Source organism: Cnephaeus nilssonii, assembly GCF_951640355.1.
Source record: "Cnephaeus nilssonii genome assembly, chromosome: 7".
Taxonomy (NCBI): Eukaryota; Metazoa; Chordata; class Mammalia; order Chiroptera; family Vespertilionidae; genus Cnephaeus; species Cnephaeus nilssonii.
In genome coordinates, this window is record NC_137078.1 from 26,107,588 (window position 1) to 26,361,848 (window position 254,261).

Sequence of the window (254,261 nt, forward strand, 5' to 3'; positions counted from 1 at the left end):
CCTTAGAAGGGAAAAGTGAGAGGTGAGTAACCATCTGCTCAACCTGCCTCTTGCAAAATCCTCACTGAGGCCTGAAGTAGATAAAACCTCAGACTGCCTCGCCTTCCCAGGCATCCAGCAAGGCATTTTGCCAAAGAACACATGGCAGGGGCTCCCCGAAAAGGCTGATAACAAACTAGGTGTGAGCTATTCCTGGAATTTCTCTCCGAATTCTTATTTTCCACCCTTCCCTCTCTTTTTGAACATCATTGGAATTTGGAATTCATTGCTCTTTAAAGAAATGCAATACCTTGCTTTCAGGGTTCTGCTACCCTACACAGCATCCTTACTCTTTGTTCTGCCACCACCTAGTCACTGGTATAGAAGGCAAGTGGCTTTTCAGCTCTGCATCTATTCAACAAAACTTCTTTTTCATTGTGCATGCTCAGTGAAAAAAAAAGAAGCCATTTCTTCCCACACATAATATATACACAGTATCAAATTTACTATCTTAACCATTTTTAAGAGTACAATTCAGAAGTATTAAGTTATTCATTGATATGTAATCAATTTCCAGAACTCCTTCCATCTTGCAAAACTGAAACTCAGTATCCATTAAATAACAACTCCTCATTACCCACTCCCCCCAGACCCTGACAACCAACCTCCATTCTACTGTCTCTATGGATTTGACTTCTCTAGGTACTTGATGATGGTCACGTAGAATCGTACAGTATTTGTCTTTTTGTGACTGGCTTATTTTACTTAGCATAATGTCCTCAAGGTTCATCCATGTTGTAGCATGTGTTAGAATTTTCTTTCTTGTTAAGGTTGAGTCATATTCCATTGTATATATAGACCACATTGTGTTTATCCATCCATCTGTCATTGGACATTTGACTTGCTTCCACATCTTGGTTATCTATGATAATAAAAGCCTAATATGCTAATTAGACAGGACAGTTGAACGACCTTCGGACGAAGCTGGAGCTTCGAGGGCCGAGCCCCTTGCGCGAATTTCATGCACTGGGTCTCTAGCTGTAAATAATGCTGCTATGCACATTGGTGGACAAATATCTCTTCAAGACCCTGCTTTCAATTCTTTAAGGTGTCTACCCGGAAGTGGGATTGCTGGATCATACAGTAATTCTACTAATTTTTTGAGGAGCCTCCATACTGTTTTCCGCAGTGGCTATATCATTTTACATTCCTACCAGTAGCACACAAGTGTTCCAGTTTCTCCCCATTCCAACAACATTTCTGTTATTTTCTGATTTTTAAAAAATTGTAGCTATCCTAATGGGTGTGAGGTGACTTTGACTTGCATTTTCTAATTATTAGTGATGCTGAGCATCTTTCATGTGCTTGTTGGCCATTTGTATATCTTCTCTGGAGAAATTCAACGTTTTTCAGTTGTCTGTAGGTTGCCTATCTAATAGCCATTTTTTCTCATCCTCCTGGCTGACCTCTGATATCATTTCTCCCTGCTGTGGTTCAGGGATAAGTCCTGATTAATATAAGTGAGTGGTTCTTTTTTTTTTTTTTTTTTAAAGGTTAATAGATTTTATTGATTTTTTACAGAGAGGAAGAGAGAGGGATAGAGAGTTAGAAACATCGATGAGAGAGAATCATCGATCAGCTGCCTCTTGCACACCCCCTACTGGGGATGTGCCCACAACCAAGGTACATGCCCTTGACTGGAATCGAACCTGCCGACGCTCTATCCACTGAGCCAAACCGGTTTCGGCAAAGTGAGTGGTTTTTAATCCTGGCTGCATATTAGAGTCACTGAGGATGGCTTTAAAAACTACACATCCCTGCAGGATTGGGGGGGTTGGGGGCAATGGGGGGATAAGCACACATTTGTAACACCTTAATCAATAAAAGGGGGAAAAAAAAGTACACATCCCAGGCCCCTCCTCCCCAAACCAATTAAAAATCAGAATGTCTGCAGGTGGTCCTTGGCATTGTTATTTTTTAGAAGTCTCCTATATAGCCCTAGATAATCAAATACGCTGCCAGGAGTATGAACCACAGCTCAAAATCAACCATTCTGGTCCCATTCCTCTTGCCAGTGATAGGGTTATGTATGTCTTGGTTCTAGTCAATGTGATATGATGGCTTCTAGGAAAGAGTTTCATTTTCCTAAAATGAGACATGGGACAGAGTGGGAGGTGGGAAAAATTGTCTTTTCTTCCATTGTGTAAGGCTCTTAAAACAAGGACAGTCCTCTTGTTACTGTGAGAGGCACTGGCCTGAGGATGTCCGCACAGGAAGCTCTAACAGAACAAGGGTCACTGATGATGTCCTTGAGTTGACTTGAGCCACCTTGGAGCCAACCTACTTCTGGAATTCTGATAATGAATGTCCTTCTGCTTGGCCTGTGTGGTTCAGTGGTTGAGGCTTGACCTATGAACCAGGAGGTCAAGGTTCGATTCCTGGTTGGGGCTCAATCCCCAGTAGAGGTCGTGCAGGAGGCAGCCAATCAATGATTCTCTCTTATCATTGATGTTTCTATCTCTCTCCCTCTCCCTTCCTCTCTGAAATTATATATATAATTGTCCTTCTAATTTAAGCTGTTTTGAGTTGGGTTTCCTGTTACTTGCAGCTGAAAGTATCCAAACATTACACTCACTGTGTGCTGGGAATTCAGAAAGACATAGGGCTATCCCTTATGGAGTATCTGTTGTGATAAAAGAAAGGAACAGAGACATTGTCTTGAAGAGACTTAAACCCTGGATTCTCACATTGAAAGCATAAAGCTCTACTGACCAAGGTTTTTTTAAGGCTTTATTTGGAACCCAGGTAAGACAGAAAACCAGGGAAGGTGGGCACGCTGTGTAGTCAAAGCTAGATCAAAACTGGAGGCATTCTGAACTTAAATCCTGTCTCTGCCTCAACTTGCCCTGTGGTCCAGGCCAAGTCCTTAAATCTGGGTCAGTTATAGAGTTTGGATGAAACATGCAAAGGGAAAGAAGTTGTGTACTTATGAACATTCTGAGTTCAAACCACCTAAGTCTTTAGAGATTAAATTTAACACCTGGGTATGATAGCTGAGCCCAAACAAGTAACTTATTTAAGTTTCAATTAATGCTCAGCTAAGTCAAACTCATCAGGATCATGATTATTGGGTTTGTAGCAGGAGTAACCTTCTTTGGCATTTCTTTCCTGGATCTAGGTGTTATCAATCAGGCCTCCTTTCTGCTACAGTTTCCTTCAATTGTACCTGTGAGAGTGACGAGGCTGGGTGAGGCAGTACATGGGATATTCTGCTGGCTGGTCACAGCTTTCTGCCTATGTACCAAATCCCAAGGTACACTGAAATGTTTAAAAATAACAAATGATTAGCTGCTAACTAACAGCATGGTGTGAAAAGAATCAGCCATACGAAGTTTGGTTCAATATATAATAGTAAAAGGGTACGTATGACTCTGGGAAAACCATTAAAGTGAAAAATACTAAAAACATACCTACCAACAACTTTTCTTGTAGATAGTGTCAGAACTTGAAATGAACATTGATGAGTGGAAAGTGTGTCCAGATCTCCTCCTGTCCATAATGCACAACTGGCCTTTGAACTTGTGTGTTTAGCTTTGTCGGTCTCTGTAGTGAAGGCAAGGGCCTGATTAGTATTCCTGAAACTCCTCAGATGAGAGATGTGCATAAAATGCATCTCGGTTCCAGAATGAATGTGAAAAATGTTAGGGAAAAACTATGAGAAGGAGGAAAGTCAGGGGTGTTCATTTAATCGGATCAGCATTAATGTTGCTGCAAGCACGGTTTTGCCTGTGGAAGAAGCACAGTGATACTCCCAACTCTGCCATTAGGTCTGTGAAAATAAGGGGATTTTGAGTGTGGAACTATAAAGGAAGATAAATCCTGCCCATGTGTAAGATGTATTCAAAATTACTGCTAGAAATTTGAGGACACAGCAAGGCAAATGTAGAAAACACGGAAGGACATTTTAGAAAGATAAAACACATCACCATACTCACTGACAGTTGCTGCAAATCTCACTAGGGAAGGCTGATTTTCCCAGTCAAGTACAAATGCCACTGTGGACAGACTGCCAGCGTGTCAGGACAGAAGAGGCCACAGGCTGAGCTGGGAACGGACTTGCTTGTGATACTGGAAGTTAGGCGAGAGGCTTCTGGAGCCTGAGTAGGCTGCAGAGGTGTTCTGCTGCTGGGCATGTGCCTGGAAGAACGAGCAGACTCAACAAGAGGGGCTGTGGCTCTCACGGCACCGCTGGGCAAGTTCTTGAAGGCATCTCTCTGTATGTGCTGCTCTTCCCCAAAGCCCACGTTGGGGCGTGGGAATATTGAGAAACAATTAAGTCAAAGCTGATCCTGCCCTCTGAGGAGCCCAAGCTGGCCAGCCTTCCTTAAATCTACCAGAGACATTGCCCCACCTTCTCCTTACCTCCAAAATAAAATGCATAAAGAGACTGAGAAAGAATATCACAACCAGCCGAAACCGGTTTGGCTCAGTGGATAGAGCGTCGGCCTGCGGACTGAAAGGTCCCAGGTTCGATCCCGGTCAAGGGCATGTACCTTGGTTGCGGGCACATCCCCAATAGGGGGTGTGCAAGAGGCAGCTGATCGATGTTTCTCTATCATCGATGTTTCTAACTCTCTATCCCTCTCTCTTCCTGTCTGTGAAAAATCAATAAAATATATTTAAAAAAAAAAAAGAATATCACAACCAGAAATGCAACCAAATATAGAAACTTGGAGAAATAGAAGGATAGGAGGGAGTATAAGAATTGAAGTTAAGAATTTAAAAATGAAGACCCAGTCCTAGCCGGGTCTGAACAGTGGTTAGAATATTGGCCTGCGGGCTGAAGGGTCAAGGGAGGCAAACAATCAATGTGTCTCTCTCACATTGATGTTTCTCTCTCTGTGTCTCTCCCCCTCCCTTCCACTCTCTCTGAAAATAAATAGGGGAGAAAATATCCTCGGGTAAGGATTAACAATAAATAAATAAATAAATAAATAAATAAGAAGACCCAAAAGAAGGACACCCAAGAAAAGGGCATAATTAAATCATTGAGAAAAATGGCTCTTGAAAAAAATGTAAAAAGTAAGACATCCCATCATACCCCAGATCACTAGATCTAGAGTGAAATAAGTTTTGAAAGCATTGTATCCCATATCTAGCAATTATAAGGCAAAATAACTTATTAATGGCTCTGAGAAATACTGCAATAAAGAAATCCATTTAATTCATAAATATATTTAAATGTAAATCCTCTTTTCCCACATTACCCCATTCTAGTAACATCCTGCAGGGCCAGAGTTCTACACATTTGCTATATGCTGCTATAGTGTGTTAAGTAAATATAGCAGCCATGAGAAATTGTTTACTTACAGGAAGAAGCATGATACAATGGGAAAACCAAACTAGGTTAGGAGTCAGGAGAGCTGACATCAGCTGCTGACTCTCTTCAATTCTGCATATCTATGTAGAAAAAAACACTATGTGTAGCTTATATTGCTGAAAATCCAAAAATCATAGAGAATTCAAATGGCAGCATGAGTTTAGAATTCTGTTTTTTTCTCCTAAGAAGATTAATCACTTGTCCCAGTTACTTAGCCTCTCCAGGCTTCAATGTGCTCAGTTAGAAAATAAAGGAGTTAGACATCAAGGTCTCTATGATCCTGCCAAACTTTAAAACCGTATATAACAAAGGAGCTCTGATAATCCAAAACCATCCTTTCAATTGGTACCAGGCAACTCTCAAACCATTTGTTAAAAAAAGTCTAACAGCCCTGGCCAGTGTGGCTCAGTCAGTTGAGTGTCATCCCGTGCACTGAAAGGTCGCTGATGGATGGTCAGGGCACATGCCTAGGTTGTGGGTTTGACTCTGTGTCTGGGTGCATGTGGGAGGCAAACAATCGATGTGATGTTTCTCCATCTTCCTTCCTCTCTCTCTAAAAATCAATTAAAACATATTTTTTTTAAAAATCAAACAACTTATTAGCAGTTTGACATCCTCAAAAGTCAATGGAACCAAATGATTTTCTTCTATTGCAGAACTCTGAGCACAGACTGAAAACCGGCATTATGCTGCCTTGACATATGTTGTAAAGTGAAATCCTTGTATGTTATGTTTTTCTAGAAGTTTCTATCTTGAACTCTCTTAAGGCTCCTTTAGGTGAAAGTCACAGATACCCAACTCAAACTTATTTAAGAATAAAAGAGATAACTAGGACATCCAGGGTTGCATCCTGCTTTGGGAACAATTTGGGGGACCCACACAACATTAAAGTCTTATTTAGTGTCTCAGATCTGCTTTCTTTTCTATGGGCTCCGTTGTCAGGTAGGCTGTCTCCACCTGGGAACAAAGATGGCTTCCTGTAAGTCTCAGCTCCTGGTCCTCACCTTCTTGCTTATAGAGATACTAGAGGCCTGGTGCACGAAATTTGTGCACTCGTGTGTGTGTGTGTGTGGGGGGGTCCCTCAGCCTGGCCTGCACCCTCTTGCAGTCCAGGAGCCCTCGGAGGATGTCCGACTGATGGCTTAGGCCCACTCCCTGTCAGTTGGACATGCTTAGTGCTGCCGTGGAGGCAGGAGAGGCTCCCCCCCCACCGCTGCACTCGCCAGCCATGAGCCCAGCTTCTGGCTGAGCGGTGCTCCCCCTGCAGGAGCACACTGACCACCAGGGGGCAGCTCCTGCATTGAGCATCTGCCTCCTGGTGGTCAATGCTCATCATAGTGACCGGTTGTTCCACCGTTCGGTCAATTTGCATATTAGCCTTTTATTATATAGGATTGCCTTGTCTCCAAATCATTCAAGCAAAACCTGGTGATTACTAAGAACTATGGAGCACTTACCTGGTATGGATCCAATGCACATGTGTACATTTATTGAGGCCTCACAGCAACTCTAGAAAACAGGTATTACTAAAGTTCCATTCTACAGACAAGGAAACTAAGGCTCAGAGAGATTAGTTTGCCTACTTTCTGTATGTGTGACCTTGGGCAAATGACTTCAGCTTCCTCATCTGTAAAAATGCCAATAATAACTATTTTCCAGGCTGCAGTGAGAATTGGATATGTAAGAACTGAAGGGTGGCACCCCACAGAGAGGCCAATAACTCTTGGTACCACTTCCACTCACTAGTCTGTCATCCCTTTGTTGGTTCACAAACTGGCCTCTGTACCCAGAGGGCCAGGAGGGACGGAAGAAAGAGGCACTCCAGATTGGTAGGTGGCAGGTTTAACAAGCAAGGGAACTTACACATGAGACTTGCCTTGGGCAGCCAGCCACAGGAGATGTCATTATCCGAACCTGCCCACGACAATCTCAAGTTTATACAGAGGCCTTAACTGGGGTCAGTCCCGTGTTAGTCCAGATGGTACCAGCAACACGGTGCTCTCTCAAGGCTGCATTCTTGAAAACTGCTTCTAGGGTGGGAACCGCGGGCAGAATGTACATTCCAAGGACAGGGGAGGGGGATGAGAAGCCTCCGGTTGTGCAGGTCCCGCTCACAGGTCAACCTGCCTTCCCGTCCTCTTGATGACCTCCTCCAACACCCCTGCCCTTTCCCCTGTAATGGTGCAAAGAGTTCAACTTCATGTATTCCCTGGTCTCTAAGAGCGAAAGATAAGATAGAAAGGGCCTCATCGAGCTGTGGGAAACAGCGGTCAGCCCGTGGTCGGGCGCGCTGGAGCCTTCTCAGGGGCGAGGGGGGGTGGGGGCGCAGTGGAGGCCGGGCTGCCAGGACCCCACCGCCTCGCCCAGCGCATTGGCTCTTCTCCTCGGGGCCATGGGACCTCCCGGTAGGGCCTGTGACCGGAGGCAACCCCAGCATTTCGCAGTGCTGACCTGGAACCTCCCTGAGGGCTGCAGGGTAAGCGCCTCCTCTGCGCTCCGCTCCCCAGTGCGACCCCCAGCGCCGCCACCTCTACAGGTCACTCTGCGCCGTCACCTTAACGCTCTGCCCTCAGAGGCGCGGGTGGGAGGAGAAGCCGTCGGTGAGCACGTAGTTGGCTGTGCGGCTGGTGGAAGCGTTCCTGGTGGCCGAAGAGTGTGCTCCACGTTCTAGTCTGCAGGCTACCCCCACTCTGAACGTGGTTCCCCAGGGGGTGTGGAGAAAACCCCCAGCAGCTTATCTAAGAGGGATGAGTTCAAAAGCTGCCGCTCAGCTCTGATGGAACCACACTTATTCTGGAAACTGGGTGTGGCCTTGGTCTTTGCTTGCCTTGTCATTGTTCGTTAGCAACAGCTGGACAAAAGGCGCTGGAAAAGGTCCGGACGCAAATTGGATCCATATAGCTACCTTCTACCCTTTATATGGGTCTTAAAGACCTACCTCAGACAGGGAAAGTAGATTGGACTGACTTGTGCCCGTGGTAGTTTGGGGAGGAAGGAAGGAAGGAAGGAAGGAAGGAAGGAAGGAAGGAAGGAAGGAAGGAAGGAAGGAAGGAAGGAAGGAAGGAAGGAAGGAAGAGTCACAGCTATGGATAAAGCAAAAGGAGCCCAACACAGTAGACCTGAGGCAAAGCTGGGAGACCTAGATGTTGTATCCATGTTGGGACAATGGAGCTGAGGGTAAGAACAAGGTCAAGGCTGCCAATGTAGCTTAGATAGGAGTGAGTAACAAGGCCTGTGTCTTGGGTGGCAGACCCCGGGCACCAGACAGGAAAACCTTTAACTGGAAGCCTCTTCCACTGCACCTGCTGGGGCAGGAGCCGGCTTCAGAGAGAGCCCACTCTCCCCGAGGGAGATGCTAATGAGGTGACTGAGCTGGAAGAGAGAGTATGGAACCCAAGAGAAGGTCATATCCTGGCAGGTAGCCTTTCATTAATGGTGATTACATGAAGAGATGCTGCTAAATATTATTTATAAATTATTTGGCAAGTTTCACAACAGAGACAAAATCTTATAGACACAATCTTAATTTAACACACATCCTGGCAAAACAAAAACAAAACAAAACAAAAAAACTTAACTCAGTTGTAAAATAACCTGTCAAATCAACACATCATTGAGGGTGGTTTCCATTGAAACTGGAGAAGCTCTTCTGGATTTCCTGACCCAGTGATGGGTGCCAGGAGCCAAAACTACCCTAAGGCTCCATGTTTATCCTACATTGTTCTTTGAAATTAGCTAATGTTTCCGACCTCTTTAAACAATACATCCTAATAGTTAAACAGAGCTACCAGGTGAAATCTTGCAATCTCTTTATCTTGAATATTGTGCCTCGCCCTGATCCCTCGGTTAGTGTGCAGGAACTATGCCACCTGAGTTGGGTAAGGGGAGGACCATCAGTGCCGAAGTGTCTAGTGAGGTCTTATTTCTTTTCTTTTTTTAAGAGGTTAGAAGATTTTTTTAGAGGTTAGGAGGGAGGGAGGGAGGGAAAAAGGGAGGGAGGGAGGGAGAGAGAGAGGAGGGATTTGTTGTTTCACTTATTGATGCATTCATTGGTTGATTCTTGTATGTGCCCTGACCGGGGATCAAACCCACAACCTTGTCATATCAGGATGACACTCTAACCAGGGCCAAGGTCTTGATTTCTCAGTGCCTGCTGGCAGATACTGAGCATTGAGAGATATAAGAGCACAGAGAAGACAGGAGGACACCTCCAACGACATATCTCCGCATTAGGGAAGTGTCTGTTATATCAATTTTACTTCTCCCTGAGAATTTGTGGTTTCCATGATGATGGATAAGGGGTGCACATAGGAGAAGATTTCAGAATATTTCACTGTGGGGAATATTTTATTGCAACATCAATAAGCTTTATTCGAAAAGGGCAGATTTGACCTGGGCAGATATTAATAAATTTACTACTGGGATGTTTAGCTAAATGTGAAAATATCAGTAAAATGCCCTTTGATGTCCTGGAACACAGCTGTCATTTTTGTCTTCTTTGTATGGCCCCAGAACCCTGACTAGATACAGGGTACTGTTTACTTTTAGCTTGTTTGGGATGAAGCAGCCAGGGTTTATGACATGCATCAGTCTGGAATTCTAGGGTGACATCATCTCTTCCAATACGCCTCCTCTGTTGTGGCCATTTGGGGTCACCTCTCCCTCTTCGTAGTGCCTGGAGCAACCTGTGCAGAGCACTTCCCATTCGGTACTGTGTTCTCTGATGGTCCTGCCCAGCTCCACACCAGGCCATCAGTGCCGTCAGAGCATCTTTATATGCTGGGAGCAAACTGGTGCACATAGAGTGATCACATAGGACATATTAGTGGGTAGATGCTTGCCAAGGAAATCAAAGAAATGTGAAAGTTATTTTTTAAATTGATAAACTTCCTTTTCCTTTTCTAGTATGGTAAAGTGAGTTCCAACTGGCCAATCTTCCTACAGGAAAAAAAAACACAAAACTATTAAGTCTGGACACACACACACACACACACACACACACACACACGGAAGGAGAGAGAGAGAGAGAGAGAGAGAGAGAGAGAGAGAGAGAGAGAGAGAGAGAACCTCCTGGGCCACAAAATTTCACTGTGAATTCTATCAAACATTTAAGAAGAAATAACATCAATGTTACACAGATTATTTCAGAAAATAATGGAAGAAGGAACATTTTCCAACTCGCAGCACAACCCTACTGCCAAAACCTGACAAAGACATTACAAAAAAACAGTAATCTGATAAATTTCCTACACAATCAAAATACATTTTGATCTCCTCATGTGCTTCACTCGGACAGAGAATGCTCCTAGCAAATTCATAGAAAGTATTTCTTACTGATTTGCCAGAAGAAGAAAAATTAGTAATTTTAAGATTTATTTGTTAGTATTCACCCGGGGGGGGGGGGGTGGGGACGGGGAGAGGGAGACTTGAAATTAACTCCAACATGTAATGGAATTGGCCTCCTGTGTCATCAGTTTCACGGTCAGTCCCAGATATTCCAATCAGTGGTTTGAAAATGGAAATAGACTGGGAAGAAAGGTCGTTTTGCTGAAGTCTATTTTGGAACACCTTGCTCATCAGAGAGCACACTGGGCAGAGGGCAGAAAGGGCTGACGTGCAGAAATTGGAGCAGAAGGTTCCTGTGATTTTACCACACGTCACCATGCAACTGACCACACGGTGCCCACACAGCTCACAGCCCCGCTGCTGACCTTTGATTTCACGTATTCACAGGAACCCTTCTCCCTTTGTAAGGCAGCAGGGGCAGGTTGCCTTTATGATGGCTGGGGGAATACCCTGAAAACACATAAAACTGAACTTTCCTGGCTATAGTGCTAACTTGGGTATGCCTGAAAAGACTGGGAGCTAAATTAGACTCCACTTGGATTTCACTTTATAAAATGTAGGCACAATATTTTATTTCTATAAATCATGGTACTTTCACTTTGGCATTGAGACCTGTGTTTCACCCCAGAAAAGCCTGTGTCCTCACTTTATCATTCTTCTCCTTTCACGCTAATTATACTGCTTCATCTTGGGTTCTGGCCACAGCTGGTCACGTGGCCCAGCCGAACTGCAGGGAACTGTGTGGGGCAGATGGAATATTGGGTGAATACCTCTCTCTCTGCCATGGAGCTTTTGCTTCTCAGGTTGTGGGATCTCCAAGAATGAACTTTAGCTGAATGTTCCCACAGAACATTACCTAAACTTTACTTGGCAGAAGACCTATCAATTTACGTGATCTGTTCACAGTGTTTACAAAATTCGGATTGATAAAGTGAGTTTCAGGAGTGCTAATTCCACAATGACGAGTCAACTCAATTCAAAATGTTATCAGCCACTTTCTCTCACTGAAAGTGATTAAATATCTTTATGCTTATTTCTCTTTTTAAAAAATATTTTTATTGATTTCAGAGAGGGGGAGGGAGAGAGAGATAGAAACATCAATGATGAAAGAGAATCATTGATTGGCTGCCTCCTGCAGGCCCTCTACTGGGGATCGAGCCCGCAACCTGGGCGTGTGCTCTGACCAGGAGTCAAACCGTGACCTGCTGGTTCATAGGTCAACGCTCAACCACGGAGCCACACTGGCTGGGCTCTTTACGCGTATTTCTGTTTTCCAATTCTACTATGAATGAATGTTACTTCTGCAATTTAGGGGGTTGGGGGGGGGGGATGGCAGCGAAACAGGCAAGGAGAGGGCACATGACAGGGGAGAGGAATGGGAGAGAACGTGGGGGCCTTGGCTTTGGAACGCATGGCCTTTCATAGGCAGGCGGCTGCCACTGGCCACTTGGCTCTTGAAGTCTCTCCTTGCCTCGCTTGTGTAGCCCTCACAACACTGGATGTCAGATCACAGAGCTACAGAGCACGGTGCGCCAGGCAGCTGAAGAGTTACCTTCTCTGATTTCTGAAAATAATGAGTATTTTCCTTTTTTTTTTTTTTTTTTAACAAAAGCATTCAGTTTAAGGGAAATGTCAGAATTTGACTCCCATTGCTCTGAGCCCTCCCAAGACCTAGTCACAGCCCCTGCTCTTGCCATGGAAACAGGCCTCTCTCCATAGCACCTCAAAGAAGGCACCGAGTGTGGAGCGTATGATGCTCAGAAATGGGTAGGCTCCGTCTACATTATAAGCGGAAGCTCTGAATCCAGGGGAGGGTGGCAGTGTTTCTTCCCACAGAACATTACCTAGTGCTGGGACAAATTGATGTGAAGGGAGGACGTGGTGAGGATACCCCACGACGGGAGGGCTGGCAGTTGTTTGTTCTCTAGAGCAGTGGGACCCAACCCTGGCTGCACATATTGTCACCTGGGCAGGGGGCGGCGGATTTTTTACAAATACCTGCTCTCCCCCAACCGCAAACACAGCTGGGTGTGGTTCTGTGATCTCGGGCGTCACTCCGTTTCTGTCAGTCTCAGCTTCTTCACCTATAGAGTCACCCTAATAAAACCTGCCCGCCTATCTCAGAGACAGTGTGAGGGCCAAATAAACAGCTTTGTGAAACAATTTTCAAGTATTGTGCAAATGTTAGTTATGTTTAAGTTCTTTAATCACACCCTTTTGCAAGCAGAAGCTCCTTTTTATAACACTGACAGGAGCACATTTGATGATCAGAAGTAGAATGAAGCAGGGAGAGAGCTCATGGCTTTGGACTCATTAGGGCTTACCTATGACTAAAGAGACAGGCCTGCTGGTTATGGTCTAAGCAGACAATTTGGAAATACTATGGTGTTCTCTTGGGCCAGCGTGCATACAAACCTGGATGTTATTTGAGAAAGAAACAGTAAGACATCCCAGTAGATGCAGTGAAACAATAAAATGAAAGTTGACTTAGGAAAGTTGGGGCAAAAGATCTATTTGTAAAGAAAATAAGAAGTTCACCAGTAAAAGATCTAGTACCAGCACATACATATGCACGTGTGTGTGTGTGTGTGTGTGTGTGTGTGTGTGTGTGTATCCCCAGCCTTTGACCTTCAAAGATTCTTTCCCACTCCAGGGGTCAGTGTGGAATATAGAAAAGTCCAGTTTCTAGTCCTGGTTCCACCCTTAACTACCTGTGTGACCTAAACTCGTCCTTTTACAACTCTGCAGGCCTCGGTTGTCATTTGAGGTAATTAAAAATTTCGAAGTTTCCTTCCAGTACTAAAATCTATGGCTTGAAGCCCAGTTTCATATTATCATTCTTTGTGGTCTGACAAAAGACGTGACTCATGTAAACTCAGGCCGTGCTCATACCTCAAAGTCCCACGTGCTTGGTGAATTGGAAATGCGGTGACTGAGGACATGAAGTTCTTCACCTAGTCTCAACCCAGGCTACCACAAAGTCACCATAATGGATTTGTGCTCTCTCCGAGTCACTCAGCAAACCCACCACAAATTGTTTTCATTCTCGACCAGCTTCCCCAAACTACCCAGCTGCCTACAGCACTTCCCTTTTAGTGAAAGGAATACATAGTCTAGAAAAAGTCCTTGGAAAAAACATAGTGTAACTCAACAAATATCTCTGGATGCCTACAATGTGTCAGGCTGTGTTCTAGGCATTAGGATATAGCTGTGAACAGCACAAGCATCTTTGCCTTCGTGGTGTTTACATTCTGGTTGTTAGAGGCTGACAAGCAAATGCACTTTTTAGGTTCTTCTTCAGACCTTTTAAACATGCTGAAGCCTATCATGATCTTCCTTTAAACTTTGGCACCTCGAAGTGAGCAAAGGTTCCATCCAAGTATTCTAAATGGAACCTGGCCTTCCAGATCATAATGAAAGGGTACTTTAGGAGGGTTGAATATATTTTATTTAACAGTGTGGTGGCTTGACTTATAACTCAAATATTTAGACCTTTGGTAGGTTGGCCTCTGCTTGGACTCTGGTCTGAGGCTCCACCAGGATGAGGGGTGCGTGTGTTGACGGGAGTGTGAGGAATCTCTCAGAATTCGTTTCTCACTCATGGCATCAAAATCCACAGGTTTAAGTTTAAATTTTCCAAACAATCAACAACATAGTGTAGCTTTTATTAGACACTTTCTGTTGCAAAAAAAAATTCTCACAGATTAGCTTCTCTGGGTGCATTTTCTCCTCCCATTCTGACCTGGATTCTTCATAGTGGTTATCTTTTCTCTGCCTCATATTTCTTCTCATTTGTGACTTTGGCTCGCTCACAGCTGCTCTGTGCCCCTCTCACTGAGCATGCTTTCAGCATTCCCCACAGGCTGCCCTCTGCCTGACTTGCTCCATATATCTCTATTCAAAATTTCAGGGACAGGAATCTATAGTCACACACCGCATAGGGACGTTTTGGTCAAGAATAGACTGCATATATGTTGGTGGTCCCATCTCTATAATAAAGAGCCAGGGTGTAACGACAGATCACGAGCAAAGGCAGCGCTGGGTTGCCATGGCGACCCAGTGCTGACTACTGAGGCTGCAGGCCCAGTGACCCAGCAGTGACTGCTGAGGGGGCTGTGAATCAGAGAACTGAAGAGAGAAGCAGGGGCTGATCTGTAGCATCTGAGGCAGCTTTTGACCAGCACTTGCCTCTCTCTTTCCCTCAGAGCCTGGCCAGCAGCCCCATGTCCATTTCTCTCCAGGCCTCCACCAGGGGTGCTGATCAGCCCCGCCTTTCTGATCAGGCCCCGTTGATAGGCCCAGAGACGCTGACTGGCATAGAAACTGGCCAATCAGAACCAAATCTAGGTCAACTGTGAGGAGGCAGTGGCTGCCTAGGAGACAGAGCTTTTGACACTGACTGGCATAGAAACTGACCAATTAGAACCAAATTGGCCAGCAGAGGAGGGCAGTTAGGGGTGATCAGGCAGGCAGAGGCAGTTAGGGGTGATCAGGCAGGCAGGCAGGTGAGCGGTTAGGAGCCAGCGGTCCCAGATTGCAGAGGGTGCAATCCCAAGGGGTCCCCGATTGGAGAGGGTGCAGGCTGGGCTGAGGGAACCACCCCCTCCATGCACGAATTTTGTGCACCGGGCCACTAGTAAGATTATAATGAAAATAGAGAATTCCTATCGCTTAGTGATGTCATAACTGTCATAACATCACAGCGCAACACTTTATTCACACGTCTGTGGTGATGCTGGTGTAAACAAACCTACTGTGTTGCCAGTGATGTAAAAGTATAGCACATACAATTGCAGTAGTAGGCGGCACCATCTAGGTGTGTGTAAGTCACTCTATGATGTACACACAATGATGGAATTGCCTACTAGTGCATTGCTTAGAATGGATACCCGTCAGTAAGTGGCCCATGACTGTGTTTCAATCTCCTTGCTGCTTTCTGGGAAAACCTATTTACCCCAGGCCAATTCGTAGGGCAGTCCTGGTTTAATTCATACCTTTGATGGGACATTGATGAGTGGGCTGTTATTTAGTTAGGTGTGCACCCCTATCCAATCAGCTATTGCTAGAGGGGATCATGTAACAGAAAACATGGTGCCTGAGGGCAGGCTGGTCAGCAGGCCTGTGGGAGGGGCACAGTTTTTCTCAGAAGTAGCTGTGGGCTCAGCAGACTCCATGACTGTTTAGTGTGATAGTGGTGGTGAGCGTTGGAAGTCTCCCTGTCATATTTTCTACAAACTCTTCAAGAAAGCAGTCATCTCCTTACTAACCATGATACACCACCACCGTGTCACCATTAGTAAAGCACTAACCTCCAATACACACCTCTTCTTTCTGTGGCAGGTATAAGGATGATTAAGTCAGCCATCATCAGTGGTTCTTCATTTTTCTGAGATGCATGGAATGTTCTGCTTATTCCTCAAAAGGTATATTATTCACTTCGAGTGGGTTGCACCCCACTTAATGAGGAGTCAGGGAAGATCTAGATAAGGCCCTTGCCAAATGGTAATCATTGTGTGAGACTTGCCAGAGGAGAGATTTATGAAGCTGAACCAAAGTCCTTAGAAAACGTCGAGAGAAAAAAAATTGAGAAAACCAAGTCCAAGTGGCTAATCCAGAAGGCAGAACAAGGGTGAAAACAGGAGACAATCCAAGGATCAGGAATTGGGCAAAACTGCAACAGATGGAAGGTGAAGTGAGGACTGCTGAGCTGGGACTGCTCTTGCTTTTATGGACTCAACAGATGGTACATGGTGGGTAGCGTTGGCCTAAAGGCACGTGATTGAGGGACACATTCAGAAAGAGACTTTCTTCTTCTCCATTTACTCTTGGTCACATCCTTTTATCTCCTGTCTCTGGAGAGTCATTCCAACTCTCCTCCTTCGCCTTTTAAAAAAAATACATTTTTATTAATTTCAGAGAGGAAGGGAGAGAGAGAGAGAGAAACATTGATGATGAGAATCATTGATCAGGTGCCTCCTGCACACCCCCTACTGGGGATGGAAGCGAAAACCCAGACATATGCCCTGACAGAGGAACTGAATCGTGATCTCCTGGTTCATAGGTCCACGCTCAATCACTGACCCACACCAGCTGGGCTCTCCTCCATCACCTTGAAACCTTTAACTTTCCACTGTAATGATCTCTTCCTGCCTCTCAGGAGATCAAAAACAGCCAGCTTTGCATCCTTCCCAGGGAAACCCTGCCTCCCCCCACCCCACCCCCGCCACACACACCCTATTATGCCATTCCTGGGAAGAGCTGCTATCTGTTTATGTCGCATATCCTGCCTCACCCACTCCCAAGGAGAGGTAGCAGTTAACAAGGTTGCTTGTTACTACCTCTCTGGTTTTCTCTCACATCATCTCAGGGACTCCCACCTCATTCTTCTGGTGAGGTAAGCCACAGGAAACAAGCAATACCTTGATCACATATCTCCACATGTGAGACATGTTCCACATCTTTTCTCCAAGTACTGTCTGAAAAAGACATATGCATAGCACCATAGCCAAAGATGATCCCACTGATAATTCCAAACAGGAGAAAATCCCTTGAACTGACTCAACTCTAAGGCTATTAAAATGTCATTATTCCTAAGGAAAACTTTTTGTTATTAATCCTCACTCAAGGATATTTTTTTCCCAATGATTTTCAGAGAGAGTGGAAGGGAGGGGGAGAGACAGAGAGAGAAACATCGATGGGAGAGAGATACATCGATTGGTTGCCTCCTGCACACCCCCCGACTGGGGGCAGGAATTGAGCCTGCAACCGAGGCACGTTCCCTTGACCAGAATCAAACCCGTGACCCTTCAGTCCAACGTTCTAACCACTGAACAAAACCAGCTAGGGCATAAGGAAAACTTTTTAAAGATCAAGCCACAGTGGCCCTACTTGCAAATGAACAAGTTTGAACATATATCTCCACCTGAGACTTTTCTTGTTACACAAAGCAGAATACCTATGAAGTCACTGACCTAAGGACGGCTTCCATAGGGGGGTGGTGAGTGTAGGGGAAGAGTTGTCCCCAGAATCCCTATTTGGAATGCACTGACAAATGTGATCCAGGGTGTCTGAGACCTTACTACTAGTGCTATTTGATAAAACACAGAAGCAAAATGGGCTTTTGTGGACTGGCATATGAAACAGGCTCTTTTAGTTCCAAAGAACAAACTTAAAATCTTGAAACATATTTTACTCATCATTTTGGGACTGTCTCTAGTGTGTACATTATGTCTACTAAATCCTTAGTATAATAGAATCCTGTAGTTGATAAAGCATCAGCTATTATCTGACGCAAACATTCATCTTTCAAAACCAGTATTTTCTCCCTGAAAAAAATGTTGTGCTGCTTGTGAGGTGCCAGTTATTCGGTACTATTCCAACAGCACTAAACTGAGATGTTTACATCAGCTAAAAACACACAACTGAGAAAGAACTGGCTACTTCACCTGCAATTTCCATTCATTGAATCAATCACAACATTAAGCAAGTGTTATCTTGGTCAAGGCTATATTTTGACTCAAGAAAGATTTCAGTGTTTACCAGTGACTTAAAATGCTGACTTAGGATCAAGAGAGGTATTTCTTGCCCTAACTGGTTAGGCTCAGTGGATAGAGCGCCGGCCTGCGGACTGAAGAGTCCCAGGTTCGATTCTGGTCAAGGACATGTACCTTGGTTGCAGGCACATCCCCAGTAGGAGGTGTGCAGGAGGCAGCTGATCGATGTTTCTCTCTCATCGATGTTTCTAACTCTCTATCCCTTTCCCTTCCTCTCTGTAAAAAAAAAAAAAAAAAATCAATAAAATATAAAGAGAAGTATTTCTTTTTTTAAAAAAATATATTTTACTGACTTTTTACAGAGAGGAAGAGAGAGGGACAGAGAGCTAGAAACATCGATGAGAGAGAAACATCAATCAGCTGCCTCCTGCACACCCCCCACTGGGGATATGCCCTCAACCAAGGCACATGCCCCTGACCGGAATCGAACCCAGGACCCCCGAGTCCGCAGGCCGACGCTCCATCCACTGAGCCAAACCGGTTTCGGCGAGAAGTATTTCTTGAGTATACAGTGTTTGCAACACCTGGGACGAATTTAAATTGCACAAACACCCCATCACAGAAGTGCTTCAGGTTACTACTGATTATAAAAAGGCCAGCAAAATAATTTTTTACCACGAACTAATTGTGGTGATTTATCTCTGTATTAACATAAACATGTAAAAGGAGTATCACCCAGCCCTCTAACACTTGTATAAATATAGTGTGTTCTACAGTAGTTCAGACATACGCCAAAGCAGGCCTTTCTCAACCAAGTATAGGCAACCTTTCCTGATGCCTATACAGTGGGGGAGATACAGGTGCCAGAAGACTCGTTTACCTTCTGAGTAAGCAGTTCAATTGTTTTTCCTAGTCAAGTAACTCGGAACCCACAGTAACTCCACCCAGTATGTCATCAGAGGAGTTGCAAGTTGAGCTAACTGATACCCACCACAAAACCCTCTTTCTGAATTCTCTGTAAAGTCTCCTCTGTGCATCCAACTGAAATAAATGACTACTTGTAAATAGCGTACACATAGCAACAATATACATTCACATATTTTTCCCCCCACATGTTATTTTATTTAAGACAAAGTGTTTGGGAGTCAGAATTGAGATCCAATGGTGATTGTCACAGCAAGTAAGTGTGATTTTGGGTAAGTCACTTCAGCTCTCTGGGTCTCAGTTTTCTCATATCTAAAATGGGATTAATAATATAAATTACCTTACTGGGTAGCTGTTAAGGATTAAATGAGCTAATGTTTAAAAAAAAATTCTTAGCACATGAAGCACATATTCAATAAATGGTAGATTTCATTAATCTTCTGGAATAATTGCCTCACCCTTTGTAAGTCTGCCAGGCAGTTATAATGATACCTATTGGATGGATGAGATTAAATAATTTATCCAGGGCTAAACAATTCATTAGGGGCAGCTCCAGGGCTTCTGGTTCCAAGCCCCGGAGTCCTCACCACGCCCATCACCCCCAGTCAGCCTTGTAGACTTTGACAGCATGGGCGGCACTGTCCAGCACAAGAAGAGAATTCTCCTTGGTGAAGGTCAGTGCCACAGGATGGGAAAGACCGTGGGTGATGATGGGCTTCAGTGCGGGGAACTCCTCAGGTTTTCCTAAGCATAGGACGGCGTGACTGGACGTATCGGCGACCATCACGTTCCCCTGGTGATCGAAGGTCACAGCGGAGGCCGTAATTTCCGAGGGGAAGAAGAGGCTCAGCCCGAAGGTGTCCACCTGCCCAATGAGCTGCATGGTGGCGCTGAACACCTTGACCGTGGTGCTGCAGGTCCCGGCCCCCAGGGCCAGGGGGCGCTCTAGGACCGCAATGGCCCCCGTGAGCCAGGACACCGCCACCCCTCGGGGACCACACAGATGCGCTCGCAGCCTTTCGGTTCGCCGGAGGACCCCTTCCGGAAAGTCCACCTCCAGGAGGTGCAGGGACCCTGCCTCCGCATCAGTGACCACGACCCCGTTCTGAGGGGTGGTCTCCACGCCCCAAGGCAAGGAGAACTGGCCTCCGATGACCAGCCTGATCTGGCCAAAAAAATCGAACACTTTGACGGAGCGGTCGCCGGCATCGGTGACAACCACGTGGCAGTCGTTGGTGACGGTGACATCAAGCGGGTACTTAATGTCCCGGGCAGCGCCCCCCTTCTCTCCAAACTGGTGCGCACATCCTCCCCCGGAATCGAAGATCTTGACCCGCCGCTTGCCGTCGTGCACCACCACGACCCGCCCCGTCTTGGGGCACAGCGCCAGCCCGGTGGGGTTGACCAGGGTTCCCCAGCCGCCGAAGGCGAGGTGGCAGGTGAGGGCCCCAGGGCCGCCGCCGGGGGCGACGCGGGGGGCGGCCTGGGCGGGGCCGAGTGCGGAGCCCAGGAGCTCCAGCAGGTGCAGCACCGGCAGGCAGTCGCTCGTGTCGCAGCCCCGGCAGGCCCGCCGGCAGAAGGGGCACTCGAGGGCCAGCGTCCGCGGGTGCGCCAGGGCGGCCACACAGGCCAGGCAGACCACGTGGCCGCAGGGCAGGTTGCGCGGCCGCCGCTGCTGGCGCTGGCCGAACCTCTCGAAGCACACCTGGCACTCGAGCAGGCTGGTCTCGGCCTCGCGCAGGAGCTCCCGCAGCGCCGGCCCGCTCCCCGAGGCCTCGGCACCCATCGCGCAGCCCGTGGAGCTCCCGCCGCGCCAGGCCGCGCGGCTGAACGCCGCCCCCGCGCCGCCCGGGTTCACGGTCACGGGGCGAGGCGCTGGTTCTGACGTCGATCGCGGCGCCGCCAGGCCGAGACCTGCTGCCCCCTGGTGGGCGCGTGCGGCACTGCTTCTTGAAAGCCTGTATTCACAGCGCACGGTCAGATAGGTAATCTTAACAAAATCATGGATGGGTCATCTCCACATACCACATGAAGAAACATACCTATTGAGAACAAGGGGGTTCCTCCCTACCACCCTGTCTGTAAGGGACAAAGCCAGAGCTAGAACAAGATCGTCTTCCAACCCTGGTGCCCTGCAGTTTCCAATTCGCGGTGCTGGGTGCTGGGTGCTAGGTGCTAGGGCTGGCGGGAAAACAGGGTCTCGTGGTTCACGCTGCTTCTGATTAAACTGGAAAACACAGACACACGAGGAAAGTTAAACTTCGAGGGGGTGAGGCAGGTGTGTGTCTTGATCGCACTTGTAGTTAAAGTAGATACTTAATGAATACGTGTAAAATAAATGCATGTACAAGCAAAGGAATGTTATAGGGCAATACAAGAAACCCACTAGGTGAATGAGTGTCAGATGGGGGAACAATGGCTGGAAATGTCTTCCGGAAGAATTAATGGAAGCAAATAAGCTGTTAATCATAATTGCTATAGAACTTATGCCATGCCTGCTTTCTATTATGTGGTTTACATAGATTATCTTATTTAAACCTCATGACAATCCTGTAAGAACATGTTATTTTCTTTCTTTCCTTTTTATAAAAAAATATATTTTTATTAATTTCAGAGAGGAAGGAAGAGGGAGAGAGAGAGAGATAGAAACATCAATGATGAGAGAGAATCATTGATTGGCTGCCCCCTGCATGCTCCCCTCTGGGGATCAAGCAGGCAACTTGGGCATGTTCCCTCGACCAGAATCAAACCTGGGACCCTTCAGTCCGCAGGTCGATGCTCTATCCACTGAGCCAAACCAGTTTCAGCGAACATGTTATTTTCATCATCCCTTTTCTACAAAAGAATTCATACAGGTTAGGCATCTTGTTCAGGGTCACATGGCTAGGAAGTAGTTGTGCTGGGATTTGAGGCCAGGCAGTTTAATTGCAGAGCCCACACTCTTAACTATCCTACTGTTATATTTTTTTAATGTTTTTTTTTTTAATTGATTTCAGAGAAAGGAAGGGAGAAGGGGGAGAGAGAGAGAGAGAGAGAGAGTGAATATAATAGAATCAGGGGCATAGAAAGGGAGTGGTCTGACAATTCTCGGGGGGAAACGGGTATGGGGGTGCGGGAAGAGACTGGACAAAAATCATACACCTATGGATGAGGACAGTGGGGGGGGGGATAAAGGCAGAGGTTGGGGTGGGAACCGGGTGGAGGGGAACTATGGGGGAAAAAGAGGAACAATTGTAATAATCTGAACAATAAAGATTTATTTAAAAAAAAAACCATGGAGGAGCTTTAATATAAGACAAGAAAGAACATTTTCTATGTGTTTCATAATTCAAAGATTATCTGTGTATTGGGACATAATAACCAATTTAATAATTTCGGGCTATAATGCATTTCCATTCTAAATAAATAGCTGACTAAAGTCAAATCAAATAGGAATTACTTTCTGAAGTAATCTTTAAGTCAAAAAATACATTCAGGACACCAAAAATTAATATTTTTAGAACTAATGTCTACTAGTATTAGAAATATAATGAGAGCCACATATGTAATATTAAATTTTCTAGTAGCCACATTTTATTTTTGTCATTTCTTTAATATATAACTTTATTTCTGGTTATAGAAACAAATGCTAAGAGGAGAAACAGTACTTCCCCAATCCATATACAATCCTATATAATAAAATAGTAATATGCAAATTGACCATCACTCCAACACACAAGATGGCTGCCCCCATGTGGTCAAACATGGCTGCCCCCATGTGGACACAAGATGGCCACCACAAGATGGCCGGCAGGGGAGGGCAGTTGTGGGCGATTAGGCCAGCAGGGGAGGGCAGTTGGGGGGGACCAGGCCTGCAGGGGAGGGCAGTTGTGGGGGACCAGACCTGCAGGGGAGGGCAGTTGGGGGCGACCAGGCCGGCAGGGGAGGGGAGTTAGGGGTGACCAGACCTGCAGGGGAGGGCAGTTAGGGGCAATCAGGCTGGCAGTAGAGCAGTTAGGCATCTATCAGGCTGGCAGGGGAGTGGTTAGGGGGTGATCAGGCTAGCAGGCAGAAGTGGTTAGGGGCAATCAGGCAGGCAGACAAGTGAGTGGTTGGGAGCCAGCAGTCCTGGATTGTGAGAGGGATGTCCGACTGCCTTCAAGGGGTCCCAGATTGGAGAGGGTGCATGCTGGGCTGAGGAACAACCTCCCTCCGTGCCCCCCCCCCCGTGCACAAATTTCATGCACCGGGCCTCTAGTTTAATAGATAAAAGAACAGTTACAATAAACGAAAAACAAAATGTAGAAATTTTAAACTTTGTTATAGCTTTAAAATATTAATGTCTGATACAATTAGAAATCATATTCATTTCTCAAACAAACAAAAAAAAAGTATGGCTCCTTACTTAAAATGTACTGTATCCCATTAAAAATGGAAAGGTAGTCCGTTGCAGCCGCAGGGATCCCTCTCCCGATGGTGGTCTGGCTCCCGCCACCACGGAGGGCATCCATGAACTGCCCTGGGCTCCCCAGCCCAGACTTCACTCACAGGCATTGACATTGCAACATGACCTCCACTTCACACCCCAGGCTTAGACCTAATTTCCACTTTGTATGATACCACTGCTTTTAAAGCACTGATTACACATTTTAAATTTTTAATTGATTTTATAGAGAGAGGAAGGGAGAGGGAGAGAGAGATAGAAACATCGATGAGAGAGAATCATCAATTGGCTGCCTCCTGCATGCCTTGCACCAGGGATGGAGCCAGCAACCTGGGCATGTGCCCTGACCCAGAATTGATCTGGTGACCTCTTGGTGCACAAGACGGTTCTCAATCAGCTGAGCCACACCAGCCAGGTCCAAGTATCCACATCTATATATATAAAAATCCAGCGACTGGAATGGCAGAACAATCAGAATGACCAGAACAACTGGTGGCTATGATGCGTACTGCAGCAGCCCAACCCCTGGACAGGCCAGCCGGACCCCACCTGTGCACAAATTCATGCACCTGGCCTCTAGTTTTAAAAAATAAAAAGAGCAGGCTGGGAGAGGTCAATGGGGGGAAAAGGAGACATATGTAATACTTTCAACAATAAATAATTTTACAAAATAAAATAATAAATAAATAAAAAGAGCACAGCTGGCGTGGTTCATTGGTTGAGGATCGACTTATGAACCAGGATGTCATGGTTCGATTCCCATCAGGGCACATGCCTGGGTTGCATGCACGATCCCCAGTGTGGGGTGCAGCCAATCAATGATTTTCTCTCATCATTGATGTTTTTTTTTTTTTTAAGTTTATAGTTTATTAATCCTCTCATGAAAAATCTGGACAACCATCACAGATTAAGTCACCGAAGAATCTTTACTCCTTCTTTTTTGCCAGCACCAACATTGGCCTTTGCAGTCCCCCTGACTTCCTTCATTCTGTTCTTGCATTCCTTTCTCTGTTTTCTTGAAGTCTTCTTCTTCTCATATAGGCCAAGTCTTGCAAGTCTGTGTTTGGGTTCATTTTTCTTTGTGTAATCCAAGGAATCATAAATCATGCCAAAGCCAGTGGTCTTGCCACCACTAAAGTGGGTTCTGAATCCAAACACAAAGATGACATCAGGTGTGGTCTTGTACATTTTGGCTAGTTTTTCCCGAATTTCTGTCTTGGGTACTGTTGCCTTCCCAGGGTGAAGGACATCAATGACCATTTGCTTCCGCTGAAGTAGCCTGTTAGTCCTGAACTTCCTGGTCTGGATGGTTCCCGTGTCATTCATGATGAAGGTTGATCTTCAAGCAACCAGAGAGGAAAAGCTCATCATTGATGTTTCTATCTCTCCCTCTCCCTTCCTCTCTGAAATCAGTAAAAATACAAATATTTAAAAAATAAAAAGAAACTAGTGAAGTTAATTTAATTTCATATTTTATTTAACCTCAAATATACAAAATATCATTTTGACATGAAATCACTGTAAAAACTATTAATGAGATATTTTACACTATTTTTTTTAAGTACTAAGTAAAACTCAGTGTACATTTTACACTCACAGCACACCCCAATTCAGACTAGCCTCACATCAAGTGCTCAGCAACCACATGTGATTGGTGGCTATGGCACAAACAGCACAAATCTAGACCAGGCCTGTGCTATGAAATGTGCTATGAAATGTTGCCTTCTCAAGATGCTTTCTGGATGGATTTCATTGATCCTCAACTTGCTTCTAACTTGTCTCTGCTCCACCATTGTTTTAAAATGTATCCAAAGCCCACCTGGTGTGATTCGGTGGTTGAATGTTGACCTATAAACCAGAAGGTCACGGTTCAATTCCCGATCAGGGCTCATGCCGGTGCTGCAGGCTTGAGCCCCAGTCGTTGGCGTGTAGGAGGCAGCAGATCAATGATTCTCTCACAATCGTTGATGTTTCTATCTCTACCTCTCCCTTCCTCTCTGAAGTCAATTAAAATATATGAAAAAATAAAATGTCTCCAAAGACCCACAACTCATTGCTGACTGTGGCTGAGCTTAGACCCTTCAATGACCGTGGCTAGCCTGACAGAAGAGATGAGCTGGAGGGCTCAGCTCCCTTGCTCAACTCCAGGATAATCCTATGGTCTTCTTTTTGATGCTTTGCTGCCCCTGCGGGGCAACCAGTAGTACTGCACCAAGAGGCAAGGTAAACCAGAAAAAGCTGCAATAAACCTGACATTTTTAAAAGAATGATCATGGTAACTCCTCTACCGCTTGGTAGACAGCACTGTAATTCTGGAAAGCATTTTGGCACATAAACAGACAATCTGCCCTCATGAATTATGGTCCAGACTCAAATGGTAACTTTAAAGCATGGAAATATTTTGGGTCATTTGATTGGGAGTTAAGGTTTTCTCAATTACACAAAGTTTTCAGAACTAACAACACGTAGGTTTAAGTCTTTCATATTTAGGATCCCTACATTCTCACTCAGCATCCTTTCTAACCATTTTCTTCAGTGATTGCTGCCTCTTCACAGAATTACATTCAGATTCTATTCCAGTATTCCTGTCAATCCAACCCAGTCACTCCTGCCCTTCGCATTTTGTCTTCTGTTTTTTTAATCCTCACCTGAGGATATTTTTTCATTGATTTTTAGAGAGAGTGGAAGTGAGAAGGAGAGACAGAGAGAGAGAAACATCGATGTGAGAGAGAAACATCGATTGGTTGCCTCCCGCACGCATCTCAACCAGGGCCAGGGATCGAACCTGCAACCAAGGCATGTACCATTGACGGAATCAATCCCAGGACCCTTCAGTCCACAGGCCGATGCTCTATCCACTGAGCCAAACTGGCCAGGGCCTCATTTTGTCTTTTTTGTACTTTACCCAGTATATGGAGTCCAATTTCCCTTTTATCCAATCTTAAAATTGCTCTTTACCTTCACCCCTTCTTTCTTCTGCTCCTGTCTCTGGAGAGAGAAACTAAGTTCTACGAGATCAGGAACCAGGTCTGGTTTTGCTCAGCACCATATCGTGCCTGATACACAAGTAGTTGCCAACAACATCAATTAAATGGATGAATGAATGAATACTTAGAAGGATACTACTTATAGGTAGTAAACCCAAATGTTATATCTTTTCTTCGATGATTCTCTAGGATGTATAAGAAGCACTGTTAGGAAAGTAGTATTTAGCCAGGAACAGTGCTAAACCTTTTGCCTATCTCTAGAGTCAATCAATGCTAATGGCTTTCTCAAATACCTTATATTGTAACATCCGCAGCACCTGTATACACACACTGGTTAATAAAATAAATGCGCTGAGTCTAACTCTAACACAGGCGGCCTCAAACTACGGCCCGCGGGCCACATGCGGGTGTTTTTGCCATTTTGTTTTTTTACTTCAAAATAAGATATGTGCAGTGTGCATAGGAATTTGTTCATAGTTTTTTTTTAAACTATAGTCCGGCCCTCCAACGGTCTGAGGGACAGTGAACTGGCCCCCTGTTTAAAAAGTTTGAGGACCCCTGCTCTAACATTTTGAGTTTTTGATGGTGAATCTTCTCCATGGATTTCTTCCGTTTCCCTCCAACACACCTCATTTGAGTCCTGGAATAGCCTGCCCATCTCTTCCTGCTCCCATTTAGAATGAGCCCTGAGGGTTATGAGGACAAAGGGCTTGAAGAATAGAACCTGTGGCCAGTGGATGGACCTATGTGCAAAGTACCACCCGCAGGGGAGGGAGAATGGAGACCTAGTTCAGGTGGTTACAGCGGAGAAGAGGGAGCCCGGGGCCTGGTTAAAGGACCTGCGGAAGGAGTTAGTGCCTAGGCAGGTGGGCTCCTGGTTTCGCAAATGTGGCAAAACATTCCACATACATGCAGTTTAGAAGGCATTCCAAAACAAGCCCAATGACACAGTGACCTTTCAGACTGCACCTGACAATGACAGGAGAAAAAAATGAGGTGCAAGACACATAGAATGGAATTATCTCAATCAGGGAAGAGAGGTGCTTCTTGAAAGACAAGGAGCAAAGACAGTAGGCACTTCAGCATGAGTTTATGAGCCCACAGAGCGAAAACCCTGCTGTCTTTGTTAATCTGAAGCCTTCCTGGGTTGTTCAGTTTTGAGCTTCAGGCCAGCTTCAGGACACCTCCCCAATAGGTGCGTCTCTGTAGCTCGTGTGGTTCCTTGGACTCTGACCTGGGCTCTGATGACATCCCTAGCTTTGCCCTTCCCCTGGGGCATCTTGTCTTCCTAGTGCCCCCTCTGACCACCTATCTAATTTTGTCACTCACATCCATGTGCTTGGCTTCTCAGGGGTGAGGGTTTGATGGAGAGGGGACTAGTGGCTCAGGCCTGAATGTTTTGAGCACCCACAGAAAAATGAGCTGGAGTAGATAGTTGAAAATGGGAACCTAGAGACTTGAATGTTTCTCAAATTTGAAAAATGTGAGTGTTGCTTAGGACACCATCCTTGGTCTTTTTCTCTTGTCTTCCCATCTGCTCTAAGTAATGTTGTCCTGATTATTTAATTACTAGAGGCCTGATGCACGAAGATTCGTGCAAGAATGGCCCTTCCTTTCCCTGGCTGCTGGCACCACCTTTGCTCTGGCGCGGAGCCGCCTTTCAGCCTTTGCTCTGCTCGGATCTGCCTTTCCGCCTTCCCACACTGCCCAGAGGCCCCCAGCTGCTCAGCGCCTGTGTATGCAAATTAACCCACCATCTTTGTTGGGTTAATTTGCATACTCACTCCTGATTGGTTGGTGGGTATCGTGGAGGTACAGTCAATTTGTATCTTTCTCTTTTATTAGTGTAGATTATTATTTTTTGTTAATCCACATCTGATTATCTTTTTTCCATTGCTTTTTTAGAGAGAGTGGAAGAGTGGGGGGTGGGGAGGGAGAGAGAGAGAAACATTGATGTGAGACAGACACATAGATTGGTTGCCTCCCAACTGGGGCTCAGGATTGAACCTGCAACCTAGGTATATGCCCTCGACCAGGAATCAAACCCGTGACCTTTTTGTGTTAGGGCCGACACTCTAACCACTTACCCACACTGGCCAGGGCTGTCCTCACTTATTGATGGCTTAAGTGTCCACTTACAAGCTGACAGCTGCCTGTGTGTCTTCCTCATGCAGCCTCACCACACTATATAGTAATGATGACTGTTCAGTCTCTGTCACTAGAGTCCTAGATTCCTCGGAATGGGACAGTCTTCAATCATCAGTGAATCCTCATCCAGCACTCTCATGAGTACTACTTACCTTTGCTGAATTACTCTAAACAGGAGAAAGATGAAATGATTGTGGCACTGCCATATGACAGAACATTATACATCTATTAAAAAAATATTATTGCCTTGGCCTGTGTGGCTCAGCTGGTTGAACATTGACCCATGCACTGAGAGGTCACCAGTTTGATTCCTGGTCAGGGCACATGCCCTGGTTGCAGGCTCAATCCCCAGTAGGAGGTATGCAGGAGGCAGCCAATCAATGTTTCTTTCTCATTTATGTTTTTTTTTCCTCTCTTTCTCTCTCTTCCTCTCCCTTTCTCTCTGTCTAAAATTCAATAAAAACACATTAAAAATATATTATTTCTGTCCTGGCCTGTGGGGCTCAGTGGTTAGAGCATCAGCTTGCACACCAGAGGGTCTCGGGTTCAATTCCCAGTCAAGGGCACATACCAGGTTGCAGGTCTAATCCAGCTCCTGGTCAATCATGTAGGAGGCATCCAATCAATGTGTCTCTGTCACATTGATATTTCTCTCTCTCTCTGCCTCTCCCTCTCTCCCTTCCATTCTCCCTAAAAATCACTGAAAAAAATATCCTTGTGTAAGGATTAACAATATACACTGAGTGGCCAGATTATTATGACCACCTGACGTTTGTAGGCAAATTAGCCATACACTGCATCATATGGGATATGTAAGCCAAAGGCCTGTTCAAACACCTTTGCTGTCTGCAGTTACCAAGATAAAACATCTCCAATTCGCACAGGAACACAGGATTGGACAGTCGAGCATTGGAAAAAAGTCACGTGGTCCGATGAATCACGTTTCCAGTTGCATCATGCAGATGGCAGAGTGAGAATTTCGCGGAAACAGCATGAAAGCTTGCACCCCACGTGCATGAGTACAACCCTTCAAGCTGGTGGGGGCAGTGTTATGGTTTGGGGCATGTTTTCCTGGCATGATTTGGGCCCTTTAATTCGTGTGGAACAACGTCTGAATAGCACAACATACCTAAGTATCGTTGCTGATCAAGTTCATCCTATCATGTTGATGGCGTATCCCAATGGAGATGGCTTCTTCCAACAAGACAATGTGCCATGCCACGGTGTTCGTATTATGCAGGAGTGGTTTCAAGAACATGAGGGAGACTTTACCTTGCTTAGGTGGCCCCCATAATCACCAGATCTCAATCCAATTGAGCATTTGTGGGACAAAGTTAAAAGAGCCATCAGGCAGCTAGTTCCACAAACCATCAAATCTCACAGAACTGGACAGTGCTATTCATCAGGCATGGTGTCAGATTCCTCGCATCACCTTTCAACATCACGTGGAGTCGATGCCAAGAAGAATCGCCGCAGAATTGAAGGCAAAGGGTGGCCCAATGAAGTACTGATGGGGTGGTCATAATAATCTGGCCACTCAGTGTATATATATAATTTCTAAAAAATAGTGACATGAGAAAGGGCTGATGAAATACTAGAGAAGATAGTAGAGAGACAATACTGTATCCATAATATGATGTGAACTTAGCAAAAACATGCACGTATATGAGCAGACAAAAAAAGATAAGAAAACACATCATCAGTTTAGCAGTAATCATCTCTGGTGACAGGACTGGCTGCTTTGTGTGTGTGTGTGTGTGAGTGTGTGTGTGTGTGTGTGTGTGTGTGTGTGTGTGTGTGTGTGTTATTGCCATTTTAATTCTGTATGCATAGATTTCTCTCTCTCTCTTTCTTCCTCTTATTACAGCAGTGCCTTTAGCATTTCTTGTAATGCTGGCTTGGTAGTGATGAACTCCTTTAGCCTTTTTTTTTTTTTTGGTCTGGGAAGTTGTTTATTTGACAATCTATTTTGAATGATAGCCTTGCTGGATAGAGTAATATTGGTTTCAGATCCTTGCTTTCTATTACCTGAGTACTTCATGTCATTCCCTTCTGGACTGTAGAGTTTCTAGTGAGAAATCAGATGTCAGCCTTATGGGAGCTCCTTTATAGGTGACAGTTCACTTTTCTCTTGCTGCCTTTAAGATTCTCTCTTTGTCTTTTAATTTTTGGCATTGTAATGAGGATGTGTCTGGGCGTGGGCCTGTTTGGGTTCTTCTTGCTTGGGGTTCTCTGTGCCTCCTGAAGTTGTGTGACTTTTTCCTTCACCAGGTTAGGGAAGTTTTCTGCCAATATTTCTTTTTTTTTCTGCCATTATTTCTTCAAACACATTCTATATCCCTTTCTCCCTTGCTGCCTCTTCTAGCACACCTACTATTCTAATATTGCTATGTTTCATATTGTCCCACAGCTCCCTTAAGTTGTCCTCCTGCTTTTTCTTTTTCTTTTTCTTTTGGTTCTCTGGTTAATTTTTTTTTCAACCCTGTCCTCTAATTCACTGATTCGATCCTCAGCTTCCCCTAATCTGCTGTGTATTCCTTCCAATGTGTTCTTTATTTGTGCTATGTCATTTTTTATTTCTGTTTTCATAGTTACTATATCTTTTCTCATGCTGTTGAGCATCTTTACCATCATTATTCTGAACTCTATATCAGATAAATTTCTTATCTCCATTTCATTTATCTCTTCTTCTGGAGAATCCTCTTGTTCTTTCATTTGGGGATTGTTTCTTTGTCTCCTCATTTTGGGTGCCTGTTTGGGTTTATGAGTATGTATTAGATAGATCTGCTACACCTCTCAATTTCTAGTGCAGGACAGTGTCAAATGCTGTTTCTGTCTAATTAGGTCAGGCAAACACTCAAAGCCTCCAGAGACTGCCTCTGCTTGCAGACTGATTGGATTTGATCTTGAATTGCCCTCAGGCAATCATCCACAGGTGTGGCAAGAGTTTTCCCTAACAGGGTGGGGTGATTGCTTCTGCCTGGAGGCTAATTGTTATTCTCAGTCTCTTAATGGGCCTTAGCAACTCCACACCATGGGGGAAGGTGTTTCCAAATAGCGTGGGTCACCTGTCTTCCTGAGACGAAACCACCTAGATAGCAATTGTCTGTGTGAGACAGATGACCTCTGCAGCATGAGGGAATGACTCAGCCCAGGAAACCAGGGTGTATGCCTTCTGAGCTCTAACCCCAGAGCTCCCCATCATGGCTTCTGCTCACACAGCTCCTGTCCATTCTTTCCTCCCTCTACCAGAGCACAAGGTGAGTGGCTGCACAGGGAATTTTGTGCGTTGGTCCTTTAAGAGGTTGCCTGCTTTTATAGCCAGATGTTATGTAGGTATTCTTCTCAGTTCTGGTGCTCTCTGCTGGGATCCCAGCTTGGGCATCATACCCCAGAGTTCTCAGTGGCAACCCCTGCAGCTGAGATATCTCTCTGGAAATTCCGTAGCTGTCTGTGGGAACCCAGCCAGCCCTTTTTGCTCCTCCCCGCTCCTACCCATCTCTATGCGGTCTCCACTTTTGGTCCTCGATTATCAGGGTTCTTTCCAGTGAGTCTTCAGTTGATTTTTCAGGAAATTTTTCTGTATTTTTAGTTGTTAATTCCAGTTTGGTCCTGGGAGCGTGTCCGTGCAGCATCCACTTACTCCACCACCATTTTTAATCTCCTTTTGTGTGTTTTTTAAAGATTTCCCTATACTTCCCAAAATTTCAGTAAGAACGTATTAATTTATTATTATTTAAATATAAACATTCCCCAGCCAGTGATACTCAGTGGTTAGAGTGCTGGCCTACCCCCTGAAGGGTTGCAGGTTCCATCCTCAGCCCTGCTCAGGTTAGTGTGTGTGGGAGGCAACCAATCAATATGTCTCTTGCACATCAATGATTCTCCCTCTCTCTCTTCCCTTCCTTCCTTCCACTATCTAAAAATATCCTCAGGTGAGGATTAACAGCAAAAAAAGAAAAACATCTTTAAAGAGTGTAAGAGTGTGTGCCATATATATATTACTCCAATGAGGACACATAATATGTAAAAGATCAACTATATAAAGATATATCTCTCACAAGGTACGCCTTTCAGGCTACCTTCTGTGGTCTCCATGCCATTAACTCTTTAGAGAACCAAATCTCCAGCTCCTCAGAGGTAAGTGTTAAAGCTTTGGTTGTATCCCTTGTAGTTTTCTTTCCCCATTCACCCACATGGACTTTTGCACACTTTTCTTGTTTCATTCTGTACGCCACTGATAGCATTAAGAGTGTACATATGCTAGTGCCTTCATACCTGGTGTTTAGGCAGGGCAAGGTCTTTCATAAATCATTGTGTCAGGGCCCACAGGCTCAGGGAATCTGCTATTTAAATTACAAAGTCATTTCTAGAAAATTCTGAACATAATACAATTGCTCTAAAATAATTTATATGTAGTGTATTGTCCATCTTGAGACTTTAAAAAGGTCAGTATTCCCCCACTGAGGACACATAATATGTAAAAGATCAACTACATAAGAACATATCTTTTGTATTTTTAAAGGATCTTTGGGCGCAAGTAACAGACACTAACTGTAGCCAGCAAAGAGAATAGGTCTCTATCACAGGGACACACACTGTTCTCTCCCACAGAGCTGCTGGGCTTCAGGAAGAATGAAAATGGAAACTGAAAACACCCAGTACTCTCTCCAGTTCTCATCTCTGCTCCTTTCTGCAGATAGCATTCTCTTTCTCTCCCATCTTGGAGGACAAAGTGGCTACCTCACTGCTGCTGGGGCCACCTGCTAGTTTCACCCCCTCTAAGTGGCTAACTTGATTTTCTCAACCCAATTCTAAAAATCTCTGAAGAGAATCTGATTGGCCCAACTCAGGTCTGCAGTCCCTTCTCAGTCCATTCAAATGGTGACAAAGGCAGAGTCAGGTAGTCATGGCTTCTGGAAGCCCACATTGTGAACTGGGGACAGGTTTCAGAGAAGCAAGAACCATATGAGCTAGGAGACACTCCAAATTAATAGACTTTTAAGTGTATTAGAATAAGACCAGCGCCAGAGAGCATCTAGGGCAGCAGTTGCTAAATGGGGGCAGAAGAGGCCAGGAAGTCAACAACTCTGAACCCTAAGAAAGTTTTCACAGTATCCTCCTTATGACATATTTCTAAGGAAAGTACCTATAACTTTCATCAGTATGCAAGGGGTCTATAAACATCCCCCTTTAACCCAGCCAACACACACATACACAGTTAACTAGTCCTATATAATAAAAGCCCAGTGACTGAAGGGTAGAACGACCAGAACTACCAGTCGGCCAGTCACTATGACGTGTACTGACCACCAGGGGGAAGACGCTCAACACAGGAGCTGCCCCCCTGGTGGTCAGTGCGCTACCACAGTGGGAGCGCCGCTTGGCTGACTGGGATGAGCGGCTGCTCCTGCTGTGAACCCCAGGCCCGATGGGTAGGAACCTGGGCTGCGATCATCTCCTACTCACTCCCTGCCACCTCCTCTGGATGCCCACAGGCCATGCAGTGCTGCCGCCGCTGGGCTCACAAAGCTGACCTCGGAGGCTGGTTCGTGGCCGTTGTGGGACTGAGGCCTACTCCGCTGCCTCTCAGTGCTATTGTCCCTGGGCCCGGCCCCAACTGGGTCCCCTGGAGAGGCGAGTGCTCTGGCTCCACAGAAGATGCTGGACCAGGGAGCAGCCACTCAGAGGGCAGGTCCACAGCTGCTCGGCTGGCTGGCAGTGCTCTCACAGCGGGCGGATCCCCACAGGTCACGCCCCCCGCCAGTGCACAAATCACGTGCACTGGGCCTCTAGTCTATAATAATAAAAGGGTGATATGCAAATTGACCAAACAGCCAAACAGCAGAACGACCGTCCAGATGACCTTCCAGATGAAGCTGGGGCTGCGAGGGCCGAGGCAGCCGGGGCTGAGGCAGCCTGGGCTGCGAAGACCTATTTTTGCATGAATTTCATGCATCGGGCCTCTAGTCCTATCTAATAAAAGGGTAATATACCATCACTCCGTCACAAAGATGGCAGCACCCATAGCCACAAGATGGCAGCACCCAGTCCTCTCAGCCTCGCCGGAATCCCGCAGTCCCAGGGGGGCGGCCGCTGAGAGCGGGCAGCGTTAGCAGCCTGGCCTGGCAGAATGCTTGCTTTGTTGCCGCGCCGGCTCAGGCTGGCCCCCTGGAACCAGAGCAGACATGGACAGGGACAGGGGGTTGGCCTGCAGCCTCCACGGCTGAGCGCAGGCCTGGAGCGGAGATGGCGGCCCGCCTCCCGTGGGAGGGGCGTGGCTCCCTCCCGCCTCCCGTGGAAGCGGCATGGCTCCCGGTTGCGGTTCCCACCGGCTCCCGCAGAAGCTGCGCGCGGCCTACTGCGCATGATATCGCGTGATCGGCTACTAGTTTCTTAATAAGCCATCCTATTAACATGAACCAAACAATCTAAATCAATTAGGTATAGGTAGTGCAGTTTGAGAGGGATGTCTGATTTAACAAAATATGATTGCTAATGAAACACTGAGAAATACTGAATCTAAACATTTATAATGAGTAGTTCTGAATCCAGCCCTAAGTACACTGCACTTCATTAAGACTGTAATTTTAAAAAGATTAAATTAAAAGAAACAAAAACTGCCAAACTCAGAAAAAAACTTTTTAAAAAATTTATTTTTAAAATAAACGTGGGTGCAAATTATAGACACTAACTCTAGCCAGCAAAGAGAACAGAGGAACAATATTTTGTTGCATATAGATTGGTTTATTTAATTAATTTAAAACATTTTCTTGATTCTGTTACATATAAAATTATATAAAGAGAAAATGTGAAAAGCAATGCTAGGATGAGAATAATATGAAGGTATATAGGAAAAGCTAATATTTTATATAATTTCTGAGACCACTTTCTTTTACCTTAAACCCTCTTAAAGTGTTACATTTCCCCAATGGTTCTAAGTTTCATAAAGAATAACAATTTTTCTATGTCTACTATATTTACGTTATATGCATTGCATTCTCTTTTATTTTTTAATTATAGAGGTAATACATGGTAATTATAAAAAAATCAATTTGTAAGTAAAACACATAGGTATAATCTTTCACCCACACAACCCCACCAATCATATTCCCCTTTCCAAAGGTAGCTACTTTAACATTTTAGTATGTGATTGTTGTTGTGATTGGTGTTTTTTTCTAAAAAGTTACACACATTACTATGATGTAATTTGCGAACAATTTTTTCAAAGGCCATCCATTGTATTTTCATGCCTTAGCATGATTTTCAATTTCTCTAATACTTGATGTTACTTGCTTTTATTTATTTATGTCTCATTTACTTTTCTGTAAGAAGATATAACTTTTCAACAAGGTAGTCAACTCCCCAACTTTTATGTCGTTCTTCAAATGCATCTACTTTCTCAAGACACTGACAAGTGCATACTGAACCTGAAACAAGAAGAAAGGGTAACAAGTTAAAACTTTATGAAGAATGCAATCAGGGGTTCTTCTGAAAACACATCAAATGATTTTAAAAACTGTGTACTGAAGATTTTTCTCTTTTTTTCTAATGAAAGTGGGGAATTACTGAGGAAAATTCTGAACTTTGAATGATCACTTATAACGCCTAAGAGCCAAACTAAACATACTATCTCTCTGTAAGAATTCAAATGTCTTCAACATAAGCATACCACTTAGCTAAAAACGCATATTATAAAAATAAAAGGCATATTACAGAGATCTCTCCTTTTCTAGGACAAAATAGTCTTCAATAAAATGGTTTCTGACCTTTAAATTTTATACTTCTAGATTGTAGGGAGCGGCTATAGGGTTAAGCCTCCGACTGATATGTTGGCAAAGCCACAAACAAGTCCCAGCTTAGACGGCACAGCCCTCTTAGCATAATTAACCCTACAAGACCTGAGGCCCTGAACCTAACTGTCCCCTATACCTGGGCTCCTAAGCATTAAAGAGAAAAAATCAACATGATATAGAAAAATGTTAGTTACATGCAAACAAGTGGTTAGAATAAGATGGAACTTGGAGACATGGTAGAAAATAGGTCTAGGCCAAGTACCAAAAATTAGGAGTCACCAGAGATTCGGAAATTACCGAAAAATCGGTACAGCGGTCTGGTAGGGTTAAGCTTGAACTTATGATGCTCCCTAGATCTTATCTGGGTAGCTAATGGGCTGTGGGAGGTGCAGCAAGTGCTGCCAAAACAAGTGAAACTCACAAGAACACTGTAACTATGGTGACCACTACCTTGTTTACCTCTGGCTATAAAATAAAGGCTCAGCTTGCAGTCTGGGTATCTCAATGTGGCCTTAGCCAGGCACAGGAGATCCACCTAGACCCAGCTTATTCTCTTTGTCTTTTTTTTTTTTTTAATATATTTTATTGATTTTTTACAGAGAGAAAGAGAGAGGGATAGAGAGTTAGAAACATCGATCAGCTGCCTCCTGCACACCACCCACTGGGGATGTGCCCGCAACCAAGGTACATGCCCTTGACCGGAATCGAACCTGGGACCCCTTCAGTCCGCAGGCCGACGCTCTATCCACTGAGCCAAACCGGTTTCGGCTTATTCTCTTTGTCTTTTCTACATCCTTCACCCCATCCCTCAGGCTCGCCGAACCCTTGGCTGAGTTGGCCCGGCACACTAGATAATAATAGTTTGATAATAGCTCAGAACAGCTAACTGTTGACTTTATTTAAAAAGTTACAGCATACATTCATAACTTACCAAACAGTCTTTTAATTTCATCATCTGATACATAAAATGGTGGGCCTAGGTAAAAGAAAAACATGGTTAGATCTCATTCTAAAGAAATAAATTCTCAGGACCCACTCCTCAGCTTATTTCCAATGACCTAGGTACACTTATTCTACATACAACTTGATTAGCCAAATAGGTGAGCATGTGACAGGTTCTGCTGCTTCTTTTCTACCATCTCATACCAAAGCCTGGCTTACCGAGGTGGCTGAGCCAGCCATGGGACTTGGGAACACTGAAATCATATGGGAGTTCATTAACAACTTCCCTGGGGTTTCCTTCATCGTCTGGGATATTGATTGTCTATGGCTCCTGCACTCCCTACATTCTATACACCCTCCAAATTGCTGAGGGCCATTAACTTTAAAGGCAACTTAGCTTCTGCCCCTCTCTAGAGCTCTCTTCTGAGCTCCACCCCCAGGCATTGCTTGCTGTGTTTTCTTCCCATAGGCCCCTCCATAAGTCTGCTGTTCAGGAATGAAACTGAAATCAGATTAGCAGAGCTGATATCTGTCTCCATTAATTTCTATTTCCATCCAATTGTCCCAGATTTAATTAAGAACAACAGGTCTCATCTTTTAATGAGTTTTTAAAGATGATTCAAAGAGAAAAAAAACACTAACATATATAAATGTTTCTAAAACACAGTACTTTTTAAAAAGCACAATTAAACATTAAAAAGAGAATTTTTAGAAATGAAAAGTCTACATAGTTGGTTTTCAAATCTTCCTGAAGACGAAGTTCAGTGATGACAAAAGTTAAGCTTTAATGTTCAAACACATCAAAATGGGTCCAGAAAAAATAGCACTTTTACAAATTCAAAATAAAGATAGTTATAAAAAAATTCAATAAATTATAAAATTTCATAAATTAAATAGCAATAGTTTAGAGTTGTGGTCGGCAAACTGCGGCTCGCGAGCCACATGCGGCTCTTTGGCCCCTTGAGTGTGGCTCTTCCACATAATACCATGGCCTGGGTGAGTCTATTTTGAAGAAGTGGCGTTAGAAGAAGTTTAAGTTTAAAAAATTTGGCTCTCAAAAGAAATTTCAATCGTTGTACTGTTGATATTTGGCTCTGTTGACTAATGAGTTTGCCGACCACTGGGTTAGAGCTTTTCTTGCACATCTCCTACCTCCCCATGTCCATTTTTGACACCGTCCTCCTACGAGGGTGCTTATGTGTGTGCACCCATAGGCATCTGCCCAGATCATCCCCACCACCACGGATGACATAGATATGCTCCATCTATAGCAAAGCAACCAAATCTCTCTTCCTCCTAATCATGAGATTTCTCTTTTACATTAGGGCCATCCACTTCTCCCTCTTTCATGGTTTGAGCAGTGAATGAACAAAATAGGAATGGAATATGAGAAAAATATGACCCAGTGGGAAGATAGAAAACGTTTATAGTTTCCATTAGCCAAAACTAGACATATCTTCATGTATGTGTATAAGCACTATACTTCCTCTGGGATAAATTAGGAGAAAATGAATGCTATTCATGTCATAGAATTAAATCAGGAAACGAAGCAATTAGGAAAATAAAAAGACTTTACCTCCATATTTAGTTGGATCATAAGAAAAAACACTCAAGAGGTAGTGAAACCCTCTTCTCATTAGGGACAGCATTATATCTGCATAGCTGAAACAAACAAACAAAAGCACACAACAAAGTACGCGTTAGAATTCTCTACAAAGGCAAAGCCTGGCAGGGAGGGAAGGCAGCCTCTACTTTCATCTGCATCGCTGAGCTTACTTCTCCTAACAACCCTGTGAAGCCGATTCTCATTCTAAAAGTCAGAAATGGGTCACACCAATTACGTCATCTGCCTAAACTGGGAAATAACAAAGATGGGAGTGAAAATGAGGCGGCTTCCAGAGCCCCTCAGACCAGAAGGCTTCACAACGAGACGAGCAGAGACCACTTCCACCCCGATGTACCCAGAGGCCTGGCCGCTTTGAACACATTCTTCCCAAAGGGCCAGCGGGTGCTCTGGGGCAGTGACACCTCTTCCCAGGCTGGTCCCCAAATCACCTGGGCGCTTGCTCAAAGAAAACATGCTTGAGCTCCATCCCCACAGACTGATTCTGAAGGTTTACTGTGGGACATGGTTTGCTGAAGGGCAAGCATGTCAAACTCGCGGCCCGCAGGGCACGTGCCTCGTTTATTTGGCCAGTTTAAGCCTTTGCGTTTGACATGCTTGCTGTAAGGTAACAAGTATCCTGGATGACTGGGACCTCTCCAAGGGCACATGTAAGAGGTACAGAACACAACCTCTCCCCTCTGTTTATCTGGGGAGAGACAAAACTAACAGGCAAAGATTCAAGGTAGTATGAAATTTAAGTTCTGCAAGTATGGTATAAACCGTGAGTTTTTGGAACAGTTCCTTCGTGGTAGGTGGCTAGGGGGGCAGTTACACCACTTCCCAGCCATGTCTGTTTGGTTCAGAGTGAGAACCTCACCCTGATAGGGCCCATCAGGAGCCCTGACCAGGAGCCAGGATGGGCCCAGGACAGAACGATGAGTGGGACCAGTCAAATTATTCCACCAGGAAAGGAAATTAAGAGACCCAACAAGGAGTCGCTGGCTAGCTGTGGTCATTGCACTGAAAGGTGGAGATGCTGTGCTGTGTGGTGAAGAGGTTGAGGGTGGTGAGCAAGTCTGATAGGTGGGAGCAGAAATGGAGCAAGCAGAGAAAGCTGGGTGCTCAGGGTGGGAGGACAGACGACATCCACACAGGGAGGTAGAGAGGCCAGGAGAGATAGACAGACAGAGATGGACAGACTATCCAGCTCCGAGGGAGGAGCTTTGTCTCTTGGCACACCAGGGCATGGTCCGCCCTTACAGTGAGCTTTGTGACTTCCAGTTTGCTCCCATGCAAACCAAAGCCCCCGGAGGGACTAACCTTTCAACAGATGAACATCTGTAGGGAGTGGAAACACCTACAAAGTTAGACATTTGGCAGAACTGAGTTTAGTACGCAAACGTGGTGTTTTATGGGTACAGAGAGGTTTCAGGTGAATTTTTGAGTGGATAAAGGACATAGATGTCCCACGGAAAATGCCAAGCAGACCCTGGAAATGTGATGTGCATGTTTGGGAGAGAGAACAGAGCTGGAAATATAAAAATGGTAATGGCAAATGCCATGTACAATTTGTCCAATTATTTCCCCAATATCTGGCGTAGGATATATTTAGAGCATAGTTGGAACTGAATATGTATTTGAATAACTGAATGAAAGTAACAGAAGAACTGCAGTGTCATTAAAGGAGCAAGTATAAGAGAGAAAAGCAGCCCTAGCCGGTTTGGCTCAGTGGATTGAGTGTCAGTTTACAGACTGAAGGGTCTCAGGTTCGATTCCAGTCAAGGTTGCGGGCTTGATCCCCAGTGGGGGGCATGCAAGAGGCAGCCTATCAATGATTCTCTCTCATCATTGATGTTTCTCTCTCTCTCTCCCTTCCTCTCTGAAATCAATAAAAACATTTTTTTTTTAAAAGAGAAATGCAGCAAAAGGCTACGATAGTTCCTTTGGGAATGACAATTTAAGCATGTGAGGAAGGTGAGGATTTCAGAAAAGAAATAAAGGAGGAGTGATGACAGAAAGAGAAAGGAAAACAGGAGCATGAATGATCACTGAAGGAAAATATATATTAAGAGGATGTGGCATGGCCTAATTTAAAAAGATTAGATGTGGCAAAAACCTTACTTATGAAACAATTTTTTAAAATTTAAATTCTTTATTGTTTAAAATATTACATGAGTCTCCTTTTCCCCCCATTGACCTCTCCCCGGCTGCTCCCACCCCCCAGCACATGCCCTCACCCCACTACTGTATGTGTCCATTGATTATGCTCATACGCATGCATACAAGTCCTTTGGTTGATCACTTACCCCCTCACCTCTCACCTTCCCTCATAGATTGGACAGTCTGTTTGATGCTTCTATGTCTCTGGCTCTATTTTTGTTCACCAGTTTATGTTGTTCATTATATTCCACAAATGAGTGAGATCATGAGATATTTATCTTTCTCTGACTGGCTTATTTCGCTTAGCATAATGCTCTCCAGGTCCATCCATGTTGTTGCAAATGGTAAGAATTCCTTCTTTTTTACAGCAGCATAGTATTCCATTGTGTAGATCAAGCTTGTCAAACTCACAGCCCACAATGAATATTTTTGCGGCCCAGCCAATATAACAGTGTGAGCAGTTATTTACAACTGGAGGCCCGGTGCACGAAATTTGTGCACCGGAGGGGGTTCCTCAGCCTGGCCTGTACCCGCTCCAATCTGGGACCACTGGCTCCTAACCACTCACCTGCCTGCCTGTCTGATCACCCCTAACCGCCTCTGCCTGCCTTCCTGATCACCCCAGACCCCTCTGCCTTGGCCCCACCACCGTGGCTTTGTCCGGAAGACGTCTGGTCTAATTAGCATATTACCCTTTTATTAGTATAGATTATGAAAGGAAATAAATCTCCTGTCAGATCCAGAATTACTGACATTCACCTTGGGTCAGTTTTAAAAGTAATCACTGTGAACAAGATTTCCCCCGAAGTAGGAAAGATAGTAGCAGAGAAGAGATGCCAAGTGTCAGGAAGAAGACATTAAATTTATCATTGTTCTTGTTCTTTTTTTTTATACTATACTTTTCAAAATAAACCTACATTTCTATGAAAATTGAAGCTTTTTTTTGTGTGTGTGTGGCCTACATAAACTTAAATCTGGTTTATTTGGCCCGTGTTAGTCTTTGAGTTTGACATGCTTGGTGTAGATGTACCAGTTTTCTAATCCACTAATCTGCTGATGGGCACTTAGGCTGTTTCCAAATCTTAGCTATTGTAAATTGTGCTGCTATGAACATAGGGGTGCATACATCCTTTCTGATTGGTGTTTCTGATTTCTTGGGATATATTCCTAGAAGTGGGATTACTGGGTCAAATGGGAGTTCCATTTTTAATTTTTTGAGGAAACTCCATACTGTTTTCCACGTGACTGCATCAATCTGCATTTGCACCAGCAGTGCACGAGGGTTCCTTTTTCTCTGCATCCTCACCAGCACTTGTCGTTTGTTGACAGCCATTCTGACAGGTATGAGATGGTACCTCATTGTCGTTTTGATTTGCATCTCTTGGATGATTCGTGACTTTGAGCATGTTTTCATACGTCTCTTGGCCTTCTGTATGTACTCTTTCGAAAAGTGTCTATTTAGATCCTTTGCCTATTTTTTAATTGGATTGTTTATCTTCCTTTTGTTAAGTTGTATGAGTTCCATATAAATTTTGGAGATTAAACTCTTACCGGAGATAACATTGGCAAATATGTTCTCCCATGCAGTGGGCTTTCTTTTTGTTTTGTTGATGGTTTCTTTTGCTGTGAGAAGCTTTTGATTTTGATGTAGTCCCATTTCTTTATTTTCTCCTTAGTTTCCATTGTCCTAGGAGCTGTATTGGTAAAGACATTGCTACAACATATGTCTGCTATTTTGCTGCCTATTGATTCTTCTAAGATTTTTCTGGTTTCCTGTCTTATGTTTATCCTTTATCCATTTTGAGTTTATTTTTGTGTAGGGTGTAAGTTGGTGGTCTAGGTTTACTTTTTTGCATGTATCTGTCCAATTTTCCCAACACCATTTATTGAAGAGTCTGTCTTGACTCCATTGTATGCTCTTGCCTCCTTTGTCAAATATTAATTGAGCATAATAGCTTGGGTCGATTTTTGGATTCTCTGTTCTGTTCCATTGGTCTATATGTCTGTTCTTGTGCCAGTAGCAGGTAGTTTTGAGGACAGTGGCTTTGTAATACAGCTTGAAATCTGGTATGGAGATCCCACCTACTTTGTTCTTCTTTCTCAAGACTGCTGCAGCTATTCGGGGTCTTTTTTTAAATTTAATTTCTCTGATGTGAATTCTAACCTTTTTTTTGCCATGTGTTAAGTCCTCCTCCATACAATTAAATTATTCAATACTTGTGTGCCAAATCCAAGTAAATATGTGAATGATATTTGAGTTGGAAAAAAATATATATGTTCATACCCAATCCTCATCTGAGGATATTTTTTCCATTAATTTTTAGAGTGTGTGGAAGGGAGGGAGGAAGGGGGAAGAAGATAGAGAGAAAGGAAGGTGAGTACTTTGATCAAGGCAACACAGCTTGGAAATGACAGAGTCACAAGCCTTGTACCCAGGTCCCTATGGCCAAATCCTATACTTTTTAGACAAATATGGTGTTGGATTTAGGTCCTCTAATTCCAAATACAAAATGCTACTTTAAACCAGTAAAAGTCTAGCTAATTACCTAGACTCCAGAAAAAGCACAGCATACTAAATTAAGAAGGCAAAAAATAAATAAAAAAAGTAAAGAAAGGAAGAAAGAAATGAAAAGCCAACATAATTAAAGAAACCGAATTACTAACCGTTTACGATCACCTGGGTTAATAGCAACGAATGCTCCTCTATCCCAAATCCTGTCAAATTTGCCAATATTTGCTCTATCAGAAAAAAGAGAAAAAAATTACAACATTTTATATGAGAAACATCAAATCTCTAACACATTGAACAGTGTTTCCCAAGGTGCATGCTGGTACTTCACCAGGTGTTATAGACCTGGGTGGGAAGGTGACACCTGTCTTGCTTTCCCTTCCTTTTACTTACTTATCTAGGTTCATGATAATGTTTTCCATAGTTTGGAAGCTCTCCAAGGACAAAAATAGCGGGGAGGTAGGACGTGTTCAATGACCGCTGGCCTCACTGATTTTTTGTCGGACATGTAGCTTACGATAAAAATAACTGCAGAACAGACTCAAGTCAATGCTTCGTGAGTGTTACTACAAGTGCATGGGGAGAGGAAAGCCCTGCCCCCATCCCCAGCACTGCCGGCAAGTACTGAGGTTTTTGAAAGTGCAGAGGTAGTATTCAGTCCTACCTGGGAAGATCAAAAAGGTTGCAACAGTACAGTGAGATGTTCCCCGAAGAACTCTGTAATGAAAAAGTCAAGAAAAAAAAATTCTACTTATTAGGAGATATCTGAGTAGTCAAGGAAAGAAAAGAGGGGAAAAACAAAGGTGGTGGAGAGAAGAATGCATAATTAAATATAAAGGATATCATTTTACTGTAAATAATGTTTTTATTGAAAATAAATTTTTACTGGAAAAATTTTGTAATGATGTACTTTTTTAAAAACCTGGTTCTTTTCGATCAACTCAAGGAGAAAATAAAGAGAGATTAACCTCATTAACTTGTTAAAATTTAGCAATATTTATTTTAGCAGAGTCCAGTTCAATCAATACCAGGCAAGCTGACAGAGAAAGGTAAAATATACTAAAAGTTATTCACGGAAAGTGCAGTTGGGGTGACATCCCCTTTGCTCTTTCATTCATTGTCTAATGAGCATTATTTTCTGAGTGCTTTGTGGAGAGGACTACCCTGGTTCTAGACAGTGGATGTGAATTTGACACAGTCTCTGACCACAATGGGGACAGCCTGGTGGAGCAGAGAGGCGTGGGTACAGAGAAACATGACACTGCTGAACGGCCTGCACTGTTCTGGTTGTGTGCCTGAGAACCACGGGAACAGAGGACAGAACAGGGAACTGACTGGGGAAAGGCTGAACAAGAGGCGGCTTTCAAAGGGTGTTGGTGCATCTGCTAACATTACAGGGGTTGGGCTGGGGGTGCAGTCAAGGGGGAGTATCATGACATGGATTCCATCATGTCCAGAGGATGGAAGTCTAGGAGGTGGGGTGCAGGCAGGGGTGAAGGGCAAGTTAGCAAAGGTGCATCAGGATGTGAAACTCTTAGATTATATTCTGAAATGAGGTGCCAACAGAGGTTTATAAATACAGGAGGGAGGGTCTTTGAAGACCAGTTCAGAAGTACTCTGAGGGCAGCCCAGAGAGGGCTGGGCCTGGAGGCAGGGAGAATAACCAGTGCATCTTCCTTCTTTCCTTCCTTCCTTCCTTCCTTCCTTCCTTCCTTCCTTCCTTCCTTCCTTCCTTCCTTCCTTCTCTCTCTCTCTCTCTGTCTTTCTTTCTTTCTTTTTTTGTTAATCCTCACCTGAGAATATTTTTCCATTGATTTTTAGAAGAGTGGAAGAGAGAGGGAAAGACAGAGCTGGGGAGGAGCCTGCAACCAAGACACGTGCCCCTGACCAGAATCGAACCCGGATCCTTTGGTCCGCAGGCTGACGCTCTATCCACTGGCTAAGGCTAGCCAGTGCATCTGAACTGTGGATGCAGACTGGAATCACTGGGGAACTTTCAATAGTACTGATGCCAGCCCCACCCCAGAGGTTCTGACTTGTTTGGCCTGAGGTCAGACCTCAGACTGGGAACTTTGAAAGCTCCACAGGTGACTTCAAATGTGAGGGCTGAGAACCATTGCTCCAAGAGGCATCTGGAAGCAGGACTAACCTCTTTGGACTGAGTAATCTCCTGAGATTCTTAGATGACTGTGAATGGGGTGGGAGGAAGCTGTAAAATAAAGTATTAGCAAGCCTCCTAATGTCCTGAGCAATTAACTTCAGTATTTAAAAATGAGAGTACTTTGTGACAGAGACTGCAAGTACCAACAATGGCCAGACCACATAAGACAAGAGAACTTGGACCCATAAGCTCCCAGCAACCAGCCTGCGAAGCCAAACCACAGCCTATGTGGTCAGTGACTGCCAGCCTCCTTAATTTTTACCCTTCCCACTCAAGACCAACCAGAGAAAGTCAAATATATAACCCTAACCCATCACATAGTATGGCCCCCTCTAGTTGGCCCCACTTTGGCTCCCCCAGCCCAACAGCCTCCAATCAGGGCACACCTGAAGCCTTTGTGTTTCACTGTTAACTTTCCCACTCCCATGCCTGTCTTCTGAGGCTCTTCCAAATGCAAGTGGCTCGCCCCCTCTGCTTGTTCACATTAGGGTTTGTGGGTTTGATCTTCAGTTGGGGTGCACACTGGAGGCAATGAATTGATTTTCTTTCTCTCTACCTTTCCCTTATTCTGTCTTTAAAATTAAATAAAATAAATTGTGCCGTGCCAGCACAGCCAAGGGTTCAGTGAGCCTGAGGAGGGGTGGCGAAGGATTGAAGAAAAGACAGTCAAAGAGAATAAGCTGGGTTTAGGTGGATCTCCAGTGCCTGGCTAAGGCCACAGAAAAAGATCCAGGAGGCAAGCTGAGCCTTTATTTTATAGCCAGAGGTAAACAAGGTAGTGGTCACCATAGTTGCAATGTTCTTGTGAGTTTCACTTGTTTTGGCAGCACTTGCTGCATCTCCCATATAGCCCATTACCTACCTAGGAAGGACCTAGGGGGGGTCATAAGGTCAAGCTTAATTATGCTAAGAGGGCTGTGCCCTCTAAGCTGGGACTTGTTTGTGGCTTTGCCAACAGATCAGTCTGAGGCTTAACCCTATAGCTGTTCCCTACAATCAATAATGAGAGAGAATCATTGATTGGCTGCCTCCTGCATGCCCCACACCGGGGATGGAGCCTGTAACCCAGACATGTGCCCTGACCAGGAATCAAACCATGACCTCCTGTTCCATAGGTTGATGCTCAACTACTAAACCATGCTAGCTGGGCTATCCAATCTTTTTAAGCCCTAGCTCCTTAATTTATAAGTGAATCTTACATACAGTGCATCTTGCATAGTATCCTCATTCATATTGAAAATAATTTTTGTGGGGGTATGGAAATAATTATTTACAAAAAACAAACCTTGAATACTTTGGCTCCAGGAATTTCCTTGATTGGTTCTTCTGAGTAAGAAAGATTCTGCTCCGTAAAAAATTCCCGTATCCCAAGCTCACTGATTTCCACACCGACTACACTGTGTCCCCGATCTGCAAACCTGCATAAAACCACATATTTACACTTAAGTTCTTATTTTAAATACAGTACTAAATAAAAGGATATGCCCAATAAGCATGTATTTTCCTTAACTTTAAGGGATTTAGATGAATTCAGGTTCATAGAGTTTCATAGAACATATAGATCCACAAAAAGTGAATCTATATATTTTCAAACCATATGTTATATGAAATACTGAAAAATTCATTTATATGACTTTAGGAAAATGCAATAAAAATCACAAGGCTCATGGAGAAGATAAGGGTTGGGGTGCAACATTAAAAACTTTGTCATAATGTAATATTATTCAGCTACAAAAAAAGAATGAAGTGTTCCCATTTGTGACAACCTGGGTGGACCTTGAGGGCATTATGCTAATTGAAATAAGTCAGAAGAGAAAGACAAATACCGTATGATTTCATTTATATGTGAAATCTAAAAATAAAATAAAATAACAAACCAATTAGTTAATAGATAAAGAGAACAGATTGATGGTTGCCAGAGGCTGGGGTTGGGGGCTGGGCAACAAGGGTGGAGAGGGTCAAAAAGTACAAACTTCCCGTTATAAAATAAGTAAGCCATGCGGATGTAATGTACAGCATGAGGATATAGATAATGATACTGTATTGCATAGAGGGTGGGGCAAAATAGGTTTTCAGTTGTTCCTATGGAAAATAATACAATAATTAATAATAATTCAAGAATAAACTGCATACTCACAGCTGTAAACCCACTTTTGCCCCACCCTGTATTTGAAAGTTGCTAAGAGTAGATCTTAAAAGTTTTTATTACGAGAAAAAAAAATTATAACTATGTATTGTGACGGATGTTAACAAGACTTATTGTGGTGATCCTTTTGCAGTACCTACACATGTCAAATCATTATGCTGTACACCTGAAACTGACATAATGTATGTCAATTATACATTTATGTATTTATGTGTGTATGTATGAACTTATTTGTTTACTGGAGTTCCAGTGAGTTTTCACTGAGATAAATTAACAAAAATCAACACTTTATCAACCATCTTTTCTGAACTTAATAAACTCAGCAGACACTGGTCCACACGTGCACACACAGCATGACACATCCTGACCAAAACAACGCCCACTGGAACATTGGCCAATTTTAACAGAAAGCCAATTTTCCCTTTCCGCCAATTTTTTTTCAAAATTTTGAGTCCCCACTGTCCACTTCTCAGTGGAAATGGTCCCTTATGGCTAGAGAACAATAAAATTCTACCCCATTTTTACTGAACAAAAAATTTTTTTCAGCTTTTAGTTTTGTTTCAAAAAAGGGAATAGTGACTTTGTTTTCTCCAGGCACTCTCCCCCAGAACCACTGGATAAAATACAGTATTCCGTATCTTACTAACCCAACGCTACCCTCTCCCCTGCTCAGTATTGTCAAGTGGAGAATTTAAATACACTTCCTGTTGGAATCTGTCAGATGTGGTCCAGGTGCCAGGCTGGCTCCCTCTGACCTCATGAACTGTTATAACCTCTGGACCCTTAACTCTTTACCCTAAAGATGAGTTTTTAGATCTGGAGAGTGGATTTTCTCAGGGAGTTTAAAAACTATCTTTAAAGATATATAGAACTACAAACTCACCAAAGTCCACTTAAATTCACCAAAAAGGTGACTGACGTCAGCTCCCACAAGGCCAATAATTTCGTTTGACAAAGATATTCTGCCAGAAAATGACTCCCCAATAACAGTTTTTAAGATGCACAGAATGCTGAAGAAAGTAGCAAATTAAAATAACATGGGCTTAATTCCCAAGAATCTATTTCATTTTTTTGTTACTCATCTATAAGGTCAGGAGTGTGGCTTAAGGCAGTTACTGATGAGGTTATGAACTTTCAAAGTGTTTCTAAATCCTCTTTGCAGACTCCCTTCCTTTTGGGGGCACAGTCACCTCCCTCCCACCCCTACTTAAAAAAAATTAAACCAAGTGATCAGAATGAAATGTTTTGATGCCAACAATTTACACTCAAGGCTTTGTGCTGAGTTGTCTGGTTCTAACCCAAGCATGATGGTATCGAACACAAAGCACATGGCAAAGGAAGAAGCTCCCATCTCATTCTGAAAACAAGTATTGATAACCAGTTGCCTCCCCTCTCCCCCCAGAATTATTCCTTAACTTCAAAATAATGTTTAAAAAAGTTGTTACATACTTGCTATAACTTATCTCTGTGAACCAACATTTTCTCAATAACATACAATTAAACAAAATTTAGAAATAAACTGGGTAAACATTACATAAGGAAAAAAACCTTTGTCAGTAGAAAAAGACAGAAAACTAGTAGAAATTTGGCACAGTTTACACGTTAAATGGTTATATAATATACAAATACTACAACATGGCACTTTACCTTGAGAAAGACCAGACGTTTACTTGTAGAACTGGGCGTTGGAAGGGCTACAGCTTTTTAGTTATTTTGAAATGATGGACAAGGATTACTGGGAATCGAATTTAAAGTCCTAACTCTAGCCGTGGGTGGGACTGACTCACAGCACACAGGATGAACTGAGGCCTCTGGGAGAGGTTTGAGGTGTGTGCCTCGTTTTGTTTCTTCATACACAGCTTAATTCCATTGGGCAGAGTTATCTGCTTTCACCTCATGTTTCTTGCAGACTAAACAAATGTAAAATTCATGTAATGCTCAAATTATTCCCTAATATATCAATGGATTTAAACAAAATTCACATTTTTTAAACACAAGGTAGAGCAGAAGTCACTGTACCTATTACCCACATAAGACTACACACTTTCAATGTGCTCAGAGCATGAACTGTTTATAGTTCTAAAATAAAAATATTAATAACATGTCTTTCATATTTCCTAGGAAGTTTGTAAGTTAATGTATAGGGAATATTTTTTTTTATTTTTCATGCATTTTTTTAAAGTTATATAAACAAGAGTCTAAATCAGCTGCATGAATTTTTATTTCCATTCAACATATGGAAAACTGAAACATAGCTTACTATAGACTAGTATAGGCTGGATAACATTGGAATACTAGAGGCCCGGTGCACAAAATTCATGCACAGGGGTGGTGGTGTCCCTCAGCCCAGCCTGTGCCCTCTCCCTATCCGGGACTCCTTGGGTAGGGTCCCTAAGCATGGCTGGTGATCAAGGCCTATCGGGGCTTTCCTTCCCCTGGCTGCCGGCAGCTGGCCCTGCCTCCGCTGCCGCCACTGCTTGCCACCTGTGCAGCGCTGCTCCCCCTCCCCCACCACCGGTCCCTTCCCTCTGCGGGCTACAGGCATGGGGTGTGACCGCTTCGCTGGCCTGGGCCTCCCTCTATGTGGCAATTGCTGGCCGGCCCTGCACACCTGCCACAGCATCACTGGCTGGTGGCCTGGGCCTCCCTCTGTGGCCACCTTGTGGAGCCCCTGCCCCCCAATCGATCGCCCTGCTGGCCGGTGGCCTGGGCCTCCCTCTTTGGGGAGATAGATTGAGGAGCCCCCCCATCAATTGCCCTGCAGAGGGTGGCCTGGGCCTCCCTCTGCAGGGCAATCGTGGGGTGATGGCGGGGGCCCCCGACCAATCACATCACACCCACCTTGGCTGGCCTGGCGCCAGTGCATGTCACAGCGCCGTCGTCTGCTGTTCGGTCGTTCGGTCTATTTGCATATTATGCTTTTGTTATTATAGATACTGCCCTTAAAAAAACCCATCTAAGCCCGGCGTGGCTCAGTGGTTGAGCATCCACCTATGAGCCAGGAGGAGGTCTCGGTTCAATTCCTGGTCAGGGCACATGCCTGCATTGCAACCTGAATCCCCAATGTGGGGCATGCAGGAGGCAGCCAATCAATGATTCTCTCATCGTTGATGTTTCTCTCTCTCTCTTCCTCTCTGAAATCAATAAAAATATATTTTTAAAAAACCCTAAGAAAATGTCTTAAACATTTTGAATGCTTTTTGGGCCTCAGTTCATAGTTTATTCAAATCTGGCCTCTTTATAGACGTCAATCTACAAATTAGTTGCACAAATGATAAACATCTAGTATAATAACTTATATGCAATTATATACAACTAGTAGCCCTGTGCACGAATCTGTGTGCCAGTAGCTCTCTGTGGGGCCCGGCCGCTCTGCGCCTGCTGCCTGGAGGCTCACCGCAGCCCAGAGGCCCATCCGTGGTCAGGCACGGTTGCTTGCCTCGTTGCCATGGTGTGGAGCAAGCATCCCGCCAGGCCGCTCACGCTGCCCGCTCTCAGCAGCCGACCCCCCAGGACTGGGGGACTCCAGTGGGGCTGAGAGGACTAGGTGCTGCCATCTTGTGGCTATGGCCGCCATCTTTGTGATGGAGTGGCAGTTAATTTGCATATTACCCTTTTATTAGATAGGAGGATAATTTAGTTCTGGTATTATCCTAAGTGACTTTAAACCTAAAATATTTAACAATCACATCTAATTGTCTGTTTCATCACACCAATCTTGTCACTGCTTGTTAGACTGTTCTTTTTTTTTTCCCCAGGTAATATTTTATTGATAACCAGGGACACAGCCATAAGAGAGGGAAGTACATAGGACTGCAAACTAAAACCCAATAGCCAATAGGGGCCATTTGGGACAGGAACACTGCATCCTGGGGTCCTCACAGTCTCCTACCCGTAGACACACAAGACTGGGCATCCAGGAGAGGGGGCAGTGACTCTGGTATCCCAGAGAGTGACAGGACATATGATGCCTCACTACGAGACAGGGTAAGCAGGTAAAATGGAGAGAGGGTCTATCACTGCCTAAAACCACCTCCTCCTCTTAGAGCCAACACCAGGTTGAAGACTGAACCACCTAGGACTTTATAATCAGCTGAGGGTACTCTTCTCATCATCCATCTGTTTACCACTGCAGATGAGCCACTGCTGCTGCGGGGGGGGTTCCCTCTTTCTCTTCCACATGTTCTTTGTTTTTTTGTTTTTTTTATTGAGGTATTATATGTGTACATATCTTACCATTACCCCCCCGACACCACACCCTTACATGCCCTCACCCCCCAGAGTTTTGCGTCCATTGTTTATGCTTATATGCATGCATACAAGTCCTTCGTTTGATTTCTTATCTCCCCCACCTCTCCCTAACTTTCCCCCTGTAATTTGAAAGTCTGTTTGTTGCTCTCTTCCACATGTTCTTTGATTCGTTCCGCCTTATCTGTGGATTCAATGTCAAGGTCAATCTCCTTTCTGGTCAGCATCTTCACTTTAATTAGCATCTTCTTCCAATATTGGGTCTGCACACAGATAAACTGCTGCTTCTACTGCTGTGGTGGCTGCTGCCACTCCCCAGCACTCTGTTGGTGGGAGTCACTCTAGATTGTTCTCATTACTTATGACATGGCAATAAGACAATCTATGTATAGAGTTAATATTTTTCTTTTCTTCTTTTTAAAAAAAATACATTTTAATTTATTTCAGAGAGGAAGGAGAGGGAGATAGAAACATCAATGATGAGAGAGAATCATTGATTGGCTGCCTCCTGCAGGCCCCCCACTTGGGATCAAGCCCAAAACCCAGGCATGTATCCCCGGCTGGAATCAAACCTGGGGCCTTTCAGTCCTCAGGCTGACGCTCTATCCACAGGGCCAAACTGGCTAGGGCGAGTTAATATTTTTCATGCAGGAAGTTTCCAAAGTAATTCTTTTTTCTGGTTCAGTCATCTGAACCAGCTTGGTTAGGATCAAGTCTAATAATATAGTTTAAATGTCCTCAATTTCATGGGCACAGTTAAGCTATAGCAGCCATTTTACAAATGCTCTCAGCTACAAGTACTTTGCACCAAGACAATAAAGTGTGTTAAAGTTTATCTGCTCTTACCATTTCATCTCAACTGCTTTCCCACAAAGAGGGAAAAATACTCTCAGTTCACTCTCGCCTTTAAGGAAAGTATCCAAATGCTTCTTTAATAGCCTGGGGAGAAAAACAAAAATTTTTAAATTAGCCAATGCAGAGGAAAGGACTACAACTGTATGATGCTAAGTACTTTTCATGCATTATCTCACTATTCCCAACAACTTTACAAAGTAGATAACATTAATTATTATAATCCCCAGTTGACACAAAAAGAAACAGGAAGGTTAAGTAACTTGCTCAGTAACATAGCTAATGAATGGTTAATCTGACTTGAATCTGGGGCTGTCCTGATTAGTAATTAAAAATAAAATACAAATTTCTTTGGTTGATGTTTTGAAATTTATTACTCTCTCCAAGGTATATGTGTATGTGTTTACCTGTGTGTGTGAGAAGTAGGGGAGCCCCTGGGTGCACTGAGCTTTTCAAGCTCTCTAAATGTGTACGCAGGTCTCAGAAGGAGCTCTGAAGAGTTGTAGCTATTCTTGTAGTTAATTCCTCTGTAGAGATGTGGCTCTTCTAAGGCCATCCACATGACAGAGACAACCCATTCAATGATTCTGGGATGGTGCCCCAACTACCCTCGGTGTGCAAATGCAATTAATAATAATAATGTCCCCTGGGAGGGCAGGTGGCTGCCTGGAACAAGGTATGTCTGACACGACCACTTGACTCAGCATTGGCCTAAGATTTATTGTCGCTGCTTCGAAGTCTACTACTGCTGCTAACACGTGGTTCAACATCCTGGCTCCCTTGCTAATTTCTTTCAACTTTTCTTTCCCTAGATAGATAATACTTTAACATTTGAACACATGTTATTGGAAAGCAAAGTAAGAACACCACTTTTTAGTATAAAGAGATACAGGCATTAATGTCACTTAAGCATCTGCTGTACGTATAAACACGCATGTCCAATACATAGATGCTACAAGGGCTTAAAAAAAGTCATATTTCATAAATCTAAGATGCCTTCAATTGTAAGTCACACCATTATTTACACTCCAGGGGAAGAGAAAACATTGCCAGTCACCTATGACATGACACAGATGGGTTCTGTTTTCAGAGATGCTAAAAGGTGCATCTTAAAGTCAGTCAAATAATGTGTGCCTATGTTATTACTTCTATTGCCAAAGTCAGTCTCTGATAGAGCATTTCTCTGTTATATACCAAACATTTCTTACTGGTGTCCTTGTTCTTGATGAAATGTAATTTTGCGCTCCACCCACTTTTCTTGCCATTCTTCCAGAGTTAGTATTCGGTTTTTCTGTACCTCAGTATCGGGGTACTCTTTAACATCAAGTGAAGTTCTTGTATCATCCATAGTTTCGTAGGTACCTTTGCCTTACAAGCAGATGTCTCTAATGCCTAAGTGGAAAATATTTGCAATGTTGACATTTAAGGGCACTGCAATTCTCTTGAAGAAATAAAAACTATTCTCCTCAGAAGTATGGTTCTTAAAAAATATTTCAACATCACAGGAAAAGCCATACAAAAATTACTTACTTTCAGAAGCAACCTCATATTACACATTAGGAAAGATCTTTAAATAAGTTGAATTACATCTTAAAATTAGAGTAAAAGGGTTTAAGTTAAGAAAAGGAGAGGAGAAAACAAACAAACAGGCATTTCATACTTTATAACTTTTGTAAACTTAAGGTAATTTTTTCCTAGCATCTCAGTTACTCTTTAAAATTTGTAAAAAATTTATCTTTGTTGAAAGTATTACAGATGTCCCCTTTTTTCCCCTCATTGACCTCCTCCTCCCTGCCCACAAACCTCTAGGCTTTCACCACACTATAGTCTATGTCCATGAGTTATGCATATATGAATATAAGTTCTTTGATTAATCTCCCCCACCTCCCTGAGATTTATCAGTCTGTTTTCATGCTTCTATGTCTCTGGATCTATTTTGTTAATCAGTTTATTCTGTTCATTAGATTCTATATATGAGTCAGATCATGTGGTACCTGTCTTTCTCTGACTGGCTTATTTCCCTTAGTACAATACTCTCCAGGTCCCTCCATGCTGTCTCAAAGGGTAAGAGATCCTTCTTTATAAGAGCTGCATAGTATTCCATGGCGTAAATACACCACATATTTTTAAATGTTTACTTTTTAATCAATGTTACAATGCATGCAATTTAAAGATTCAGCAGTTATGAAAATAACAGCTCTCATTCCCAAACATCTTTAACTTATAGCTAAGTCTTGAAATTTAACTCTATACTCAAAATAACGAGTGTATTTTGCACCTTCTTGCTTTTCATTTCTAGGTAGCTTCTAGAGAAGATAAGCAGTTAGCCCTCTTTCAACTTCCCAACACATACCCATACACAAACACACACACACACCCTTCTCATTTTCCCTATCCTTTCAAGAGACACAGCAGATTTTTGATTAAATATGTGGAGTACACATTGTTCTGACTCAGTAAATACTTCCCACAGCTTAGTATTCTGTAATTACTTTTACTTTGCTGTACAACTTTTTTATTCTGTAGTTAATAACTGTCTTGCTTTTTTATTTATAAGATTTCTATATAGTAGTTTGGATTTACATTAGTATGCTATTATTGGTGGTTCTAATTTAATGATTTTTTTTCTTGAGAATAGCAAACAAAGCATAAAAGCAGGTATTTCAGGAAAAGTTCCCTTTAATGCAAATTTTGGCTTTGATGTGCTTAGAATTTAAGAAGGCACATCCCTTGTAATTGGGAATATAAATTCACTTCTCAGCAAGTATTTGTTAACCAATGACTTTTGCAAGACTCTCAGAGTTTTTTGAGAGGTTAGGGGGAAGTACCTGATTTTGGGTACAGAAAAGCAATGAAGTATTTTTTTATCTCCATGTTCAGTTGAAATTTTGGGCTTGGGATGTCACTAAGCAGTTCTCTACTTAAAACAAAAGGAAAGCATAATTTTATCCTAGAGGCAGGGCAACCTGGATTGTACAACTCTTTCCCTCTCACACAAACTTGAAGTGTAACTGAACACCAGGAATATAACCTAATCACTTCTCCAAAGATTAACAGTTTCTTAACTTGTTCATGTCCTTTTCTGGAGAAATAAAAAGTTTCGTTCTAAAACAAGATAAAACCGCAAATTATAAAAATCAGGAAAGGCAAGTTTCACTAGTATTTCTACCCATACATGGAAATAGATGTGCTAGTTTGGTCGCTGATTTCTCCGCGGGTGGGCCCCCCGCCTTTAAACCAAAACATGTTCCTGCTTTTTAAAAAATTTTTGCTAAATTTAAGAATTACTTCCCTAAAGTGCACAATTTTTTTTATTAAGGTATTATATGTGTACATATCTTACCATTGCCCCCCCCCACCCCACTCCCATATATGCCCTCGCCCCCCAGAGTTTTGCGTCCATTGGTTATGCTTATATGCATGCATTCAAGTCCTTTGGTTGATCTCTTATCTCCCCCACCTCTCCCTAACCTTCCTGCTGTAATTTGGCAGACTGTTTGATGCTTTACTGCCTCTGTATCTATCTTTTTGTTCAACAGTTAAAGTGCACACATTTTTAAGAGTATGGCTCCGTGAATTTTTACATAGAATTTTTACACCTGTGTTAACACCATGGAGCAAGACAATATTTAAAGCACCCCAGTTTCCTCCCCCCGCCTCACCCCCCACCTGCACCACCCCCAGTGCATCACTCACTATTCTGGCAAGTACTTCTCTTAACAATCACCGATACACAAGAACGCTTCGGTTTAACTTTCAACAATGGACTCACAGCAAGCCCATTGACTTCCCGGCCTCGTTCTTCTCAGATTTCACTCCGCTCCCTGAACCCCACTTCGGGATGCGGATGGCGGGGCCGCCCATCCCTGTCAGGCTGCCCGCTTCCGGCATCCTGTCCCAGGCTCACACCCCGCGAACCAACCATTCCATCGCTCCCCGCGCTCTCCCTGGACCACAGCGGACCTACCTCGCGAGCCGCCCGCTGCCTCACGGTCTAGCTGCGAACCGCCAGGGGCGGGGAAGGAAAGGCCTCTGCGCCCCGCCCCCCGCCCCCGCGCCCCGCCCCCTGGCCCGCCCCTCACCGGCGTCCAGCCCGCGCGCCCGCCCAGGTGCCCCGCCTCGGTCCCCGCCCCGGACCCGCCCCCTCCCTGGACGTCCCGCCTCCGCGCCAGTCCGCGGCCCCAACCCCTTCCCGGCGTCCAGGCCCCGCCCCTGCCCTCCCCAGCGCTCCGACTGGCGCAGTGGCGGAAATGGGCCAGGAGGGGCGAACCTCACAGCGAAGGCGAAGGCGGGGCCCCGACTCCTCCCTGCTCCCGCCGACTCCTCCCACCCCGGGTCACGCCGTCACAGGGGCGGAAGCGGCGGCGGCGGCGGCGGCGGCGACGGCCGAGCGGGGGCTGCGGCTCGCGGCGCGGATCGTGCAGCCCCGTGCGCGCGGCGCGCGGCTCGGGAGGGGCGCCCGCGGCCCGGGGCGGAGCGCTTGGTCTCGCGCGCTCTCCGAGGTGAGGCGCACGCGGCTTCGGAGTGACCGGAGGGGCTGCGGCGCCTTTGGGGTGTCAGCTCTGCACAAAGCAGCTGGGCTGGGGTGCAAACCCTTCTTCTCCCCCCTGCGCTGCGCCCCGCGCCCAGGTGGGAGGCGGATGGATGCCCTCGGGGCTGATACCTCCCTCGGCGGATTGGAAGCGGGGTGCGGGGTGGGGATCACCGCTCGAGGAAGAGAAATCCCCGGGCCGGGGTGTTGCGGCGACGGGGTTCCCTGATTCGTCGCGTGGAGGGTCTCTCCTAACCCCATGCAATAATTCCTTCCTCTCCAGCGCCGCCGTCTCCCCGCGACTGCCTGCACCCTTTTCAGTGCTCAGGTGAGCCCGGAGGTGGTTGCTTCTCCGACTGCGGAGAACTGACCGAGAAAGCTTTTCGGAGAGCGAGGCGGCTGCCGCGGGCACGGGGGAGCGTTGGGGATCCCTCCAGGGGACTGTTAGAGCCCTGTCACCGGGGGAGGGTGTGCTGCGGCGGGGAAAGCCCACGGCCCCGAGTAGGAACTCCCTTGCGTGTTCGCAGCCGGGAGCGTGGCGGCGAGGAGCCCGCACAGCCTTGCAGGTGTCCTAGTCACGCTCCAGCGCGGCCACCGCGCGTTGAGGCTCGCTGGGCATTGCCAGGTGCTGGGGTACCTCCTCCGGGGCCGGGAACCCGGAGCAGGCAGCCCCGTTACGGTGGATGTTAGTCAACAACCTGGCAGCTGGCAAGTGAAACGGGAAGGAAGAGGAAGGCCCAGCTGTAGAAAGTTGGGGTTCAGTGACGTGGAACCTAGCCAGATAGAGGCCCAGCCTTCCCTTTGGTGAGCGCACTGAAGTCCATAGACCAGCCCATTTGGGCAGATCCATCACTCCCCATTCACACACAGTTCAAGACTTTTGTGTTTTGTTTAGCTTTTTTTATTTAAAAAAATCTATTTTAGTGGGAGGAAGGCATTGGGAGGGAAGGCTTCTTAAGGAGGCACATGAGAAAATGACCATCAATAATTAATAGTTTTTCAGGCAGGGAAAGTAAAGCAGTCAGGCCGTTGAACTGGATCCATATTTTGGAAAATTTTATTAGTGTGGGTGCAGTAAGGTACTAGTCCTGCTTTATTTTAAGTGGCCCAAAGGGAAATTCCTGTTTCGGTTGTCTGAAGATGTTTGTAGTAGTTTGTTTTATTTTTAGAAATGCTGATGCCCCTACAAATTTTTATTCTAACATGGAGTCATTTTGATTCTTATTTTTATGAATAATGTGTGTGTGTTTTTAAAAAGTCTTTTTGAATAATTTACTTCAGAAAAAACCCCACATTTTTTCTTTTGTCACATTAAAAGAAAACCAAGGTTCTGAATTTAAAATTAGGGAGATATTTGCTTATAAAATTATATAGAACATGAAACATATTGATTAAATTTAAAATTAGACGTGCTTATTAATTTGAAGAAGCAGGTGGGAAAGCACTTCCAATATACTAATTTGTTTTAATGACACTTTTGATCAATATTTCTAGATTTTATTTACTTTTAAATCCTCATCCGAGGATATCTTTTTGATTTGCGAGAGAACGAGAAAGAGAGAGAGAAATATCAATGTGAGAGAGAAACATCAATCAGTTGCCTCCTGCATTAGTCCAGACTTGGGATTGAACCCTAAACCTAGGTTTGTACCCTGACTGGGAATCAAACCCACAACCTTTTGGTGTATGAGATGATGCTCTAACCAACTGAAACGCTTGGCGAGGGTTCCGAGATTATATTTAACAGCACAAAAATTATAGTCCTTCCAACTTTACTTAAAAATTTTTCCTACGTTTTAAGCCCCAAGAACCCAACAATAGTGAAAATACAGAAATTACAGCAAGTGTCAATAAAGGATGATGGCACATAACTGTTAATCGTATAATTAAAGGTGAAAATGTACCAACCTAAAAATCTTCAATCATATTTTTCCCCAGACAACACAGACTTAATAATGGCTTTTATAGCTAATGTATTCGTTTCCTCTTAACCATTTCTTGATTTGCATCATTCTTTATTGAGATTAAATACATATTTTCCAGTTTACAGTTGGACTTAAATGTCTGATGAAATTTCTATGCTTTTTTTTTTTAGAATGCTTGCTTTCCTAGAGTCAAATGTTGCATGAACCTAGGCTGATTATGTTCCTAAACCCCACATTAAATCAAATATTTACTTATTTTTTAAATATATTTTTATTGATTTCAGAGAGAGGAAGGGAGAGGAAGAAAGGGATAGAAACAGTGATGAGAGAGAATCCTTGATCTGCTCCCTACCAGGGATTGAGCCCCCAACCCAGGCATGTGCCCTGCCCAGGAATCAAACCGTCACCTCCTGGTTCATAGTTCAATACCCAGCCACTGAGACACACTGGCCGGGCTAAACTCAAGTATTTTTGTGGCAATACTTATGTACTAGTATACTATACATTTACAAATACTGTATTTATATATGCCTTATTTGTAGTTCACTTTTTTAATAATGTGGGATATATGTTTTATACAAAGAGATTTGTTAGATTGGACAGCCTTTTGAAAATATAAATGAGGTCCAGAAAGCCTTGGCTTAGGTAGGTAGTAGTATTGTGAACATTGTGTTAGTGTTTTATCCATCTGTATCCAGAGTGCGTAGAACTAAATGACAACTTATTTAATGCTCAAAGAACTATAATGCATTTCAGAATATATGTAGAGTTTATGTGCTCACAACTAACATGATGGTTTTGAGAAAGGGAAGAGTGAGTTAAAGGAAAATCATCCATAACATTGGTGTCAAGATTTCTCAGAGTCGATGTAGATAGAAAACAAAGTTTTCACACATGATGTTAATAATCTATTAAAAATACTCTAGGAGCGTTAGCAGAACTCACAGGTAGGGAACAGTAGGATTAGAAGCCCCTCAAAGCTTTTCTTCAAGATGAAGATTTTATTGCACTTCACAAGTGTTCCACTTTTTGCTGATTGAAATCAAGACCCCCGCCAGAAAAAGATTACAACTCACTTTATAGTGATACTCACTTCATTATGGTGGTCTAGAACCAAACCCACAATATCTCCCAAGATATGCCTGTATGTGGAATTTGTATCTAATGATAATACTTTTCCACTTTCAAATTTCTTATCTATAGGTGTGTTCGATGTATTTTGCATGCTATTTTGTGTGAGTGTATGTGTGTGTAGTAAATACAATGGATCAGAGAAGGAGATGTGTGATAATTGTAGAATTCACATATCATTGAGTATTTACTTCTGTTAAGCATTTTAAAAAAATATATTTTATTGATTTTTTACAGAGAGGAAGGGAGAGGGATAGAGAGCTAGAAACATCGATGAGAGAGAAACATCGATCAGCTGCCTCTTGCACACCTCCTACTGGGGATGTGCCCGCAACCAATGTACATGCCCTTGACCAGAATCGAACCGGGACCCTTCAGTCCACAGACCGACGCTCTATCCACTGAGCCAAACCGGTTTCAGCCTGTTAAGCATTTTTCATTCCTTATATAACTTAATTGAAAAAATACTAATTTTATTACTCAATCTTTCATGGTTACCATGCATTATTTTTCTTCTAGACTTTTGGTTCTTAATGTTTGTTTAGCCATGCTGTTAGACTAGTTCGAGAACTTAAAAAAAATTTCTAGTGGAAGATAAAGTAACTGCCCTGGCTAGGTAACTCCATTGATTTGAGCATAATCCTGATAGGCCAAGGTTGTGGGTTCAATCCCTGGTCAGGGCACATACAAGAGACAACCAGTTAATGCATAAATAAGTGGAACAACAAATCCATCTTTCTCTCCCTCTCCCTCCTCTCTCTATTTAAATAAATCAATAAGTTAAAAAAAATTAAAAGGTACAGTAACTAACCCAGATTCCTATATTTGGTAGCGACTAGATGGTGTGCCTCCTGAGGTTTATTTGTTGGGTATTACTGAGTAGGAATGAATGAGGTTGTGTGTTTTTTTGTGTTTTTTTTTTTAAGTATAATAAGAGATCAAAATTCAGGAACTGCTAAGAAGATATAGTAAGATGGAGAGAGACAGACAAAAACTAGGTGTTGTTACTTCTTGAATTTTACAAACAATGTGATTTGTCTGTTGGTCACTTGTGTAGTGTTTTTCTCAATTTTGTATTTTTAAATGTACACACCAGTAGTGGATACCATTTATTTATACTTGTAATATGCCAGTCCTGTTTAAGTAGCTCTCACTGGTGCTATAATAGACTCTTGCCATGCCCATTTTATGTATAAGAACACTTGAGTTCTTAGAGATGTTAAGTAACTTGAAAGCAATGGCTTCACATTCAGGCAGTCTAACTGCAGAGAATATATTATTACCTAGTACTGCATATTAACTGTTCTAGAATGTTGGAGGTATTAGCAAATGCTAATGTTTAATGGTTTAAATTTTTTTTTTTTTTTGCAGATTATCTGATACAATGGCAACTGCACGGGGGAGAACAAAGAAAAAAGCATCTTTTGATCATTCTCCAGATAGCCTTCCTTTGAGGAGTTCCGGTAGGCAGGTATCACTCATTTGTTCATTCTGTGCACCTGTTTTGAGCACACAGAATTATTCTGATTGGCACTGAAGAATTATAAATGAAAAGATTATAAACTTGTAGTCTAGTTGAAAAATTCACCCCGTAACAGTCACAGTACAGGATGATAAAGAGACAGAATGTAGAAAAAAAAGCTTACTGGCAGGAGGAACTGCAAAGATAGAGACATAGGGTTAGAATCGACATGGGGTGTTCAGAGAATTGCAGCTGTGTAGTTGCCTCCAGGATGTGAGCTGTGGTCAGATCATGCTTGGTGGGAATTTTACATCAGCTTGTAGCTGTTTGAGTGCTGTTGATGGTTTACTTACTGCCATCTTTTTTTGTAGGGGCTTTGTTTTCCCCCCTAAAGAAAAAACTTGAACGATGTAATATTGTCCTAGTTTTTTTTTTTTTTTAATATGCAATACTGAGAAGGTAAAACTGTTCTAAGAAAAAAAAAATTCCCATTTGAAAGTAGCTTTTATTTTGATTGATACAGCTTTTGTCCAAAAAAGGCTTGCATCCATTTTAGTTCTCTACTTAGAGACCTATTGTTAACATGCTGGTTCTGTATTTCAGGCACGTTAGTGAATTATTTGCACAGAACAGTCTCAAGGAAATTGCTATATTGTTAGCCACTAACCTGCTGCCGGGGTGTTGTTCATCTACAAGTTTAGAACTCCTAACGTGGAGGTCACATTCACCCTTGGCCACTCTGGTGAAATCTTAACCCCAGCTGGTTCTTTCTTAGGCAAAGAAAAAAGCAACGGAGATGATGGATGAGGATGAAGACGGTGGGTCAGAGAAGAAGTATAGGAAATGTGAAAAGGCAGGCTGTACTGCAACGTGTCCCGTGTGCTTTGCAAGTACTTCTGAAAGGTCTGTTTAGATAACATGTCTTGGCCTCATATTCCTGCCTATGAGAGCGTTCTCTGTGAGAACATCATCCTCAAAGATAGTTTTACTAAAGATAGATATAAATACTGTAAGTCGTCTAATAATAGAGACATTGCCCATACATTCTGTACATGCCACGCCCTCCTATATGATCCTCCTGTAGACATAGCCATATCAGCTCTGCACAGTGGCCAATCAGTGTCCTCAGATCCCACCGACTGTAGCTGAGCTGCTTTTGTGAGTTGAGAGTGGAATAGGGTCAGGGATGGGGACACAGCAGAGAGAACTGTGGCGCTCCCTATAGACCAGCAGGTGTTGTTGTAATTTTTGCTAACATTCTCTAGGCTTCCATCCTCCCTCACATAACATACCTCCTTTGCCAGTAGACATAAACAGGTCTCATGGAGGCTCTGGGGCTAACTGCACTTCCCATTTTTATTGGGATGACACAAGCTTGACTTTTACTTCCAGAGAAAAATCTTCAACGGAGGCTTAAGATCCAGTAAAACCTGGAACACAAATCCCATTTTTTAATCACGAAGCGTGGTGGTGGTAGTATTCACCGTGGCATTAGATTTCATTCTTTGACTACATTATTGGCTGCTTGACAGGTCCTGTTTGCCAGATTGCCTGCTCAAGGGTTCTCTTCCAGATTCATTCACTACTCAGTATTGGGACAGATGTTCTTACTAGAGACCACACTTCTCTCCTTCACCCACGCGCAGCTTGCAGCAAGCACAGTGATATCCCCTGTTCATGTCATAAAACCCTATCCTGGCTCCAGGGAGTCTTGATAAAGCTCCTAAGTCTCAGGCCTTTGGTGTACAACCAGCTAGGTTAGGTCCTCTGGTCTAAGTCCTTGTGTCCTCACCATGTGTTATCACCTATCAATCATCCATTCCACTTCCCCTGTTATTAGCTACTGGTTGTTAGGATTGTAAAGAGAGAATGCAACATGGGCTCATAGGAAATGCTTGATACATGTTTGTTTGTTTTTTAAAGTGAAGGGGATAGGGTGGGTTGGGAGGGAAGGGGGAAATCTATTTTAGTGAAACAGAGGGAAAACTTTATTGTTGTTATTTTTGCTAAAATAAAGGAGGCAACTTGTATGCATGCATATAAGCATAAACAATGGACGCAAAACTGGGGGGTGAGGGCATGTATGGGTGTGGGGGGGGGGGAATGGTAAGATATGTACACATATAATACCTCAATAAAAAAATAAATAAAGGAGGCAAATGAAAAAAAAAGGGAGAAGAAATGTTATTTATTACCAAAGCTGCATGTTTTTTCTATTTTCAGATGTGCCAAGAATGGCTATACCTCCCGATGGTATCACCTCTCCTGTGGGGAGCATTTCTGTAATGAATGCTTTGACCATTACTACAGAAGGTCTGTTCTCTCATTGTTGGAGGTTTTTGTAGTGGAGGGGGTCAGATGGTTAAGGCTGAGCCCACAGGCTTACTGAATTATTCCACTGCTGCAGCCATGCCTGCATTGACTACAACTTGCCAGACTTTTATGCTGTAGTTTGCATGTGTGCATGTTTACATGGGTGCACATTCAGGGTTCAAAACTATCTGCCTCAGTGAGACAGTTACTCTCTTTAGTCTGCAAGATCTGAAAGCTCTAGGAGCAGCTTTACTATTCTGTGACAGTGCACAGGGGGACGAATGCCAAGATTTGGGGGAAGGTACTGAGAAGTAGGGGGAGCTTGGACAGACAGGTAGCAGCTGTCCCTTCCTAATAGTTTCAGATTTTAAAACTGATAAGAATGCACCTTACCTGACAGGCTCTTTTATGGGTACCATAATAACTTCCCCCTCTTCATAATATGGCTAGTTAAGTTCTTTACATAAGATTTTCTAACCTGCCTTCTGTTTTGAAAACCCAGTTGACTTAGCTTGATATATTTATTTTTATTTTTCAGCCATAAGGATGGATATGAGAAATATACGACATGGAAAAAAATATGGACGAGCAATGGAAAAACTGAACCCAGTCCCAAAGCTTTCATGGCAGACCAGCAACTCCCCTACTGGGTAAAAAGCACTTGTGCACCTAAATGCAAGAAAAATGGATAAAAATACTGATTTGGGGGGAATTTTTCTTTTACTACATTTATTGTTTTATGTCTGTTAAAGCAAATCACATTTTTTATTTTTGTAGGAAACTTCAACATAGTATAAAGAAGAAACTAAGGACTTATCACCGGCTGGTGATAGCCATTGTTAAGATTACATATCTCTCACCTTTTCTTCTGTTAATTGTCTGAGTGTATCTTTAAAGACAATTTCATGCTTTATATACAAATTCTAATAAGGTTTAACATTTTACTTTTAACATAATTTTGTTAACTTTTAGCTTTTTTATTAATTTAACTTTATATTATTTTTCCATTTAACCATTTTTTGAAAATAAATTGTAGTGTTGCATATATTAGATAAATATCCCATCTATTTAATAAAAACCCAGGCAACCATTACGGCGGAATGACAAGAATGACCAGTCACTGTGATGCGCACTGACCACCAGGGGCAGACGCTCAATGCAGGAGCTGCCCCCGGTGGTCAGTGTGCTCTCACAGCGGGCGTGCCACTCAACCAGAAGCCAGGCTCACGGCTGGTGAGCACAGTGGCAGTGGCGGGAGCCACTCTTGTTATGAGCAGTTTGGAAATGGGGTCTCCAGGGTTGGTGTAGTTGCCCAAAGAAGTCTTGTCGTTTCTAGTTCTGCCACAAGGCAGTGCTAAGGAGCAGTGAGCTGAGTGGTAAGGAGTGAGGGGTCCCGAACTTTAAGAGGATGTCCGACTGCTGGCTTAGGCCTGATCCCCACAGGGAATGGGCCTAAGCCGGCAGGCAGATATCCCCCAAGGGCTCCCAGACTGCAAGAGGGTGCAGGCCGAGCTGAGGGACCTCCCTCTGAGTACATGAATTTCATGCTCTGGGCCTCTAGTCTAGGAATAAAATTGTTGGGTCACATTCTATGTTTTCCTTTTTGGGGGTCTACCAAACTGTTTTCCTTAGCAACTGCTGCAGCATCTTTCATTCCCATCAGCAATGGATAAGGATTTAAATTTCTCCACATCCTCAACAATTTATGTCTCCCCATCCTTTTGTGTTTTTTCATGTGCTTGTTGGCCATTTGTTTATCTTCTTTGGAGAGATATCTGTTCAAAACTTTGCTCATTTTTAAATTGGGTTGTTTGTCTTTTGTTGTTGAGTTGTAAGAGTTTTTTATTCTGGATACTAAACCCTTATCAGATATTAGGTTTGCAAATATTTTCTCCTATAGGTTGTCTTTTCACTTTCTTGATAGTGTCCTTTGATGCACATAAGTTTTTAATTTTGAAGTTTAGTTTATTTATTTTTTCTTTTATTGCATATGCTTTTGGTATTATATCTACTAGTAAGAATCCATTGCCAAATCTGAGGTCATTAAGATTGACTCCCCTAATTTTCCCTCTAAGAGTTCTATCATTTTAGCTCTTACGTTATGGTGTTTGATCCATTATGAGTTAATTTTTGGATATGTGTGAAATAGGAATCCAATTTCATTCTTTTGCATATGGATATCTGTACGCTTTAAAAAAAAACTTTTTATTTTGCAATAGTTTTAAATTTACAAAAGAGTTGCAAGAATAATACTGAGAGTTCCCATATATTCTCTACTAATTTCTCCTATTGTTATCATCTATCACACCATGATTGTTTGTCAAACTAAGAAATTAACATTAATACAGTACCAGTAACTATATTATGGACTTTTTATAGGTTTCATCAGTTTTTTTCAGTAGTGTCTTTTACTGTTCCAGGATCCTATTCAAGATGCCACATTGCATTTAGTGGATAGTTTATGACTCACTATAACTAAATTTAACACTGATTATTTCCTTAAGTTAGAGCTGGAAAACCTTTCTGACAATAGTAGTAGTCAGATTCTGTTGCACTTTTTTGGTGCCTGAGCTAGTATTGAATCAGAAATTATGGGGTAAAAGTATGTTATATGGGTGATGGTCATGCAAGGGAGAGGAAAAGTGCTAAAAGGTTGGTCAAATCATGTGACGAAGATGGCAAAGTGAGTGGTGGAGGAGAGAAATGCAGGCTCAAGATTAGCCAACTGATTGACCTTGACATGTTACTTTCCATTTAGGTTCAGTGCACAAAACCTGAGTGTGGAAAATGGAGGCAACTTACCAAGGAAATCCAGCTTACTCCACAGATAGCAAAGACCTACCGCTGTGGTATGAAACCAAACACTGCTGCTAAGGTATGATCTCTGTTGGTTTTCCCTTTGAATTCATTGCTAGGTTAATTTAGTTCTTAGTAAATAGTAATGGTATGTATTTCTTGTTTACCGTATTGCTCATTGTATCAGTATTGTATTGGTCCACTTACATATAACAGAACACCAACTACAATGGCTTAACCAATGGAGGATTTTATTTTTCTCTTGTTATGAGCAGTTTGGAAATGGGGTCTCCAGGGTTGGTGTAGTTGCCCAAAGAAGTCTTGTCGTTTCTAGTTCTGCCACAAGATGGTTGCTGCACCATCAGACATTCTGACCAAATTCTAAGCAGTAAAGATGGGAGAGTCAAAGGGCAAGAGGGCTGTGCCAGCTGAGTCTCCCCCTCTTTTATTGGGAGCTTTCCTGGAAGTTCCAACAATAGATTTCTGTTTGTATCTCATTGGATGGAATAAGATCATGCAGCTACTCTGACCAGCAGTAGAGACAAAGGAAGGAAATCCTATATAATAAAAGGCCCATCCCCTGATCAGGGTGGGGGGGCAATCAGGGGCAGAGCCAGCGAGGGGGAGGGGCCCCGGGAGGTTGGCCGGCGGCCTCCCCCCCCCATCTGGCCGGTTTGCTGGCCGCAGTGGGCGGCATAGCGACTGGTTGTGCTGGTCATTAAGGCATTCCGATCACTGGCTTTTTATATACACTGAGTGGCCAGATTATTATGATCTCTGAACACATAATAATCTGGCCACTCAGTGTATATCCTATATAATAAAAGGCTAATACGCAAATTGTCCCCTCGACCAGGAGTTTGACCAGCAGGCTGGCCGGCCAACTGCCCATGTCCCCTCCCCCTGGCCAGGCTGGCCAGACCCCACCCATGCACGAATTCATGCACAAATTCATTCAATGTGTGTATATATATATATATATATATATATATATATATATATATATATATATATATTTATATACACTGAGTGGCCAGATTATTATGTGTTCAGAGATCATAATAATCTGGCCACTCAGTGTATACCGGTATAGATTTTCAACCCCTGTTGTGACCCTGAGCATGTGTATCTTTCTCTCCATCTTCTCAGGGTTTTTAATTTCTCCCAACAGTGTTTTCTAATTTTCATTGAGGATGTCTTTTGTTAAATAGATTTCTAGATATTTTGTGTTCTTTTCCTGTGATTGTAAGTAGAATTTATTTTTAACTTCATTTTCAAGTTGTTTGTTGCAATGATATAGAAATACAATTTTTATATGTTGATTTTATACCCAGAGGCTTTGTTAAGTTATTCAACTTATTAAATTTCATAGGTCTTTTTGTAATTCCTTTGGGTTTTCTATAGTTGTAACAACTGTGAATAAAGAAGGTTTTGCTTTTTTAAAAAAAAAAATCATCTTTTTGCTCTTTCTTTCTCTTGCCTTACTACACTGGTCAGGACCACCAGTACCGTGTTGAATAGAAGTTGGAGAGTAGACATCCTTGTCTTATTCCTGACATAGGAGGAATGTGTTCAGTATTTTATCATTATGTATAATGCTGGCTTGGCTGTAGCTTTTCACAAATGCCTTTTATCAGATCAAAGAAGTCCCTTTTTGTTCCTAGCTTGCTGAGAACTTGGTATTATGAATGGTATTATGATGTTGGACTTTGTCAGATACTTTCTCTACATCTTTTATGATGACCATGTGGTTTTTCCCCTTTCATCTGTGAATGTGGTGAATTACACTAATTCTGGAATGTTGAAACTACCTCACATTCCTGGAAAAAATCTCATTTGTTCTTAATGTAGTATCCTTTTAATGAATTGTTGGATTCAGTTTGTTAATATTTTGTTAAGGATATTTGCATCTGTGTTCATGATGACAATTTTCTTTTCTTGTAATGTTCTTCTTGGGTGTTGCTGTTTGCGTTATGCTGGCTCCGTAAAATGAATTCAGAAGCATATCCCTCTTCTCTATTTTGTTAAAGAGTTTGGGTAATGTTGATACTATTTCTTCTTTAGCATTTGGTATAATTCACTAGTGAAGTAATTTGGGTCAGTTTTCTTTGTGAGAAGTTTTAAAGTTATAAACTCATTTTCTTTAACAGATATACAGCAATGTAGGTGGTTTTATTCTACCCGTTTTAGAATGTGTATGTGTTTTTCCAAGAAATATGCCTATTTCATCTACTTTGGCACATTTGTTAACTTAAGGTTGTTTGCACTGTTCCCTTATCCTCCTTTTAATGCCAGCCAGCTCTGCGGTGACGTCCTTGTTTTTGTTTTGGATGTTGGTAATTTGGGAGTGAAGAGTGGGAAGCACAGATCTAAGCCTGGGACCAGGGTCCTGGAATGAACAAATCCTGTTCTGAACCCTTTCAGTTTAGCCTTTAATTGATTTTTGAGCGCAGTCTTCAGAGGGGAAGGCCTCTCTGAGGGATAGAAGAGAAAACAGTGGGAAGGGCTGACACTGAGGCGGTGGGTAATTCATTTCTCAGGCTGAGTGCACTGATGGGAATTGGGGTTTGAGTCATGAAGGTACATGAGCTTGTGTGGCAGAGGGGAAGCTGGCCGAAATAATGTCATGGCTGCACTGAATTTAACCAGGCCCTGTGTCCAAGATTACTTCTCAAGCCAAAAGTAGACTCAGTGGCATTTCATTATAATGTTTAAAGGAGAGTTCAACCAAGAGCAGTAAAAGATAGCAGACTATTTCAATAGATATTAGCCTTTGGGCCATTTTCATTCAACCTATTTCTCAAGTTTCTAAACAGTTATTCTAACGATTAAAAATATTTTCGGATGATTTGCTTACTAATGTATGTTATTAAATACTGGATATAATTTTACATAAAAAGTTTATATTAAAATCATTTTGCATTGTGCTTTGACTAGCTTTAGTTTAACTATCATTTGGAATTATATATAATCCCTCCTTTCTTTTACCTGCTGACAATGGAATGGACAACTTTAACTTCATCTCGACTAATTGTTCAAATGGCCCGTGTCCCTTTTTTTGTTTATTTGACTTTATGGGGGGATGGTAATTGTCCTTTTCCATTTTTTTTTTTTTTAGTTTAACTAGTTTTTGAAAAGTCTAAGTTCTTCTTTAAAATGAGTTTATTTTTAGACCAATTATATATGTTCATTACTGAAAAAGTCAAATAATATAGAAAAGGACAAAGATGATAAAAGAAAACTCATGCAGTCATCATCATGCAATAACCATACTAAATGAGATTTATTTAACAGTATTCATGTATTTCAAGCAAAAGACCTGGCTGAGAAATAACTTCCCATGTTAAGAAATAGTACTTACTATGCATGCTCATTTTATGTAAAATGATTGCGTACAGCAAAATTTAAAATCAGAAAAAGAAGCCAAAGTGAAATAAGAAGTCGTTGAACATAGGATAATTATTTCTTCATCTCAAGAAATGGTAGTTTCTAAAAACTTCCTCAAAGGTTATGAATATATATGATGAGAATGGTAGGAGGTTAGAATCACTTTGTTTTAGTTGCATGTTTCAATTTTAGATATTAATTGACACCCTGCTATGAAAGTGGGAAAAGTAAATTATGTCACACCTCCCCTTTCCCTTGCTTCAAATTTCTGTTAGTGTTTCGTGTTTTAGTTTAGTGTGCTCTGTCAGAGTAAATGTATCATTTATTTTCCATCACCATCATCCCTCCATTGCTTACTCTGCTTCTGTACTTACTGGGTTTAATACTCCCCACAATTTCTCTCACCACAGTTCCTTCTATCCCAAGTTCTTCATTTTGATTCATCATGTAGTTGAATGTATTTTAACATCAAGAACTTTTTTTCCAGCCGAAACCGGTTTGGCTTAGTGGATAGAGCATCGGTCTGCGGACTGGAAGGTCCCAGGTTCGATTCCGGTCAAGGGCATGTACATTGGTTGCGGGCACATTTCCCGGTGGGGGGGTGTGCAGGAGGCAGCTGGTCGATGTCTCTCTCTCATCGATGTTTCTAGCTCTCTATCCCTCTCCCTTCCTCTCTGTGAAAAATCAATAAAATATATTAAAAAAAAAAAAAAGAACTTTTTTTCCAGGAGGACTGAGAGGTCTCAGATTCCTTAAGCTTTTGAAAACTTAATTGCCTTTCTCTCCTTCCAAACCCTCTTAAAGTTGAAGGCTTCATGGTCTTCTTAAATTCCAGCTCCTAAGTAGAGTATCATGTTTTACACTTCTTTCCCCCCCCCTCCGCTCCATCCCCAAATTGTCCCTTGAGAGCTACTGCTCCAGTCTGTTACTGTCTGTAGCCTGAAGTTTTGAAATATTTATTTAAATGGTGTTTATTGATTCAGAGTCCCTTTGGTTTTCAGCTTGGTATTCTGTCAAGGACAAAGTCTGGAAAGGTTTATTTGTAAAACAACATTAAAAAGAATGGTAGCAAACTGTGCACACTGTTTTGGAGCTTGCTTTTTTCGTTACATATGTCTGATAGATGTTGCCATCTCAGGACCTAAAGACCTCTTTCTCTTTAAAGCCTGTATAATACTCTACTGAGCGGATGTATCATGATGAATTTAACATGGTTGAGAGCATTTAGGTGACTTTTAAATGTTTGTTGTTAGCAGTGCTGTGATGAATAACTGTATATCTTTGCCATTTTTCAGTATATTTGTAGGATAATTTCCTAGTTATAACATTTCTGTGTCAAAGAGAACATACCATTGTTTTAATATGAAATAATTCTTAGACACAAAAGAGGATTTGTAATTTGTGTGTAAGAAGCAAAGAATTAAAGCAAACACTCACGTATCTAGCAGTTGTAGAAGCTGAGCATTAATACCAAAGCCTCTATCTCTTCCTGCGTGCCCCTTCCTTTCCTTCACTGCAAGGACACAGTATTCCGAATTTTGTATGTATTATTCCTCAGCTTTTTGTTACATATTTACAAAACCCTAAACAGCGTGTAAAGTTTTGCCTACTTTTGGACTGGCTATAAATTGTATCACATTGTTTGTATTCTGCAGCTTGCTGTTTTCACTCAATGTGGAGGTTTTTCACGTGCATCCATGTTGATGCCAGAGCTCTGAGCTATTCATTTCCCCTGCTGTATAGTATTGCGGTGTGCGACTGTACCACGATGTATCTATTTTCCTGTTCACGGGCTTGACCGTTGTTTCTGGTTTGGGGCTGTTACACACCGTGCTCCTGTGAGCATTCATGCATGCCACTCTTGGGCACAGGCAAAGTTTCTCCAGAGTGTATTCCAAGGGCCAGATCTGCGGGGCTATATGGTATGCCAATCTTCAGTCTATTTAGGTAACTTTTTACTTGAAATACACAAACAGAAGGTGCATATAGCTCTGAATGTTCACGAAGTCCCCATTTAGCCAGCTTCTAGTAAAGAAATGGAACACCTACCAGCCCCTCAGAGTCTGTCAGCACCCCCTTTTACTCACAGCCTCCATCCCTTGCTCCCCCACTTACTATTCTGACTTAAAACACTACAGATGTTTTGCTTGCTTTGGAGCTTTATGTTAATGGAATCATACAGTGTTTTCTTCGGGGTCTGGCTGCTTTCTCTCACCGTTGTGTTTGTCAGGTGCATCCATGCTGTAGTGTGTGGTTATAGTTTGTTCGTTCTCATCACCAAATAGTGGCCATTGTTTGACTGTGACACAGTTTATCCATTCTACTCTTTTTTTTTTTAAATATTTTATTGATTTTTTACAGAGAGAGGAAGGGAGAGAGATAGAGAGTTAGAAACATCAATGAGAGAGAAACATCGATCAGCTGCCTCCTGCACACCCCCCACTGGGGATGTGCCCGCAACCAAGGTACATGCCCTTGACCGGAATCGAACCTGGGACCTTTCAGTCCGAAGGCCGACGCTCTATCCACTGAGCCAAACCGGTCTCGGCTATCCATTCTACTCTTGATGGGCTCTGGATTGTGTTTAGCTTTTTTCTATTACAAACAATCCTCCTTTGGACATTTTCTACTTATGTTGGTGCACATGTATGAGGGCCTTTCTGGAAAATACAACAAAGGTTAGGTTGCTGGACATATAGTATGTACATCTTCAGTTATACAAGATAATGCCAAATTATGGTTCATTTAAAAGTTTCATATTTTGTCCCGTTGCTCTCCAGAGTCATTCTTTCTTTTCTTAAAAATATATATATTTTTATTGATTTTAGAGAGAGGAATGGAGAGGGAGATGGAAACATCAATGATGAGAGAGAATTGGCTGCCTCCTGCACGTCCCCCACTGGGGATCGAGTCCACAACCCAGGCATGTGCCCTGATGGGGAATTGAACCTTGACCTCCTAGTTCATAGGTCAACGCTCAACCACTGAGCTACGCCGGCCGGGCAAGAGTCATTATTTCTTTAGCTTTCCGCCTGGATGTTCTTGTGAGAGTAGCTGTCCTCCCCACACCTTCATGCATACAGTGGTTCATCATACTTTTTTCTTTGCCATTCTAAAAGGTGAAAAGGGATATCTTCTTGAAGGTAAATTGATACTGAAGACTATATTTTATAAGTAAAGCTAATTAACACTTGGTTTGCCTTTCAGCCCGAGACCCCAGATCATTGTTCCCTCCCAGAGGATCTAGTGAGTATTTCTACATGTTCTAGATTGGACTTCATTGCATCTCCAATGATAAGTACTATATGTAAATGACAATAACAGTTTTATTCTAACATGATAATGATATGATGAAAATGCTAGCAATAGTGGTATTATAGGTGATCCTCCCCAACTTAAAGTTATATTGCTTTGCATTAAAAGGAAATAAAGAGGAAGAAACTGCTACCTTGCTTTACGATAACCATCAGGCTTGTCATACTTTTTTTTCATGGGTGACTTTACAACTCTGAATCCTTCCAAGAAAAGAACAGGGGTCTAAAGTCTGATGGTCTTGGCCCAGATTCAGCTGTGAGAGTGTTCTCGTATATTCAGACCTTGATGTAACTGCTTTGTCCTGGCCCTGCGTGGAAGGGAACAGCGTCTCCAGCTTGCGAATCCTCACACATTTCATTCCTTTTTAAAAAAATATATATATGTATTTTTATTGATTTTAGAGAGGAAGGGAGAGAGAGATAGAAACATCAATGATGAGAGAGAATCATTGATTGGCTGCCTCCTGCATGCCCCTTACTGGGAATCGAGCCCGCAACCCTGGGCATGTGCTCTTGACTAGAATCAAACCTGGGATCCTTTGGTCTGCAGGCCGAAGCTCTATCCACTGAGCCAAACCAGCTAGGGCCACATTTCATTCCTTACGGAGCTTTGCTACCGGAGCTGCCACAATCCATGGGCTGCATAATCAGAGCCAATGGCCCTTTCACAGAATGCCTTTTTAAGACTCTGAGTTTTTGAAATTCTGAGATTCTGGGTTTTTCTGCATTTTAGTAGTTCAGGATTGTTAACTTGCAGTTTTTCTGGATTTCTGAATCTCAAGGACTGTGGTTGATTTTCAGGCAATGGAAGAATTGACATCTAGAAAATCTATTTTAAAACCATTCTGTTATATAAAGAGGTGTGTGAAACACACACATACACACATTTTTTAATTATTAGTTGTTCCCTAAAACATCTCTATGGTAAACCAGTGGCCCAGATAATATGGGATTAGGATAGACAGGATGAGATTAAAGGAAGGAAAAAGTAAACACAATACCTTATGAATCTGACCCCTAACATTAGACCATTTAGCATGCAGAAGAAATTGAGCTTTGGGACAGATGCCATATTCTTGGAATACATGAACTTTTGAAAGTTTGGAAGACGCCCTTGATGTTCATCTGCCAGTCATTTATTTTTGCGCTTCATTAAGGAGGGGTCAGGAGCAGGCTTCTAGCCATATCACCTATCTACCCTTTTTCTGTTTCTATGGATTCTAGAGTCGCTTTAAAAGCAATTCCTAAATTTTTTGAGTGCCTATATTAGCTTCCTAGGGCTGCCGTAACAAATTACCACAAACTGGGTGGCTCAAAGCAACAGGAGTTGATTGTCTCATAACTCCAGAGTCTGTATGTCTCAAATCAAGGTGTTAACAGGGCCGTGCTCCCCCTGAAGGCTCTAAGGGGGATCCTTCCTGCTTCTTCCAGCTTCCGGTGTTGCCAGCAATTGTTAGCATTTCTTGGCTTATTATAGACGCATCACTCCAATCTCTGCCTCCGTCATCACATGACCCTCTCCCTGTGTGTCTTCAGGCTCTCTGTCTCTTCTCTTCTTCTAAGAATGCTAGTCATAGTGAGTGTAAGGCTCCAGTATGACAAGGTCTGCAAGACTTTGTTTCCAAAAATGGTTACATTCTGAGGTTCTGGGGAATACTATTTAACTTAGTATAGTGGGTATTTTATTACATTAATAGACTTGACTATATCAAGTACAAGTTCTTCATTGGTATGTGTATTCAAGATGACAGGGGAATTTTTTATGGCATATGGACAAAATTAGAGCGAGGTGTCCAGGAATGGCGAGTGTGTTGAGCGAACACACTTGGAATAGCAAGATCAAATGCTGGTTTATTAGCCAGTTTTAGTTTCTCATGTTCCAATGCAGAGGTTCGGAGCACCCTCAAGTGGGCTTCTATTGGGAGGAAAGACGGGGGGGGGGGGGGGGGGAGAGCGTTAATAGGATGGTAGGGGCTCTCTGCTGGGTCCTGACTCAATTTACCAACATAGCTGCAAGACCCAGGAACTATAAGAGAATGGAAGAGCTTGGGTGAATGTTTTATAAGTCACCTACATTCAGCCTTCTCTATGGTCTATTTGGAGTGTCTGAACCCTCAGTTGACTCTGTCCTTGGCGCTCTGCTCAGAAGGGGGCCCCTAGAGGCAGCCCTGGGGTGTTGAGGAAGGGACTGCAGCTTCCCTTCAGGGCCCAAGCCTAAAACAGGCCTTGAGAACAAAGATTGTACACAGAATGCCTTTGGGGCGAGGCACTTACAATGAATGTGTGAAGCAGCTGGGAGTGATTTATAAGGAGTGTTGGGGCTTGTAATCAACTGAAAATTGCTTGTCCCAGATTCGGACTCTGTGAAACTTGAAGGGCAAACAAAATGCATCTCCAATCTGGATTAACTCTGTAGACCCTGAGTTCACACACCCCTGCTTGATGGCAACTGGCATTTGCTGGGAGCCTAGAAAACTAACATCAGAGGGGCTCTGAGCGCAAGGTTCTCCTGTATCAGATTCTTAGAATTCTTGGGGCATGTATTCAGGCTCACTTTTAGAAAAGGCTGTCTACCGTAGGATTTGTGGAGTTTGCTTTACGAGCCAACCAGATTTTCTTTTTATTGCAAGAGTTAGTCATCATGGGGATGCTTTGATCCAATGATTCCATATGTTAAATCAACTCTGGAATGTGATCACACATTTAAAGACCAAAAATAGCTTTTACTTGTTCAGTTCTAGATTTAGCATCTATTTCAATGGTTGTAGTGTACTTTTCCCCTCTGAAAATATTTTTGTAGCCTCTGGCAAAAAGCAGTCATGCTTGGCTACTTCTTAGGTGAATTCTTTTTTTTCTGCCCAGTTTTTCAACTTAAATGATCTTTAGGTTCTAGTAAGAAGGGGGGGTGGAAGATAAAATGATGACTGAATAGAAAGTGGTCATGTCACACTTAAACCGGCCTGTCGTCAATGGGTGCAGCTTCAAGGCTGACCTGGAGTGGGTGGGTTTGCCGAGGAGCGGAGGGAGGGATGGGGAGGTTGTTGCTGTGTGTCTGAAACAACTCTGCCTTCAAAACGTGGCTCTCCAGGCGTCGCCGGCCACCTCTGTTTCAGAGTCTGAGCGTGCTGAACTCTGGTGCAGGATTGCCGAGTGGGAGAAGGCAGAGCAGAGGGGTTACGGATGAATACTGTGGAGACAGTCATCTGTCCTTGGCTGAATCTGCATGTCCATTTCCTGTCCGCCATTGTCCCTCTTCGTCTCGCTCTGCCCATTCCAGAGAGTGTCGGAAGTTTCCAACCACTGGTGGTACTCCATGCTCATTCTACCTCCTTTGCTGAAAGACAGCGTGGCAGCACCCCTGCTCTCTGCCTACTACCCTGACTGCGTGGGCATGAGCCCCTCCTGCACCAGCACAAACCGCGCAGCCAGCGACGCCAGCCCCGGGAAGCTGGAGCACTCCAAGGCGGTCCCCTCTGTGCTGGGTGAGAGCTGGTCCTGGCACTCTCTGCTCCCCCCACACCCGCCCCCGCCCCGCCTCCCCCCAGCCCCTGGAAATGTGTGGGTGAGCGGAATGGAAAAGACTTAGTGTGTGCAGGGTGTGCTATAAAGCACCTCATTATATTGTAGATTTGGTTATGCTGTGGACGTCATGTCATTTGTGTCTATTGTGCAGTGAATTTTTCCCTCAGTGATTGGAAAGCCTATAACACGTGTTCAGGAATTGTTGTCTACAGAGTTTAATGAGTATGTATTTGAAAGCTGGATAAGTTGATGATAACGCAAACTCTAACATGCCGGAAGAAATCTTTTGACTATCTGAGCGTCCTTCTTTTTATTCCGAGTCTTTCTACTTCTAATGATGCCATTGAGAATTTCAGCAGAATGATTCACTCTTGAAAAAAATTGAGAACTTTAGGTCAGGACAGGCATGCTTGTTGGTCATGACTTTAAAATTCCACATTGGAATTCTTTGTGTACAAGCAAGAATTCTAGATTTTCTGCCCAAACACTTTTTTATTTTTTAATTACCGACTTCATTTTTGATGATGTGAATAGATTTTGACATTGTGGCCCTGTCTTAAGGTTTTTAACTTATAACACTGGGTCCTCTAAAAATGTAGCTGTGGTCGAAATGAAAGCAGAAGAGAAACAATCCCAGTGTTAGTTTAAGTGGGATGGGACAGACGCTCAAATTAGTGGGTTGGTACATTTATGAAGGACAATTTGGCAGTGTGATCAAAAACTTTTATCCTACGAATGTATCCTAACTAAATTATCAAAGTAAATTATAACGTAAGTCCAAAGGTTTTGTGCAAAGAAATTTCTGTGGCATTGCTTATAATAGTTAATAATTGGATGAAGTTTCAATGCCCAGCATTAGTGGAATGATTAAATGATAAGAAAATATTATGTCCATTGAAGTCCTAGTTAATGACATGGAAAACTGTTCTCGATGTCATAAATTAAAAAAACAAACAAGTAAGAAAATATTATAAAGTAGCATTTTTTTCTGGCTTTGTAAAAACAAATTTCTATAATATTAAAATTCTCCATTCACAGAAACAGCACTGGTAGTCTGTAAACCCCCCTCGAGGATGATCAGGAGTTAGTGATTGCTATTTCCCCTATGAACCTGTTCAACTTATAATCAGAAAAAAATCCAATAAAAGTTAAAATATTTTTCCATGGGGAGTTGGTGTTCAGTAGGTACAGAGTGAGTTTTGCAAGTTGTAAAAGTTTTGGAATCTGTTGTACAACAATATGAATATACTTAACACTACGGAACTGTACCCTTAAACATGGTTTAGATGGTAAATTTTACAGTATGTGGGTTTTTGGGTTTTGGTTTTTTTTTTTTTTTTACCACAATTACAGCTTTTAAAGAATTGTCCATACCATCGAAATTAAATTTGTGAAGAAGGGGAAAACGTGTGTTTAATTTCCACCTATGTTGTCTAACTGGAGGGAGGAAGCAGCAGCACAGCAGGACAGGCTGTGGAGCTGGACCTGGCTGTCCTTGTTGGTTTGATATTGCGCTTTAATTCACCCGCATTTGGAGGTGACAGCCTGGAGCATTGGCCTGTTTGTGCTTCTGTCAGTCCCAGGCATGAACCGGTACTTCCAGCCTTTCTACCAGCCCAACGAGTGCGGCAAAGCCCTGTGCGTGAGGCCGGACGTGATGGAGCTGGATGAGCTCTACGAGTTCCCAGAGTACTCCCGAGACCCCACCATGTACCTGGCCTTGAGGAACCTCATCCTGGCCCTGTGGTACACTAATTGCAAAGTAAGTGCAGGGCATGGTAGCTCTCAGCACGCGACAGAGACTTCCTGTGAACGAGAGGAGCCACGCCGCCTATGGGTAGAACCTTTCGACCGGGGTGTCTCCGCCTCAGCAGCGTTGGAAGGTCGGGGGGATAGCCTCTGTGTGAGGGGTTGTCCTGTGCATTAGAGTGTGTTTAGTTGCATCCTTGGCCTCTTCGCCCCCCTAGATGCCAGAGCACCCCCAGTTGTGACAACCAAAAATGTCTCCAGCTGTTGCCAATGGGGGCAAAGTCTTTCCTCCCTGAGAACCACCACTTTAGACCGTGTGTTATCGGAATTTGTGAGTGAGTGGAAGGTGCAAAGTTTGGTTCAGACAGTTCCAATGGCTGTGCCAGGAGAAAAGGTGAAAGAAACACTAAAGACTGGATTAAACCATTGAGGGCATTCAACTAAATTATCAAAGTAAATTATAACCATTCACCTCATTATCCTCAAACAACCTTTGCTTTCTGTTGGGACTGAATAAATGTTAGGGGCTTTATACATACAGTACCAGCCTTGAAAGGGGTGAAGATAAATTTTCGGTGTGTGGTATGTGTGGTGGAAATACAAGCTTTAAAAAAAAAAAAGCCTTTTCTGACCCCAGTATTTTTCTGATTTATTAATTTCTTCTGCAATTAGCAAGTGGCTTCTCAGTGCACATAATTTTGCAAGGCCACCAAGAAAGATATGCCAGCTCCACCCTAGTATATCACTGGATTAGACTCCAGTATGAGGTGACCTGATTAAGTAATGGGTCATTTATACAAATTATACCCAGGTGAGTAGGCTGGGCAAGGTAGAATTAATTATTCATTTTGTCCCCGACAGGTTTGATGATTCATCCCCAGTATAAGTTAAAATTCAAAGTCAAATTTTTTTAATGTGAAGAAAAATTAATCTGATGTTTCTAAAAAGTGTATCTTTATTATTATTCATAGGAAATTCTGAGCACAATTTTATTCAGTTCAGCAAATGTTTATTGAGCACCTGTATCAAACCTGTTGGGGACAAAAAATCCTGAACTTGTCAGCCTGGATCCATTTAAAAATATTTTAAATGTATTTTTATTGATTTCAGAGAGGGAGAGAGGGATAGAAACATCAATGTTGAGAGAGAATCATTGATCGGCTGCCTCCTGCACGCCCCACACTGGGGATCAAGCCCACAACCCAGGCATGTGCCCTGACAGAAAATTGAACTGAGACCTCCTGGTTCATAGGTCAATGCTCAACCACTGAGCCATGCTGGCTGGGCCCATTTTCATTTTTAATGAGAGGAGTTTTTACAGTGGCCTTTGTTACTTGGTTTATATATCGTATATATTTAATACTCCAGTGGTAAAAACACAAATGTTTGCAATAGAAGAATCAAAGACTTTGAAAGGATTGCTTTTAAATTTCATAAATACAAACAGTTTATCTTCTGAAGCAATGAAGGTCAATGTTGTGTTATTTTTGACTCCTTCAAGTGTATAGTCATCTTCCTGTATTTCAGATTCTGGTGGAGCTGGGAGTTGGGGACAAGTAAAGGAGAGGCCAGGGGTAGGGACCCCCACTCCCACCTCCAGTGCCTGTTCTAACTTCACACCAGCCCAGGCCGCATTACTCTGGGATCTTTGAAATGGACCAAGGCCTGGCCAAAGCTGGGCCAAGCAGAGAAAGGCAGTGGGATCTTTTTTCTCCAAGTTCCTCAACCAGCCCCCCCTCATCCGTGATAAGAATACAACTTCTGCTGCCAGTGCACAGAGCAGCCTGGGTTTCTACAGTGGCCTTTGTTGCATTGTTTATTGAGTCAGGAATGTATTATTTGTTATATAGTCTGCCCCCACACTCCCTGTAGCAGTCATTCTTAGCAGAGAAACTTATGTGATAAGATACAAATTGTTGTATCTGCCTTTTGTCCCTTCACCGGGCAAGCCTCCCCTTGATCTTATTTCTTCATGTTAAATAATGAATTTGAATGACTTCGAGAGTTTCTTTTTTTTTAATCCTCACCCAAGGAGTGAAGATACTTTTTCCATTGATTTTTAGAGAGAATGGAAAGGAGGGTTGGGGGAGAGAGAGAAATATTGATGTGACCCAGACACATCGATTGATTGCCTCCCACATACTCCCCAACCATGGGCAGGGATTGGACCAGCAACCCAGTAACGTGCCCTTGATCGGGAATCGAACCCACGACCCTCTGGTGCCCAGACCAACGCTCTACGCACTGAGCCACGTCAGCCAGGACCCTGATAGTTTCTTTTTATTGTGATAAAATACACACAGCATAATATTTACCATTTAAATGATTCTAAAATGTATATTTCAGTGGCAGTAAGTACATATACAATGTTGTTTAGCCATGATCACTATCTAGTTGCAGAAATTTTTCATTACCCATAGAGGCACCCCACAGTCCTTAAGCAGTAACTCCCCATTCCTCCCTTCCCCCAGCAGTCACTAATCCACTTTCTGTCTCTGTAGATATGCCTATACTTGACATTTTGTATAAATGGAATCTTACAACATGAGGCCTTCTGTAATGAGCTTCTTTACCTAGCATAATGTTTTAAAGGTTCATGCCTGTTGTAGCATGGATCAGTACTTCAGTGTTTTTTATGGCTAAGTAATATTCCCTTTGTGGATAGACCACGTTTGTTTCTCTGTTCAGCTCTTGATGAACATTTTTGTGGCTATTTGAACAGTGCTGCTTTGAACATCTGTTTTCAATTCCTGTGGGTATGTACCTGGGAGTGGAATTGCTGGGTCATGTGGTAATTCTATGTTTAACTTTTTCAGGAACCAAGAGTTGCTTTTTGTTTGTTTGCCTTAACAGTTTGGTTTTATTTTCAAACACAGGAAGCTCTTACTCCTCATAAATGTATTCCTCACATCATTGTCCGGGGTCTCGTGCGCATTCGGTGCGTTCAGGAAGTGGAGAGGATACTTTATTTTATGACGAGAAAAGGTCTCATCAACACAGGCGTTCTCAGCGTCGGCACCGACCAGCGTCTTCTTCCTAAAGATTACCACAGTGTAGGTGACTAGCTCTAGCAATAACACCCCTCGGTCAGGATAAAGGCCAGTACATTGTTGATGATACTAGCAAAAGTCACATTATCACCATAAAAGTTGTAAAATAAGACTTGCTGGAGTATGTGTTTCTCTGGAGAGGATTCTGTTCCCCTAGACTGTAGAAAAGAGGAAAGGATTACTTAGAAAAAGTACTACAGTATTCTTTAGGAAAATAACTTTCTGCTATGGGCATCAAAGAAATGTAGATGAACCAACATTGCTTGGTAGTTAGTACCTTCCAGAACAACTAAAACAGCACACTGTTTTCATTGCTCTAATTAGATTTTTTTTAAATTTATCTTTATTGTTGAAAGCATGACAGATGTCCCCCTTTTTCCCCTAGTGACACCCCTCACCCCCACTCCCACAGGCCTTCACCGCACTATTGTCTGTGTCCATGGATAATGCATATATGCATATAAATTCTTTGGTTAATCTATCCCTACCCCCTTCCCTCAGAGATTTGTTTGTTCCATGCTTCTGTGTGTCTGGATCTATCTATTTTGTTCATCAGTATGCTTTTTTTCATCAGATTCCACATATGAGTTAGATCATGTGATACTTTGACTGTCTTATTTCACTTAGCATAACATTGTTCCTTTTTTTTTTTTTTTTTAAGAAATCAGTCGTCATTATCGGGGCTGGTCCAGCAGGATTAGCAGCTGCTAGGCAACTACATAACTTTGGAATTAAGGTGAGATTTTTGGCTCGTGGAGGTGGAAACAGATGGTTAACTGCTCCTCTGCTCCAGATTTTCTAAGACTTAGAAACCACTTCATGATTTTAGCAAAGAATGATGAATATATGATATCTTTATGTCTTTACACTCGATCCGAGAAAAGATACAAAATTTGAAATTAGTTTAATAAGAGAAAAGTAGAGGAAGATAGAAATTCCCACAGCTTTGGAGAGTTTTAGACTCTATTGAGCAACCCAGAAGAGATTTTAAGTTGGGGTCATTGGGAAAATCCTTTATTCCTGCAATAGTTTGAGACAACAGATAGCAGTTTGGAAATTCACTGTTTCTTTTATAAAAGTTTCTGAAATACCCAGTTACATTTTTTTATGCAAATTAAAGGAACCCTTTGCATCTTATATCCTGAGAAACAAAAATCTTTGCTTTTGGAAGCAAGATTGAATTACTTAATCCATGGTTGAGACAGAATTACATGACTTTTGAAGTACTGTACATGTTTGGGGTTGCCTGCTTCCCCAAGGTGGGATATTTTTTCTTTTTCTCTGGTATATTGCTTTATTCTAGTTGTTCAAAATTAGCCAAAATAGAAACTAATATGAAAACCATTTGTGCAGTTCAATGTCTAATTCGTATTAGAGTCATTCAAATTAACCGTAGGTTTCTGTGACTTCCTAAATCTGACACATATCTCCCTTTTATAAACTTATTTTGCAAAGACTGGTTTTCACTTAAACCATATGTGAAAATTAATTTGGTAAAATTGAGTTAGCCTTTTTGCTCTTCTCCATCTTGCTAGAAGAAATGACTTCTTTTTTCACAAAATCTTCTCTGATGGAGGTTTCAGGGACAAGAAAAGCTTTCAGTAGCTGTGCCTGAGAGGTTTTCCTCTTGTTTGAATGGAGAACCTAAGTCTTGAATTACGTTGTGTTGCTGACAAAGTACAAGTACCTGAGTTGGATTTATAGGATGCGTGTTTGCATTTGCAAGTATTTTCTTAGAGCTATTACGATACGAGGTTTTTTAATTGATTATTTATTTCAGTGTTAGATGTTGGGGCCAAGGTTTCTTGTTTGCTTTTATTTGGGAAACCCACAGATTATGTTACAGAGGAGTTATTACGATCCAGAGTCTTTAATGTTCAGCCTTCCTCTCACACTAAAAGGAAACTAGAAACCAATGGTTCTGTGTTAATATAAGAGAAGGAAGTAGGGAGGGCAGAACCACCAGTTGTAGCCTTTCTGGTTGGAAAAAATTAGGAATGTAGGTCTTCCAATATTTAGAGGATCTGTATTACTCTTCCCTTTCTCTCGCCAGGTGATGAGGGAGACCCCACGGAGAGCACCCATCCCTCTCATGTTTAGGAAATAGATTCCTCTGAATCACCAGAGAGATGGGTAACTCAGGGAACCTCAAACAATTTGAAGGAGAGATTCTAGGGCCCAGGGACTAAATGACTGGCCTTACACTGAACAGGACTCACATTTTCAGTTACTGCCACCCAGGGATGTGTGGTGTAGCACTGAGTCACGGGGCTGTCCCGCTGGGGAGCATCCTGGTACCACCAGGATGAGAAAGTTGAAGGAGTTAAACAGCCTGGGTGTGGGACCAACCTGCTTAAGTCAAGCCCATAAGGTGACCTGATTTTTTTTTCAAAAAGGGAGTCATATCTTAGGGAAGTTAAGGTCTATTTTTTGCAATGTTAAATTAGGAATTTTGTTACATACACAGATATTTCATAAGACAAAAATCTCCTCTTGAACCTAGTTTCTAATAGTGCTTTTTAATTTATGGGATACTATTTAGTAAAAGCTTTCCAGTTGCATTTCATGTGCTAGTTCATCGGATCTTATCATTACGGGATTTGAGGGAATAATTTGAAGATTTCACCAACAGACCGACCACTCACTCATCATTAGAATCTGGGTTAACAGCCACTTGGGCTTCTGTTTACACTGCTTTCTCTTCCAAGTCATTTCTCTAGTAATGTAATAAAAACATTAACCAAATATGGGACTTACTTAACTGTATTATTCTACATTGATAGTAGTGCCTTTGATAAGACTATTCTATCTTACTTAGCTTCCCCAATTGTCTGTCTCTTCAGGTGACTGTGCTGGAAGCCAAAGACAGAATTGGAGGCCGTGTGTGGGATGATAAATCTTTTAAAGGCGTCACAGTGGGAAGAGGCGCCCAGATCGTCAATGGCTGTATTAACAACCCAGTAGCACTCATGTGTGAACAAGTGGGTTTCTTTAAGATTTGTATTGTAGATAAAGAAAAGAAATTCTCAGTTTGCTTCTGTGTACTATTAATGTGCTTTTAAGTAATAGGTAACAACTCCAGAATGACTTCTTGCCCCCTCATCTTCTCTGAAAAGTAGATAAAGACAAGTATAGCGCTGCCTCCGTGAGAAGGTGCTACCAGAGGACTTAGAGTATTTTTTTTCTTTCTCTAAGATCTTGAATTATATTTGTGTGTTATTTACAGGCCACTGGATTAGCTTGTGGCTTTAGGGTTTCCAGATGAAGCACATAATAATACAGGGTTCCCAGTTAAATTCAGATAAATAACAAGTACTTTTTTAGTATAAGTATGTCCCAGCTATTACACAGGGTATTATGCACGCAATATTTGGGCCATACTTATACTAAAAAAAATTATCTGTTTTTTATCTGAGAGCTTTCACTGGACATCCTACCTTTTACTGGGCATCTCTGCGTAGTTTCTTTGAAGACCTGGTAGGTCCAAGGTTTTTCCTAAAATATTTATCGACAGTAAATTCAATTCCAACCCCTGTGAGTGTTTGTGTGTTTGTGTGCTCATTTACATGAGAGTCCGTAGAGGAGGTAGGATGCCAGAGCGAAGAGGGCAGTGCACAGCTGCAGCATCAGCAGCACTGATAAACCTTGGCCGACAGGCCGGAGAGTGCCTGGCACAGAAGCTGTTGCTGTCCGCCTCGCATTCTCATAAAATAAGGCCTCATAGACGTCATGCTGTTTTTTCCCACTGCCTGCCTTTGCTGCCATTTTCTGTGAAGCATATTTAGCGTTATCTTTGGGAGGTACTAGGCCATTTTCTCCAGGAGAGCTCTGTCTAATTTCAGCTTAGAACCTGTACATATTTTTTCCAGGGAAAAATTTTCACCTTCTTATTCTTATTATTTTGAAGCTTGGCATCAGCATGCATAAATTTGGAGAAAGATGTGACTTAATTCAGGAAGGTGGAAGAATTACTGACCCCACTATTGACAAGCGCATGGATTTTCATTTTAATGCTCTCTTGGATGTTGTCTCTGAGTGGAGGAAGGATAAGACTCAGCTCCAAGATGTCCCTTTAGGAGGTATGGGGAGAATGGTGTTCTGATTGTTCCTCCGAGTCTCATTCTAACCCAGCTTGGTCAGCAGTAGTACCGTTCATCCATGAGGTTGATGATGCAATAAGAATAGTCTTTCAAAGCATTCGTTTTGGACAGATGAGTTCTCCCAACTGGTCTACAGAGGGAGCAGAACTTCCTCAGGGACTTTTAGCTGCCTATGTGTGCACCCACACAAATCTTTCTCTACACCAAAGCTGGTGTTTAAAAAAAATGATGTGAATGTTTGATTTTCAATTTCCCAGAGGTGCTTCCTTTTAAGCAAAGTGTGGTAAGCCCTATGTGAATAAAGAGTCACCACATAATGTCCTTTCTAGGTAAGAGTTTCTGTACACCAGGATTTCTTTTCCTTTTGGGGGGCAGTAGGTTAAGTATATTGTTTAAGAATGCAAGAATGTGTATTATAATTTAATCATTGCCAAATTCTTTTTAAAAAAATAAGTCTTTATTGATTTCAGAGAGAGGAAGGGAAAGGGGAGAGACATAGAAACATCAGTGATGAGAATCATTGATCAGCTGCCTCCCGCCGCCCCCTGCTTGGGATCTAGCCTGCAACCCAGGCATGTGCTGTGACTGGGAATCGAACTGTGACCTCCTTGTTCATGGGTCGACACTCAGCCACTGAGTCACACCAGTTGGACTACTTCAAACTCTTTAGGCTTTGGCCCTAAATAGACAGTATTCATCACAATTCTTTAGAAAACTTGACTGTGTATCATGACTCATTTCCATGAAAGTACTAGCTGAGATTTTACTATATTGCTTCTTAAGTTGATATTTACTTAACCTACAGTTTTATGACCTAGTGAATTCACGTGTCGTTTTTGGAAGCAATTCGGAGTTTCTTAAACTATGAACATTTGAACTCAGTTTTTAGGATTTGTTTTTCTGCTTTTTATTTTATTATTATTTTTTATTTAAATTCTTTATTGTTGAAAGCATTTAGGCTGTTAATTTGCTTCAACTATATGTTTCTTTGTGAGGATTTTTAGTTCCTCATTCTGGTATCGGTCTCTGTTTGGGGTAACTTCTCAGTAGCAGGGACAGGCTGTGTCCTGCTGTTTAGCCGCCCTCCCCACCCCCTGAGACTGACCCGCACTGTGATCACCTGGGTGAGTGTTGATAGACAAACCATAACAGAATGTTTTCAGAAACTTACTGAGATCAACAGGGGTCATTTCCTTATATGCCGTAGTGTCCAGACCAAGTGGTGAGTGGTTGAATTTTGTGGAATGGAGGGTAGTTATGAGGCTGACTTTCAGGGAGTTCTCAGAATTTGGTACTGGTTTTCACATGTGTGGTGGTCGCTGGATGGCATTTTCTTTCGACTTCTTTCAGTGTCACCAAATAAAAACGTAATAATATAGCTCTGTCTTGGCCTTACTTAAAATAAGGGAGGGCCAGCAATACTTACTGTGTAAGTAGTTGTTTTATCTTATAATACATTTTTTTGAAAAGCTTTAATAATGCACACATCTCTATATAAGGTTAGTTATATCCTGCTAGCAGCATCTCAGCTATCTCAGATCTTACTTTATTAACACTTAGCTGGAAAAAATATATATATATATATATAAATATTAAGAAGTTAGTTAATTTCACAAAGCATATGACTAAAGCTTTTAGATAGTATTTACATAAAAATTGCTTTTAGACTTTTCTCAACCTATTTATACTTAATTTTATATATTTTTCCAACAGTGTTGGTTCTTGGCCTCTACAACACCTAAGGAAAATAGAAACAACAGGAGGCAGAAATGGGATTGCTACAAGATGGTTCTGAAAGTGATTAAAAAAAAACACAAAAAAAGCACCAGGTGGTCTAGGGCCAACAGCCTGGCGCAAATCCAGAGGTGCTGTGGCATCCCCACATCACAGTCCAGGGGAGAACGGACATTTTAAATGAGAATCTTGAGTTGTCTAGAAAACAAAAAAGTCGACTGACACTCAGTTCTGTTGCTAGTCAAGCGAGTTCACAGTGCTGTATAGAAGCTGTGTGTCTGCTGTGTGTGCATTGGATGGTCATCTTCCCAGGAAGGTTATGAAGAAGTGACCTGGCCTAAGATTCTTAAAATTGTCAATCGTGAGTCTCTCCCACCCCCCCAGAAAGGAGTCTAAGATGGTCATTGGAATGGTTTCACAGTGCTGTGTGTGTGTAGTTGAAAGTTCCAGTTGAGTGGAATAGTTACGTGTTGGGGTTAGATAACAAGACGCAATTTCTGAGGCGTGTAGAGTCCGTGCCGCTGGCCTGGGAGTGGGGCGGGGAAGGGGGGCTGTGGTGAGGGGTGCAGTCCAGGCCCCGCAGGGCCGGGAAGAGATTCTGTAGCAGAGCCTGTGAGTGGGCAGGTGGTGTTGCCGTGTTTGGAAAAGCTAAAAACGTGCTGGCACAGTCTGGCTGTGGGTTTTGGATTTATTACACCGGCAACGAGAACCAGTAATTAAAGGTGCTGAGGCAGAGGGCTGACGTGATGGCAGTTCATGGTGGAGTATTCTTATTGGGGAGAGAACATAGCCAGTGGCCAGTGCATCACAGATCCTCCAGCTGATTCGAAGGTGGTGGCAGTGTGACCAGGAAGGAGTGGGAATCCTCTCTGAGGGTCTGTCCTGCCAGGCGCAGGGGGTGCTTTTCTGTATCTTGAGCAAAAGAAGAAACGGCTTCTCAGCTAAGCAGAAATGAAACGTGGCTGGAGATACAGAACCTACATAGCTTTGTTCCCGGTTAAGATACGCTTTTCCTTCCCGAGAGAAGCCATCCTCATCCAGATGTCCTTTCCCTGCGTTGGCTCAGGAAAGGGCTCCCGAAGTTTTGGGTTTTGTGGGTTGAAGGAGGTTGAGAGCGAAAGATAAGGCCTTAGAGAACACTGCTGAAGCTGCTTTCTCTGCTTTGGCCCACCCCCATTGCAGAGAAGATCGAGGAGATCTACAAAGCTTTCATCAAGGAATCCGGCATCCACTTCAGCGAGCTGGAGGAGCAGGTGCTTCAGTTTCACCTCAGCAACCTGGAATATGCCTGTGGCAGCAACCTCCATCAGGTGGGGCTGGCCTTCCCAAAGCGTGCCTCGGGGTGCTTGTTTTGTGTATATTTTATGTCATCTCAATATCGAACCTGGGCTGCTTTGGATAAACAGGAAACAATGGTTTTGCTGCAACAGTAAAGATAAAATTTATTTTAAAAAGTTCGAAAACCATGATTTCAGAACATATTAATGACCTCACAGTGGTTTTGGAAAAAAAAATTATTTTTTAAAAAAGCTAGAGAAACTATTTTTTCCAATAATGCCTGTGAAGAAGCTCAGTGTGTAACCCTAATACAGGGGGTCTGCTGGGCTGAAGTGGGGAGGGGCCCAGAGCCTGTGTGTTCACCCCTCCTCCCGTGCTGTTCAGTGAGGCCCTGGGGGCATTTCTGTGGAACCCTGCATGGTCTGAAAACTCTGCTCTCAAAAGACCAAAAAAGAGTATCCTTGCAGTTATGGTCTGTTTATTTTGCTAAAATAAATTTAAACTTGCCTAATTTAACTGATTTTGATACTTAAATATTCTGTTTTGAATGGTGGCTCCACGGATGGCCCCTGACCGAATTGTCCTCTTTGGGACCTCTTCATGTTCATTTGATTCTTCATGGTGATTGGAATAGCACTGTTTTCCAAAATCATGCTGCATTTCAACCTCTGTAGAGTTTCCATGTTGAAGACCTATAGTTGGTATATTTTTATATGGAGTTGATCAAATGCAGTTTTACTCTCATAGAATTCCCCTTTTCTGGGGTTGTTGATTTTATTTTTATTGAGGAGTGGTGCCCACACCCAAATCATGTCTGTCTTCTGTAGCTTTCCTGTGCATTGTTGAGCAATTCCCTTCCCCAACAGCGGGATTCACCTGCGTTGGTCTGTGTGTCCCCTCCCTCCATCATGTTTTGCCCTATTCACGACAGCCCTGCCCTCCTATCTCGAGTGGCTTTTCCCATCTTGGAGTCCTTTCCTGTCCCTTCGGTGCAGCCTCAAGAGGAGGTGGGAACCCCTCTTCTGTTCCCAACCTCTCCTGTTGTTTCCCAGGTGTCTGCTCGCTCCTGGGACCACAACGAGTTCTTTGCCCAGTTTGCTGGTGACCATACTCTCCTCACTCCTGGCTATTCCGTCATCATTGAAAAACTGGCTGAAGGACTAGATATTCGGCTCAAATCTCCAGTGAGTATGACAGCATTGGGAGGCTCTGGTTTGGCCTTAGTTTTGGAGGATGTGAAGTTTGGTGCATGTGGATGACACAGGAGACAGGTACTTGCTGTGACTGTCAACCGGTGCCTCCGCGTATTTCTGTGATACGCTCCTAGTACCATCCATGTCAGTTGCGTAGTTGCTACTGTTTGGAAACAATAGTAGCGCAGATGCATTTTCATTAATAACTAGCAGCCCGTTTAAACGAAGATTCGTGCAATAGACCTTCATTCACCTGGCTGCCTGCACCAGTTTTCTGCCGGCACCGGGGACCTAGGCCTTGGCTGTGGCCACCGCCTTCTGCCTTCTTTCAGGGTCGGGGCTTGGCCCCGGGCGGCGGCCTTGGCTCTGCTGCACCCCAGTGTCCTTGCTATGGATCGTAGGAGCCGACCCCCCGTGGTTGCCTGCGATCCATGCAGGCTCCCTGCTGGTGCCCAAGGCCGGGAAAGCCTCCGCCCGAGGCTTTCCCGGCCTTGGGCTCTGCCACACCCCAACGTCCCTGCTACTGTTTCCTGGTGGGTGTGGTTGGTGGGCGTGGCTTGTGGGTGTAGCGAAGGTACGGTCAATTTGCATATTACTCTATTATTAGGTAGGATAAAGTGTTCAAGTTGCTTACAACATTCCTGACCCAAAGCAGTTATTTTCACTTTAAAGCTTTCCCTTCAAATCTTTGTTCCTGTGCATTTGTATTACACATTGTTGTCATCATAAAGACAAATATTACACTACATTATAAAGGTTTGCCACATTTTGACATAGTGTTTATGAATTTTAATGGCTGAGCGGTAGTTCCCTGAAATAGGCTGTAACTGTTGTTTTGATCTCTGAATGCCAGGAAATGATTTCCCATAGCCTTGGAGACATAAACTCACATACTATCAGAACTGGGAAGGGTCCTGGGACATGCGGTTCCATCATGCTTTTCTGTTTTTCTTGAACAGGTACAGAAGGTTGATTATTCTGGAGATGAAGTACAAGTTACCACGACAGATGGGACAGGGTATACAGCACAAAAGGTAAGTGCTAGAATTTCTCTAGGTGTTTCAGGAGCTTGGCAGTAAGAGAAAGATGTCTTTTCTACCAAGAAGTTGGCCTTTGGCAACCTGTCTGGAGCCTTGTTTGATTTCTGAGGAGTTTTGTATGTCCACTTAATTGTGTGGTGGATATGCAAATCTGATCTAACTAATCTAACACTGTATAGATTCATGCAGATAGAATTCTGATTAGTGTTTCTTAAAGTGGGTTCTGTGGTACATTAGTCCTGGAAATTGCACAAGAAAAATAAATTCTTTGGCCACATAAGTTTGGAAAGTATTGTCTGCTGCAGTTCAGTTTTAGGGTTAAATAGCATATTAAAGGTTCTGAAAAGTCCTACATTCAAAAAGACCTATTTTACTTTAATTCAGTGTTTTCCAGGTTGGTAGGGCTTTTTGTTGTTGTTCTTTGTTTTATCATGGAACCATTTTTTTCAAAATCAAGAAAGATCTGTGTTTTCATTTTGAAACTGAAGTTGTTGTACTTTTATATTATTTGAATTCTTTGTAAACCACTTATGTAGGTGGACAGTGTAAAGTGCTGTAATGTAATATGTGAAATCACAGAGATTTCTGTAATGTTGGAGAACAAAGTGCTTACTTGGAGTGGAAGGGGACTAATAAACTCATTAAGTGTATTTAAATTTAGTTATGTCTGAAATGATTACCAAAAAGTACAATTGATACACTATCACCTAGCTATGTTTTATACTTTTCAATGATCTAAAAGTATTTCACAGTCCTTGATAGTCATATACAAATAAAGGATTGCATGTCAGATGGAAAGACGAGGTCTGAGTCCAGGGGATGGGTCCTCATATGATTCCTGCCTTTACCTAGTTGGGTAGTGAGTAGTGGTGCTATAGACTTGGGACTAATAGTGGTTTTCAGTCTTGGCTGCACATTAGAATCACCTGAAAGGTGCCTTAAAAGAAAGGCTGCAATGGCCGGCTGGCGTGGATCAGTGGTTGAGCACCGACCTATGAATCAGGAGGTCAGGGTTCGATCCCCAGTAGGGGGCAGCCAATCAGTGATTCTCTCTCATTATTGATGTTTGTATCTCTCCCTTCCTCTCTGAAATCAATAAAAAAATGTGTGTGTTTTTTTTTAAAAAGAAAGGCTCCAAAACCTCACCCTGCAGGGACTTTCACTGAAATGGTCTGGTCGTGTTTGCAATGCTCCCCAAGTGTTTACAGCATGCAGCCAGAGTGGAGCACTCCTGGGCCACAGTGTCCTTATCTGTGAGCCCAGAGAGAATCAGGCTCATCTCTCAAGTTCTTCCTAGTGGTAATTAAAAAAAAAAATCTTTAAAATTGCAAGTCAGCCAATACTTCAACCTCTGGTATTTCGTAACTTGGCCTTTTGGAATCCAGGATAACATGCTAGTTAGACTCGCCCTGCTGGGTCCCCTCTGCTGACCCTGATCAGGCACGCTTGCTCGGCTTTCTTTGTGTTCTGGCTTTCCAGGGATATTAGGGCGTAGCTTCAGCCTGCCTTTCAAAGCCTGCTCTGAAGGTTGAAAGCAAATATTTATGGTTGTCAGCACACATCACACGGTTTGAATTGGAAGTTTCCCCAGTTTATAAGTGAAAGATTTCCCACCCAGCAGGACGCACTGATAAAACATTTGACAAACTGTAATTCAATCTAGGCTGCTTCTACTGATATCTAGCTTTATTCATTACCAGGGTATGTTCATATCTTGTGCCTATTAGTTAACCCACGTTTCTGTGCTTTTGAAAGCTTTTTTGTTAAGAAAGCCTCTAGACCTTATATTCTTGTAGTTTTCTTTATATATCCAAAATCCCAGGAAGAACTCTGAATTTCCTGTGATCATGGAGTTTGGGATTCAAGCCAAATACACTAAATCTTTGATGAAGGCCACGGCTTGGCATTCAGCTTCATTCCACTCCCATCTCCTGTTATCTTGCACTGTAGATGATGGAAAGTAAGCGCGCGTGCACACACACACACACACACACACATACACACACACAAACACACACACAGTTTCCCAGACTCCTTTGCAGCTGAGACTCTCAATAAGAAATGGTTCGGTCACACAGATGCACCTGTATGATTTGGAAGGTATAGTCTGGCTTTTACTTGACTTCTGTAAGTCATTTGAGACCCTGCAATAAATTGCTTCCTCTTTTAAAAAAATTTCATGTGGTTTTTACATGATTGTAATAATCCCTAGTGTTTGTGAGTGCTTTATCATTTATGAAGCATGTTGATGTATATTGTAAGGGTTTTTGTTTGAAGCATGACCCCAATCTGTTGAGGTTAGGAGGGCAGGTATTAGCTTGGCCACACATTAGAAAGTGTCAGGAATGATACACTAGTCGAGTTCTCCTCACTCCACATTAGGTACATTTCTTCTTACAGCACTGCTTTTCAGGGTTGGGATCTGTTGACTCTTCTGAACCTGGGGTTATTGTAAATCATCAAGTCCTTTCTGCAAGTTCCTCCATGTGGGTGCCACGTCTGCTCAGCCATGCACCTTTGTGCAGTGAACAACCTACGCGTGTACATGGCAGCCCTTGGTCTTACGAGTATAACAGCCTGGGATATTGACTATCTGATGCCTGGCAGTAGAGAGGAATGTTCTGAATTTCCCTGGAAGTGCACCCACTGAGTTGTAGTGGTACGAGGTCCAGTTGCTGCTTGCGTTTTAACTGTTAATTATTCCCCACAGGCATTAGTCACGGTTCCACTGGCCTTACTGCAGAAAGGCGCCCTTCAGTTTAACCCGCCGCTGTCAGACAAGAAGATGAAGGCCATCAACAGCTTAGGCGCAGGCATCATTGAAAAGGTGATTACTTAAGCCCTAGAACCACAGAGATTAATGCCAGATGACAGGAGTTCCTTCGCTTCTCATATTGAGAAGTAGTGGGTAATTTTTGTGTCCAAGTAAAATTTGAAGCTTTCCTTTTAATTTGAGTAATTGTTCCTGCAGAATACAAAAGGACATTATGAAAAGACTAGAGGCCCGGTGCACAAAATTCGTGCACGGCGGGTTGTGTCCCTCAGCCCAGCCTGCACCCTCTCCAATCTGGGATCCCTCTCACAATCCAGGACTGCTGGCTCTCAACCGCTTGCCTGCCTGCCTGCCTGCCTGATTGCCCCTGCTTCTTCCTGCCAGCCTGATCACCCCCTAACCACTCCCCTGCCAACCTGATCGACGCCTAACTGCTCCCCTGCCGGCCCGATTGCCCCTAACTACCCTCCCCTGCCAGCCTGGTTGCCCCTTACTGTCCTCCCATGCAGGCCTGGTCCCCCCCAACTGCCCTCCCCTACCAGCCCGTCACTCCTAACTGCTCTCCCCTGCTGGCCTGGTTCCTCCCAACTGCCCTCCCCTGCAGGCCTGGTCCCTCCCAACTGCCCTCCCTGGCAGGCCTGGTCCCTCCCAACTGCCCTCCCCTGCTGGCCTGATCACCCACCACTGCCCTCCCCTGTCGGCCATCTTGTGGCAGCCATCTTGTGTCCACATGGGGGCTGCCATCTTGTGTGTTGGAGTGACGGTCAATTTGCATATTACTCTTTTATTAGATAGGATAAGGAGAGCTAGCTGAGGTCTGTGAATTTTAACCTCAGGAGGATGAATCTTGTTATTCATAATTCGAACTTGGTATATAAGTAAATATTTTTTTTCTGCTTTCCACATCTGCCCTCCATTAATTAGCCCCAATGAGGAGAATGTTTTTCCCCCTCTGCCTTTAAAATCTCTTTCAGTAGAATCTGCCAGTGCTGCAGCAGGTATCGCAGACCTATACCTATGAGGAGTCAGAATGTATCTTATGGACATAAGCCTCAAGGCCATGTCTCAGGGTGTTTTGCATTTTAGTTTAGCCTAGAGGCTGTCAGTGAGGGACATAAAAGGCCAGATGCTCATGGAAAGGAGAAAGGAGAAAGGAGGTGGGAACATGAAGGGGAGTAGTGAGGTTTTTTTGAACGTAGCGTTAGTTACGAGCCATAGGTTACTTCTTAGAGATTGCTGTACTTTTGATTCAAGAAATTCTTAACCATCTTCCTCTTGCTCACTTTCCAGATTGCCTTGCAATTTCCTTATCGATTTTGGGACAGTAAAGTTCAAGGGGCGGACTTTTTCGGGCACGTTCCTCCTAGTGCCAGCAAGCGAGGGCTTTTTGCTGTATTCTATGACATGGATCCCCAGGTAAAGTTATTGGTGAAGTGTGGTTTGAATTCCCTTATCACAGTTTAAAATTTGCTGTGGTAATTATTTACATATCAAGCTCAGAAACTAATGACATTTTGGACACTCTGGGTATTTGTTTATATTCTGGGAGGATACTTGGACTGGGACATTTTCCTGTAGGATAGGAGCCCCAATATCTGCCATATTTTCTCGAAGTACTAATGTTACTGCCTGGGAAATGAGTTAGTCACTTGTGGAAACTGTTATTTCAGGCCGATGGGGGAACTCCTCAGGGAGAGGCCACAACAGCACAGTGATGAGTGGTACTTGAAGAGCACTCTCCACAGGTCCCCCAGTGGTGCTGTGAAGGGTGAGATGTGATTGGCCCGGGTGAAGGCAGGCCTCGGTGCCAGTAGATATGATTGGTGGGGAACAAAAAGGGGAGGGCATACTCACCACTTGAAAGGTATGCTAGTGCTGATGTCAGGCGAAAGAATCCCAGTTTCTTTTCTGTCTCCATTCCAAGAAACATCTTAAAAGGTTTCTCATGGGAGCCCAGGGCAAATTTTCTTTACCATTGGAGAGAGTTCTTTCCATTATGTTATCCATAGCCTTTCCTACACAACCTCGTAACACTTCTTCTAAAACAAGTTCATAAAAGGGAAAAGCCAAGAGAACCCTGAACTTGATACTGACATTGCTTCTTGAGTCTCTTCAGCAGGGAGCAGTAACAAAATGCACAGGCGAATAACGGGTGTTTGTGAGGAAAACAGACGGGTGATGGAAGGGATAGGGGGCCGTAGGAAATCATGAAATTTAACTGGCGAGAGCGACGTCATTTCTTTAGAACTGAACATTTTACCAAAGCTTTTCCCTTTCATGTGTCCAGAAGAAACACAGCGTGTTGATGTCAGTGATTGCTGGGGAGGCGGTGGCCTCCCTGCGGAACCTAGACGACAAGCAGGTGCTGCAGCAGTGCATGGCCACGCTCCGGGAGCTGTTCAAGGAGCAGGTCAGAGACGCCGGCTCTCCGGAGCGGTGGAGCCAGACCCAGCCATCGCTACCAAGTGAAAGGAATCAAGGCAGTGGGCCCATTATTCTCTCTCCCAGTATCCAGCTGTCCACCCAAGTTTTCCTGCATTAGTGTGTTAGGGCTGCCGTAACAAAATACCACAGCCTGGGTGGCTTGAACAGTGGAGGTTTATTTTCTGACCATTCCGGAAGCTAGAAGTCCAGGACCAAGGTGTCGTCAGGTTTGGTTTCCTTGAGGCTTCTCTCTGTGGCTGGCAGATGCTGCTTTCTCGCTGTGACCTCACATGGCTGCCTCTCTGTGTTGTCTGTGTCCTGGTCTGTTCTTAAGAGAACACCAGTCATGCTGGATTAAGGTCCGCCCCAACGACCCCATTTTAACTTCTCATTACATCATTAAAGGCTCTTTCTCAAATACAGTCACATTATAAAGTAGTGGTTGATTAGGGCTTCAACATATGGATTTTAGCAGACACAAATGTAGCCCATAACAGTACCCAATCCCCCTTACACTATTGTCTTCCTTCCCTTCCCCTCACATCATGCACACCCCCTTTCTTTCCTAAGGATGTAGAAGGCTCAGGATTTCCCATAGAGTCTGCATTTACCCAAACCCCAGTAGTCTTTGGCGACAACTTTCCTTTTAAAGGGACGTTGTCCAAAATTTTCTTGTACCCCACATGTGTAGCTAGTCTCTCTTCTCTCAAAGGAGCTCAGGATACTTTTTATTTGCCAACTTACTAAATCTCACAGTCTCTGGAGATTTATAAATGGTGTGGCTTGTATCTTTTTCATATAAAGGAACAGAAGTCAAAAGAAGTGAAATGACTCAGAAGTTACATAAATTAGAGGCACCAGGGGTGTTAACTTCGGCATGATGTGATTGTATTTCACAGTAGTCTCTAGCTGTGTGTCTTTGTCCAAAAATTGGTTTTCAAATTATTTATTCAGATCTAAGGACATAATTTCTATATAAATCTTTTTGATGGTGGTGCTTGTCAGAAGTCAGCCTACAAAATGATTTGAAACTTAGTGTGAAATAGATCCTTGGATAGCCGTCTATGGAGGAGCCTGTTGAGAATTTCACCTTAAGGTCCTAGAACCCCAGTCTTCCCTTTCCGACTCTGGGCCAGAGACCCCTTTCTTTCCATCTCTGTAGCACAGGCCAGGCGGTGGGAAGGGAATGCCCAAACTCTTAGCCAGTGGTGATGGCCCCAGGTAGGTGGGGGAGAATGTGTGTTTGGCAGAAGGATAAAGTGAAAAGTGAGGAGACACAAGTGGGGGTAGGTTGCAGAGCTGGGGCAAGAGGTAGAGAATAGTGCACAGATACGGGGAGAGTCATAACGGGGTCAGAGGAACATAGTGAGGATGGCTGTTTCAGAATGGCTACAAGGAGCTCAACTTCCAATGGGAGGGAAGACTGTATGTTTATGCTTGTGTTGCATCATGTCCAACTCGCTTCTTGATCCCGTTTTATCATTGCTTCACATCAACACAGGAAGTCCCAGATCCCACAAAATATTTTGTCACTCGGTGGAGCACAGACCCCTGGATCCAGATGGCATACAGTTTTGTAAAGACAGGTGGGAGCGGTGAAGCCTACGACATCATTGCTGAAGAAATACAGGGAACCATCTTCTTTGCTGGCGAGGTGTGTATCATGATCCTGAACCCAATTACTTTTATTTTGATTACTTTCTTTTAATTAAAGTGATGTATGTCCAGAGTTTAAAACCTGTGTCAAATACTGTCAAGTCTTATGATGACAAACAACAGATGTCCTCTCAGCATCCTCTTCAAAATCCCAGAGCAATTTTTAACTCTTTCTGTTATATCTTCTGGAATTTACTTTATGTTTTAAAATATTTATATTGTCTTCTGATTTAACAAGTTAGACATTATCTACTGACTTTCTGTCAGGTTAAAGATTTAGCCCATTTAGTCTCTTCACAACGTGGTTATTTCACAATGAAGTTGCTGTCAGTGTTTATATGATATGACTAGGTAAATGTCACTCACTGCCAAGCCAGGGTGTTTATTGATTCCATTCTTACACAGTCATAATAAGCCCTTTTTTTCACTAGCTTATTTCTTTTTTTTAACTTTAAATATTTTTTTATTTTTCAATTATGGTTGACATACAATATACACTGAGTAGCCAGATTATTATGATCTCTGAACGCATAATAATCTGGCCACTCAGTGTATATCCTATCTAATAAAAGAGTAATATGCAAATTGACTGTCACTCCAACACACAAGATGGCTGCCCTCATGTGGTCAAAGATGGCCGCCACAAGATGGCCAGCAGGGGAGAGCAGTTGGGAGGGACCAGGCCTGCAAGGGAGGGCAGTTGGGGGCAATCAAGCCTGCAGGGGAGGGCAGTTAGGGGTGACCAGGCCGGCAGAAGAGGGAAGTTGGGGGCGACCAGGCCTTCAGGGAAGGGCAATTGAGGGAGACCCAGGCCTGCAGGGGAGGGCAGTTAGGGGCAACCAGGCTGGCAGGGGAGCAGTTACAGGGTGATCAGGCTGGCAGGCAGAAGCAGTTAGGGGCAATCAGGAAGGCAGGCAGGTGAGCAGTTGGGAGCTAGTAGTTCTGGATTGTGAGAGGGATGTCTCAGATTGGAGAGGGTGCAGGCTGGGCTGAGGGATCTCCCCGCACGAATTTTGTGTACCGGGCCTCTAAAATATATATATATTTTATTAGAGGTCCAGTGCATGAATTCGTGCATGGGTGGTCTGGTCAGCCTGGACAGGGGGAGGGGACATGGGCAGTTGGCCGGCCTGCCTGCTGGTCGAACTCCTGGTTGAGGAGACAATTTGCATATTAGCCTTTTATTATATAGGATATATACTTAGTGGCCAGATTATTATGTGTTCAGAGATCATAATAATTTGGCCACTCAGTGTATATTAGTTTCAGGTATACATCCCAGTGATTAGACATTACATAACGTATTAAATGATCCTGATAAATTTCAAACCCATTTGATATCATACACAGTTATTAGAATTATTATTGACTATATTCCCTTTGCTATAGTTTACATTTCCATGACTATTCTGTAACTACCAATTTGTACTTCTTAATCCCTTCACCTTTTTCAGCCATTCCCAACCCCATCTGGCAACCATCAAAATGTTCTCTGTAACTATGAGTCTGTTTCTGTTCTGCTTGTTTTTGTTTTTCAGATTCAATTGTTGATAGATATGTATTTATTGTCATTTTATTCATATTTTTAATCTTTTTTCTTCTTCTTTTGAAAGAAGACCCTTGAACATTTCATGTAATGCTGGTTTGGTGGTGATAAATTCCTTTAGCTTTTTCTTGTCTGGAAAGCTCTTTATATGTCCTTTGATTCTAAATGATAGCTTTGCTGGGTAGAGTCATCTTAGTTGTAGATCCTTCTTTTCATCACTTTGCATATTTCTTGCCACTCCCTTCTGGCCTGCAAAGTTTCTGTTGACAAATCAGCTGACAGTCTTATGGGTGCTCCCTTGTAGGTAACTGTTTTTCTCCTGTTGCTTTTAAGATTCTTTTTGTCTTTAACCTTTTGCATGTTATTGTGTGTGTTTTTTTTAATTTATCTTTATTATTTAAAAGTATTACAGATGTGGTTGGGTGGTGCTTCAACATGGTCTAAAGCTGTCCACCAGTGGCAGTGGCTCTGGGGCCTCCTTGGAGGTGCAAGCCTAGGTTAGCCGCCTCTTGTATTCTGCCTGGGGCCCCCAGCATAAGATACTAAGTGATCGGAAAATTGCTGCTACTTGTGCTGTGCTTGGAGGTGTCCAGGTGAGGTCAAGCTGCTAACCAAGGCTGGCTGCTGCTAGTGTGCTGGGCCTGGGGCCACTTAGCAAGAAGTACTGGGCACACCAAGGCCAGATGCTGCTTGTTTGAAAAATTTTAGGAAAGTCTGAAGTATGAGTCAAGACAGCAGTTTGTATAGAAAAGCCACTGGAAACTGCTTGAATGGGCCTGCATTTGGGTGGGGTAGGGTCTCAGGGAATCACCAGGACAGGGCCAGCAGTGTGAGCCAGGTTGATGGAGACTCAGATATGGCACCTGTCTGCTAGCTCTCGGGGGAGGGCTCAGAAAAGGAACAATTGCCTCTGCCAGCACTTCTGTCCGGGAGAGAAAGATGCCCCACCATTTCTCACCCTAATGCCAAACAATTCAGTTCCTCCCTTTATGTCTGGTGCTTTTCAAGCTGTTGCCCTGGTGCTGGAGCTCAGAGGAAATGAGTCTGAATAAGTCTATGCATGAGCCCTTTAAGAGGAACTGCCTGGTACTCCAGCAGCCTCTGTCTCACTCAGCCACAATCCCCACTGGTTTTTACCGCCAAACATTATGGGGACTTTTCTTCCTGGCACTGGAACCCCGGGCTGGGGAGCTTGGTGTGGGGCTGGGACCCCTTGCTCCTCGGGGAGGGCGGGGAGGAGTTACTTCCAAAGCCAAGATAACCTTCCCGATTTTTAGCTGCCACACATGGTTACAGGACCAACCCATTTGCATTTCCTCCCCTCCTGCCAGTCTCCATGTGGCTTCTTTTCAATTGTTTGTTGTAGGAATTCTGGTCAGCTAGATTTCAGGCGGTTCTTCATGATGATTGTTCTGTAATTTACAGATAATTATGATGTGGTTGTGGGAGGATACATTTACCTACACCACCATTTTGACTAGAAGCCCCTAATCCTAGCCAATTCTTTTCCTGCCTCCCCACCCTTCAGTCATCTCTAAATCACAGTTGAATCTCTATGAGCTGGTGTTAGTCCTTTATTTTTTTTAATCCCCGGTTCCTGGCATCCTTGTCCCTCTGCTCCCATCTGTACTGATTGATCTCTAGGACTCCTGCAAAGCTGTCCTCCCCAGAACATCTCCTCCTCACCACTTTCCAGGGCTGGGGGTTTTAATTTTCTAGACCCCTCTCTTCTTTTTATATATTTATTTTTTAAATTGTGATAAACTACACATAACAAAATTTTCCGTCTTAACTATCAAGTGTACGGTTAAATGACATTAAATACATTCACACTGTTGTACAACCCTTACCACCATTCATCTCCAGAACGTTTTCATCCTACAAAACTGAAACTGTCCCCAATAAACAACTCCCCTCGCCTCAGCCCCTGGCAGCTACCACTTTCTGTCTTTATGGATTTGTTCAAGGAACATCATCATATAAGTGGAATCATACAGTATTTGTCCTTTTGTGACTGGCTTATTTCACTTAGTATAATGTCCTTACGGTTCATCTGTGTTGTAGCATGTGTCAGAATGCCCTTCCTTTTTAAGACTAAATAATACTCCATTATATGTATTTATCACATTTTATTTTCCCATTAATCTGTCATGGACACTTGAGTTTCTTCTACCTTTTAAAAAAATTCTTTTATGAACAATGCTGCTGTGAACATGGGTGTACAGATATCTCTTCAAGAACCTTTCAGTTCTAAAAAAACAACAACAAAAAACCTTTCAGTTCTTTTGGATATTTACCCAGAAGAGGCATTCATTGCTGGATCATATACTAATTCTATTTTTAAGGTTTAGATCCACTATAGTTTTCCACAGCAACTGTTTTCCACTTGCACCAACAGGGCACAGGAGTTCAAGTTTCTGCACATCCTCAACACCACTGTTTTTTTTTTTATAACTATCCTAATGTGAGCGATCTTCTTTCTTGTTTTAATTCTTGGAGTCTGAAGCTTTAGTTATGGAGACTTCACTTAATCCCCCTTTTGTTTGGCACCTTACCTCTGCCCTCTCCCTCAGACACCCTGGAGGTTGTGGGAGTGTAGCAGATGGCAGTGGGAAACCTGGGGAGGGACCAGAATGCTCTTCATAGCCTTTCATTCTGTTCTCACCTACGCCCAACCTCTCTGCCTGCGTGGTTCCTGGTGCTCTCAGTGGCTGAGACTTTTTAAGGATTCTTTGGGGTGAATTGGCTTGCTTTTGTTATCACTTCATCCTATCCTATCCCCCAAACTTAGCAGTGACTTCTCAGCACTTTTATCTGCTTTCATTCTTTGTAATAGTTTGAAATTATCACGGTCTCTAGCTTTATCTACAATAGAGTGGGTGTTTTTACTTTTTCTAATAATTTTTAAATGATCACAAAAGACCATCATTTAGAAACCAGTGATCTTTGATTAGTCCTTGGCCTGTGAAGAGCCAGCTTTGTAGGAACAGCGTGTAACGGCTGCATACCTGGCAATAGTCAGCTGCTTCCAGGTGATGGCCGTATTATGCGGATGTGCCCTAGATAATGAGCAGGATGTAGAACCTTTTTGCTTTCCTTTGCTAGTTACTTTCTTATAAAACCCATTTCTTTGTGGTTTCTACCAGTCACTCTCTCCTCCTACTAATTGTATTCCTGCTGACCTGATCCTTCCATTTATTGGAGTTTTTGTCACTTCTAGGTTCCATGTCACATCCCTTTCACCCCAGCCATCAATTTAGGTGACATGGAACCTAATGTAGTTCACATGGAACTTGGTCTGTTTCTTATCCATTTTCCAAGATTTGCTCACTCCATTTCACTCTATGGGAAAGTAGCCATATCCCAGGCCTACTTTCCTGTTCTAGATTTGCATATTGTTCCCACTACAAACTCCTTGAAAGCGAGGTTATCCCATTGACAGCCCCTCAACCTTTTGACTTTTCCCTTCCTGTTTTACCGGTCCGTCCTTTGAGTACCTCAACTCCATCCTTTTGTTCCACCCATCTAGCAAAACATCAACTGTGGATTAAATGTGACTCAATTTCTGTGCTCGTTTCATTTATTGCTGACTTAAGAGCTAGATTACTTGTCTGATGAGAAGCACTATATCTTATTCACTGTACTTAATTCCAGTACTTGGCATATATAAGTACCTTATTGAATGCCAAACAGTACTTCACAGGAGTGCTGAATACATTGTAGAATGAATGCATTTGGTAAAGCATGGAAGATCACCAGAAAAGGTCAAGTGCTATATGGGTGAGTACCATTAGCATCAGCACAGGAGTGGCACTAGTCTTTATTTTAGGAGGATCAGAAGGCATAAGTTTGGATCATCTTTGATTATCACCTGAATTCCTTATACGTGACCTCAAATTATGCAATTATTTTTTACAGGCAACAAACAGACATTTCCCACAAACGGTTACAGGGGCCTATTTGAGCGGTGTTCGAGAAGCAAGCAAGATTGCAGCATTTTAAATGGATTTTGTCCAGACCCAGCTTTCTTTTGTACCTCAAGTGGGCAAGTTTGAAACATGTTAACCTCACTTTCATAAAATCAAACAAAACCCTCTCTGGATAACAAAAGTGAAATGTTTCTAAGGTGGTTTGATAATGTAAACCCATGTCACCACTCTGAAAGCATTAGCCCTAAGAACCAATTTATAAGCACTTACATTTTATTTCATTTTCCACAAGTCTAGTGCTAAATCTTCTGGATTTCAGAAAAAGGTAGGATATAAGCTTAAATTAAGAACTTGAATATGATTCTTCCATGGTTGGAGAGTCCCTTAAATTTGACCTTTTGTTTAGCTGATCAATTCTCACACATTGAGATAGAGCCATGTATTTTTCTTCTATGACAACTTATCACTACCTTTGCCAATGAGCCTTAAGATTTTTGTATAGCTCCAATATTGAGCTTTTACTTAAAATTTAGATAGAAATCTTTCCTTTTTGGATACAGCACAAACTCTTCAGTCAAAAGTTAATGATACTTCTAGACTACTTTATACTTCCCATTGGGTTTTCAAAAGAAATTTAAATTCAGGTATCTTTTGTGATAAAACATTTTAGATTTGTGCACTCATTGGCAAAAGAGCAAAATTTTCAATTCTTAAGTAGTACCAGGTTTGTACCATTGAAAATGGGGTAGAGATATTGTGGTCTTCATACTAGACATAAACTATAGGGCTATTTTTCTTTGAGCCAAGTTTGGGCAAATGGCACACTTTAAATAGCCTTAATTTTGGCAACTACTAGCAAAAATGTCTTGTCAGAATAATAAAAGCCTCTTCGCACTGTCTTTTTTACAGAATTATGTTTTCAGTATTCCATAGGCAGGTCCACTGGAAAACTGCAGGGAAATGTGATATCCTGGTAAATATTACGTATTTTATAAGCCATATCGTAAGAGCCTGAGAACATGGCAAATACTTCCTTTCTCCTTTTTTCACTCATGACCAAAAAAATGTCATTAAAAAATAGACATTGATTTCAGGGTCTTCAGGATGCTTAACTTGCCAAGAAATTTCAGTTTACAGGTAAAAACATGGATAACAAGTTCTTTTGTTTTAAAATCTCTGAACAGGTTTTTAAGTTATATCGGTCTGCTTTAAAAAAGGACTCAAAAACAAAGGGGATGCAAAATAATTTTAAAGCCACTTTTCAAAATATTAGGTATTTTTTAAATTTAGAGTCAGCTTATAAATACAAAGTATCATGTGCAAAGAATGTATGGTGTCTTTAGTGAACTCAGACACACTTCCACTCCCATCCAAGTATGATACAAATCAAAGAAAAATAAAGGATATTAGTTTCTGTGTTAACACAGGGAAATGTTGCTATTTATCTGATGAGACTCGGTACTATTTGGGGAGTGTTCCGCTTTAATGTGTTAAACATTTAAAGAATAGCATGTGTTAAGTGATAAATGCAAAATATTTTATGTTTGAAATGGTTCACAGTAAATTATTACTTTAGTCTCTGGGCACTTAAACTTGTGCTACAAAGGAAAACCTACTTAATAAAGTATGGTAAATGTATATAAAAAAATCCTCATTGTCTCAAGTGTCTACATCTGACATTTTGTTCTTTAAGGTACTTTCCTTTAAATTCTTGAGTTACTTTGAATATGTTTTTCATTGTTCGGAAGATTTTGTAATTAAGTAGCTGTGAATATACTGTGTTTTAACTGCAGATTGTGAACAGCTTGTTGTGTAAAATTACTTAATAAAAACTAGACTTGTTTTTCAAATACTCTGTGCATTGTAGTAATGAAAACACACTTATTAAATAGTTACATTTTCACCACGAACTTTACACCCACCAACTCAATCCCTTCACCTCCAAACCCTCTTTTAGACCTTTTAGGTCATAGGCATTACTCTATATCCCCTTTCAATTACAACTGTTAATCTTGATCAACTTACTTTTGTAAATCACTTCTGGTTTTCCCAGGCAATTTCTTTGTAGTGTACTTAGTTAATCACTGCACAACACTCTAAATTACATAGGCTTTAATTTAAGTGATAAATGCAAAATATTTTACATTTGAAATGGCTCACAGTAAATTATTACTTTAGTCTCTGGGTGCTTAAACTTGTGCTACAAACAAAGGAAAAACCTACTTAATATTAAGTATGGTAAATGTATATATTTTTTTAAATCCTCATTACTTGTCTCCAGGACTAAATCCATTTAAAAACCCATGTTCTGAAATTCTCATATGTAACTTAAAAACCTCTAAGTTAAGACATCAAATGTGAGAGACAAAAGCATGTTCATTACTTTTATTGACAAAGTTTATAGGAACAAATTATATTTAAAATCAAAGGCCAATTCGTAGGTCTTAGTTTATTTCATTCGTTTATTAAGTGTATCTTTTTCTAACGTCTTAACAACTTTATCAAGAAACAAATCAAACTGTGAAAATACCTGTTAACAACCAACAGATGTTTACATATTTCTGTTCTATGATGCAAAGACAATTTTATTTTAAATACTCAACTGGTTTATCAAAAGCCTAATTCTCTCATAAGCAGCATGTTTTAAAATTCAGAAATTATTAAACTGATTAAGACAGTCAATTTAAAAGACAAATTAGTTTCATTCAGGGGTGGCCCGTATGTTGAATCACCTAGAATCCTGATTAGCCAAAATTTAAAACCCAATAGCTCTAATTCCACAGACACATTAAATTTCTTTAATGTTAAAAATAAGTCTTACCATTTTTGAGAAATATTTTGTCAGAGATACTACTGCCTACACAATATCTTCTCCTGGCATTACACCTTGTACTTTTTGTCATAATTATAAAGGTCCAGGTTTCCTCTAAATACCAGCATTTTATACGGGCAAAAGCAGTTAATAAAAAATAGTCATTTATTATAAGCCAATGTTCTTGTACTTAATCCCAATTTTCCCTAAATTTTTGAAATTCTGATGTGTTGATTTTGGTCTATCCTTAATAGAAAATGTGTCTACAGACAATGGTTGCAGAATTGAAACTAAAACTAAAAATTGATGACACTTTCAAAGCAAAGTAGAGATCTGTGTCCTTCAGTTTTTCTTTACTGAATTCTGACTTCCACTGCTCTGTGATACCATCTGGCTGAACACTGACATTTCAGTTTATGACTGTAAAGATACCTATCTATATGGGTTTAAAAATTGATCTCACAAAAGAAATAAAAAAACTATATACAACCAATTTGTTTTTGAAAATACAAAAATAACATGTCACTTTTGTCATGCTGACAAATTGACATATCTATACATGCAGGAGAAAAGTTCCAATTTACTCATCTGGACAGCTAAAGTTTGTACATTCTTAATATGATGAACACACTGCCATTTGAGTTTTTACACTGACATGTGTTGTATTCAAAATATGTCATATTCTAAATACTGCATTGGTTTCTGCATGTATAAATGCCAGTTATAATAGTTTCTGTCCTACTCAATTAAAAATATGTCTTAAACAAGCTAGTATTAACTGCACTAATAACTATAACAGTTCAAGAACCTATGACCTTATATAAAGAAATCCAAAATGTACAAAATGCAACTATAAAAGCAAGGAACAATTACTGCCATGCAAAATTTTAAACTAAAAACTGCATAGAAATGCAATTTAAAAAATGGCAAATGCAAATTTATGTTAACACCCAAGATAAAAAAAGTCAGCAGTAAATTCTACCAACACAATGCTTGCAAGCATTTAGAAAAGGAAATACATTCTCTTTGCTGGTATAATGGTATAAACGAAATCTTTAAATCCATGGAACAAGTCATCTGTCTCTGTCTTCTATCTCAAGAAATTAGCTGTAATGAAAAGAGAAACATTATTTTCTCATACCAAACATACAATATTAGGTATAAATAAGGCATAAAACTTTACTTAATTTTTAAACTTTATTTTACTATTGTGACCTTGGGAAATCAGCTGGGATCCACAGAAACTATAGCTATTGTTGATTTTCTCCTGCCTTTGACTGGTGGACAGAAACATGTGCTCAAGGAGTTGTGTGAGTGCTCTGAGATGCCCAGTAGACAGAACCTGCATTTTCCTCAGCTAAGGTCAGGTGTTGTCACTAATGTGCAGGCTTTATTTTTTAAGCTCTAAATGGGAATAAAAAGAACTATCTTCCCCCATCTATTCTGAGGAAATTTGAGGATCAAATGTGTTATTTAGTCAGTTTGAAAAATATGCAATTCTGATATACATTTCTTTGTCTCATGTCTAAAATGATCAAAATTAGAAACAGTGGATATATTTACCTCTTTAACAGTTGTTTTTATGAAACCTTTTCTTTCAGTTAAATCATAAGCAGGGTAATTTTCATATACCTATAGTGAAAAGAAAAAACTATGTTAAAAATCCAATAATGCTCTATCTTTGGATAAAAAAGAAATGTATATGTAAATAGCTGCATGTATGTTCTAATAGTACTCTGGTTCACTAGAGAATTCCATTGCAAATGAGTTTTAATACTCTATATAGAGCAGAAAATAAAGTAGCATGCAAGGATTTTGTTTTAAACTGGGAATATCAGTTGAATTAACAATAAACATGGGTGAGGAAAACATCTACGTAGATCTTAACTAAGTGAACTGAATTCTTTATATTGGCAGGCCAGATGTTCTTTATTCTCATTTTCTTCTGTTATATCACCCAATTACTTATAATTCAACTTGAACTCTAGTGTACTTTACCCTTCTTTACTCATTGTGCAATCACCTCCTCAAAGCTGAATCACTCAGACCCAGCTGGTCTCAGGAGTCCTCTATTCCTAAAATCTTACTCTAAATTTCCCTCTTTTATCAACTTGATACCTGCTGCTTGACTTCACAATGACTTCTAGTCCTGACTCCATATGCACCCTGCCAGCTTCACTCCTGTGGTGTACTTCAAGGTCAGCACACTTTTCTTTAAAGGACCAGATTAATAAATCTTTTCAGCTTTTCCAGCAATGCATTTTCTGTCACAACTATGTCATTGTAGCGTGAAAGCTGCCATAGGCAATAATACTTAAATGAATGGGCATAGCCGGCTTACAATACAAAAACAGTTAAGATGGAATTGGCCCACAAGCTATAGTTTGCCAATCCCTGAAAATAATATAGTCAATCATTTACACTCCTCTGTTTGTTTGTTTTTTAAAAAAAATTTATTGATTTTTTTACAGAGAGGAAGAGAGAGGGATAGAGAGTTAGAAACATCGATGAGAGAGAATCATCGATCAGCTGTCTCCTGCACACCCCCTACTGGGGATGTGCCCGCAACCAAGGTACATGCCCTTGACCGGAATCGAACCTGGGACCCTTCAGTCCGCAGGCTGACGCTCTACCCACTGAGCCAAACCGGTTTTGGCAGCTGTGTTTGTCTTTTGTTCATTCTCTACAAACCTCCAAATCTGAATTGGTCTACCAACTTTTCTATGGTTAGGTCCAGAGGAAAGATTGCTGTGGAACATGTAACCACTCTGAAAAGACTGATCCTGTTTTAAGTCCATGGTATTCCTTGTCAGAGCCTCCCCAGCAATCCCAAGTACTTCTAAGCAGGTCCTTTCATTCCTCCTGTCAATGGCAATTTCATCCACTTACACAAGTGTCCCACATTCCTGTTCTCAACCAAGAAGCTATTATTACAAATTTTTCAACTTTCTGACATCTCTCTTTCCCTCCAGTTTATGTGTGTCTAGGTTCAACTCCCCATTTTCTGTCCCTCTGCAGACAGCCATCCCTCCTCTCCTGGGCCTTCAGCTGCTCCATTCCCAGCAGCCTAACACATGCTTGCACTTTCTCTCCCTGACGTTAATATTTTACTAACTTGCATCCACTTTCCCTCATCTATTTCCCTCCTTAGGCAAGCTGCTTTAAACAGAAGCTTTAATTCATTCACTTTCCTCATTATTCATTTACCACCCATTTAAATTGCTCTTATGTGAACAATTATCTCCTAAATGTCCAATCCAAAAAACCCTCAAGTTCTTCTCACTTGACCTCTCCATATTAATAATCCCTGTTAAAATTACATGAATGTACTAAAAAAACAAACATTCAAAGGGACATAACTAGTTTCCCTCTACTCTGCCTTCATACCCCCTTCTCCTCAGAGGAAACCAGTTATCAGTTTGCTGTGTATTCTTCCAGATCTTCCTTGAAAAATGAGTTTATACACAAATGTATCAATGGCAATATAGTATTTCTGCATTTAGATAAATGGGATAATATTCCATGTTTTAAAATTTTGACAATACCTGAAAAGTTTTTCCATGTTCTTTTCAACTGCTACAAAGTATTCCAAAAATATGGATGTGGTTACCAACTTAATAATTTCCCTATGGAAGGCCATTTACGTGGTTTCTGACTTTTCAGTATTAGACATGCTGAACGTTATTGTAATCATTTTGTGCAGATGTGACTATGTCTTTAGGATAGAGACCTAGAAATGGAATTGCTAGGTTAAAGGGTATTTGCAATTTAAATTTTAAGATATTACCTAATTGATCTCCAAAGCTTTTACATCTTAAAGCATGAGAAAATGTTTCTCTATATCCTTGCCAACCATGAAAACTTTTATTCTTCATAAATATTTTGCCAAGCTAATAAACAAAAATATTCCCTTTTAATTTCTATCTTCCTTATCAGTTTAGGGAAGGCTATGCCTGTTTTCATTGGTTTAAAGGCCATGTTTACTTTCTTTCTGTGAAGTAACTGCTTTTCCATAGCCACTGCCCCATGTAAGCTGACTCCTTTTCTTAACTGGCACTCTCCTCGCCCCTGAAAATGTTTCCTTGTGGCTTTCATAGCACCACTCTTCGGCCTTCCCTCTACTACAAACTCTATAGTTTCTTATATTCTGTAGAAATTACCTCTCCAGGACTCTGTCCTTTGCTTTTCTCACCCTTTGTCTTCTTCCGTGGGCAGCCGATCTGTATTTCTGGTTTTAACTCGCAGCAATATCCTAGTCTAGGTTTCTCTCCTAATTTCAGAACTACAATGTTAAGAATTTCTCTCACTTTGATGTTCCAAGCACCCCCATCTCAACATGTCTAGAACAAAACTCATCTTTTCTCAAAAAGTATACCTTTTATTCTGTTCCTTATTGTGATTAATGCACCCAGTTCTTATACCACTTTTAAGCAGGCTCTCTTGACATCTGACTTGGATTATGCCAACCCTGTAACTTGGACTATGACATGAACTGGGTTTCTTGTCTCTCATGTTATTTTCACCAGTCTGTCCTTGATGTGTCTGGGATGACTATTAAAAAATAAGAACCTGATTGAGTTACGACCCTCCCAAATAGCTCTCAATAATCTACCCAACCTCCCAATTCCCCATTAGTTTCAGGAAGAAAACCAAACTCTGTAACATGGCATACTTAGGAACTGAAAAACTAGTATTCTCTAACCTGTGACTTCCAACTCTAGTCTGCAGCCAAATTAAACTAATCACTATTCTTCACAGTCATTATTTGTCACATTTTGTGACTGTGTCAATGTTCCTCAGTTGTATGGGACAGCTAAACCTCCAAGATCTCTTCCAATGTGCTTTTCCAGATTTCCACAACCCCCTTCCTCTCATTCCCAAGTTAGATAGTGCTGTAGCACCCTTTTCACTCTTCCAACACAGCCCTCAAACATCTATAATAATAGAGGCGTAATATGCTAATTAGACCGGATAGCCAAACGACCTTCCGGATGAAGCCGGGGCCGCAAGGGCCAAGGGTTGAGCCCCTTGCACGAATTTCGTGCATCGGGCCTCTAGTTGTACTCTAATTACCAAAAATGAATGTCTTTCAATTCCACTGGACTTGAAAGTGAAGTTATATCTCCCTAAAGCGAAGTAATATCTTCTCCAGCTCTACCTCTCACATCTATCCCAGGGCCTGATATGTAGTAAAGACTCAGTGAGTACTAAACGAATAAATTAAAAAATGATAAATGTCTTTAGAAGGTATAGAATATTTCACAACTGATACATTTCAAATTTCAATTTCACTTTACTGTAAGAAACCAAATTCTAAAATTTCCCAATATTGAGGTAGAATATGGAATCATATTCAAGACTTGGTCATTTTATTTCCTGAGAAGTATCAGAACGTCACAGAAGTCTGAGCTAAGTACCTAATCTATAATAACTCTTTATCATAATAACACTGACTGAAAATCAGGTGGACCATGAGATTTTTGCTTTGTAAAACTAACAATCTAAAGATGCATCAATAAAGTTTCTAGATCAGGAAAAGATAGTTTCCTATGCAGTTTGGAATGTAGCACTTTATTCACTGTATACATTCTACTGTTATTTATGAAACAACTCCAAAGAGCAGAGGCTTTGACTTACTATATTTAATGTGGTTATCCCAGACCTGTAAACAGAGTGCCTGGCATGTAGTGGTTCAATAATATGTGTTCAATGAATGAATTAATGAATATAAGAATCTGGCTTCGAACTGAACAATGGGTGAAAGAATTTTTCAAATAAAAGCAAACTTATCCAAGCACCTGTCCAATTACCTTTTTGCAAATCTGTTTCATTGTAACTTCCTCCAAGTTAGCACTGGCCAATAATTTCTTTACTGTTTCCTTTAACTCTTCATCTGTAGGAGGTTTCTTCAGTTTTTTAATTAAAGGTTCATCATCTGAACTATCCTCAGATTCACTTTCTAAAAGTAAGACATTACATGTGAATAAAATTTTTTCTTACATAGTAAATTACCATTCAACATATACTGGGAAAAATTCTATAAGCAGTCATCAGATTCTCAAAGGGATCCTAGATTTAAAAAATTATAAATCACCACTCTATAAATTACCTATAAACATACAAATGTCAATTTTGAAAAATTATAAACAATAAAAAACTGGTGTACTACTTTTTCCACAATGTTCTTCCTAGTTTAACTATTTTCTAAACACTTACAAAATATGTTACAGCATGTATGTTATATCTTGAAAGTTGCTGAAAATGTATAATTTCTAACATACCTTTTTTGGAACTGTTTTGATTCTTCTTGGTGGTGCTGCTATCTGCCTTTTTCACATTAGCATTCTTTACAGATTTTTTACTTTTAGAAGTGGCTTTCTGTTTAGGTTTTTCTTTTTTAGATGTCTTTTTCGGTGGCTGTTGTAAAGGAAAGCAAAGTACATACGTTGATGAGATTAAATGTTCTCTCTCTCTACTTCTCTTTACCCATCAAGAATATTAGAGAAAATGAATGTATTCAGTATCACCAATAATAAAGTATTGCTAATTATTAATGTTTAAGATTACTAATATGCCCAATAAATTTAATTTTATGCCAACATAAGACTAGTCATCTGAAGTCAAGAATCAAACACTAAAAATAATAGATGCCCACATTTATTCCACACTATTAGATAGAAAACTTTATGTGCATTAATTACCTCACATGATCCTGAAAGACTCGAATACAGGTACTATTAATATGCCGTTATTTACTGTCAGTCTCTCCCAATTCATATGTAAATGCCATAAGGACAGGGATTTTTTTGACCATTGTGTTCATCTATGTATCCCCTCACTCCTAAAATAGTGCATGGTGCACAGTAGTTGCTAAATAACTATTTATGAATATACTAGAAGCCCGATGCACAAAATTCGTGCAAGGGGCTCAGCCCCCACAGCCATGGCGGCCACCTCTGCCTTGGCCCCTGCCACCCCGGCTTCGTCCAGAAGGTCATCCAGAAGGAACATCAGGTATAATTATATTACCCTTTTATTATTATACTAGAGGCCCAGTGCATGAAATTCGTGCACGGGGGATAGAAGTGTGGGTAAATATCCATCATCCGTCAGCCCAGTCTGCACCGTCTCCAATCTGGGACCCCGCAAGGGATGCCTGACTGCCCGGTGGGATTGGGCCTAAACGGGCAGTCAGACATCCCTCTCATAATCCAGGACTGCTGGCTCCCAACCGCTTGCCTGCCTGCCTGCCTGATTTGCCCCTAACTGCTTCAGCCTGATCACCCCCTAACCACTCCCCTGCCAACCTGATCAACGCCTAACTGCTCCCCTGCCGGCCCGATTGCCCCTAACTACCCTCCCCTGCCAGCCTGGTCCCCCCCAACTGGCCTCCCTTGCAGTCCTGGTCCCCCCCAATTGCCCTCCCCTGCAGGCCTCCTCTGCCCCTCTGCCTCCCAACTGCCCTCCTCTGCCGCCCTGGTCACCCCTAACTGCCCTCCCTTGTAGGCCTAGTCACCCCCAACTGCCCTCCTCTGCCGGCCCGGTCACCCCTAACTGCCCTCCCCTGCCGGCCCGGTCACCCCTAACTGCCCTCCCCTGCAGGCCTGTTCCCCCCAATTGCCCTCCCCTGCAGGTCTGGTCCTTTCCAACTGCCCTCCCCTGCTGGCCTGGTCATCCACAACTGCCCTCCCCTACTGGCCATCTTGTGTCCACATGGGGGCAGCTATCTTGTGTGTTGGAGTGATGGTCAATTTGCATATTACCCTTTTATTAGATAGGAGGATATGAGGAAACTAAAGCTCAGAGAGGTTATTTTTTTGTCCAGAGACACATAACTAATAAAGTGAGATTCAAATAAGTCTGACTTCAGAAGCTGTTTTCTTAAATACTAACTCATAGTCGATAAGACAAAAGCAAAGAATATATATGTGGATAAATTAAAATGACAATATTGATTTATAGTTACTTTGTCTCAACCAGGGTCTATGAAATTAGAAAACATGAATTAATTAACATTTCCAAAGGTAAAAGTATTCTATATAAGCAAATATCCCAAGATAACTTAAAATCTGATCTTTATATACCAAAAATATTGCAAATCACATGTTTCTGCAAATGTTTTACACTCAATTTCTGATCATCATCATAATTCAATCTGTTCCTTTAAGGACAGAGACATTGGGTTGAATTTATTCTTAAGAAAAATTCAAGTGTACAGACCAACCTGTTCCAAAAATTAAGTGGGCTCAGAGGCGATTTCTAAGTGCCCATTCATTGGATTTTAGTGTCACTTTCCTGTTGCTTCACTGCCATCCCTGTACATATTTACTTAAGCAAGCCTAATATCACCTTGAATTAACTCAGTAATACTGTCAGCTGGGAACCACTAAAAAAATGCACTTGAGAGGGGCTGACATACTTCTAAAAGTGAAGTATATGAGTTTTTCTATGGATTTTTGCTATTTAGAGTCATTTTTACTTATTTCCTAATTCTCAGAGGTGTTTTAGGTAGTGGGGGTTGCTAGAACGTCATTAATGGTTCACCACAGATTTCTGTAATTAACTTAAGTTTTAAGTTTATTAAGTATCCACATAATTAATAAGAACCACAATAAGGCCTAAAAAGGAATACTAAAAATTCCTAAGTTCTGTTGATGCACTTAATACATAGAATAAAATCATCACTATTAAATAACCCTCTTCAGTCAGAGGGTAATAAAATCTAGACCTGTAACACATTCAAATATTTTATAAGAAACAAAGTTATTACAGAACTAGAGGCCTGGTGCACGAAATTTGTGCACGGGGGCGGGGGGGTGTGTGTCCCTCAGCCCAGCTTGCACCTTCTCCCATCTGGGACCCCTCGAGGGACGTCCGACTGCCCGTTTAGGCCCAATCCCACTGGCCTGGTCTCTCTCAACTGCCTTCCCTTGCAGGCCTGGTCCCTCCCAACTGCCCTCCCCTGCTGGCCATCTTGTGGTGGCTATCTTGTGTCCACATGGGGGCAGGATCTTTGACCACATAGGGGCAGCTATCTTGATCTTGTATGTTGGAGTGATGGTCAATCTGCATATTACTCTTTCATTACATAGGATAGAGGCCTGGTGCACGGGTGGGGACCAGCTGGTTTGCCCTGAAGGGTGTCCTGGATCAGGGTGGGGTTCCCTTGGGGTGTGGAGAGGCCTGGGCAAGGGGCCTGTGGTAGTTTGCAGGCCAGCCACGCCCCTGGCGACCCAAGCAGAGGCCCTGGTATCTGGAATTTATTTACCTTCTACAATTGAAACTTTGTAGCCTGGAGTGGAGCCAAGCCTCCTGCTCGCTCCATGGCCGGCAGTCATTTCTCTTGGGATTGATGTATCTTCTATAATTGAAACTTTGTATCCTTGAGTGGAGGCCTGGGCCCGCCAGAGTGTGTGGAAAGCTTGTCTTCCTCTGTTACCGGGGAAACCCAAGCCTCCCTTCTGGTAGCCATCTTGGTTGGGGTTAATTTGCATAATCACCCTGATTGGCTGGTGGGCGTGGCTTATGTCATGGAGTGATGATTAATTTGCATATTGCTCTTTTATTAGAGAGGAAGGGTTGGAGAGGGTGAGCAAGGGGTAACAATGTTATAAACATTATTATTTTATCCTCATTCAAATTAGATAATTTAACCCTTTGCACTCGCTTGCATTTTTCATCGAGCTGCTATTGATGCTAACCGTGTCGAGTCACACTCGACATCCGAATGCAAAAGGTTAAGGCTGTCATTAAAATTTTTAAAGGCACACACAATATGGCACTATTTTAAAACCTGCAAGTTGGGAGTAATAATAGTTTAAAATTTGCAGTGATAAAGGATAATCAAACCATCTTCATAAAATTCCTGTGATACAAACAAAACTATGCTTCGTTCTATATTTAATATCATCACCTAGAAGAAATAGTGTTCTCTAGTGTTTTAAATAGAGAATTAGTCTATTACCTATTAACAAAAAGATTGCAAAAATACTCTAGAGGTACAAAATAATAGGTAAGAGTGTGAGATCTGGAGGCAAGCTTCCTGGTTTCAAATTCTAGCCCCAGCACATCTCTGGGCCTTGGTTTCCTCATTTACAAAACAAGGGAAATGACAGTAATTATGGACAGTAAATGCATTAAAACATGAAAGTACTTTAATGGTGTCCTGCATATAGAAAACACTTAATAAATATTAGTATTATTACTATTGTAAGTGCTTCCTTTTGTAAAATTCTTTCATTATGCAAATGTAATTTCCTACAAAAACTTGAAGTGCATGCTTTCTTTAAAGGCAAGGCAGATATATATAATAGATACATAGAATAAAAAGCAGTTAGATAGACTCAATGACACTTTTATTAACTAGCCAGGATACATCATGTTTATTTCATTATGTTCTGATAAGACTGGACCCACCATACAAATTGTTATTTATATTGAATTTCACTTGTCTTCAAAAACCAGTTACAAATTATTCTGTGACAAATTAAAGGTACAAATTCAGTAAAGTATCACTTTTTAGACTGATAAAGGTTGGCATGAGAAAGAGCAAAAGCTAGAGAGTAAAATAACTAAACTGTGTAGATATGCATACCTAAAGGTTTCATTTCAAGCTGAGAGTCAATCAAATAACTCATTAACTTAACTTGTGCTTTGGTCTTACAGGTATGAAAAAAACCACACCAGCCACTCTGAAGGTAAGTTATTAGGTATAGGAGGTATAGAGAATTTTTGGCAGGTAAGGCAAATACAGGTAATCTGAAATTTTGGAGGTAATGGAAAGAGGCCCTGGGAGACCTGAGGAGGAAAGTTAAACCATGCCCACTTAACATTTGCATGAACTTCCAAATCACTACTACTTTCATTTCTCCTCCTCTACTTAGAAAAATTTCACTCATGGTTCCAAGTCCAACTTAACGATCAATCACTTCCTCTAATTCTTTCATAATACCACCCATTTGATTAATCCATAGTCCCACAGTAGTTGGCCTATAATTCATTTATACCTTCTTTATGGAAGGACTGTGAAGCAGTGAATAAGAACACAGGTTTTAGAGCCAAACTTCCTGGTTCAAGTCCTGACTCCACTACTGACTAATTCTGCATTCTCAGGCAAATAACCCTTCCCTGTGCCTGTTTCCTCATCTGTAAAATAAAGGTAATACCAGACAAGGCTAAATGTAACACTCTTTTTCACATTTTTGTTTCTCAGATATTGGGGTACATTTTATAATTTACATTACAATGATGCCTTATAGGCATTGTAGATTTGATGACCTATGGCCACGGTGTAGAAATTTTGTGAGAATCAAATACATAAATACACATAAGGCAGCAGAGAAAATAAGCATTTAATATATATATTTATTAAACTGCAGTTATTTACATAGTTTCCTCACTACAAGTTTAAGGATAGATCTGACTATCTCCTTCATAACAGACACCCAACTATCTATTTAGTCCTATGTGTCCCTAGCAACTCTAAGTGTTTGGCATAAAGTAGCCATTTAAATATTTCTTGTCATGTTCACTTCTGTATCATTTATAGGATCAGGTTTACTCTGAACCCAGGATGTGGTTAAAAATATAATTAAAAGGTGCTGTGCCCGTGTGCTCAGTGGTTAGAGTGCCAGCCCATGCATCAGAGGGTTTGGGTTCGATTCCCAGTCTAGGGCACGTATACAGTATATGTGAGTTAATGTCTTAGAGCTATTAAAAACCAAGACCTTTGATTAAGTCCAGTGTGCCTCCTACCATATGAGTTGCATATAGAAATGACTAATCTACTTATATATTTCTTTAAGCCAGAGTTGAAACTACTAAATTATAGGAATAAGCCAGTGATACCATAACCTATTTATCATATTGTTAAACAACTCTTTTCCCATTACACACAAAATTACTAATGATGACAAAGAATAAAAATTGTTGACAAATAATACAGAATGGCAGCAAAAAACAACCAAACTCTGTATTAGGGCTGTCTTTGAGTTTACCCCCAAACCCGGTATGGGCCCCTAGATCCTTTCTTCCAAAGTTTTTTTTTAAAGCTAAAACAGGTGTAATGCAATTTTGTATAAGTAGTGTTCTCCAAACACCTTTCTTTTGCTATGCCAACCTCTCCTGATTATCCTTCAAGGTTCATATCAAACTGTTAATCACCTGTGAAGTTTCCCTATTTGGATCTTTGCTCCCATGCCCCTAGAAAGAGGTAAATACTCCCTGTCTTCTGAGCTTCCACATTATCTTGTCCACAGCTCTTTTTAGCTAAGTTATATTCTACTGTACTTTTCTCTTCAGTCCATGACCTCCGTCCTCCTACCAACTAAATTGAACTACGTAAAGATAGAGACCCTGTCTTGTTTCTTGATCTCCAGAGTATTGCTTAAGACTGGCACTTAGTAGTTACTATGTAATTATTTTGAAAATTGAGGTGGGAAAACATCTGTGGAGACCAGATAACCCTTAAAGATATATTCCAACCCCGAGGTTATGTTTCATTAGTTTACTCTGCTTGCTAAGATAAACATGTTTTTCTATTAAAAGCAATTAGCAAACTTGATTTTTAATAGCATTGCCTTCTGGCACAACTTACCTATATTGAGTGTACATTTAAGAGGGAACAAAAAAAGACTATTAAATCAAATCACATGGATGGGGCCTTGGCACCTATATATTTTAAAAAGCCCCACAGCTGATTCTCCTGGCTATAAACCACGAGATATAAATTTATGGTCTAGATCTGTCACCAAGCCTTTTCTATAAATTACCAAATAGTAACTATTTTAGGCTTTCCTTGCTATATATGGTCATTATTGCACATTCTTCATTTGTTTTTTACAAATATTTTAAAAGTGGAAAAACCATTCTCAGTTTGCAGGCTGTACAAAAATAGGCTACAAGACAAATCTGGTGTACGACCCCTGTTTACCAACTCCTGGTCTAGCTTATGAATTACTGGAGATATATAAGCAAAAAGCAGCAACCAGATGAAGCAATCAATAGGATAATTTCTCGTTATAAAGTTTATGTCAATAGCTTTTAATTTTAAGTTCTTATAAGCAAAAGTAGATTTATACTCATATTTATTTTCCAAAGCCAATGCTTAAAGTCAAATTTGCATCTAAATCACCAGTTCTACATTGACAATTCTGAAGACAAAAGTACATGAATTAGCAGCTCTGGAAAGAGTAATACAGAGAAGGCATTTTAAAAAATCATTATATATTTATTGTATCTTCAAAATACAAAAAGGAGGATATACACTCCTCTCTCATGGAGTCAAGGCTAAATGAGATGCAAGACGTGAAAGTACATGACTCAATAGTTTCTCCTCCTTGAAGGTACCAACAAATGCTTATTGAACAAGTGGTACTTCTCCACGGGGAGACTGCCAGTTCCTGGAAAGCGGAGGCCATGTCCCTATTTTCCCACATAGCAAAGAGCTCAGGTAGAAGAAGACAATTGCTTTGAATGGATGAGAATAATGAATCTATCCCCAAAGGTTCTATTATTCACACAATGCCCAACCTCATGGGTTCTTACTCTGCCTTCAACCTACATTACTCTAGCTTCACCTCATTGCTTTACTTCTGGACACAGCATCTAACCATAGCAAGTGTTTGTCAAAGGTACCCTGTACTTTCCTGCTCCCCATCTTTGTTCACATGTCGAACTTTCTATTCCCAAGGTGAATTTCAACTGGTACTTCTTTCATTTCTCCCCAAAGGTTCCCCTCATCAGCAGATAGATTCTTTTTTGAAATTCTATATTAGATATTACTCAAACTATATTTTGGCTAGAAAGTATCTTCTGTAACGCCAACAGCACGTAGCATATTCCCCAAACTTGGGTCTTTTAACAAAATGTATGGGAAAGAATTAGGTAAGTTTAAAACAAAAAGAAGGAAAGGTTAGTTTCCAAATTGTCATGGATTTATTTTTAAGATCCTGGCTTGCTATTTTTGAATATGCTGTGAGTGATTCAATCAGGACCATCCACTATTGTAGGTATTTTTGAAGTGCTCAAGGAAAACAGATAAGAATTGACAGCTGCCATTAATTTTAGGTAGTACAATGTACTATAATCTACATTTTTAAAAGATTAATAATGTAATTTTTTTAAAAATTGAAGGGGTTTTCCATGTCTCTGATAATCTTGAAGGTATAAAATCAGAGGAACGACAAGAGCACTTTTTGAAGGAAGGCAAAACAAAAAAATCTTGGGAGAGAAGGCTTACCTATCTTTTATAGGCAGCAGGGCTCTTTGAAGAAGGGTCTCCAAAAAGACGCCTGTCACAGAGCCAGAATCCTGTCCTCACAGCAGAAAGGTTGTACTGGGTGAACAGATGAACAAAATTAAAATTAGCTTAAAATACACTATTCTTATAACAACTTGGCTGAGAAAGCTCAAGAGTGCCAAGTGTAAAGAATGTGTAAGTCTTGTTATATTTCACAAAAGATTATAAAAACAAGTTTAAGTCTAAATAGATTTATTATGGTGCTTATTCAACTTTGCCTTCCAACAAAAGGTTTAATAGTTTATAAGGTTTTGTGATCCCTCTGATCAAATTATGAGATGCGGGAATTCTGTTTTGTTTTTTTAATCCTCACCTGAGAACAAGCTTAGAGAGAGGAAGGGAGAAAGAGAGAAACGTCAATTGGGTTGCCTTCCATGCGTGAACCAACTGGGGATTGAACCTGCAACCCAGGTATGTGCCCCGACTGGGAATCAAACCAGCAACATTTGGGGCACAGGACGATGCTCAACCACCTAAGCCACTGGCCGGGCAATTCTTGTTTGTTTTTTTTAGAACATAATTAAGGACTAACAAAACTTTCACATTCACCCTCTTACCAACTTCCCAGTATGTTTTCAAATGGTCTAAATATATGTTCACCAGAAATTACAATGCAAAATTTCTCTTATTTGGCAAACATTGTAGAAGAGCTCACTCAACATCCCTTTTTATTTGCCTTCCTCCTATAGAAGCAGGAAAGTAACACTTGGATCTCATAGCTTTCCTTTCAGCTAGAGGTGGCCACATATAAAAGTTCTGGACAATTTGATATACATGGAGATCTCTAGTAAAAAGAATTCCTTCAGGGGCAGTGGGGAGCCAAAATCACTAGAAGAAAGTTCTTTGTTCTTTCCTACCTAGAACAGAGAAACAGTGCCTAAAGGTAAAACCAGTTTATAATCATACTAGAGGCCTGGTGCATGAAAATTCATGCACTCGAGGGGTAGGGGGGAGGGTTCTTTAACCTAGCCTGTACTCTCTCACAATCCAGGACCCCTCGGGTAGGGTTCCTAGGCCTGGCCTGAGATCAGGGCCTATTGGGGCTTTCCTTCCCCTGGCTTCAGGCAGCTGGCCTCACCCCTGCTGCTGCCACTGCTTGCCATCTGTGCAGCACTGCACCCCCCCTCCCCTCCCCGCCACTGGTGGCCGCCCTCTGCAGGTGACAGACTGGAGTGCGATGGTTTGCTTGGCCTGGGCCACCCTCTTTCTTTGCTGGGGGGCGGGGCCAGCCCTGTGAGGGGCCGGCTGAGTACCTGATGGCCCCTAACCACTGGCCTGCCTGCCTGATGGCCCCTAACCACTCTGCATGCCTGCCTGATTGCCCCTAACTGCTTGCTTGGGGATGGGGCCAGCCCTGCAAGGGGCTATGGTGGTCTGGTCTCTGGTCATTCCGGCTGTGATGCCTCTGGCCTTTTATTATATAGGAAGGTTAAATGCCACATATAAAGATGATGGCTCAGGAAGAAAAATGGTACCCCAATTCTTGATACCTTTATCTTGAGATGGTATACTGCCAAAGAACTGCTTATCTGTGGACTTCCTGCCATGAAAGAAAAAGAAACTTCTGTTTTGGACATATTAGTGAGGTTTTTAAAGTATTTATAGCTGAAGACATTCCTCACTCATATTAGAATATCCAGATACAGACTCAATACTCACAAAGTAAAAATCCAGTTTTATACTATTTTTAGAGATAAGAGTGTTAGAAAAACACTAGGAAAAAGAAAACTACAGAAGTAATAGATAAAATGAAAAAAAAAAAGAAGTATGCTTTAAGGTCTAAAAAATTCATAATATTCATTTTCTCCAACCTGGGAAGCACTGCTTCTCCCTTTTCTCTGTACTCTCCAGTGATTTCTCTGTGCCTAACACCTAATATCTGTGAAAGGCCTGCCTGAATATGATTTAATCTCACTGGTTCATTTCAGCAGAATTTCCCTGAAGATGCTAATCCAATATGGGAACCAGTTCATTTTCAGAGTAAGTTTACAGAAAAACAAAAACAAAAACAAAAAACCTGTCATTTTTCTAATTCTCTCATTTTTTAAAGAAACTTCATCTACCAGTTTCTTCCTGGTTCCAAATTGCTCTTCTGTAAATGGCCCAGAGCTGAGATGATAAAGAAGTTTAAAACAGCTTTTATAAAACAGCTAGAGGCCCAGTGCATGAATTCGTGCACAATGAAAGGAAATTAATTAGAAGAAATATTTTAATATTGCTTTTTGTCCTTTCTCTGTGTCAATCAAATTCACAACCGACGACAGATCGAAACACATAAGTGCAATTGGCGCCAGCAAGAGCTTTATATGTATTGCGCATGTGGAAGTCAACTTAGCCTTTTATATATATAGAATAAACTTGCTTAATTAGACTTGCTTTCTGATTTACTAGTAGCTAAACTTTTTCCAGCCCAGTGAAGCATCCTAACTTCTCTTTCATGTAATTGTCAGCAACACAGCAAATATCAACACGAAGCAGATTATTATTGTAGATCACACAGGGAGAAGAAAAGGTAAAATATTTAATTGCAGCAGTGTTTGACTGTATTCTGCGCAGTGAGAAAATCTGAAGTCATTTTCAAGGACCACCATTTCTTACTCCGTTTCAGTCAGGTCAAGTTTCTAAGCTTTCTAAATCTCCATTTTCTGTCTAATGAAAAGAAAACAAGATTCTACTGAGTCTATCTACCTACTCCAGGAATTCGGTGAGGATCAAATGAGATAAGGCACGGAAAACGCTTCACAGACACTTGGTTAAAGTGTAAAATGTTTCCACCTGGCTTTAAAGCAAGTCTTGTTCCTGGGCTGAAAAAATTCCAAGGAGGCTAGTTGCTAGGGAGAGGAAGTTGGGTGTTGCTATGTGATGTAATTACCTGGCGCCCACAGCCACTGTTTCTGGGCTGGGCTGTGGGCCACATTTTGTGCCATAGGGTGTCGGCAGTATTGGCTGAGATTTGGTGGGGTTTCACTCCAGGGTGGTGGCAGGGCCTATGTACCACTTGGGGGAAGCTGAGAATTGCTTTGTGGGTGCAAGGTCCGCGATGCCGTTTCTCTGCATTGAGCGTCTACACCCTGGTGGTCAGTGTGTGTGTCATAGCGACTGGTAGGACAGACACTTAGCATATCAGCCATATATATATATATATATATATATATATATATATATATATATATATATGTATATAGACTAGAGGCCCGGTGCACAAAATTCGTAAACGGGGGTGTCCCTCAGCCCAGCCTGCATCCTCTCCAAAAGGGACCCCTCGGGGGATGTCCGACTGCCGGTTCTTTCCTACCTAGAACAGAGAAACAGTGCCTAAACCGGAAATCAGACATCCCTCTCACAATCCAGGACTGCTGGCTCCTAACCACTTGCCTGCATGCTTGTCTGATTGCCCCTAACCACTCTGCATGCCAGCCTGATAGCTCCCTAACCGCTCCCCTGGTGGCCTGATTGATGCCTAACTGCTCCCCTGACGGCATGAAAGTCCCCAACTGACGCCCCCGCCAGCCTGATCGCCTCCAACTGCTTTCCCCTGCGGGGCTGAGGGGACTGGGGGACTCCAGCTGGATGAGGTGGGGCTGAGGGGACTGGAGGACTGAGGCTGGATGAGGCCGGATGCTGTGGGGACTGGGTGAGGCGGGGTTGAGGGGACTGGGGGACTCTGGTTGGATGAGGTGGGGCTGAGGGGACTGGGGGACTGAGGGACTGAGGCTGGATGAGGCGGGGCTGAGGGGACTGGGCACTGCCATCTTGTGGCTGTGGGCACCGCCATCTTGTGAGGGTGTGGCAGTCAATTAGCATATTTCCTCTTTATTGGCTGTGGGTGCCACCATCTTATGAGGGCATGACGGTCAATTAACATATCCCTCTTTATTAGATAGGATTAGATATTATCCAAGTCATTCTGAGAAAGAGCACCTTCTTGAGTTACTTCCAAAGAAATAGAGAATTAACACATTAAGCTCCCTGTCAGTCACCGGTGACTGACACTATACTTTCCATCCGGAAGACAAAACAGGCTGGGCGCTTAACCCTTTGCATTCACTTGCTTTTTTCTCGATTCCTTTATTCTACTTGGGATTTAATTTTTTAAATACCCCAGATTTTACAAAGCGCGGCAGTAGAATAAAAAACTGGAGTTTCTTTTCATACAAACTTTTATTTATTTGGATTTTTTAATATTTCAAATTATTGATACATTCAAAGAGTATAAAAAGAGCTGCTACCGATGCTAACCGTGTCGAGTCACACTCGACATCCGAATGCAAAAGGTTAACATGTTAAAAACTGTTGTGAACCACTCACTGCATATCATAGAAACAGAGGTACAGGTATAGAGATACTCAAACACAATGTCTTACCAATTACTGGCTAACATGCTAATGTGATATATCCTATCTAATAAAAGAGTAATATGCAGATTGACCATCACTCCAACACACAAGATGGCTGCCCCCATATGGTCAAAGATGGCTGCCCCCATGTGGACACAAGATGGCGGCCACAAAGATGGCCAGCAGGGGAGGGCAGTTGGGGGGGACCAGGCCTGCAGGGGAGGGCAGTTAGGGGTGACCAGGCCTGCAGGGGAGGGCAGTTAGGGGCAATCAGGCTGGCAGGGGAGCCGTTAGGGGATGATCAGGCTGGCAGGCAAAAGTGGTTAGGGGCAATCAGGAAGGCAGGCAGGCGAGCAGTTGGGAGCCAGCAGTCCTACTGGGATCGGGCCTAAACGGGCAGTCGGACATCCCTCGAGGGGTCCCAGATTGGAGAGGGTGCAGGCTGGGCTGAGGGACACATACTCCCTGTGCATGAATTTCGTGCACTAGGCCTCTAGTTTTCTTATAAAAGACTTTAAAAAAAAAACACAAGAAAAGCCCTGGCCACTGTGGCTCAGTTAGTTGACCATCATACCATGCGCCAAAAGGCTGCTGGTTCAATTTCCAGTCAGGGCACATACCCGGATTGTGGGCTTGATCCCCAGTAAGGAGCACGCAGGAGACAGCCAACTGATGTTCTGCTGTCACATCAACGTTTCTCTTTCTCCTTCCCTCCCTCCCTCTCTAGAAATCAATGAAAAATCTTTTAAAAAATAAGAGAAAAACGTGTCCTTGGGTGAGGATAAAACAAACCCAACAAAGTTTTTTTAAAATATGTTTTATTGATTTTGTTTACAGAGAGGAAGGCAGAGGGATAGTCAGAAACATCAATGAGAGAAACATCGATCAGCTGCCTCCTGCACACTCCCTTCTGGGTATGTGCCCGCAACCAAGGTACATGCCCTTGACCAGAATCGAACCTGGGACCCTTCAGTCCGCAGGATGACGCTCTATCCACTGAGCCAAACTGGCTAGGGCAAAACCCAACAAATTAACCTTCATAATTTACTCCAAGAATCTAAAATAGAACATGCAACTGATCTTAGTAAGGAGAAGCCTTTATTTATGAAAAATTCACTCCAGGAATTAAACAGAATAAGTAATATTAACTTAGTAATAAATCTGCAAAAAATTTTCATCTATAGGCAATCTACCATTTTTCCAATCAACTGAAACTCTTCTTTATGGCCTCTTAGAAAAGAGGTCCTTCCTTTCATGGTACTGAGCAAAAATACCTCCATTTATGAAGTCCCTAACAAGGTTGCCACTTAACCAAGTCATTAAAAAGTGGAATAAAGAAAACCATTTATCACAGAAATGTTGTTCCTCCTGCTAGCACTTACTTTGCAAAGGCAATCTGAACTTTTCATAGAAATGGAATCAGCAGTAAAGTTTTTGAAGCAATAGCACTAAATTTGAAAGTCTTTAGAGCAATAAAGAATATCTATGCTTATTGGAAGGAGAGTTATCCCCATCATATCTCAACCAGATTTTGTTGGCCTTGTATTTCATAAAGTCTGCTTGTATCAGCCCAAGCAGAAAAACTGAAGCAGAAAATAGAGCATAATGATACAGCTTTTATATTGTATAACTTTATACATTTAATGTCCATAAAAGCATTCTTCAGTTTGCCTTTTTCCTGTAGGTATTTTCATCAGTTGACCTGGGTTTCTAGTTTCACTTGTGATCATTATCCAGTAACTAATATGGTTATAATTCCGGGGTAATCTATATTCACAGACTTCAACTAATTCTACTTAAAACAGTGAAATAATCGAGAAAGCAAATGAGAAAATTAATAACCTTGCTAAATACAATCTTCCTGCAGTTTAGTAATGATAGGAAGACTGGATTTAGAAATCCTAAAGGTCAGTTTACTACTACTACTAATAGCAGCAGCTAATACTTAGACCAGTGATGGGCAACCTTTTGAGCTTGGTGTGTCAAACTTCGCCAAAAAACTGAGCATAACTCGGGTAGTGTGTCACTTTGAGGAAAAAACATTATTTCGCAAATGTTTCATCCTCGGCATGCGGCTGCCTCAGCGGCTGCGTGTCATCAGAAATGGCTACGCGTGTCAGTGCTGACACGAGTGTCATAGGTTCGCCATCACTGATCTTAGACAGTACTTGTGCCAAGCACTGCTCTAAGTGCTTTACATAAAATAATTTACTACACCCCTTTGAGGCTGCTATTATTATTATGCCCATTTTACAGAAGGGAATCGGATGTTACAGAGTTTATGTTCATAATCATAATGCCTCTACAAAAAAATCAGATGTTTATAGCCTATGACAACTTTTCATGCTTTAACTCTGCCTTTAAAAAAGTTTTAGGGGAAGCAGAGTGAATACACACAGTAGATAACCAAAAATTTGTTAAATGAGGAATAACACTATTACTGCAAATTGGCATTATTGCATATTCACATATAAACAAATGTTTTCCTTCCAGATTTTCCTAAAATCAATCATAAAAAACCTTAATGCTCAGATTACTCATCTTGCTTTACACCAAAAATATATTAAGACTACTGTCCCAGTGTACGGATTCGTGCACATTGAAAGGAAATTAATTAGAAGAAATATCTTAATATCGCTATTCGCCCCTTTCTCTATAATAGAAGTGTCAACCATTGACAATGACAGATCGAAACACACACGTGCGACTGGAACCAGCAAGAGCTTTATATGAATAGTGCATGTGTGAGTTAACTTAGCCTTTTATATCCTCTCTAATAAAATGGTAATATGCAAATTAACCATCACTCCGCTACATAAGCCACACCCACCAGCCAAGCCACACCCACCAGCCAATCAGGGAGAGTATGCAAATTAACCCCAATCCAAGATGGCTACAGCCACAGTGAGCAAGGTTTCCCAGGTAACAGAGCAAGCCAAACTTTCCATAGCCGTTGCAGGCCTAAGCCTCCACTCAAGCTACAAAGTTTCAATTATAGAAGGTAAACAAATTCAAACAAATGGCGGCAGAATGGAGCTTGAGAGAGCAGGCCAGGGTTGCCGGCGGCAACAGGGGAAGCAAAGCTTTCCGCACACCCTGGCCGGGCTCACCCGCTTAAGGCTACAAAGTTTCAATTGTAGAAGGTGAATTAACTGCCACAGAAATGGCTGCCGGAGCCCCAGGCTTGGCTCCGCTCCAGGCTACAAAGTTTCAATTGTAGAAGGAAAATAAATTCCAGATACCAGGGCCTCTGCTTGGGTTGCCAGGGGGCGTGGCTGGCCTGCAAACCACCACAGGCCCCTCGCTCAGGCCGCCCCATGCCCCAAGGGAACCCCACCCTGATCCGGGACACCCTTCAGGGCAAACCAGCTGGCCCCCACCCGTGCACCAGGCCTCTATCCTATCTAATAAAAGAGTAATATGCAGATTGATCATCACTGCAACACACAATATAGCTGCCCCCATGTGGTCAAAGATCCTGCCCCCATGTGGACACAAGATGGCCACTACAAGATGGCCAGCAGGAGAGGGCAGTTGGGAGGCACCCGGCCTGCAAGGGAGGGCAGTTGAGAGGGACCAGGCTTGCAAGGGAGGGCAGTTGGAGGTGATCAACCCTGCAGGAGAGGGCAGTTAGGGGTGACCAGTCTGGCAGAGGAGGGAAGTTGGGGGCAAACAGGCTGGCAGGGGAGCAGTTAAGCATCAACCAGGCTGGCAGCGGAGTGGTTAGGGGGTGATCAGGCTGGCAAGCAGAAGCAGTTAGGGGCAATCAGGAAGGCAGGCAGGCAAGCAGTTGGGAGCCAGCAGTCCTGGATTGTGAGAGGGATGTCCGACTGCCCGTTTAGACCCGATCCCACCACCGGGATCGGGCCTAAACGGGCAGTCGGACATCCCTCCAGGAGTCCCAGATTGGAGAGGGTACAGACTGGGCTGAGGGACAACCCCCCGCCATGCACGAATTTCGTGCACCAGGCTTCTAGTATAGAGATATTTATGAAACACCTGCTGGCTTTGTAATATTCTTTCAATTATGCAGCATTTCAAACTTAGATTTATTGAAGTCTTTATAAAATTTGACATTAAAACAAGCATGGATTTTAAATACCTAAAGGCAAATTTATACAAGATACTCACATATAAGACCAGAGTTCACAACATCTTAACTCCCTCCAGAATCAACTGGAGGTGATTTTGCCCCCCAGGAGACACTTGGCAATGTCTGGAGACATTTTTGGTTTTCACACCTGGACATTGGGGAAGTATGCTACTGGCACCTAGTGGGCAAATGTTCTATAATACACAAGACAGTCCTCTACAATGAAGAATCATTTTGGCCCAAAATGTCAAGCCACATTAATCAAGTCCTAACTAAGACCAAGTACATTACCCAACTTACAGAGCAAGTTCTGACCAGTGAAGAGTCTACGAAAAGACTATTAACAATAATAGAAAATCACTTCCTATTTCCCATCTACTTGATTGAAGAGACACAAAAAGGAATGGGCAAAGTTAACCCTTTAAATGGTTCAGCACCTCTTCCCTTCCTGAAGTTTCACTTTGAAAACTAATAATATTCAACATTTACAAAGATTTGTAAGTAAAGGAAAATGGCAGGCATTCCTAAGTGATACAAAACCTGCCCACCAATCAAACTTCAAATCCTGTTATTCTCATTAAATAATCCCCAACAAGTTGAGAAAAAAATGGTGGTCCTTAAACCCTTGTTTTTGTGTGTAAAACAATAAAATGGTTCAAGATCATCATAATATATTAATATACTTTGAAGAAAATTCTCAAAAAATCTGCTCTTTGTGTTCCTGGTCAGGATAAGTACCCCTCCCCCTGTGCCTTCCCTTCCCATTTAACCTACTCTAGTCAAGGCCCAGGCTAAAATTCAGTTCCACTCCAACCTCACTCTTTTCCAACTTTTACACTCTGGCATGTCAACAAAACTAAAAGCTTATTAAGGGAAAGAAAGGGTTTACACTGAACTACATGTCTTCAGAATTTACAACATCTAATATGAAACTGATGGTTCCTAAAATCTGTTTTCTGGCTATACCTATTATATAGCAGAAATATTTAACTCTCCCCAGGAAAAGAAATGAAAAAACAAAAAACTAAAATTTTACCTCCTCTTCACTTTCTTTATCTTCATCCTCTGAAGACTCTTCTTTGTTTTTCTTTTCATCTTCATCACTGCTAGATTCATCTGACAGAATTTCAGGACATTTGGTTCGCTTTGCTTTCCTTGTCATTCCAGAACTGTTCCGTTCCTTTTTGTTGCCTTTGCTAGAAGTTTTTTTAGATTTTGGCAATGGCTGCATAAAATAAAATAAACACCAGTGAGGCATTTCCAAGTCAGTCAACTATTTCTGAGACCTACTTCTCAACTCAATTCTTGTTTGTCTCAAGGTATATTTCCAAGCTTAGCAGCTTTAGAGAATAATTCATCTTTAACAATGTGTCAAATTAATCTTTTTCTGTCTGAACTACCAATACCTTTCATTTGTATTCTAAACACCTAGGCAAGAGCTCTTCACAAATGTTTAAATATGTATTATATGTTCTGACATGGGACTAGAAGCCCAAGTACACACCATGTTAAGCTCAAACAGTTATTTACACTTTATCAAGATAATACTTTGAATATTATAATTTACTAGTATTTCCTTCCTATAAACATCAGCTGCGGTCAGAGAAGGTTCCTGTTTTAGGGGACCTCCAATGAAAGGACTAGGAAGAATCATCCATGAAGTAAATTAATTTCACTTTATACACCCTGAATTTATGAACTATGTAGTTTATATTCATATTACCTCTGTGCTCTACTTTCCATAATGTCAGGATTATATTCTCACATGATTGTAAATATGTAGTAAATACTGAACGTGTTAATGATAAATTAAGAACCACAAAATCAGTACACTGCTCTTACTTTGACATTCAATTAAAGCACACACATTTAAAAAGAAAAGATGATGTGAAGAAAATTATTATATTAACCAACAAATTTAACTTTTAAGTGCTTTCTTAGGGGATAATTTGCTAACTTCTAAAATTGAAAACCATAAATAATCCTGCAAATGGATGTGAAAAGATAAACTTATCTTTTGAAAATTACTTATTTCTGAAAATTATAGGTATCTTTTATTTTTATTTTTGCCTGTTATTTTCTGCAATAAACAGAAACATAAAGAAAAATTCCAAAATATAACATCAAGATACATACCATCTAATAAAAGGGTAATATGCAAATTGACCGTACCTCCGCTACAATCGCAACCCACACCCACCAGCCAATCAGGAAGGAATATGCAAATAAACCCAACCAAGATGGCTGCAGCCATGGAGCGAGCAGGAGGCTTGGGTTTCCCCGGCAATGGAGGAAGCCGAGCTTCCAGCACATCCTGGCCGGCCCTGGACTCCACTCAAGGCTACTAAGTTTCAATTATAGAAGCTAAATAAATCCCAACAAAAATGGCGGCAGCCACAGAGCTGGAGAGAGCAGGAGGCTTGGGTTTCCCCGACAATGCAGGAAGCCAAGCTTCCTACACATCTTGGCGGGCCCTGGACTCCACTCAGGCTACTAAGTTTCAATTATAGAAGATAAATAAATCCCAACAAAAATGGTGGCAGCCACAGAACTGGAGAGAGCAGGAGGCTTGGGTTTCCCCAGCGATGGAGAAAGCCAAGCTTTCTGCCCGCCCTGGCCTCTGCTCAAGGCTACAAAGTTTCAATTATAGAAGATAAATAAATCCCAGATACCAGGGCCTCCGCTTGGGTTGCTGGGGTGTGTGGCTGGCCTACAACCACCACAGGATCCTCACCCAGGCCGCCCCACGCCCCAAGGGAACTCCCACCCTGATCTGGGACACCCTTCAGGGCAAACCAGCCACCCCCAACTGTGCACCAGGCCTCTATCCTATCTAATAAGAGTAATATGCAAATTAACTGTCACTCCAACACAAAAGGTGGCTGCCCCCATGTGGACACAAGATGACCGCCACAAGATGGCCAGCAAGGGAGGGCAGTTGTGGATGATCAGGCCAGCAGGGGAGGGCAGTTAGGGGTGACCAAGCCGGCAGGGGAGGGCAGTTAGGGGTGATCAAGCCTGCAGGGGAGGGCAGTTAGGGGTGACCAGGCCTGCAGGGGAGGGCAGTCAGGCATCAATCAGGCTGGCAGGGGAGTGGTTAGGGGGTGATCAGGCTGGCAGGCAGAAGCGGTTAGGGGCAATCAGGAAGGCAGGAAGGCGAGCAGTTGGGAGCCAGCAGTCCTAGACTGTGAGAAGGATGTTCGACTGCCCGTTTAGGCCCGATCCCAATAGGATCGGGCCTAAACGGGCAGTCAGACATCCCTCGAGGGGTCCCAGATTGGAGAGGGTGCAGGCTGGGCTGAGGGACACACCTCCCTGTGCACAAATTTCATGCATCGGGCCTCTAGTAATTGTATAAATGTTAGTGATAACTTTAGGCAGTATTTTTTATGAAACTAGCAGACCCCCACAGCTCCCTTCTCTCCCAGGAACTTCCAGTCTTAGGGGTCACTGTCACCTGCACAAAAATTTTTAAAAAGTGGCTACTTATGTAACTTAGTGTTCTCAGGTAATCTACAATGTACAGAATAGCCTCTAACGTGATTTGACCAAACATCCTACCCTTCAAAAAGCAGACGGGTAAACAGCCAATCTAGGTCATTCCAGAATTTTAAGTTAGTGAACCAAATATATTTGTCAGAGCAGTTCTCTATAAGAAAATTCTTTGAATGAATACAGATATCCTTGTTATGTGAACTATTACCATTACCAGGAAACAAATCCATTTAGATAAATTCTTTGATTCTTTGTTTGGAGAAAAGATAACTCTGTCTAAACTCTCACTACTCACTATCTGAAATCCAGGACTCAAGTATATTAGAAAAATATGACAACCTTCCCTTTCTCAACTCGGGAATCAGATGCAGGTAGTGAGAATATAATATGCATATGGAATTAGTAATATGAGGATTGGAATGGGTACTGAATAAACTTACACAGGGAAATGAAAAATTTAACTTGAATGTTAAATCATTCAAGTAACCAATCAAGAAAATGCAACTTCCAAAAATAAGTAAGATTTTAATTAAAAAAATAGTAATAATAAATGCTTCAGAACTTTCCTATATTGGTTTTAAAATTATTTAAATCTATTGATCAAAATCCAGTGTTGCCTTAGCCAGTTTGACTCAGTGGATAGAGTGTGAGGCCCTTTGACTGAAGAATCATGGGTTCGATTCCAGTCAAAGGCAAGTACACCTTGGTTGCAGGCTGGATTCTTGGCCCTAGTTGGGGCACATTTGGGAGGTAACCAATGAGATATGTCTCTCTCACTTTTCTCTCATAAAAAAATCCAGTGTCAATGGCATCATCCCTTCTTGTAAACAAAATCTAACAACTAATCAAGGTAGAAATACAAAAGAACAATATTAAGATTATTATAGAGGAGACAAAATTAGTACTAATGAATTTATAGTGTTTTTTTAAAAGTGTATGGTAGCATAGAAAATAGCTTAAGATACCATTAGATTAAGCAATAACCAGAATCAAATAAGAAAAATGGATGTAAGAATTAGTTTCCATAGGGATAAAACATAAGAAAGTGCTTCTCAAAAGTGTGGTTTGTGGACCCTGGGGTTTCCTGAGAACTTTTCAGAAGCCTGCAGGTCAAAACTATTTTCATAATACCAAGACATTTATTAGCTCTTTCACTGATTATAGAAAAGCAAAGGTAAAACAGCTGTCATCTTAGTACTTACTAATTAAGCAGAGGCAGCAAACTTTGCTAGTCATATTCCTTACAACCACATACTAACAGGAGGGAAAAGGTGTTTCATTTAAGGTGTCTCTGATGAAGCAGTAAATACTAATTGTATTTACTCTAAACTTTTGAGTACATGTTTTTAAAATATCTATCTGTGTAACAAAATGGGAGGTACAACAGAGTAACTTTGGCTACAAATTGAAGTTCACTGGTTTTCTCAAGAAATACACTTGCACTATTGAACTGTGACCTAAGGTAGCTACTTTTTTCATGGACCACCATTTTTAAAAGAATAATTAAAAAAGAGAGGCTATAAATAATTGATTTGTTAATAAAATAATAGAAATTGGTCCTCACTTTGCCAGAAGGCTTTGGATTCATTAAGAAATTCAAGATCCTCTTCACCAGTTCACTATTTACACCTGATCTCTCCAAATCAAGAACCTCACAGATGCTTTTTAACATGGCATTTCTAAATCTGAAAAAGAAAATAAAAGAAACCAAGGTGATTATGTAGGAAAGTTTATAAACATCTCCACAATATAAATGCAATAGCTAACCAAACTGCTAGGCTATAAACATTTAAAAAGTAGCCAACGTTTCTTTGAATCTTAGAAGCACTCCTAATAATCTTTGATTAGTGTACAAACACAACCAGATTAGAGTATTAAAAATTGAAAACACCATTTACCAATTAAATTCTAAATATAGTAAAACAATACCTAAGTTAATTCATTAGAAAATAATGTAAAAAGGTTTCAATACTATAAAATTCATGGACTTGATCATTCTTCTGGCTGCTGATTGTGACTAAATATTACATTTTCCCCTCAGCATTCCTACTATAATGTTTCAAGGAAGGAATAGACAATAAAGAATTCCTTTTTTTAATGCCAGAATTTTGTTATTAACACAAATACAATGCGTACACAATGTTTATTCATTTTCTTCGCTGTGCAGCTTGGCATTGGAATTGGTGGCTCTGATGGCCAACTGGGCTGCTCCTTCCACAATACAATGGCTTTGCCATTCTTTGAGGAGATGCTGTGAGCAATTTTAGCACAGTAAGGTTTGCTGCACATCAGCAGCACTTCAAGCTCCTTGACATTGTGGACCAGACTTCCGAAAGCCACTGGGCAGCATGTGCTCTGTTATTGGGCATTAAGATCTGGCCCTTGAATCTTTTGCACATCCTATTGTCAATGCCTCTGGGTTTCCGTCAGTTCTGCTTAATTTTGATATATTGGTCTGACTGGTGCCTGATGAAATTCTTTTTGATAATCTTTGGTTTCATGAGAGGTCTGAGGGCAGCCAAAGATGACAAGTAGGAGATGGCTGCCACCTCCATAGGCAATACCGAGGAAGAGGATTAGAGTTCTTAAGCTACAGGGAATTTAATAAACAAAAACTCTCATATATCATCTTGCTTGCATTATGGTGAAGGACATTGTTTCTATCAAAGTTACTGTCTTCAAAACAACTAAATAGTATGTATAAGTGGAGGATCAGAGTGGCTGACAGAACAGGAGTGACAGAAAAGTTTTCACTATATTCCCTTTAGACCTTCTGAAATTTCAACTGTGAATGATTTGCCTGTGTATTGTTCTTCCAAGAAATAAAATCATCTTTGCATTTTCAATAATCTTGATAGCCATTATTTATTGAAAACTAATGAAGATCCCAAGTTAATGGTTATGAAGACAAATCAGATCCAGGCATTTAAAGCAAAGAATTAGCAGTCTACGTATGTGTGGTCACATTAAATATTTAAAAATAAAATTTAAAGCACATTGATCAGCCCAGCCAGTGTGAGTCAGTGGTTGAGCATTGATTTATGAATCAGGAGGTTTGACTGCTGGTCAGGGCATATGCCTGGGTTGCAGACTCGGTCCCCAGTGTGAGGTGTGCAAAAGGCAGCCAAGATCAATGATTCTCTCTAATCCTTGAGGTTCCTCTCTCTCTCTTCCCCTCTCCCTTCCTCTCTGAAATCAATAAAAATATATTAAAAAAACCACATTGATCAAAACATGGTATTTATAAAAATAACTTACTTTTTCAACATTTCTTCCTTCTTTTTATATTGGGTACTTCCTTTTTCAAATGGAAAGCCACTGAACTGACCCACATTCTTCTTTAATGAGGAAACCTGAAAATGTTTCTCTTATTATTAATACTACTTATTACCCAGTAATGTACACAAGAAAAAATTCAAGTTTGCATCTTTATTTTCACATCTGTCTCTGAGCTACAATACTGGTTTATGCAAAATTTCTTATTCACAATTGAAAACTATACTTATTACTAAAATATTATTTATATATATATATATATATATATATATATATATATATATATAATTATTAAAGCTTATTTTTATTACTGACAGTATTTCAGATGTCCCCTATTTTCCCCTCCATCCAGACCCCAACCCACTCCAGGACTTCACCACACAACTGTCTGTGTCCATGAGCTATGCATATAATGTATACAAGTTCTTTCCTCCCCCACCTCCCTTCTCTCTGATATCTATCAGTCTGTTCCATGCATTCATGTCTCTGGACTTATTTTGTTCATCAGTTTACTTTGTTCATCAGATTCTGCATATAAGTGAGATCATGTGATATTCGTCTTTGACTGGCTTATTTCACTTAGTATAATAATCTCCAGGTCCATTATAAAAGGCTTACAAAGATAATTTTTTGAAAACGAAAATGTGATTAAATTATCTAACCAAAGATAATTTTTTGAAAACAAAAATGTGATTAAATTATCTACAACTCAAAGAGTTAGAAAGAGAGCAACAAGAAAAGCCCAGCGTAAGCAGGAGAAAGAAAATAATAAAGATCAGAGTGGGAATAAATGACATAGAGACCAAAAAAAAAAACCATACAAAAGATCCCAAGAGCTGGTTCTTTGAAAGGATAAACAAGATTGATGAACCTTTAAGCCAGGCTCACCAAGAAACAAAGAGAGAGCACCCAAATAAACAAAATCAGAAATGAAAGGGGTGAAGTAACAACCGATCCCACAGAAAGACAAACGATTATGAAAAAATACTATGAACAACTCTATTCCAACAAAATGGATAACCTAGATGAAATGGACATATTCTTAGAAAAATACAAGCTCCCAAAACTCAATCAAGAAGAATCAAAAAACCTGAATAGGCCAATACCTACCAAAGAAATTGAAGCAGCGATCAAAAATCTTCCAGCAAACAAAAGCCTTGGTCTGGATGGTTTTACAGGGGAGTTCTACCAAGCATTCAAAGAACTAAAACCTATCCTCCTCAGACTATTCCAAAAAATTCAAGAGGAAGCCAATCCCAAAACCAGATAAAGACACCACAAAAAAAGAGAATTACAGGCCAATATCCTTGATGAACATAGATGCTAAAATCCTCAACAAAATTCTAGCAAATCCGATTCAGCATTACATTAGAAAGATCATACACCAGGGGTCCTCAAACTTTTTAAACAGGGGGCCAGTTCATTGTCCCTCAGACCGTTGGAGGGCTGGACTATAGTTTTAAAAAAACTATGAACAAAAAAAAACAAAAACAAAAACAAAAAAACTATGAACAAATTCCTATGCACACAGCACATATCTTATTTTGAAGTAAAAAAACAAAACAGCAAATCACCCGCATGTGGCCCGCGGTCCGTAGTTTGAGGACGCCTGTCATACACCATGACCAAGTGGGATTTATTCCGGGGATGCAAGGATGGTACAATATCCACAAATCAATAAATGTGATATATCACATAAACAAATTGAGAGACAAAAATCACATAATCATGTCAATCAATGCAGAAAAGCATTTGACAAAATTCAACACCCTTTCTTAATAAAAACTCTCAGCAAAGTGGGGATAGAGGAATCATACCTCAACATAATAAAAGCTTTATATGACACACCTACAGCCAACATCATACTCAAAGGGCAAAAACTAAACTCATTTCCCCTGAGAATGGGAACAAGACAGAGATGCCCACTTCCACCACTCCTGTTCAATATAGTACTGGAAGTGCTAGCCATAGTGATCAGACAAGAAGAAATAAAAGGCATCCAAATTGGAAAAGAAGAAGTAAAACTGTCCTTATTCGCAGATGACTTGATACTATACATAGAAAACCCTAATGACTCCATCAAAAAACTACTAGACCTAATAAATGAATTTGGCAATGTAGCAGAATACAAAATTAACACCTAGAAATCTATGGCCTTTTTATATACCAACTAGTAGCCCAGTGCACAAAATTCGTGCACTGGGGGGGGAGGGGCGCGGAGATCCCTCAGCCCAGCCTGCACCCTCTCCAATCAGACATCCCTCTTGCAATCTGGGACTGCTGGCTCCTAACCGCTCACCTGCCTGCCTGCCTGCCTGATCACCCCTAACTGCCCTCCCCTGCCAGCCTGATCTCACCCCCAACTGCCCTCCATCTCAGCCCCAACTGCCCTCCCCTGCCGGCCTGATCTCGCCCCCAACTGCCCTCCCCTGCCGGCCTGATCTCACCCCCAACTGCCCTCCCCTGCTGGCCTGATTGCCTCTAACTGCCTCTACCCCACCACCATGGCTTTGTCCGGAAGGAAGTCAGACATCTGGAAGATGGCCGGTCAACCTGGTCTAATTAGCATATTACCCTTTTATTAGTATATACATTATATAGGATAGGATTGCTTAAATGGGGGGGGGGGGAGTAGCCTTTTTCAGCAGGAGGAGATGCTCTTGGCAGACAAAAACACACAATCTCTATATCTGGACTGATAGCCAACCATATGCACTATACTGCCAAACCGGTCATTAAGAAATTGAATCGCTTTCTTACACCTTACACCAAACAGCTGTTGCCTTTAAAACCCCTCCTCAGCCCCCACCTTAGGTTCTGCCTTCACAGTTCACCCACATTAGGTTCTGATTGGTCGGTTTCTATGCCAGTCAGCATCAAAAGCTCCGCCTCCTAGGCAGCCATTGACTACTTGCAGTTCACCCATATTTGGTTCTGACTGGTCGGTTTCTATGCCAGTCAGCATCAAAAGCTCCACCTCCTAGGCAGCCATTGGCTCCTCACAGTTCACCCAGATTTGGTTCTGACTGGTTGGTTTCTATGACAGTCAGCGTCTCCGGGCCTATCTCTGGGCCTGATCAGAGAGGTGGGGCTAATCAGCAGCCACCCCACGCTTCTGGTTAGCGGGCTGAACTGCTGACCTCTTGGAGAGAGAGAGAGGTGCAGCTGCTGGCGAGGCCCGGAGAGATAGAGAGGCAAGGGCTGATCAGCAGCTGCCACTAAGGCTGCAGATCAGACCCTGCTTCTTTCTCCGGGCCTTGCCAGCAGCCGTGGCAGTTGCTAATCAGCCATGCCTCTCTCTCTCTCCCAGAGGTCAGCAGTTCAGCCTGCTTCGCCAGTCCCTGCCCATCTGAGCCTGCTGCGAGCCTGATGTTTGGATGTCCCTTTGGTAATTTTGGATGTTGCGGACCCTGGCTCTTTATATATACAGATTATAGATAGATAGATAATGAACTCACAGAAAGAGATACGAAAAAAACAATCCCATTTACCATTGCACCAAAAAAATTAAGATACCTAGGAATAAACTTAACTAAGGAGGTAAAAGACATGTACTTGGAAAACTACAGGACATTGAAAAAAGAGATAGAGGAAGACATACACAAATGGAAGAACATACCATGTTCATGGATTGGTAGAATCAACATCATTAAAATGTCCATACTATCCAAAGCAATCTATAGATTCAATGCAATCCCCATTAAAATACCAACGGCATATTTCAAAGATCTAGAACAAACTCTCCAAAAATTCATATGGAATAAAAAAAGACCCCAAATAGCCACAGCAATCTTGAGAAAGAAGAACAAAGTTGGAGGGATCACAATACCAGATATCAAGCTATATTACCAAGCCATGGTTCTCAGAACTGCTTAGTAGTGGCACAAGAACAGACATATAGATCAATGGAACAGAACAGAGAACCCAGAAATCGACCAAAGCCATTATGCTCAATTAATATTCCACAAAGGAGGCAAGGGCATACATACAGTGGAGTCAAGACAGTCTCTTCAATAAATGGTGTTGGGAAATTTGGTCAGATACATGCAAAAAAATGAAACTAGATCGCCGACTTACATTATATACAAAAACAAGCTCAAAATGGATAAAGGACTTAAATGTAAGATGGGAAGCCATAAAAATCCTACAAGACTCCATAGGCAGCAAAACAGCAAACATATGTCGTAGCAATATCTTTACAGACACAGCTCCTAGGCCAATGGAGACTAAGGAGGAAATAAACAAATGGAACTACATCAAAATAAAAAGCTTATGCACAGCAAAAAAAAACTATAAACAAAACAGTAAGAAAGCCCACTGCATGGGAGAACATATTTGCCAATGATATCCTACATAATAAAAGGCTAATATGCAAATGACCAAATGGTGGAATGACTGGTCACTATGATGCGCGCTGACCACCAGGGGGCAGACACTCAATGCAGGAGCTGCCCCCTAGTGGTCAGTGTGTTCGCACAGGGGGAGCGCTGCTCAGCCAGAAGCTGGGCTTATGGCTGGCGAGCACAGCGGCAGTGGTGGGAGCCTCTCCTGCCTCCGTGACAATACTAAGGATGTCTGAGTGATGGCTTAGGCCCACTAAGTCGTCAGTCAGACATCCCCGCAGGGCTCCCGGATAGCAAGGGGCGCAGGCCAGGCCTAGGGACACCCCCAAGTGCACAAATTTCGTGCACCGGGCCTCTAGTTTCAAATAAGGGTTTAATCTCCAAAATTTACAGAGAACTCACACAACTTAACAAAAGGAAGATAAACGATCCAATCAAAAAATGGGCAAAGGATCTAAATAGACACTTTTTGAAAGAGGACATACAGAAGGTCCAGAGACATATGAAAACATGCTCAAAGTCACTAATCATCCGAGATGCAAATCAAAACAATGAGATACCATCTCACACCTGTCAGAATAGCTTAATCAACAAATCAACAAACGACAAGTGCTGGCGAGGATGTAGAGAAAAAGGAACCCTCCTGCACTGCTGGTGGGAAAGCAGACTGGTGCAGCCACTGTGGAAGACAGTATAGAGTTTCCTCAAAAAGTTAAAAATGGAACTCCCATTTGACCCAGTAATCCCACTTCTAGGACTGTATCCCAAGAAACCAGAAACACCAATCAGAAAGGACATATGCACCCCTATGTTCATAGCAGCACAATTTACAATAGCTAAGATTTGGAAACAGCCTAAGTGCCCATCAGCAGATGACTAGATTAAAAAACTGTGGTACATCTACACAATGGAATACTATGCCACTATAAAAAAGCAACTTTTACCATTTGCAACAGCATGGAACTGGAGAGCATTATGCTAAGCGAAATAAGCCAGTCAGCGAAAGATAAATATCACATGATCTCACTCATATGTGGAATATAACGATCAACATAATTTGATGAACAAGCATAGATCCAGAAACAAATGGCAGGAGAGGAGAGGAGGGTTAGAGAGCAACCGAAGGACTTGTATGCATGCATATTAGCATAACCAATGGACACAGACACTGGGGCAGTGGGGGCTTGTATATAAAATTAAAAATTTTGATTTTGGACAAATATTAAAAAAAAAAAGAATCCACACAGACAAAAAAATGAAATAAAAAAAATTAAATAAAAAAGGGAAACCATGCATAAGGGAGGATTACTGTATATGCTCCCTGCCTGAGGGAGCATATACAGTAATCCTCCCAACTACTAACTCACTTAGTAGTTGGCTCAGATGGACGGTGGTGTTATCTCAGTGCTTGCATTCAAGTAATCCTTATTTTATTTATTAACTAGATGCCCCGTGCATGACCTTCAAGGCGGGGGAGGGTCCCCTCAGCCTGGCCTGTGCCCTCTCACAGTCGGGACCCCTTGGCAGATGTCCGCCTGCTGGCTTAGTCCCGCTCCCGCCGCCACCACTGTGCTCGCCAGTCATGAGCCCGGCTTCTCGCTGAGCTGCGCTTCCCCTGTGGGAGTGCACTGACCTCTGGTGGTCAGTGCGCGTCATAGCAACCGGTCGTTCCGCCATTCGGTTGATTTGCCTATTAGCCTTTTATTATATAGGATGGCCCCAAAGCACTAGATGAGTGATGTTGGCAATTCAGACATACCAAAGAGAAGCCATAAAGTGCTTTCTTTACATGAAAAGGTGAATATTGTATAGTACTGTAAGATATTTTGAGAGACCACATTCACATAACTTTTATTATAGTATCCTATCCTATATAATAAAAGGCTAATATTCAAATTGTTCCCTCGGAAGTTCAACAGACCAGGAGTTTGACCACTCGCTATGACGTGCACTGACCACCAGGGGGCGGAAGAGAACAAAGGAAAGCCCCAGCCAGCAGCAGGGGGGAGGAAGGCCTCGATCGGCCCTGATCTCCTCCGGCCAGGCCTAGGGACCCTACCCGTGCATGAATTTCGTGCACCAGGCCTCTGGTATTGTTATAATTGTTCTATTTCATTATTGCTTAGGGTTAAACTCTTACTGTGTGTAATTTAGAAATTAAACTTTATCATAGGTATATATGCATAGGTCCAATACTATCCTTGGTTTCAGGAATTACTGGGGGTCTTGGAGCAGCGGTTGCCAACCAGTGGTCCGTGAACCACTGGTGGACCGTGAAGTCCGAAAGGTTGGCGACCACTGTCTTGGAATGCATCCCATGCAGATAAGAGGTGACTACAGTAAAATAACTCAGTAAATGAAACACTGATTTTAACAAATCTATTGGCAAAGAATTACCAACTAATTTATCAGTTATTTGCTCAAAAGGATATACAATTATACTGTTTATTCTGGATGACTAAAAAAAAAAAAATCCAAAAAATAATTTCTTATACAATTAAAAAAACCACTAAAATCATCACAATCTGACATTTCAGAATGGCATAAAAATAAGTTCAATAGAAAGAGTCCTGGATAGTGCAATCCTAATTGCTAATATCCAGCTATGTATCCTGTGATAAGTCATTTAGAAAATATGTGTCTCAGTTTGTTCACTTGTATGGTATGGAAATTAAACTCGCTGATCGCTAAAAGTCCTTTCTAGGACTAAAATTTGCTTCTATTGTGAAGTATTTTAAATACATAAATATGCTACTAGGTTAAAGGTATAAAAAGGTCTTACTGTGCCTGGTCTGTTGTAAAGTAGTTTATGTAGATTTCTAAGTTCATCTGTTTTCTTCTTACTCAGAAAAAAATGTATCCTTTCAATTTCACACAGTTTCTGCCCCTTTCCTAGAAAAAAAATACCATAATAATTAAAGTTAAATACCATTATGTGTTAATGCACTTGCAAACTTAATGAAAATTATTTTTATAACATAACTTATATAACTTTTGCTTTAATACGGCAAACTAAATAAAATAATACCAAGATATATTACTACTTAGTAAACACTAAAAACTAAGCACTGCTAATCATCATTTTTGTATTTAGGCATTTTCATCATAAAATGAAAGAACACAGAATAAACTTACCTTGTGCAATTGTAAATGGCTCTCTTTGTAAAGAAGAGACTTGCATTGTCAGCCTCTCTACTTTTTTCTTTTCCCTCTTGCCTTCCACGATGAGACTCTTTTCTAGAAATTAATTTAATACCTCTTAAATAACAAGTTGAAATATATTAACTCTTGGATAAATATATAGGAAATAATCACAGAAACTTAATACCATACCCTTCTCCTTAATAGGATTTTTGAGAATATAACATTAACAGATGAAAATACTTGATCAGTTAATAGCAACACCAAATTTTTGAGTAACATTATACTTACCTGGCAACCGCACAGGGGATCCAATATTTAAAAAAATTAGAAAGCAAACAAATTTATATTCAATACAATTATTGCTATCAAAGTCCAGTCACTGTAAAAAATTGCCAAGGTCCTCACTTAGCCTATTCCTTAATTAGACATAATTCTATTATTGTATAAATATGTAGGAAATAACTGAAATTCAACTTACTATATCACAGAAAACAGTTAGCTTAGACAAGATTATAAAAACTTAAAAGATATACAGAAAAGCAACAATTTAGTTGACTGACAGAAAAGGAAACAAAGGACCTTAAGTAAGACAAATCAGCCTGGAGTTACTACGGATAGGGTAAAATTCTACAAGTTTACATTTACTGCAAACAAGTGGGAGGGCATTACTTTGTAGTTTAATAAATGATGTTCATAATTATGCTCATAAATCATCCCAAAAATGTTAAATTCTGTCTAGTCCAGATTGCCTTTTTTTTTTTTAAAGGCAATATAGAACATATACTTTAAAACGTTAAACACTAAGCTGGCTTTTCTAAAACCACTTACCTACTGACTGAGACCAAGTCAGATAAATAAGAGGACCCCATACTATAATGTTGGCGATCCCTCCAATCATTGAACTGAATGCTTATGTTGTGTAAAGCTGCATTAGCTACAAGGGAAGGTTGAGTAGATGATTATGATAGTGACTATCTTTTAGAAGATCATGCTTGGGGGAGAGAGGAGGGAGAAGAGAATAATGAGACACAAATATCATACTCAAAAGTAGATGATGACAGAACACTTTTTTAAAAATCTATATTTTATTCATTTTTTACAGAGAGGAAAGGAGAGGGATAGAGAGTTAGAAACATCGATCAGCCACCTCCTGCACAACCCCCCGCTGGGGATGTGCCCACAACCAAGGTACATGCCCTTGACCAGAATCAACCTGGGACCCTTCAGTCCGCAGGCCGACGCTCTATCCACTGAGCAAACCAGTCAGGGCCAGGACTCTTTTAATAAAGACACAAACAGAGTTCTCAAAGTTGAGGAAAGAATAATTATCTTTGGATTAGGAATCCAATGAGGATCAAAACATTGGAACTGGCTTTGAAGGACAGTTAAGATTTGGAGATGTAAAGATTTGCACATAGAAGCATGGAATAGACTGTCAAATCTCAGAGGGAAGGTGGGGGTGGGTGGGAAGAGATTAACAAGAACCTGTATGCATGTATGCATAATCCATGGACACAGGCAATAGTGTGGTAAAAGCCTGGGGCAGGGGGGCTAACCGGGTCAATGGGATGAAAAGGGGGACATAAGTAATACTTTCAACAATAAAGATTTTAAAAAATAAAAAGGATTTGCACAGAAAGAATCAGGAAAAGGGGATTCCAGCAGGTAAACTCTGGCGATGGTATACAGAAACGAAAGCACCCAAAAAGCAACCCCTGTTGTTACCCCACTTCCTTTCTTTGAGTGATTTAAACCATTAGGTTTGAGTTAATTACCATGTATAAGCTAATAATTTTCCTGGTCTATCTCAAGTCCAGAGTTTTTTCCCCCAGCTTCAACAAAACCGGGCTGCCACTAGATAGCTCTACTTCCTGTCCTATAGGCACCTCACTGAATGTATCCAAAATAGAAGTCATAATCATCTCCAAACTCACTCACCTTCATGAATTCTATTTTCCAGAAAATGGTAACATTATCCATACAGCTGCCAAAGATAGAAATCTAGGAGTCATCTTTTACTAGGCATCCCCCACAAGCCCTGCCAAGAAAACTACTGCTAAAAGTCAATTAATCCCTTATTTGGTACAGACTTCATTGCCTTTTTTTATGCCTCAGTAGGATACTTAAAAATTTTCAGGGCTAAGTAGGATAAAAACGTCTGAAATTTTAGTTGTTCCATTAACACCTAAAATGAGGAATAATAAATCAGAACTACTTGGGAATATATATTTTTAAATTTTCATGTTGAAATTCACGATCTCTGTGGCACCCAAACCCTGTCTTTAAAAAAGACTAAAAACAAACCCTAGCTGGTTGGCTCAGAGCATCGCATGCAGACTGAAGGGTACCGGGTTTGATTCTGGCCAAGGGCACATGCCCGGGTTGCGGGCTAGATCCCCAATTGGGGATGTGCAGGAGGCAGCCTATCAATGATTCTCTCTCACCGTTGATGTTTCAAATACCTCTCTCTCCCTTTTCCTTCCTCTCTGAAGTCAATAAAAACATATATATATTAAAAAATAAAAGACTAAAAACAAAAAAACTGGAGGAAAAAGTGCTGAGAAAATCTTGGACCAGTAGATACTACAGCCAATTTTGTTATGGGGACTCTGCATAGTTAACAAAGTAACATTTTTTTTTTTCTAAGCAGTTTTTGCACTTAAATGTGGACATGCTCCCTTCTTAGAGCACTTACCACTTTAAACAGACAAAAGGCAGACCATTCTGTGTCATCTCAACCCAGATTGTATTTATAAAATGCTGAGCGTGGACTGACTGGTTTTGGCTTAAAAGAAATGAACAGTCAAACCTGCTGTTTTAAACACTTCATATGTCTGTCTCCCCCAGTTTGGCCGCCCGTCAGACGGCCAATGATGTTCTCCCTCAACACCGAAACCCAGACGGCACGGAGCTCCTCTTTTACTCTCTCTCACAGCTCACGGCTTTCACACGCCACCACTTTCTCCAGGAGCAACAGCTTGCACGTCATCCGTGTTTCCCCGAGAAAGGAACTCCCCGAGGCCTGGGGACGGGACCTCTGCTGAAATCAGCAAACCAATGAAACCCGTCCGGGACTAACCCTTCAGCTCGGCGTGTGGTTTCATTCAACACTTGACAAGAGCCTCAAAAGGCAAAAAGATCAAAATAAAACAACACCTTATTAACGTAAAAGGCTAAGAGTTTTAAAAAGCAGATTTGAAACTTACCAACTTCCAGCCAAAGGACAGAAACGTGACGAGAGCATTCTGCACTCCACAACACGTACTGACAACACTAATAGTGTGTTTTATAAAAAAAACGGAATTCACCAAGTTAATTCTCTGCTATTGCTCGACACAAAACCAGAGGCAAGATTTCGCATTCTTGCCGAACACTCCACAATTTGGTGCCTCTAAGCGCAAAAGAGCAAGAAATGTGTTTCCTGTAAAAAATCCATCGCTCAGGGACAGGACTTCCCACCTTTCTCTTCCTCCTCGTCCTCGTCCTCCTCCTCGTCTTCGTCCTCCTCCTCCTCCTCCTCCTCGCTTTCCTCTTTCGGGCCGGGAATTTCGGGCTCCTTCTCGGGCGCGGGCTGGTCGGGGGTTCCCTCTCCCTCCGCCGCGGGGCCCGAGGAGGACATGCTGGCGGCCTGCGGGCGGGAGGACGCCAGCGGCTCGGTCTCCTCGCCTCCGGCGGCAAGGACGGGCGGCCCCAACCCCCCGACCCTCACAGCCCGGGAACGGGGGCCGCGGGACACCCGCCCTCAAAGCTGCCCCCTCCGGGAGCCGGGACGGCGGTGCTCCCTCCCCCGGGACGTCCCTCCCACTCCGCCCGCGGCCCGGGAACCCCCCGAGGCGGGAACCGCGGGGCCAGCCGCCCCTCCCACCTCCCCCGCCCCCCGCCGGCCGCGCCGCGTCCCCTCCCCCCGCCCCAGGCCGCTGTCCGAAAGGCCGCGGCGGACGGGCGGGCCCCACGGAGCCCTCCCGGCCCCCCCCGCCCCGGTGCAGCCCTCACCAAGGGTCGCGGCCGCCGCGGGCCTGGCGCGCGTGGGCCCGAGGGCGCTCCGGGAGGCGGCGGCGGGCGCGGAGGAGAGGGCGCGCGGGACGCTGTCGGGCGTGACGCTCGCACCGCGCTCCCCGCTCCCCAGAATCAACAAGACTTTCAAAATGGCGGTTCGGGCAAGAAAGCGGGAATGCGGCGGCCAATCAGGCCGCGGGCCGGGGCTGGCGCGCGCGCACGGGAGGCGGGGCCGGCGGCGCCTCCGCGGGAAACGGGGTGGCGGCCGTGGCGGGGGCCGCGAGGGGTCGCCCGGCCGGCCGGCCGCGCCCGGGGGGCGCGCGCTCTCCGGTCTCGCGCGGGGCTGCGTGCGGCGGGCCGGCGGCGGCGGGGGCTGCGCTGGACCGGCGCTAGGGGGCCTGCGTGGGTGTCGTTTCCAGGCCCGTTGGGGGAGGGAGGGGTGCCGGGCGCGGGGAAAGAGGCGTGGTCACGGGCCGGGCCGGGCCGGGCCGGCGGGCCGCGGGTGGGAGAGAAGTTTGCACGCCACGGCGTCGCTGTCTGCAGTGTTTCCCGGGAATGGAGGCGACTTGCGGAATGAGCGCTCCCGTTTAGGTCCCAGAGTCCTTGCCGGCGACGACTCCCGATTCCGCTGCCTCTCGGAGGACCCCGCCGCCGCCGCCGCCGCCGCCGGCGAGGTGCGCGGTGAGGAAGACGATCCTGTCACGTTGGAAGTTCACGTCGCCGGAGACAAGTGGATTTCCAGACCTGAAATTGTAGGGGGGGTGGGGGGGGGGGTCGTGTGTTGATTATAATAGAGGAAACGAGCATTGCCCAGGCCAGACCCTTCCCTCCCTCGGAGTTCTAGGCCATCTCCACAGAGCTTTCCATCTCAACACTTCAAACACTGAATGCAGGGTGGCTCTTCCTCAAATAGTCTCCCGTTCTGTGTGTGAGTCCCTTCATTTCCCCCAACCACTAAGCCGCTAGCTGCCCAAAGGATCCTTTTACGCAGTGGACTTAATGGAAATACGATACATCCAAAGACAAAAATAAATGTGCCTGAATGGACTCCGGACTGCAGCGCAAAATTAGACATTTCTTTTGAATCTTCTCTTTTCCTTTTATGCCCCTACCAGAAACATAAGCAAATCTTGTCATTCCAACCTCAAATTTTATACCATTTCCCACGCCACTGATGCCATTCAAATCCCGTCCTTTCTCTTCTTTTGCGTGGATTTCCACACAGCCTGCCGCTCACTAGTCAGGTGGCTTCCACGTTGTCACCCCATCACCTACTAGTCACATAGCAACCAAGGTGTTGCTTTAATCAGATTGGGCACTCTTCTCGCTTAAAGCTCTCCCATGGCTTCCCCTCATACTTGGAATAAAATTCAATACAGGGGTTTATAAGGTCCTAAGTCATGCAGTGGCTGACAGTCTTGATCTCATCTCTCCAACACAGTTGGCTGTTTCAGTCACACAGCCTTCCTTCATGTTTCTACATAAAAGACAAGCTCATTCCTACCTTGACCTTTACACTTACCTTTTTCTGCTAGGACTGCTTTTCCCTCAGAAATTTCAAATGGCCCTAACCGGTTTGGCTCAGTGGATAGAGCGTCAGCGTGTGGACTGAAAGGCCCCAGGTTCGATTCCAGTCAAGGGCACGTACCTTGGTTGCGGGCACATCCCCAATAGGAGGTGTGCAGGATGCAGCTGATCGATGTTTCTCTCTCATCGATGTTTCTAACTCTCTATCCCTCTCTCTTCCTCTCTGTAAAAAATCAATAAAATATATTTTTTAAAAGAAATTTCAAATGATTTGTTGCACCTTCACATCATTTAGCTCTATGCTCAAGTGCTTCTCCTTCCTCAATACCATCACTATTCCCTTCCCATTGTTTTTCATTCATTCATTCATATCCTATCTAATAAAAGAGTAATATGCAAATTGACCATCACTCCAACACACAAAGATGGCCGCCCCCATGTGGTCAAAGATGGCAGCCCCCATGTGGATACAAGATGGCTGGCATGGGAGGGCAGTGGTGGGTGATCAGGCCAGCAGGGGAGGGTAGTTGGGGGGGGACCAGGCCAGCAGGGGAGGGCAGTTGGGGGCAACCAGGCCTGCAGGGGAGGGCAGTTAGGGGCGACCAGGCCTGCAGGGGAGGGCAGATGGGGGCAATCGGGCCAGCAGGCTGGTGAGTGGTTGGGAGCCAGCAGTCCTGGATTGTGAGAGGCAGTTGAACATCCCTAGAGGGGTCCCAGGTTGGAGAGGGTGCAGGATGGGCTGAGGGACACCTCCCCATGCACGAATTTATTTATATATATATACTAGAGGCCCGATGCATGAAAATTCGTGCACTCGGGGGTGGGGTGGGGAGGAGAGGTTCCCTCAGCCCAGCCTGTACCCTCTCTCCTTACCACTAGGCTTGCTGCTTCTTAGTGCTGCCTTGGAGGCAGGAGAGGCTCCTGCCACTGCCAGTGCACTTGCCCGGCTTCTAGCTGAGCAGTGCTCCCCCTGTGGCAGCTCCTGCATTGAGCGTCTGCCCCCTGGTGGTCAGTGTGTGTCATAGTGACCGATCGTTCTATTGTTCGGTCGATTTGGATATTATCCTTTTATTATATAGGATATTCAGCACCTACTTTCTGCTCATCCCTAGGGAGCTAGAGAGCAGGACTAAGGAAGATCTTGTTAATAGATGACATTTGAAAAGAGATCTTAAGTAAATGAGAGCAGTGAAGAAAGACTGGATATATTCTGAAGAATTCTGTAAAGTATTGAATATGGGGTATAAGAGAGAGAAATTAATGATGACTTTGGATTTTTGGTTCAATAACCAGAAGAACCAATTAGCTATTTGCTGAGATGAGGAAGACCTTAGGAGTTGGAAGGACATAGAAGGGGAGGGGAGGTTGTGGGGACAAGGGGAGTGTGTGATGGAGAAGGGGATCAGCTGTTTTGTTTAAATATGTAAGGTCTGGGATTCCCGTTAGCATCTAAATGGAGACTCAGAATAGGCAGCTGGATGCAAGAGTCTGGCATTCAGAGGAAGAAGCTCTAGCTCAAGATATAAATTTAGCAGTTGTCAGCATGTAGATGGTCTCTAAAACCCTGGGGCCAGATGAGTTCACTAACAGTGAATATTGGTATAGATGAGGAAAGGTTCAAGGTTGTACCTTGGAGCTCTTCAATGTTTAGAGGTTCAGGAGAGGAAGAGGAACCAGCAAAGGAGATAAGAAGGAGCAACTGTAGCCAGTGAAGTGGGAGGAAAATCAAGTGAACGTTGTGTTTCAGAAGCCAAGTGAACAAGTGTCTAAGAGGGAGAGGGTGGTTAACTGGGTCAGAAGCTGCTTTTAAAGGTCAGGTGAGAAGAGAACTGAGAATTGGCCATCTGATATAACAATGATGAATTATATATAACTGACAACAGCTATTTCTGTGGGGTGGTGAGTATGACGGTGCCAGGAGTGGGGATATAGAGAGACAGATAGGCAAGGAATGGATTCTGATGATCTTTTCAGAAATGTTGGTGTTCAGGGGAGCAGAGAAATGGAGGCAGTTAGCTCAAAGGGAGTCTGCTGTTTAAGAAGGAAGATACAATTGTATATTTATGGGATGATGGGAATGAATCAGTAGAGAGGGGAAAATTGATGAAAGATGGAGGGGCAATAGCTGGAGCTGAGCGACCTAAAGTAGATATGTCAAGTTGGGTTCTCTAAGGAGATGCTGAAGCAGAATTTGAGGAGCTAGAAATTTATTAGGGATCAGTACCTGTGAAACGAAAGGGGAAGGAAGCAGGATTGTACAGAGGAAGAAGTCCAACTGTGAATCAGATCTGACAAAGCTTCAGCCAGCCCTGTGGGGAGCTCTGGAGTGAGTATTCTTCTTCTGAGTGTTCTGCCTGGCCGGGCTTTTATATGCCAACCTTCCTTACTGCATGCAAGCTGTCCCAGGAAGGGCATGACCTCAGATGCAGTGACTCCACAGCTGTAGCAGACCCTGAAGGAGCTGACAGAGGGAGGCTCCTGTCTGCAGGCTCTGCAACTGGGCAGCAGGTCCTTCCTTTGAAGGGGGAATCTGGGTGGCACATTTCCATGTTTCCCACGGGAGATGAGAGGTGACAGAATCTAGTGCACAAGTGGAGGAATTGTCCTTAGATGGAACATGGACAGTTTCTAAACATGGAGGATATGTGTACCCACACTAGGTGAGTTTTGGCAGATGTGGTGGAAGTTTTAGAAGTCCATTAAGTTTTTCAGTGAAGTCAGGAGCAAAATCATTGACAATGAGTGAGTGTGGGAGAGGACTGTTGCAAGTTTCAGGAGAAAGGACACATGAGTTTGGTAGGAGAATGGGGATGGATGGATTAGGGAATGTAATATGGTTGCCAGGAAGCTGCAAGGAGGACCCAGTGGGAATAGTGACCATGAAGTCAAAGTGAGACCAGTTAGGATTATTGTTTTTCTCCAGACATATTCAGCTACCCAGGAGTAGATGTGAAGATGGCAAAGGTTTGGGTTTAATCAGGTTAGGATTTTGCCAGGCAAGTATGAAGACAGGAGAGAAGCGTAAGTGAGGTGAGTATATGGGCAGGACAATGAACATGATGGTGCATAGAATCTGAGTTGAGTAGGGAGGAAAGTAAAGACACTTAAAGAAAATGGGCAAGATCTTTATGTCTTTGTTGCATTTATCACTACCTGAAAATGTCATTGCCTGTCATCTGGGTAAAACAGTAAGTTCCTTAAAGCTCCAGGGACTCTGTCTTATTCATCATGGTATTCTCAGCACCTGAAGCAGTGCCAAACACATAGTGATCAGTAAGTATTTGCCAAATGAATGCAAACCAATCTTATTAAACTCTTATTATGAAGATTCAGAACAGTTTTTGTTTAATGAAATGGTATATAAGGATAGGATGGGTTATTTCAGCAAAAGTTCATTTAACAGCAGTTCAACAATTTTGTTTAACAGCAAAAGTTTATTTCTTATTCGGTAAAGCTTTCTGTTGGTGCAAGCAACTCCCCAGGGCTTCCATTCATGTGGTTTATTTATTTCTTTAGGCTACTTTGATCTTATAGATCCACTATCTCAACACAAGCCCTTGGTGTTCATGATGGGGGAATGGGAGAAAGACATCAGGAGAACTCATTCCTGCCCTTCTATGAGTCTGCTCATTGGCCAGTGACCAAATCAGTTCTATGACCCCACCTAACTGCAAAGAATCTAGGCACTGTAGGGCACATATGAAGTAGTTGGTGAGCATAGCTGTCCCTGCACAGAAGAGGCTAATAATTGCCATTAGATAAGGTACAGTTGAGGTGAAGAGGGATGTGCCTGAAAATATCTGTTAGTTTTATTTTGGAAATACAGGGTGAAGCAAAAGTAGGTTAATAATTATTCCTATAGAAAATACTACGACAATTAATCCTATCTAATAAAAGAGTAATATGCAAATTAACCATCACTCTGACACAAAGATGGCAGTACCCATAGCCACAAGATCCTCTCAGCCCCACTGGAGTCCTCCAGTCCCGGGGGGCGGCCTCTGAGAGCAGGGCCTGCTTGGCCGTCGCTGTAGCGACCCGGGAGCAGCCAAGCAGGCCCCGCAGACAGCGCACAGCAGGGCCCGCTTGGCTGTCATCCGTGGCGACCCAGGAGTGGCCAAGTGGGCTCTGCAGACAACAGAGAACCACGGGGAGTGGGCCTAAGCCATCAGTAGGACATCCCCTGAGGGATCTCGGATTGGAGAAGGTGCAGGTTGGGCTGAGGGACCCCCTCAACCCCCCATGCACGAATTTTGTGCACTGGGCCTCTAGTAAATAATAATACAAGGATAGACTTTTGCGTACTCAAAACTATAAACCTACTTTTGCCCCACCCTGTTTTTAAACCCTGATTCTTAATGTTTTTTCATTTTGCTTTGAGAAGTTTTTATATATACTGCACACATATATCTGTTTTTCTCATATACATATCTAGTTCTTACATACATATATCTATCCTTCCCAGACTATAAGCTTCATGGACAGAGACCATGTTCATGCTATATATTCACTCCCAGTACTTGGCACAGTTCCTGACACATAGCAATACCTTAAAAATATTTATTTAATTGAAATGCATCCCCTTTTGGTGCTTAGACAGTGGCATGAGTGTTGTCTGGCTGCTATTTAAAGACCTTCCAGCAATATCAATTCTGTAAATGAACATGGCTTGAATAAGCTGAGGACCAGATTCTTATTTAAACCTGTTCATAAATATAAATATAGGGACACATTTGCTTCTTCTAAAAACTAGATAGCATATTCTATTTTGGTCAAAAGAATTAGCTGAAGTACACACTTTAGTATTGTGAGATTAGTTTTAAAATATGTGAATGCAGCAATATCCAGTTGGTTGGTAATGACAATGGCCAGGGAAGACTATTCAGAGTGAGCAGTAGGAGAAAATGAAGGAGATGGTGGTTAGACTTACAAAAGTCAGAGAAGTGATAAGAGTTTTAAAATAAAAAGAGGAGAAGAGAAATAGAAATAAAAAATAGAAAATAAAATTGAAGAAAATAGAGCTCAACTAGAAAGAGAGAGAGAAGGCAGCAAATAATCTTAAAACAACAACAAAAGAATAATGAAGAGCATGATCTAGAGGTAAAATGTTTGGCTGTTCTACTCTGGCTCTGCTCTCCTAAGGCCAGCCAGCCCTTCCCCCTTGCTTTCGTCTATATTATTTTTAAATTTTTAAATAGTTTATTGACTTTTAGAGAGAGAGGAAGGGAAAGGGAGAGAGAGAAAAACATCGATGTGAGAGCATAACACTGATTGTCTGCCTCCTAAAGGCCCTCTACTGGGAATTGAGCCACAACCCCAGCATGGACTGTACTCTTGACCAGGAATTGAACTGGCAACCTCTGGTGCACAGGACGACGCCCAACCAACTAAGGCACACTGGCCAGGGCACTTCTCTCTTGCTTTCACCTTTGCTCATTTGTCTCAGAGTCAGGTGGGAGGATCCAGCAGGGAGCCCTAGTACCTCAGAGTACCCTTGCCCAGGCCTCAGGATTTCCATGAGATCTTCTGATTACAGCCACGATGGTTACAGCCAAGTAATTCAGCTCCCGATAGCAGCCATAGATGTCTAGAGCTTAGTGAATCTAGAGAGCATGGCCTACTAGAAGTAGCATGAACAGATGGGTCCAGACTGAGGAAGGTCATAAAACAATTAGATGGGAGGAGTGAAAGCTATAATAAAATTCTCAAAAGGAGAGGGAAGCTGGAGTAGGGGCAAGCTCTTACATAATAGGAAATTTGGGAATCATCAAAGTGACTCCTGTATGTCAAAGTTTCCATTAATTCATTCCACTATTCAGTTACAATTCAACATTATTTTAATCCTTGAACTATATGAGAGTTACTGTGAAAATAAAATATTTCATTAAAAAACCCAAACAAAGCATTTTCTATATCTAATTTCTATTTACTTCTATTATTTCTGCCACTGACTCTCCTCCCTCCACACGTCAGGAAAAGTTTCTCTCTCTAGGGATTTGTCATGGGATTGAACTTATATTTCACAAAGGCAGGAGGATCTATACTCCGCTGTTCACTGATCTTGTGCCCCTTTCTAGAGTTCTCCCCGGTTCGCTCTCATCCCTAACCCCTTCCTCATTTGAGGATGGAAAAAAAAAAATCCTCCAGCCATAATGAGCTTTAAAGAATTCTTTAAATTCTTTGAATTGACATGTCTTTCTTACCTTTGGCTCTCTCTCAGTGCTATACCCCCTACCGGAAAAATCTTTCTCCTCCTAATCTTTGTCCCTGTCCAAATTACACTCACTCTTCAGGTCTCAGTGTAAAAGTCACTTCCTCTGGGCTTCATGTATACTTCCTTCTGTGTGTGCTGTCCTCCATCAGAGTGTCTAGTTTTAGCAGCCTGTTTACTTGTCTATCCCTCTACTCAGCTTGGTGAGGTTGGAGATGTTGCCTTTCTTATTTACTCTTGTATCTTTAGCACCCAGCAGTGTCTCTACCTAGCAAGCATTCAATAAATAATGAATGAATAAGAAGGCCAAAGTCTTTGTGCTAACCTTTCCCTCGTCCTCTTCCTATGTCATCTAAGCTGGTTCTTTGCAATAACTTGTTTGGTAAGTTTATCTTCCAATATCCACTTCCTGCCCAGTAGAAAAAACAGACAATTCTAGTAACTATTCATTTTTTTCCCAGCCCTCAGATTAGAAGTTACCTGATCAATCTTTAATAGATATTTGCATGACCAGGGCTCTATAATAAACTGGTTGCTTCTCATGTTAATTCCTAACATTCTTTAAATTATAGCATGACTGATTAGGAATAATGCTACCCTGCCTCTAACCTACTCCATAAATATATAGTATACGGATAGGTGAATGAATGAATGCAATGCAATGCAGTTTAACTAGTCACCTTCCACATCCCCAGTAGGGGTAAGGTCACTCCAGCTCCTGCATATTAGTGATACAGCAATATTTTCACGGACCCCCTTGCATCGTTATCTTTTATATTACTTAGTGTGCTCTGCCCATTGCCAGTTCTCTGGCCATTAGAACTCTCTTTGAGTACATCCACCTGTTCCTTTCCAGAACTTTGGCTTCGGAACTGCGTCTCTCCTAAGTAAGAACAGAGGCTCAGGGCATGCTCAGTAAACAAAGCCGGGTGTAATTTACTGCTCTGGCCCTGCCTTGGAACCCTGACAGGTGGCAGGTATCCACAATGCTGGCAAAGGAGACTTGCCCTGTTTTGTACAGCTGAACGTATTTCCCCCCTAGGCCACTCTAATGTCCTGGCAACCTAAGTTTAAATAGTGGGAACGTCTTCATTTAAAAAACGATAAAACAGAAGAAATTATTTTGAAAAAATTAAAATGACTAGCAGGAGATTCTCAGAGCACAATCTACATTAATATCAAGAGTTAAGTGATGTTGTGGTGAGGACACACGAGGACGGAGGCGGGGGGATGAATGGACGTGGTACCTATCTTTAACCTCATTGGGCAGAGCAAGATTTGTAAAGGGGGTTTGGAGATTGCTCAGCCCCAGAATTTCCAGGACCTAGTCGCTGCCTTCTCGCTAAGAGCGCGTTTCTGGGGGAGGCGGTGCGTGCACGCGCCGGAGGGGGGCAGGCTCGGAGAGGGGCCACTGCTCTCTCGAATAAACAGCAGGGGGAGAAGGGGAGCGCGGCGAAGGGCGGCGGGAGGGGAGAGGACTGGCTGCTGGGGCAGGGCAGGAGGAAAGGGTTGAGACACGCCCGGGGGCAGGTTGCAGGAGACCCGAGCGCCTCGGAGACCCGGAGCAGCTGCGGGGCGGAGCTGACAGCGGACTCCGAGCCGCGCACCCCCTCGCCAGCCCTGCGCTCCCACGTCCCCTGCTCCCCACTCCGACCTCGCGCGCAAGGTAAGGAGGGGCGCGGGGTGCAGCCCTCTTCCGAGCGCGGCCCGGCCGGCGTACCAGGTGCGGTTCGGCGTCCCCAGGCTACCACCTTCTCCCTCCCTCGCCCTTTCCGGGTCTCCTCGGCATCCTGGAGCCCTGGGAGGGCTGCCCGAAAGGAATCGGGACCCTCCGCCATCCCGGCTTTTGCTCCGCGGCACGTTGGATCCTTGTCTCCTTCCTTCTCTCACTTTGCTCACCCCCGGGCAGCTCCCGGAACCCCGTACCTCGGGCTCTGGGGGAGGAGGCGGGTCTTCCACCCTCACCAGGTGTGGGCGCAAACATGGGCACCCGCGCCCCCCCGCCCCCCCCCCCCCCCCCCCCCCGCACAGTGTGCAATGATTTCCCAGCTGCAATATCACAGCTCCTTTCCTTCTGTTACCTTCCTAACTTGGGGGGGGGGGGGGGGGGAGTATTCACTCTTGGCCAAGGTCGGTATAGCGTCTTTTGTATCTGCACCAAATGATAGGTTGAAGGTCTTTGGGGTTTAATTTTCCTGAAAATCAAACATGTGATATATTTCCAAGGTTTTCTGGGTGACTATGAAGCTAGAACTTTATCACAGCCTAGAGCAATAGCTCCTAGTCCAGCGCTGCTGAGATCCTGATTCGGGAATCGGTGTGTGTGTGTGTGTGTGTGTGTGTGTGTGTGTGTGTGTGTGTGTTTGCGGGCTTCTGTGTATTAACCACTTTAGGTGTTAGCAATGCGCTCTTCCTTTATAATCACTTGAAAGTATCTGTAGGGTCCGCGTAGGAGGTGGGGGCACCCAACTGTTTATAAGCCTCACCTGGAAATAGAAGTGTGAATAGAGAATAAAAACAGAGTGAAAGCTGGTTTCCCTCAAGTTGATGAATTTGGTGGGGGTACCATTGGTTCAGAGATGACAGTTTTGGGAAGGGAGGGTTAAAGTTTATTTGAAACAGATATAGGATGGAGAGAAATACCACTTCTAAGAGCCCCCATTAAAGAGTTAGCTTTTAAACATCAGTTTAAACAAATGTAAGCATTCCTTTGCAAGTACTCTGGCTATTAGAGAGGAATGAGGCCTATGCTGGTCGGAACCAAAAAATCTTCCTTCATTTGCTGGCATTGACTGACTTTCTCTGTCAGTGACTACTGGCATTTTTATATGTTGGTTACTTTAAGGCTAGAGAGCCAAGTGGACTATTATCTCTAGGAAACAGGAAGAATGGTCATATTTTCATAATTTGGATCCTGTTTGCATTCCTAATTATTCTTTAAGATATATTTTATTGATTCAGAGAAGGAGAGAGAGATAGAAACATCAATGATGAGAGAGAATCACTGATCCGCTGCCTCCTGCATGCCCCACACTGGGGGCTGAGCCCACAACTCAGGCATATGCCCTGATGGGGAATCAAACCTGGTACCCTTCAGTCTGAAGCTCTATCCACTGAGCCAAACCAGCTAGGGCTACATTCCTACATATTTAAACCAAGCTCTTCTACCCTGAATTGGTTGAGTGTCTGTAAGTTATATTGTATTTGAATTTACACAGATAACGAAATGTTTCTCCAAATTGTACTTTGTCATAGATGTACATCTGCTGCTTTTCATATATGTGTCTATGTATATGTACCTGAACTATTCTAAACATTTAACAAACTCTCAGAATGTAACTACCTGGGAAAATAAAGATTTTGGTCTTTTGGAAAACTGAGGTGAAGCACTAACTTTTAAAAAATACCATAAAGGAGGTATAATATGAAATTACACAACTTTTAATGAAATAAAATGCTTGTTATGAAATAGGGATGGTATTTGGTACCTGCTTTCAAGGATTTTAAGGACAAGTAGGAGACTTTCTGTAAAGCATTTTGAACTTGAAGAAGAGTCACTGTCTAGGTATTGAGCCAATGTGATGGTTTCCCTGGCAAACTTTTTCTTCTTTCTAAAATTAACTTTCTCTTAGGAAAAATAGTGCAGATGCACACGATTCAGCTAACCAGGTCCAGGAAATACTGTTTGAATTTTAAAAGTGACCTTAACTCATCTGTATAAATCTATTGTTTGCAGCTTGTGTCAAACAATATGCAGAAATATTCATTGCTTGCTGACCTTTTCAAAGCACTGGCTTAATGAGGGGAGTTATGGACAGAATACAAATTATATTATGAATTTTGTGGCTTGGGCAAAACTATTATAATTTTTTTCCTAAGGGTTTTTTTTTTGTATATGTGTGTACACTGGGTCTGGGACTTACATAATTATGTATATATATGTAACACATGTTTTTAATAGGAACAAAAACCCACGCTATTTTTCTTTATGGCAGAACACTGTAAGCATTAGGTTTTGATTACTTTTTCATGGAAATTTTAATATGACAGAACTAAAAACTTCAAGGAAATAATTCCATAAAGATCTATTTGGAATTGAAGGCCCTGTTAATAAGACATGTTTGAAGCCCTTACTCTGTATGCTTAGGATATGTGGAGCAGTCCTTTGTGAGCGGGTATGGGTGGTAGATCCAATTCTGGCAGCTTCGACAGTGGATGATTAGACCCTGCCACTCTTCTCCAGACCTTTAATTTGGTCTGTAACTTGATGCTTCGCTGACCCCACACTCTCCCTGCCACGCTAGCTCACAGAGGAATTGCAGGGACTCTGGACTGAACGTTTTTTCCCCTCCCATCAATTAGAACATGTTTGCATTGGTTGCAGAATGCAGTTACATTTTTAGCTCAGTATTCTAAGAAATACCTTTAGCTGTGAAGAGAGTAGTCTCAGTGCAGCCTAGATCACAAATTGCCTTATTAAATCGCTTTGTTAATTTCCAATGATTCAACTACGTAGAAATAATAGTCATAGAGTATTAAAACTGGAAGGCACTTTAGAAGTCATCTAGATTCTAATTATTTCTTTCTACAGATGAATATTGAAACACTTCATAGTCACAATCCATACTTTGAGAATACCCATTAAATTTTATAATCTTTCCAGTTCTTGTACTAATGTGGATTTTGCTAATTTTAAATGAATTTACATACGAGTTCAATAAGGTAGGAATGGCAGCAAAGTACATTGCAAATCTCAGCTAGATTTCCAGTGAAACTCAAAGTGTGACGTTAAAAGCAATATAGGTCATTTACAAAGATAGTGAACTATTCTAAACTAGCATCCTAGGTTTTTCATTACAAAAGGTGGGAGGACTACTTCAACTGGCTGACAGAAGAAAAGGAGTACACTAATAAAGATGAGTATAAACAGAGCAGAGTAAGATGGTGAAGCGTGTGAAAAGCATAACTTACTAAATCAGCAAATCCTGCAGGAATGGTTGGCCTTTAGACTCCTCCCCAGAGATTTTCATCTGGAATAATGCAAACCATCATTGGAGTTTCTAGTCCTCAACACCCTATTGAGCTAAGGCTTGATTTTGGAAGTTCCACTGAGGAGACAGAGGGAAACTAGGTAAGACAGGGAGGGGGACCATGGGAGGAGGAGGAAACAGAAGCAGGTACCCAACCAGGCAGACTTACTGAGACAACTCAACTGGGCAGGGAGAGAAAGGAGTACACCCAAGAAGCGAGTTTTAAAATGTATGGATGTTACTAAGACAAACAGCTTGCAAATAACCAATCATAAGGCAGTGAAACATATAAACCAATCCTAAGGATGTTGCTAAGGCAAAAATTTTTGAAAGGACCAATCAGAAGCTAGCAAGGCTAAATTAAAAAGTGTGAGCTTTTTTCTCGCTCTTTCTCTTTTCCTAGCGCCCTAGATTCTTGGATTGATGGCAGGAGACGTACTCCCCTGTGCCCACGTGGCTTATGGCAATGTGGGACTCTACACATGGACTAATAGGTTTTAATACTGGACTGTAACATGGAAAGGGAGCTCTGGACACTGGCCTGCTCCGGGAATCCTAGTTGTACCTTTTCCAGGATTGTCTTTTCTTGATAAACTTTGGTTCTGTTCATTGTTTTTGTCTGAGACTTCGCTCTTCGATTTTGTGAGACAACGAACTCTGACTCAAACCCCACATTTTGGTTTCACCACTTGATGTTTGTCTTTCAAGATCTTCTATCTTAAAGTATCTCTTTTCTCAAATTTTAGTGTTGAGACCTTTTTTTTTTTTTGGTCACCAGCTGTAAAAGAATTTGTCTTGATATGTAGGCACAAGAGTGCATCTAATCTTAAGAAACCATATAGAATCTAGGGAAGTATTCTTGCAAGTGCTTCAACTTTTATTTATTGAGATATTTTACATAAGTTAAAAGCACACACACAACTCTTTACAGCCCTAACAGGTAGCAATTATTATCCCCTTTACATGGATCTGTGATTCAGAGAAGTTAAGCATCTTGACCAAGGACACATGTCACTTTCAACACCGCACACTGCTTCCCTACCTAGTGCAAGCTGTTGATTCAATCTGTAGATGATAGATGCTATTTTGAGGTATCTGACAAGTTTCCTAATTCTGAAAAGACTTTATAAAGTTTTTATATGGATTTATATTTCAGGTTAGGTGTATTCGGAGTATGGAGCTCAACATACTGACATTGATTTAGTGATTAAATATTATCACTACATTTAAAATATGTGGAATTAATCCTTAATAATCAGGATGTCTTTAAAAATATATTTTCTTTATAATTCCATGAAATTTTGGTGATTCACAAGACATCTATAATATGACTAATTTGCCACACTCTCAATTGCTCTCTACAAGTGATTCTCCAATGCATGGTACCAATTCCTTCAAGGCTTTTTAAAAAATCCTCTTTAACAGTGTCATCCTGTCAGAGGAGGTGTAAGTTAAAATGCATATTACTTTATTAAATTTACTCTCTTTTATGTCTCCTTTATATTATAGTTAGGATGTTATATTTGTTTGGTTTAGAAAGTATGTACTATTATGTAATTAGGCTATATTTTCTATGAATTTCACTTCTAGATAGTAAAGGGGTAACTTACAAAATATTCATTAAAAAATGAACTTTAGTATGATAGGGTAGAGAGTCGTTGCCCTATAAAGAATATTACTTACTGAATCTGAAACAAATATAACTATTTAGCAGTAGATGTTTTACCTTTAGTTTCTTATATTTTAATCAGCTTCTTCTGGCTTTTGATTGACATTAAGCCTTACATCAAAAGGTAAAGAGTTGTCTCCTTGAAGCTTCTACCCCAAGAGAGAGTCTTTGCACCTGTAAAAGGCTCTCTTCCTCTTTTATCACCATTCTCCATTGCAGTTTCTTTCATATCCCCAAAAGCAGAGGTTATTCTCTGAATTAGTTGGTTCATAGAAAATCTTTCTCAATTCTTTGAAAGACTCCACTGCCAGGTCTAGTACATACAACAATTAATTTTCCCTTGGCCACACCCTTGGCAAAGCCCAGTTTTTTAGTCTGTAGTTTGGGAATATATCTGTGAGCAACTCAGGCAATGTTTGCTCCATTCCTCACCTCAGCCCTGGAAAGGATAAAAGTGCCTCAAGAAATTCTGATTTATAAATGAACAAACTAAATAGAAACAGACTCAAAGATATAGAGAACAGACTATGGTTGCCAGAGGGGAGAAGTTTGGGGAACTGGGGGAGGGAGGGAAGGTGAAGGGATTGAGAAATTATAAAATAGTCATGGTTTAAAGTACAATATAGGAAATACAGTCACTAATCTATGTATATAAAAGCCTAAGCGACTGTTATGACCCGATGACCAGCTGGTAGCTATGACACACACTGACCAGCAGGGGGCAGACACTCAATGCAGGAGCTGTCTCCTAGTGGTCAGCGCACTCCCACAGCCAACCTCCCACGGTTGGCCAACCTCCCTCAATCCCTCCCCCCCTGGCCGGCTGGCCCCGATCAGCCCCAATCTCTAGCCAGGCTGAGGGACCCTACCTGTGCATGAATTCGTGCACTGGGCCTCTAGTATTGTAATAACTATGTATGATGCCAGGTGGGTACTGGAAATATCGGGAATGTTTTGTAAAGTATATGATTGTCTAACCACTATGCTGTACACCTCAAAGTAATATAAAATAATATTAAATGTAAACTGTAATTGAAAAAAATGTTTAAAAGCAAAGGAATTTCAAGTAAGTTAACATAACTTAATACTTCTTACCCATAAAATTAATTAGTCTAGACTTTTTTCTTTTTAAAATAATACTCTCCATTAGTATACTTCAATACTTTATAATTATTTAAATGTTTTCTGAGAAACAATATCAGCAGGAAGAGATAAGAATGTTTGGATTTTCATATACATTTGCATATAAGTATATTTGTGTTTATAAGTAGGTTTATGAAAGATTAAAGAGCATGTGTGACAATTGACTAATTTTACATTTTGGTTTTGGAAAATACAGAGGAGTGTAAAGGAAAATATCAGAATCACCTCTATTCCTACCACCCAATCACATCTGACATTTTGGCATAACTTTTCCAGTTTTTTAACTATGCATGTAGGCATTTATGTGTATGAATGTTGTTGTTACAAAATTAAGATTTTTTCTATGCATTCTTTTTCTTAAAAATATTAACAATGTTATAAGAATTGCCCATACTATTCAACATTTTTCTTAGCTATCTGTGCTATATTTTATTCACTTTTTTTCCAATAGATTGAAAGGTGTGAATTATATTTTAAAAATCCAACAATTGCTGCATTTAAGGTTTTTGTTTGTGTGTGTGTATCTATCTATCTAGCTAGTTATGCTTGTCTTCCCTAATCAGTGCAAGGAAGACATGGCATTTATGACCTTCCTTTCTGTAAAGATGAGAAATTTGACACTTTTACCATCTCTCTCCAGCTCCTTTGTTTCCTAGTTTTTTGTTGATATAATCTAGGATTATTAAAATCAAAGTTATTATTATTAATAAATGCTGAAATAATTTATTTTATATTTAAAGAACTACTTTTCACATTTAAGGGTCATGCCCATATTGATCAAGTTTATTTAGACTTAACTCTGTTTAACTTGTTCTACTGTTTATACCAGCTTAATAACAGTACAGTTCCTTCATTCTTAAATTCATATCACAACACATTTAAGTATGTATTCTAGTAATTTTTTAGGAGGCAATGTAGACCTGAGAATGTTTTTAAGAAATTGTTTTCAGGAAGCTTTATATAGATGAGAATACTTTTCTGTTTTTCTTGCTTTATATAAAATGCTTAGCTCACAGTCATATTGCTTGACTGAATTCTCGCATTAGGGTTGCAGAAAAGAAGTTGTTTTTGTAGGTAACCTGTTTTTATTTTGATCTGGATGCTTTAAACATTGTTTTGTTTTCTCTAACACTAATGTTTTTTAACCAGACTATATCATGGTGATAATCTGTTTTATTAATTTTTCGTGGCACTCTTTGAGAGTAGTTTTGATTTGAAGACAAATCTTTTTTTATCTCAACATTCAATTATTTTTTCTGATTATTCTTTATTGATGTTTTCTTTTTGCAATTATGCATACATTTATGTATTAATCTCCTTTTAATTTATAAATGTAGCCTTTTTGCTGTTTCTCTGAATGTTAGCAGAATTTCTTAAGCTTATCATATTCTTTGATTAGATTTTCAGTCATTTCCAATCTGTTACTCACTGTCTCTATTGCAACTTTTTATGTAGCAATGACATTTTTAGTATCCAAGTTGTCCTTCCTAATCTCAGATCCTTCCTGATTTATGACTGCCTCCTTTGGCTTCATAGTGATGATGTTTTTTTTTTTTTTTTTGCTTTTTGTTGAATCCACTAAATAGAAAATCCATAAAAATTGCTACTGTGCAGCAACTTTATTTGAGTACAAATAATTACTATCTATGGTAATTTATTAGAAGGGTCTCCTTTTGAAATACAGTCTCTTCATATATATAGTATTTTTTTTTCTACCTTGGAGAAGTAATCCCTATTAATCCAAAATCAGGAGTTAAGATGTGTCCTGTACACATGTGTGGACCTGGCTGAATCCATGGCCAGGGAAAGGATACGGAAAATGTTGAAATGTGCTGTGGTTTACTTGACTACCTCAGAGTAAAGGGAGAGAGCAAGAGTCAGATGGTATTAAAGAAGGGAACTTTGGCTCTTTACAAAGTGTTCTTCATTACACAAGGCCAAAAATACATTAAAATAGACACCTTTATCTCAGTTTTTATATTCCCTTATTTTATCCTTAACACTATTGCTTTTGAATCAAAGGGCCACGGCTTCGGATTGGGAAGGTTGTGGGTTAAATGCATTCCTTAGTGCTAATAATGGAAACTTTGCAAATTACTTTAATTTAGTTTTCTTATCCTCGTTTCCTTCACCGGGAAAAGGTAATATTTATCTCGTAGAGTGATACACCTTTCATGAGATAATTATATAGGAGTTGTTAGAACACAGACGGTGGTAGAAGGCAGAGATGAGATGGCCCCTAGAAAGGGTAGAGCAAGGCCTTCAACAATGAAACTCGGGACACAGAGGAAAAGCCCACAAAAGGAGACTGATAAGGAGTGGCCGGAATGAAGGACAAAGATCAGGAGAGAGTAACAGGAGAATCACAGGGAATTTAGAAATTTAAGATGAAAGGAACTATCGTTAGTATCATGGGGACAACGAAGTTACCACTGGGTTTGGAAGTTACCACTGGGTTTGGAAGTTACCACTGGGTTTGGCGATTAGATTCCTGTGACCTCAGCCACAGGCATTTTCAGAAGAAACTGCAGCCAGAAGGAAGACTGCAGTGGAATGATTAATGAGAGTGAAGGAGACAGGAAAGTATAAACAGCCAATAAAAAAGTTTAGCCCTTAGGAGAAAGGGTAAAGATAGGAGAGAGATAAGTCAGTAGTAGGCAGATACTCAAGATTGCAGAATTGGATTTGGACTTGAAGAAATAGCAAAGTAAAATAAAAATATTTAGAGACTGAAAATTTGTCAAGTTAAAAAAAATTTTTTTCAAATAAGGACATTAAAAATACTATCATCTTGCCCTGGTTAGTGGTTAGAGTGTCAGCCAGGGACCGGAGAATCTCAGATTCAATTCCCGGTGAAGGGCACGTATCTGGGTTGTAGGTTTGATGGCAGGCCCTAGACGGGACTTGTGCGGTAGGCAACCTATCGATGTATCTCTCTCACATTGTTGTTTCTCTCTCTCTCTCTCTCTCTCTCTCTCTCTCCCCTCTTTCCTGCCCCTCTTCCCTTCCACTCCCTCTAAAAAAAAAAAAGATCAATGGGGAAAGAAACAAACCTCGGGTGAGGATTAATAACAACAAAATACTACCATCTATTCGTAACTTGTTTCAGAAAAAAAGAAAAGAAAATACTAACATTAAAAAGCTGAATAAATTTAGCTTTATGAGATAGTCAGTATCTCACATAGTGAAGCTTTTCTTTTCCTGTCCAAGATTTGTCTTTTTTCCTGAGTTTAAGTTTCCATCTCTCCTTCTCCTTTAAGGGTCTGGCTTCACCAGAAGTCTTTTCTCTCAAATATTTTCAATCTGTTCTTCTCTATAGACTCTTCCATTAGCATATAGGTATGTTCCACTCTCCTATCTTAAAACCATAGGTAAGAAAACACACACACACACACACACACACACACACACAAACATAGGTAAGAGTTAATGAGGACCTACATGAAAACAGTGGCAGAGGAGGTGGGAGGAGGGGCTGGGTAGGAAGGACATTTTATAATGTCCTAGCATTAATAGGACTTAGTGACTGACTGGATCTGGCAGGTGAGAGACAGTGAGGTATCTAAGATCACTCCCAGGGTGCTATCATAGAGGAGGAGCAGGGCTGGGAGAATAAATACTCATGGACTCTGTTCAGTGTGCAGGGGGCTTCCTAGGTTGGGAACTCAGACTGTATCTTTGACTCTTGCTCCTGACCAGGCCCTCACCTCACCCCAACACCCCATCTCCTCAGCCATTGTCATTTCATCCCTCATGGTTGGTGTTTAAACCTCAGTTCTGCAATTACTTAACCCTGGGGAGTTCAAACCCTGCTTGCAGGAGTTTGTGAACCAACTGAACCTGTATTTTCTACTGGAAAAAAATTAAAAATGAACCAATTGATAGAAATATGAGTACACATGTAACAGGATGTTAAAATGGAACCTTCTTAGTTTTCAGTTTTAGCTGTGGCTGGAGACAGTAGAGGCCACATTCCAAAGTCAGGTGTAATTCTACAATGCAGACTGGAAAAGAAGTACAGGAGAATCCGTATAGCTCATCTGCCACCTCCAGCTGATAAAACAGGCTGGAGATGCCCGGCTGCTGTGGCTCACTGGACTGAGCATTGTCCCACGGGCCAAGAGGTCCCGGTTCGATTCCTGGGCATGGCACGTGCCTGGGTTGTGGGCTCGATCCCCAGTAGGGGGCGTGCAGGAGGCAGCTGATGTGTCTCTCTGATCGATGTTGCTATCTCTTCCTCTCCCTTCCTCTCTATCTAAACACAAATAAATTAATTTAAAAAAGAAATAAAACAGGCTGGAGAGACTAAGAAAATAAACATTACAAGACAGTAGTTAGAGTTGGTAGTGGATTTGCGTGTCCCCTCCTGGCCACCATTAGGGAGAGGTGTGAGGCACTTGCCCCTTCATCTTAAGCCTGGAGGAAGGGGTTTTATGTAGACCATTTGAAGTGCTTAATGTGTATGCCCTCCAGACTCAGAGGCACAGTGAATCAGAGATTGATGCTTGAGAAATCTAAAGGACAGAGACTGGCTGGCTAGGTCCTCTATGGTGGATCAAAAGAGATATAGTTGCATTGCTCCAGACTTTGATAGCACAGAGGACCAAAGGTAGACCACAGTGTATAGTGAGCTAGCCGGGGGTCATCTCTGGTCATGTGTAAAGGGCCACCTGGCCCCTAGCAAAGTAAACAGGGAAGAGCTGTAAGTAACCTTCTGTAAATACCTTCCCATCTGTAGGTGGACGATCTCCTGATGGGGGTGGAGTGGAGGCTCTACTTCTCCATACCCTATTCCCCTCATCACCGTCCCACCCTTGGCTCGAGAGAAAAAGTAAGATTTAAATGCCCACCAAGTTCATAGATCAGCGGCATTAGGTCATTATATCTGTCTTGCTGCTGTCCCTTCTTCCCCCTCTCTCATCTGCACTTTGTATCAGAAAGTGGGATAACCCACATTAGCAATTTGGCTAAAGAGAGAAGAATCCTTCCCTGTCCACCTTCCCCAGTACAAGTGGCCAGTGCTCAGCAGGCCGTAGCTGCAGGAGGGACAAGTTTAACTTTACATGCAGTTGAAAGAGTTTGAGGGCTGTATTAGGTCGACCACATTAATGACAGAATTGGGACTTAGACTGACTTGGAATATTTTCATTATTTAAGAGTGACTAGAAGTCATGACAACTATTCTGAATTTCATCCAAGGACAAGGAAAGAACCATCCCCACATCATAAACTTAAAGAGGCGATGGAGGAAATAGATAAAGTAACTTTCTGATTATGTCCCAGGAGTCCTGCTTGTTCATTATAAGGGTCACACATGCAAAACCACCTACAGTTTTTCAGTGCTATGTAATTGACAAGAGGATAGAATGGAAGGGCAGAGATAGTTATTATAGGAATTAAACTTATTCTATTCACAGAAATGTCACAACTATTTTCATATCTTAAAATGATGCTAGCAGAAGCTTAATTAATCAATTAAACTATACACTAGGTAATTTAACAACGAGGTTTGCAATCTGTTCCACAGCTGGGGAAATGAGCTGCGATATTGTCTTTGTGTCATAAGCATATAAGACATTTTCCACCTTCTGTTTCCAGAAAATCACAGAAACAAAAACAGCTAAGATTAATTGTTTACCATTTGTAGTCTGTCATCGATCAATTTTTAAAAAGTATGTGTTCCTATAAAACAATAAAGATGATGCCCACAAGCCCATAAACTCTAGAATAAACACAGTGCTAATGGATTTCTCGTATCAGCTTTGGGGACTTTTAAAAGAACTTTAAATTATTAGCTTTCATGATAACTTCCAGAATTTGCAACGTTATTCAATCAAAGTCTTTTAATAGTAATAGAGTGATGAGGAAACAGTCTAAATAACATTTCTACTAATGTGTTCTTAAAGGTTGAAAAGACAAGTTGAAAAATACATTGAGACACACATAAAGTATTTATGTTGACAGAGAACAACTGCAGTTTATTCCATAGAAGTGGAATTTTGGATCCAGAGGTAGGATATTAGATTGACCTGAAAGATGGAAGAAAGGTGATGACTTGGCATGGGGTCTCCAGTCAGTCCTCTATGGCTCTAGAGCAAGCATGTCAAACTTGAGGCCGAGTTTGACATGCTTGTGAGGAAACCCTGTTATGCCCCTAGGATCCCGAGGGCAATTATGTGTTGCTCTAGTGCCCTGTTAAAAATACTATGTGGACTTCCTGTAGAGTAGTAATGAGCCAAAGTAATAGAAGTGGTGTGACCTGGGACATATTATATCTTCTTTTTATTATTATTATATTTAGAGAGAGAGAAAAGAAGGGAGAGAGAGAAACATCAATTTGTTGTTCCACTTATTTATGCATTCATTAGTTCACTCTTATATGTGCCCTAACTGGGGATTGAACCCACAACTTTAGCATATCAGGATGATGCTCTAACCACCTCAGCTATCTAGCCAGGTTGGTCTTGTTATATCTTCTAAAAATGCTATTTCCTGATGGTAGGCAAAATTTTAAGATGTCCTCAAGATTCTGCCCCTTGGTGTACAGCCCTGTAAATTCCTTTCCTTTGAGTGTGGCTAGAGTCTGTGAAGATGATGGAATAAGATACTCCCATGATGACATTACATTATATAAGACTGGAGAGCCTGGCCATTGTGGCTCAGTGGCTGAGTGTTGACCCATGAACGAGGAGGTCATGGTTTAACTCCCCTTCAGGAAATATGCCTGGGTTATGGGCTCGATCCCCAGTAGGGGGCATGCAGGAGGCAGCCGATCAGTGATTCTCTCTCATCATTGATGTTTTTATCTGTCTCTCCCTCTCCCTTCCTCTCTGAAATCAATAAAAACATTACAAAAAAACAAAAAAGACTGGAGAGAGATTCACCTGCTGATGGTGAAGAAGCAAGCTGCCATGTTGGGAGAAGGCCACACGACTAGGTCCCTAGAGCAGTTGCTAAATTTGTGGTAAGCTATTTCATGACTGCTGAAAACTAATACATTCCCCATTTTCTATAGTCTATACTCTCAGAGTTAGTACAAGCATATGCTGGACATTCTTATTCTATCCTTATGACTCTTTTTTTTTTTAAGGGTGTTCAAGGCGGTTGACTGAGACTTGCAATGCTTCCTAAAGCCTCTACTCATAACTGGAAGTCAATGGCCAAGCCCGACATCAGTGACATGGAGAACTAGTGTGTTCACCAGGGGGAAATGAGAAGAAAATTCTTAAACAACAAATACAGTCCGTTAAATTGGTCTGTTTTTTCATTAGCAATATTTTTAATTCTGTTGTCCTTAAAAAACATTACAATGACAGAAAACTTGACATAGGACATCTTTGAGGAACCTGCAACTAGGCTAATTGGAAGTAAACACACATCTCCTAGCACTGCCACACACAAATACGTACAAGTTGTATAAGAAAGGTTTAGAAGACAAATTGGAAAAGAAGGGTGAACACACCCATATGTGTATATGTGTGCAGTTTTTTCTTAAAATCATATAACATGGTTGTCCTTCATTTTACTGGGCTCAAAAAAATTCTTGATCTAAAACTATTCATACCTAACACTATACATAAGCAATATCATAAAGCAAAGTAGTTCTTTTTGAATTCTCCTTGTTCTTTTATAATGTCTTGGTCTTGATGCATATGTTGTATTCCATCTTTTATCTTGTCAAACACCTTAAAATATTAAAATTCTTAAGACTTCTCTATTATCTGTACTTTAGGTGCAGTGAATTCTCCTTTTTGATTCATCCACTAATTTTATCTTTTTCTTGGTGGTTTGCTTGCTCATGTGTCTTATCATCTTTCACTGGAAGTTCAGCATTTGAATTCTATGTATCCATTTCAATTTGTTGAGGTCTGCATGTTTCCTCAGTTTGGGAGCTGGTTTCCAATCCTGTGTAGTTAGAGTGCATTTGAACTTCTTCCCGTGCCTTGAACAGACTTAAGTCTCTAATTTCTCATGAGTGTCTCTTTTTGTATCTCTAGCCCAGGGCCAGTGGCATGCTTTTGTACTGCATCCCTTCAGACTTTATGTAAGGTGCTTATTTCCACATGGCGGATCAACTTCACTCCAAAATGAATATCCTATTCTTATATTACACTAGGTCTTCAATTCCTAATCACCATTGTGGGTTTAGAGTTTCTTTTTTGTTTCTGGGAGATTTTCCTTTCTTGCTTTCATTCCAGCTATGTATTTAAAAATAATTTGTTATATTTTACGTAGAGCTTATTTGCTAGCAGAGAAGGGTATAGGATAGGGTGGCAAGGCATGGGAATGGAGGGCTCCCAAGTCAGCTCAACATGCCTTATTGACTAGAAGTCCTTAAATGCATTTTGTAACTTTCCCAGCCCCAAATTTTATTTTATTTTTTATTGGAATGACAGTGAGTGTATAGATTAATTTGGAGAAAATTTATGTATTTATGATATTGAATCTTTCTATGAATATGACATTATCTCAACATTTATTTGAGACTTCTCTTTAATGTCCTACTGAAATTGTGCAATTAAAAATTAGGTACTTCCCTGGTCGGGTGACTCAGTTGGTTGGAGCATCATCCCATACAGCAAAGATGTAGCATATTCGATTCCAAAATTGCTCAAAATGCACATAAGTAAAACATTTTGAAGTATAAATAAAAATAGAAATGACTAATAGAGCAGTAAATTAAATTAAATGTACGATTTTATTACTTGATGCATGCTGGAATCAAGATTTGTAAAATCATTGGTTGAAAGAAGTTATTGTGGAACCTAGGTCTGATGCTAGACAGGGGATCTGAGCTTTAGGCAACAGACATTAAGTGAGCTGAGTGAGTTTCATTGCTAGGATATGGTAAAAGTCAACTCAGACACAACAGAAATGTTAAGTGCCTGAAGAGGCCTTGTAGAGGCGTCAGTGGAAACTCTGGGACCACACCCTCTGTTGGCAACATAATAACTGTCTACTCTGGTTTCATGCACCCTCAGTTTTAAAGGATTTTGCAAAATTATTGTGAAAATTCATTATTTCTTTTAATTAAAAAATAGATGTGTGCCATGACATGTCAGGTGATACAAGAATCTAAGGAGGCATCCCCAAATCAACCAAGACTAAGTGGGCAAATCTTAAAATATGTTAGCTTTCTGGGCCACAATATTCTCTGCTATCTTTAGTAATTCTGGTATGCTTGGCCCCTATATTAAATGTGCTCATTTTAGAAAATTTCACCTTTGCTATTTATTTTTCTTATTGTTTTTCAACTATTGGAAAACATTTAAAGTATAAAGTCTTAAATATATATATTTAATTATGATTCCACAGAATACATCAGAGAATACATTAGGGAGGCATAGGAAATAAAAAAAGCCTCAGTATGTGTTTTACTAAAGTGAAATGCATATATGACAAACAAATAGGATATCCATTATTGAGGTTGGAACTTGTATATGATATTATGGTTCCAAATCAACATATTCATCAGGTAAATATACTTCTTCACATTTGGTTGTTTTTGTCTTTACCATCTCTCTTACAATATGGGAATGAAGAAAGAAAATGAGAGTAAAAGGAAGTCAAATTTGTCACATTTAAGAAGCCTGGAGAAAGGCTAAGAGTTGCTACAGCCCCTTATATTTGCATATCTATATCAGTGGTCACCAACTGGTGGTCCGTGGACCACTGGTGGTCTGTGAGGTCCGAAAGGTTGGCAACCATTGGTTTAAGGAAACCTTTGGAGCAGCGGTTGCTAACCAGTGGTCCACTGACTACTGGTGGTCTGTGAGGTCCGAAAGGTTGGTAAATCTTCACTTAACAAGTTATCACTGATCTATATATATAAAAGCCAAGCAATTGGAACAACAGAACGACAGAATGACCAATACGACCAGAATGACCAGTTGCTATGATGTGCACTGCGGCGGTCAACTGGCCCGATTGGGGCTCCAATCCCCCCCCCCCAACCTCCTACAGCCCCTCCCCCTGGCCAGCTCCACCCTGATCAGCCCCCATGGGGCAGGCTGGCCGGACCCCTCCCAAGCACGAATTTGTGCACCGAGCCTCTAGTGTTAAATATACATTAAATAAACTTGATGTACATTCTCATTTGGATCTCACAACAACCTGTGAAGCAGATGGTGAATGGTGAAGATGTTAGCAAAAGTACTTTACATAAGGAAAGCCCACAAGGTAAAGTGACTTGCCCAGGGCCTTATACAGTAAATCTTCACTTAACATTCTCCATAGGTTCTGCAACTTAAAGAAACCAGTTTTACCATAAATTAGCGATTTTCAACTGGTGTGCTGCAGGAATTTTTAAAACATGCAGTACCTGACTATTTAGTAGGGGACACTTACCTCTTTTTCCCTTAGCTTGTCAAATTAAAAAAAATGACAACAGCCAACAGTAGCTGTCTGTTGTGAATGAATCAAAATTATTCCTATTTTTTTTTGTTATATCAGCAAATATATATTTTTTGGTGTGCTACAGAATTTTAGTGATTAGTTTATATGTGCCATGAGATGAAAAAGGTTGCAAATCGCTGCCATAGGTGATTGGTATAAACAAGAGTTAAGTTCCTATGCAATTCATCTATGTTATAATGAAACAACTTCGAATGGCGTTATTCCAGGATCTGCCGTATTTGGAAAGGTGGAGGATTTGTCCTGGAGATAGAAATGACTATAGTGAGGTGTGTGGTTTAGGAAATAGTAATAAATAAACTGAGGTTTGTAGATTGAGTATACGATTTCATCTATCTGTGACATACCTTTGCATCACTGGTGTGAATAATTAAGACTTCATAGTTCTCTTTTTAAATCAAAGTGTTTTATTGGTTTTATAATGAGAATAGCCTTTTAAAACATAGGAAAAGGCTTATCTTTAGAGAAGTGAGGAGGCAGAAGCAGGAGGAAGTTGGTGGGTTTGGTAGTAACATTTACCCAGAACCTGTTTTTTTTTTTGGTCAACCTCTGCATGAGGTGCTGTGAGCAGGTGACAGAGGGACTTTTATTCTCATTTTATGCTTGACAAAACTGAGGCTCAAAAGATTTAAGTTTAGCCGAAACCGGTTTGGCTCAGTGGATAGAGCGTCGGCCTGCGGACTGAAAGGTCCCAGGTTCGATTCCGGTCAAAGGGCATGTACCTTGGTTGCGGGCACATCCCCAGTGGGGGGTGTGCAGGAGGCAGCTGATCGATGTTTCTCTCTCATTGATGTTTCTAACTCTCTATCCCTCTCTCTTCCTCTCTGTAAAAAATCAATAAAATATTTTTTTAAAAAAGATTTAAGTTTAGTAACTACTTGCAAGTTTAGTTACCCAGATACTAATGAAGAAGAAATCATTTGAACTTTGGCCAATGCATATTCATCTCCCTTCTCTACACAAGATTATGTGTGAAATACAAATCTAATATTAAAGCTGAATCAACAGCTGTACCACAAGATGAAAACCACGTGTAGTTCTTCTTTCACCACGATGCCACCATGTAATCAATAAATCATTATTGCTTGTAGAGCTCTTTTCTCATTCGCTCCATTTATTAATGTAGCTCTGAGAACCAGACAGGCCTTCAGAGAGTAGAATACACAAACTAAGGTATATAACAGAAGCCTTTTGTGGAACGTTTTCAAAATATACATACTGCCTTCTGATTTAGTAGGTTTGGGGTGTGGAAGGGGATGTGTGTTTGGGAAAGTTTCCTAGGTAATCTGGTGTGGTTTAGAATAATTTCTAGTGCAACTCCTTAAAATTGTGTAGATGAAAGCGTTTTCTTGAAAGGCACAAAAATGCTTCCAATTTAAGATTGCCTTGGTTAACTTGGGTAGTTAGAAAATTTAAACCTTAATGATTCTGTTTCTCTAGTTCTTTCTGAGCTCATATTTCACCACCATCAACTTGCAGTTTAGTTTCTGATTTAATGACTTGGAGCTGTAGGTAAATCTTTATTTTCAATACGAACCTCTTGTTTTTTTATAATGTAGATGAATGAACAATGCTCTGCACTGTGTTTTGGGTTCAGAAATTGCGAGGAGCTCGTAATGATAATAATTCAAGTTAGTTGCAAACAGCTGCAGCCGGGAGAGAGCAGACAGAGCTGTTTGGTTCAATGCTGAAGCCACACTGAAGTCTGTACAGTGTCTGTGGGGCCAAGACTTAGCTCAAAGCTGGAAAATAACTTTTTAAAACTCACTAAGTTTATTTTACATTCATATATTTCTGAAGTGATTTATGACTTGGCATCATCTCCAACTCTGGTCATGTTTAATGACTTTGAACATGATTTCACAATTCTTGAGGTTTATACCTATATAAAAGTTTACTTTTTTTTTAGATGGGTAAATGAGGAGACAGCAGGAAAGCAGGAGTGTCTTTTCCTTACATTGGACAGTTGGAAAAGAAACCCAAGGCGGAATCTATCATTTGTGGAAGAGAAAAGAGCATAGTTAATTTTAACCTTAGTTGAGACCATTCACCATAGTTGACAAATAGCTAACCAGGACTCTTCATTCATTAGCCCCAAGACCCCCCAAATTCAGTTTATTTAATAGCACAGGTCAAGGTATTTAGTAACATATAGGCCAAATAAAGTGTTTTGGGTTCAAGTGATTTGCTTTATGATCTACCTTTTATAAAAACAAGTTTGCTTTTCAAAGGGAGGCATATTTCTAGTTTCACATTTTCCTTTCTCAAAGAGGAGCTTATACTGTTCTTATTCCATAGTATGTAAAAATATTTTTTTCTATTACGATTATTCTTAATGATCAGGAGTAAATATGAATGTCCATTCTCTTCAACTGGTTGAACAAAATGACCTTAGTTCAGGTAAAATGTCATGGGCTGATCCCTGTAAGAGAAAGTGTAATGTTACATTATTGCCTTGTAGAATTCTCAACCCTATAATATACTAGTAAGCAGAGAGAAATAAATGATTGTACACCTAAGCTATAAAACATAGGTCCAGAATGAACAGAAGACTTTTTCTTTGATTAGAGAAACTGCTCCTGGATATTGCCGTAGAATTCTTTCGAACAAGCCCTATGCATGCTATATGCCATAATTCCTTGGACAAAGTAAAATTTTCTACTTCTATGACTATTTGGAAAAAATAAAACAAACCAAAATAACAAAAAAAGCATATACACGCGCATGCACACACACACACAAATGACATTTTGAGAGTAAGATTTCCATATTTGAACGTTGCATTTTCAAGAGGTTATATCCATATTTTATCATTGCTAATGCAACCAATGAGAAGACCTCAGAAACTCAGTAAATTAGTATTATAGGTTTTATAAGACTAGATGGGACCTTAGAACTAGTCATCCTTTCTCATCTGTATTTTTTTTTATTAATATATTTTTTTATTGATTTGAGAGAGGGAGAGAGAGAGAAGCATCAATGATGAGAGAGAATCATTGGCTGACTCCTACACACCCGCTACTGGGTATTGGGCCTGCAACCCGGGCATGTGCCCTGACGGGGAATTGAACCACAACCTCTTGGTTCATAGGTTGATGCTCAGTCACTGAGCCACGCCGGTTGGGTTCTCACCTGTTATTGACAAATGAGAAATCTTGCCAGGGTATTTGGTTATCTAGTAGTTGAACAAAGGCTATTGATGTAGGTTCTTAATTCTTAGTGACATTCTTTTTTGCTTCTTTCTGCTTAGGATAAAAAAAAATTAGGTACTTAATCAAAGAAGGTCAATATCCAGTTTTTCATGTTTCAGAAATATAGGGTATGCAATAATGCTATTCTTCATATATTTCTGGCTTTCCTGACCTTCTGTGGTTAGATGTGACCATGTGAACAGTTTGATCAATGATTTTTGAGCATAATTTTGTGTCACTTCTGAAGGGGAGTGTTTAATCCTATATATGATATGAGACCCTGTGGGGATCTGTCTATGGTAGCTACTCCATTGGCCTATGTTCCTGGACTATAGTGACATGCAGTGCCCCCTGCTGAACATGAATGAGAAACCCTTTTTGTCTTAAGCCACTGAGATTTGGGGCTTATCTGTAACCTCAGGCTACAAACCTGATGACCAGGTGTTTTAAGGAAGAAAATGTTTCTAATTTAGACTGTAGGATTAAAGGAAAATGAAGAATTTAGGTAACACATTTGACAATTTAGGGCAAAAAGAGTGATAAGTGGTGTTTTTTTATTTTTCTTATTGAGAGTTTGAGAATATTTGGGGAGAGGGGGTTTGTTTCTGTATCATTATCTTGACAAACTATGCATGGAATGACTGCTGCAACCGATCTCAGCATTTTCTGAACTATTGTCATTATAAATCACAAGCAAGAGTCTGTAAATTAAACTAAGAATCAAGAAATCGGGGTTGTAGTTTGCATATTCCATGGTATGACCTTCATGCTGTCTGGGTCTCAGGACACACATCTATAAATAGGTGTTGAAACAAATCATCTTGAATATCTTCCTAGCCCTGTTGATATGTAATTCCAGGAAATCAGAGTCACATGCTGCTAGCTATTTTTGGGATGGGGATCTTAAACATAATGTTAAAATATAAGAACCCGGTCGAAGTATGTGTTAGTATAACAGTTCAAGGAATAAGTGATACTTAAGTCATCTAAAACTTGAACTGTCCCAGAACATGATATTCTGTACTTTCAGAGTCTGATTTCTTTTGTAAGTGCTATCCATAGTTAAAAAAAAATAGTTTTCAGCCCTGGAACATCAGCCCGTTCACTGAAGGGTCATGGGTTCAATTCCTGGTCAAGGGCCTGTTTCTGGATTGAACATTCCATCCCTGGCCCTATTGGGGTACATGTGGGAGGCAACCAATTAATGTGTCTCTCACATCGATGTTTCTCTCTCTGTGTCTTTCTCTCTCTTCCCCCCTCCCTCCCTTGCTCCCTTCCACTCTCTCTAAAAATCAATGGAAAAAATATTATTGGGTGGGTGAGGATTAACAAAAATAATAATATCTATATCTATATCTATATCTATATCTATATCTATATCTATATCTATATCTATATCTATATCTATATCTACCTATGTATATATTTATATATATTCCCCCCACCCCAGGTTTTCTGACATTTAAAAGTATTTTTCTTGTATTTAAGAACTTTTTTTTTTTACTTTGCCATTTCAAAAAAGTTTCCTACGGATATAGTGGAACTGTGTTGTTTTATTTAACTTGTTTTTTTTTTAAATCTCTCCAATTTCTTAAAGAGATGTGGATGCCAACATCTTTGACACTTTATCATGGATTGGCCAACTTTGTCTAAACTTGCCATACTCTTCCTGAGTTCTGAGGCCTTGGGAAAGTATTGGCAGGCTCAGCATCACCCTGTCCTTTTGGTGGAAGTGAAGTGGTGGCTGCACTTAAAGCTATAAAATCCTCAGGATGTGTTGTTTGCAGTGAATTTGGGTGGAAGGCTCAAGTGACAAAGCCTTTAGGATCAGTTGCCATGTGCCTATTTAATGGCAGATGCGTTGTCACAGGTTTCTTGCTCTGGCTTTTGATTTCTGCTTTCTCAGAGCCAAACGTAAGCTGGCCACAGAGCCATAGCCCCTACTTGGTAGGTGCCCATTGAAGGTATATTAATTTCATTGCTACCTAATGGGTTGGTAAAGGGACTAAGTAATTTATGAAAGCCAGTTCAGTTGTTTGCTTTTATACAGACAGTGTTCTGAATTGTTTATTTTTACTTAATATTTTTTGTATTGGAGTTTAATATAGTTGTATTGTAGCATGTATTCTTTTTTTTCTAATTCTCACCTGAGGATGTGTTTTTATTGATTTTTAGAGAGAGACAGACAGACAGAGAGAGAGAGAGAAAGAGAGAGAGAAAGAGGGGGAGAGAGAGAGAAAAAAACATTTATGTGAGAAACATCAATCAGTTTACTCCCATATGCTTCCTGACTGGGAATCAAACCCACAAGCTAGGTATGTGCCCTGACCAGAATTGAACCCCCAACCTGATGGTGTACAGAATGATGCTCCAACCAACTGAGCCACCTGGCCAGGGCATGTATTCTTTTACTTTGGCATATATTAATGATGGAGAAAGTTATCCATAATTTGTCATTCTTCTTGGCTGTAAAATATACATCTAAGAATCAAAAACTGCCTAAAAATACAAGCTTATTGCACTGAACTCCCAGCACCTTGTGCTAATTCAGTGGCAAATAAAATGCTTTCAATGTAAAACTTGATTTTTAAGAAAGCAGACACGTGACATTTTAGTACTGTTACTTATTTAGTATTTCTATAACATTATTTTTATTTTCTGCTTTCATCTGAAGCTTAAATATAAAGACAGTTTCAGTGTAATGATCCAAAGAAATGAAAACAACACAAATACAACCATTACTCAGTTCCAAGAATTCATAGAGCTTAAACTCCTGTGTACAAAAGCACCGTTCAGTGCTTTAAAAAGTTGGAAAAGGATGATCTTAGCAATACCGTTTTATCATCTTCAACTAGTCATGTTACCTAATCTTAAACATTGGCTGCTCACAGTGGAGCACAGTGTTAGAAAGGGTGACGGTGCCTCCAGATGTCAGTTAATGCTGAGGAATGCGTAAGCCCCCAGGCTGAGGTAGTGCACTGTGAGCTTCCTGTATATTTGTGAACCACAGTCTTGGGGTCTCTGGATAGGTATGAGAGGTATGCAGGGTGAGGTATTTTATTGACTCCTCTATGCCACCAGGCTCACAGCACTCAACTGAGCTAAGCCAGATTCCACATGTCACAACTTGGGTGGCTTAATTGGTGAGGAGTGTGAACCCGATGGAATGCAGTAACACAGAGGATGTCCTGAAATGTGTTCAGATTCGATGATATGAGAGAGATGTGCATTTACATGACTATTTTCAGTAGAACACTTGCTATTTTAGACATTCTTTCTTAGCCTAATGTCACCCCAATAAATTCAATAAAAAAGTAAAAAATAAAAATAAAAAAGAGACAGAGCAAGTAGTGGGAGTCTGTCTCCCATGGCCAGTGGGTGCAGTTGGCCTTACAAGCACTTCTAAACTGGGGGTGTGCCTGAGGGGTATTGACACACACACACAGACACACACACACACACACACACACACACGCAGAACCAAAGTGTACACATTGAGCCTGAAGCAGGGAAAGATATTCCCACACTGGGTGATAAGCCCAGCCTGGACCTTGAGGGCTCTTTATCTCTTGGTCTCAGGTAGTGTTTTGACCCCATTCTTAACACATTGCGGACCAGTAGTTTTATTGCTAGCTTTACCCAGTGGCCAGATAAGTTTCTATTGAACGAGTACAAAAAAACGTTTTACATAAATGTTAAAGGCATGCTTTAAAATTAAATACCCATTGCATTTTGAAGTTATTTATTACATGTTCTTACAAGCTAATATCTTTTTAAAGTATGATACTTTGTAAAACACTGTGTAATATGAAGTGAGAATTCTCGTGATCTGTCCGCATTAAGTGGGGAGCAGAGGTTGAAAAACTGTACATATGAGACTACTTTTCCTACACATGCCATGAAGAATTTCCTGACTTCTGGATTATGTGTGTTGCTCCCATCCTTGTTTCTGCTTCTAGGTCTTTGTGCTGAAATACAGTTGTATCTTTGACAAAAAACAAAACAAAATTAAAAACAAGTAGTGTTGTTTGCTTGATTTTTTATCATAGCCATTTCTCCAAGTCCAATGGATAATATTAAGAAAGTCCCAATAATGACATCACTCTGTGCTTGCACTTAAAAGACCCATAAGATTCTTCTTCCTTTTTAAAAAATATATTTTATTGATTTTTTACAGAGAGGGAGGGAGAGGGAGAGAGAGTTAGAAGCATTGATGAGAGAGAAACATCAATCAGCTGCCTCCTGCACCCCCCCACCCCCCACTGGGGATGTGCCAGCAACCAAGGTACATACCCTTGAGCGGAATAGAACCTGGGACCCTTGAGTCCCCAGGCCGACTCTATCCACTGAGCCAAACTGGTTAGGGCCATAAGATTCTTCTTTAGCTCAGCAACTGTTCACAAAGGGAATGAGCTATATTCTTACTTACTTGACCTTTGAGTTAAGTGCAGATTTTTTTCATTCACACTTGAGAGGTTTCACAACACACTTAAGTAACTGTCCCTAAATACCATAAGGAGATGGGTTTGACATTTGGAAAAAAAAAAGTTTGCCCACTTCAAAGTAAAAGCAAATTAAAGAGCAAGGAAGCACCAATTCTTATGTAAATGTTCTGCTAGCCTGCCTCTGTTGGGCTCTGAGGGCAAGAGTGAGCCATTTCTTCTGTGTGAGTATTGGGTGCCCAGCTTGCATCAGCTGCTGCCGCTGAGTGTCATTTATGTGGGGCCCCTCAACCCTATCCACTTTCAGAACAAGAATAGAACTAATTGCAATGCGTTCCAAAATATACTTACTCCAAAGCAGCAATATTTTTCATATCCTGCAAAGCAACCAAGGACAAATTTTTTGTTTTGTCACTTAGAATTTTTTTGACATTGGATTTGAAACTCTGAAGCTCAAATGTGCTGAAAAAAATATAGTACAAATAATCCAATTTGTATATAGTTCTGTGTATTGGTTTAATATTGTTTCAAACTCATTTGTTAATGACTCAAATTGTTTTAATCCATTTATTTAGGGCAAAGACAAAAAAATTTGCTTTGATACAAGTATGAAGTAAGTCACACCAGGATGTCATCATTCTACTTCTGCTCTTTGATAAGCAGTCAGCAGCTTATTAATAGAGAACTCGTGGAGGAGTAACTAAGGCAAGGGGACATTTAAACTACAAATATTGAGAGTTTGTGAGGACTATTGGAGAGTTTTGGTTTGGGTGAGGTGACTTAACCTAAACACTCTCTGGATACCTCTTGACAAGACACTCCTCAGACAGTGGTGACAAACCACACATGGCCCTGTGAAAGAGATCAGACCTCCTACCAACATTAGAGTCTTCATTCCCTAGCAACATGCTCTAGCAACTAGGGACTTTTACTTCTGCCCTGACAGTTGGAAATCAGCTCTTGGTTAATCATCGATTGTCCTGAGTTTAAAAAGGTATTAAATTTGGACTTTATTTCTCTCATCTCCTCTTGCCTGAAATAATAGTGTGGTTAATATGTCATTTATTTGGAGTATGTTACTTCTTTATTTGGCTTAGTAAGATACGTTATCTTGTATGCTATTGGCTTGTGAAATTATTATAATTTCCATCATGAGCCTCTGCTAAATAAATTGATGGCAAAGACACACTCAGTTTCTGAGTATAACTTTTGCCTCCCCCCCTCTCAAAAAAAAAAAAACCAAACCCAAAACAAGTACAAATATTTTAATAATGAACTCCATGAAACCATTCTTATTCTATATTGGCATTGTGCTGTGTTAACTTTTACTTAAAAATAAAACCAGTTTTAGAAAGCATCTTCAGACAGTGGTATTTGCCAGATGGCACTGGCTCTGCATCCACATCCAGCCCTAGGTCAAATCATAAACTTAGCAAAGTTTGCATTCCTTTCCTTCATTTTTTTTTGTTCTTTAAAATTTCTCTCCTGCCCAGAAGCCCTCACCCTCATTCCAATAAACCCCCAGTATTGGATAAAGTCCCTCCTAAACTACAGTAAACAATTTGATCTTCAGAAGGAATGTAAAACTAATACACAGGTATTATACAAAGGTATAATTAACCAATAATAATGGGCAGAAATAGGAAACCTGTGACTTTAATGCCCCTGGACTAACTTCATCTAGCTTATAGGGACATTTAAAAAAATATTTTTATTCATATCAGAGAGGGAGGGAGAGGGAGAGAGAGAGAGAGATAGAAACATCAATGATGAGAGTCATTGATTGCCTGCCTCCTGCAGGCCCCACACTGGGGATCGAGCCTGTAACCCAGGCATGTATCCTGGCCAGGATTCCTGGTTCACAGGTTGATGCTCAACCACTGAGCCACGCCGGCCGGGCTATGGGGACATTTTTGTAGTTTATGCCTGCTGTACTTGGAGCCTGAAGAGATCTGTCCAAGCCTGGCTTAGCCACTTTCTCAGCCCTCTGCTTTCTCAGCTTCATTATACCTGCTACCTGCAATGAGTGATTCTGTGAGATGGTGTATAGAAGCGGTTTGTAAAACATGAAGCACTTTGTAAGTGTACTTTAAAAAGAATTGCTTTAAAATTATGCAAGAAACTCTAAATGGAAAGTCAGGCATTCTAACTTTTGAGACCTTCTAATCATGCCAGGCCTGCTTCCTTGTCATAAAAACCTGCAGGTTGAACCCGGCAGTCTCTAAAGTCCTTTTCAACTGCAGGCATTTTACAATTCAATGAAATAAAATAATTTGCAAAGAAAACATAGTGACACCTAGGACCAGGAACACAGAAGGTGGCATGCGTTTGAAGTAGGAGGTAAGGAGAGGAATAAAGGAGAGGGTGGTTATGGGACTCAGGCTTAATCCCCAGAGCAAGCATGTCAAACTCAAAGGCTAACACAGGCCAAATAAATAAGGATTAAGTTTATGTGGGCCGCAAAAAAAAAAAAAAAAAAGCTTCAATTTTCATAGAAATGTAAGTTTATTTCGATAGAGACATACTGAATACAAAGGGCTGAAATAAATGAGTAATTGTTATCATAAAATAATAGAACATTTTAATAAAAATTAATATTTTTTTCTTGAACATTAACCTACCAGACACTGAATAACTGCACAAATTAATAAGCGTTACGCAAATAAACCTATTTTTCTTGTTCTTCAAAAGCGAAATATTTCCTGTTGTGCACACCAAACAAGTGAGTCCAAGACTAATGATGTGGCAATCGGCTGCTAAAATATTCGCTGCTAGTATTAGTGGAGAGAAATGTTGTGCCTGTGCGTAAGGCGTGTAAGGGAAATGAATGCAACACGATTATAGTAATCAGTCATTAGCGAATGTTGTAGTTTGTTATTAATAATTATGTACAACAGGATATTGTAAAAATTAAGTTACAAATTTTTATTAAAATGTTTCTTACATACCATTATATTGACTGGGCTGCAAAAATATTGGTTGTAGGCCACATGCGGCCAGTGGGCCATGAGTTTGACATGCTTGCCCTCGAAGGCTGCAGATGGAAGCTGTAGAGCAAGAGCAGTGAGGTCTGTGTGGAAGGATCGCTAGAGAGTGGGGGGCATTGATTTGGATGGGTTTATGGTTTTGGGGGTGAAGGTTGCAGGGATGACTGGGAGCTGAATGAACAACTAAAAATGGCTAATGACTTACGTGGGGCAGTGTGCCAGGTAGGTAGGATCTAAGGCTGCAGGGATTTTGGGGGTCTGCAAATGCAGGGGTGAAAGTGGCAGGAGTACTACTATAACTACAACAACAACCAGCTCCTCTTCTCCACTCAGTCCACTGGGCAGTGAGCACAATCAACTTGAAATGTAAATCACGTGACCTCTCCCCTACTTAAAGTCCTTTAATGGCTTCCATTGTATTGAGATTAAAATACAGATTCCTTATTTTGGGCTTTGGAATTGGCACATGCTTATCTCTCTAACCACCTTCTCCTTCCCCCCTCTTCCCACCTTCCTCTCCCCATCTCTATCCCACTGAGCCTCTTTCTGAATTCTAGCTGTAGGGGTCAGCTAGAAGTCACCAAGGTTTTCCTGCATCAGGGCCTTAGCACATACTGTTTCCCCACCATTTTTGTAGGGTTAGCTTTGATTCTTTGGGAGCTTAGCTTAAGTTTTTCTTTAGACAGGCTTTCTCTGTCCACTTTATGCATAGTACTCTCTGCCCCTTGTCTAAGCCCTTTATTTGTTTCCATAACAACAACCACAATCTATAATTATTGTGCTCTAGCATGGTGTCTTACTAAAGACTTCTTTGTCAAATGATTGAATGAAGGAATGAGTTTATATTCTCTTTTCACCATTCCCTCTTTTCTTTTTAAAAAATAAATCTTTATCGTTGAAAGTATTACATGTCTCCATTGTCCTGTCCCACCCCCCACCTCCCCTAAAGCCTTCACCACCCCCTGTCTGTGTCCTTGGGTTATGCATATACGCATATGAGTTCATTGGTTGATCTCTTCCCCTTCTCCACCCTCCCCTACCTTCCCTCTGAGATTGACAGTCTGTTCGATGCTTATATGTCTCTGGGTCTATTTTTGTTCATCAGTTTATGTTGGTCATTAGATTCCACATATGAATGAGATCATGTGATACTTATTTTTCTCTGACTGGCTTATTTTGCTTAGCATAATGCTTTCTAGGTTCATCCATGCTGTTTCAAATGGTAAGAGTTCCTTCTTTTTTCAGCTGCATAGTATTTCATTGTATAGATGTACCATAGTTTTTTAATCCACTCATCTGCTGATGGGCACTTAGGCTGTTTCTAATTCTTATCTATTGAAAATTGTACTGCTATGAACATAGGTTTGCATATATTCTTTCTGATGGGTGTTTCTGAGTTCTTGGGATATATTCCTGGAAGTGGGATCACTGGGTCAAATGGCAGTTCCATTTTTAATTTTTTGAGAAAACTCCAAACTGTTTTCCACAGAGGCTGCACCAGTCCGCATTCTCGACAGTGCACGGGAGTTCCCTTTTCTCCACATCCTCACCAACAATTGTCGTTTGTTGATTTGTTAATGACAGCCATTCTTACAGGTGTGAGGTAGTACCTCATTGTCATTGATTTACATCTTTTGGATGATCAGTAACTTTGAGCACTGTTTCATATGCCTTTTGGCCTTCTGTATGTCCATTTTGGAGAAGTGTCTATTGAAGTCCTTTGCCCATTTTTAACTGGGTTGTTTATCTTCTTTTTGTTAAGTTGTATGAGTTCCCTTTAGATTTGAGTTTAACCCCTTATTGGATGTATCATTGGCAAATATGTTCTCCCATGGAGTGGTCACTCTTTGTTATTTTGTTGATGGTTTCTTTTGCTGTTCAGAAGCTCTTTATTTTGATGTAGTCCCATTTATTTATTTTTTCCTTAATTTCCCTTGTCCTAGGAGATGTATTCATAAACATGTCGCTATGAGAGATGTCTGAGAGTTTGCTGCCAATGGTTTATTCTAGGATTTTTATGGTTTCACTACTTACATTTAAGTCCTTTATCCATTTTGAGTTTATTTTTGTATATGGTGTAAGTTGGTGGTCTAGTTTCATTTTTTTTTTTGCATGTATCTGTTCAATTTTCCCAACACCATTTATTGAAGAGACTGTCTTGACTCCATTGTATGCTCTTGCCTCCTTTGCCAAATATTAAATGAGCATAATGACTTGTGTCGATTTCTGGGTTCTCTGTTCTGTTCCATTGGTCTACATACCTGTTCTTGTGCCAGTACCAGGCTGTTTTGAGCACAATGAATTTGGCAACATAGCAGGATATAAAATTAATACCCAGAAATCTATGGCATTTTTATACACCAATAATGAGCTCTCAGAAAGGGAAACCAAACAAACAACCCACTTACCATTGCAACAAAAAAATTTAGATACTTAGGAATAAACCTGTATTTGGAAAACTACAAGACATTGAAAAAAGAGATAGAGGAAGATATATGCAAGTGGAAGAATATACCATGCTCATGGATTGATAGAATCAACATCATTAAAATGTCCATACTACCCAAGGCAATCTATAGATTCAATGCAATCCCATTAAAATACCAACCATATATTTCACAGAGCTAGAACAAATTCTCCAAAAATTTATATAGAATCCTAAAAGACCCTGAATAGCTGCAGCAATCTTGAGAAAGAAAAACAAAGTTGGAGGAATCACAATACCAGATTTCAAGTTGTTCTACAAAGCCACTGTACTGTCTTTTCTTTTTATAAATTTTCTCTACTTATTTTGTCTTTCTCTCATTTTTTCAAAGTCAAATAGCTTATCCAGTTTACTTTGATTATAAAGGTAGTACATCACCAAGGTTGTGGGTTCAATTCCTGGTCAGGACACATACAAGAATCAACCAATTGCTGGGCCAGTATGGCTCAGTGGTTGAGCATTGACCCCTGCACAAAGTGGTTGCTGGTACAATTCCTGGTCAGGGAGCATGCCTGGGTTGCAGGCTTGATTCCCCAATATGGGGCGTGCAGAAGGCAGCCAATTGATGTTTCTATTTATGTCTCCATCTCCCTTCCTCTCTCTAAAATCAATAAAAATTATATTAAGAAAAGAATCAACCAATAAATGCCTAAGTGGAACAACAAATTAATGTTTATTTTGCTTTTTCTCTGTCTCTTGAAATCAATAAATTAAAAAATTAGATAAAAGAAGTACATATCCATGTCATAAAATTAAGTAACAAGTATATAGGAAGGAATTGAAAAGTCACTGAAATTCCATCACCCAGAGAAAACCAGAGCTAACATTTTGTTGTATATACTTAAAATCTTGTCCTTAGCTTTATTTTTTATTTTATATTTTATTGGCTTTAAAAATATTATTGACTATATTCCCTATGCTGTACTTTACATCCCTCTGACTATTCTGTAACTACCAATTTGTGCTTCTTAATCCCCTCACCATTTTTACCCAGCCCCCCAAACTTCCTCTTATTTGGCATCTGTGAAAATGTTTCCTATGAGTTTATTTCTGTTCTACTTGTTCATTTATTTTATTTTTTAGATTCCACATAAAGTAAAATAATCTGACTTATTTCACTCAGCACAATAGGTCCATCCATGTTGCTGCAGATAGCAAGATTTAATTATTTTTTATGGCTGAGTCATATTCCATTGTGTACATGCACCACTTCTTTATCCACAAAATCATGTTCTTAATTTTAAAAAGCAATTGAGGCCAGTATTTTTCTCTCCAAATTTAACAAAACCAAGTTATTTTTCTCTTAAAAGGCCTTTAATTAGTTGTGTCTGTGCATCTTCCCAAAGACCATTTTCTCCTGTTGACATTGGTGCTATTCTTCTCCACCTAGGAATTAGGCTGATCCTGCCTTTTTCAGGCATAATCTGGCATTTATCTTTGGTTAAAAAAAAGTAACTGTTATTCTTGTCTTTCGCTGCCAGCATTGCAGACTGGGCATTTAAATGCCTTTGATTGTGTATTTGTAGAAGCTAACAGCTGCATGTGCTATTTCCAATACTCTTGAATATCCACCCAGGAAGTGACCATGGAATGCTTGTCATTTTTCTGGAGGGGGAATAGATGTAAAATTGGTGAGTTATATACAGAGGTGAAAACTAGGTGAAACATTCTTCAACAGATCATAGGCTTGCCATCTGCCCTCTGGAGAAAACTATATTCTTTTCAGCAGCTCTCAGAATGCTCATCTGCCTGACCTTGGGACAGCCGCAGATGGCTAGTGCTTTGGAGACTCAAGTAAAATCAGTATGTTTTCAAAACAAACAATAGGTATCATCCAGCTGGTGGAGATAATAGACCATCTCTGGAAGGAACTGGATCAATACAAGAGTACTCAAAACAAGTCACATTTCACCAGTCACATTTGCCCAAGAAACTAGTTTCACAAATATTTTCTCCTGCCAATCTAATTTTAGAAGAGAGAAAAGGACTTACCACTTCCAACTTCCACCAAACCCTGCGGACAAGAGACCAGAGAGGCTGACAGGGTAAAATGCTTACCACCTCTGCCGGCTGTGGTCAGAGGCCCACGATCTCTCAGCTGCAGCAGTCCAGGGGGCTAGCCCTGTCCCAGCCAGTGAATTCTCCTGGCTGGCTCCCCAAACTGGGGGGGCTAAAAATATTAATACTTTTCCTCCCACCTTCTAAGTTCTAGCTGAGCTAATAATCACATTAACAGAGACAGATTAACAGGAGAAAATAAAGTTTTAATATATGCAGATGGGGAATTCACATAGGCATGAAAATTCCAAAGACAGTGAGGCAACAGTGGGTATACGTATAAGACATTTATTTTGTTCTAAAAAATTCAATTTATTCATCTGTTTACAACACAGTACACAAGAGGCGAAGTGTTTCACATCATAGATTTCACTTCCAACTCTTGGAATGTTCATTTCTTTGGCTAAAAGCCAGGGAATGCTTAGGCAACTGAAATAAGATTGGGGCAGGCAATGCTTTCATTCTCACAGGATGGACATGGGAGGACGCTGGAGCCACCGCAGGCCTCAGTCACCCCCGCCACACAGGTAGAGCAGTGCCTTCTGGTTGTCACCGTTGGTGTCTTGCTGGATGTAATAATACAGAGACTTGCTGAACTTTCTCTTGAATTCAGACCTGATCTTCAACATGTCCACTTCACTGTAGGAGATCACGATTCTGATCAGGAGCTTATTACATGTCCTCTCGCCCTTCATGGAGTCATACAGTAGGTCAGCAAAATACAGAGGCTTGTTCCGGATACACTGGACTAGGTTCAGGACAGCATTTTACAGGCTTCCCTTGACTTCCTTCTTGATGCTCTCCAACATGTCATAAGGGCTGCAGCTCTTGTACTTGTCAAATACTTTCTGGAGGTGACATGCTCTGCTTGGTCATGATGCTGATCCACTTGGGAACATCAGTTTCTTTCCTCTTCACCCCAGCATCAAAGAGATCCCGGACATCTTGATCAATCAGTTCATAATCAATGATGGAGCCACCTTCTGTTCTTTTACCCTTTGTGAGGGTAACCATCAGCTGGTAGGAGTCACCAGATGTGTCGGAAATAATGTCCTTCTCCAGACCAGTCTTGTAGACTCTGTTAATTTCCCATAGCTCCTGGTTGGTCCGTGAGCAGATGATCTCAGTGAGAGAGTCCTCATCAGTCCCCAGCCCCTCCATGGAGGCCTTCAGCTCAGGAGCATCGTACTGAGCGCGTGTTTTCGAGAGGCCCAGAATCATGGTCTCCAGGTAGGTGGCTGGACAAAGCTGACTTTAGTGCTGATGAAAGTTACTTTTTGGTCCTCTGGTAGGTGAAGGCAATATCCTGTCTCAGTTCATTGCTGTGGTTGGACAAAATGTTGACATTGGTGACATCATCCACACCTTTGGTCTTGACGGCCATTTCAATGTTCAAATCATCCTGCTGGGCTTCAAAGTTGGGGTAGACTTTGACTGACCCATACAAACTTACAGGTGTAGAGTGATCACCCTCCAAGCTGAGCTTTCACAGGATTTCTTGAACAGTAAACATTTTTAAAGAAGCTGGGCTAGGTAGGGAAAGCTGTGAGCATCCCCAGATGCTGAGCGCCTATAAGACATTTTTGGAAAAAGGAGGAAAGGGGGGTGGGGTATTAGACTTCAGAAGTGAGACATGCAACAATGCTATTCTCCAACATATATTTATTTATTTTTATGTTTAATATATCTTTATTGTTCATATTATTACAGTTGTTCCTCTTTTTCCCCCCATAGCTCCCCTCCACCTGGTTCCCACCCCACCCTCTTCCCTTAACCCCCCCCACTGTCCTCATCCATAGGTGTACGATTTTTGTCCAGTCTCTTCCCACCCCCCCCAAACCTCCTTCCCCCTGAGAATTGTCAGTCCACTCCCTTTCTATGCCCCTGATTCTATTATATTCACCAGTTTATTCTGTTCATCAGATTTTTTATTCACTTGATTTTTAGATTCACTTGTTGATAGATATGTATTTGTTGTTCATAATTTTTATCTTTATCTTTTTCTTCTTCTTCCTCTTAAAGAATACCCTTCAGCATTTCATATAATACTGGTTTGGTGGTGATGAACTCCTTTAGCTTTTTCTTATCTGTGAAGCTCTTTATCTGACCTTCAATTCTGAATGATAGCTTTGCTGGGTAGAGTAATCTTGGTTGTAGGTTCTTGCTATTCATCACTTTGAATATTTCTTGGCACTCCCTTATGGCCTGCATAGTTTCTGTTGAGAAATCAGTTGACAATCGTACAGGTGCTCCTTTGTAGGTAACTAACTGTTTTTCTCTTGCTGCTTTTAATATTCTCTCTTTGTCTTTTGCTCTTGGCATTTTAATTATGATGTGTCTTGGTGTGGTCCTCTTTGGATTCCTTTTGTTTGGGGTTCTCTGTGCTTCCTGGACTTGTAAGTCTATTTCTTTCACCAGGTGGGGGAAGTTTTCTGTCATTATTTCTTCAAATAGGTTTTCAATATCTTGCTCTCTCTCTTCTTCTGGCACTCCCATAATTCGGATGTTGGTATGCTTGAAGTTGTCCCAGCGGCTCCTTACACTATCTTCATATTTTTGGATTCTTTTTTCTTTTTGCTTTTTCGGTTGGGTGTTTTTTGCTTCTTTGTATTTCAAATCTTTGACTTGATTCTTGTGTCCTCTAGTCTGCTGTTGGATCTCTGTATATTATTCTTTATTTCAGTCAGTGTATGCTTAATTTCTAGTTGGTCTTTTTCATATCCTCGAGGGTCTTACTAAATTTATCAGTGGTTTCTATAAGATTCTTGAATAACCTTATAACCGTGGTTTTGAACTCTATATCCAGTAGTATGCTTTCCTCTATTTCTGTCATTTGTGACCTGTTTCTTTGTCTCTGCATTTTGGCTGATTCCCTGTGTTGATAGAGTGGCTTGGTGTGCTAGGTGTCCTATAGGGCCCAATGGCTCAGCCTCCCCAATTACCTGAGGTGGACACTCTTGGTGCACCCCTTTGTGGGCTGTGTGGACAGTCTTGTTGTAGTTAAGCCTTGATTGTTGTTGGTATCACTGGGAGGAATTGACCTCCAGGCTAATTGACTGTGAGGATCAGTTGTGTCTACAATGGGAGAACTTCTGTGCTGGAGACACTCTTATGGGGCAGTACTTGCTTTATTGGGGCTTTGGTGCTCACTGAGTCTGCCCCCTGAGTGTGTCCCTTATGGATCTGAGGAGTTGTAATTTGGATGGTCCCACTCTGACCACTGGGTACACTGGCTCTTGGATCTCCAAGGAGGTGCAAATTTAGCCTCTGCCTGAGGCCACCCAGCAGGAGCTATGGATAGATCTGCAGATTCCTCTTCTTTGTTTGGGGTTTGGAGGTGCCCAGATGAGGCTCAGCTGTGAAGCAATGCAAGCTGCTGTGGAGCCTTGGGCCTTCTTTTGGAAGTTCTAGGGCTGTCTGACCCAGCTGCAGTTTGTTAGGTAATTTTAGATTGCAAAGGGCCAGGCCATTCATATGCAAAAGCCTCTGTGCACAGCTGGGGTCGGGTTGTAAATTGGGTGGGGCGGGGTCTCAGGGAATCAACAGGGCGAAGCAAACAGCAATGTCTGACCTTCAGCCCTGCCCTAAGAGGCCCCCAGGTCTCAGTGTCCCGTGGTAATCGCTGCAAGCACCTCTGAGAGAAAGCCGCCCTTTTATTCCAGCCAAATGCCAGACAGTCCAGTTTCCCCCCTATGAGTCTGGGTCACCAGTGTCTCACCCGAAACTGGAGTTCAGAGCAGTCGGGAGCTTGTGTCTCCCTCCTGATTGAAAAAGACAACCCCGACCTCAGTTGCCAGCCCCTTTCCACACGCTTGCGCCTCCGTACCTCCACACTGTACTTCTGCAGCTCCTCTGAGTCTCAGTGTGATTTTCTCTTTCCTTCTAGTTGTAGAATTTCCACTCAGCCAGCCTTCCTGTGGTTCTGGATGATGTCTGTTTTGTCTTTTAGTTGTAGTTTTGAAGTGGTTGTGCGAGGCAGTAAGTTAAGGTGTTTACCTATGCTGCCATCTTGGTTTCTCTCTCTCCAACATATATTTAAATTACCAGTTGACAAATAGAAAACTAAATGAAAAACTATAATTTTTCTCTTAAGAAATTTAATCAATTAGGGGTCCATGGGCAAGTTCTTCCCTTCTTTGAAGCATTGAAATATACAAATGAATTGTGTTTCTAGTTGTTTATATTCTCCTCCAGCTCATTCAATAAACCATTTGTTGACACTGTGTTGGGATCTGTGTTGGAAATCCTTGTTATATTTTAGAAGGGCCAATTTCAGAGATTTTTCCCCCCCTCAAAATAGTCTGCAACCCAAAGCCCAATAGAAGTTTACATTAAGTCTTTATTTCTGTTGTTTTTGTATAATGATATTATTTGATGTTCTAGGAATTTTTGTTTGGGAAAGGATATTTAAACTTAGAACTGTTTTTCTTGGCTATAATTATTTAAACCCTCACTGCTAGATTTTGACCATTTGTTTTGATGTGGGAGGGGGGCAGGCAGTTAGCATGTTATTTGCATAATCACTTGATGTAAGAATATATTGATATATTTGTACTGTCAGAGCTCTGCCCACTTAAAGATCATATCATTTTATTGGCTTTAGACTTCCAACTTCTACTATCTGGAAATTCTAGGGAATTAGCAGAAACCCCCAGCACTCAGTCAATGGCTGGTGGGAGTTAGGGTGTAATTGCTCCAGCTCCCTCCCTCTTTGGGTGGGATGATTGTAAGGCCTGTGGAGTTAAGTTCTAGTTGTGGCTAAAACCCAGCCTTATGAACTGTCCTGTCTTTCCTGCTGCTCCCATACCACTAATGCCTGAACCTTCCTAATAAACTATTTGCAAAGTCTCGCATCAAACCAAATCCCTTTGGGGAATACTCAATCTAAAACAAACCATATATTTTAATTTATTATCCTTGGTAGTTAAAATAAATTTCTTGGTTTAATTCACTTAACAGGAATAATAGTCCTTCCTTTATTCATAGGGGATATGTTCCAAGGCCCCCAGCAGATGCCTGAAGCTACAACTAGTATCGAACCCTTTATATACTATGTTTTTCCTATACATACATACCTATAATAAAGTTTCATTTTTAAGTTAAGCAAAGTAAGAGATTACAAAACAACTAATAAAAAATAGAAAAATGACGTAGTGTTAGGCTACTACTGACCTGATGATACATCAGAAGGAGGGTCTTCTGCTTTGAGTGACATTGGATAGCTGAGCTTGATGATGTCGATCGCTAACTGTCAAGAGCGAACAATGTCTATGGTTGGGGAAATTTAATATTTTTGGACTGAGGTTGACTTTGTTTTTTTGGCTGGGTAAGTGAACTTTATTGATGGTGCATGACAAGGTAGGGCTACCTAAGCCCCTCCCCTTCTTCAGGGGGTCGGGGACGGAAACTGTGGCGGTCAGGAGATTCTCAGTGTGTTGGGGGATCGATTTGGGGCAAGGACTCCCCAGCAGCTGAGGGCCTCTCTTCCTCTCGCTGGGGCTGGTGGTCCAGGGGGCTCTTACTCCTGGGAGGCCATGTGGGCCATAAGGTCCACCACCTTGTTGCTATAGCCAAATTCATTGTCATACCAGGAAATGAGCTTGACAAAGTGGTCATTGAGGGCAATGCCAGCCCCAGCATTGAAGGTGGAGGAGTGGGTGTCACTGTTAAAGTCGCAGGAGACAGCCTGGTCCTCAGTATAGTCCAGGATGCCCTTGAGGGGGCTTTCTGATGCCGGCTTCATTACCTTCTTGATGTCATTGTATCTGGCAGCTTTCTCCAGGCGGCAGGTCAGATGCATAACCAACACATTAGGGGTGAGGACATGAAAGGCCATGCCAGTGAGCTTCCCATTCAGCTCAGGGATGACCTTGTCCACAGCCTTGGCAGCATCAGTAGAAGGAGGGATGATGTTCTTGGCAGTCCCTTGGCCATCACGCCATAGCTTCCCAGAGGGGCCATCAATGGTCTTCTGGGAGGCTGTGATGGCATAGAGCCAGTGATGGGCAACCTTTTGAGCTTGGTGTGTCAAACTTCGCCAAAAAACTGAGCATAACTCGGGTAGTGTGTCACTTTGAGGAAAAAACATTATTTCACAAATGTTTCATCCTCAGGAGCAGCAAATGTTTCATCCTCAGCATGCGGCTGCCTCAGTGGCCACGTGTCATCAGAAATGGCTACGCGTGTCAGTGCTGACACGCGTGTCATAGGTTCACCATCACTGGCATAGACTGTGGTCATGAGTCCCTTCATGATGCCAAAGTTGTCAAGGATGACCTTGGCGAGGGGTCAGGAGGCATTGCTGACAATCTTGAGGGAGTTGTCATACTTGTCATGGTTCACACCCATCACAAACTTGGTGGCATCTGCAGAAGGGGCAAAGATGATGACTCTCTTGGCTCCGCCATTCAAATGAACCCCAGCCTTCTCCATGGTAGTGAAGACACCAGTGGACTCCACAACATACTCAGCACCAGCATCACCCCATTTGAAGATGGAGATTGACTTTCCATTGATGACAAGCTTTCTGTTCTCAGCCTTGACTGTGCCTTTGAACTTGCCATGAGTAGAATCATACTGGAACATGTAGAGCAGGGGTCCTCAAACTTTTTAAACAGGGGGCCAGTTCACTGTCCCTCAGACCGTTGGAGGGCCGGACTATAGTTTAAAAAAATTATGAACTAATTCCTATGCACACTGCACATATCTTATTTTGAAGTAAAAAAACAAAATGGCAAACACACCCCCATGTGGCCCGCGGGCCGTAGTTTGAGGACACCTGATGTAGAGCATGTAGTTGAGGTCAATGAAGGGGTCATTGATGGTGACAATATCCACTTTGCCAGAGTTAAAAGCAGCCCTGGTGATCAGGCGCCCAATACAGCCAAATCTGTTCACTCTGACCTTCACCATTGTGTCTGCACTGAGCAGGAGGAGAGGCTGTCTGATGAACAGGAGGAGCAGAGAGCCTGAGATTGACTTTGGATAACTGAAACCAAGGGGAAAAAAACCTGTATTTTATACAGGCATGCGTACGTCATTTTATTGTGCTTCACAGATGTTGTGCTTTTTAAAAATTGAAAGCAAGACACTTGACTAGCAAAATTATTACAACTTGCTTTATTGTGATACTCACTTTATTGTGGTGGTCTGGAACGGAATCTGCAATATCTTGGTGTATATTTTCATTATCTGGTAGTACATATTGGTAATTGCCTACTAAATAACGTCTGTAATTTTCTTAAAAGGGAAAACTTTTGTACATCTAAACCATGATTGAAACAATAAAACATAGTAAAAGCACCAGAAAAATAAGTATCTAGGTTAACATGATCATATTTTAAGAGTTTCCAGTCTCGATAGTGACACTTACAGGCAGCAGAATATGTACCAAGTGCTGAGTTTAGTGACTACACTTGTAATTATATTTAAAATTTTCTTTTAAAATTGATTTTTAGAGAGAGGGAAAGGGAGAGGGAGAGAGAGAAACATCTATGCAAGAAGGAAACATTGATCAGTCAGCTGCCTCCTGCACGCCCCCTGTTGAGGATTAAGCCTACAACCCAGTCATGTGCCCTGACTGGGAATCGAACTAGCAGCCTTTCAGTGCACAGGATGATGCCCAACCGAGCCACACTGGTCAGGGCTATAATTATACTTCTATTGTTATTTTTTGTACCATCTATATATATAAAAGCCTAAGTGACAGAATGACCAGAGCGACTGGTTGACCAGTTGCTATGATGCGCACTGACCACCAGGGGGCAGACGCTCAACACAGGAGCTTCCCCCTGGTGGTCAGTGTGCTCCCACAGAGGAAGCGTGCTCAGCTGACCAACCCATCCCAGCGGCCCACCAGCCTGGTGGCAGCCACTCCCTCCCTCAGTAGTCCTGCAGGTCCAATCTCTGGAGAATGGTCCAGGCACCGAAGGTACAGCACTGCTGGCCTTCTGGCTGTGGTGCCTGAGGCCACTTCTCCTCCCTAGATGCTCCGCAAGGAAGAAAGGATATAAAAGCGGCTGCCAGGTGGCTTCCGACAACCAGCACAAACGTCAGCGGGATGGATCCAGATCCCGGGCCAGCAAGGGCATCCGACCGCCTGCCTGGAGGGCTGATCGCGTCCTGGCCCCTCCCCCACCCCCTGCCCCACTCAGGACCTCACCTGTGCACAAATTCATGCACCAGGCCTCCAGTCTTTTATATTATTATAGGATAGCCAGGGACTTATAAAGAACTTGTAGTTTTAGCAAAGGTGAAGTCTGAGGTTAAATACTTAACAATGGGGATACATTCTAAGATATGCATCATTAGGGGATTTCATCATTGCATGAAAATCATATAGTGTACAAACCTGGATGGTATAGCCTACTTCATACCTAGGCTATATGGTATAGGCTATTGCACCCAGGCTACAAACCTATACAGCATGTTACTGTACTGAATACTGTAGGCAGTTGAAACAATGAAAAGTATTTGTGTATCTGAATGTATCTAAACATAGAAAAAGTTCACTAAAAATATAATATAAAAGATAAAAAATGGTGCACATGTAGAGGGCACTTATTATGAATAAAGCTTGCAGGACTGGAAGTTGCTCTGGGAGAGTCAATGAGATAGTAGTGAGTGAATATTAAGGCCTGGGACATTACTGTACAACACCGTAGACTTTATAAACACTGTACACTAGGCTACACTAAATTTGTAAAATAATTTTTTTTTCTGGGGAGAATAAAAATGGAAGCAGAGTAAGTGGATGCGGCACAGATATGCTCCCAGGAACAAACTGGTATTACAACTAAAATACAGAAAAACTTCCTGAATAATCAATGGAAAATTTGTAGGAAAGAACCCTGATACCCAAGGACCAAAAGTGGAGACTGCATAGAGACTGGTACGAGGGACGGAGGCGCAAAAGGGCTGGTCAGGCACCCACAGATAGCAACTAAAGTCCCAGAGAGATATCTCATCTGAGGGGGGTTGCCACTGAGAACTCTGGGATCTAATTCCCAGCAGAGATCATCAGAAGAAGAGATAAATGAAGCAGAGATAAGAAATGAAAAGCCAACATAAATAAAGAAACCAAATTAACCGTTTACGATCACCTGGGTTAATAGCAACAAATGCTCCTCTATCCCAAATCCTGTCAAATTTGCCAATATTTGCTCTATCAGGAAAAAAAGAAAAAATAAAAAATCCTTCTTCTAGTATAGATTATTCAAATTCAGTATTAAAACAGTAAGTGTGGGTGATCAGCTAACGCTGGCAAACTGGTTTCCGATTCTCTTAGTATGTCCTGCACAAGAGGACCAGGCTAAAGAAGCACATCACCACCAAGCCAGCATTACAAGAAATGCTAAAGGGGTTGCTGTAATGAGAAGGAACAGTGAGAAACATAGCCATACAGAATTAAAATGGCAATAAATAAGTACCTATCAATAACCCTAAATGTAAATGGATTAAATACTCCAATCAAAAGTCTTAGGGTAGCTGAATGGATACAAAAATATGATCCAACTATATGCTGTCTACAAGAGACCCAACTCAAAACAAAAGACACACACAGGATGAGAGTGAAGGGATGGAAAATAATTTCCCATGCAAATGGAAAAGAAAAAAGCTGGAGTAGCAATACTCATATCCGACAAAATAGACTTTAAAATGAAGGCCATCACAAGAGACAACAAAGGTCACTACATAATACTAAAGGGATCGATCCAACAAGAGGATATAACTTTGGTAAACATAAATGCACCCAATATAGGGGGACCTAAATATATTAAAAAAAAAACCTTCTAGAGGACATTAATAGAGAGATCGACAACAATACAGTCATAGTAGGGGACTTTAATTCCCCTCTGACTTCATTGGATAGATCTTCCAGACAAAAACTTAACAAGGAAACAGAGACTCTACAGGACACATTGGATCAGATGAATTTAATAGACATTTATAGAACATTTCACTCCAATGCAGCAGAATATACATTCTTCTCAAGTGCACACAGTTCATTCACAAAGATAGACCACATGTTAGGACATAAAACAAGTCTCTACAAGTTCAAGAAGATTGAAATCACATCAGGCATCTTCTCAGATCACAGTGGAATGAAATTAAAAATCAACTACAGTAAAAACACCCAAAAACATTCAAACACATGAAGGCTAAATAGCATGTTATTAAACAATGAATGGGTTACCAAAGAGATCAAGAAAGAAATCAAAAACTTCCTGGAAACAAATGAAAATGAACACACAACAATACAAAATCTCAGGGACACAGCAAAAGCAGTCCTGAGAGGGAAGTTTATAGCACTACAGGCATACCTCAAAAAACAAGAAAAATTAGCAATAAACTATTTAACCCTACAAATTAAAGAATTGGAAAGAGAACAATAAGAAAAGCCCAGAGTAAGTAGAAGGAAGGAAATAATAAAGATTACAGCAGAAATAAATAACATAGTCACTAAAAAAAGTACAAAAAAATCAATGAAACCAATGATAAACAAAATTGATACATCATTAGCCAGACTAATCAAGAAACAAAGAGAGCGTACCCAAATAAATAAATTCAGAAATGAAAGTGGAGAAGTAATCAATGACACCACAGAAATACAAAGGATTGTAAGAAAATACTATGAACAACTATATGCCAACAAGCTGGACAATGTGGATGAAATAGACAAATTCCTAGAAAAATACAGTCATCCAAAACTGAATCAGGAAGAATAAAAAAATCTGAATAGGCCAATAACAACTGATGAAATAGAAGCAATAATAAAAAAAAAAAACTCCCACCAAACAAAAGCCCAGGTCCTGATGGTTTCATAGGGGAGTTTTACCAAACATTCAAAGAAGAACTAACACCTATACTCCTCAAAGTATTTCAGAAAATCCAAGAAGAAGGAACATTTCCAAACTCCTTTTATGTGGCCAGCATTATCCTGATTCCAAAACCAGATAAAGACACTACAAAGAAAGAGAATTACAGGCCAATATCCCTGAGGAACATAGATGCTGAAATCCTCAACAAAACATTAGCAAATCGCATCCAGCAATATATTAAAAAGATCATACACCATGATCAAGTGGGATTTATTCCAGAGATGCAAGGCTGGTACAATATTTGCAAATTAATAAACGTGATACATCATGTAAACAAACTGAAAGACAAAAATCACATGATCATATCAATAGACGCAGAAAAAGCATTCAACAAAATCCAACACCCATTCTTGATAAAAACTCTCAGCAAAGTGGGAATAAAGAGAGCATATCTCAACACGATAAAGGCCATATATGGCAAACTTAAAGCCAACATCATACTCAGTGGGCAAAAACTAAAACCATTTCCCCTAAGAAGAGGAACAAGACAGGATGCCCACTTTTACCACTCCTGTTCTACATAGTACTAGAAGTGCTAGCCATAGCGATCAGACAAGAAGAAGAAATAAAAGGCATACAATTTGGAAACGAAGAAATAAAACTGTCATTATTTGCTGATGACATGATATTGTACATAGAAAACCCCAAAGACTCCATCAAAAAACTACTAGACTTAATAAATGAATTTGGCAATGTAGCAGAATACAAAATTAACACTCAGAAATATATGGCTTTTTTCCCCACCTTTTTTATACGGCTTTTTTATACACCAATAATGAACTCACAGAAAGAAAAACTAAAAAAAAAAATCCCATTTACCATTGCACCAAATAATTAAAATATCTAGGAATAAACTTAACTAAGGAGGTAAAAGACATGTACTCGAAAAACTACAACATTGAAAAAAAACAGAGGAAGACAAACAAATGGAAGAATACTGTATACAGTGTTCGTGTTCATGGATTGGTAGAATCAACATCATTAAAATGTCCATATTACCCAAAGCAATCTATAGATTTCATGCAATCCCCATTAAGATACCAATGGAATATTTCACAGACCTAGAACAAACTCTCCAAAAATTCATATGGAATAAAAGAAGACCCTGAATAGCTGCAGCAATCCTGAGAAAAAGAACAAAGTTGAAGGGTTCACAATATCAGATATCAAGCCATATTACAAAGCCATTGTTCTCAAAACTGCCTGGTATTGGCACAAGAACAGACATACAGACCAATGGAACAGAACAGAGAACCTAAGCCATTATGCTCAATTAATATTTGACAAAGGAGGTAAGAGCATACAATGGAGTCAAGATAGTCCCTTCAATAAATGGTATTGGGAAAATTGAACAGATACATGCAAAGAATTGAAACTAGATCACCAACTCACACCATATACAAAAATAAACTCAAAATGGATAAAGGACTTAAACGTAAGATGGGAAACCATAAAAATCTTAGAAGAATCCATAGGCAGCAAAATATCAGACATACGTCGTAGCAATATCTTTACTGATACAGCTCCTAGGGCAATGGAAACTAAGGAGAAAATAAAGAAATGGGACTACATCAAAACAAAAAGCTTCTGCACAGCAAAAGAAACCATCAACAAAACAACAAGAAGGCCCACTGCATGGGAGAACATATTTGCCAATGTTATCTCTGATAAGGGTTTAATCTCCAAAATTCACAGGGAAGTCATACAATTTAACCAAAGGAAGATAAACAGTCCAATAAAAAAAAATGGGCAAAGGACCTAAATAGACACTTTTTGAAAGAGGGCATACAGAAGGCCAAGAGACATATGAAAACATGCTCAAAGTCACTAATCACCCTAGAGATACAAATCAAAACAACAATGAGATACCATCTCTCACCTGTCAGAATGGCTATCATCAACAAATCAACAAATGACAAGTGCTGGTGAGGATGCAGAGAAAAAGGAACCCTCGTGCACTGCTTCTGTGAATGCAGACTGCTGCAGCCACTGTGGAAAACAGTATGGAGTTTGCTCAAAAAATTAAAAATGGAACTCCCATTTGACCCAGTGATCCCAATTCTAGGAATATATCCCAAGAACTCAGAGACACCAATCAGAAAGGATATATGCACCCCTATGTTCATAGCAGCACAATTTACAGTAGCTAAGATTTGGAAACAACTTAAGTGCCCATCAGCAGGTGAGTGGATTAAAAAACAGTGGTACATCTACACAATGGAATACTACGCTGCTGTAAAAAAGAAGGAACTCTTACCATTTGTAACAGCATGGATGGACCTGGAGAGCATTATACCAAGTGAAATAAGCCAGTCTGAGAAAGATAAATATCACATGATCTCACTCATTAGTGGAATATAATGAACAACATAAACTGATGAATAAAAATAGAGCCAGAGGAAAAAAAAATTTAGACTATAATAGAACTAATCCTGTTAATTGCAGAATTTTAATATTTTCTACAACTTTTGTGATATTATACTATGTTAGTACTGTTTTGGTAATATTATATTAATGTTATTGCATGTAATATTATTATATTTAAAATTGTTTTTCTTGAAAAAATTTATTTCTTCATTAGTAAATTCACCTTAGCTTACTATAACCTTTTCACTTTGTAAAGTTTTTAGTTTTTAAAAAAATGTCAACTCTTTTGTAATAACACTTAGCTTAAAATACAAACACATTGTACAGAGGTACGGAAGTGTTTTCTTTATATCCTTATTCTACAAGCTTTTATCTATTTTTAAAATTACATTTTAAAAACTCTTTTTGTTAAAAACTAAGACACAAGCACACATATTAGCCCAGGCCCACACAGGGTCAGGATCATCGATATCACTGTCTTCCACCTCCACGTCTTGTCCCAGTGGGAGTTCTTCAGTGCAGTGACACGCACGGAGCTGTCATCTATGATAGCAGTGCCTTCTTCTGGAGCCCCTCCTGAAGGACCTGCCTGAGGCTCTTCTTGAGGAGGTGTCACTCTTTTCAGAAATACTATCCCCATGGTGGTTTGCTTCTTATTTTGTCATATATTTATTTGTAAGCAGGTAGCATTGTGATGTTAATTACGATAGTTACAATGTCACTAGGTAACAGGACATTTTCAGCTCCATTATAGTTTTATGGGACCACCAATGTCTATTTGGTCTGCTGTTGACCCAAAAGTTGTTATGTGGCACATTACTGTATTATTTAATTCACATTCATGTAAGAGCTCTCCATTATGGATCATCCTTGTGTATAGGATACCACTGAATGAATTTTTTTTTTTTTTTTTTTTTTGCAGAACCAGAGATTACACATGCAAAAGTGACCCGTGCCTTGAAAGACATAGGTTAAGGTGATTCTCCCAGGTCCTTTGGCAGGCACTTAATTGCTCAGGTTTGCAGCTGTGGTCTGGCCCTGAAATGTGCCAGCTAGTCTGAGGATATACTGCATTGGCCAAGGGGTCAGTGGGTTCAGAAGTTATGATGCAGCCAAATTCATGGTCATTAACTAGAAGCACATCGTCTCTGTGGTGGGCCAGTAGTGTGTCCTGTAATGTAGGGAGAGAGGTAGCAAAACATGATGACTGGGTGCACATCCTCACTCTGCCACTTATTGTCAGATAAAATGAAGGTAATAATTCCTACCCTTTAGGTGATGTGTCAAGATTAAATTGATAAAGCAATTTGAGCACAGTTCCTGATAAAGAGTAAACTCTTGGTGAATGGTAGCTATTTGTCCAAACCAGTACACTTTCAGAAAGGAAATAAAGTACTAAAATGATACATATTATATAATGTATATATTATATAATTTAAAAATCTACTAAAAATTTAGTTTTATTATATGGGTAAGTCTACAGAATATTTGTAGTTAAACCTTTTAGAAATGAAATTCTTAAAAAAATGTACATTAAAGCAAAAAAAAAAAAATGTTTATATTGCTGTGGCTGGTGTGGCCCAGTTGGTTGAGCATTGGCTGTGCACCAAAAGGTGGCCAGTTTGATTCCCGGTCAGGGCACATGCCCGGGTTGCGGGCTCGATCCTTAGTGTGGGGCGTGCAGGAGGCAGCCAATCAATGATTCTTTCTCATCATTGATGTTTTTTCCTCTCCCTCTCCTTTCCTCTCTGAAATCAATAAAAATATATTTTTAAAAATCAATAACAGATATTTTATTTATTTATTTAAAAATATACTTTTATTGATTTCAGAAAGGAAGGGAGAGGGAGAGATAGGAACATCAATGATGAGAGAGAATAATTTAAAAAAAACTTTATTGTTGAAAGTATTACATAGGTCCTCCTTTCCCCCCCATTAACCTCTTCCAGCCCACTTCTGTCTCCCCCACACCCTTAGGTCCTCACAACCCAAGAGAGAATCATTGATCAGCTCCCTCCTGCACACTCCACCCTGGGGATCAAGCCTGCAATCCAGGCATGTGCCCTGACTGGGAATCGAACTGCAACCTTCTGGTTATAGGTCTATGCTCAACCTCTGAGCCACTCCAGCTGGGCAATAACAAATACTTAAAAAAATAAAATCAAAATAAAATAAAATAAAATAAATGAAGGCTTTTAAAAAAACACCACCTTTATATTGTATTATTTGACAATATAAATATATTAAAAATAAATAGAATGATTATTTTTGTTAAATATTTACATACTTAATCAGCTTGTTAGTTATATCTGGCTCTACTACTACATCACTGGCATTTTTCTGAAGAAATGCCTTTTTTCTAATATTGGCATATTATTTTTAATTTTCATAATGTCTAAATAAAATTGAAATTGACACCTTCAATTAACTTGCCTCTGTAAACCATAGTATTTTTACTTGAGAAACAAAATCTCTCTACAAGAACTGAGTGAATTCTGTGAAATGGAGAATATTCTCAATTATAATATTTTTGTATTAAAATGTATAAGAAGCTTAAATATAATCCTTGATACCCCCTTTTTTGGCCTCCAGAGTACATTTCCTTGACAAACATTTCTAGAAGACAAATTTCATCAAATAAATTCTCTCCAGATGTGCTTCTTTTGATGTTTCCCCCACTGGGATGCTACGAAATCAAAGGCACTCCTAATTTTGTTCCATTCCATTGGGCATTATAAAAGTTTCTCCTCACAAGTGGATATATTAGTATTCCAAAGAGCAATATTAAACCTCAAACATGACTTGATGTCTGTCATTTAATTTATTCACTCTGCTAGAGTTGGGATGCTTCAGTGTCTTCCTTTTTGTAAGCTTTGCTTTTCAACAGTTGTAATTCTCCAAAGCCTCAAAAGCTGAAGATTTCTGGTGCTCCTTGAGTTTTTTAATTAAAATTTCTAACTGCTATCGGGGAAAAAGAATAACGTAATTTTTGTAAGTTGGATGACTTTCCTTAAACTTATATGGAGAGTTTATCTAATTTTTCACATGCTTCAGACATTTAAAAGGAAGATTTGTTTGGATTTTTTTAAGACACTGAAATGGTTGCTTAGCAACTGCTTCCTGCATTGCATGATGTTGTTATGATTTTCACCTGCTGGAGAAAAACATCAATAAGATCCTTTGCCAACCAACATTTTTTTTTTCTAACCGCTATTGAATAAATGCACCCCAAATCTAGAGGACCCATTTATGAAAAAGTTCGATACCACTGATAGGACACATTGATTTACTAAGTAGTCCCAATTAATGATGGACAGCTAAGAGAGCAGTTAGTGTGGCCATGCTGACATGGTTTTTGTCTGTTTGTTTGTTTTTAGTTCAACATCAGCTTCATTACAAAAATTTTGTAGTTTAATACTTGACATATTCAAAATTTGTAAATTTTAACAAATACAGCTTCTATTTCAATTGGTATATAATGCAACTTTTTAAAGTGAAATTATGACTTACATTTACACTTTAACCAACTCCAATTACATTTCTGCTTCATATTTTAATTTTAAAATTAGACATCTTAAATTAGTAACACACACAATGTTCTGCCAAGCTTATACAGCATTATCACAGTATTTGTAGTTAATATTTTAAAACCAGATTTATGGAAAGATTCACAATAATGTCAGGTGTTTCAGCTTAAACAGACTACATTTCTGTTTTCATTACCAAAACACATTATAGTTTTTGCTTCACTTTTTGTACATGAACACTAAAACCTGAAATAAAAAATTGGCAAAGGTGTTTTCTGCCCTGGCTGCTTGAAGATCTGCCTTCATCATGAACAACACAGTAACTACCCAGACCAGGAAGTTCATGACCAACAGACTACTTCAGTGGAAACAAATGATCATTGGTGTCCTTCACCCTGGGAAGGCAGTAGTACCTAAGGTAGAAATTTGGGAAAAACTAGCCAATACATGTAAGACCACACCAGATGTCAGCTTTGTGTTTGGATTCAGAACCCATTTTGGTGGTGGCAAGACCACTGGCTTTGGCATGATTTATGATTCCTTAGATTACTAAAAGAAAAATGAACCCAAACATAGACATGCAAGACATGGCCTGTATGAGAAGAAGACAACTTCAAGAAAACAGCAAAAGAAATGCAGAACAGAACGAAGGCAGTCGGGGGGACTGCACAGGTCAATGTTGGTGCTGGTAAAAGTGAGCTGGAGATGGGCCAACTGAGGAGTAAAAATTTTTCAGTGACTTTATGTGGTGATTGTGCAGTTTTTTTCGTGAAAGGATTAATAAACTAATAACTTCTGTGTGGAGAAAAATGGCAAAGTCAATTTAGAAGAGCAATCACTGGCTGTAAATGTTATGTAAGCACCTCTACAGTGGCATGTGATAAATCATAAACTTCAAGTCCAGGGTTCTCAAAATAGCAGTTCATTTGGTTGTCCATTATCATGCTTCTTCAGCAGATCTGTGTGTTGGGGTTTTCACTCGGTAATTGATATCACTTTGTCCCTTATGGCTCTGAGGGTTGGCAAATGCTGACATTTTGTGCAACTTCACATTCATCAACTTACTTGGGAATTGGAAATTCAGCACTTAATGTTTTACTAAATGTGAACTTCCATTTTTTAGCTTATTGCAAAATAAAAGACATCACGTTATTATTATTCACCAAATAATAATATAGTTAGTTATTGTAGATATGCAGCATACAAGAAATGACCAAATCATTGTTAAAAGTATTTAGATTGGTCTCTAGATGCTTCTAAGGCAGCACTCATGGCCTCTTTCCCCTGAAAACATGTTGAATATTCTAACCCACCTTTCCCACTCACCCCACCAGCTGTGCCTTTGTAGTTCCATACCTCCTGTAGGCCTGAGCAGGGGCATGGCGTGCCTCACTGGTAAACCCAAGGGCACAGGGCATCAGGGTATTCTCTCAGAGGCTGGAGGGGTTCGCTGTCCCTGGCAGCTCCTGCTTGAGTGCATTTTCTTTTGTAAGCAAATGCCCTGCTATCTTGAAAAGGAAGCAGTAGTTCCATTGTGTTTGGAAAGGATTGGGGAAAATAGAAATGGGTCATTGCTGGTTATCCTCCCTTAGAGTGACCTCTCTGCTGCTTGTCTTAGTGCATGCTGCGATAACCAAGTATCATAGCTGGGCGGCTTAAACAACATATTTCTGGAGTCTTGGAAGGTCAAGATCAAGGTGCTGGCAGATTCAATGTCTTGTGAGAGCCCACTTCCTGGTTTGTGGATGGCCATCTTCTTGTTATGTCACACCTGGCCTTTCCTCAGTGTGTGTGTGTGTGTGTGTGTGTGTGTGTGTGTGTGTGTGTGTGTGGTGGGGAGAGGGGAAGCAGCAGCTCTGATTTCTTGCTCTTATAAGGGCTCTAATCCCATTGTGAGGGCTCCATCCTCACGACCTCAACTAAACCTCATTACCTCTCCAAAGCCCCACCCCCAGATACCACCATATTTGGAATTAGGGCTTCAACATGTAACTTTTAGGGGGGACACAAACATTCAGTCCATAGCACTGCTCATGTGCTTACAGTACTGGACAAGACTACGAAGGAAGCTTGGAAATACAAAGTGGAGAACCACTCAACCAACCCCAGCTTCTTTTAATGCAACTATTAAAGGTATTTCTCTATTAAAGGGAAAATACCAAGGCAAATGTTAAACCAAACAGGATGGCAAGCATAGACCTAAATAAACCAGGACTGCCCAGGGCAAAAAGGACCCTTTAGCCATAATTAGAAAGGATGACACTTTATCTGAAAAGAAGTTTTTACATAGAAACACTAGAGGGCGCTTTAGACTGTAAGAATTCTGCTTTAATTTACACAAGGTAACAGTACCAAATTTATGTTACTACATTTCTATAGTGAATAGTCTATAAACCTTTAAAATGATAATAAAATAGTAAATAGTAAAGTCATATCAGGTGATTTTGATATTCTAAGAACATGAACAAATTTAATACAAATGTTTTGCTTGTTTCCATACTACCCCATGCTAAAGGTTATGATAATCCCATTTCTTTCATTGAATTTATTGGGGTGACATTTACATACATGTGGCGCCCACTGTTCTTATCATAAGTGTTGACAAGTAAGAGTGGATTATTAAGGCAAGTGCTCTAGTCTTTAGGGAAACGGTATAAACAGTGGAAGAAAATGTTTGACCTGACATCTGTGGTTCTATTCCCACCTCTGTGACTTTGGGCAAATCTTACAATCTTTCTGGATATGTTTGTTCATAAAGTGTTGGGGTTGAACTAAATGACTGCCAAGTCTTTTTTAAGTCTGTAGTTCTCCAATCCTGAGCTTTATATTTAACTTTGACTAGTTTTTTAATCTATATTTGCATATAGGAGTCATGTCTAGAGATTATCTTCAACTCCAGTTATGAAACCAGAGAAACTGTGACGACTGGATCAGAAGAAAGAGGACAGGTAGATGGTTCCCATCAAATTCCTTACAGTGGCTCGCTGTGCATTAGAAACAGGTAGCTTTTGTTAGTTACTAGAAAATATGCACACAGGCACTGCTGCTCAACCTCACACTTCCCTTGAAGCAAAAATGGTGGTCAGATGTTTATATTTCATTGACTTTCTGGCTACGATTCAGACAAGATAGAAAGTGAGACTAGATAAAAATTATGTGAGATTTAAAATGAAGTCTAGTCTATTTCTGATGTTATGAAAACAAATGAGAAAAACATTTGCCAGATAGATGTAAGCCCCATCTGCCCTCGTATAATTGAAGCCAGCATGTTCAGTGATCTGGTGTTTGATTTAATACTGTTGCTACACAGTTTTTTAACTCCTGAAGAATGCTCTGACATTGTTAACTGAGTTTCCTTATGAAACAAACACATTGTTGAATGATGTATGCTTTGCATGGAAAAATGAAATGTTAGCAACATGCATCTCTGTTGGAAGGAAAATAATTTGGCTGGTGGAATTGTATGACTCCTGTCTTATATACACACATAAAAAGTGATTCTTAGCGTGTTTCTAAATTTGTAAGATTTTTTTTAGTCATCTTTTGCATGTCTTCGTGTGGATATGGGTCTGTGTGCACCTGTGTGCATGTATCTGCATATCTGTGTCTGCAGGTGTACCTCTGTATGTTCATACTTCAAGTGTCCATTCATTACAGGTAGTAACTCTTGGATGATAACTTGTTTTACATCTTGAAGTTTCTCCACACTTAATAGTGAAAATCAAAATTAAGGAGATCCCAAAGGGAATGTCCATATCTTGATAATTTCTTCATGACTCATACTGTCTAAACTGAGTCTTGGGAGCAGCAGGCCGCGGTAGGGGAGGAAAGGACACAGAGGCTACAGCAAAAAGCAGGGTGTAAGACAGGGGTCCTGATGGGTCTCACTCCAGGGAACTTGGGCAGGGGGTGCAAGTAGGCAAGTCTGCAAGGAGACAACAAGTGGAAGCCGAAGGAGGTCGGTGTCAGGAAGAGTCGACCCATCTATTATCAACTCTGTAGTGAGTGCCTCATTGCGCCGGTGCTACAGTTGGTGAAATGAGTGTGGAAGGCTCTTTTAATGCTTCATAAAGTCTTTGATGAACAGGCTGGCTTGAATTCAAGATAGTGGATTCTGTTTTTGTTATTGTTGTTCCTTAGAGAATCTTCAGAGTGCAATGATTTTCTCAGTCATTTAGCTACAAATTAAGTTTATTATTCTTTAAAAGCATGTCAGAAACAGCCTGGCCAAGTAGCTCAATTGGTTGAGTGTCATCCTGTACCCCAAAAAGGTTGTGGGTATGACTTCCAGTCAAGGGCACATATTTAGGTTGTGGGATGCCCATACAGGAGGCAACTGATAGATTGATAGGTGTTTCTTTCTCACATCATTGTCTGTCCCTCCCTCCCTCCCTCCCTCCCTCCCTCCCTCCCTCCCTCCCTCCCTCCCTCCCTCCTTCCCTCTCTCCCTCCCTCCCTTCCTCCTTCTCCCTCTCCCTCTCTCAAATCAATGAAAATGTCCTCAGGTGAAGATTTTAAAAAAATATGTCAGAAAAAACACTGGGGGAAGAGAGAGATCAAATGGATATTAATATTTCCACTATTGTTTTCAGTGACATCATTTTCAAGATTATCAGTCAAGACTCTCTTAGTTGCAAGTGACTGAAATAGCCTATGCAAAAAAAAAAAAAAAAAAAAGGAATTTGTGGGTTCACATAACTGGGAAGTCTAGGGGATGGAGATAGGAGTAGCTAGACCAGAGCTTCCAATGTTGCCCCTCATCTCTCTTCCCCTCTGCTTACAGGTTTGGATCCTACAGTTTTAAAAAAGAGTATTTTTCTTGAGAATTCTAATGAGGTGGAGAACTGTGGTTGGATTAGCATGTGCCAGATGGCTGGCTGGCTGGCATTTTGGCCTCTGAAGTACACGTGGTGAAAAAACTGTAGAGAGAATTATAAAGGAAAAAGTAAAGTCATTCTCTGGTGCGGTCAAGAGTGTCAAACATTGGGAACAAACAATGTCACACATCAGATTGAGGGTATTAGACTGACTCCAATAACCAGAGGAACAACACTTTGAGTGTTCAATACATGTTAGGTATTTTTCCTAGACCTTTTATGTGTAACACATTTAATGTACATCAGAATCCTATGAGATAGGGATGAGTGTTATCTCCACTTTATGGATGAGGAAACTGAGGCCCTGGGAGTTGAGAAGACTGCCCAGGGTCACACACTAATGCATAGAAGTCTGTCTTCAGTCATATGCTCTTAACCACTATGCTGTACAACACAGCGGCATGGCATAATAATTAGTGAATCACATCTAATGAATGAATAACTATTGTGTTACAAAGATACTAAGCGCATGGTAAAGAAGGGGAGAGGGAAAACTCCATATTTTTTCCTAGTGGCTAGCTCAATAATTTGATGCATCCATCCAGCTCCCAAGGGTCCGGTGGAGCCTACTGAAAGCAGGAATGGATTGACCTGGGTCACATCGAGGTTTACCTGAAAATAATGAATATGGATTCAAGGCCACCCACTAACCAACCCTTGGGAGTCTGGCGCAGGGATAGCATAGGAGAGCAAGGGGAACAAGAATGGGGTCCACTTCCTGAGAGAATAGGTAAAATGCAAACCAGGAACAGCAAATCAGGAATAGTCTAGCCTCTCTGTCTGTCTGCTCTGGGAGCCGGACCTCCTTGGGTGGGACCCTAACTAGAGAAGACAGACAGACACTGAAGTGCCAGGACTAAAGCTGGTGTCAGTGAGGGATGGGTGAGGTGGGAGGTGGGGGAGCTGTGTGTGAGCTTGTCTCCCTTGGCTAATTTTTCTCTTTTGTATTTGTTTTGTTGTAACTTTTGAAGTTGTGGTGGTTAAATATACATAAAATAAAGCTGACTGTTTTTAAGTGTACAATTCAGTGGCATTAGTACACTCACAACATCGTGCAACCATCACCACCATCTACAGGCACACCTTGTTTTATTGCATTTCTCTTTATTGTGCATCACAGATGCTGCAGTTTTTACAAATTGAAGGCAAGACCATCCACTAGCAAAAAGAATTATGACTTGTTTTATTGCGGTGGTATGGAACCAAACCTGCAATATCTCTGAGGTATGCCTGTTTTCTAGAACTTTTTCCTCATTTCAAATAGAAACTCCCCAGTCCCCTTCCCCCAGCCCCTGGTAACCTCTATTTTAGTTTCTTTCTCAGCGAATTTGCCTGTACTAGGTACTGCTATAAGTGGAATCATACAGTATCTGTCCTATGGTAGCTGGCTTCTTTCATTTAGCATAATGTGCTCATCTATGTCGCTCATCAGGATTCATCTAAGTCCGTGGTCGGCAAACTGCGGCTTGAGAGCCACATGCGGCTCTTTGGCCCCTTGAGTGTGGCTCTTCCACAAAATACCACGGCCTGGGCGAGTCTATTTTGAAGAAGTGGCATTAGAAGAAGTTTAAGTTTAAAAAATTTGGCTCTCAAAAGAAATTTCAATCGTTGTACTGTTGATATTTGGCTCTGTTGACTAATGAGTTTGCCGACCACTGATCTAGGTCATAGCATGTGTTAGAATTCCATTTCTTTGTTAAAGTACAAGACTGGAGAGGAGATGGCATGAGGTGGTCTGGGCTTGCCCTCCGTGCATGGTGGTGGGAGGAAGCAGGGCAGGGGTGTAGTCCTCCTGCCCTCGAAGAAGCTCCGAGTTGCCACCTGGCTGCTGCCTTGTCATTTTCCAAGTGTTGTGATTGATGGGGCAACAGAAAAACAAACTTCTCACCCCCAACCTATCCCCAGCTTCCTTCTCCATATTACCTAAAATACAGGGCCTGGGAGATTGACTTGATTTGACAGCGAGGGAGAGGGCGGAGTTGAGGTGGGAAGAAGGCCTGTCAATTATTCACATTTTAATGTGACTCCGTGTCATCAGATCATTCTCCAGCACTCCCAGGTGAACTAAGCAAGTGGGAATTCTGGGGTTGGAGTGCCGAGTAGCGTGAGGCGCAGGCTTTGGAGCATATGCGTGGCAGCTTATTCGGGTATCATCTGAGCTCCGGGCTCCTGGGGAGAAGGAGGGAGAGAGAGGAACCTGGAATCCAGAGGGGAAGGGCAGAGGAGCCGGTCTTGCTCTTGCCAGTCTTAGCAGGGACCCGGTGGGACACCTCCGTGCCCACCCAGAAGCCGTCATTTCAAACATCTAAGGGCCCCAGCCCACCTGGAGTCTTGAAAGGGAGTGGGGAGGGCTGTATTTTGCAGCCTCCTCCCCTCCTCCCTTTCCCGACTTTCTGGTGATGGAGCCACGAAGAAGTTTCCAGCGCTGACTCTGGGTCAAGCAGTAGGAGACAGAAGTTCTTTGTGGAGACAGTTTATGTTCTTTTCAGCTGTGCTCACACGTCCACTTCCAGCTCTTAGATCTCGTGGCCATGACTCTGTAAAGGCTTCCACGTGGGCTTACGCACGTTGACACTCGGAGGAGGACGGGCCTCCTTTCAACTCAGTGTTGTTCTTTCTTAGCTGCACACTGGCTTGGTCGGTGGAAAGGTAGCCAGCAGTGACCGAATGAAGTACGTGCGGAGTCCGGAGACAGGAAGGAGGTTTCTAGGTCTGTGTTGTTGACCTAATTCTGTATTATGTTTTCAGTGTTGCTGACCTAATTCTGCATTATGTTTTCATTGAATGAGTTGATTATTTTTATATCATTTCCTGGTAAGTGAATTACCTTCAGTACTTTCAATTTTTCCATGTCTCATTTTCTAGCTCCTTACCACATTTTATTTGCACTTGAAAATTCCTTGCTTAAGCTCTTTCTCGTTTTTTAAGCCACCGGGAACAATGCTGCCTGCTTAGTATTTGAACGGCAGATTGCTGCTGTTATAAACACCCTGGTCTTACACCTAATTTGTGTGAAGACCAAGTTAAAATTTATTGTCAAGTCTTTAAAGGGGCTATGTCCTTCATGTTGCATTTTCATATTAAATGTATTAGTTTTTAAAATATATATATATTTTAATTAATTTCAGAGAGGAAGGGAGAGGGAGATAGAAACATCAATGATGAGAGAGAATCATTGATTGGCTGCCTCCTACATGCTCCACACTGGGGATTGAGCCCACAACCCGGGCATGTGCCCTGACCGGGAATCAAACCATGACCTCCTGGTTCATAGGTAGACGCTCAACCACTGAGCCACACCGGCCAGACTTAACATACCAATTTAATCTTGTTGCTTTAATCACCCTCCTTAAGTGCTTAAACATGCATCACTGGATCTGGCTTTCTCTCACTATCTCTGAAATCTGGTTCCTTGTTAAACAAGTTAGACATTTGTTCCCTAAAGTGATATTCACTGTGTACTGCAGTTGCTGGCATTGCTTTTTGTGTTTCAGTTTCAATGAAAACATTTAAACAAGTCACTTAAAAAATGTATGTTCTCATTGCGTTTTGATACTGATATTATCTTGATGTTAGGGGTGAACATTGGAGAGACATTTCTAAGTTAATGTTCAAACGCCTGGCAGCGTGGCTTCCTTGTTTCTAGCACTTGCTCAGTTATGCCAAATATCTGCTGGTATGACATAGTAAAAGGACTCTTTTGTCCTGTGGAAATTTGATTTTTGTATCCCTTCCCCAGTAGTCAGTACATTTTGAGATTCTCTTCAGTCCTAAAGATTAAATGGGAATAGTAATCCGATTAAACGTGGCTTTTTAAAAATGTTTAATAACAAGGTGTCATTGCTTAAAAATTATTTTAATATTCAGGACATTTCAATAGGAATGATTGTTAAGGCAGTATCAATCCCTTCCTGTTACGTGTATTACAAGTGTTATTGATTTAGTAGTCATGTGCTGCATAACGATGCTTCAGTCAACGGTGGGCTGCATCTCCTCCAGCGGTTCCGTAAGATTATAGTGTAGCTGAAGAATTCCCATTGCCTACTGATGTCAGAGCCATGGTAATATGGTGTGCGTTGCATTCCTCACGTGTTTGTGGTGATGCTGTTGTAAACAAACCCATGTGCTGCCAGTTGTATAAAAGTATAGCACATACAATTAGGTACAGTACATACTACTTGATCATGATAATGACTGCTACTGGTTTATGTACTTACTATACTATATTTTTATCACTATTTTACAGTGTACTCTTTCTACTTATAAAAAAAGTTTGCTGTAAAACAATATGTTGTGTTACGTCAGCAGCAGCTGCCGCATACATCTTTCCCGAGTCTCTTGAATGCATTTCTCTTGTGCTTGATTTAACCTCATGTTGTTTTGTACCATAACATGCTGTACAGTCTTGTAGCCTAGGAAAATAGGCTGCACCATACAGTTTAGGTGTGTGGTAGGCTATACCATCTGTGTAAATGCACTCTCTGATATTCACACAACGAAAACACTTAACAATGCATTTCTCAGGTTACATCCCTGTCGTTAAATGGCGCCTGACTGTTTATGCATGTGAAACCTATGTTAAATGTAAATACATTTATTTAGTAACCCTTTAAGGCAGTGGTTCTCAACCTTTCTAATACCGTGACCCTTTAATACAGTTCCTCATGTTGTGGTGACCCCCAACCATAAAATTATCTTCGTTGCTACTTCATAACTGTAATTTTGCTACTGTTATGGATCGTAATGTAAATACCTGTGTTTTCTGATGGTCTTAGGCTCTACAGCAGCGGTTCTCAACCTGTGGGTCGCGACCCACAGGTTGAGAACCGCTAGCAGGGTCGCCTAAGACCATCAGAGGTTGAGAACCACTGCTGTAGAGCCTAAGACCATCAGAAAACACAGATATTTACATTATAATTCATAACAGTAGCAAAATTACAGTTATGAAGTAGCAACAAAGATAATTTTATGGTTGGGGGTCACCACAACATGAGGAACTGTATTAAAGGGCGCGGCATTAGAAAGGTTGAGAACCATTGCTAAGGAATACTTCCTCCTTCTCCATAAAAGGATACATTTATTTGACAAGAAGTGACAAAATTTATATTTTATAAGAAATACTTTAAAGTTATTTAATGTTAGGAGGTTTTGCACATTAAATATGCAATATAATATTTATGTTTCTTCTTTCTGTTACCGAAAAGAAAAATGACTTCAGTGGAGAAGACAGGAAAGAAGGTTTTTGGTCTCTGTCCTTGAGTCTGATTGTTCCTTTACTGTGGCTGTATTATCTGCGTAGATGGCTGTAATTATATAGTTCATCTTTTCAGCAGCCTCAACTAATTCAGTTTAAAATCGGATTAAAACAAAACAAAACTTTCTTTTTCTTGTGTGTCCAAGCCCGTAATTTAGGCTGTTCTGAACTTTTAAAAGAATGCTTAGCCAGTTCTTTTTCCAACCACAATTTGATTTAATTTCCTTAAAAAGCAAGAAAATTGTGCCACATGCAAAGGTCCTAGAGTTAGTTGTTTAGGAGCTGTTTCAGATGATGGGGAAATTAAGTGGACCACCATGTACTATTTTCTTTTGTAAGTACAGTTAACCCTCGAACAACATGGGAGTTAGGAGCTCTGACCTCCCACACAGTCAAAAATTCACATCTAACTTTTGACTCCCCCAAAACTTAAATGCTAATAGCCTACAGTTAAGCCTTACCATAACATAAACAGTCGATTAACATATTTTGCATTATGTACTGTATTTTTACAACAAATAAGCTAGAGAAAAGAAAATGTTATTAGGAAAATCATAAGAAAGAGAAGATATTTATTGAAAAAAATCCACGTATAAGTGGACCTGCACAGTTCAAACCCGTGTTGTTCAAGGGTCAGATGTAGTGGAGGACAATTAGTGCTGGGAAACCAGGGGTGAGTCTTAATCAACTCAGAGGAAGAGTTGCAAGGGCGGGATTCTCCTTCTGACCTTAGCATTTCAGTGGGTCTTTGTTTTTGGATGGACTCTTTCCCCTCCCCTGCCCCCTTTCGTTAAAGAAAAAATACAAGCACTAAAAAAGTGGTAATATTTGCATGCCCTCTGAGCTTTGGAAAGACATTTTCTTTGGGTTTAGCTCCCTGGGTCCATCTAGTTCTGCAGTGTTTTCATACTGTGTGCACTGGGAAAATTTCAAGTGGAATGAAGCACACAGAGGTATTAAATTATCTCAAGTTCCTTCTTGAGTCATTTCAGCTGCAGTTTCTATTCCTTCTGCTACTCAGAAAATGGGGGGCTTTGGAAGTAGGGACTCCCCAGGCTAAGAAAGCTCCACGTCCTGCAAACTCCACTCTCTTCCACTTCCCCATACAAGCGCAACATCTGATGTATGATCTGGTTAGTGCTGAAAGGAGGGGCTTCAGCTGAAGCAATTGGGAGAGGGAAACTGCTAGTTCCATAGGAGAGCAAAAGGAGAACAGGACTGTGCCAGCCTGGAGATTCTTAAAGAACAGAGAACAAGGGATTGGTTTAGATACGTATATGATGTATAAAAGAGGAACTCGGGAGCGGTGATGAAGACTAGAACCATTGGTATTAGATGAACCTGGTTCAAAATCTGGCTCAGCCATTGACTAGGTGACCTTGATCTAACTAAGGGGTTTTCATCTGTAAAGATATTAATATACATAATGTTTAGGGGATGTTGTGGGACTAACATACCTATTGTGATACCTAGCACAAGGTAAGTCCTCTGTACATGAGTTGTTTATTCATAAATGTATTGATTCACAAATATTTTGTCATGCGTGTACCAAGAGAAGTAGATATTACAAATTTCTTTGTGTCTGTCTAGTTCCGTGGTCGGCAAACTGCGGCTCGCGAGCCACAGGCGGCTCTTTGGCCCCTTGAGTGTGGCTCTTCCGCAAAATACCTCGGCCTGGGCGAGTCTATTTTGAAGAAGTGGCGTTAGAAGAAGTTTGAGGTTAAAAAATTTGGCTCTCTAAAGAAATTTCAATCATTGTACTGTTGATATTTGGCTCTGTTGACTAATGAGTTTGCCAACCACTGGCCTAGTTGAAATAAGAATGATGGGTCTTGTCTTCAGTATTAAAGGTACTCATGTACAAGGTACATGGACATGCCATTCACAAGTACTGATGCAACCGCGGGCAATTTTCCTGCCTCGTGCCTGGTGAACTCCTGTTTGTCCTTTAAACCTACCTCTTTATCGCCTCCCCTGGCCCTCCAGACTGCTCTTTCTTCTTTGTACCAGGGCTTCTATTGTGTTGTCACCTTTAGCTCAGGGACCCTGCGGGCTCCCCTTTGGACTGAGAGCCTTTTGAAACAGGAGTTGTTTCATTCATACTTACTTTCCTCCTCCGAACCCCCAAACCCCCTCTGTCTAGTACAGGTACAGAGGTAACTATTACTTGGGTTTTAAATAGATTGGATTTAATTAAATCAAATACCTGTATAGAACACAGGTGGCCATGCAGAATATTTGGGGCTCACAGGACTGCTAGCTAAGTCTGTGAGGTGTCTCATTGTATAGCCTTGTGTGTTTTTTTTATTCCAGGGCCCCAATCTTGGCTTAGCACCAGGCTGCACATCTCATTTGAGGCCGCTCAGGACTGCAGTGGTTAATGCAGATGAACCGTGTGGTGTGATTCAGCTGCCAACAGATGTCAGGTTTCCCGAGGTTGTACAAGCGGATTGGCTGTTCTTTGGGATATGAACAGCCATGTGGTTCAGCCTACGGGAATGAAGGCAAGATTGCCAAGGTGACAGTAGGGAATACAGACTTAGATACAAGTTTAGGAATTGTGTTCAGGTGTCATGGCTTTCCTGGTGAGACTGTTTGAGTTTTTAACCTGTCAATCGGGGTATCTCTTTATTTGTAGCCTCTCTTGAGGCACAGGTTTACTTTTGTGTCCTTCAGTCTCCCTTTTTTTAAGAAAATGAGAATAAGTTATTCCATGTATGGTGGCAGTCAAAAATAACACTGACATGCCGAAACCGGTTTGGCTCAGTGGATAGAGCGTCGGCCTGCGGACTCAAGGGTCCCAGGTTCGATTCTGGTCAAGGGCATGTACCTTGGTTGCGGGCACATCCCCAGTAGGGGGTGTGCAGGAGGCAGCTGATCGATGTTTCTCTCTCATCAATGTTTCTAACTGTCTATCCCTCTCTCTTCCTCTCTATAAAAAATCAATAAAAAAAATTTGTAACTAAAAATAACACTGACAGTTGCATCTTGAAATATGAAAAAATATCTATGTTTGAGCTATTCTTATATATAAAATTTTTATGTAATGGCCACATCTGTTACATAGATTGCAGTTGAAGTATAGATTCTTTTCAAGTACTTTGGTATTCTTGAGAGGGTGGGATAGTTTAAATATATGTTCTTCTACCTGTTATAATTTTTTACTCTCCATTCAGTGAGCCTATATTTCCTATTTTATTCAAGAATTGACTTAAAATGCCTTTCTCCCTGGCCATGACCCAAGTGGCCTGTCATGGGTGAACCCAATGAAAACAAAAGCAGTAAGTGTTGGCCTGCTTTTTAATATCACCGTGGGATGACAATTCTAAACAAATGTCAATGATAAAATACTCTTCCCTGAAAAAACTCCTTTGTTGGCCTAAGTTCTAAGTCCTGCTGTGGTTACTGTTGAGTTTTTGTAATATATATGTTAGCTATAAATTAGCACATTTGTGTTACTTATACACATTGTTTCTATATGGAAGTTAATTTGGAGAATCACTTAAACTGAGCTATATACTAGTACATTCACTTTTTAAAAAATAAATCTTTATTGTTCAGATTATTACAGTTGTTCCTCTTTTTTCCCCCCATAGCTCTCCTCCACCCAGTTCCCACCCCACCCCCTGCCCTTACCTCCCCACCACTGTCCTCGTACATAGATGTACGATTTTGGTCCAGTCTCTTCCCACACACCCACAACCCCTTCCCCCTGAGAATTGTCAGTCCACTCCCTTTCTATGTCCCTGATTCTATTATATTCACCAGTTTATTCTGTTCATCAGATTATTTATTCACTTGCTTTTTAGATTCACTTGTTGATAGATGTGTATTTGTTGTCACTTTGTTGTTCATAATTTTTATCTTTATCTTTTTCTTCTTCTTCCTCTTAAAGAATACCCTTCAGCATTTCATATAATACTGGTTTGGTGATGATGAATTCCTTTAGCTTTTTCTTATCTGTGAAGCTCTTTATCTGACCTTCAATTCTGAATGATAGCTTTGCTGGGTAGAGTAATCTTGGTTGTAGGTTCTTGCTATTCATCAGTTTGAATATTTCTTGCCACTCCCTTCTGGCCTGCATAGTTTCTGTTGAGAAATCAGCTGACAGTCCTATGGGTACTCCCTTGTAGGTAACTAACTGTTTTTCTCTTGCTGCTATTAATATTCTCTCTTTGTCTTTTGCTCTTGGCATTTTAATTATGATGTGTCTTGGTGTGGTCCTCTTTGGATTTCTCTTGTTTGGAATTCTCTGCGCTTCCTGGACTTGTAGGTCTATTTCTTTCACCAGGTGGGGGAAGTTTTCTGTCATTATTTCTTCAAATAGGTTTTCAATATCTTGCTCTCTCTCTTCTTCTGGAACCCCTATAATTCAGATGTTGTCCCAGAGGCTCCTTACACCATCTTCATATTTTTGGGTTCCTTTTTCTTTTTGCTTTTTCGGTTGGGTGTTTTTTGCTTCTTCGTATTTCAAATCTTTGACTTGATTCTTGCGATCCTCTAGTCTGCTATTGGATCTCTGTATATTATTCTTTATTTCAGTCAGTGTATGCTTAATTTCTAGTTGGTCCTTTTCATATCCTCGAGGATCTCACTATATTTCTCGGAGGTTTCTAGAAGATTTTTGAGTAACCTTATAATTGTGATTTTGAACTCTATATCCAGTAGTTTGCTTTCCTCTATTTCTTTCATTTGTGACCTGTTTCTTTGTCTCTGCATTTTGGCTGCTTCCCTGTGTTGATAGAGTGGCTTTGTGTGCTAGGTGTCCTATAGGGCCCAGTGGCTCAGCCTCCCCAATTACCTGAGGTGGACACTCTTGGTGCACCCCTTTGTGGGCTGTGTGCACAGTCTTTTTGTAGTTAAACCTTGATTGCTGTTGGTATCACTGGGAGGAATTGACCTCCAGGCCAATTGGCTGTGAGGACCAGTTGTGTCTACAATGGGAGAACTTCTGTGCTGGAGACACCCTTATGGGGAAGGACTTGCTTCAGTGGGGCTTTGGTGCTCACTGAGTCTGCCCCCTGAGTGTGTCTCTTATGGATGTGATGAGTTGTAATCTGGATGGTTTCACTCTGACCACTGGGTACACTAGCTCTTGGATCTCCAAGGAGGTGCAACGTCAGCCACTGCCTGAGGCCACCCAGCAGGAGCTACAGAGAGATCTGCGGATTCCTCCTCTTTGTTTGGGATTTGGAGGTGCCCAGATGAGGCCCAGCTGTGAAGCAATGCAAGCTGCTGTGGAGCCTTGGGCCTTCTTTTGGAAGCTTTGGGGCTCTCTGACCCAGCTGCAGTTTGTTAGGTTTTAGATTGCAAAGGGCCAGGCCATTCATATGGAAAAGCATTTGCATACAGCTTGGGTGGGGCAGGGTCTCAGGGAATCACCAGGGCAGAGCAAACAGCAATGGCTGCCTGTCAGCCCTGCCCTGAAGAGGCCCCCGGGTCTCTGTGTCCCACGGCACCGTGCAGGAACAATGATCACTGCAAGCACCTCTGAGAGAAAGCTGCCCTCACGTTCTGGCCCGATGCCAGACAGTCCAATTTCTCTCCATATGAGTCTGGGTCCCCAGAGTCTCACCCGGAACTGGAGTTCAGAGCAGTTGGGAGCTTGTATCTCCCTCCTGATTGAAAAAGACAACAGTGTATCCAGTTGCCAGCCCCTTTCACATGCGCCTTCATACCTCCACACTTCCACACCTCCACACCTTCTACCGGACTCAATGTGCTTTTCTCTTTCCTTCTAGTTGTAGAATTTCCACTCAGCCAGCCTCCCGTGGTTCTGGATGATATTTGTTTTGTCTTTTAGTTGTAGTTTTTTGATATGGTTGTGTGTGGCAGCAAGTTCAGGTGTTTACCTATGTCGCCATCTTGGTTGTCTCCAGTACATTCACTTTTAACAAATTTATTGGGGTGTCATATAAATTTTTTGGGGTGTCATATAAATTTATTGGGGTGTCATAAGCATTTTTTTTTCTCACGATATCTGAGGCTCAGCATCTGGGAGTAGCTTTAGGACCACAGTTCTGGCTCAGCCTCTGATGAGGCTGTAGCCTCAGTCATTTGAAGGCTGTTGGTTGGAGGCCTCAGTTCCTAGCAATGTGGGTCTCTCCTCAGGGCTAATCATCATGGTGTCTGGCTTCCCCCCTGTGAGTGATCCACACACATTCATTTTGAGAGTCAGTTCCTAAAGGTTCAGAATTGTTTGAGCTCACTTTAGGTGTAGTTTGAGTCTCTGACCCCCATGGAACTGTACATTTCTGTATTTAAATTGTAGATTTGAAGTAAACAATGAGCACAGTGATTGTTCAGATGAAGAAATCTACTTCCTTCAATTCTGACCATGGAGTTTTTTGTGTGTTTAAAATTTGTGACCATATGGAGTTTTTTGATGTTTAAAATTTGAAACAGTGCAACAGAATGAAAATTGCAAGGGGTACAATTTTTATTTGTACGTATAAGTTGTAGTTTACACATGACATTTTATTGAATTTGGATAACATCATTAAAATTTATTTTTTCTTTTTAAATTATTGTTTGTTTTAAAACTAAAGAAGGAACAAGAAAGTACAATATTACATCAGTATGATTTAGTTGTTATCATAAATAGTAACTTTTTCAGATAGTTCCTTTTTATTGAAATTAGCTTATTCAGTTATTGTAATAGGCCAATATATAAATTTTTCTCTCTTTATCCCCAAAATACTAAAGTAATTAAAGGGTATTGGTCCACTACTTTTCTCTTTTTTAAAAAAATTGAATTTATTTGGGTGACATTGGTTAATAAAATTATATAGGTTCCAGGTGTACAATTCTATAATACATCATCTGTATGTTGTATAGTGTGTTCACCACCCCAAGTTCTCCCTATTTTGAATGGTAATCTTTCTTTTCATTTTTATCCTTTATCTTTTTTGTTGTTGGCATGTTTACATAATTAAGTAAAATAAAAGCATCTCTGCTTATTCTTCTTTTCTGCTCATTGTTATTATTTGTTCCCTTTTATATTTATAACCAAAAATAGTTTTGTCATAAAGAGAAGGGTGGTAGATGATTTATTCCAGTTCATATTTGCTAGGTATGTCATTAATTCCAGAATAATTTCCATTTAAACTTTATCATCTCCAATAATGCCCCTTGTACTCCATACTTAGTCAAATAAGCATACACAGCTTTTGTAACAACATGTTCCTGAAAACCTTGTATGCAGTTAGAATATTTGGAAAACAGAGATATTTAAAATATATTCTTTAGAACATAATACAAGTTACCTGTTTTCTTTTTAGCATGCTGATAACCCAATTGCCTCCCCCTCTTTTTCTCTTAAAAGAGAAGCATAAAGTACCCATCCTATATAATAAAAGTCTAATATGCTAAGTGTCCGGTTGACTGGTCGGCCATTCAACCAATCAAAGTGTAATATGCTAATGATATTCTAAGGCCGCTCAACCGCTTGCTATGACGTGCACTCACGACCAAGGGGCAGACTCTCCTACCCAACTGGTAGGTTAGCTTGCTGCTGAAGTCTGGCAGATCAGGACTGAGTGAGATAGGCTGGACACACCTTGGAGCCCTCCCCCGGTCCCTCCCTGGCTGGCCAACCTCCCGCATCCTTCCCCAGCCCTGATCGTGCACTGGTGGGGTTCCTCAGCCTGGCCTGTGCCCTCTTGCAATCTGGGACCCCTCAGGGGATGTCAGAGAGCCGGTTTCGGCCCAATCCCGCAGGCTAGGCCAAGGGACCCCACTGGTGCACAAATTCATGCACTGGGCCTCTAGTAAAGGTATATTCTGTGTTCTGAACAAAGAACATTAGCTGCTTGATGCTTCTTCCACCCACGCCACTTCTTGCTCTGATTAAGAGAGACATGGCTCATTTCAGCCCTGAAACAACTTTATTTCAGCCTCCAGGGCCTCCCTTGTCTTACAGACTGTGTTTCTTGTAACTCTGACATCACAGGCCAACTTCCTTACCCAGCTAGAATAAAAAATGCCAAAAGTCCCCTGCCAAAGACAGTTAATGAACCATTCAAGCTAAAGATGAAGACATTTCTGAGTTCCCGATGCAGCTTGGAGATGTGGTAAATGGAAATCATATCTGGGAACAGGCATATACTGTGTCTTTGAATATGTTAGTTAAGTGAATGAGCTCCTCACACAAGGTTAACAATAAACATTTCTGAATGCCCCTTGCTGTTCTTAAGGAGTAGCAGCAAGTTCTTTTAGTTTTTTCATAGCCACAGGTCTAGATATATTCATTTATGAGTTTTCAGAAGAGCTCTTTTAATAGAATAGTTTGGGCCAAACTTCTCTGTAATTCATTTTATTAGTTCAGAATATGAAAAATATACCTATAATGGGGTGGCTTGCCCTCTGGATATCACTATTATACTGTCAGTGGCCAGCCAGAAGCCCCTCTGCACTCACCAGCCCTTAATTCTCTCTACTTTGTTTCTTTTTTTGACACAGATGAACCCTTCCCATGCTTTGGCCTCTTCCCACGGACTCTACTTTTTGTTGGATGACAGTAATTGTTAATCATATATGCTTGTCCACCAGCCAAAGAGGATGTCACTCTCTCAGATAAAACAAAGACATATCCTGAAGACATTTAAAGAGAGAAAACAATGGTGTGAATTGCAGGCTAGTTGGGGAAAGTCACATGGTATTTCTGGAGAAGGAATTCTGACTTCCGCATTAGAATAATGATAAATCCTGGCTCCTTAATCTATTAGCTAGGTGAACTTGGGCAAATGACTGACCTCTATGAGGCTTTGTTTTCTCATCTCAAAAACAGGGGTCATTCCAATTGGCAGGCCTGTTAATTTGGATTAGATGGAATAACAGATGGTAGTAATACTTAGCACATAGTGGGCTCCATTAGTTGGCAGGTGTAATTGTGATACTTAGACCATTTTCAGCTTCTCTGAAGCCTCATTCTTACATGTGAGTTTCTGCCTGGATAGCTGATACAAAGCACAGGTTTTCCTTAGAGTTAATAGGAAAACTCTTTCGATTGAAAATTGGTACCCAGACATTTGGAAATGATGAGTCAGGATGGTAGTTTTATTATTTGCTTTGTGTAGTTGTTTTATTAATCTTAAATCATCTCCCTTTGAATTTATTGGCGTCTCTTCCAGTAGATGTGATGCTGATCCCTGAATAATTGGAAGGTTACAGGGATGATGCATTCAGTTGTAGGCAGGAGTATCTCTCTGAAAGAGGGCCAAAGTTTGCCTCGTGAATACGGGGGTGATTTTATGTATGGTTATAATAATGGTAAGGAAATATTTTGGATGAGTCTCTGCTGTTTACATATATAGGTCTTCTGATTACCCCGAGACAGGCAGACAATTATAGCTTGAATATATGTTAAAATGATAAGTCTCAGGATTTTCAACTTGAGAGGGAGAAAAAGGCTATTACTTTTCCTTATATGAAAAACCCCCATTGAAATATTAAGGCGCTTTAATAGCCTTCGATAAAAAAACAACAACCCAAGACAGTGATCTGGACTATTTATTAATCCAATGTGTTTAATTTCTTTGGGCTAAGGACAAAAATTATTTTTTCCTTAAAAAAGTAATTTCCACATTAAATGAAACACTTAGACTCTGGTGTCTATTTTTGATGAATGAATAAGAGAGCTGGGAAAACCCCTTAGTTTGCCTTATGCGTCTGTTCCTTTCTTATAAAATGAGGGATTTGGACCAGGCCTCAGATTTGCTCTGTCCTGTGTGCTTGGATTTGTAATGCAAATCCTAATGATTGAATGACTGTTGAACACCTGTCAGTCACTCCTGTCAATTACTCCATACCCTTTAAGTGAAGGTTCACTGGCCTCTAGAGGATTGTTGCTTAAACTTTTATAAATGGGAAGAAAAGGCAGCAGGAGAATTTTGATTTTGCACTCATTCTCTCCACCCCCACACCCTCTTACCAACCAGCAAGTCACTACTGCTTCTTGGAAGTTAAATAAATGCTTGTTTTCAGTTGAATTTTTCTGGGTGGCTTCTCAGAGTTGTGCTTTGCTCTGATGGAATGTGCTGTTAAAAACTTTCCTTTCTCTCTGAAAATTCTTAGACTGTGTCTACTGGCAGCCAAACCACACTGTTTTCTGTAGGTTTGTTACTAATTTGCCTCACAAAGCTTAAAAATGTAAAGCTCAAGCAAACTGGCATTCATTTTTTTAAAAAAAATATTTTTATTGATTTCAGAGTGGAAGAGCGAGAGAGAGAGATAGAAACATCAATGATAAGAGAGAATCATTGATTGGCTGTCTCCTGCACAACCCACACTGGGGATTGAGCTCACTACCCAGGCATATGCCCTGACGGGGAATCGAACCATGACCTCCTGGTTCATAGGTCGATGCTCAACCACTGAGCCACACTAGTCAGGCCTGGCATTCATTTTTTAAGTGACCTTTTAAGTTTATACTTTCTACCAAATTTGACTTTCTCTTTTAATCTTTAAATTTCACTGTATTTTTACTAGATATTTTGGTGGTAACTTTGAAACATTTATGTTACTCCTTCCAAGAGCTTACAATTAGTTAGCATATAATTACATTTTACCAGTTTACCAAGTGCATCACTCATTCTTAAATCAATGTAAGTCTCACAACATGTTTATAAAGTTCAGCATGTTATAATTATCAACTGTTTATAGGGTAGGAAACTGAGGTGTAGGATGGTTAAATAGTTCGCTGGGGCCCTAGCCGGTTTGGCTCAGTGGATAGAGCATCAGCCTGCAGACTGAAGGGTCCTGGATTTGATTCCGGTCAGGGGCACATGCCCAGGTTATGGCTCAATCCCCAGTAGGGGGCATGCAGGAGGCAGCCAATCAATGATTCTCTCATCATCAATGTTTCTTTCTCTCTCTTCTCTTCCTTCCTTTCTGAAATCAATTATACACACACACACACACACACACACACACACACACACATACTCGCTGGGTATGATGACAGGGAAACCCACAGTCTGAATTCAACTTCCATTGTCTTTCTACTTCACCAGCTCAGGTCAAATGAGCAAGCCTGCTGTAACACACCCCTTCTTGCCATTGAAAACATTTTCAGAAGAGGAACGTCAAAGAATGAGTTCGTAAAGGTTGACTTTTACTTACTGTGACACTTTAACAAATGGACTTTCTCTCTTCCTGAAAATACTATATAGTTCACTCCACATTCTTTCCTAAAGCAGGCCCTGTGAAATAAATAGGATACATATTAAATTAAAAATTTCAAAATGTCAATTTAGGATTTCATAGGCCACAGTCAATTCACTTGTTCAACAATTAAATGAGGGCCCACTCTACTCGGGGCAGGGACACAGCAGTGAACGGAAGAGACAAACGTTCTGGAGCTCGTGGAGCTAGCCCTCTAAGGGACCGGGGTAAGTAGAAGATCCTACAAGTAAACAAGTAACAACCTAGTGTGCTACCAGATGGGAATATCTGCTACGGAGAAAGAGAAAGGACTGCGGGCTTTTTGAGTGTGCTTGAAAAGGTGACATGTAAGCATAGACCCAAAGGAGGTAGGTGAAGGAGGAGCCTTTGGATGAATCGGGGAGGAAGGCTCCTGACAGGGGAAACAGCAAGTGCAAAGGCCCTGAGTTGGGCACACGCCTGGCACAGTCAATGAAATTTTTATAAGTGTGGAAAAGAACTAATGTGACGATTATATTAGAAATTTCAGCATATATTAAACAGACACCTGGATGGGTAGGCTTTTGTGTCATAATAATCTATACCAGTGGTCGGCAAACCGCGGCTCGCGAGCCACATGCAGCTCTTTGGCCCCTTGAGTGTTCTAACGCCACTTCTTCAAAATAGACACGCCCAGGCCGAAAACCGACTTCTGCACATGGGCCACGAAGTTTCAATCGCACTGTACTTGTGCGCCCACACGTGGTATTTTGTGGAAGAGCCACACTCAAGGGGCCAAAGAGCCACATGTGGCTCGCGAGCCGTGGTTTGCCGACCACTGATCTATACTAATAATAGAGGGATATGCAAATTGTCCAGGATGCCGTCACAGTAACAACTGAACAGCAGGCTGAGTGGGGCGACCAGGCCAGCAGGGGGGTTAGTGAGAGATGACTAAATAGCAGGCTGCGTGGGGCGACCAGGCCGGCAGGGGGTGCAGTTGGGCGACCAGGTTGGCAGGGGAGGCAGTTAGGAGCAATCAGGCAGGCAGGCAGGTGAGCAGTTAGGAGCCAGTGGTCCTGGATTGTGAGAGGGATGTCTGACTGCAGGTTTAGGCCCGATCCCCGGCAGTCGGACATCCCCCGAGGGGTCCCGGATTGGAAAGGGTGCAGGCTGGGCTGAGTTGAAACCCCGCCCCCCCATGCACGAATTTTGTGCACTGGGCCTCTAGTATTTTGTAATGCTTTTAGTGCTAAATAGTGGAAATGACAACCCCCCTAACTCTTTACATAAAAATTAGCATTGTTGTTGATTTTGTCAACTCTTATAGCAATTCTGTTTTTGAGAAACTTTTCTTTAGTATATTATTTTTCTGAATAGGGAATATATTCATAAAATATAAAATTCAAGGAATACATAGGGTGTATTAAGTTAAAAGAGCCCCTTCTGTACCACAGAAAACTAGTTATCCTAGAAGGCAAGGATATTATCACTTTTTTTCCCCCTGTGCCTAGAGATAATCTAGGCCCATAGATGCAAATATAGCACAGAGGTTGGGGGCACTAGCTTTGGAGTCAGACTACCTGCATTTCAGTCTTGGTTTTGGTACTTGTGACCTGTATGACCTTTAGGCAAGTAGCCAAATGTCTAAATGCCTTTATTTCTTCATCTGAAGAATGGAGGGAATAATCATAGGCTTGTTCTGAGGACTAAATGAGATTTTATACATATACATATATATATAATTTAGTGCAGTTTCTTGTGAATAAGTTCTCTATTAATGTTAGCTATTATCACCATATTAGATCGCATAGGTAGCTTTTAAGGTAATCCCATTATACAGATGAGGAAAATGAGTCTTAGAAAGGTCAAAACATTTCCTAGGAAACAGTTAGTATGTGAAGTTACAGTGATGCTCAAAAAGAATTCTAATACCACATTCTGGGGGTTACTAGATGAGTGTCATTGAGATAGATCTCCTATGTTTTTGTTTTTTTAAAAAAAATATATTTCTTTATTGATTTCAGAGAGGAAGGGAGAGGGATAGAGAGATAGAAACATAATGATGCGAGAGAATCATTGATTGGCTGCCTCCTGCATGCCCCCTATTGGGGATCGAGCCCACAACCTGGGCATGTGCCCTTGGCCGGAATCGAACCAGTCCGCAGACCCACGCTCTATCCACTGAGCCAAACCGGCTAGGGCTGTTTTTTTTAAAAATATATTTTTTAATTGATTTCAGAGAGGAAGGGAGATGTAGAAACATCGATGATGAGAGAGAATCATTGATTAGCTGCCTCCTGCACACCCCACACTAGGAATCGAGCTGGCAACCCAGGAATGTGTGCTGACCGGGAATTTGAACTGTGACCTCCTGGATCATAGGTCAATGCTCAACCACTGAGCCACACCAGCTGGGCCCATGTGTCTTCCTTTCAATCAAATAAGGTGTGTAAGTGCCAGATGAATATAAATATAGAAAGATCTGTAGGTGTTGCTTGAGAACCTGATCAAATTCAATTCTTTTATTTTTTATGGTTTTAGCCAAGGATATTTAATAAATGCACACAATTTTGTTTTCTTTTTACCTTAGGCAACTCCAATTCTTCTAACCAATGTTTATGAAGCATTTGTTATGTTCCATTGTAGTATATTAGACTCAGTGGGTGAAAAACTAGACAAAGTCCCTGCCTGTGATGGTTACAGTTAAGTGAGAGACATAGACAAGATCTGCAAAGTACCGAGTGCTATTTGCTCTTATAGGGATTTGTCGAATTTGGGGAAAGGTTGATTTCCTTAATACAATAGGTGTTTTCAAAAACATTTTTTAGAGGTTTGTTGCTCATGGACATACATCAAATAATTCTTAGAAACAATAAGCTTGTTTTTGATTTGGTATGCCTGGGAAGGCGCTGTGCATTTGGTGGTATTGCTTGCTTTCAAGGTTCAGAGGGCTGCAAGCAGGTATTGCATTGTTTGCCACCAGAGAAGTCATTACCGGTGTAGCACATCAAGGAGATTATGACTTTATAATGTACAAAGGGAAAACAATAGCTATGGGTTTAAATGGAATGTATTAAAGGTGGGAAATGTGAGTACAGTCTGCCTTGGAGCAATGTTAAATTATAAATGCTGTCAGCTATTATATCTTGGATGGAAGAAGTGAAAAACCTCGACCTATTCATTCTGGTTGGCCTGATTTATGTGGTCTACTCAGCCCTAGAGGCCCACGGGGAACAAAACACATAGTTGAAGATTTTAAAAATAATAAACTCTTCAATCAGCTATAATCAGACTTTTTTTTTTTTTTTTTGGTAATGCTTGTTTTGTCAAATTTGCTGATAAATCATGGCAGGAGCACAATAAAGGAAGTATAGAATGATTTTAAGTATTTACTTAGTCTTATTATGTACTAGAGGCCCGGTGCACAAAATTTGTGCATGGGGGCGAGTGGGGGGCGGTTCCCTCAGCCCAGCCTGCATCCTCTTCAGTCCTGGGGATCGGGCTTAAACCGGCAGTCAGACATCCTTCTCACAATCCTGGACCGCTGGTTCCTAATCACTCACCTGCCTGCCTGCCTGGTAGCCCCTAACTGCCCCCCCTGCCAGCCTGGTCGCCCCTTACTGCCCCCTGCTGCTGGCCAGGTTGCTCCCAACTGCCCCCCCCCGCCCCCCGCTGGCCTGATTGCCCCCAACTGCCCCCCCCCACTGGCCTAGTTGCCCCTCACTGCTCCCCCTGCCAGCCTGGTCGTGCCTAACTGCCCTCCCCCCACCGGCCTGGTTGCCTCTTACTGCCCCCCTGCCGGCCTGTTCACCCCCAACTGCCCTTCCTGCTGGCCTGGTTGCCCCCAACTGCCCCCACTGCTGGCCTGGGTGCCCCACGCAGCCTGCTTGTTCAGTCGTTTGGTCGTCCCTCACTAACCCCCCTGTGGCCTGGTTGTAGGCAGCCATCTTGTGAGGGCGTGAGTGTTAATTTGCATATCACCTCTTTATTATATAGGATTGCCTTCAGGGAAAATCATTGCATGTGTTTCCTTTTGTGCATTGACCCTTCTTTTAGACTTTATTACACTTTGCCTCCTTATCTACTCTCCTCACTCCTGTGATCCTGCTGCTCTCACATACCTAACTGACCTGTTCCTGGTCTTGTATGGGAACACATCTCTCATAGAAATCCTCGCTTTTCCACCCTGCTTCAGTTAAGAGTGGGGGATTCACTTGCATAATTTTGCCTGCCTTTCAGTTCCAGTGAATGCCTTTGGGCATAGAGCAGCCCATAGTCCACATGGGAAGACTGAATAGCTCATATTCTAGGATCAGCACTGTTAATCCTGAACGATTATGCTGTTGGGGCAGGTTCTCTGCCAGCAAGTCTAGACCTCCCCTTTCAACCTCTCTGTCTGTGTATCCTAGTCCCTGGTTTCTCTTAGACCCTTTCCTCAGCTGGTCAGCATAGAACTTCCATATTATTAAGGCTTACTGTGCCTTGTGACCTAGCAAATAGCAGTAGACCTCTGGTACCCGGGAGGCAAGGCGCATTTCCTTGTGGCTCTTCTCAGACGGATGCTCTAAACAGTTCGAGATGGGGAAAAGGTGGTGCTTAGCAGCCAGTCACCATTGCTTCTCCCCAAAACACAGGCAGTCTCTCTTGGCCATTTGCCAAATGCTTAAGGTCCTTGGAATGCAAGGCATTGGATTTGCAACCCACTTCTCCCTTCTTACCACTATTCAGGGAAAAGCCTAGGGCAGGACAAAAGGAGTGGCTTTGTTTTTCTGCAGAAGTGGGAGATGTTGGCTTGTCTTTAAAGGTAGTGTCACATCATGTCACTCCTCAGAGGGGGTGGACCTCTGCCATTTGTCCTGACGTGTTAAGATTTGCCCTGAGAAGCACTATGTCTGAATGAAACTCCTGTCCCTTCCTGAGACCTCGGGGAGCCCAGGCCTTTTTCTGAGTTAAGATCTCCATGGCTCCCCCTCCTTCAAAAATCCTTCCACAGCCAGCCCCAGGCACTCTCCACTCCGCCTCCTTTCTCCCCAACATGCATCCCCATAACTGGCTCTTCAGCATCCAGCCTGCCAAATCCGCTTGGAAGGTTTCTTTGGCTAATTTATTTTATTTTATTTTCCACAATGCTCTACCACTGTTAACTCTTTTCATCACTGAGGAAGGCAGTATGGCGTGTCCATGACAATTTGAATTATATCTGATTTTGGATTAGATGAAATCATACACATAAAGCCCCCAGCCTAGCACTTGGTAACATGGTAGGGATACAATACACATTCGCTCCCTTGATCCTTGCTGTATTCTTTTTCTGGCGGCGAGCAATGTGTAGGCAGGCTCTTCAACTTACATTTGGTGAGCACCACTATCGTGTGATTGATCCCACTGTTAGGGTCCAAATTCATCATCTCAGTGACTATGGCTAATAGGCAATTTGCTTAACCTCCGTGCCTCTGCTTCTTTATCAATGGAGTTAGCACTAAGAGTCTTTATTCATAACACTAGAGGCCCAGTGCATGATTGAATCATGCACGTGTAGGGTCCCCTACACGCTTTCGCTTTTCGCGGTGGAGCTGGGTGTCTGTCTGCTGGTGCACCAGGCCTTTCAGAAGCCTCCCGCTCGGCGGAGGCTTCTGAAAGGCCTGGTGCCGGAGCAGACAGGCACCCAGCTCCCCCGCTTTTGATGGTCCGCGGCTGCTGAGGGGGGCTACCCTGCTGTTGAGAGGCGCAGGGGGCGGGACTCCCGCCCCCTGCGCCTCTCAACGGCCGCTGAGGGGCTGCCGTGGACACCTGGCTACCCTGCCGTTGAGAGGCGCAGCTGGGTGTCTGTGGCAGGCCCCCTCAGCGGCCACGGATCTGGCCGTTGAGAGGCACAGGGGGCGGGACTTCCGCCCCCTGCGCCTCACAACAGCAGAGTAGCCCCCCTCAGTGGCAGCGGATTCGTGCCTCTCAATGGCCGGATAGGCCACCCTGAGTCCCGCCCCCCAGCCTCCCGCCGCCCAATCGTGGGTGTAGTGGAGTGATGGTAATTTACATGTTACTCTATTATTAGATAGGATGGCTGTGAATATTAAATTAGGTATTACATTAGGTACTGGTAAAGACCATGTGCCTGGTACATAATGCATGGAATGGGGGCTCCAAAACTGGAGTGAAAAGGTAATTGGAGGAGTCTTGCTAGGGATGAGAGTTTCTGACTCAGTGAGACAGACACCTCTCTCAGATGCCATTGTGAGAATCACCAGGGGCACTTGTTAGACACACAAACTCTAAAACCTTGCCCCAGGCAGAACTACTGAACAGAATCAGGGAGGACCTTAGAGATGGCTAACAACCCAGACAAATAGTACCACCTGGAAACACGAAACACTCCATCACTCAGGAAACTTGAAGAAACACTGCGGCCCTGGCTGCATGCACTGGATGTTCTGACTTGATTGTTTTAAGATCTTGGTGTACGGGCATGAGGACTCTTTATTTTTTAATGCTTCTCACGGAAATGTAATGTGAGCTGAAGTTGAAATCCATTAAAATAGAATCAGAATTAAGTCAGTATTTCTCAGAATCAGTTGGGGTCTGTGTTAAAAATGCAGAGTAATAAGTCTCAGCACCAGCCTGCTGAATCCCACTATCTGGTAGTAGGGGGTGGAGTTTGTGTTAGGGGAGTGAGACCCTGGAATGTGCATTCTAAATAGACTCTTTCAGGTGATTCTTCTGTATGCTAGACTTTAAAAAAAAATTTATTGATTTCAGAGAGGAAGGAAGAGGGAGAGAGAAACATCAATGATGAGAATCATTGATCAGCTGCCTCCTCCACACCCTCTACTGGGGATCGAGCCCACAACTTCGGCATGTGCCCTTGACCAGAATTGAACCTGGGACCCATCAATCCACAGGCTGACGCTCTACCCACTGAGCCAAACCAGCTAGGGCTGCATGCTAGACTTTGAGAACTACCCATTGAACCATGTTCTCCCTTAGTGGGCATGTGTGAAAGTAGCTGAGTGAATGAAACAAAATCATGACTTCCTTTCCTGCTAAACCAATCTGTTAGAAACATGCTTATTCATGTGCTGCTTGTAAATTCATCACTCGCTCTCATTTGATGGGTATAGGGTTTCTAGACCGTGGTCTAATTTTTAATATGGTTTGATTTGACCCAGAAGAATTTTCTGGGAGTTATTTTGGGGTTTTTGCACAGCCACGTGAACAGAACTGATCAGATGATGAAACCAGGGAAATGTGCTGTAGAACTAAATTGACTGGTTGAGCAGGTTTTGTAGTTCAGCATAGGGTGCCTGTGTTCTCAGGGCTGTTAAAACAAAGGTTTGAAAATGGTGAAACTGACTAGAAGGAGAAAATAGACGTTACAGGAGTAAGTGTTTACGTAGCCATTCTGAAGACAGAACGCATGCTGCTCTTTTCCAATGGCCCCTTTGCATCAGGGCTTAGCCCTGTCTGCTTTTGCTCACCACTGCATCCCCACGCCTAACACGTGTTTGGCACTCAGTTGGGGCTCCATAAACAGTTTAGGAATGAGAGTCCTCTTTACTGCAGCAACAATGTAAATGCAGTGTTTTTCCCTTTTCTATTAAGACTAAGGGAAGATAACATTTTTTTTTTTTTTGAGAGAGAGCTAATCTAGAACATTTATATGCACTAGGTCAGTGCAGAGATTTATCGGGGCTTCATGGAGGGAATGACTCCCTGGTCAGCAAAACCAGCTCATAAACTAATTGAAGGCATTTGTGTGTGTGTGTTTTTAAAGAATCTGCTACTCCCACTCGAGGTGGGAGGAGATTAAGTGTGGAAGCATCATAAGAAGAGTTTCTGCCCTGCCTGGGTAGCTCAGTTGGTTAGAGTGTTGTCCCGATTCGCCAATGTTGTGGGTTCGATCCCTGGTCAGGGGACATGCAAGAATCAGCCAATGAATACATAGATAAGTGAAACAACAAATTGAGGTTTCTCTCTTTCTCTCTCCTTCCCTTTCTTTCTCTCTCTAAAATGGATAAGTAAAAAAAATAAAAAAGAAGGGTCTCTGCAGCTGCATTTTGGCAGCACCCATGGGAGGCCGGTCCAGGGTAAAGGGTGAACTGCCAAGGATGCCACCACCACTGAGTGCTAGTAGTGGGAGATGGGTGCATCAGGCAGTCAGCACTGGATGGCATTAAACAGGCAGTCAACCTCTCCCGTGACCTAGTTCACATTCAGCTCACCAAAAAACTTGATAGCTTGGTTTCCATGTACCTTGTCCAGACCTTTGCTATATAAAGTGTGGTCCATGGGCCAGCAGGATTAGCATCACCTGAGAGCTTGTTAGAAATTCGGACACTCCGGCCTCACCCCACCAAGTCTAGCGTGATGGGTTTGCCTGACAATGTGGCCTTCTGTTTTCCTATATCGTGTACTCACTGATGCTTAGGTAATATGAGTCAGCATCCATGAGTATGATTAACTTCAAGATACTGATGAAGAAGTTGCTGAACCTGTAAGGCTGAGAGCTGACCCTGAGCAGAGGTGAATTCACCAAGGGAATGTCACTGAATGGGCGGCCAGTTGGCCTGTTTCAGGTGACCTCCCTTTTGTCGTGTACTGTCTTTTAATTTCAGCACTGGTGCCCATTGCAAGTTGCCTCAGATAACTGTATGAGGCTCATTTCCATTCTGGCTTGTGCACTACCATGAACTCTCCTCCTCTCCAGCTGTGTGAGCATGCTTCATCCAGCTGCTTGGCAGCCAGCTAGGACCTCAGCAGCTGCTGAGGGTCTTTGCAGTGGTGAAGGGAGGAGCCTTACTTGTTGAAATTATACAGGATACATTTGCACAGATGTGTAATTTATATGATACAAATTATATAGATTGTTATAATCACTTTTAAATTAATTAAAGCCCATACTTTGTTCAGACTTTCTTAGTTTCTATCCAGTGTCCTTTTTCTTTCCTAGGATCCTGTCTACAATACCACATTATGTTTAGTCATCATCTCTCCGTGGGGTCCTCTTGGCTAGGTTTCTCAGACTTTTCATGTTTTTGAGGACCTGACAGTTTTGAGGAATACGGGTCAGGCATTTTGAGACTGTCCTTCAATTGGGGTTTGTCTGATGTTTTTTTCATGATTAGGCTGGGATTATAGGTTTTCAGGAGGACAACCACAGAAGTAAAACATCGTGTCAAGAGTGCAGACTATAAGCATGACTTGGCTCTGTTGAAGTTGGCCTTGATCACCTGGCTGAGGAGTATTGGTCAGGTTTTTCCACTTTCCCTACAGTACTCTTTAGAACAGTGGTTCTCAACCTTTCTAATGCCGCAACCCTTTAATACAGTTCCTCATGTTGTGGTGACCCCCAACCATAAAATTATTTTTGTTGCTACTTCATAACTGTAATTTTGCTACCGTTATGAATCGTAATGTAAATATCTGTGTTTTCCGATAGGTGACCCTGCTAGCGGTTCTCAACCTGTGGGTTGCGACCCACAGGTTGAGAACCGCTGCTGTAGAGCCTAAGACCATCGGAAAACACAGATATTTACATTATGATTCATTAACAGTAGCAAAATTACAGTTCTGAAGTAGCAATGAAAATAATTTTATGGTTGGGGGTCACCACAACATGAGGAACCGTATTAAAGGGTCGCAGCATTAAAAAGGTTGAGAACCACTGCTTTAGAAGGAAGTCACTGTATTGTCCACACTTAAGAACACTTGGGATTCTTCTGTCTGGTCAATTCCCCATCATTTATTTATATCAGTATGGACTCACGAATGCCTATTTTATGTTTCGGTTATAACCCGATGCTACTTTCTTTTGTCACTCAAATTACAGATTTTTTTTATGTTCATTAGAAATATACGACTTTGGCTATTAACTTGGGTCTAGGTCTGCCTGCATGCAAAGGTGGTAATTGCTTAACTGGTATGATTTCAGTGGAGCTTCCCACCAATTCTAAATTTGTGCCATTTGAAATACTTAGTTACTCCTTGCATTAGTTTTCTAGAGCTGCTATGACAAAGTATCACAGATTGGGTGGCTTCAACAACATAATTTATTTTCTCACAGTCCTAGAGGCTGGAAGTCAGAGATCAAGGTGTCAGCAGGGTTGAATTCTTTTGAGGCCTCTCTCCTTGACTTGTTGAGGGCTGTCTTCTTCCTGTGTCCTCAGATGGTCTCCCTTTTGGACTTGTGTTCTAATCTCTTCTTCTTATAAGGACACCATTATTATTGGATTAGGACCCACCCTAAGGATCCCATTTTAACTGAATTGCCTCTATAAAGACCCGGTCTTTAAACACATTCACGTTCTGAAGTACTGGGGTTAGGGCTTCAACTTATGAATTTTGGGAAGACACTATTGAGCCTATAACACTCATTCAGGGAGTCTTATACATTGTCACCAGGCATTACCTAGAAGGGGCAATAAATGGTTATGTACTTTAGTTTATCTTAACTAACTCTGTGATCATTGCCATGAGAAAATATGGTACCTCCTCTAGGATGGTTTGAGATACCTTCAGTTGGAGGTGGGGCAGCATGAGATAATTGGGTGCCTAAATGAGTATGGGAGGAGTGAGAGAAGTTTCAGGGCAAAATTCATAAAGAAGATAGTGGAACACTAAAATAGAGAGTTTGTAGTAATCTACTTTCTGTGCAAGATAGTTCTGTCCATTATTGGAAAGCATCTTGCTCTAGCTGCTTGATCACATACAAAATCTATAAAAATAGCCTGAAGGTCAAATATGTAAGCAAGTTGGGTGATTTATATTGCAATGGAGACTTCCTCTTTGTATACCTGCTACTCAGTGTGATGTAGAAGAATTTCTGTCTCTATTCTTAGCTTAGGGTTCTGTTAACAAAAGACCTGGCTTTATGCATACCTTGCCCAGAAGGGGTATGGATATTGTGTACTGAATGAATATCCCTTGATTCTAAGCCTACAGTAGTCTTTGAAGCTGAGCTCATTGTGACTTTAAAGATAACAGATCTGGCTAGTGCATGTGGTTTGGTGTCTTCAGTTTATTCAACCATGGCAGAAGATAATGGTGTCAAGTTTTAGAACTCCATGTTTCCTGTCATACTTGTCTTGTAAGGCCAGTAACAATTTGGGACACTGTACAACAATGAGGTCGATTCAAAGGAAGAGAGCAAGATGGAACAGAGAGAGCCTGAGCTTTGTTGCTGATTTCTTTTTTTTTTATTTCTTTATTGATTAAGGTGTTACATATGTGTCCTTATTTCCCCAATACCCCCTTATTCCCCCCCACTCATGCCCTCACCCCCCTGTTGTCTGTGTCCATTGGTTAGGCTTATATGCATGCATACAAGTCCTTTGCTGATTTCTTCATCTGTGGCAGAGATTACTAGTTGCCTTCCCGAATTCCATTTTCAACTTTTCCTTTAGCCAGAACTTCAGCCCAGTTAAAACTACACTTCCCCTCTACATTACACCCAGGTATGCCTACGTGATTAAGTTTCAGCCAATAACACGTAAGTAGAAGTAGTTGAGAAATCCCACAATTGCTGTTGAAAAGGAGGGGCACACATTCTTTTGCTCTTTTCTCATTTCCTCCTTCTTATAATCTTGACTGTGATGGCTGGAGTTTCAGCAGGTATCTTGGATCATGCAGTGAAATGAATTAAAGACTTAAACATAAGATCTAAAACCATAAAACTAAAAAAAACCCCACAAACAGACAAACAAATTAAAAACAAAATAAACAAAAAGCCACAGGGAAAAGGCTCCTTGACAGTGGTGTTGGCAATGCTTTTTTAGATATGCCACCAAAAGCACAAGCAGCAAAAGCAAAAATTAGTGAGACTACATCAAATTAGAAAGCTGTGCAGCAAAAAGAAACAATAAACCAAATGAAAGGCAACCTATGGAATGGGAGAAAGTATTTGCAAATACTATATTTGGTATGGGGTTACTATCCAAGATATATATAGAACTCATACAACTGAGCAAAACTCCCCCAAAATCCAATTAAAAATGGGCAGGGGAACTGAATAGACACTTTTTTTTTTTTAAAAAAAGAAGACTTAACAAATGACCAGCAGGCACATGAAAAGATGCTCAATATCACCAATCATCAAGGAAACTCATATCAAAATTACAATGAGATATCACCTCACACTTGTTAGAATGACTATTATCAAAAAAGACAAGAAATAACAAATGTTGGCAAGGATGTGAAGAAAGGGAATTTTTGTTCACTGTAGGTGGAAATGTAACTTGGTGCAGCCACTATGGAAAATAATATAGGTTCCCAGTGATCCCACTTCTGGGAATATATCCTAAGAAACTCCAAACACCAATCTGAAAGAATGTATGCACTCCTATGTTCATAGAAGCACGATTTACAATAGCTAAGATCTGGAAACAGCCCAAGTGTCCATCAGTAGATGAATGGATAAAAAAGCTGTGGTACATTTACACCATGAAATACTATACAGCAGTAAAAAAAGAAGGATTTCTTACCCTTTGAGACATCATGGAGGGACCTGGAGCATATTATGCTAAGTGAAATAAGCCAGTCAGAGAAAGATAAATATCATATGATCTAACTCATATGTGGAATCTAATGAGCAAAAGAAACCGATGAACAAATTAGATCCAGAGATAGAGAAGCATTAAACAGACTGTGGAATCTCAGAGGGAAGGCGGGGGTGGGTGGGTGGGTGGGTGGGTGGAAAGAGATGAACCAAGGAACTTGTATGCATATATGCATAACCCATGGACACTGACAAGGGGGTGGTGAAGGCCTGGATGGGTGGTGGGGGTGGGCTAGAAGGGGTCAATGGGAGGGGAAGGGGGACATATGTAATACTTTCAACAATAAAGATTTTTTAAAAATTTAAAAATAGAACTACCCTATCATCCAGAAATCCCACTTCTGGGTATATGTGAAAAGGAAATGAAAACAGGGTATTGAAGAGATATCTGTACTTTCATGATCATTATAGTAGCCAAGATATGAAAACAACTTAAGAGTCTATCAACAGATAAAAGAATAAAAAATATACCACACACACACACACACACACACACACACGGGGATATTATTCAGCGTGAGAAAGAAGGGAAATCCTGATATTTGTGACAACATGGATGGATCTTGAAGGCATTGTTCTTAGTGAAGTAAGTCAGAAGAGAAAGACAAATACTGTATGATCTCACTTGTATGTGGAATCTGAAAAAGCTGAACTCATAGAAACAGTAGAATGGTGGTTACCAGGTTACCAGGCTGGAGGGTGGGGGAAATGAGGTGGTATCGGTAAAAGGTTACAGACTTTCAGTTGTAAGATGAATAAATTTGGGGATCTAATATACAGCAGGAGGTTAACAATATTGTATTATATACTTGAAAGTTGCTAAAAGAGTAAATTTTAAATCTTCTCACAGCAAAAAAGAAACGGTAGTTATGTGAAGTGATGAGGTATCAGCCACAGTATGATTGTGGTCATTTTGCAATATATAAGTGTATCAAATCAACATGTGTACACCTTAAACTTACACAATATTAAATGTCAATGATAATAAAGCTAGAGAAAAAATATACTACTTTAGAAATATCAATACATTAGTACTTCTGAAAAGCACTAACATTCTTTGAGGTATAATTGACCTATAGCATTATATTAGTTTTAGGTATACAACATAACAATTTCATATTTGTATACATTATGAAATGATCACCACAATAATTCTAATTACCACCCAAAAAGCACTAACTTTTGTACATATTTTTCTACTCAGATGGCTATTTTGTGGTGAAATTTACTTAGATTGTCATTTAGCCATTTATATTTGTAAAAGCACCTTATTTAAGCTAATTATTTAAAAATTAAACTATACCAATTTAACTCAGTTTTTTTTTGCCTAGCTCCTCCTTAAATCTCCTAAATCATTAGGTTTATTAGTAGCCTACTTTTAGGTTACTTCTAGATTATGTTGTGTATTCTAATGAAATGCTGAATCATTCTCACATTTGAACATTTGTGTTTGTAATGAAACTTATTTCTATAAAGTTATCCAGTTAGCAAAAACAAGGAACATTTTGAATTATTAAGAGCTGAATAAAATATTTTTTTCTGTTACAGATTCAATATTTCTGTACTTTATATTGAATAATCATTTAGGCAAAACATTTCAACAAATCCATAAGCAGGACTTGCATACCATGACATTTCAGGATTTATAGAATGAGGTTGGAAATAGAACAAATGAATCATGTCATTAGCATCATCTCTCCCAGTTCCATAAAAGGAATAAAAAGGAATACTACTTTACCCTAAGCAGTGAACTCCAAGATTTAGTTTGGGTTAAAAAAATAAGTAAGTTAAGTTTGATAATTTGTGTGAGAGGGTTATCATGACTCATTTATAGAAAAATATAGAAAAAATAACATATTGCTAACATTCAAAGGGGCTGTATTAGAGCCAGATCCAGTGTGATCACTTGTTCCGGGTTGCTGTGCATGAGGGGGTTTCCTGGGACACAGGTATTTTAGTGCTGAAACAAGGAAAGTCCCAAGCAAACAGAGACAAGTCAGTTACCATATAGTTGGTCTGATCAGGGCAGCAGCTCTAATATTCTCAGGAACTTGTGTGAGAATGTGTATGGAGCTCACTGATACACTGAAATGCTCCAAATAAGACTCATTCTGAGCAGCTCCCATAATAAGTATAACAGTAGTATTTGCAAGTAGTCCAGGTTTGTAATCTCTCTCCTAATGAAGACACCGAAATGAAAGTACATATAGATGCATGTGCCCCACTGCAGTCTCACCTGGTAGGGCAAATTCTCCTCTTGGACTTATGGTCCAGTTTCTTCCCATCTTTTCAATGGTCTGTACTATAATTTATCCCGTCATTCTCCATTATCTTCTCTACCTTTTACATTTTCTCATAAGCCTGCATTAAAAAATGAATTGGATTAATTCCACATCCCTCTCTAGATACCACTCTATCTTCTCATTTTTATAATCGAATTTCTTGACCATGTGGTCCACCTGTCATCTCCATTTCCTTACCTCCAGCTTACTTTTCAGCCCATTCCAAACGGCCATTTATCTCTTCTACTTTCTGAAGCTTCTCTTGTGCAAGTCATCATTGACCTCTAATATCATCAATTCAACGGACCTGTTTGTTCTTTACCTTGTTTGAACTTTTACCAGCATTTGAATCTCTAGTGTTCTCTTTGCTTCCCACAGCATTCTCCTACTTTGGCTTTCGTGAGCCACATTCACTTGGTCTCTTGGTTTCCCTCCTAACTCTCTGGTCATCTCTTTTATTAATTCTTTGCTATCTTTTTTGTTGTATCACTTTCTGTTCTATTCATTATTGTTCCTAAGGGGATAGGTTCTAAGTTCTCTTTGTCTTAAACTTGAATTACTTAGGTTATATCATTCCCATTCATGACTTCAATAACCACGAACAAGCAGACGACTCCTAAGTAAATATTTTCTCAGATCTGTTATTAAAGAGCCTACTAGACATTTTCACTTGTATATCCAACTTTGAATTCAGTCTGCTGAAATCTGAACTTACGTTTGTCCACCCCATTGCTCTTACCAGAAACATGGAAGTAAACACTGAGTTCTTGACCTCTCACATCTACAACGTCTTCCTAATGCCCTAGTCCCGTGGTCGGCATACTGCGGCTCGCGAGCCACATGCAGCTCTTTGGCCCCTTGAGTGTGGCTCTTTCACAAAATACCACGGCCTGGGCGAGTCTATTTTGAAGAAGTGGCGTTAGAAGAAGTTCAAGTTTAAAAAATTTGGCTCCCAAAAGAAATTTCAATCATTGTACTGTTGATATTTGGCTCTGTTGACTAATGAGTTTGCCAACCACTGCCCTAGTCTTATCAATTCTGGCTTTTAAGTAATGTGTGAAGCTGTTCCCTCCCCTCCCCCCATTGCTACCACCAGCATCGTTTCTCACTTGTATTAGTGAGACAGTCTTACCTAGAAGCACCTGATTAAATTTTGCTTCTGGTCAACCTAGTTCAACCCTGCAGCCAGGGTGATATTTAAACAAAGACCTGGTAATGTCAAGTTGCTTAAAAAGGCTTCCCATGGTCGTTTAGTTCAACTCTTAAGTTTATGGATTCCTTCTTATCATCTCATCAAATTCCTTCACTCTGATCTCAAAGCACTCTCCCTCAACCTTTCTGTAATCCATCCCTACTGAATTCTGTAAATCCTTCAAATGCACTATGCGTTTCTGCCCTTTGCCCTTTAAACACCCAGTTTTTCTGCTTTGAAACTCCTTTTTTCCTATTTATTTTCTGACTCCTATTCATCCAGGTCTTAGCTTAAATGTCACTTACACAGGTCTTTCCCCACCCTGTGGACTAGTAGTTACCAGTCCTTGATTTCACAGTGGAATCAGATAGGGACACTTTAAAACATCTGTGATCCAATTTAATAGCACTGGGATGGAGTGTGAATCAGAATCAGCTGGAGGGCTTGCTAAAACCACAAGGTAACATTGATGCTGCTGGTGTAGGGACCACACTTGGAAATCATTGCTCTAGATTAGACTAAGTTTGGGCTCCAGCCAAGTGTTTCCATAGCACCTGTGCATCTCTTAGCACCACTTTATTATTATCACTTTTAAAAAATTGTCTTTCCTACTAGAAAGGAAAGACAATCATTGTGAGGTCAGGCATCTGGCTTTCTTGTTTACCTTTGTACCCCTAGGGTCTAGCACTGTGCCTGGCACATAATAAGGATTTATTTAATACTAGAGGCCCAGTGCATGAATTTGTGCACCAGTGGGGTCCCTTGTCCTGGCCTGCGGAATCTGGCCGAAACTGGCTCTCCAACATCCCCCTAGGGCTCCTGGATTGTGAGAGAGGGTACAGGCCAGGCTGAGGGACCCCACCAGTGCATGATTAGGGCTAGGAAGAGACTCGGGAGGTTGGCCAGCTGGGGAGGGACCGTGGGAGGGCTCTAGGGCATGTCCAGCCCATTTTGCTCAGTCCTGATGGGCCAGACTTTAGCAGCAAGCTAACCTACTGGTCGGAGCATCTGCCCCCTGGTGGTCAGTGCACATCATAGCGAGTGGTTGAGTGGCTTAGCATATCATTAGCATATTATACTTTGATTGGTTGAACATTAGACCGTCGGACACTTAGCATATTAAGCTTTTATTATATAGGAATTTTTGAATAAATAAATAAAAGTATGTCTGAGTACGAAGGTGGCATTTAGATTACCTATGAATGAATTATGGCAGTAATAATATAGAGGTAAGATTGGAGTTTGCTCTTGGTATATCTTTGTTTGAACTTTGTTTTTTTGGTTAGCTATTCATTCAAAATCTTATTGAAGATATTAAGATTTTGAATGAATTATATATGCCTCCAAGTGTTTCTATACTCTAATTCTCCTTCTTTTCACTACTATTATCCTTAACATATATAAAGAAATAACAAGTGAATTTATTTTGGCTAATTGTGGTATAACTCAATTCCATGGAAATCTGACACTTGCTTAAAAAAAAATCTTTTTATTGATTTCAGAGAGAGGAAGAGAGAAAGAGAGAGAGATAGATAGAAACATCAATGATGAGAGAGAATCATCAATTGGCTGCCTCCTGCATGCCCCCTACTGGGGATCAAGCCCGCAACCTGGGCATGTGCCCTGATCAGGAATGGAACCTCCATCTCCTGGTTCATGGGTCAATGCTCAACCACTGAGCCACACCAGCCAGGCTGACACTTTTTTTTTTAATGTGAGGGAGAGTGCTCACATGTTTGAGTGTATGGTGGAATATATTTTAGAAATGTCTTATAGTAGAAGAGAACCAAAGAAGACCGGAAATCGTGCATTGTATAGAAGTCAGTGCCAACAAATTTAATTCTTTAGAATTGACCAAGCAGAGACTTCCTCCAGTTCTGATAAGGCTGTTATGGAAATTATATTTAGGGATGGGGGTTGGTGTCCTGAAATGGATTAAAATCCTTTTATTGACTGTACATTACCTTGAATTTCCCAAGAAAAAGACAAGCATAAATCATAATTTGTATTTACAAAATATTACATGTTTATTTATTTATCATTTGTTGACTATTTATTGTATCGAACATAATCTTAGGAAAAAAAGACACATATTCTGTCCTCATTCATATTTTAGTATGGGAGATATGCAAGTTCCCCTCCCAGACAAGTGCATACCTACTGCATTGCATTTCAGTAGGGATATTAGCCTGGGGTAGGAAGTTTGATGCAGGTTATCTCTTGTCTGTGATCACACCTAGGGGAACATTCTGACACATAGACTTATTTAAGGAACTGCCAAGTAAAGAAGTTTATTGACTGTTCAGTCCTTGGGGATTCATGGATGAGATTCAGCTGCACCATGCACACTGGAAAATGTGCAAAATTTTGTATTTATGTTATATGTAAATTTTCTGAAATGAGAGCTCATACTTTTATCCAAAGCATGAGCTCCAAGTATCAGTGATCTCCACAAGGATTAGAACCATGGCTCTCATGTGTGAATGGATGGAGGAGAAAGACGAGTTGCTAAAGAAGTGGTCCTCTGGGTAGAGTGGTGACTGGGATTTCCCTAGGACTTTCCCCGCAAATACGGAAGTAATCTGCAGTAGATGCTGTATTGGAAAGTATTTTAAAGTCAAGTCATATTTTGCATATACTAGAGTATCTCACTCATTAAAGAAACTTGAGTTGATTATTTTGTAAAGTATAGGATTTAAGAAAAATATTTCTGTGTTCATAAGTTCTGGTTTTAGGTAGAACCCTTCTACTGAGATATCCATGGTGATCCCACCAGGGCTACCATGACTACTGCTCCGAAGAACTCTACTAGGACTTACCAGTTAATTTGTGCTTGCTGTGTGCCAGAAGCACTCTCCATATTTTTCTGATTTTCACAATAATTATACATGGCAATTATTGTCTGCATTTTGTAAGTGAGGGGACCAAGGCCCAGAGAAATAAGGAAACTTACTCTAGATGAGACAAGGGAGACAGGGGAGCTGAGATTTGAACACAGCATTGGCAGAGTCAAAAGTCTATGCTCTGTTTGTATGGCATGATTTTTACTTTACGGTAATGTGGTTTAATCAAGTTACTTCTGATTTCAAATAACTGAAATCAATTGGAACTGGCTGTCACAAAAACTTATTATAAAGACAAGAAGTGTCTGGAGGAGCTCAAATATAGGAATGCCAAGTGGCTTCTGGAAGGAACTGCAACTGAGAACTGTTGAACTATCATTCTCTTTCTCTGACTCTTATCTCACCTTTTCTCTTGCACACTGGCTCTGCTATCCTCTCTCTGCCTTTTTCTGCTGCTCCTATAGATGATGGAATATGGCTGCTGCACAGCTTCAACCAAGCGCAGAGATTAGCTGCCCCTAAATCCCAATTCCAAATTCCTGGTAGAAAATCTGATTGGCTCTGTTTCAGACAAACATCCATTCTGGGTCCAGTCAGCTTCCGCTAAGGAGGCGGAATTACTGTCTAACCATGGCTGCCATGGGATTTGGAGGCACCGTCCTTTGCTGGTAGGATGTCGGACTCTTCTTTCCTTACTCATCTGGTTTGACTACATTCTTGGTATTCTAATTGTGACATGGAGATGTCTAAGGATTTCCTTCTAGGTTTGACCTATGATTATAGCTCTTTGAACTGAAAACAAGACTAGAACAGGCTTGTCTAGTATGTTGTCTTCTGACCGATTTTCCCTTTTTGAAGTACATTGTCATTGTCCCTCCAGTCTTATTCCTTAAAGCTCAATTGCCTGTACACACACACACACACACACACACACACACACACACACACACACGAATATGCTTTACAATATCTGCTCAGAAGAAACCACCTGCCTCCTGCCTCCCGACAGTTCATCTTTTGCCTTGGGCTACTGTAGCAGCAGCTCCGCTGACGCCCTTTGCAAATATAAAGTGAATAAAACCCGTCCCCACCTGTTGTCCTTTCTATCTCTTTATTATAATGCTGAGAGTTCTTTTCCCAATAGTCACTGCTTATCCAGAAGTGGGCCCAGTCACTCTCCTTGGGCATAACGGGAAGAATGCATGTACCTCTGGTCTCTTAGGAACCAATGGGGGTCATCAACATCCTTTTCAATTGAAGCAGCTTCTGAGGAAGAAGGTCAAAGCTCAGCGCCCCATTACAGACATGTGTATTTTTTGTATTCTTCTGCAGCTGTAAAGAGAAAGAAACTTAAGGAGAAAGGTCATGTTGTTACTTTCTTTTGTAAGTGGCCCAAACTTATGAACATTAAGTGTTCCAAAAGTTGGCTTGCAGTTGTTTAGAATTTGGAACTAATTTTTCTGTGGAAACAATATTATACTGGCTAGTTTAGGTTTCTAGCCAAACTGCAAATGATCATTTGTTCTGCAACATAGCAGAAATGGTAATTATAATCTTGACATTTTCTTGCCCTTAAAATTGGGGTCTGGTCTCTTCTGTGGCTAAAGCCCTAATTCATTAGCTTCCTGAATACTAATCCCACTGAACGTCTCTAAGTTTGATACTCTCTGGAAGCTCCATTTTCTCTCACTCCAAAGGAGGTAGGAAGAATGGTGTGCAGGTGAGTGATGGGTGTGGGCTCCAGGTAATGAAAGATGCATGGGTACAAGATGCCACAAAAGGAAGGGCAGGCTAGAGTAGAGTAGTGAGCTTGATGCCCTTAGTGAATCCCATAGGAAAGATAGGGAAGTCTGGAGAGGAGGAGTTGGGAGGGAAGAATGACTGGCTGCAACATTTGATAAATAGGCATTGTCATTGGTTAGTCAATGCCTGCCTGCATTTAAAACATTTATTAACTGTTGTTTTCTTGCATGCAGTTGAGTTGTTCTTTCTCCTAGATTAGCTTGCAGTAAATGAATAAAGAATTTTACAGCATTACCCATTAGTTTCGCTGAATCCCTGAACTTAACCTTCCTGGGGTGAGGTACCATCACTGCAGCAGTCCAGACAGGTAACAGGAAGGTGTGTCCTGGATTCTAAATGCGTGGCTGTGTCATGTAATCGCAGCCCCTGTATTTGTGGCTTTAGTGGATGATTCCGTCTCCTTTGCTGATCTGGATGAGACAACTTTACATTCTCAGCCAACAGATGGACAACAAGGTTGAAATAAGATCTGGTACTAAAATAGTCTTTGAGTCACTCTTTTTGCCTGTTGACTCTTCCAGGAAACTTGCCCCTTCCTTCTTATCGAAGGCCATGGCTGAGAACTAATGAACTCACACTTGTTGGATTCTCTTCCCAATGTATATTTTATATTTTTCTTCTTGGTCAAGATTTGACTATGCTAAGGTAGGAATGGTGTCTAATATGTTTTGGCCTAACACCTGGCCTTTTGCCCTGAGTAGAGGTTTAAAAATAGAATTAAAAGTTTTGCACCAACCTCCTATTTTTGTCCTTCCAAAAAAGGTCTGATGTGAGAAAAAGGAGAGCTTGATTTCACCTATAACTTTATTTCAGGAGGCATGGGTGCTCTAGCAGAAAGTCACCGGGCATGGTTAGCAGGTTCTAGTCCAAGCTGTGTAGTAACCGCCTGTGTGGCCTCAGGAGAGAGAGAGTTAATTTTTCAGGGTTCAGTTTTTTCATCTATAAAAACAGAATGATAAAACTCCGACTGGAAGGTTGTTCTGAGCATTCAATGAGATGATGTTTGAGGAAGCACCCAGATGAGGTAGCATTGCTATAGTAACATAGATTTTGATTAGTTTTTCAGAGGTTAAAACAAACCTTCCTCTATGGCAACATAATTTATAATGAACAAAGAATAATTCACTTACAGATTTACTTATTGTAAACCTGGAGTATTGTGCTCAATACCTTTTACTCAGTTCTTGCAGAATAGTGGTAATAATAGTCATGCCTTTGTCATGTCGTCCTCCACTTGATTTTTGGAATGCGGTATAAAATGAAGCATAGCGTCATTCAGGTCATGATGAGGCTCAGAATGTCTCCACCTTGCTCATTCATGACGTTTACTGTGGAGTCGGTGTGCTTTCTGCTAAGAGACATAAACTGATATGCTATCAAAGGAACATCTCGAGCAATCTGAACTGTTGAACCAAAACAATCAGCATGAGCTGGGCAGCCAGCTGCCCCAGGTTGCAGCATTCTTTTGAGGATGATGGTATCTGCAGTTTCTCATCTGCAGTTTTTATACCCTCCGGTAGGCTCTGCAACGTCTGTGTTGTCCAGGGTCCTGAGGGAAGATATTTAAAAACTGCAGGCTGAAAAGATTGGATTTTGTTTTCGTTTTTTCAGAATGTGTAAGTAACAACATGCAATAACATTGGTCACTCTGAACAGTTTTTTCTCTGTTGGTCAAAGGGGATACAGTTGGATTGGCGATTTTCCATACAACCACTGAGAAGGAGACCTTCAGCCAGCATTAGCCTGTGTGTATATATTAGGTCATAGGAAAGGAAGACCTAATCCCTATAGAATGGCCCAGAGGCCTCGCAACAAAGCGGCTATCATTTGTCTTGATTTGTTCTCACACTTACCTGGGAAGGTGAATGAGTCTCTCCTCATTTCTCAGGTCTCACATGACTGAACTATTTATCTTTTTTCACTAATGCTCATCAGAGCAGTTACAAAATCCCCTTTCTGTCTTTAAATAAAATCTGAAAGTACTCATATATCTCTAATGAAAGCACTGGATATTACTGACAATTAGGAATAAGGTTAGGGTTGACTTTCTGTGATTATCTTTTGTTTTTGTGTTTTTTTTTAGAATTTAAGTAACACATTTATTTTAGCTTGGAAAAGTTTGTAAACGAGTAGTTTTAAAGTTTATCTTTTAAATAGAATGCCTTGATTAAAACATGTATGTTTTCTGCCACCAACGAAGTCTACCTGCTGTCTATCTCTTTACCTTTGCTCACGCAGTTCCTTTGCCCTGCCTCTTCCCCATTGGCTTCTCACACTTCTAGCCATGAAACTCTCCCCTCCCTGCCAGGTGGGGCTCACAAAACTGCAGTCCTGGATCTGGTCCAGCACTGCTCTGACTTACATGTCTTTCTTTTCCTGTTCCACTTGAAGTCTTGTGTTTTATTTATCTTTGTATTTCCAGCATTGAATAAAGAACCTGGTAGGAAATAAGAGCTTAATAAAAATTGGCTGAATGAAGGATTGAGTGCTGTAATAGGGTAAGAGCATTTTATAAGGGAGGAAGACCAGAGGAGGTTATCTCACCTTAATGTGACAGAGGAAGAAAGTAGAGGGGGGTTGTCCCAGAAAAGATATACTTTGAGTTACATTCTGGGGACTGAGCAGCTCCTCATTAGGTGAAAAGGGTGAGGAAGAATGGCCTGGGCAAATGGAGAACCAGGGGAATTTATGAATGAGAAACTTGGGTGTCTGAAATAGTTTAGTGTGTCTGGAATTTAGATGCAAAGTACAAAGGGAAGAAGATGAATTTAAAAAGGTTGACAAGTTATATGTTACTTTTGAATTTTGTGCCAATTTAAAAAATCACGTAGGTTATTAGCCAGAATAACCTCTGTGATGCCCTTATCAATTGTATGATGCCAGGTGGGATTAGATCTCACAAGATCAGGTCATTTGATTGGGTGAGTTATTATTTAGAAACACGGGTTTTTAAAAAATTGCATAAAATGACCTTAAAGTTTTATATTGATAAATAAATACCCTATAATACCCATGGAAAATATGAAAAATAAGAATACTGTAAAGTCACTATAATCAACACAGTAGTGACCTAGGAATTGACAGATAGATCATTGGAACAGAGTAGATTCAGAAATATATCAGTCAGAATAGATAATTAAAATACAGAAAACTGAATATTTGATACATGCTACAGTTCAATTCAGTGAAAAAATCTTGGGTTACTTAATAAAGTGTTCTGTTATAGGTAATTCCCTATCTGGTTAAAATACAACAGGACTCATTATATACCACTTAAATACAGTTCCTTAGTAGATTAAATATAAAAATACTATAACAATTAACATGTCACAAGAATATCTAAGAAAGCACACATGTACAATCTGAAGCTTGGGAATTCTTCTTAAGACTGGAAACCCTAGAAGCTACATATGAAAAAGAAGGGCTATCATAACACATATAACCAAAAACCATTTTATGGAAATCTATACTAATTAAAGGGTAATATGATAATTAGATCAGACATCTTCCGGACATCCTTCCTGACAAAGCCACGGTGGCAGGGGCTGAGGCAGAGGCAGTTAGGGGCAATCAGGTCGGCAGGGGAGAGCAGTTAGGGGCGATCAGGCTGGCAAGAGAGGGAAGTTAGGGGCGATCAGGCCGGCAGGGGAGAGCAGTTGGGGGCATTCAGGCCGGCAGGGGAGCAGTTAGGGGATGATCAGGCCGGCACAGGAGCAGTTAGGGGCATCAGGCTGGCAGGCAGAGGCGGTTTGGGTGATCAGGCAAGCAGGCAAGCAGTTAGGAGCCAGTGGTCCCAGATTATGAGAGGGATATCTGACTGCCAGACATCCCCTGAGGGGTCCCAGATTGGAGAGGGTTCAGGCCGGGCTGAGGGACAGCCCCCTCCATGCACAAATTTCGTGCACTGGGCCTCTAGTCTCTATATATAAAAGCCTAAGCGACCAAATGACCCAACGACCCGTCGACTGGTTGCTATGATGCACACTGACCACCAGGGGCAGATGCTCAACACAGGAGGTGCCCTCTGGTGGTCAGTGCGCTCCCATAGTGGGCATGCCGCTCAGCTGACCAACCTATTCCTGCGGCCCACCAGCCTGGTGGCAGCCACTCCCTCCCTCAGTAGTCCTGCAGGTCCAATCTCCAGAGAATGGGCCAGCACTGATGGACCAGCGCAGCCGGCACAATCCCGACAATGCTGCCAGCCTCCTGGAAGTCGTCCTCCTGCACCACGGTCACTTCCCCTCCCTAGACGCTCCACAAGGAAGAAACGATACAAAAGCGGCTGCCAGGTGGCTCCTGACAACTGGTGCGAATGTCAAAGGGACCCGGATCCCAGGCTGGCAAGGGCGTCCCACCACCCACCTGGAGGACTGACTGATCGTGTCCAGGCCCCCCTCACCTCCTCAGGACGGGCGCTGGACGCAGGGCTCATAGCTGGTGAGCGCTGCTGTGGTGGTGTGAGCCTCTCCCGATCAGGACTGAATGGGCGTGAGACTGTGGCAGACGCAGCAGGGGCTGGGATGAGCAGGAGCAGCAGGCAGGACAGGCAGGCGATATTGGGATGCTGGTTTTGGCACAATCCCCGCAGGCCATGCCCAGGGACCCCACCCATGCACGAATTCGTGCACCAGGGCTATAGTAGTAACATAAATGAGTCAGCAGACATCAGCTATGTGTGGAATAGTCTTTGTAAAGTATATTTCAGCCAAGTGTTCATATTTATAAATAGCTCTTATAAATAAGAAAAATATAAGCTATACTAAAGCATAATGGACAAAGAATATGAAAAGACAAGTCACAGAGCTAAGATAAATGGTGTGTGTGTGTGTGTGTGTGTGTGTGTGTGTGTGTGTGTGTGTGTGTGCATACATCAGCATGACTAAGTGAACACAGAGAAAAATACTTACAAGACACCACAGGCTGTTAACTTTGGTTCATGGGTGAGTGAAGGGCTGATGTGAATGGAAAGTGAAAAAGAAATATTATGACACTCCTCTCACAGACTAGTGAGGGAGACAGACATGCAAATAGAGAGCTCCGTAGGTGCCAAAGTGGAGGAATACAGAGAGAGCTGAGATCGAGGAGGGAGGAAAGGCCTACATATCTGAAAAGATGTGACTCTGGGCAGTGACTTATTCTTCAGTACTGGCCTTACGGGATCATTAATTACATGCAACCAGTGACACAGTGACTTCCAGGAGATAAATATAGTTATGTGGCCCAGGCATAGTGTGTGTTTAAAAATTATTGTGAGGCCCTTGGAGAAACAGATTTTGCCAAGACATATCACGTGACTGCAATTACCGCTTATTTAAACTGGTCTTCATATTTTTAATCAAGTATGATTCTTCTCCAGGGCCACGTAAGGATCACTCACTTGGAAGAAAGATCTCTTTGAGAGTCCCTTTTGTTGGCGATTCCCCATTGTTGAACAGTCTATGCTTTTTGCTACAATGTGAATACCTAGCTGAGCCTCTGCCCTGCTCCTTGTGAGGGCTGTATGTGGAATGTGCTGTGGGGAGTTATGCTGAACCAACCCTCTTAAGACATTCAGAGGAGGATGCGGAGGACTTTACATGAAAAGTGGTACATGGGGAAGGGAAATAGACTTTCCCAGTATAGGCTTTTTTTTTTCCTTGTAGAATACAGAATGGGATTTCTCCCTCTCAAGGTCTCTGTTTTTCTCCATCCATGTCCTTAATTTTTTCCCTTTGCTATGTTGCAGACGATAGGGTTTGTTATTTCTATCTGGCTCCTGATTTCACTGGGGACTTTATAATTCACTATTTTGCAGGAAGAGGGACGAGAAAAGTAAAAAGGAGAAAGCAGGAAAAGAAGGGAATCAGACATCTGTGTTATAGAGAAAACAGGCTTTTAAGGTGGCGTCAAAGTTCTACTGGAAAATTAACGTCTATACTATTCCCACCTATGAGTGATTTGGTCCCTGTAGAGTGGAATCTTAATTTGAAGAATGAAGTTCCTCATGATGTAAGCCAAGAAATAGTTTGACTTCTACTTCAGGCGAATCCTCTGTGTCAAGTAGGATATGGATGCACAGTACTGAGCTCTCTGTGCCCTGCACACCAGTCAGTACACTGTCTGGGATGACAACTATGGGAACATTGTTGGAGGTGTTTTTTCATTGATTGTCTGATATACAGGATTTAGAAGAGATGGTAATAATATTAGTAGGAGGATTAATACAAACATAAGGATTCCCAAGACTATTTCATCTGACTTTCTAGTGCAGAATCTTAATTCAGGGCTGATGCAGTCACTTTTTCTGGAGTTAGGTGATGAACAAGAGTGCTGAGGTTCATGTTCCTCATTGGGCTCATAACCCCAGCTGGCTAGTGGTGTTGAAGGGGGATGTTAAAAGTCTCGAACAGCCCGAACCGGTTTGGCTCGGTGGATGGAGCGTCGACCTGCGGACTGAAGGGTCCCAGGTTCGATTCCGGTCAAGGGCATGTACCTTGGTTGCGGGCACATTCCCCAGTAGGAGTGTGCAGGGGGCAGCTGATTGATGTTTCTCTCTCATCAATGTTTCTACCTCTCTCTCCCTCTCCCTTCCTCTCTGTAAAAAAAATCAATAAAATATATTAAAAAAAAAAAGTCTCGAACAACTGAATCCTTTGGAATC

The 254,261-nt window shown here is 41.6% G+C and overlaps 5 protein-coding genes and 4 pseudogenes across 14 annotated transcripts; 2 read left to right on the forward strand and 7 right to left on the reverse strand.

The window, feature by feature from the left end:
- Nucleotides 1–19,344: 19,344 nt before the first annotated feature.
- On the reverse strand, nucleotides 19,345–20,908 carry NHLRC1 (NHL repeat containing E3 ubiquitin protein ligase 1; the record flags this gene model as incomplete). The annotated part of the gene is made up of 1 exon (XM_079778260.1): nucleotides 19,345–20,908. The coding sequence occupies one exon, from the start codon at nucleotides 20,906–20,908 to the stop codon at nucleotides 19,718–19,720; it is 1,191 nt and encodes a 396-aa protein (XP_079634386.1). The 3' UTR covers nucleotides 19,345–19,717.
- A 3,549-nt stretch (nucleotides 20,909–24,457) lies between these two features.
- On the reverse strand, nucleotides 24,458–24,887 carry LOC307102771 (small ribosomal subunit protein eS24-like; the record flags this gene model as incomplete). Its single annotated transcript, XM_079776432.1, has 1 exon — nucleotides 24,458–24,887. The coding sequence occupies exon 1, from the start codon at nucleotides 24,869–24,871 to the stop codon at nucleotides 24,458–24,460; it is 414 nt and encodes a 137-aa protein (XP_079632558.1). The 5' UTR covers nucleotides 24,872–24,887.
- A 10,475-nt stretch (nucleotides 24,888–35,362) lies between these two features.
- On the reverse strand, nucleotides 35,363–57,399 carry TPMT (thiopurine S-methyltransferase). Of its 4 annotated transcripts, none has more exons than XM_079776444.1 (9): nucleotides 57,376–57,399; nucleotides 54,309–54,492; nucleotides 53,095–53,187; nucleotides 47,140–47,272; nucleotides 44,358–44,410; nucleotides 43,849–43,923; nucleotides 38,995–39,080; nucleotides 37,408–37,452; nucleotides 35,363–36,110 (listed from the first exon to the last, which is right to left on the reverse strand). In XM_079776444.1, the coding sequence occupies exons 2-9, from the start codon at nucleotides 54,446–54,448 to the stop codon at nucleotides 35,998–36,000; spliced, it is 738 nt and encodes a 245-aa protein (XP_079632570.1). In that variant the 5' UTR covers nucleotides 54,449–54,492; nucleotides 57,376–57,399; the 3' UTR covers nucleotides 35,363–35,997. The 4 variants fall into 4 exon arrangements, with proteins under 4 accessions (XP_079632570.1, XP_079632567.1, XP_079632569.1 ...); XM_079776441.1 differs by lacking the exon at nucleotides 57,376–57,399 and adding an exon at nucleotides 57,068–57,112; XM_079776443.1 differs by lacking the exon at nucleotides 57,376–57,399 and adding an exon at nucleotides 56,873–57,045.
- A 55-nt stretch (nucleotides 57,400–57,454) lies between these two features.
- On the forward strand, nucleotides 57,455–106,261 carry KDM1B (lysine demethylase 1B). 3 transcript variants are annotated; one of them, XM_079776439.1, is made up of 22 exons: nucleotides 57,455–57,602; nucleotides 57,915–57,959; nucleotides 62,059–62,158; nucleotides 62,925–63,052; nucleotides 64,373–64,462; nucleotides 65,001–65,112; nucleotides 67,221–67,337; nucleotides 73,853–73,891; nucleotides 77,237–77,441; nucleotides 79,059–79,243; nucleotides 82,107–82,283; nucleotides 82,942–83,016; nucleotides 85,124–85,261; nucleotides 86,188–86,359; nucleotides 89,297–89,424; nucleotides 90,445–90,576; nucleotides 91,545–91,619; nucleotides 94,336–94,452; nucleotides 95,689–95,814; nucleotides 96,686–96,808; nucleotides 98,324–98,476; nucleotides 103,943–106,261. In XM_079776439.1, the coding sequence occupies exons 3-22, from the start codon at nucleotides 62,072–62,074 to the stop codon at nucleotides 104,024–104,026; spliced, it is 2,463 nt and encodes an 820-aa protein (XP_079632565.1). In that variant the 5' UTR covers nucleotides 57,455–57,602; nucleotides 57,915–57,959; nucleotides 62,059–62,071; the 3' UTR covers nucleotides 104,027–106,261. The 3 variants fall into 3 exon arrangements, with proteins under 3 accessions (XP_079632565.1, XP_079632563.1, XP_079632564.1); XM_079776437.1 differs by lacking the exon at nucleotides 57,915–57,959 and having other exon boundaries at nucleotides 57,483–57,602; XM_079776438.1 differs by lacking the exons at nucleotides 57,455–57,602; nucleotides 57,915–57,959 and having other exon boundaries at nucleotides 62,130–62,150.
- Nucleotides 106,262–106,395: 134 nt separating this feature from the next.
- On the reverse strand, nucleotides 106,396–147,915 carry DEK (DEK proto-oncogene). Its single transcript, XM_079776440.1, has 11 exons — nucleotides 147,746–147,915; nucleotides 147,212–147,380; nucleotides 143,744–143,845; nucleotides 143,391–143,500; nucleotides 136,248–136,342; nucleotides 134,554–134,674; nucleotides 130,531–130,719; nucleotides 113,047–113,182; nucleotides 112,576–112,724; nucleotides 108,329–108,397; nucleotides 106,396–107,872 (listed from the first exon to the last, which is right to left on the reverse strand). The coding sequence occupies exons 2-11, from the start codon at nucleotides 147,369–147,371 to the stop codon at nucleotides 107,861–107,863; spliced, it is 1,143 nt and encodes a 380-aa protein (XP_079632566.1). The 5' UTR covers nucleotides 147,372–147,380; nucleotides 147,746–147,915; the 3' UTR covers nucleotides 106,396–107,860.
- On the reverse strand, nucleotides 134,686–136,225 carry LOC307102779 (large ribosomal subunit protein eL32-like; annotated as a pseudogene). The gene has a single exon. The product of its transcript is annotated as a large ribosomal subunit protein eL32-like (transcript).
- A 41,495-nt stretch (nucleotides 147,916–189,410) lies between the features above and the next one.
- LOC307102540 (annexin A2-like) lies at nucleotides 189,411–190,417 on the reverse strand (annotated as a pseudogene). The gene has a single exon. The product of its transcript is annotated as an annexin A2-like (transcript).
- Nucleotides 190,418–194,329: 3,912 nt separating this feature from the next.
- Nucleotides 194,330–195,816, reverse strand: LOC307102850 (glyceraldehyde-3-phosphate dehydrogenase-like; annotated as a pseudogene). The gene is made up of 3 exons: nucleotides 195,683–195,816; nucleotides 195,120–195,484; nucleotides 194,330–194,883 (listed from the first exon to the last, which is right to left on the reverse strand). The product of its transcript is annotated as a glyceraldehyde-3-phosphate dehydrogenase-like (transcript).
- Nucleotides 195,817–205,985: 10,169 nt separating this feature from the next.
- Nucleotides 205,986–206,467, forward strand: LOC307102772 (small ribosomal subunit protein eS24-like; annotated as a pseudogene). Its single transcript has one exon. The product of its transcript is annotated as a small ribosomal subunit protein eS24-like (transcript).
- The last annotated feature ends 47,794 nt before the right edge of the window (nucleotides 206,468–254,261 follow it).

Excerpts from the sequence above, each read along its gene's own strand:
- TPMT (XM_079776444.1), bottom strand. The coding sequence starts at position 54,448 with ATGGATGATACAAGAACTTCACTTGATGTTAAAGAGTACCCCGATACT. Across the intron at positions 47,273-53,094 it reads AAAGCAGTTGAGATGAAATG|GTTTGCAGATCGGGGACACA; the intron begins GTAAGAGCAGAT and ends GGTTTTATGCAG. Across the intron at positions 43,924-44,357 it reads AACCTTTTTGATCTTCCCAG|AGCAAATATTGGCAAATTTG; the intron begins GTAGGACTGAAT and ends TTTTTCTGATAG.
- KDM1B (XM_079776439.1), top strand. The coding sequence starts at position 62,072 with ATGGCAACTGCACGGGGGAGAACAAAGAAAAAAGCATCTTTTGATCAT. Across the intron at positions 94,453-95,688 it reads GCGCAGGCATCATTGAAAAG|ATTGCCTTGCAATTTCCTTA; the intron begins GTGATTACTTAA and ends CTCACTTTCCAG. Across the intron at positions 96,809-98,323 it reads GGGAGCTGTTCAAGGAGCAG|GAAGTCCCAGATCCCACAAA; the intron begins GTCAGAGACGCC and ends ACATCAACACAG.
- DEK (XM_079776440.1), bottom strand. The coding sequence starts at position 147,371 with ATGTCCTCCTCGGGCCCCGCGGCGGAGGGAGAGGGAACCCCCGACCAG. Across the intron at positions 130,720-134,553 it reads ATCCAAAGCCTTCTGGCAAA|CCATTGCCAAAATCTAAAAA; the intron begins GTGAGGACCAAT and ends TATTTTATGCAG. Across the intron at positions 112,725-113,046 it reads TCAAAACAGTTCCAAAAAAG|AAAGTGAATCTGAGGATAGT; the intron begins GTATGTTAGAAA and ends TCTTACTTTTAG.